The following is a 275,341-nucleotide window of genomic DNA, read 5'->3' on the forward strand; positions in this document are numbered from 1 at the left end:
TCGAGAGATGAGGGAACAAGGCCAGAGCTAAGGGAGGAATGTATGATATCCATTATTAAAGAGGATAGAGAAGGTAGACAGGCTTTTACTAGATGAGTAGGAAGGGGGTCTAGCTGACAGTTAGATGATTTGGATTTGCGAATAAAACCAGATATTTCAGCAACAGTTGAGAGTTTAAAACTAGATAGTGAAGAAGAGAGGGGAAAATTGAAGGGTGAATAAGATGAACTGTATGCGGTATTGTTTGACGAGATCAATTACTGATTAATATTTTAAATTTTGGCATTAAAAAAGGTCATGAAGGTGTTACATTGAGCAGCTGAATACAGGTGAGGTGCAAGAGTCTCCGGTGGCTGTAAAATATTCTTTACCATGGAAAACAGGGCTCTAGTGTTCCCTTCGCTTGATCTAATTAAATTTGCATAATACGATTTTGGTGTGGACAGAGCCTCCTTATAATGAAGTATGTGGTCGTCATACATGTCTTTATGAACAAGGCCAAGTTTTCTTGTAAAGGCGTTCCAGGCGACAGCCTTTAGCTTTAAGCTGGCATAGTGCAGGTGTAAACCAAGGGGCAGAATGGGTAAAGGAAATAGACTGGGTTTTTAAAGGAGCAATATCATTTAAAAGACTATAAAGTCCATCATTGTATTGAGACACCAGTTCGTCTGGGGTGGATGAGTAGTAGTAGTAGTAGTAGTATGTATGTATGTATGTATGTATGTATGTATGTATGTATGTATGTATGTATGTATGTATGTATGTATGTATGTGTGCATGCGTGCGTGCATGCATGCATGCATGCATGCATGCATGCATGCATACATACATACATACATACATACATACTGATGCATAAAGTAACATTTTATAATTGTGTGTGGGCTGTGGCGACCCCTGAAAAACAGGGGGAAAGCTGAAAGAAGAAAGTAATATTTTATTTTAATACAATAGTACAAAGTAACAATTTATATCAGTAGTAAATGACATGGAAAATGATACATCAAGAGTAAATTGAAATGAAAGGAGCAGTTTTTGTCAGCCAAGCTGGTGTAAAATTTCTGTTTATTCTGATGTGAAATTAATATAGACTGGTATAGAATATAGAATATAGAATACAGAATGGTAGTCAAATATGGTGCGAATGCAATACGGTTGTCAGGGAACAGCCAATCACCAACTTTGTTACTTGTTGCCAGTTTGCGTTTGACCTATCGAATTGCACCTCTCTGGGAGGTCAAGTATGGTGGCGGTAATGTTATGGAGTTTCCGCTGCTTCTCTGATTCATGCCATCAGGCTAGAGAGCTAGCAAGGGTAGCTAAGCTAACGTTACCGGAGGCCTCACAGTAACTGGCAGCAGATCAGCCGGATTTTTTTTAATCAAAGTATCGCTATAGAGAGGGCGACGAACACCCGTTTATGAATCTGCCTGAGAACAGTTAAAACCTTTAAAATATGGTGGTTCTCAAAATTCGAGACCAGGTAAGTGAGCGCAACATTCAAAGCTAAATTTCAGCTAATGGGGCTAGCTCGATTTCAACAACGCCAGGATGCGGTGCGAGTTTCCCATCTAGTACCTGAAAACGGAAGCGTTTCGTGAAGTCTTTCGTGTTTGATGCTACCCCGGGTGTCACCTACGAGGTGATGGCTAAAACACTGTTGGCCAGATCGTATTTAGTGTCTTTTTTATGCATGGGAATAAGAATCGACGAGAGTCATGTGTGTTTCTGCTTGGGGTTGCTTAGTAGTAACCAGCCAGCGTTGCTGGGTTCATTTCCAGCAATTAGGCTGAGCCTACACGATTGTTAGTTCACAGGACTGCTAAAACTGCTGTTGGGCATAGTATATAAAATTAGGTAGCATTATGAGTAAAAAAAAAAACACATAAGGAAGATTTGCTTTTTTTGCCATCTGTTGATCTCTACGAGTGCGATGATATTCGTAAAATGTTTCATAGGTAACTTTAAAAAAATAAAGACGATGACATTAATGATTTGTTACTCGTATTGGGAGAAATCGTGTAATACAGCTCACGCCATGTTAATGTGATCAAGTGAAATGCCACGCTTTTGCGATCGAGGCGTTGAGAACTTAGCTCGTATGTTAAAATCTAAAACGTGTTTATTCCAAAGATCCATCGTACTGTCCTTACTTTTTTAGATATACTTTGAGCACTGCCGTGATGTGGTGCGGTGGTTTACTCTCTTACGGAGTTGCTCTCTCAATGAGCTCACTCCTTCGAACGCCAAATAGACATCCGAACCGTCGACTCGCCGTGATGTTGTCATTTGATCATGGATACTGACCTTGTAAATAGCCATAATTGCCTTTTATTTATGGCCAGAGAATCTCCAGTTGTTGCTGTGTCGACGTTTTTTATTTTTACACAATGAATGGAATGTATGGAGTCTAAAGGGTCTGTAAAGGTCACTCTAGACACATCACACGTTTGGCAGCCACAGAATAATAGCCCTTAGAAAACGTGTATCCCGTACTAACCTACTTCACACCTCCTTGATTAAAGCAGGAATAGATGCGCGTTATCTCACGGGGTCTATTTATGTGTGCGAGTGCACATGTGCATGTCCTGTCCCTGGGTATTCTTGTGACAGAGGTGCATGCGTGTGTCTTTTGGTGCGTGTGCGTGCTGATGGTGCGCCCAGGCTCAAGTGAGCTGGCGGAGTTGCCGGAGAGCTGTCTCCATGGTGACGGTGTTAACTAGGCTGGGCTGTATGAAGAGATGTGCAGTGTGCTGCTTGATAGACGGGGGGGGGGGGGGGGGGGGGGGAGAGAATCATCTCCTGAAAGCCTCAAATAACAAATTGCGTCTTTGTCCGTTTCCCCGTCTTTGTCTTAGATGCTGTGATCTTTTTAATGAAACCGTCTGCGAAGCACCAATGCTTATTTGTTGCCCTAATTTGTTTTCAATGAGTCTCGATTCCCATTTTGCCCTGCAGATATTCATGGGCATATTAACTACAGAATAAGGGGACTGTTATAGTTTTCAAAAACAACTAGTGCACTAGTAACTCCCCCACAGGGCAGTAGGATTTCGCCCTCGCTTTGACTAAATGTCAGTTGAAAACACCCAAACAAATGAAAAAATGCGTCATGCGGATAAAAGTTGTATGAAAGGATATGACTTGTTTTTTTTACTGTATGTCAGATGACGATTCTGTTGGAACAACCTTGAGATCCTTTGAATAAAAATAAAAAATTGATGTTTGTCAGTTTGACAATAGATGTCTTTGTCGTTTGAGTGGAGTACACCTAATGTCAGTGTGGCCTTCCCTCTGAATTAGATTTGTGAAACTGCCTGTGCTTTTAACTTCTAGTCTTGTACATTACATCAAGGTACTTTTCTCGAGCATTAATCAGTGCGTTTTTTGTTGTTGTTTTTTTAAAGTAGACCTATAGCTATTTTCACTTTTCTCTACATTGTTTCAGGTCAGTGTTTGTTTGGAGGCAACGTGTTGGTCACTACATTGGAAGGGAAAAAGTGAAAAGAAATGGTATCCAGATCCAATGTGTAATCTGGCTATAAATCTGAGTCTTGTAAAACATAATAACGTGCCTTTTATTCTGCCTTCACTGACTTTAATGGGATGGCCTTGGTTTGGCTACATGTACTACCATCCAAGAGTTCTGGGAATGGCTCACTTGACCAGGGGGGAGTCAGGCCTTTGAAAACACCCAAACAGATGAAAAAATGTGTCGTATGGCTTAAAGTTATGATAGGCTATAACTTATTTTTTCTGTAAGTCGGATAATGCTTCTGTGGAAACAACCTTGCCTTGAGATCCCACCTTTACCTTTCTCTACATTGAACAATAAATCTTATAGTTATCAAATTTGTATTGCTAACCTCGGGAATTTTGAAATCAGAGGAGGCTGCTTTTTCCCAGAGGGAATGTGTTTTATACAGGTTCCTAAATAAGGTATTCTCACACTTCGCAGAATATCAAGTTTAACATTAGAGCATTAGAGGAAAGGTCAGAACTCATTTTAAATGAGTAATCCCTGGTCAAGTCAGGTCAAGTCAAGTCAGTTTTATTTGTATAGCCCAATATCACAAATTACAAATTTGCCTCAGTGGGCTTTACAGCAACACAACATCCTGTCCTTAGACCCTCTCATCGGATAAGGAACAACTCCCTAAAAAAATAAATAAAAAAAAACTTTTAACAGGGAGAAAAAATAGGTCCAGTAGCATCTTTTCATCCTGTAGAAACACATTATTGTGGTATGACAAAGACATTGTGTAGAAATATTCTGGAGACCTTGTGAATTGCACTATTGAGCTAATCATTTGGGTTGATTATTATTGACTAAAAAGCACAAGTCCTTCATGTCAAAATGTCATTAAGTGAGAAAGTACCACGTGACTGGCGGTGGATAATTCTGCGTTTGTTATTTAACAATGGAAGCATGCAGTGAACTGGACGTTAAGTGAAGCCAGTTAAATCAATGTATTGCTAGTTCTATTCAGAATGAATTCACAGTAAGCTACAGTTGTTTTGAAGCTAATTTGTCCTTGCTGTCTGTCATCACACCAGCTTTAAAATAACAACACATTTTACTTGTATAGTGTACAAGGTACACAAAAATGCTTGACATAAGATTAAAAAAAAAAGCATAAAAGCAATACACCAAAAACATGTAATACTCAACATTAATCACATTAGAAATTCTGAAAAGGTGAGTTTTGATTAGTGGTTTGAACGTGGACAGATCGGTGCAGTCTCTGATTTGTTTGGGGAGGGGGTCCAGAGGGAGGGGGCAGCTATGGAGAAAGCAGCTATGGAGAAAGCTCTGTCACCCCAGGTCCAGTGCTTGCTTGGTCCTGTGTGGTGTAGACAGGAGGTCCAGTGCTTGGTCCTGTGTGGTGTAGACAGGAGGTCCAGTGCTTGGTCCTGTGTGGTGTAGACAGGAGGTCCAGTGCTTGGTCCTGTGTGGTGGAGACGGGAGGTCCAGTGCTTGGTCCTGTGTGGTGGAGACGGGAGGTCCAGTGCTTGCTCCTGTATGGTGGAGACAGGAGGTCCAGTGCTTGGTCCTGTGTGGGGGAGACAGGAGGTCCAATGCTTGGTGCTGTGTTGTGGAGACGGGAGGTCCAGTGCTTGGTCCTGTATGGTGGAGACAGGAGTTCCAGTGCTTGCTCCTGTGTTGCGGAGACAGGATGTCCAATGCTTGGTGCTGTGTTGTGGAGACGGGAGGTCCAGTGCTTGGTCCTGTGTTGTGGAGACAGGAGTTCCAGTGCTTGGTCCTGTATGGTGGAGACAGGAGTTCCAGTGCTTGCTCCTGTGTTGTGGAGACAGGATGTCCAATGCTTGGTCCTGTGTTGTGGAGACAGGAGGTCCAGTGCTTGGTCCTGTATGGTGGAGACAGAAGGTTGGCATCGGAGAAGCAAAGGCTGCAGGAATGAGTATGGTAGTGGAGCAGGTCGGTGAGGTGGGGGGCAGGGGGGGGGGCTGGTTATTGAGGGCTTTGTGAGTTACAGTGTTTAAACATGGGGCAAGGCTGCAGCTCTGTATTCTGCACATTAACTAATTTGCAAGCTGGGTGGCTTGGCGTGTATAGTGAAGGATGAAGTTTGATGGAACACACTTGGTTCACATAACATATCGCTGACGATTAGCAGGATGAGCAATGAGGCTCATGGAGATTATTGCATGCAGAAAGATGGGCCACTCATGCAAATGCAAAACATTTCATTTGTTCAGGCCTTTTGAAGTGAGGCTGGATGTGGAAAACATCCTCTGCTGAAACCATTTGGGATGGATAGTGGACAAATAACAAAGCCTTCACAGACTTCGTTTGCATTAGTGCATCTCTTGCATAAAAATCTAATGGCATGCGATTTACACATGAATAAGGTAAAAGCCAGAGAAAAATTAAAATAAGCATTTAACTTGACATTGTGTGTGTGTGCGCGCGAGCATGTTTAAGGGTAACGTTGGCAGGATACAGACCTAGGTTAGGGTAAGGACAGGGAGGGGATTTACCCCACCATGTGTGAAGATACAGCAAAATATGAATCATCATAGCTTAAAGAAATACACCCAATGACCAAATCTTCATTTTGTACAGAAATTGGGTAAAGTCAGGGAAGAGTTAAACTGTGTTGTGTGGGGCTGCCAGGAATGTTCCATCTGGCTCTTTCGTGGATAACCATCGAGAGCCTCTGGAAGGGATCCCCTACCCACAGAGTTCTCCCCATCCATGCCAGCTTGCCTCCTCCTTGCAGGCAGTGGAAAAATTGCTTGATAAGAGGCCCGGCCCTTCTCTGCTGGTGATAGGCAGTCAGACAGGGGAGCGAGGTGTGGCACCGGCAACGAGACGGGGAGCTTATCCCTGGCACATCACACGTGACACCAAGGATGTCAACTTCACTGTCAGCGTTTCCAAATTCATTTTCAGCTTTTGGATTGCGAAACTATTCAGGGATTCGAGTGTATGACCTTAGCTGGACAGTAGATTTCTTATTCATAGAAGTGGATTGCAGATTAATGGGTTAATGTAGGAGTGTTGCTCTCCCTCTGTGCTTGATTTTCCAAATGGTGTCTGCAGTTGACAGGGTTTAACTTCCAGTCTTGTAAAATGAATCAAGGTTCTTTTCTCCAGCATTAATTAATGTTTTTAATTTTCAATAAAAGTAGACCTGTAGCTGTTTTCACCGTTCTCTGCATTGGTTTTAGGTCACTGTTTCATGGCAAGTGTCGGTGGCTACTTTGGGAGGGAAAGTATAAAGCAAGGTTATTTAATTTGTTGTCCGAATGTAGCGCTAAGTCTTGTAAAACATCAATGTGCACTTTAATTTGCCTATACTCGATTCGGTGGGAGGGCCTTGGGCTGGGCTAAATGTGCTGCTACCCTCCCAAGAGGTCTGGGAATGGCACGCCTAGACAAGGGGGAGTCAGACTCCAGGACTCCACGTTTTCTAGTTTGAATTTAGAAACACTTATTTAGTATCATCTTTACCGTCCCTCTGTTTTCTGTTTCAATCTCGATCTGCTTAACCAGCCAGTCTGTGGAAGGTCTTTGTAGGGGTTTTTCATTTCAACGTTGCCGACAAGAGCGTAACCAAATCCACATCTTGAAGATATGATGGGAAGAAAAGTTGAGATGAGTGACTGTCTCAGCGACGGGCACTAGTGTATGTGCTTCATGTGTCGCCTTCTTCACTGTGAGCTACACGACCTTTTCTCTCAGTGTTCTGCTTTGCACATGGTTGAGCTTCATTCATCCCCTGCTTGTGATACCTCAGGATGTGTGGAAGTATGGATACTTTCCCTTGGTCTGGCAACAGACTGTAAACGAAGAGCAGAAGGAGGTGATGGAAGCTGAACTGTCGACCGTAAAGCGATCCAGAGCGTCCGTGACTCCGTCCTGTTAAAATTAATAGAATCGCCATTTTGCCAAATGTGCAATGGGTGCCTGTGCGAACTTGCCAGAACATTCTTGATTCCTTCCCTCCCGCAAACCATAGATTTGTTTTACAGCCCTGCAGTCTGTGCCCTTGATGGGATTTTTTTTTTTTTTAATGAGAATCATCATGGCTGTTTTGTCAGCCTAAACATGATTGTGTATTCTCGGAACAAATGAATCGCGTGTGTATTGTGGTTCTGGAGGGGGAAGATCCTGGAATCTCTTCTGCGTCTGAGATTTCTGCATTCTCCAGGCGAGAGGGGAAACCACGTCAGGTTCTGTTCTTTTCTTTTTAAGATAGGGGGCCATTCTGTTTCAGTCTTGCATGTTTTATATGACCGAGGTGTTTAATCAGTAGTCGTAGGTCTTTCATAAGATAGCTATTCTTGAGCCAACTGAAAGAGTAATACATTTAAATGCAGTACATTTGTCATAAAATTCTGTTTTTTAACCAAATCTTGCTCCCTCTCTTTATTTTTTTACAGCCTGCTCTGCTGAAAGCCATTTTCAACGTGGACCCAGATGAAGTACGCTCCCTCATATTCAAGAAAGAGGATGTTAACACGCAGGTAACCCCATCACCATCATAATTATATCGCCAACTGTTCCTTCATGTTTATTCTGTTGTAATAGCTTAATAATAAGATCCTTTTTACTGTGAATCTAGCATGTGATTGTCATTGAAAGGCCTGATGCAGAAAATGTTTTCCTCTCTGTTTATATTTGAAGAACATTGCAAAAACATGTTGAGTTATTTTCTCAGAATTCCCATCACTGATCTGGTTCTGCTTTTTTATTGCATTCCTCTCCGTTACTGGGCTGGAGGAGGGGGGGGTGTTTGTTGTAAAATACAGTCAGTTTATACATGCTTGAAGTTTCATTTGAGCAGTTTTGAGTGACCAAATTTATATGCCTGACTTTTATTATGGAGTGGAGAAGTGAATGTTCAGCTTGAATGTGCTGCTTTTAGGAATGGTAAAGTGCCAGTGTTATAAAAAGGAGGTTCAGATCAACTTCTAACTCTGTTTGAAGTGCACATTTTGAACAGCTGTTGCAATTTTTTCTTTTGTTTGCTTCTCACAGGACAATGAGAAACGAACCCCGCTGCATGCTGCTGCCTATCTTGGAGATGCAGAAATTATAGAGCTGCTGATTCTGTCAGGTAAAGGTTTTGTTCAAAACAGAACTTCAGGTCAGGAGAAAATGCAACTCTATTTGAGAAATCTTTTGTAATTCTGAGTGCTGGGTACGACGTTAAACTGCAACCGTTTGGTCGTCGGCAACTAAACCGGCACCCCCACTTCAACCCTTGGGTTGTTGTGAGGAGGGTGTGTGGACACCCAGCAGAACTAAAAACAAAACCTGTCAAAAGGGTGGATGAGTTCCTCTGTGAACCAACAGCCATCCATACCCGGAGAGGAGATAGGGACCACCAGGTACTCCCCCCTACTTGAAACACAATGATGACTCAACCAAACAAGTCTCTTCCACCATAAACGGTGGAAGAGACTTGCTGGGGCATCAGCTGTGCTCCTCCGACCTCCATAGGTTGCGAAACTGATGATGATGATGATGATTTTAATTGTAGTGGTCCAGCATAGATGAAATCAGTATTTGTAAGAAGTGGTATCTCGCTCCTAACACGAAATGCCAGACATAGGTGTAGTTATTATATTGCCTCGTGTAATTCGTATATCCCAGATTATTGTCCATGAAATCGTTGCATCACATATTTAAGGGCGAGACATTCTCTTCCCTTTTTATTGATGACTGTGAGAATCCATGATGAATCAATTTTGATGTAGCTCGGCTATCCCACAGCATCAAATAATATTCCAAATTCATTGTTATTCACCTTGTTAAGAATCCTCTGAAATGATAAATGATTTATTATATTCTGGCCAAATGATGCATCTTGTTTGGTCAACTAATTACGCGAGCGCTCTTCATACTCCTTTTTAGCATGCATTATTAGACAATTATGTACACTATCAGGAATGTCTTATAGGTTGTCATGAAACTGTAGCAACCCAAATGGTCTGATGATTGTGTACTCTGTCCTTTAGGAGCCAGAGTAAATGCCAAAGATAACAAGTGGCTCACTCCTCTACACCGGGCTGTGGCTTCTTGCAGTGAGGTACATGAATGTGCATTGTCTCGTTCTCTCAATCTCACACACACACACACACACACACACACGTATACACACTGGCACAATCTTAAACAGTGGAGCATTTTAACAGTATACCCCCCCCCCCCAAATTTTTTACCAGGAGGCTGTCCAGGTGCTACTGAAGCACTCGGCTGATGTAAACGCCCGAGACAAGAACTGGCAGACGCCGCTGCACATTGCTGCAGCCAACAAGGCAGTCCGCTGTGCCGAGGCGCTGGTCCCCCTCCTCAGTAATGTCAATGTGTCGGACAGGGCAGGCCGCACGGCACTGCACCATGCAGCCTTCAGCGGTCATCTAGAGGTAAGCACCATGTAGTTTGAGGTCTTCAGATGTTTCATTCTGCGAAAGTGTTAATGAGGTCATCTCCCAACTGGAGGACTGGGGTTTGATTCTCATGTCACCATGCCTGTCAAAATGTCTTTGAGCAAGATGTTTAACTCTACCTTCTCCAGAAGCATGTCACTAGCTGGCTGGCAAAAAAAGAATTTTTTTTTTCCCCCCATGCAAGGCTCCGGACTAACTTTTCCACTGGTAGCACTGGTGCTACCAACTTTCTTGGTTGGTTGCACCAGCACATGATGTGGTTGCACCCTTTTTGTTTGTACAGCATAGTGACCCTGCCTGCTGATGGATAGTTATCTTAATTTGCATGGGGGCGGAGGTTGCTATCCTGTATGCCTGCGGCTGGCGGTTTCTCGACTTTTCTTCGATATGAAAAAAGTTCAGTAAAAGCACCGGCTGATCTCTGCACCGCTGGTGGTGGAACAGTGGGGGCATTGTGAGCTGCGCCACCATCTAGATGCTGTCCAATCTGACATTCGTGCATTCGTGCCACTCGCACGAATGTGACCACATGAAATTTTAACCCACACACTCCCAGAAAATGGGTGCATATGTGACCATTTTGGTCGCAGTGTGGAGCCCTGCCATGGTGGATTAGCAGAAGTATTCCTTTTTCTTCCTTCTCTTTTACTTCCTCCTGTTATTCTTTTTCTTCCTCCTGTCAGTGCTGATTGTTCCTCAACAGAAAAATACTACTGTAAATGCACAGATAAGACCCAGTATTGACATTTTTTCCTATATTTACTTGGAAAATAAAACTTTACTGGTTCAGGTCTTGTTTTTTCTGTATCATACTGGGTTTATAAGTCTGTCAGATACCTGCAGCACTACAGGTTTAACAGTGGTTGTTTGAAATGTGGCTGTGGCAGTGTGATGTGAATGCAACAGCCTGAAATCAATAGCACTCAGGTTGCTGCCAACCTTGACTTGCTCCCTGATGACTGTCTTTGTTTTTTCTCTTTCGTTTCTGTGTCTGCTTTTAGATGGTGAGGCTGCTACTTTCCAGAGGAGCAAACATCAATGCTTTCGACAAGAAGGATCGCCGTGCAATCCACTGGGCAGCTTACATGGGTAATAAATGCTTTTCCAAAGGTTGTTGGTTGTTCTCAACCTGGAATGAACAAATGTCTCTGGGACTAAATCCTACAGGACTCAGACAAGCCTGAGGAAGAAAGATATCTTAAAAGTGCCCTGCTAAGGGACATCTGGGTGGCGTTGCGGTCTATTTTGTTGCCTACCAACACAGGGTTCAAATCCTCGTGTTACCTCCAGCTTTGTCGGGCATCCCTACAGACACAATTGGCTGGTGTCTGTGGGTGGGAAGCCGGATGTGGGTATGTGACTTGGTCGCTGCACTAGCGCCTCGGCACTTGTTCGGGGGGGGGGGGTAGCATGATCCTCCCACATGCTACATCCCCCTGGTGAAACTCCTTACTGTCAGGTGAAAAGAAGCGGCTGGCGACTCCACATGTATCGGAGGAGGCATGTGGTAGTCTGCAGCCCTCCCTGGCTCAGCAGAGGGGTTGGAGCAGTGACCGGGACGGTTCGGGATGAGTGGGGTAGGGTAATTGGCCAAGTATAATTGGGGAGAGAAAAAAGGAGGAAATCCAAAAATAAAGTGCAATGCTGATTTTCAGAAGCTCCATCAAATGCTGCTGAAAAGAATGAGAGTCCACAATCCAGGAATTGTTCTTATTGTTTTTGGGAATATTCAGTGAGAACCCAGTGAACATCCTTTGATTCGATTTAGATAAGTTGATGGTGTACACAAGTGATACATGAAAAATATTGGTCACTCCACACTGAAGTGCATTAGCAATGAATAATGAATGTCAGAGTTATGGAATTTGAAGAGTCAAAACCGCTTATTACCAACAAAAAAAAGTATACCGAGTATTTCTATTACATTATCAGACCTTTTTTTAATATTCCACTGTGCTTAGCTGTAAAATCCAAACCTGAATTAACAAGTATTACTTATCTCATAAGAATACCGTGCACTGCGGATATAAAATGCTTCATCTGTGAAGAATCTAATTTAAGCACACGCACGTATGATGATCTTTTTCCTCTCTTGTCTTCAGGGCACATTGAAGTAGTAAAGCTCCTAGCGTCCCACGGTGCCGAGGTGGCATGCAAGGATAAGAAGTCCTACACGCCTCTGCATGCAGCAGCCTCCAGTGGAATGATCAGCGTTGTTAAATACCTCCTAGACCTGGGGGTGGATGTAAGTCCATCCCACATGCACTCTTCCTCAGACTGTACTGCAGAAATTGCTAGTTTAGGTACATCCTAGGGAGCAGCCTTGGTAGGGAGGAACGCTGGTTTGAACAGGGAGTCAAAGTGGCTATCTTTGTGAAGAGGGAAATGACTATCACTGTCACCATCTTACAGTGCTGTGATTGCAACCATTCCCAAATCCTCTGTAAATAGTACACATTGCCATTGGAAATCTAGTTAATGGTCACAACAATTTGCATAGAAACCGATCTGTTTTCAGTCATTATGCCGCTGTATTGTTTGTAATGGTGGGGATACCTGCAGTCAGTTTAGACTGAAGAGGTCACGAAGAGGTGAGTGATGAAGCTTTTCTCTCAATAAAGGTTGTATCCACATGAGCTGATCCAACTTTCTGTGACAGGAAAACCAATGTTTTCCTGCCGTTATAAGACTTGCACAGCGCCCAAGTAAATTGAACGGGAAATATGGGGGAAAAGGTTTTGATATGCAGCTCTACCTAATAAAAAATGTTTTATTATTAGGTAGAGCTGATAACAAAATGTTTTATTATTAGGTAGCGCTGCATAATAAAAACGTTTTGCCTGTAGATGTGCAGCCTCCTAGGTGGACCCTCAGAATAAAGTCTAATATAAACTTGCACTTTCCAAAAAGAAAAGGTTTGCTGTGCATCTTTATTTGCGTGTATATTTTCATAATATGATAAAGCTGGGTAAACCGTTTATGATCGCGCATGCATGACTCATCTACGGTTGACTGAGATAGGGCAGCGACAAGAATATGCAACACTTCCTGTTTTGACTGCAACCGAGAGTAAATTGTTCCTTTATGGTTTACACATTATTTGGCTTATCAAAATTCTTTTAATAACTTTTGATCATGTCACTGCCCCATCTAAGTCAACCGTAGCTCTAATGACAAAGCTGCGCTGGTCGAGCGAGAGTGAATGATGAGAAGGAGCCCCTGGCTACCGCCTGGTGGGGATAAGAGTAATGCAGGGTGATTTGTCCTTCAAAATTATACCTCCCTGCTTAGCTAACATAGACTCGCTTTTAATGAAGGATGTATCGGAGATCGACAAAACAGAAAAAAAAATAAATGGAGGTGGGCTTGGCTCTCCAAAACGGGGGAGAACGGCAAGCCTTTTAGTTTGTGGTGTTAAAAAAAATCAAATTGCTGGTGTGTGTTTCTGCATTGTATGACACAAAAAATACAGTATGGCAGTAATGGGGAAAAAGGTGCTAGCTCAACATCAGTCTGTAGCATAGTCCCAAAGTTGCCCTTTGCATTCTGCAGAACACGTCCTCACTGCCTGGTGCAGCAACCACCACAATGGAGGTTCAGCAATACATGGCTGACCGTGTGCAACTAGAAAGCGCACATATGTTCATTTATAGCAGAACATGACCTATCGCTGACTGTCTCCAAACCACCGGTAATCGGCCAATCGGTTGCAGAAGACGAGTGCGCACTGTCAGGACTCACCATGTCAAATGCACTCATGCCTACCTGTGCTCACACGGTATTGCTGCTCATCAGAAAGTCGAACTGACAAACTGAAAACGAAGGTTTTTTTTTTAAAATGCAGACGAGGCAACAAACGGCAACATGGACAGGGTCCTAAACATTCTTGTTCGCTACTTTGATGAGGACATGGGGAACGTTTTAACCTAGCACCTGGCCTCAAGAAAGGTCAATATTGCAGATGCCTCAAGTTCTACAGTCCTACAGCCTGAACTGGAATTGTGTTTTTGGTCTACTGTTGGACAACTGCAGTGATATGGGGGGGGGTCTGGAATAGAGACACCAGCCAGAAGAGAAAACCCATCACTCCTGGACTTCAGTGGAGATACAGTTCACACGGTCTCAGATGCAGTCAAGGCCCCTTTGAATCCTTTCAAGGGATTTGTGGAAGAATTTTGCTCAGATGACATTGATAAATTCCCCAAACAGAGGGATTTTTTTTTTTTTAGCGTTTCAGTCCTTACTGCATTTGGAAAACAAGAGCCTAATATGTCCCATCAGCAGCAGGTTCCTGCATATGCTGGATGTGTGCAACAGAGTGCGGGAGCTTATGGATCAGCAGATTGTGCATTTCTACAGCATCCTGTCTCCTCACGAGCAACACAAACAAAGGTACAATTGCATTAGCATTCTCTTTATATCATCTATTTTCTCTGTACTAGAAAGCCCAATTTGCAATATAGCCGAACCTATGTGAAATGTCTTTATAACCAGGTGTCGATGTGGGTGGATGTGTTTTAAGCTCAGGCACAACAGTTTAATAGGGACAAAATAAATCTTGTTCATCTATCAGAATGAACTTTATTAATATAGACCCACATATTTCTGTACTATCACCTTCATTTTTTATCATGACATTGGCAAATTAGCGCAACTCATGAAGTTCAAGTTCAACTTTATTATCATGTGTATTGGAATATAATTAAATTCTTGTGCTCTGGCTCTCTCTGCCTTAACACAAAGAACACACCGTCCCAAAAGTCAGAAATAAGTCAGAACAAATACAGTAATTTCCGATGTGTTGTCTTCCATTAATCTTATGTGTATAATGCTTTTTATGATGCAGATGGCTCCTGAGACAGATTCTCAACAAGCATCAAATGACACCTGGTGAGAAGGCCAGGATCATTCTTCTCCAACAGCAAATGGCAAAATCTGCAAGAACAGTGGTCAACAAAATCTGGAAGACAAGCATCAGTGTGCAGCTCTTCTCAGAGTTTGACAAGCTCACAGCCTTGATAGACCTGTACAGAGGTATGTTCAGTCACTTTTCTTTTTTGAATGGCCTAATCAAAGTCCTGTTCCTAGTTGATATTATGTAGTAGTTCACCCTCAAAAACTCACTAGTGTCTCTGAATGAGCGAAAGATGGATAATAATATAATCATAATTGGTGGTATTGTTTTTATCCCTCCTAAAGCCAATGCAGCAAGCTATTAAATATATAAAGGTGCAATTACTGATTTACATAGATGTTGATATTTGATCACTTTTTTCTAGAAATGATTGACATATTTTAAAGTACTGAATTGTTGATTTACTCAGGAACTTTTTGTAATACCACCCTTGGTCCAAACATCTCGAACTTTTCAGTCATCAAAACAAGAAAGGGGTAACAATACTTATTGTTATGCCACTGTATTCAGTGTTGTTTTTTATTTTGAAGACCTTCTCTGCAACTAGCTTTGTTAATGTTGTAATAAAGCATGTGAAAAGAAATTAGTGGGCTCCTATGATAAGGAATGAATGGTTAAATGTATTCTGCCACTTTTCTAATCAGTTTCTAATGTGATTTTTAAGTATGCTTCCAACATTCTAGGTGTTCCTGAAGAAATTGCAGCATGAGAAGCCCACCTGCTGCATGCTGAGATGGTGCTACTGGTCAGGGAACTCCTCTCCAAATTCATGAAGCCTGAAGCCATCTCTATGAGGGTGGATGAGTTGCGGGTGCTTGATGTCCAGAAGAGAGAGCTGCAGTACCCTGACAAAAGGTTGTCTGTGGGGAGATACAGCTTCTTTGGCTCAGACAAGGCTAGATTAGAGAAGAAGCCCTGGGTGTAGAAGGTCTACAGCTTTCTCAGAGAAGGCTACATCAAGGCAGCACCATTCCTCCTGAAAAACCTTTCCCTCAAGGATGACATCATCTCTTTGTCTGTGCTGGCACCGTCAATGATTCTCCAGGAATCAGTCCAAAGAGCATTCAACACCTTAGCACAAAGCCTTGCCAAATGCTGTGAAACCTGAGGAGCTGGGTCAACTGGATGACGAGGTGTGAGCCTACCAAAACGACTCAAATCTAGGAGCACAGGACAAATGCTTTGAAGAGAATACTACACAAATTGATATTGACTGGTAGAGTAAGAGCTTTGCTAGCAAGATGCTGGAAGGAGGGATGAGATTCCCCATCTTGAGGAAGTTGGTAAAGGCTCCTCTTATTGTTCACTGGCCCATTTAATAATAATAATAATTTAAAATTTTATTTATATAGCACTTTTCTTAACAATTTTACAAAGTGCTTTACAAAAGAAATAAACCCAGACCAGGCAAAAATGTGAATAAGACCAAATGACATGAGCAAAGAGGTAACAGCAATAAATGAATAAGACCAAATAAGTAGGAATAGAAATAAAGACAGTATTAAAAAAAGTTTTAAGATGAGATTTAAAAGAAGTTAGAGACTTAGTTTTTCTGAGTTAAATAGGAAGAGAGTTCCATAGTATTGGGGCTCTAACAGCAAAAGCCCAATCACCCTTTGTGACAAACCATGACCTGGTAATAATCAGCAGGCTCCATCTGTGGATCTTAATGGTCGAGAAGGCATATACCAAGTCAATAAATCAGAAATGTATTTCGGAGTAAGACCGTTTAAGGCCTTAAAAGTGAGCAATAACATTTTTTTAAATCAATTCGAAATCTAAAGGGGAGCCAGTGTAGGGAGGTAAGCACAGGAGTGATATGATCATGCCTCTTTTTTGTCCCAGTAATGAGTCTAGCAGCAGCGTTTTGTACCAACTACAAATGGTGGAGGGAGCCCTGGCTGATACCCGAGTAAAGTGCATTGCAATAATCAAGCTGAGAATAGATAAAAGCATATACAACTTTTTGCAGATCAGCAACTGGTAAAAATGACCTAATTTTAGAAATTACCTTGAGCTGGAGAAAACATGACTGAACAACATGTTTGATTTGATCATCAAAACAGAGGTTAGCATGGAATATTACCCCTAGATTCCTAGCAGCCTGCTTAAGACTATTTGACAGACCACCAAGATTAGTACCAAAAGGGCTGATGGAATTTGGGGGACCGAGCAGAATGACCTCAGACTTATTAAATTTAAGAAAATTTTGGGACATCCAGGATTTAATATCAGAGAGGCAAGTTGTGAGATTTGCTAGGCTGCTATAATCTGTGGGTTTAAGTGGCATGTATAACTGAGTGTCATTAGTATAAATATGGTAAAACACATCGTGATTTTGAATAACCTGGTCAAAGAGGAGGATGACATCATTGAAAATTATAGGGTCAGGCTGAACATTGAAACATGTGAAGGCTTGGCCATCAAGTCCCGCATGAAGTTAACAGGGAAAACAGCCTCCAAAATGGAAATTAGTCCTGCATTGACGGTTCTTGCCTGTCCTCTTTTGAACGATACCAAAAGCATCTGAAGAAGAAGAAGGAAATCATTGACAAACAAATGGAAAGGAAACTGAGGGAAGCTGTGAAGATCCTCTCGGAAGTTGGGATAAGCAAAGTAAAGAAAGGTTCCACATCTCTTGCTGCTGCTAGAGCCTCCTCCTCTATCATTCCTGGGGCCAGAGCCACTGCTGCTGTTAGAGGCTCCTCCTGCTCCACTTCCAGAACCACTGCTGCTGTTACAGCTCCTCTTCCTCCTCCTCCTCCTCCTCCTCCTCCACCACCATTACTCCTGGAGCCAGAGCCACTGCTGCTGCTACAGCCTCCTCCTCATCCACTCCAGCAGCCAGAGCCACATCTGCCTCCTGCTCCTCTTCCTCCGCCTCCTCCTCTTCCTCCCATCCTAGAGCCAGAGGCACAGAGAAAACCCTAAAACGGGTATCAAGGTGTAGCCAAGCACAGGCATATGGTTTCACTGCCAAAAGGCAGGAAAAGTAGAAAAAGCAGTCTAGAGCCTTTTTATTAATTACATTTTGAGGCTCTTTTTTTTATTGCACTTTGACGTGGAGTTTTGTAGGAAGGAGATCTCTGCAAACTGTGTAGTCTGTGGCTTCAGTAACAACAGAGCACATGGCTGAACCTCAGCACTGACAAAATGTCACCTTAGACCCTTATATACTCACATTCTTTCATGCTGGGTGTAAGATGCAAATAAAGATTTTGGACCGTTACTTACCAGTAGTAAAACAACAAAACGGAATACTGAACTTGTAAAAATGAAACACTAAGCTCACTATGTTGGTCTGATGTGAGCTGTGAGCCAGGGTATTTATAGTTAAGTGGTAGCAGAAGTTGAAGTCATCAGTAGGCAGCCTGTTTAGATGATTGGCCTCTTATGACTCAGGTCATGAAGCTGAAAAGACTGCAGTCTCAACTCTTTTTTTTTTTTTTTTTTTACTATTTCCAGCAGGAGCTTTGCAGGCTCTAATAGATTGTCTAACCTTGCTAAAATGTCTTTTCCTAGACATTGTCCTTAAGATTTAAGTACTTTTTTTCCTCCATGGCCAGTATGAGTGTTTAATCCTTCCTCTTTCCTGTTTGTTTTATCACATTCTAGCTGTATACAGTTGATAAATGATATAACGTCTGTCAAAGCCCAACTTTTGGAGCTGTTGAATACATATTGGAAGATGTTTATTATGTTTATTAGCTGCAGCATTAGACATGATGTTGACGGCTGTTTGCCGAGGACTCTAGCATGCTAACTAAGGTCTCCCTGAATGATGGGGTGAACAGAAACACCCCAGGCAGTCCCAGGTCCTTTCTGTGTGGGGTTTGCATGTTCTCCCGTGTCTGCGTGGGTTTCTTCCACGTGCTCCGGTTTCCTCCCACCATAGAAAACATGCCTGTTAGGCTTAATACTCCTGCCTGTGCCCCTGAGCAAGGCGATGGAAAGAAGAACTGGAGTTGGTCCCCAGGCGCTGCATCTGCCCACTGCTCCTATACAACAGGATGGGTTAAATGCAGAAAACACATTTCATTGTAACAAAATAACTGTACAGTGACAAAATAAAGTGACTTTCTTCATCTTTAGTTTCAGTTTGGTGTCATAATAATATAAATAAAAATGTTTGTACTGAAAAGTGATGTAGATGGTTGATTATTTGAAAGCGTAAAACAGACGAGTTTTGCAAATAATAGATTTAAAATTGTATTGGAATGACAAAAAAGAAAACTGGCAATAGAACGCTGTTTAAAAGCATCTTCTCTTAAACACGACTTGATGGCTGCATTAGAGAACAGCAGCAATGGTTATGTGTGGAGTGGTGTTGAAATCTCATAATTTTACAGATTGTGTTATTTGTTTAGCAGATATCAAGTAGTGTAACCTGTAACATGTTTTACAAATTGCAGATGGGGAGTATGACTTTGCTGCAGATTGGAAAAAAAATTCTGTCAAGATTTTTTTTCTTTTTTTTTCTTTTTTCTTTTATCCATGTGTATTTAAAACAATATCTTGTACTACTACTCTCGGCTGCTCCCGTTAGGGGTTGCCACAGTAGATCATCCATTTCCATTTCTTCCTGTCCTCTGCATCTTCCTCTGTCACACCAGCCACCTGCATGTCCTCCCTCACCCCATCCATAAACCTCCTCTTTTCCTCTTCCCTGGCAGCTCCATATTCAGCATCCTTCTCCCAAAATACCCAGCATCTCTCCTCCGCATATGTCCAAACCATCTCAATCTTGCCTTTCTTGCTGCTTTGTCTTCAAACCGTCCAACCTGAGCTGTTCGTCTTATATACTTTCCTTTGATATGTCAGTATACCTATCGGCATTGACAGACAGCCAGAGCCAGCACTAACAGGTGTCAGTAGTACTGTCAGTGCTGGTTCTTTGGCACCTATCCAACAGAGCCGTTATTAAAGTTATTAGCAGCAGCTATGTTTATCTTGCTATGCTAACATCACAGAGTACCAAGACCTGCCTGCCATGTTTTTAACCCTTACATGGCTTTTAACCTGTAGATACCAGCAAAATTACTAAAGTTGTCTAGACTTTAGATACTCTTTAAAAGTAACTCTGGCTTTGAACCTGTTTATAAGCTTAGTGTACGTTGAGTGGGTCTCACCACATGTAAAGTGGCAATTAAATTGGTTTTTCTGTTTTTCTCCCCCCCTTCCCATCCACTGTTTCTATAACGCTGCCTAGATCAATGAGCCAAATGCATACGGCAACACCCCGCTCCACGTGGCCTGCTACAACGGGCAGGACGTAGTGGTGAATGAGCTGATAGAGTGCGGGGCAAACGTCAACCAGGTGAATGAGAAGGGCTTCGCCCCCCTCCACTTCACAGCTGCCTCACGCCATGGGGCGCTCTGCCTGGAGCTCCTGGTGTGCACTGGGGCGGATGTCAACATCAAGGTAAGTAAAGGCACCAGTGTAGCCGCTTCTCAGTTTTCTCCTTTTTTTTTGCCCCCCCCCCCTTTTCTCCCCAATTGTACTTGGACGATTACCCTATTTTCCAAGCCATCCCGGTTGCTGTTCCACCCCCTCTACCGATGTGGGGAGGGCTGTAGACTACCACATGCCTACTCCGATACATGCGGAGTCGTCAACCGTTTCTTTTCACCTGACTGAAGTTTCGCCAGGGGGACGTAGCGTGTGAGATGATCCCCCATAGTTCCCCCTCCCCCCTGAACAGGCGCTCCAACCGACCAGAGGAGGCGCTAGTGCAGCAACCAGGACACATACCCACATCCGGCCTCCCACCCGCAGACATGGCCAGTTGTGTCTGTAGGGACGCCCGACCAAGCTGGAGGTAACACGGTGATTCGAACCGGCGATCCCCGTGTTGGAAGGCATCGGAATAGACTGCTACGTTACCCGGACGCTGCCCTCAGTTTTCTAACATGGCTTAAAACGGAGAACGATTGGGGTGCAACTGGACTACAACAGGCCAATGATTGGCCCTCTCACTCTAAACAAGGTTGCATGTAGTGACTGACCTTTTGCTGAACACCACTAACAAACCTTGTTAAGGAGTATTTGTGGCTAAGGATGATAAAGATACGGTGTATGCATCGCTGTAGATGTTTAAAAAATAGCACTTCTGTCAGAATTGGTACTAAAAGCCTACATTATCCCCCTCCCCTTCTTCCAAACGTATGCCATGTGTCATGTTGAAATCTGATTGGGTCTTTATGATGACTTCTCCAGGGCAGCAGTTAAATATAAGAAGCAGTAAACAGACAGGGTTATAGTTAGCAGCTATTGATAATTCCTCAGGTTTATAGCCTTAACATCCTGGTTCCCATGCGGTGCTGATTCTGGTATCGTTCCATCTGCGCCCTCCAGCAGTCATTTTACGCAAAGTGTAACAGTAAAATGGAGCTCCATTTTCCACTTTTTGTTACACTTTGTGTAAAATGGAGCTGTTCTCTTCTCAAGGGTAGACAGATGGAGACAAATCACTTTTGCGCTTCTTACTGTTGTTTTTCCTACTACCTTCCTCTCTATTTAAATGTATATTCATATAAAGCAGGGTGGTCAACCTGACTCCTGAGTTGTTGAGTTCGCAGGACCTATTCTGCATATAACACTCATATCCTGAAACCTGTAGTTCTATTTTATGTTGCAAAGTTATTTCCCATGAATGTTATCTACTTCAAGTACTGAGACGGCCCTTAAGTAGACAGCAGCAGAAATCACTGACATGGAACTACTACAACTTCATAATATTTACACCACTCGCTGCAAAAGGAAAGCCCAAAACGTCACTAAGGACACCAGCCACCCTGCTCATGTTCTGTTCTCGCTCCTTCCATCCAAAGAAACGATACTGGAGCATCAGATCACACACCACCCATCTCAGTAATAGTTTCTTTCCGCAGGCAGTCAGGTTGCTGAACAGATGACGCACCCGTATGCACTTGACATTGTTGTGTACTTTTTTGTGTTGTGTATATAATGTATGAGTTTTGTGTACATAGTCTATGTAGGTCTGTAGTTTTTTTGTTTGTTTTTTTTTTTGGGGATGATGTTTCCTTGTGTCCTTTGTCCTTGTGTCATTTGTGTTAAGGGAGAGGGAGCCAGAGCATAAGAATTTCATTGTATTCCAGTACACATAATAAAGTTGAACTTAGGTGCATGTCTGACAAATACAGTATTTGCACAAGCTGAGGTAATTAACAGCAGTAACCTGATAACCACAGTAGTAATCCCGCTGTTACTGTTAGTTCACCAAGATATTCTTTGCTCAAAGAGAACTGTCATTATGAATCAAATTGGGATTTCAGTGTTTTTGTGCCATTCCAGAGTAAAGATGGCAAGACTCCCCTCCACATGACTGCCATCCACGGACGCTTTTCAAGGTCACAAGTTGTCATTGAAAATGGTGAGCAAATTTAAAAATCTGGCCTCACTGACTTTATTTACCACGCTCAGTTCCTGTGCACAGCAGTCATCCAACATAAGTGGCTGTCAGTGAGTAGCTGATAAGATGCCCGCTCTGTGTTTCTGTAGGTGCTGAGATTGACTGTGAAGACAAGAATGGAAACACACCACTGCACATCGCGGCGCGGTATGGCCACGAGCTCCTTATCAACACCCTCATCACCAATGGGGCTGACACAGCCAAGTAAGTGAGAACATTCACCAAGGCTCGGCCTTTCTCTGGCATGCATCAGGATTGGTACATTCTGACAGTGTTTATATGTTTTCCCCATAGCAGAATTGTTTGAATGCTGTACAACCATACACTTATACCAAAAGTGTCATGATCAACAAAAGCAGCCAGCAGCCATTTATTTTCAGTGAGAGCTGTTGACAAGGAGTCACAGTCGCTGTGGTGGCAGCAAGCAGTGTGATGCCAGTGCCTAGAGCGGCAATTTGAAGCTGAGCTGAGGTTAACTTTATCCAAATTAGTGCTGATGTGTTGCAACCAGTTGCAGACAGGATTTCTGCAACACCAAGAGCAGGGCTGCATGATTATGGCTAAAATGATAATAAGATTATTTTGTTTACTGTCGCAATCTTGAGTATTTGTCATGACTATTCATCTATTTTTGGGAACAGAATTGTTTTATTGAGCATTTTAAATCAACAGAAAACTGTGTTCACGTTCATTTGTATAGCCCATTATCACAATGCTTCAGCGGGCTTTACAGCAATACAACATCCTGTCCTTAGACCCTCACATTGGATAAGGAACAACTCCCTAAGTAAAACCCTTGGTAACAGGAAGAAAAAATATGAAGAAACCTCAGGGAGAGCAACAGAGGAGGGATCTCTTTCCCAAGACAGACAGACATGCAATGGATGTTGTGTGTACACCATTTACAGAATAAAACATTGAAAGAGGATAACAGAATTATACTTGAGTTATAAGATATATGATGAAGATGATGCCAAGCAGTGTCCAGATGCCACCGGAACAGCCTAGGACCTGAGCCACATGACCACCATCACCATGTAGACCTGGCAAGAGGACAGACTGCATATGTACACAAGAGAGACTCATACCACACCATTCATATACACGGGAGAAGAGACAAGAATAAACATTAGTCACATTGGAGTGAGAGAAAGATGTAACATTGAAACAGATAAAATTATGTGGATTTACAAGATATAAAAAGAAAATGAAGTGAGGGGGATGCCAAACAGTGTCCAGATGGCGACCGCCATCACCATGGAGACCTGGGAGGAGGACAGACTACACGTGCACACGGGAGACTCGCACACAGGAGACTCGCATCACACCATTCACATCAACAGAAGGGAAAGGAGAAGACACCATTCAAGGAGAGAGAAAATACATCTGAGAGAAGCGAACAGTTTTCAATAGTCAGTAATCTATACTTAATAATCTTGTCGGCAGAACAATGCTTGGTAAATACATTGAGACAGAAACTGACCTGCCGTGCAGTACAGGTTATGAAGGACTCAATTTAAAAGTAACTAATTGTAGGTTAAGGCAAAAAGATGAGTTTTAAGTTTGGATTTAAAGGACTCAACAGAACGCTTGTCTGACGGCAACAGGCAGGTTATTCCACAAGAATGGGGCCCGATAGGAAAAGGCCCTGCCACCAGCTGACTTCTTTTTAACTTTGGGTACACACAGGAGCCCTGTATTTGTAAGCGGAGAGCTCGAGGTGGAATGTATGGTTTAAGGAGATCAGACAGGTATGATGGGGGTAGCCCATTTAGGATGTTACAGGTTAACAGAAGCACCTTGAAGTCTGATCTAACATGGATAAGAAGCCAATGAAGGGATGCAAGAATTGGTGTAATATGGTCAAATGTTCTGGTTTTAGTTAGGATTCTAGCTGCAGCATTTTGAACCATCTGAAGACTTTTAGTACTAGCACGTGGCAGACCTGAAAACAGAACATTACAGTAATCGAGTTTGAATGAAACAAATGCATGTAGTATCATCAGCATAGCAATGGAAATTTGTTCCATGATTGCATATAATTTGGCCAAGAGGTGAAGCATAAAGAGAGAAAAGTAGAGGGCCAAGAACCGAGCCCTGATATATGCCATATTTAACTTAAGAGAATTTAAATTTAATATTATAGCAAACACAATGTGTTCTTCCAGATAAGTAGGACTTAAGCCAACAGAGAACTAAGCCAGAGATACCAAAATTACAATTAATTCTGTCTAATAGTATGCAGTGATCAACAGTGTCAAAGGCTGCACTGAGGTCCAGTATTAGAAGCACAGAGGTGGAATCAGAGTCCATAGCTAGTAGAAGATTGTTCACCACTCTGGTCAGAGCAGTTTCATTGGCGTGACAGGCCCTGAAAGCCGATTGAAAAGGTTCATATAGATGGTTTTCTTCTATATGGGTCGAAAGTTGTTGATACACAACTCTCTTTCGTACTTTAGAAAAGAATGGAAGATTAGAGACTGGTCGATAGTTATTAAGAGACCCTAGATTGAGGTGCAGTTTCTTAAGTAGAGGTTTGACCACAGCAGTCTGGGAACAGTGCCAGTAGTAAGCGATAAATTAACAATTTCTAGCATTGTAGATCCCAGGAAAGGCCAGAGTTTTTTGAAAAAAATAAAAAATTCTGGTAAAGGATCAAGTATGAAAGTAGTTGGGTTTAGAAGCTGACATGAGCTTAGTCAAAGTATCAAGAGAGATAGTGTAAAAAGCTGTAACAACAGGGACTATCAGTGATTCATTGTATAAATATGAAATTTGGTAAGACAGGATCTGCAGCAGTAGCTGGAGTTGAACTAATTTTGTTCACGATCTCATCAACTTTATTGCAGAAAAAGTCTAGAAACTCATGGGCCTTTTCATGCAAGAAAAGGTTAAAAATGCGAAACATTTAAAAGATGAAAGCAGGCAAAAAGATTATGTTAAAAGGCCAAATGTGGATAAATAAAATGAAAAACGGTGAAATAATGATTAAAAAAACACATACAAACTGACTAACATCAGTTTGGCTCAGTGTATATTTTACTATGCCATACTATGGTTAGAATTATGTCAAGATGGCACAGGGATGAATTGATATGATTGTGTCTTGTTTCAGACGAGGAGTCCACGGAATGTTCCCCCTGCACCTGGCTGCTCTTAGCGGGTTCTCCGACTGCTGCCGGAAGCTCTTGTCCTCAGGTTTACACCTCTACTTTGCATATCATATTTCATAACATTATAAATTCAAATCATCAAGTCGAACAGATGAACTGAACTTTGTCCATCACAAGACATGACAGAAAATGATCTTTTGTTAGGGCTCATAAAAAACACTAAAAAAAAAAACAGATGAGAAATGAAAACATTGTGTAGCAAACAACAGATGTCCAGAAGGTGCAGAGTGTAAAGTCTGCTTCTTATTTCAGATGGTCATTGCAGTGGGAGTGGAGTATTTTTGATACACATTCTTTTTGGCTGGTTGGGACTTTGAAGCAGCATCTTGATGGGGGAAAGTGAAAATTGGGAAGGGGATGTTGGAAGGGGGGGTCGTCTTCCTTCTGACTGACTGGATATAGAGCTGGGATGTTTGAGTTTGGGTGGTTCGTTTTGTTGTGGTTTTTTGGTTGATGATCTGTGAGTTTTGTTCCTGTTGACTGATGTTTGGTCTCCTTTTGACTTAAATAAACTGCAGCAAATACTGAAGATCTTATATTTTGATATTATTGCCATTTGGGTCCATACATTATTATAATTTAAAGCAACAGTTTGCCTGTGTAATTTGACCAGGCTACATTTATGGACCAGGTATCAATGACATTCAAAATAATGGCATAAAACATAGGCAGGCCATAACCTCAATCTGTGGCTGATGACCCACAGTGTTGCGTTTAGTATAAATCCAAGGATGGTCATGTGACTTTATAATCCTGTACTGTGATGCAGGCTTTGATATCGACACTCCCGATGACTTTGGCAGGACCTGTTTACATGCTGCTGCTGCTGGAGGGTAAGTGAAGGACAGCTCAACACCTCTGTGACATTATATGTTGGCGTTTTATGGAAGTGTTAGGTAACTTTTTTTGTTTTTTTTACCTACAAGAGAAATGAAATGCCAGTTAATCCACACATTTTCCTTTAAAACCTTCTCCAAACTCCCAGAAACCTGGAATGTCTCAATCTTCTCCTGAACACAGGGGCAGACTTCAACCGAAAGGACAGCTTTGGCAGGTCTGTAGTATGGGACAGAGGGATTTAAATAGGGTTTTTTTCCACTCTGTCTTTTTTTATTTTTAAATCTTCGTGGTGAAAGGTGACGTGTTGTTTGTTTTATTCCAGGACCCCTCTTCATTACGCTGCTGCCAACTGTAATTACCAGTGCCTGTTCGCTCTGGTGGGCTCTGGGGCCAGTGTCAACGACCTGGATGAGAGGGGCTGCACTCCTCTGCACTATGCTGCTGCCTCTGACACAGATGGAAAGTTAGTAAAACTCCTTTGACCTCAGTTTCTGTCCCCCTCCCTCTCTGTCTGTGTGCGAGTGTGTACACTTTGTATTATGAGTGTCATGAGTCTCCACAAATATAGGAAAGTAGGGATGTTTGTGCTAAACGGGGACATTTTGCTGTTCCCCACAACTTTTAAGGGTCTATTTTAGGATTAAGACAGGATTGGGATTATGGCTAGGATTAGGTTAAGGTTAATCATGTAGCGCTAACAGACAAAGTTGGGTTTAGGAACAAGGGAATTAATGTAGTCGATGAAGGGCTCCCACAAATGTGTGTTGAACGTATGCATGACATACAAGTTAATGTAAATTTTTGTTATTGTAAATTGCCGTTCACTGACTCCCACCCACCCAACTTCCCCCCAGCGTGTTGTTCACAGTCAGTCGCTCCGTCTTTGATCAGAGGCGCTCTGTTGTTTGTACAGGTGCCTGGAATATTTATTGCGGAATGATGCGAATCCAGGGATCCGAGAAAATCAGGGCTACAACGCTGTGCACTATGCCTCCGCATATGGACATCGCCTCTGCCTGGAGCTGGTGAGAACCCAAAACCTCTGAGACATCAACACCTTGACTTTTTCCCCCAGACAGGTTTTAATTAGAAACAAAATATTGTGTTGACTGAAATGATTTCTGACATTTGGCTGTTTGTGCTATTCTTTTACAGATTGCAAGTGAAACGCCTCTAGACGTGGTCAGTACAATTTGTGTCTTTGCCCTCTTTTGTATATTTCACCGTGTTTCTGTAGATCACACTTCCATGTATATCTGCAGTTCTGAGCTTTGTGGCTGATCAAGTAAACAGTACCGCGAGAGGTTCTAACTTTTCCATCTGGTTCATGCAGCTAATGGAAACCTCAGGGACAGACATCCTGAATGATTCTGACGTCAGAGCCCCCATCAGCCCCCTGCACCTAGCTGTGAGTAATTGCTGCTTCTAGTTATCAGCCACCAAATAAAAACATGAGTGAATGTCAGTCTGACTGGGATGCACCAATACCCACGCTGGTGTAGTGTTGCACGGTATATCGATATAAAAAAGGTATCGCAATACCCTGCCTTTAAAAAATGGTACTGTGCCCCATTTTATTCGTACCGGTACTTTAAGAATGACAGTGTTTCAATAAGAGCCGTATTTCCCATGAGTTGTGTCGATGCGGGGCAGCATATTGGGAATGGCAAACTATTTTTTTATTCTCTCATATGCACGCTGCAGCTTTGATGGTGACAAAATGAGTGGCATGGCTGCAAGTACAAGTGCTCTTGCCGACCATCCATGGCTCGTTGACAAAGCAGATGCAGGGAGCGAAATATATAGCATTATTTCACTTACATAGCCAGCAGTCAGGGCAAGCCCACAAAGCCTGTCTGAAAGATGATTTAAACCCATGCAGACCGAGGGAGCCAACACGTCCAACTTGGCAAAGCGTCTCGCCGAGAGACAAGCCAGCCTGTTCAAGGAATTCAAAGACCGACAGGTTAGCAAACGTGACGGATAACATCATAACATGCCCTCAGATAGAAGTCAAACGAGGGTGATATATTTTATGACAAGCAAACTTTTCTCACCATCTGAGTTTGACAAGGCAATTAAGGCCAATGGCTTTAGCATTTTAACTAACTTGCCAGCGTGACATATGCAAACACAGTGTTCACACAAATATATTTCAATTTATTTGTATTGATTTTTTTTTGTAGTTTAAACATTGTAAAAATATTTAGTTTTTTTATTAATAAAAAAAACCCAAGAAATTTAAGTTCCATGTTCATCTAATATATTATTCCATTATTTTTCCTGATGTTTTAGGTTTTTGCCGTGTATCGTTTCAGTGTCAGTACCAAGATATTTAGGCAGGCGTCGCATCCAAGTCATGACTTTGGTATCGTGACAACACTACACTGGTATCGGATACTGGGCCAATACCAGGCTTAAATGGAGTATAGGTATTATAGACTAAACTTACCCAAGACTGAAACGGGGCGTCCGGGTAGTGTAGCAGTCTATTCCGTTGCCTACCAACGCGGGAATCGCAGGTTCGAATCCCTGTGTTGCCTCCGGCTTGGTCGGGGGTCCCTACAGACACAATTGGCCGTGTCTGTGGGTGGGGAGCCGGATGTGGGTATGTGGCCTGGTCTCTGCTCTAGCGCCTCCTATGGTCAGTCAGGGCGCCTGTTCGGGGGACTGGGGGGAATAGCATGATCCTCCCATGCGCTACGTCCCCCTAGCGAAACTCCTCTCTGTCAGGTGAAAAGAAGCGGCTGGCGACTCCACATGTATTGGAGGAGGCATGTGGTAGGTTGCAGCCCTCCCCGGATCGGCAAGGGGGGGGTGGAGCAGTGACCGGGACAGCTCAGAGAGCAGGGTGATTGGCCAGGTACAATTGGGGAGAAGGGGGGGGGGGGGAGTACTTGGTATCAGCTAATACTTAAAGATTGTTACTTGGTATCGGCAATGAAAAGTGATATTGGTGCTTCCCTAGTCTGTGATGTAGTGGATGCCCCACCTCCCAAAAGACTTTGCTTGCAGTTGCAAGCAGATGTCAGATTACATGCTGAGTGTTTCCTAAATTTCTGTTGGAATTCATTTGTCTTGCTAATTTTGATTTGGTTTACTTAAATCCAGACTGTCACTTGAATCAATCCCTGGTTGACACATTATGACATTCATTCGTATTTTTAGTAACTCTGGACTTCTTTTTGTGCAGGCATACCACGGCCACCACCATGCCATGGAGGTCCTGGTGCAGTCCCTGCTCGACCTGGACGTGAGAAACAGCCAGGGGCGCACACCGCTGGACCTGGCTGCCTTTAAGGGACACGTGGAATGTGTGGATGTTCTCATCAACCAGGGAGCCTCCATCCTGGTCAAAGACTTCACCTTGAAGCGGACCCCCATCCACGCTGCAGGTACATAGACATGGACCTCCTGTCTGACTCTTAATTAATACTTGCCAAACATTTTGTGGTCAACTTTGCTAAATTTAGTATTAGATTTAGTATCTTGATGCATGCTCAATAATCCGGGTAAGAAAATCACAGAACGTTGAATCAGTTCATGTGGACACAACGTTTACTGAAAGAAATGTTTCATCACTCGTCTCATGTCCTCCTCAGTCTCAGCTGAATGCAGGTATCCCCACCATTATAAACAGTACAGTGACATAACCGAAAAGAACGGGTGGGTTTCATATGCAAATTGTCACTCCCATACTGTTGAGTCTTTAAAGCCCCTGAAAACTTGGTTTCAAATATTGAAAATATCTATAAGATGTTAGAATTATGTCATATGTGTGACCTGTGATGGCGTTGTGGCCTGTCCAGGGTGTCTCCCTGCCTGCCGCCCAATGACTGCTGGGATAGGCTCCAGCATCCCGCAACCCTACTAAGGATAAGCAGTTTGGATAATGGATGGATCGATACCTGTAGTGAGTTAAGACTGAAAAGGTCTCTTATGCCCCTTGTCCACTACATGGTACCGGCTTGGCTTGACTCGCCCTTTTTTCGTTTTCCATTACTGGAAAGTACCGGCATTTTGGTAGCTGTTACCACTTTTCTGGTACCACCTTTGTCGAGGTTCAAAAAAAACCGGAGCGGGTACCAAAATCAATGCAGACCTCTGATTGGTCAGAGAAACGCGTCACTGCGTCATTTTGCTTCACTGCATCATCAATGCGCACATGGGATATCACCCGGCATTTTTAAATACCGAAGCGGAGTTGTCTTAAAAGTACATTTTCAAATTGAAAAAAATGGAGAGCCAAAAATCCACGCTGTGGTCTGTCGAGGAGGTACAGTAATGGAAAACGACACAGAGTCGAGTCGAGTTGAGCCGGTACCATGTAGTGGAAAGGGGGCATCAGATGAGTGATGAAAGATTTCTCTCAATACACGTTGTGTCCAGATGAACTGATTCAACTTTCTGTGACATTAGATTTAGTATTTTATTAGCATTAGGATACACAATCAGTCCACAAAATAAGAGCTAATATGTACATAGAAATCCAAATTTTTGTTACACACAGAATATCAAATTCTTATACTTAAACATTTTTTGATCTTTCCAAGTATCAGAGTGAGCAGTATATGAAGCAGTGAAGTCAAATTCATGGAATAACTTTTCAAAAAAAAAAAAGTGTTTTGATTCTGATTCACTCATTTTCAGCCACTAACGGACATTCAGAATGTTTACGTTTACTGATCGGAAATGCTGACCTCCAAAGTGCGGTGGACATTCAAGACGGCAATGGGCAGTAAGTCAGTTGGTTGTGAGAACAGTTTTTACTTACAGTCATGATTGATGCTCGTCTCAGACGTGTGGTTATCTGTCGCTTCTCAGAACCCCTCTGATGCTGTCGGTGCTGAGCGGACACACGGACTGTGTCTACTTTCTGCTCAACAAGGGAGCCAATGTAGAAGCCAAAGACAAGTGGGGCAGAACAGCACTCCATAGAGGAGTAAGGAGGCCATCTTGGAATTCTCAGATATTGTTTCGTTTCGTTTTTGTTCCACCTCAAAGAAACTCATTCTACATCAATTGCTATCTAGCAGCTGGAATAATCTTCCCATCCCTTGTTCATCTAGTACTTTTTTTTTTCTTGTTTATCTGTTGCCTTTGATTCTTATCCTTTTCATTGTATAGTACTTTGAACAAACTTTTTTATGTTCTACCTAAAGGGACCAGCTTGAAGTTCAATCATGGATAAAGGCATACAAATAAGTAAAAATGTTCTCTCTTAGGTTTAACTCCAAGACTTATATCAGGTAAAGGAGTCAGTGTACATATGATCTCAAACTACTGGGGGAAGAAGATTAATTGTTCAGGGCATGATCTGTCCTTTGTAATGACACTTCACCCCCTACTCTTAATCTGTCCGTAGGCGGTTACTGGTCATGAGGAATGTGTGGAGGCCTTGCTGCAGCACAGCGCCAACTTCCTGGTCCGAGACTGTAAGGGACGTACCCCGATTCACCTGGCAGTGGCGTGCGGACACATCGGCGTGCTGGGGGGCCTGCTGCATGCCGCCCAGTCAGTGGAAACGCTTTCTAACCTCACAGACAACCAAGGCTATACCCCTCTGCACTGGGCCTGCTACAACGGTACATACACATTCAGGGATGAGGAATGTCCAAAAACAGGGCGATACCATAACAAGTTGTAAGACACCAAATCATAAGAGTAAAGACAAATATGGCCGCAGTACTCTGAGGAAGCTATTTAGAAAAATATCGAAACCTGACTGGTTAATGCTCCCTGTCCTGTAGGTCACGATACCTGTGTGGAGGTCCTGCTGGAACAGGAGGTTTTCCACAAAACTGAGGGTAACTCCTTCAGCCCCCTTCACTGTGCTGTGTAAGGTTCCTAAATGCCTTTTTATTTTTTCAGCAACTAGTAATAACGTGTGGATAACACCACCTGGAGCAGATTTTTCCTCATTAAGCTAACAGTTATCACTCCTCTCTAGGATCCATGATAATGAAGGTGCTGCTGAAATGCTAATAGACACTTTGGGCTCAGCCATTGTCAACACAACCGATGCTAAAAACCGGTAAGCACACTGATTACCAAAAAAAGTCCTGCAGTATGCACAATATTAACTGTGTTTTGCAACATGATGTCCTTTAGTGGTTGTGGGCCACTAGTGTATTAAATGAAAAGATAAGTCGGACTGGAGGGTTTGTGCCAATTATCAGGGCATCAAACTGCTCAGCCCCCCTGGAAAAGTCTACTCTAGGGTGCTGGAAAGGAGGTTCCGACCGATTGTCGAACCTCAGATCCAGGAGGAACAATGCGAATTCCGTCCTGGCCGTGGAACAACAGACCAACTCTTTACCCTTGTGGAAGTGCTGAGGGAGGCATGGGAGTTTGACCAGCCAGCCTACATGTGTTTTGTGGACTTGGAGAAAGCTTACGACTGTGTACCCCGGGGCACACTGGGGGGGGTACTGCGGGAGTATGGAGTACCGGGAGAGTTGCTACAAGCCATCTGGTCCTTGTTTAACCAAAGTGAGAGCTGTGTCCGCATTCTCGGCACAAAGTCAAACACGTTTTTGGTGAGTGTCGGACTCCACCAAGGTTGTCCCTTGTCTCCGATTCTGTTTGTGATATTCATGGACAGGATCTCAAGGCACAGCCAAGGTGAGGAGTGTGTCAGTTTTGGGAACCTCAGAATTGCATCTGCTCTTCGCAGATGATGTGGTTTTGTTGGCTTCATCAGAACACAACCTCCATCACACACTGGGGCGGTTTGCAGCTGAGTGTAAAATGGCCAGGATGAGAGTCAGCATCTCCAAGTCTGAGGCCATGGTTCTCTACTGGAAATGGTGGATTGCTCCCTCCGGGTTGGGGATGAGTTGTTGCCTCAAGTGAAGGAGTTCAAGTATTTCAGGGTCTTGTTCATGATTGATGGTAGGATGGAGTGGGAGATTGACGGGCAGATTGGTGCAGCGTCAGCAGTAATGCGGATGTTGTACCAGACCGTTGTGGTGAAGAGGGAGCTGAGCCAGAAGGCAAAGCTCTCAATTTGCCAGTCAATCTTCGTTCCAACCCTCACCTATGGTCATGAGCTTTGGGTAGTGACTGAAAGGGTGAGATCGCGGATACAAGTGGCTGAAATGAGTTTCCTCTGTTGGGTGTCTGGGCTCAGCCTTAGAGATAGGGTGAGGAGCTCAGACATCCGGAGGGAGCTCAGAGTAGGTTGCTGCTCCTTCATGTTGAAAGGAGCCAGTTGAGGTGGTTCGGGCCTCTGATTAGGATGCCTCCGGGGCGCCTTCCTTTTGAGGTTTTCCGGGCATGTCCAATTGGGAGGAGACCCCGGGGTAGACCCAGAACTCATTAGAGGGACTACATGTCCAGTCTGGCCTGGTAATGCATTGGGATCCCCCAGGAGGAGCTAGAGGGTGTTGCTGGGGAGAGGGACGTCGGGAGTGCCCTACTTAGCTTGCTGCCAACCGTGACCCCACCCCGGAGAAGTGGCTGATGATGAGATGAGATAATATTCTGAATTTGGTTAAATTCTGAATCAGTGGAGTTCAGCTGAATGTACTACTAAGTCAGCACTCCTGTTTCAAGTGAGTGGATGGGTTACATTCATCTTATCCCAGCCTCGCAAAAGAGATCATGCACCATTTAAAAAGGAGAGTTTGTTTAATTATGGCATTTTCTCCAGGACCCCCCTGCATGCGGCAGCTTTCACCGACCACGTGGAGTGTCTGCAGCTGTTGCTGGGCCACAACGCTCAGGTCAACTGTGTGGACATCACAGGGAAGACCCCACTCATGATGGCTGCTGAGAATGGCCAGACCAATGCAGTTGGTATGCCTGCAAACTGAAAGTCAAACATGGGACATAACATAACTACTGATACCACACAGAATATAGTCTTGAACTTTTCTCTGTCTCTTCTCACTCTCTCTGTAACCACTCAGAGCTATTGGTGAGCAGCGCAAAAGCAGATCTTACCCTGCAGGACTCGGTCAAGAACACTGCACTTCATCTTGCCTGCAGTAAGGTGTGTATCACCACATGATATGAGGCTGTTTGTCTCTTCCCTCAGCTTCAAATACCTTTTCTGAGGTAGCTGATGCCATCTACAGTGTCTAAACATGTGTTTGGCAGTTTTGAAATTCTTCTAATCTAATCTGTTGGCTTTATTTTCAACAGGGACATGAAACCAGTGCCTTGTTGATATTGGAGAAGATTACGGACAGGAACCTCATCAACGCCACTAACGCAGCCTTACAGACGTATGTATAAGCCTTATCTGCTGCTTACTCTGTGCGGCGGAGTGGAGGAGTAAAGTCGGTGGTTCACTTTTAGAGATTTGGATTTTCCCTAGAGACAGCTAATTGAAGATGTATTTCCATTTATGTGCTTACTGTCTCTGCTAAAGTCCCCTTGAGCAAACAGTACAGGGGTCCCACACGGCAGGCAACCCTGCACTCTAACTTCTTTTAAAGGGGTGTTTTGGTGTGACTGTGTGTGTTCGTGGGTTTTTGGTACGTACCATTTAGAAGCTTCACAAAAAAGGACAAATTTCCGTTGATTTTGTCGTTGGTGATAAATTGTGTAAATCGGTTGTCAAAAGAGGATCTCCTCCTCAGTTTCAGTGTTATGGGTCTGTTGTTGGCCCTCATGTGTTTTGTTCGGTTTTGTTTTTCCCTGAAGGCCTCTGCATGTTGCTGCGAGAAATGGTCTGACTGTGGTGGTGCAAGAGCTGCTCGCAAAGGGGGCCAGTGTACTTGCAGTTGATGAAAACGGTGAGATGTTACTCTTTTTATTAATTTCCCATCGTGGTGTTCAGTCATGTGAACCCATGAAGTTGCCATGAGGACATGATGGGTATTTTTCTGTGCAGGAGACACAAAACAACAACATCTTACAGATAAGCAAATAGAAAAAACCTCTATATAATTGGTCTCTACTATACATTATCATTGTGCGTACGTCTTCATTAAAACACTCTTGGCTGTTCCAGGTTACACACCTGCCTTGGCCTGCGCACCCAACAAAGATGTGGCGGACTGCCTGGCCCTCATCCTGGCCACCATGATGCCTGTGTCCCCCTGCACCCCGGCGCCCACCATCCCTTTCAGTGCCATTAACCACTACACCGCCAGCCCCTCCAAGAGCGTCACCTTCGACAGCCTGCCGGCGCTGCGAGGTGAGCACAGCTCCTACTGCAGCTTCAACAACATTGGCCACCACGACGGCTTCTACAAGGATGAGGAGCTCAATGATTCAGACTCAGAGACCTACTGAGGGGGGTGTGGGGGGGACAGCCCTACGGGAGACAGAAGGAGAGATCGAAAGTGAGTGAGAGTGCGATAAATACAGTCGACACACGCACACACACATTGTGTCTTAAACCACCGCTGCCAGTTTGGGGAGGGCTGAGAAGAGCTGAGCCCACACAGGAGCCAACCACCCAGAGGAGAAAGAGAGAGAGAGAGAGGTGCAGCAGGCTGGCCCACGCTCATCCCGACCTCATCCAGCACCAGGTGTCCTTTCAGCAGATACTGAACTCTTCAGCTAGCTGCTGCTTAAACCAGCCCCGACAGGCTCTTCAGTGCTAGAGACTCCACGTGTTGGGTGGTTAGTTGTTTTGTTTTGTTTTGTTTTTTTAATGGCAATAACAAGTCAAAAAGAGAAGTAGTAGCAATTCACTGAGAGCATAACGGACAGGGACCAAAAAGATGTGAAAGCGTTTTAAGCCAGTTTTACATGTGTAAACGGGACTGAGAATTCAATCGGTTTAAAATAAAGCAAAAGCAGCTGAGTTTGATCGTTCTACGTTTCATCAGGATTTCGAGGAGGCTGTTTTCCACACACTACGATAGTCAGAAGGCACTTATATTTGAAGTTTATAATTCACAAAGGGGGGGGGTCATTTATTTTTAAGATCTAACTTTTTAATAAGCCCATATTCATGTCTTAAACTCTTTGCCCTCCCAAAAAAAAAAAACCCTACAAATCATCATATATGATGAATTGAAAAAAAAAGAAAAGAATCAGAATGTGCAAAAGGTTGTCTTTAAGTTAATCAGCTGTACTTTTGTGTATTGGATTTTTAATTGTGGTCTAGTCGTTCATGAATAAATTATTTGTTCCACTTTCGGATCCATTTATGTCATCATTTGGTGCCTTCATCTGTTACTGAGGGGAGATCGGTGTGACGGGGCAGCTGTAAAAGTAAAGGATGCACACTCTTGGTAAGTTCTGCATTTGTGAGAAGCACTGACAATATTGAGGCATATTAGACTCAGCTTGCTTTGTGAGGACAAACACTGTAAGCCTATGGTAAGGACAGCATTTGATTTTTCTTCTATCTTGGAAAAAAAATATATATTTTTGCTCTTGTATTAATCATTGTACATTGATAGGTTTTGCTTGCTTTAACCAACAACAACAAAAAAATGAAAGAAAAAGAAACCACTCAATCCTACGATTGCCTATTCAAAACCCTGTTTGTCTGTTTTAAAAGATCATTTTAACTGGAAAAATGGACAATACGTTTGCTAGCTTCATCAGAAAAGAGATTTTCTTTTTTTTGTTTGTTTCCTTGCTTTTCCTTTAAGAGGGGGTGAAACTAGCATGTACATATGAAAATTGTGACTGTGAATTCAATGCTCTTAAGAATTATGAATTCTTTCAGTACCGGAGATTGCTGTATATTTTATGAGTAATAAAATGAGTTATGTTATTTAATAAGCCATGTGTCTTTTTTATGGGATCTTCCGTTTAATTGCCTGATCAATTTAACATTGTTAAAGAGTTGACGTTGATAAATCGTTAATCGATTGCGAGGTTTTTCTGCCGTGTGGGTCTAATGTAAGTTGTGAGGTCGCCGAGCGGTCTTGAAACAACCCTGCCGGGCCTCTTCTGGCTTTCACGCCGCAAGTGTGTTGAGGGAGCTTCACACTGTAATTCTGAAATACAATGATGATACTTTTACCTTTTCTCTTGTCATTTCTATCCGTATAGCGGGTGATCGTGGAAGCAGCAGCGCGGTTCTTCCCTTTGGTAAATCTATTTATTTATTTTTCCACCGCTTATCTTCTGCTGAGAGAACAACCTCGGTGTGGTTAGAGAGCCTTTACAGGGGAGTTCCCAGTGATGAAGTGTAGCCTGCAGATCCACCATCTACTAAAGACCTCTTGTTTTGTCTGAAGTTGTGCTTTATGTATAAGTGTTGTAATATTGCAGTGGCTGCTACACAATCAGCGCTCTGCGAAAACCCTTTAAGATAAAAGGAAAAACTGATTCAAGCAACAGGCGTGACAACTAATGTGACTCCAGCAGCACAGCTCAGCGTTTCCCAACCCAGTCCTCAAGGACCCCCTATCCTGCAGATCTTCACTGTAGCCCTGCATAGGTAGCCCTGTCTGTTCTTAACCAATCATCTCACAGCACTTCATTATGCAAGGTGTGCAACAGCTGACAGAATTCATTGCTGATTGGTTGAATAAACTACAAACAGGTACCTATTCAGGGTTGCAAAGAAAGTCTGCAGGATAGGGGCTCCTTGAGGACTGGGTTGGGAAACACTGGCACTGGCAACTACTATTGTAGTTGTTGGTGGAGTGTGGTTAATATGGAGGCTTGGTTAATATACTTGTGATAGGGCCGGCTTGTGCTCATCGTTAACACGAGAGTAGTAGTGAGGCTGCAGAGATTTCTCTCTGCATGAAAATTTTTCACATTACTGCGCTGCAAAGGTTAGTCTGAAAAGAAAAGCACTTTCCCCGAGCAATCCTGTAACCTTTATCCGTCCTCGGTCCTTAAAGCTGCAGGCTGCAGATCCTCGTAGAGCTCCATTAGAAACGGAAGCGCTGCCAGTGATTTAGTGTCAGTGCCCTCCCCCACGGTTCAAACCCCAGTTTTAGCCGCTGATGTGTCATCCGTTGGCAGAGATCCTCTATATGCTTCTATGTTCTGTCATAGATGCTTATTTGCAACCGGCACCTTTGCCTCTTCAGACTTGTCTCATTCTGACAAATTCTTCACCATTTGGCAGCCATGCTGAGGTTTGACACTGTGTCCTTTATCCTGTGCTATATGGAAGGTGTCCTGTATTAACCCGCAGTAACCATAAGAATGATCAGTCAGAGTAGAGAAGATGGAGAATCATTTGTCAGCATTTAAAACTTGAGGATTGTATCTTTAAATGTGACGTGTGTGTGTGTGTGTGTGTAATGATACAGGATCGTTCCATTAACATGAAAGAAAAGGTCTTTTTTTTTTCAATTTCACCCCAATCCTGGTCACTGCCCCCCCCCATCTCTCCCCGTCTCCCTTCCTCTCTCTCTCTCCCTCTCCCTCCGCCGATCCGGGGGGCACCCCGACCCACCGACCGACCAGAGGAGGCACTAGGGCAGCGACCAGGACAAATGCCCACATCCAGCTTCTCACCCACACGGTCACTTGTGTCTGTAGAGACGCCCGACCAAGCCGGAGGTAACACGGGGATTCGAACCGACGATCCCCGTGTTGGTAGGCAACGGAATGGACCGCTACGCTACCCGGGCGCCCAGAGAAAAGGTATTTTTTAAGGTTTCCTTCCCCCGTCACTGCAAAACATACTTAAGCTACTGTACATGTGGGTCATGATCTTTGACCTGCTTTAAGGCTCCTTCGACCCACTGCACCGGTCTAGTCACCGAGACCAGACGAAACGCATCTCGTCTGGATGGTAGCTGTGACAAGAGAAGATGGGGGTTTCAAGGACCCACATGCGGTCGGAAAGTTTGTAGGTCGAAAACGTGGAGATGTACGATCGATCAGGGTAACTAGAGGTGAGAATGGTTCCCACTGACTGTGTCTCAACGCGTCAGAGAGACACAGAGCCCTTAAGACTGGTGTCTGTGAATGTTCTCATTCATCCAGGTCGTGGTTATCCAAAGGAGTTGAATCAAGTGCAACTGGACTTGCTATATATCCGTGAAGACGTTTCGCCTCCCACCCAAGAGGCCTCCTCAGTTCGTGCCTCTCTGACTAGACGAAGCTAGTGGCTGATGTATTTAAAGATTATTGCTGAGTGACTTGCTTCCCACCCTGATCAACTGCAAGGATGAAGGGAGCGGTAGGTGGCGTGCCACTGTCAGCAGAGGCTGAGTCAGGTGTGTGAGGCAAGAAGAATGGCGAGATTCCGAGAAGGAGGAATTCCCTGTGTTTGATTTATGAAGTGGAGTTGGTGGAAAGAGTGTACCATAAGTGTGTTAGAAGGTGAGGCCATATGGGAGAGGTCCTCTCAGGTGTTTTTGTTGTCAAGACATGGCCATGTTGCTGCAGTATGTAGGCGGGGGGCAGAAGATGTGGGAAGGCCCTGCAAAGTGGAGGAGTGTAAAGTTGAGACGGGGCAAGCAAAGTGCCTGCACTGCAAGGCAAGTCATGATACGCGGTCAGCACAGTGTCCAGAAAGCATTAAGGGAGAGAAGGGGAATGAGATGAGAGCAGAAATGGGATTGTCGTGTGCTGAAGCTGCTAAGGGAATGGAGAGAGATGACGAGAAGTGCAAAAAGAACCGGAGCAGTAAAGGAATAGAGCTGACCAGAATATCTGCATGGACAAGAACAGATTTTTTGGCATTTGTTGCCATGGTCATAAATTGCACTGCTGAAATAAAGGGGTAGTCAGAAAGAATCAAGATGGTGTTGGACGCTGCCAAGAGACACTTGAATGTTGTGGACATATCTGGATAAGATGTTACACTACTGCTACTACTACTACTACTATTACTGCTACTGCTACTACTACTACTACTACTACTACTACTACTATTACACTGTGGGAAAGAGTTGCATCAACTCAGACTGGTTCTGGCAAAGCCAGGTCCAGAAAGTAAAAATCCGAATCATGTATTTCTTCCACCCGTGTACCAAATCAGCTGGCTTCATCGCCCTATCAAGCTGAAGAGTGGGGTTGATTAGAATAAACTGGTTTAGCACATCGGTGGAGCAAATACGTGGTGAGGAGTTTTACTTTCTGGACCTGGATTGGCCACCTCTAGGTCTGGGTTATAGAATGAGCAATCGCTGTGTACGAACGCAGTACTGTGGAAGTTCCTCAGTAGGTGGCGGTAATACAACATTTCGGATGCCAACCGCCAATATAAACAAAGAAGAAGAAGCAGAAGAAGCCACGCCCACGCCGCGTCCAGTTTGCGCGCAGCTGCCCTTTGCTCACGTCTCCGGTCTGCAGAAACACATGTGACTGGTGACGGGGAGAAGGGGGCGGCGGCGGTGTGTGTTGAGAGATCAGCGGGGCGGGTTGAACCCAGGATCCGCGTCTGCCGCGGGACCTCTGCAGGAAGTCGGGAACGCTCCGAAGGCTTTCACAACACAAGGCGGGTTTTCAGGGCCGCCATGGAGGAGGTGACGGGCGCTCAGCTGATCGCCGAGGCGCTCAAAACGCAGGTGATGAACGCGGTTGATGTGAACCGTGTCAAAGGTCAAGTTGATTCCAACTTGACCTTTGACACGGTTTTAAACGCTTTGCTGCCAGTAGTGCTTCATCGTCAGATATGATCCCCATATTGGCGAAGTTTCCTTGTTGGCTCATGAAAGCCCGCTTGCAGAGTGTGGAGTACATGTTTGGAGTCGTCGGTGTTCCGGTTATCGAGGTGGCCATGGCCGCGCAGGCAGCTGGACTCAAGTACGTGGGGATGCGCAATGAACAAGCGGTAAAGTCTTCTTTCAGCTCGGGGTCGACACCCTCGTTTCCCCGGAGACGCTTCTGTTGTGTGTGATTTGCTTTGTATCACTCATGTGAACTGTGCTCCCGCAGGCCTGCTATGCCGCGTCCGCCGTTGGATACCTGACCGGAAGGTTGGTTTATAACCTGACTTTCACTTCCCGTCAACGCGCCCGTTTGTTTTCATATTTTCATAAATATTTACAGAGTGTACAAGTTTTCACAAGCAACACAAGTTAATGTTACCTGTTCAATTCTTGGTCTGATTTCAGCCATTGCATTGCGTTGTTATTATCCATCCATTAGGCGAACCGCTTATCCTGCTCTCAGCAGTCACTGGAGCCCATCCCAGCAGTCACTGGGCGGCAGGCGGGGAGACACCCTGGACAGGACGCCAGGCCATCACGGGGCCCACACACACACACACACACATCCATTCACACCTAGGGACAATTTAGCACGGCCGATTCACCTGACCTACCTGTCTTTGGACTGTGGGGCGGAAACCGGAGCCCCCGGAGGAAACCCACGCAGACACGGGGAGAACATGCAAACTCCACACAGAGGACGACCCCCAAGGATGACCCACCAGGGTTGGACTACCCCGGGGCTCGAACCCAGGACCTTCTTGCTGTGAGGCGACCACGCTAACCACTGCGCCACCGTGCCGCCCTACATTGCATTGTTGTTTAGCAAATGATAATTGAATAGTTTTAAAAATAATTGTTGACATATTAAGGCGGCACGGTGGCGCAGTGGTTAGCGTGGTCGCCTCACAGCAGGAGGGTCCTGGGTTCGAGCCCTGGGGTAGCCCAACCTTGGGGGTCGTCCCGGGTCGTCCTCTATGTGGAGTTCTCCCCGTGCGTGGGTTTCCTCCGGGGGCTCCGGTTTCCTCCCACAATCGGCCGTACTAAATTGTCTCTAGGTGTGTGTGTGTGTGTTGGTCATGTGATCGTCTGGCAGCTTGTCCAGGGTGTCTCCCAGCCTGCCGCCCAATGACTGCTGGGATAGGCTCCAGCGTCCCCGCGACCCTGAGAGCAGAATAAGCGATTTGGATAATGGATGGATGGATGGATGGATGTCAGTTTGTATCACTCACAGGCTCCCCTGTGTTTTCTCTATCTAGACCCGGTGCCTGTCTGGTCGTATCTGGACCTGGTCTCATCCATGCACTGGGTGGAATGGCCAACTCCAACATGAACTGCTGGTATGACCGCAGTGAACACCATACGGTGCATTTTTATTAACCTGTGCAGGTTTAATGTTGGCTTTGTTCAGAAAGGATGTCCTTTTGTCTAGGCCATTAGTTGTCATCGGGGGTTCCTCTGATCAAAACCAAGAAACAATGGGAGCCTTTCAAGAGTTTCCTCAGGTAATGTGTCACTGTGTGTGTGTGGCTTTTTCTCATACAGTCAACCCTCAGCCGTGAATTCCTAAAAAACAATTTTCCCTTGCCACTAGGTTGAAGCATGTCGTCTGTATAGTAAGTTTTCTGCAAGACCCAGTGGCCTGGATGCCATCCACTCAGTTATAGAAAAGGTAGGAACAACTCAATAATAGTCCACTTCCTCACAGTCTTGCATGTCATACTCCGCCTTGATAATGGACTCTGTCACTATTCAGACTGACTAAGTCTGACCCTGTTGTGAAACACAGATTGATGACTGCAGTGTTACCGTGTTGTTTGGTTTGGCACAGGCAGTTCGAACAAGCATGTGTGGTCGTCCAGGCGCCTGTTATGTGGACATCTCGGGTGACATGGTAAATGCCAAAGTGGACAGGAGCAAAGTCAGGTTCGTTGGGATTTTCAGTCTTAGAATTTGAGAATCTGATTATATGGCGGCACAGTGGCGCAGTGGTTAGCGCTGTCGCCTCACAGCAAGAAGATCCTGGGTTCGAACCTCACGGTTGTCCAACCTTGGTGGTCATCCCGGATCATCCTGTGTGTGGAGTTTACATGTTCTCCCCGTGTCTGCGGTGGGTTTTCTCCAGGTGCTCCAGTTTCCACTGCCATCAAAAAGACATGCATGTTAGGGTTAATACTCCTGTCTGTGCCCCTGAGCAAGGCATGGCAAGAACAACTGGAGTTGGTCCCCAGGTGCTGCACGGTGGCTACCCACTCAGTGCTCCTAGCTGCACAGCTAGGAGGGGTTAAATGCAGAGCATAATTTCCCCACAGAGATCAATAAAATATCTCAAATCCAAGGTAAAAGTAAAATATATATAAGTACACTGTAAAAATGTGTAGAACGCTAAAGCATCTGTCACTGGTCAATATGGCAAGAACTCTTGCAAACCAGTAACAATCAGAGCTCATCTGGCCTAAACAATGCCCCGCATCTTTAATATCCGTGTGCCCCTCTTATATTATTTTGTATTACTTGTCTATCGTACCATATTATCTTCCATTATGTTTTGCTAGCTGTTTGTTGTAGCATTATCCATATCATGTACTTTCTTGTGTTAAGGTGTCCCAGTTTCTCCACTGGGCTTATTAAAGTCTTTCATATCGTCTTACCTACAACAGCACATTTCTCTGTATTGTCAGTTGTGTGATTGCAGAGGCATTTGTGAAAAATAAATGATTTATTAAATCAGTGGTTTCTTTTTTCCCTGTCCTGGCAGAGTTGTGCACTGCTGCCCCCCGCCTCCAGTGAGTCTGGCTGATCCCACGGCCGTAACGGAGGCCCTCTCTGTCTTGAAAGGGGCTAAAAGGCCCTTAATCATTATTGGCAAAGGTAACTGTAAGGCAGCAGTATTTTTTTTCCCCTGTCTGAAACGTCACACAACATAAACTCGCTGTCTGATGACCTTTCTTTCACCGCACAAACACATGTGGCGTATTAGCGCGGTTCAACAGAGACGCTATGAAGATGTGAGTAATGTTGCTCTTGGCAGGAGCGGCCCACGGCCGAGCAGAAGCTGCTGTGAGGGAGCTGGTGGAGACCAGTGGCCTGCCTTTCCTACCCACGCCTATGGGCAAAGGGGTGCTACCTGACAACCACCCCAACTGTGTGGCGGCTTCTCGCTCAAGGTTAGCCTTCCTTTTACAATACACATTCTATTGATAACAATAAAAACATAATTAATGGGCGTTCAGGTGGCGTGGCAGTCTATTCAGTTGCATACCAACAAGGGGATCACTGGTTCGAATCCCCATGTTGCCTCTGGCTTGGCCGGGCATCCCTACAGACACAATTGGCTGTGAGTGGGGAGCCAGATGTGGGTATTTGTTCTGGTTGCTGCACTACTGCCTCCTCTGGTCGGCCGGGGCGCCTGTTCAGGGGGGAGAAGGAACTGGGGGGGGGGTAGCGTGATCCTCCCACACACTACGTCCTCCTGGTGAAACTCCTCACTGTCCGGTGAAAAGAAGCGGCTGGTGACTCCACATGTATGGGAGGAGGCATGTGGTAGTCTGCAGCCCTCCCTGGATCGGCAGAGGGGCGGAGCAGCGACCGGGAAGGCTTGGAGAGTGGGGTAATTGGCTGGATACAACTGGGGAGAAAAAGGAGGAGGGGTCCTAAAAAACAAAAACCCACATAATTAATTTATACTCCATCCATCCATTATACTCCAAATTTAAAAAAAGATATTCCAAATAAATGATAATTTATTTATATTCTGATTTTCTAACGTTACAAAGTGCAGTACTCATAACAACCACAGTGAGGTACAGTGCTGTACATCAAAGTAAAGCAAATTAGCACCATTAAAATTACATTAGAAACAGCAGAAACAGATTGAAACAGTGTAAAACAGAATGTGTTCTTTCAAGTTACATTTGATGATTCAATCTCAATCAAGTAACTATTATATATATGTTTTTTTTATGATGTGCTTCACATGAAGGCAAGGTGAAAGTCTGACATAAATAACAGACAAGCATTTACTTTTACATCAGTTAAAGTGTGTGTGTGTGTGTGTGTGTGTGTGGAAGGTGAATACAAACTCTGGTCAGAGTAAGGGCCAAGTGTGTGTATTATATGTGTGTGAATGTGTGTGTTGTCGTTGCTGGGCCAGGACACACACCCAGGTTAGGATCAGGGAGGGGGGCTTGTTGGTTTGTCACATTGTGCAGTATGTCAGAATCAGAATTGTGTTTATTGGCCATGTAGGTTTGCACTACATGGAATGTGACTCTGGTTTCGTGGCTCTCAGTGTACTTAACATTGAATAACAACACTACAACACAACAATCTTCAGATATGTACACACGGATTGACTTATACAGGTGAAATAAGAGGTGATAAAGTGCAGAGAATATATCAGAGATGCTGAAATAGATGTTAGCAGGTTACTCATATACATGTCTGAGGTAGATGTACATGACAGAGCATACCAGTATACGTGCAGTGTATAGTACAGCATATACATTTGAATGACAGCCCTCGGAAAGAAAGTGTTTTTGTAGCCTCCTGAGACCCAGGAAAAATAATGTTGTTTAATTTCTATTTTTTTGTACATAAATTAAGTGTTGGGGTGGTAAACACACATTGCAAAGAAAAACATGTTAAAACTTTTTTTTTTCAAATCTCTCAACATGTCCACTGTAGTGGACAACCCCCCCCCCCCCACATGTGACGTAATTTTAAAGGCACAGTTGTCCTCTTGAAGGGAAAGCAAGGCTGAATACAGTGACGTGTAGTATGAGAGATATGAGCTAAAACGCTACGTAGTGGAAAAAAATGAATCGCTGGGTCTCATCTGGTTGTTTTGGGGTACAGTGCTCTGTAGCGCCTACTAGAGGGGAGGTGTTGGAACAGGTTATGACCAGGGTATGATGGGTCTGCAGTGATGTTGCCTGCCCGTTTTCTGACTATGGAGGTGTGTAAGTCCTGAATGGAGGGCAGGTTGGCACCAGTGATGTTCTCTGCAGACCTACCTGTCCGCTGTAGTCTGTCCCTGTCCTGTTTGGCGGCTGATCCAGACCAGACCGTGACAGATGTGCAGAGGACAGACTGGGTCATTGCAGTGTAGAACTGAATCAGCAGTTCCTGAGGCAGGTTGTATGTTTGTTTGTTTTTTTTGGGTTTGTCCTCCTCCTTTACCCTGCTCTTCCTCACCACCCTTTGCTCCTTGTTCCCTGTTACCCAGAGCTCTGCTGCAGGCTGACGTTGTGGTTCTGCTCGGAGCAAGGTTGAACTGGATCCTGCACTTCGGTCTCCCACCGAGATTTGACCCTAACGTGAAAGTCATTCAGGTGTGCAAATGGTCAGCCTTAAGTTTTCTGCAAGTTATCCCCCCCCCATTTTTCTCCCCAATTGTATCCGGCTAATTACCCCACTCTTCCGAGCCGTCCCGGTTGCTGCTGCTCCACACCCTCTGCTGATCCAGGGAGGGCTGCAGACTACCACATGCCTCCTCCAATACATGTGCAGTCGCCAGCCGCTTCTTTTCACCTGACAGTGAGGAGTTTCACCAGGGGGACGTAGTGCATGGGAAGATCACGCTATTCCCCCCAACAGACGCCCCGACCAACCAGAGGAGGCGCTAGTGCAGCGACCAGAACACATACCCACATCCGGCTTCCTACCCGCAGACACGGTCAGTTGTGTCTGTAGGGACACCCGACCAAGCCGGGGATAACCCGGGGATTCGAACCGGCGATCCTTGTGTTGGTAGGCAACGGAATAAACTGCCACGCCACCCGGACGCCGTCATTTATCTTTTTAATACATTTGAAATCAACACTGTGTGCCTTTTGAGACCAGCTAAAATAGTTAAATGACACCTAAACAGCATGAGATTGAAAATTTAAGGATGATGTGTTTGACATCTACCCATCCATCCATTATCTGAACCGTTTATCCTGCTCTCAGGGTCGCGGGGATGCTGGAGCCTATCCCAGCAGTCACTGGGCGGCAGGCGGGGAGACACCCCGGACAGGCCGGCAGGCCATCACAGGGCATATATTCCAGTGTTGAGTTCTTCCATGGCTAGTGTTTGTTTGAAACAGTTGTCCTTGTGTAACAGCTGGGTTGCTATAGCAATATAACATCCTGCTCTGCATGTAGGTTGACCTGTGCGCTGAGGAGATGGGGAACAACGTGAGGCCCGCCGCTGCTCTCCTGGGCGACATAAACGCTGTCGTCGGTCAGGTATGTAGGCTGCAAAGCAGTCAGCAACCGACCCCTCGTGCAACCTGAGCATCTCATCTGTCTGTGTCATATCAAGACTCCTGATTTATGTTGACATGTATGTGCAATTGAACCACTGATTGTTTGTGCCTGAAATGTTGCAGACTTTGCTAGACAGCTTGCTAGGCTAGATACCCATCGAATTTAACCACACCGTCAACTTGGGATGTGTTTGCATTGGGGTTAATTCTTCCCCATCACTTCTTTCAGCTCTTGAGGTACATCCGAAGAGATGGCTGGAGCTATCCGTCAGACACAAAGTGGTGGAGCATTCTGAAGGAAAAGATTGCCGCCAACGCACAAATATCAAAGGTTGGTTTTGACGCCCCAGGGAAAATCCCACCATGTGTTCCACTATGTGATAAGAATAGCTGTACCGGGGCATCTGGGTAGTGTAGTAGTCTATTCCATTGCCTACCAACATGGGCCACGGGCATCGCCAGTTCGAATCCCCATGCTACCTCCGGCTTGGTCAGGCGTCCCTACAGACACAGTTGGCCGTGTCTGCGGGTGGGAAGCCGGATGTGGGTATGTGTCCTGGTCGCTGCACTAGCGCCTCCTCTGGTCGGTTCGGGTGCCTGTTCAGGGGGGGGGGGGGCTGGGGGGGAACAGCGTGATCATCAGAATCAGAATACTTTATTCATCCCCGAGGGGAAATTGGATCCTCCCACGCGCTACATCCCCCTGGTGAAACTCTTCACTGTCAGGTGAAAAGAAGCGGCTGACGACTCCACATGTATTGGAGGAGGCATGTGGTAGTCTGCAGCCCGCCCCGGATCAGCAGAGGGGGTGGAGCAGTGACCGGGACGGCTTGGAAGAGTAAGGCAATTGGCCAAGTACAACTGCGGAGAAAAGGGGGGAACCCCCCCCCCAAAAAAACCCCAGCTGCACCAGGATTGTATCAACGGTCTGCATAATATGCTGATGACTGATCCACAAGGAATTCTGAGGTTGGATATTCAGAGAAGTTTGGATTCCTCTGTGTGTTACAAACTGTATAATTTTGCATTATGTCGAAGACTCCTATTTCCTGTGAGCAACCCATCAAGTCAAACTCCTTAACCGATGGTGGTTCTGATTGTCATTCTGACCTCCATGCAACACTAACACAATTCCGTGGATTTTTATGTATTTTGCATCACTCCTTGTTTGGGATTTGAAATGTTTTCTGCTCTCGTTTCTTCCCAGGCGCTCGCTCTTCAGTCATCAGTGCCCATGAACTACTACATGGTATTCCACCATGTCTCCCAGCTGCTACCTCAGGACTGCATCATAGTCAGCGAGGGGGCTAACACTATGGACGTTGGACGCACTATGCTGCACAACTACCTCCCTCGACATAGGCAAGGCCCGCACGCTGAAGTGGTAGATAAGGAGGACAATTCACTCAGTATCATCCAAACTCAGCGGTGCTTTAAATGAGGAATGACCCTAGCTTCCTGCCTTGTAACACCTCAGAATTCAAGATTTATCATCAGGTTTTGTTGATTTGCTGAGTAAGAATATCTGGGGAAGAGTATCTCACAATCACGCACCGCATCCCCCCCCCCCCCCCGATAGCTGTGTATCAGGGGATATCATGGGCAAAGACATAAAGACTTAGGCATTGAGTTTCTTGTCAGTGTGTGCAAAATTAAGAAATTTGCAGAAAATCTGATCAGTATAACTTTGCTTTTTCTAAATGTCACGGATATTGACTTGTGTAGATTGAGGTGGTCAGGTGTTATTAGTGTAGCAGTTTGACTTTTACTTTTTAAACTCTTGATTAATATTGGTAAGAGTCGCCCCTCTTCTGTGTTTCTGTAGCTGATTTTAAATTGCATGCAGGTTGGACGCCGGCACATTTGGTACAATGGGAGTGGGCCTTGGGTTCGCCATCGCAGCAGCGGTTGTGGAGAAGGGCCGAGATAAATGCCAGAGGGTCGTTTGTGTTGAAGGGGATAGTGCCTTTGGCTTCTCCGGGATGGAAGTGGAGACCATGTGCAGGTCGGCATGTTTTCTCTCTCATTATCTTCTCTGATTATATGTTGCCTAGCAGGTACATCACATTATTCCCCACGTAAGAGTTTTCTCGCCCTCCTCTCTGAGTGCAGTTTGAGAAAGGTAAAAAAAAACAAAACGGGACGGCTCAGGAAGAGTGGGGTAATTGGCCGGATACAATTGGGGAGAAAAAGGGAGAAATTTCAACAACAACAAAAAAAAGCTGATTAAAATTAATATTATCAATAATCTAAATTTTCTCCTTTTTTTAAAATATCTAAACATAACCACTATCTAACCACTGGTACCGCCCCTGTGTACCCTCACTTCATGTGATCCATCGACAACGAGCACCAACAGCGGCTGTGATGCGAGGCAGCTAGTTGTCAGGAAAGTCATACTGCAGAATGAGTCAGGTGGTGCAGGCACAGTGCCCAGCATGCAAGCGTGAAAATAACCTACATTGTAGATTCTCTGCTACCGTTGGTGTTCACAGTTGTGCCGTGATATGTCTTCACTGTCTTGACTGCCTAGCACACCTTCTTCTCTCTTACAGGTATAACCTACCTGTGATTATCATTGTGGTCAATAACAACGGTATATACAGTGGCGTGGACACCGAGACTTGGAAAGAGATGGCAAAGACTGGAGATTTAACCTCTATGTGAGTCATGTGATATAATGTGGCTGTGGGAGCCCTTAAAATAACAGCGCAAAGAGCTGTCATGGGATTTCTTCAGAATGACTCTGTGGGGTAAAAGGTGTGTTGTCTTTGCGTGTCGCTCCACAGAGCGCCGCCGGTGACCCTGCTCCCTGAAGCACGCTACGATGAGGTCATGAGGGCGTTTGGTGGACAGGGCTTCCTGGTGAGGACGGTGGAGGAGTTGCGCCGCGCTCTGGAAACCAGCCTGAGTGACTGGGAGAGGCCCAGTCTCCTCAACGTACTGATTGACCCTGCCTCGGACAGGAAGCAACAGGTACCTGCCGCCCACCGGGGATAACTACTAGTACAGAGTCTGTTCATCCCCACAGTACGTTAATTAGGGTTGAGTCAAGTTTATTTGTGTAGCCCAAAATCAAATTAGTCCCACATTCGTTCCAAAAAATGTGGTTTTCCCACATGTCCTGGAAAACCTGGAAATTAATCGACTAGTTTTCCAGCCATGGAAAACACCTGGAAAATGGTTAAATAAATCAAAATGGCGGTACGGTAGCCCAGCCGTTAGCGCTGTCGCCTCACAGCAGGAAGGTCCTGGGTTCGAACCCCAGCATTGTCCAACCTTGGGGGTCATCCCGGGCCGCCCCGGGTCCTTTCTGTGTGGAGTTTGCATGTTCTCTCCGTGTCTGTGGTGGGTTTTCTCCGGGTGCTCTGGTTTCCCCCACCATCAAAAATACATGCATGTTAGGGTTAATACTCCTGTCTGTGCCCCTGTCCGAGGCATGGCAAGACGAGCTGGAGTTGGTCCCCGGGGTGCTGCACGGCAGCTGCCCACTGCTCCTTGCTACACAGCTAGGATGGGTTAAATGCTGAGAAAGAATTTCCCCACAGGGATTAATAAAAGTAGTATAAAAAAAAAGATGTCCTGGAACTATTATTGAGGTCATGGAAAATTGTAGTTGTGTTATAAAGGCATATATTCACCCACTGAGATTGCGTATTCAACCCAGAGATGTGACATCAGTGTTTCAGTCTTTATTTATTTATTTATTTATCTAAAACCTGTGCTGTCAGCAGGCTTGGCATACAACACGGGGATTTTGCATGCCAGTGTGTCCTAGACAGAGTCAATCTGCTACTGCAGTTCAGGTTCTCCGCTTGCAAAGGCAATCTTTATTAATGATCAAGAACCGCTTACAATAGCACCGTCCTTTAGATCAGTGTTTCCTAACCCAGTCCTCAAGGACCCCCTATCCTGCAGATTTTCATTGTAACCCTGCATAGGTAGCCCTGCTTGTACTTATTCAACCAATCATCTCATAGCATTTAATTATGCAAGGTGTGCAACACCTGACATAATTCATTGCCGATTGGTTGAATAACTACAAACAGGGACCTATTCAGGGTTGCAAAGAAAGTCTGCAGGATAGGGGGTCCTTGAGGACTGGGTTGGGTTACACTGCTTTAGATGATCTGTGGGACAACAAGACCGCAGGGTTTTCTTTTACATTTATAGCCCCCACCGGTCCCCCCCTCTTCTGCATGTTTGATCAGCTAAACCAATCAGCATCACTTCTCAAAGAGGGCAACAGTCACCACAAGTGGGGGGGAACAACATGAGAAATTCACATAGTCCATTTAGAGACTGTTGTTCAAACGTCACAACACTGCCCCCGCATCAAGACCCCACATTCAACGTCTTCTTTCCCAGCTCGGCGAGAAATGTAATGTTACAAATGGAGGGGTGTGTATCAGTTTATCCATATAGAGGTTGCACTGACACTTCCACTGATAGTTAATGTTGAATAATATACTACTAGTACTACTATTACTTTCGGCTGCTCCTGTTAGGGGTCGCCACAGCGGCTCATCCGTTTCCATCTCTTCCTGTCCACTGCATCTTCCTCTGTCACACCAGCCACCTGCATGTCCTCCCTCACCACATCCATAAACCTCCTCCTCTTTGGCCTTCCTCTTTTCCTCTTCCCTGGCAGCTCCAGATTCAGCATCCTTCTTCCCAAACACCAGTTCCAATATACCCAATATCAATATCCCAGTATACCCAGTGTCTCTCCTCCGCACATGTCCTGGTTGTTGCACTAGCGCCTCCTCTGGTCGGTTGGGGCAGCTGTTCGCAGGGGACGGGGAACAGGGGGAAATAGCATGATCCTCCCATGCGCTACGTTCCCCTGGTGAAACTCCTCACTGGTCACTCTGATGGCTGAGCAGAATAAACCGCTGTTCTTGCGATCCGCTCGCCATGTGGCTGGGAGGTTCGTATCCCAGACTCGCCGTAACCGGTCCTGGCCAGAGCGTCCACGGGGTAAGGCATTCATCAGGCCACCCTTACCCGAGGGATAGTGCGTGTAGATCGGTGTAGTGTTCAGGGACTCGTCGTTCTCCAGCAACCCCTCTGGGCTGCAGGCGCCCATGCAGCCAAGCACCCGAAAGCATTCTCCCTACGTCTCCTTCGCGGCCTGAAGGTAATGCAGTCCTTGCGAGGCTTCAGTGTGTAAACTAGCAAGAGCAGCGGACACGAGTTTGAAGGAAGCTGGTGTTATGACTATCTCCTTCCTGTGGAAACGTGAGCCAGGGGAGTTATTCGACAAGCGTTCCAGCCATATGCGATTGGGTTAATTGGGTGGGATAAGGGGAAAAACTAGAAATAAATTTATATATATAAAAAAAAGAAACTCCTCACTGTCAGGTGAAAAGAAGCAGCTGGTGATTCCACATGTATCAGAGGAGGCATGTGGTAGTCTGCAGCCCTCCCTGGCTTGGCAGAGCGGGTGAAACAGAGACCAGGACGTCTTGGAAGAGTGGGGTAATTGGCCAAGTACAATTGGAGAGAAAAAGGGAGAGAGAAAAAAAAGAGTCCAAGGGCCTCAATGCAGAGGCCTGAAAAAGCCCCCTGGTGGCCATGCCTCTATAGTGAGAGTGCACTTGGAGAAAGAAAGGAGGTGATCGGTGACAGAAAAGCCCACCATGATAACAGACAGTAGTGTCTATGTGATCCAGGCAGTAGATGTGTAGCGTGCACCTCTTGTAACGCTAACTAGCACTGCTAACGGCTAATCTGCGGCTCCAGGTGCCCCACAGAGCTGTCGTGCTCCACAGACAATCCCCTGCACCTCACACCAACCTGACCTTTCTATTTCAGGCGGCCCATAATTAGAGAGGATGCTTCTCTTGTTTATGTTGGACGTAGCCATGCAACCTTAGGTGGACATGTTTGAGGGTTGTGTTGGAGATTGTTTCCTTGGCGATGTGCTTTACGGTGTGAACTTTATCCCTTCACTGGATACAGAGGAGGACTTCTGCTCAGTGGAACTCTGCCACCACTGGTGCATCATGGGAGATTGACTTAGCGAATCTTTTGTGTTTATTTCCAGTGTTGTCAGTATCCGTCAGACTGAATGTTGAGTCTCGCGTGATGCTGAAGATAAATCATTCCTTACGCTGATGTACATTTGTACTTTTGAAAGCAGACACAGTATAGATCTAGAGTTTATCGTGGCCACAAAAATAGGTTCCTCATGTTCTCCTCCATTAACAAACCATAAGTGAAACGCTTACGGGTGACCCGGGGGCTTTCTATTACCTCACAGCAACATATTCCTTAGTTTGTTTTCTACTGCCCCTGTGTCCCGATGCTGTCTCAGCAGAAGCAAATAGACCTACATGTTAGCTTGAATCGGAGACTCAAAATTCCTAGGGGGCGTCTGGGTAGCGTGGCGATCTACCGTTGCCTGCCAACACAGGGATCGGCGGTTTGAATCCCCGTGTTACCTCCAGCTTGGTCGGGCATCCCTACTCACAAAATTGGCCGTGTCTGCGGGTGGGAAGCCGAATGTGGGTATGTGTCCTGGTCACTGCACTAGCGCCTCCTCTGGTTAGTCAGGGCGCCTGTTCGGGGGGGAGGGGGGATAGCGTGATCCTCCCATGCGCTACATCCCACTGGTGAAACTCCTCACGGTCAGGTGAAAAGGAACAGCTGGTGACTCCACATGTATCGGCATGTGGTAGTCTGCAGCCCTCCCCGGAGCGGCAGAGGGGGTGGAGCAGCGACCGGGACGGCTCGGAAGAGTGGGGTAATTGGCCGGATCCAATTGGGGAGAAAAAGGGAGAAAAAAATTCTTATTGTGTGTGTGTGTGTGTATTTATTTATGCCGTTGTCTGTCTGTCATTTCAGGAGTTCCCATGGCTCACCCGCTCCAACCTGTAGACTGCTGAGGGTTCGAAGAGGAACACCTGCAAACTGAGAGTGACGGAAGAGTCGTGGCTCCCCTCATCTAATCCAGCACCAGAGACTGTCGAACGCCTCTTGTTTCTTGTAATTGTAATTATAAATAATTGTAATTATAAATAACTCTAATTATAAAATGTTTTATTTGTGTTACCTGCACAGTAGTACTAAATGACATTTCCTACATGATTAATGCCACAATTGAAAGATTTGACATGTAACACTTGGCTATTTTTGCTGTATTTTCTATCAGGTTCACCATTCAGCGGCACATTTAATCGGAAGGGTCGTTAACTTGTCTTATGAACGCCAACACTCTTAACACACGTTCAGTACAGGATGTCCAAACAGTGTAGAGATATAATTTTATGATCAGTTTGCGGTTGAATAAACTCCACTTGTGAGTGCTCCAGTCCTATTAATATTACAAAGATTCGGGCGTCCGGGTGGTGTGGCGGTCTATTCCGTTGACTACCAACACGGGGATCGCCGGTTCGAATCCCCGTGTTACATCCGGCTTGGTCGGGTGTCCCTACAGACACAATTGGCTGTGTCTGCGGGTGGGAAGCCGGATGTGGGTCTGTGTCCTGGTCGCTGCACTAGCGCCTCTTCTGGTCAGTCGGGGGACTGGGGGGAATAGCGTGATCCTCCCACGCGCTACGTCCCCCTGGTGAAACTCCTCACTGTCAGGTGAAAAGAACTGGCTGGCGACTCCACATGTATGGGAGGAGGCATGTGGTAGTCTGCAGCCCTCCCCGGATCAGCAGAGGGGGTGGATGGAGCAGCGACCGGGACGGCTCGGAAGAATGGGGTAATTGGCCGGATACAATTGGGGGAAAAGGGGGGGGGTATGTATATATTATAAAGATTAGTTATTTACGGACCAGTCATCACTTTGTGAAAAAACAAAAACTAGATTGAAATTCTAATGGCGGTTGTGTTCCTTTATGCTAAAGCATCGTAGCATCTTGAAGAACTTCAACTGCACCCTTGGAATATGTGTAAAACGGCCATGTTACTGGATCATAAATTCATTTGTGGAATAATGAACTTTGTTACTCTATTTTTACAATAATACAAATGTATAATATATTCTGCCTGATGGTTTACTTATTTTACTTTAGGTTATGGCTTTTTTTTTTGATCAGATGGGTCTAAATGAGTTGCATGGATTCCACATTACTAAGAAGGACTGGCGGCCTGTCCAGGGTGTCTCCCCTCCTGCCGCCCAGTGGCTGCTGGGATAGGCTCCAGCACCCCCGCGACCCGCATTCGGATCAGCGGCTTGGCTCATGGATGGACGGATTCCAGATGAAAGCCTCGGCTGACGAGCCACGTGGGGGGGGGGGATGCTGCAAGCAGGCAGATGCTCAGTTTCACCTCTCGCATGCAAATTCGCCTCCGGATCCAGATCCACGACCCAACAAGTGAACGTCTAAAATACAGTCCCGAGCTCCAGGAGACACTTTCACTGAACGTCAAATGAAACGGAGGTTGTTCTTGCAGAGAGACGGTTCGTATTGACGAGTCAGTCCCCCGGTCACGTGGCGTCCGCAGGGGAAGAGGAGCCTGCAGGCTTCGTTCTGCGTCTCCAGGCGCTGACGGAGCTTCTGGGAGCGTCTGTCATCTCCATCCGCGGATCGGGGCGGGGGGGGGGGCGGGTTTAAAGGGTCTCGCCGCAGGAGACGGACAGTGAACCCAACAGCCTTCGGTGCTCCCGTGTGGTGGAGGACGAAGGACTGTTTAACCTCTGTGTGACGTAACTTTCCCTCGGCCACTCCAGCGGTATCACCGCCAGCCAGCCCGTGTTGAACCTTCACAGGTGTCCAGCATATTTCCACGTGTGGTAAAACTGCGCGATGTTTGGCTGCAGCGGTGGGCGGATTTGGACGGGCGCGCTCCCGTGCGCGCGCCCGTCCGAAACTTGTCCATTAAAACTCATCGTGTTTTTTTTTTCTTGCACCCTCGTTACGCTTGATGGCGAACGGGACAGGAGTGGAAACAAAGCCCCCCCCCCCCCAGCAGAAGCGTCCGGGCGCTAATATTGGCACCGAGAGCAGCTGGCAGGCGGACTCCAGTTATTTTAGCGCACACCGATGCAGAGGAAAGATTTAATGGGCATTGGCTGGCATGCCCCCCCCTCCTTCTAGAGGAGGCGTAGGGGGGGAGGGGAGGGGAAGGGGGGAGCCGAGGAAGAAGACGACAGACAAGACTCAGAGAGAGAGAGGGAGAGAGAGAGAGAGAGAGAGAGAGGTGTCCTGCTGTGGTTGGGAAACAGAAAGTGAGGCCACTGTACGTTGAGCAGCATGGTGTTCCTAACGCTTGGATTGTATATTCCTCTGTTGTTTTCTTATGTCCTGGCTCAGTCTTCCCTATTTGACAACATTCTTTCGTTGCCCGCAGGTAAGGCTGGAGTTGTTTTGCGCGTGCGTGCGTGCATGCGTGCATTGCGCGCGCGCGTGTGTTTACATTCAGCGTATCAAACATGTCGGGGTGCGTTCGGGGTGCGACAGTCAGTTGCAGTGCACGGCTAAATTTTGATCAATCACCCGTCTGTTGACCTTTCCAAATTTCACTTGTTTTTATGTTCCTGCGGCTCACATGTTGGACGAGGAGGCCTCTATAAATAGCGAGGCCATCTACAGTTCCTCGGCGAGGAGCATGTGGTCCCGTATAACTGTACCCGACCCTCGGAACTCTCCTGGACCGGTGACACGATTTTGATTAGTCTGCACCTGTTACTCGTTACCTTGGTCCCTCCATCTTCGTGTGGGGTTGTTTTTTGTGTGTGTGCAAATGTCTCTTCCGTTAACTGTGTGCAGGGGATGGCAAAACACGGGGGTCTGTATTTGCAAAGTCTCAGTGTTTCACCCACCCGTTCCATGGGAATAACCTCAGACTGGGTTGTAGCACCTGTTATGTCAAATCCTGTCTCCCTTGTAGAATACGAAGCCCTCGCCTTGTATTCGGTTAAAGCGAGCCTTGGTTATTACAGTTCTACATGACGTGAGGAAATGGAAAAATAGCGACGTGATGATTGTTTAATTGATTTGTTTACAGTTTTTTTTCCACAACCTAAGCAACACAAGCAGCTGTGGCTCCCCCGCATCTTCTTAAATGGACACGGAGAGCAAAAGTTAACGTTTATGGAGCAAAAAATCCGTTTATTCTTCTGTGCAAAGGCTCCATCGCTGGGGTTTAAGATGCGGGGACCATATTGTCGCGATGGACCTGCGACGATGTGCACTTCCACGCGTCAGCACACTTCACGCAGTCGGGGATACATATTCTGCAGGGGATACGACATTTAGCGCAATACCCCGCATGCACAATGAGGCAGGTCCCTTAGTTAAAGACGTTTGTGAGGAGCAAGTCAGCCCACAAGTTCGCATCCTCCCCGCCTGTCCGGGTCCTCCCCTGACTCTTACTCTGAAGTGAATAATAATTATCTCGTTATTCTTTCATCTGCTCTCGTGACGCACGTGTTCTTCCTGTGTGCTCGCCTTGCAGCTCTCCGATCCCCGGGGCAGCGGAGGTTCACCCCCTGCTGTCTGCTGAACCCCCCGCCGCCCCCGCTGTTTCCTCCGCCACCTTCACTTTGGCGCCGCCACGCACACGTGAGTCAAAAGTCATGTGACCCGTCCTTGCGCCGTATGTGGCGCTGACGTGTGTTTGGGTCACATGACCCGGCTGCTGCATGTGCCGGAAAGAACGAAATTGCAACGCTAATATTTTTTTTCTCCAGCGTCGCTTACGACTCGAGTCGTCATGCAGTCTGTACTGTGTCTTTGTAATGGAAGAAGTGTGAGGGGTCTAATCCAGTTTCGTTGTTTTTCTCTTTTTAAAAGAGCTCCCTAATTACAAAAAATACACATACAGGAATCCACATAACAGCCATGTACATACTACAACCTCCAAGAGGAAACAGAAACTCACAATGAACAAAACAGATTCCCCATTTAAAATATAACAATGTTCTATACAATGAAAAAATACATGAGTGTGGGGGGGGGCCTTAGGGGCCCTGTAATGGCCTGGCGGCCTGTCCAGGGTGTCCCCCCCCCCCACCTGCCGCCCAGTGGCTGCTGGGATAGGCTCCAGCATCCCCGCCACCCTGAGAGCAGGATAAGCGGTTGGGATAATGGATGGATGAATAGAAAATAGTAAAATTAAATAAAAAGAAAAAAGAGAGGAAAACAGTTGCATTAAATTTGAAAATAAATAAAAGAAGAAAGAAGCATTAAGTCACCGAATTGTCACGAGGATCCTTTAAAAATGCTGTCGTAGTAGGTTTAACAATTCAGTTTCTCTCAGTCGGTGTTTTGGTTCTGATGCAAATGACGTCACCGGATACTCGTTTACATACAGCCAATCAGATCAAATCATCGTCGAAATTCCACCCACCCTTACCGCCAACCCTTGCTTGTAACTGTCACTCAAACGTCAGCTCATGAATATTAACAAGGACTAGACCGCCCCCTCACAGTTTTTGAGACAATTTAGTACAATTATTTATGACATTATAAATTTTGAATGATAAATTATAAAATTTAGTTACAGTTAGCTACAGGAATAAAAAAACGATATAGGTAAATGGTCAAGGTTTTTAGACATGAAAAGTTAATTCTGATTACTGCTCTCAGTCCGACTTTAATTGTTGGGGTCCATATGTCTGCCGAGTGTTTTGTGATGATAAGAGGCGGGAAGTCAAGAGTGCTCTCTGATATCAGCTGTCGCCTCAAGTGGGCCGTTGCCCCGTGATAAGAAAGCCAACAAGTGTCGTCGTGTTGTCATTTCCTAAAGAACACGAGGCTTCCTCGCTACCATGTCTCTCAATGCTGCAACACGAAAGCAGTTTGGAGAAAAGCTAAAATGTTTCCTTAATTATTTGTTCACACAGAATGAAGACAACTCATCCAATCATGGCCACAGACAGGAGACAGATAATGAGGAGGAAGGTCACGGCTGTGTCCCAGGTCCCCCGGGGCCCGTTGGTCCCCCTGGACCTCAGGTAGGAAGCAAAACCTTAATGGCCCCGTGCTGACCTCTCAATCACAACCTTTACTGCTAATTTCCAGTGTAAATTAACGAGTGCTGGTTATTAGTACGGCTGGCAACACTTGGTTTGTGTGTTTACTACATGCAGATGTTTTGGACCGCGGCGTGGTCTGCAGGTGTCTGCACTCGAGTCCTCAACAACACATTTCCCTCCAGCTCCATCTTTATTTTTTACAACTGGAGATGCACCGAGTTCTTGCATGAGCGGGGGAATGGGGATTTCTCTGACCCCCTTTGCAACACAGTCGCCCATTAACGCTCTGGATTTAGCCTGCGACGCAAATAGCCTTTTTCCACCGGCTGCCAATGAATGCTGCACGCACCATTCTTAGAAACTGGCCATAGACTAGGTCTGCCCGGGGAGGCGCAACGGCTCGCGTAAATTCCAGTGGCGGGGCCATCCAACACAAATACATTGGTGTCCTTAATGGAATTGGCAATAACAAAAGATTTGTTTTGCAAAAAAAAAAAAAACCAAACGAAAAATACTTGGGAGGTGGGGTGATGTCGGTATTTGAAATCCCAACCAGTTTTCCTTGTTATTATGAAATAACGGCAAGTTTGTTTGCCCCTCTCGGCTGTCCTTCAAGAATCAAAATCAGATTTGTTGGCCGAGTGTGTGTTTCCACGCACAAAGAATTTGTCTGTGTTTCGGCGGACGTGGCTCAGCATTAGACGATACACAACAACAGCGAACGGCTTGAGGTGAAGGGAGGCTAGACAATGAATTATAAAGGTTGGCTGGGGATTAGGGACTACTGTCAGCAGACAGGCTAAATATTGCGCTACAACACACACACTTGTCTATGGGTATAAGAACAGATAAGTGGGGTACAGTGTTGACGTTAAAAAGCTGCAGCATGAAGTAGTAATGTAGTACAGATGGAGAAAACGACCGTGATTATGTAGAGTACTATAGTGCAGGCAGTAATATAAATACAGATATACGGCTGGTAAGCATAAACATATGAACGGGGGGGGGGGGTAAAGAAGGGTTAACAACACTGCAGCATTGTCAGAAGACCCAGCAGTGTATGTAGACTACACACGTTTGTGTCCTCCGTTGCAAAAAATACTGTGATTTATTTGACGTCAACGTCTGAATCTTTACTGGTTTTCATTCACGTAGAGCAGTGAAAATAGTTCCCGGCTAACGGTTTTAAAGTCTCATTTACATAAGCCTTGGTGTTTGTTTTGAGCTCTTTGTTTGCCCCGATGTGCACGGTTGAACCAGCGGCGTGCAGCGCAGCCATGCTTCAGCGTGCAAGAGGCCGACGGGCACACTTCTTCTTGAATCAATAGTGGCCACTCAGCCCTTAGCTGATTGAGGCTGCAGGGCTGGAATCGGTCTCGGGGAACAGCGATGAATTGCAAGTAGATTGTTACGGGAAATAAACCTAATTCCAACGGATAAGATTTTCCAAAGACGTGCATAATCATGTATGCCTTCATTATGTGTACCAATTCTGATGTAGTTAGTAGCCTATATTATATATTGCAGCTCTCATACAAAGAAATAGTTTTAAATATAGATTTTCATGAGTGCGGCTAATTGGGCTTCAGCAGAGGCTTGCAGGCGAGAAACACAAATCCCTGGTGTGTGCAAGCTTATATTGTGATAAAACTTCCTGATTCTGACTCTCATATGTCGTACGATGTATTGTCTTTTATTATCGTCAGGGTCCGCCTGGTTTACCCGGTACAGGAGCGTCCAAAGGAGAGAAGGTGAGGGTACTATAACCTATCAGCTGCCATTTTCTTATAAGCTTATGAGGACTTATTTAACCCGCTTGGACTCGTCTCCATTCACAAAACCATACTTTATCATTTGAGCGGTTACTGACCCTTAAAAAAGAAAGAAAAAAAAAGACTTTTTTTGCTGGAAATTCACTTGTCCTGTCTGTTTTCCGTCTCCCTTCCTCCACATCCTGCTGTCAGGGAGAAATTGGAAGACCTGGACAAAAGGTAAGAGTTTCCATTAATCACTCCATTTTCTCCGCTAAGTGGATTTGCTTCAAAAATGAGATACAGCGCTGCCGGGGCCTGGTTATGCACCATGATGAAGACCGCTAGTGGGGACAACCTTGACAGGGGACACATACGCTGTAAACCGACCCACATCGCAGCCGCTGAGATGGGCTGACGGCGGGCGAGGGCGATACCTCAGGTCCAACATCACGGACCTGAGGTATCGCCTCAGGCCCGTGGCTGCTTACAGTCGGTCATCCCGTTGACCCACTGAAAGACATCCAGCATCTCGGTTCCCCGTCAGACTGCCCCATTGATCTGATTAGAATCGCAGGACCCCGCCCCCCCACATTTCCACCACCGCCCTTCGCCCCAGCTTTACATTCGACTCTATCGGCGGTGCTTGGCGGGGACGGTTGGAGGAGGAGAAGTGACCCCTTAAATGACCAGTTGTTGTGGTGAAGCATTAAAAGTAGTCCCGTTGGGGGGGGCTTCAGTGCCGGCGGTCTGACCGGGCAGCCTCGCAGCGCTGCAGTGCAATTTAGCTTAGTGCTTCGGCCCCGGGGGTCGTAAATCATTTTATTTCCTACAAGCGCAGACCTCCTGTGCTATATACAGCCTATCATTTAATTAAAGAGAGCGAAGTGACAGGCCTCATTAAAGTCATTCTGCCCCCATGTGTGCAGCTGTACTCCTGTCTGATAAAGAGTGTAGCAGGCCGGCCGACGAGCCAACCCAGCAAACCTCGCATTTGGGTTTCATTTTTCTGTGTGAACGACGGACGCACGGAAACGAGAGTTGCCGTGTTGTTTTGGGGTTCTGACTGTGTTCTGGTTTAAGAACCATTAAATGGTCGGCGCAGGATCCGTCAGGTAATGCCGGGTCTGGAGGAGGTTAGCGGGTCAGTGACATTTCTGGTTGTGTCTCAGGGTCGGACGGGTCCTCCTGGTCTCCCCGGGAGGCAGGGAGCAGCTGGGTGGCCGGGGCCAAATGGACCCAAAGTGAGTAAGTCCCATTCCATAATGTGGATGATATATGATGTAATATCAGACAGTGTGACCAGTATCTTGTGACTGAATACAAAATACTACAATAACACCCGATATATGAAAAGCCAATGCTCCCGTTATTCCTCAAATTGTTTTTCAAAGGGCTGTCTTACTTATGGATGTATGAATGGAATGGCAAAAACTAAAACAACTTTGACCGATTTGTTCCAGGGAGAGAAAGGGGACACGGGGCTGATGGGTTTGCCTGGACCAAGAGGACCGATTGGGCCCAAGGTGGGGAGAGAAATCTCAAGATGAGAAAAATAAATTCAGTCGCAGGTTTTGGGAATTTAATTCACTACACTAGGCCCTTAGAAGTTTCAATCATCCCTGATTTTTCACTTCTGGTCTCTGATTCCAGGGTCTGGCTGGATATAAAGGGGAAAAGGTACGTGACCGGTCAGATAGTCAGTACACAGCAACAAGGACGGACAAGATTTGCTTGTCCATGTAAAGGAAGTGAACAGATTAAAACCGAATTCTCTTTTTTTTTTTTGTCTGCAGTCTTTTCCATGTGATGCATTGTTATCTCTTCCACCAGGGCTCCCATGGTGAACGTGGTGAAATTGGGGTGAAAGGGGAAAAGGTGGGCAAAGTTCATTGAAAGTCTCTGTCTAAAATCAATACCAGATGGTAAAATACTTTTTTATAATCCGTATCCAAGTCAAATGTGCACCAGTATTGTACATGTGGGGCAGAATGGGGCTTGGTGCTTCCTGCTGTTCTCTCAGAGAGGCGGTCCTGGGCCCCGTCCCGGCCTTCCTGCTGGAGCTCCTATGTCTGGAGTTTCCATATTCACACAGGACATACAAGACGGTGACAAATTAAAGGAAAACCCAGCATGATCTGTCAGGCCACCACGAGCCTCCGGAACAGCTTCAGTGCTCCTTGTCATAGATGCTACAAGTTTCCGAACTCTACTGGAGGGATGGACACCGTTCTTCCAAAAGATGTTCCCTCATTTGGTGTTTTGATGGTGGTGGTGGAGAGCACTGTGTAACACGTTGGTCCAAAATCTCCCATAGGTGTTCAACTGGGTTGAGATCTGGTGACTGTGAAGGCCATAGCATATGATTTACATCATGTTCATACTCGTCAAACCATGCAGTGACCTCCTCGTACCCTGTGGATGGGGGCATCGTCATCCTGGAAGAGACCACTTCCATCAGGATAGAAACGTCTCATCATAGGATAAAGATGATCACTCAGAATAACTTTGTATTGATCTGCAGTGACCCTTCCCTCTAAGGGGACAAGTGGACACAAACCATGCCAGGAAAATACCCCCCACACCATAACTCAGCCCCGGACCCTCTCACTGTAGGGGTCAAGCATTCAGGTTTCTCCTTTCATTTGTCACCCGTCCATGTATGTGAGATGAGTTTGGAGACTAAATAATTGCCCTAGGTATAGTTTTGAGTGGCTGGGTGCGTTTGGCTCTGTGCTCGACCAATGACCTGTCCAGGGTGACTCCCTGCTCTCTGTAGCCCCCCCCCCCCATGACCCTGAAATAGATTAAGCTAGTGAAGAGAATGTGAATGAATGAATGAAAAGCACCTTCAGCACACCTTCGGAAGTGGATAACATTTCAGCTGGTATTTCTCTTTTTCTTCATCTGCAGGGCACGATGGGATTCCCAGGAATGCTTGGACAGAAAGTGAGCAGAACATTCAAGCAGGACCTTCCATTTTATGGCTCAGAATTACAAGGTTGGAATTTGACTGATGAATGAAACGAGATGTAAATTAATGGTTTCTTGTACAGGGTGAAATGGGTCCGAAAGGAGAACCGGGAATCTCAGGAAATAGAGGACCCACCGGCCGACCCGGGAAGAGAGGGAAGCAGGTGAGGATCCTGTTTCATATGGATGTGACAACACACAGTAACATGCAGTTTAGTGTATACTTTCCAAGCAGTCATCTGTTTTTGTGTTCTCTGAAACATGAGAGGTATTGAAGGTGTGCTGCCTTAAATAATGTTATCCTACAGGTATTTGTGTATTACATCCTGTGTATTCTTTTGGTCACATGATCAGGGGGTGAAGGGGGACACGGGGCGCCTGGGCCCCATCGGCCCTGTAGGGCCACGAGGATCTCCAGGCCTCCCTGGTCCTCCTGGTTTACCAGCCACAGGTGAAAACCTTCTTTCTAACTTTTCATAATACATGCTGCCAAGTGAATACACAATTACTGTAAAAAAATACAAATAGTGTACATACTTTACGGTACAGACAGAAGGTGATGCTATCTATCCAGATTAAGATAAGAAGAAGGTAAAGTAATATGTTAAGTAATGCACAACGTAATGTCCATGTAGTAATAACCAGTTCAACAGGGACCAATGTGAAAGTTGAGTCCATATAAAGCAGACTGGTTCTTCTGTCAGAGGAGGGACCAAGTCATTGTTTTCCAAGTCCCAAATTTTGAGTTTCAAGTCCTAATCAAGTCATTATGTGCTCTTCATCAAATTCAATACCATTTACAAATGTTAACAACAGAGTAATAGTAAATATACTAAATTTGTGCAAATCATGAATGCTTTTTGAAACATGCATTTTTTTATGGATTGATTCCCAGCGGATCTGTAATTATGGAAATAAAGGGTTGATTGTCTGCACACTTTTTAAAAGCTTTTTGTCTTTGGGCATGGAGATCTCAACTCTTTCAAGTCAAAAGATTCAAGTCCAAGTAAAGTGACCAGTCATTGTTGTTAAAGTCAGTCGAGTTGAGTCTATTTTTAGTTTTGTCAAGTCAAGCGTCTACTACTGCTACTACTACTATTACTTTCGGCTGCTCCTGTTAGGGGTCGCTACAGCGGATCATCCGTTTCCATCTCTTCCTGTCTTCTGCATCTTCCTCTGTCACACCTGCCACCTGCATATCCTCCCTCACCACATCCATAAACCTCCTCTTTGGCCTTCCTGTTTTCCTCTTCCCTGGCAGCTCCATATTCAGCATCCTTCTCCCAATATACCCAGCATCTCTCCTCCACACATGTCCAAACCATCTCAATCTCGCCTCTTTTGCTTTGTCTCCAAACCGTCCAGCCTGAGCTGTCCCTCTAATACTCGTTCCTAATCCTGTCCTTCTTCATCACTCCCAATGAAAATCTTAGCATCTTCAACTCCGTCACCTCCGTGTCTCTGCCTCCTGTCTTTTCATCAGTGCCACTGTCTCCAAACCATATAACATAACTGGTCTCACCACCACCTTGTAAACCTTCCCTTTAACTCTTGCTGGTACCCTTCTGTCCCAAATCACTCCTGACACTCTTCTCCACCCACTCCACCCTGCCTGCACCCTCTTCTTCACCTCTCTTCTAGACTCCCCGTTACTTTGGACAGTCAACTCCCAAGTATTTAAACTCATATGCCTTCACCACCTCTACTCCTTGCATCCTCACCATTCCACTGTCCTCCCTCTCATTCACGCATAGGTATTCTGTCTTGCTCCTACTGACTTTCATTCCTCTTCTCTCCAGTGCATACCTCCACCTCTCCAGGCTCTCCTCAACCTGCACCCTACTCTCGCTACAGATCACAATGTCATCCGCAAACATCATAGTCCACGGAGACTCCTGCCTGATCTCATCCGTCAACCTGTCATCACCATTGCAAACAAGAAAGGGCTCAGAGCCGATCCTTGGTGTAATCCCACCTCCACCTTGAACCCATCTGTCACTCCAACCACACACCTCACCACTGTCACACTTCCCTAATACATATCCTGCACCACTCCTACATACTTCTCTGCAACTCCCAACTTCCTCATACAATACCACACCTCCTCTCTCAGCACCGTCATGTGCTTTCTCTAAATCCACAAAGACAGTGTAACTCCTTCTGGCCTTCTCTATACTTCTCCATCAACATTCTCAAAGCAAACATCACATCTGTGGTGCTCTTTCGTGGCATGAAACCATACTGCTGCTCGCTGATCATCACCTCTCCTCTTAACCAAGCTTCTATTACTCTTTCCCATATCTTCATGCTGTGGCTGATCAACTGCCTCTGTACTTGCTGCAGTTCTGCACATCACCCTTATTCTTTAAAATCGGTACCAGTATGCTTCTTCTCCACTCCTCAGGCATCCTCTCACTTTCCAAGATTGTGTTAAACCATCTAGTTAAAAACTCCACCGCCATCTCTCCTAAACATCTCTATGCCTCCACTTGTCAAGTGTAAAGTCATCAAATTTGTAACTTGAGTCTGACTCGAGTCCAAGTCATGTGACTCAAGTCCACACCTCTGACTTCCATGGCTCAGCATGTTTTCTGGACTCCTAGTTTGTGTTTGGGGGACAAAAAGTTTTTGTGCGAGATGAAGCAGCGCTCCATGTCATCAAAAAGTAAGAACACATTACAGCAGCGTAAGAGCTAACACCAGTAGTCTGATTTAGCACCAGAGCAACCAAATCTACCTGAGGTGAAAGAAGACCCTGTAGTCATGACATCAAGCACTCAAAACGGATTTGCAGATGGCAAGCCCCTTTACAGATTTACAAACACTGTGTCACCACATCATTAAAGTGGCAGCTGCGATCTCGTTCGGGTTTCTGTGCTGATTGCGTGTCTTTGTTGATAGACGAGTCTAGGATGAAACATATCACAATATATGGAGAGATGGAGGTATTTATATCAGCTGGTGATCCTGGCCTGCCCTCCAGTCCTCTGTGTACCCAGCAACCTCTAGCCACCTTAAGTCTCTCGTTAAGCCACAGTATTTGGTTCTTAAGACAGTAGCCGTAGCTTTTTGGTTGCCTTTTTGAAGCTTTTGCACATACTGATTTTGTGCCTCTTCACTGGTTTTAGGGCTTTATATGCATGCAGCAAAGGGTGAGCGTGGGCCTCCGGGCCCCCCTGGAAGATGTAGCTGTAATTCTGTCAATAGTTCCCCATTTGAAGAGCACGGCTCCAGAAGCAGCTATCCCAGAGTGCCAGTGGTGAGCAAATTCCCGTCTCTCTCTCAATTACAATAAGTAAAATTCACAGTGTTCTCATATATCCTGTCTCATCACAGTTCGTCATGCACGATGCCAACTTAACTAAGCTCTGTGGCCAGCACATTCAGTGCAACTGCTATCTGATAATTCATGCTGAGATCTAATAAGCTTTAAAGGATTTTCGAATGGAGAAGTGATGCTACAAAGAATTTGACTCCAACAAACCTCCATCACCTTGACTCAGATATTTGTGGTCAGCAATGAAGAGGAACTCCAGCATCTCCATGCAGACAACGCCCTGGCGTTCCGCAAAGACCAGAGATCTCTCTATTTCAAAGACAGCGATGGCTGGCTACCAATTCAGGTGAGCCCCCTGTGTGGAGCTACCAGATAGCTATGTTTTTTTCTTGTTAGTTGTTTCACAATTTGTCTGCTGTGCAGGGCTGAACAATAGGTGGTTTCAGAATCGACATCACGATACACACATGTGCAATAGTCACATTGCAAATGATGCAGAATAACGCAAATTGGGCCCATCAGTCATGTTAGGCTAAAAACTCTCATTGCTTGATAGAAAACAAAATCCAGCAAGGTTTGCTTTTTTTATGACTTATCTTGAAGGAAAATATCGACGCTCATCTGACAAATGATATAATTTAGTCCAATTTAATGACTTCTTGCACAAATGTCTTATTTTGCACTCTTAATTCTCCCGAATCATTGCTGAATTATTTGCAAGCAGAGCTTTGAAAGTCAAAAGCTGCAGATATCCGATGAAACCATCTAACTCCTTTTTATTCTTTAACATCATAAGACATATTGCGCAAAAACAAAAAAAAATAATTGCAACGTTGTTTTTTCCCCCCATATAGTTCAGCCCTCGTACTGTCTCGCACACACCAGTGATTTCTTGAGCCAAATTTATTTTGCAGTTTTCTACATTTTCGTTTTCCAGTTCTTAAACTCTGTAAAAGCCTCTTTCTTTTCAGCTGACGCCGTTCCAGTCCATGGAAAACGCGCCAGATGAGGACGGGTACTGCGGCGATGGCATCGTGCAGATCCCCAACGGAGAGGAGTGCGATGACGGCGACAGGGTGGTCACAGATGGCTGCGTCAGTAAGTCACACGATACGATATCCCATAGCCTATGCCTACTCTGATGCCATATGCATCCTTTACTTATGTACAAATAACGTGACCTCCCCTCCCCCCCCTTTACTGAAGAGTGTAAACACGCCTACTGTGGGGATGGCTATCGCTACGAGGGGGCCGAGGAGTGTGATGGAAAGGACTTCGGCTATCAGACTTGCCACTCGTATCTTCCAGGGTAAGAATAATACAGCATCGTTTTGAGCCTCAGGATTAAAAACTGTCACAGTGAGAATCAAAGTCTGTTGGAAATAGGATCAGTCTATTTGCTGGGTCAGCCTGAGCACGATTACCGGCTGTGTGAAAAGATGGTGCCGTGTTTCGCTGACATGTTCCCCTGTCTCAACGGGGTGGTGTTTCCTGTTGTTTGCAGGTCATACGGCTATCTCAGGTGTACCCCATACTGTGTTATTGACTCCACAAACTGCAAGTACTTCACATGAGGAGGAGCCGGCACAACGCAGTGGGATCCTCCTTTTTTTCTTGTGTCTCGACACCAAACTGGATTATTTTGAAGCAAAAAAAAAAAAAAGAAGAAAAAAAATTAAGGCTGCAGGTGAGAGACTCTGCAAGAAGAGGCAGCAGATATATACGTATTATATAAAAAAAAAAGTTTAAAAAAAAACACCCCCCCTCCCCCAACTATGACTCTTCTGTATTACTGAGATGCCACGTAGCTCCCGGGGAGTTTGAAGAGTTGATGAAACAAGATTCACCCTTCGTCCACCCATCCACATAGCAGGACGATTTCACACTGTCTTAACAAGCGGGACTGAAAATTGTCCACCTCACCATAACCTGACTGGACCAGAACCAGCTTCGGGTTTACACGGCTGTATGACAGCCAGCCAGAGACTTGAGCAGCACCAACGGGAGAGCTTGCAGAGAGATTTGACGGCAGGGCTAAGAAGCGCATCGATCTCGACGGAGTACTGTTAAAACAGAGACAGTGGGACATCCAGAACTGTCTCAGACCAGGACCCCTGGGTGATCTCCTGCAACGTGAAATGAGGATGCACTGCATTTGTATGTGCCTGGGGTTAATATGACCATGACAAACGCCATCGCTACCTTAGCATGTAACCTATTATTCCCATGACGAGCTCTGTAATGTCTACTGTCAATATCCTGTAGACATATCGAGTCATAAATGTAAAGATGTCAAGCAGGCATTTATCAAGATAAGAAAATCGAGACCATGTGACCAGTGATAGAGATAGAAATAGAGTACCTCGTCACTCCCATTTCACTGATTAAGCCTAAAACGATGGCCCGATAATGTGTCGGTGCGGCCGCTGTCGCATCAGGAGGGGCCGCGGCCCCGGGTCTCTCAGCTCCTGTGAAATGTCAGAGGCCGGCTTGCCATCGGTTGTTTGTGATAGCGCTCTACATGACAGGGGCCCTCAAGAGTCTGGACAAGATCAGATGGGGGGGGGGGAGGGGGGTGATTTCATACTGACATATCCAAGAACTACTCAGGAACCGACAGGTAACGTAGCTCTGTTCAGCACACTAAACAGGCGTCTCTCATTATCCTCTGGGAGGGAAACAACATGGCAACGACTGTACGCTGAGGTAGGGTCAGACGCGGGCTCTAGGAAAGCAATGACGTGGACTCGGTCCTGCAGATCCGAAAGGAGGTCCTTCCTTGCTCGTGCTCCACAGAGAAATGAACCACACTGTGTTATACGACGGCTTGAAAACTGTTACCCTCTTAACTTTCACACCACACAGGCAAGGCTGGGGTCGTCTGCAGCTGCTATGGGGGGGGGGGGGGATTAAATTCCAGTGTCAAGTCCTCGTTCTGTTAAACGGTCATTACTGTATCTCCTCTAATACCTCTTCACCCAGTCTTTCTGTCTTACAGTGTACAGCATTCAGAGAAACCTTCAACAGTGAACTTAAACCGTGTAGGTGTAGTCTTTACCGTGCCTTGAGCACTGGGTGGTGTAAATGAATATGCTGACGATATAAGCTGAAGTTTTCCATAAGCTACTCTGATAAAGTCACAGTGCCAAGGCAGACCTTTTCCTCGGTCACACTTAACGCAAGAGGTTACGAGGCGTTCCTCAAAAACGCTTCTTGTGTAACAGTGGATGAACAAAAACTGAACAAAAGTGATTGAAAGGTGAAGACTGTTATCGGTGTTGTATCTGCATGCTCGCGAGTTTCAGATGTTACGTCATTTTGGGACAAACCGTATCTGTAAATGTAAAACTCATTGCATTCATCGTTAGCGTAGTGGGTGTCTTAAGAACCGCCCGGCTTGCTCTCCTGAGCGTTTTGCCAAGTATTTTACATAAACAAGGTTCAATCGGTGTCTTTTGCATAACGGTCTTGTGTAGTAATAATTGTCACGCAGTGGGTCTACACAAAAGAAACCCACGCTTTTTTTGCATAACTCGTTGGAATGTCCCGTCTGTCTGTGACCTGTGCTGCTGTTCTGTATTTTGTACCGCGTGTGCACAAAACCAAATGTCGAGACACGACACGCATGTGACGGCATAAAGCTTCATGGAAATATGGTGCGCACTGTCGACGTCCATAAGGAAAAGTCCATTTTTGGTTCATTACTCAAATGTACTTTGTAGGATTATTTGTGGCAAGTATAAAAAAAAAAAAAAAGGAGTGAGAATAAAATGAGAAATTGTAAAAACCTATCCAAGGGTGCTGACGCTGTTTTCCATGTGCTCCTCGGGGCTGCGGGGGGGGGGGTTCTCAGCTGCAGGGGAACAGACGGGGACAAGGAGTGGGAGCTTGTGCAAAAAGTCCACTGACAGTGATAGAGACTCTATGGACATTCTCTCAAAGTGCACCTCTGCCCAGTCAGGAAGAAAAAAAAAGGGCACATCAAGCGGCGGAAAGATGCTGTCAGCAGCCCCCCCCCCCACACACATACACACAGATCGCTGCGATAATCTAAACAGCAGACAGACAACGCAGTTGACCTGTCACTATCCATATCCCCTGACACTCCAGATTCTTAACTTTGTCCCAGCATTTGCCAGTCTTTACTTGGAGATGAGGTGCAGCGATACTGGCTGGAGACATGGCAGCAAGCCAGGGGCACGGGGGGGTATTCTGAAGCCGGGCGCCGCTCTCTAACTTCATTACAATGCCATATATCTTTCCCAAATCACATCAGGATAATTCGCCGGCAGAGATGCCCCAGCAAAAGCCCACCTCGGCGCATTTATCCCATCATGTGCATTCCCCTGACCGGGCCAATCGGATTTGTTTTTTTTTTTTTAAACAGTTTTTTTTTTTATGGCATTTTCTGCCTTTGACAGTGACAGCAGACAGAGAGACAGGAAAGGCAGGGGACAGAGAGGGATGACCTGCAGCAAAGGGCCTGGGCTGGATTTGAACTCAGGCCGTTGCGGTATTGGGACTCAGCCTCGACGTATGGTACGCTCTATCGGGTGAGCCACCGGGGCGCCAACTCTGGGGCAACAACGGAGGTTTCTTTTCTGCTCCGTAACGTCGTTTTGTAGCATTCCCCTTCCCAAGATACCAGTCTGCAGGGGTTTTTGTATTTAAAGATGATTATTTTTGCCATTTTCCGCCTTTATTTGACAGCGATAGTCGAGAGGAGATGACGTGCAGCGAAGGGCCCAGGCCGGATTCGAACCCAGGCCGGTGTGGTAAGGACTCAGCCTTATGCGGTACCACTCTACCAGGTGAGCCAGCGAGGCGCCCCCCCCAGTCTGCAGTTTCTAGACTTGATAGCGAAGACCACTACGCCTGCGGGGGGGGCAGGGCATGCTTTGACCTCTCACCAGAGAGCTGCAGCTGAAGACGTGGTGGTCTTAAACCGAACAGCTGGCTTTTCCAGTGAAAGTGGTTATTTTCAGACAGGTTGGGTGGTGTAGTGCGGTGGTTGCAGTGGTGTGTGTGTGTGTGTGTGTGTAAGTAAAAGAGGCCTTGGGGTTAGGCAGGAAGCAGGCAGGGACTCAGCTGTCTGACCGGGCCCTGTGAAAATCCCTGACCCATGGGCAGCAATGACAGACACGCAGGGGACTGTGGGACAGACAGTGGACACATTGGTCTGTACATGCAAGACATTCTACACAAAAATAAAAAGTCTTATTCGGGCTCAATTCCACGACTGTTCTGACAAACTACCACATGTGCAGATTTAGGCTGTACTGCGCTCACGTCAGTCACGGGAAGGGTTGTTTCCTTGACATGTGAATGATAGTGAGGCATGGTGGCAAGAGAAGAGAGAAAACTGGGACAAGTTCTTACTCCTGTCATAACGGACACCCGATATCTGATAAAGTTACTAAAAAGATCAAACACACCTAAGGATATTTTCAATAGGTTTATTAAGTAAAAATCAAATATCGTCTTATTTACATTTATAGAAAAAAAATCAACTTGTATTAAGACACAATACAGGATTAACATTAGGAATAATACATAACAGGAAATTAGTCTATTGCATATCTGACGTAAACGCCCCTGCCCATGACTTGTTATGACCTTCTGTAAACTCAAAGGATGGGGAGAGTACTTTTTAAAGTGTTATGTCATGTCTCCGGTTAAAAGCAATGTGAACAACCCTCCTGCTTTGTTCCAATGGCTGTCAGTCAGTTTATGGCAAAACCACATGTATAGTCTCATTAAACACTGGCCCGGGACTGGATTCTTAATTGAACCCTCGGTTTTGTTGATGAAGCTTTTCAAATGGACGAAAGGACGTCCTAACAGACTGACTGCAGGCTAGCAATGCCCCTCAGGTGTTATGTCAGGCAGGGCACAAACAACACGATCAAGGTTGTCTGGGTAGAGTAGCTCTAATCTGTTGCCCACCAACACGGGGATCACCGGTTCGAATCCCCGTGTTGCCTCCGGCTCGGTCGGCCGTCCCTACAGACACAATTGGCCGTGTCTGCGGGTGGGAAGCCGGATGTGGGTATGTGTCCTGGTTGCTGCACTAGCACCTCCTCTGATCGGTCAGGGTGCCTATTCGGGGAGAGGGGGAACTGGGGGGGAATAGCATGATTCTCCCACGTGCTACGTCCCCCTAGTGAAACTCCTTACTGTCAGGTGAAAAGAAGCGGCTGGCGACTCCACATGTATCGGAAGAGGCGTGTGGTAGTCTGCAGCCCTCCCCAGATTGGCAGAGGGGGTGGAGCAGCGACCGGGACGGCTCGGAAGAGTGGGGTAATTGGCCAAGTACAATTGGGGGAAAAACTGGGAAAATAAATAAATAAATAAATAACACGGTCAAGGACATCCGGGTAGCATGGCGGTCTATTTCATTGCCTACCAACACGGGGATCACCAGTTTGAGTCCCCGCGTTCCCTCCGGCTTGGTCGGGCGTCCGTACAGACACAATTGGCCGTGTCTGCGGTTGGGAAGCCGGATGTGGGTGTGTGTCCTGGTCGCTGCACTAGCGTCTCCTCTGGTCAGCTGGGGCGCCTTGTTAAGGGGGGACAGGGAACTGTGGGGAATAGCGTGATCCTCCCACGTGCTACGCCCCCTGGTGAAACTCCTCACTGTCAGGTGAAAAGAAGTGGCTGGCGACTCCACATGTATCGGAGGAGGAATGTGGTAATCTGCAGCCTTCCCCCTGATCGGCAGAGGGGGTGGAGCAGCGACCGGGACAGCTCGGTAGAGTGGGGTAATTGGCCAAGTACACTTGGAGAGAAAAAGGGGAAGGGGGGGATTACACGATCAAACTTGCTGACATTCAAAACTGCAAGTCCAGGCAATGAAGGAGTGTCCACCATCCCATGGTTATTAATACTGTCTGAGCAACACTATTTGTTATCAAGAGCAGAGATGAGAGGAAAGATCAGTGTTATGGCCTTAATAATCTGACTGTTACAATACTACGGTAAATCAAGGCCTAATTCGCTATTCGGTTTCCATTGCCACCCATGAGATCCTACACAGTAGCTCATGCAACCAGTAACCATGCTCTATGAATGCAGAGGCCCATACAGCCCACATAAAACTCAAAATGGTTCAAATGATTTTAATCATGAAACATTTAACTTAATAAATAGACTGGGGAGATATATAGAGAAGAATACAAAGTATGCATAGATTTGTGCAGAGGATCTTGAAATAAATAATACGGCCGTTATCGAGTTCGAGCAGCTGACAGTACTCGGACAACTAGATTATGCTCTCCTGTATTGTGATGGGCAGCGCAAGCTTAAGCCGTCCTCTTTTGGTCCTGTGGAGTCTCTGTCTAGAGCAATAGCTTATGAGTTATCAGTACTGTGAAGACAGGAAAACAATGCCCGACTACCGCATTCAGATTCAAACTTTAGGGATATCTATCCATCTAGATAGATAGATATGTCAGTACTGACCACAAATCTCGATGGACAACTTCAACAGTCAGTGCAAGATACGTCAAAAAGATTTGCCCATTTTGAGATTCGGTCACATATTGAAGGCATATTTTGGGCAAACTAACAATAATCCAAATGGCCCTTTGTGTCAGTTTTAAGGATGTCTATATAAAATCCTTTTATAAGAGGGTAACAGGATAGCCTTGATCAAAAATATATTTCGTTAAGTTCGCTAGAGTCCAATACCCTATATTTATGTACCAAAAGAGTGCATGTAGTACATAAGAAGCACACATCAATACCATGACAAAATGTGCACCAAGACAAACGGCAACATAAATCAGTATGGTTGGAGTCTGCATACAACGGGCACAATCCTACACAACCCTCTATCAATGAGTGCCTTTCAACAAAGGCATAACTTGCTGACCCACAACCACTGTATTAGTAATGCCTTTCTCCCCCCTGAGGGCTACTAAACCCAGACTTTTAAACCTTTCAAACTGTATGCTTTACTGCCTGTAGAGTTTGAGAAGTTAACTGAAACATTTTAGACTATTTTGTACCCATGATACTTTGTGGCACGCGTTCACCCTAGGCCTAGCCTCTAGTCTAGCCCCTGCTTCACAGCACCTGGTTGCCACCTGGCCTCTGGGGTCAGGCTTCTTCCTTGCGGCAAGATCCTTTAGTCGTATTCCGGTCAGTCTCACACCACCTCGTCGGACTCCAGGTTGTACTCCTCATACAGGGCGTCTAGAATAGCCAACTGCTTCCCCATGGCGGGCAGGTACATGCCGAGGTCCCTGTGCATGCCGCTGATGAAGTCCTTCTTCAGCTCGTCACCTTCTCTGGACACCAAGGCAGCCGTGAAGCTTTCGTACGATGGGGCAGCTCTCAGGGCCAACTAGGGACGTGGAGAAAGAGTCACTAATGCCAGGCTCATAAGATAATTTTAAAGATAAAGCCGTAATTTTAAGATATATACACCGATCAGTCAAAACATTAAAACCACGGACAGATAAGTGAATAGCCTTGATTATCTCATTACAACAGCACCTGTCAAGGGCTGGGATATATTAGGCAGCAAGTGAACAGTCAGTTCTTGAAGTTGATGTGTTGGAAGCAGGAAAAATGGGCAAGCTTAAGGATCTGAGCGACTTTGACAAAGGCCAAATTGTGATGGCTAGACGACTGGGTCAGAGCATCTCCAAAATGGCAGGTCTTGTGGGGTGTTCCCGGTATGCAGTGGTCAGTACCTCCCAAAGGCAGTCCAAGGAAGGACAACTGGTGAATCGGCGACAGGGTCATGGGCGCCAAGGCTCATTGATCCGCATGGGGAGTGAAGGCTAGCCCATCTGGTCCCATTCCACAGAAGAGCTAATGTAGCTCAATTACTGAAAAAGTTAATGCTGGCTATGACAGACAGGTGTCAGAACACACAGTGCATCACAGCTTGTTGTGTATAGGGCTGTATAGCCGCAGACTGCTCAGAGTGCCCATGATGACCCCTGTCCATCGCTGAAAGTGCCTACAATGGACACGTGAGCATCAGAACTGGACCATGGAGCAGTGGAAGAAAGTGGCCTGGTCCCGATGAGTCCCGTTTTCTTTTACATCATGTGGACAGCCAGGTGCATGTGTCGTTTACCTGGGGCACCAGGATGCACTATGGGAAGAAGGCAAGCCAGCAGAGGCAGTTTGATGCTCTGGGCAATGTTCTGCTGGTAAACCTCGAGTCCTGGCATTGATGTGGATGTTACTTTGATACATAACATCTACCTAAACATTGCTGCAGACCAAGTGCACCCCTTCATGGCAACGGTATTCCCTGATGGCAGTGGCCTCTTTCAGCAGGATACTGCAACCTGCTGCACTGCAAAAATTGTTCAAGAATGGTTTGAGGAACATGACAAAGAGTGCAAGGTGTTGCCCTGACCTCCAAATTTCTCAGATCTCAATCTGATCGAGGATTTGTGCTGTAAAAACAAGTCCAATCCATGGAGCCCCCACCTCGCAACTTGCAGGACTTAAAGGATCTGCTGCTAACATCTTGGTATCGGATGAGGTCATGTGGAGTCCATGCCTCAATGGGTCAGAGCTGTTTTGGTGGCACAAGGGGGACCTACACAGTATTAGGCAGGTGGTTTTAATGTTTTGGCTGATTACTGTGTATATTACCCCCCCCCCCAAAAAAAGTGCTGCTGAGGAATACCTACTGCAAATACCCCTCGCACAACCCATCCGTGGTACTGCCGAAGGGTTTTTCCGTAGGCAGTGTCTGAGTGAGAGAGAAGGAAGATCCTGAGGATATGTCAAGACTAACGATTCCCTGAATAATTATGTAACCTCTGTGTGTATTATGGAGGGCCACAAATAATGGGCTCAAAAATGTGTATCACTTTGTTACATCTATCAAGCCTCACTAATTAGACAATTTATGCCGAATGGGTCCTCTTAATCACCGTGAAAATGACAAACATACTCCATTAAAAACTGCAAGTGAACGTGTGGACCTGCTAATGATTACATTAGAAGTAAAAATTCAAAGTACTGCCGCGATTAAAAAACATCTGGCTTACGAGGCCAGTGGAGCCTCACAAAAATTAAATATTGACTGATTAATCTGAGCGAGTGTCGATCAAGAGAACTTTTAAACGGACATCATGTACGTGCGGGGAAAGCATTGGGAGCCAACTCACTAAGTGCGCCCTGGATGTCTTGTTCCCCTGTATTGACCTCCGACAGGAACTCCCTAAGGAACTTGAGGCCTCGTCTGAGCCACAGCAGAGCCTCCGTGGCCGAGTTACGGACCTGCGCTACATCAGTTTCCACCTCATGCAACACAATGGACTGTAGTGTGGGGAAGCTCTCGGGTTCTGACACCAACTTCTGGTGAATTTTCTGTTTAAAAAAGGGACAGGGTCATGTAGTAACACATCCGGGATGATGGGGCTTGTAGAGGACGACAGAAGTATGACAGGCAAGTGGTAAGTTATTGATTCCAACCTACAGTCATTTCTGTAACATGTTTGTTAACCAAATTGTGAACTATACAAATGGATATTTCAATATGTTTGAAATTTGTTGAAAACCGATTAAAAGTCTGTTCCATGAGATCTGGATATTGCATTAAAAAAATGTAAAAAAAAAAAAAACTTAACAAGGAACTTAATCTACCACTTGTTTAAGTTTAGATATCCATTAACAGGGATCTCATATGAAATTAAAAAAAAGCTCCCCAGTTAGCATCAAGCAAATTGAAATTGTAAAAAAAAAAAAATCGTTAGTGCCCTTTTATTCCAATTCATTTAAAGGAAACGGACACACTTACCTTGATGTTTCCTACAAAATCCAGTTTAACTGGTGCAAACACTGTAGAGCCCAGCTTGTCTGAGGAAGAGAGAGTCCTTGGTCAATTTCTCTATACCCTATTCAGCACAGCTGCTTGTCTCTCATGTCCTTTACCCCGAACCCTCAGTGGTGCTGGTACTGCTTTTTCAGTTTCAATACAACAGCCAATGATCCAACAGTGTAGATGAGCTCAATACATGAGTTAAGGGATAATGAACGGGATGAAAAATCCCTTGTTGGCAAGTAATTGAAAGAATTTCATCTCCTAACTAAAAGATGTTTGGGTCAAATGCCTTGAACAAACCACACAACCAACGTACGTGCCAGTGTTGTAGTCGAGTCACTAAACCTCGAGTCTGAGTCCTGGACTCGAGTACTACAACACTGGTACATGCCCACCACAGTCTTGGTCAAATCAAACAAATTGCCCTCCAAATACCAATATTTGCAAATATGCAAAAAGCAAGAGGTGTGTGTGTGTGTGTAAGTCTTTCAGGTGCTTTTAGTGTCATAGTTATACTGAAGACCGAGCACCTGTGCGGGTAATGTGGCAGCAAATATGTGACCACTTAAGTTTCACTACCAATTTTATTCTTACAAAAAGTCATAATTACAATAAGTCTGTGGTATACTAACATCTGTTGCTATATAATAAGTACACAATATCGACTGTTCCAGCTTAAACATGTGGCTAGTGCATACTTCAGCACACAGTAACAGATATTATACCACAGACATGCTGTAATTATGACTTTGTGTAAGAGTAAAATCAATACAGAAACTTTATATGTCAAATGTCGTCATCCACAGTCTGCAGCGCTCTCAGACTTGAACCACAGCCTCGCCACAACTCAATAACAACTACCCCCTACAGTCACATCACAATGCTCATTTATTCAACATGATTGATTGATAAGCAGCAAAGAATAAACAGAGTGAGCGAAAAAGGATGTAGGCGCACACAAAAATTGTGAGGGTGTCAAAAGAACTTTAGGGTTAATGAGGCAAGACAGACAGCGGCCTCCAAATGAATGATAGAGCATGCACGGATGGATGGCAGGAGAGGAAGGATCAGTTCTTGGATTAGCTTTGACTGACTTCACTGAACGCTATAATGGTTGAAATGGCTGAGGATGATTGCAAAGGAAGGAAAAACAAACAGTGCCAGAGGGAGAGATGTAAAGACATTGAAAGTAACTGGCCTACCTAATACAGGCACTATTGCATAGCATGAGTCCAAAAAGTCTTGTGTTGGGATACCATTGTCGTCATCCAGCCTTATATCACTAAATCTAAAAAGTGAAACAGATCCAAAAAAGGAGGGTATATATTTAAGACAAGTCTCCCATTTAAACTTTTATTTGTTTAATGAAACAAAGCAAAAACAAAACAAAAAAAGGTACACACATCAAAACCAAGCCAGAGAAATGATTCACACAGTCATGCGATTCTGTTGTCAGCAGCAGACATCATCAGCTACCTGGTTCTGGTTCTGGACAGTCAGTTTTGCCATGTCAACCCTCAATTTCTGTTCATTTATATCAGCAGACTCAAAAATGTACATAGGTTCTTTATCTTGTAATTAAATACTGGTTCGGTAAAACAGTGACTACTTCAAGCATTGACACTATAGTTTAAATAATTCACATTTTAGTAATTTGCTTGGTAATACTTTTCACTGCCTATAAAAAGGATGTGCTTGAAAGAAAGACTGAAAGGGTATCAAAAACATTTTTACAAACCCAATCATCAGATGGAGGCATCTCTGTACATGTCATGTGATCAAGAGAGAACACACCAATATAAAAACACTCATTATGACATCATCACTCTTTCAAAGCAGTTGAAACCTGTTATTCATTCATCCTGTGCAAAACGGCTACTATGAGTGCAAAAACAAACAAGAAGAGCAGATGGGTTTGATTAATCTTATGACATGCAATTGTTGTGAACAGGCTACAAATGGTCACATACAGTTCAAATGGTTTCTTTCCTTAGTCTAAAAAAATTCAAATTAAATAACTGGGTGGGGAAAAAAAAGGAAAGGATTAGCAGAGAAACATGGAGTGCCTCGGGGTGAAAGGATATTACATGTAACACTAATTAATTTGGTCTGTCTATCAGGAAGTGTCACAATTGGTCCCTTTTATAAAGTAATTGATGTGTCTTAGAGCCTTCGACTGTTCTGAAGAATGTTTGCCTACCTGTGACTCATTGTGCTGAAGAATGTTTCCACCTGCTCTGTCTCTTCTGGCTGTGTGGAATCCTGGAAGGTACAGTCTTTAAACTCGGACTCGTCCTGGTCAGTAATAGCTTCCTGTTGGTCCTGAGGCTGGAGGTGGCTCACTTCCTGTTTGTTGTGTTCTTGACTTTGGTCTGCTTTGTGCTTCTGCCCTTCTTCTCTCACTCCTTCATTATCACCATCCTCTCTGGGTTGGTCAACATTTTCAGACTCAGAGGGATTCTGGGTAGCCTTCTCCGCTTCCTCTGCAGACAATATGCTGTCATCGCCAGCAGTATTGTTGTCTGTGGTGAGGCACACCCATACACACACAAATAGACAGAGTAGGAAATACACAAGCACATAAAAAACATTTAGTCAAGCGCTTTATCTTTATACTACAGAAGACAACACTTGCCAATCGCCAATGACAAGTCAAGTCTTTTTAAACAGCTTGGGTGAGGCATTTTGCAAAGTTGCATTTTGCAGACTCACGACACAATATATAAATTATGGCAATGGATACTTTGAAAAAAGTAACGTGGTGGGACGCACACCAGTATTGTTGAGGTGTCGGCCTCAACAGATGAAAAGCCTCAAAAAGCAAAAGAAAGTTGCAGCACAATCTTAATTTAAATGCAATTTATTCAGCCTATGTTTCAACATGGGGGGGAAAAAGTGTCCTTCAGGGCATACAATGCCACTGAAATTACACAAGCCTATATTAATCTGTTTGATGTCCTGATTATCTTCATCCCAATAGTATATTACCTGCACACAAAAGCATTAAAGCTTAGTCCTCCTTGCAGAGGTAAATACCTTAGTGAAATAATCCCAGGCAAGAGCTCCTTTCAAAGTTATTATAGCTATTTTTAGGGCTCTCACAGTAACTCCGATTGTATCTCAGTTTTTTTTAACTATGTTAAAACATTTGGGTTACTTAGTGTTTCAGTCTTCAGCAATCCAAGCAACTGAAAGATACTGCTTTTACTGCTGGCTTAATTGGGCCATTATAGCCAATTAGCACTGTTGTGTTCATGATCAGTCTGACCATTAACTTAATTTTCCATAAAAAATGCTAAATGCTTTATCATATTTGGGTTGATATATACTTGTTAAAGTATGTTAAGAGCATTGATAGGGAAGTATTGTTTGATTTAAAATAGGCCATAGTGCAGCAACCTGTGTATACTTCCCAGCCCCAGCATTAGCTTGGATAGGGGCTCTTGTTAATTGAGTGAATGCCAAGGGAAATGCAATAACGTAGCCCGGCATAAATCCTTGTCCACCCTCTTCAAGGGAATAATCTATCCCCATCAGACCAGATTTAGAATACACAATAGCCATGACCCATTTGTGCTGGATGCACCTCAATTGTTGTGGCTTTTCCTTTATGGAACACCACAATGGCTCCAAGTTTGGATAAAACTGTGGAAGTATAATGAAGAGTTGTTTTGTCTAGAGATGACTGACCTGTTTGGGACAGTTTTGTTCTCTGCATGGGTGTGTCTGGTCTGTCTAGTTCTTCTGGTCCAGAATCTAGGTTATGGTCATTGTGTGCTATTGATTCTGCTGAGAATTCACCCGATGCTCTCCACCTAGAATGAATATATTAAGTTCCCGTGTTAATTCTGAAGGGGCAGATAAACAGCGTCAATGCAGCTTAATGACTTACGTTGGCTATGTTGAATTGAATGAATTTCACATATGTAGACAGAAAAGGTCTGAATAGAAATCAAGGTTAATTTAGTAGAGCAAAACAAGGAGAATTGCAAGAAACAAAGCAAACAACCTACTTTTCTACAGAGTTCTGATTTGACTGATTGACAGGTTTGATCTGCTAGAGAAAAAAAAACATGAGCATAGCATTAGCATTGGATTTATGGAACGATCAAATACTTAACTCCCCTATCTATTTAGAGCGCCATGAGAGAACCATACCTTTTGTGGTTTAATAGCTGCTACTGGGGGAGAGCCAGGCGGACTCTGCATTACCATATCTGCACTGAAAGTGTGATTAGCTATCTGCATACACTCCTCCAGAGTCTTCAGGAAAGTGGTGCATGTAGACCTCACCATATTTCCAGTGTCCATACCTGCCTGAAAAACGCCCACAGGAATGAACATTCTTGAACAGTGGCACATGAGGAAAACATTGTCCTGAATATGCGTCTTCATGTTTGTGTCAAGCGCAGGAGTACAGGTCAGTAGCAATGTAGTTTAGCAGAGTACAATAACCTCTGCTGATATAAACACCTTGGTGTAAACTGTATCTTAAAATGCATTTGCAATTCAGAGCAGCTGTTGCCAGTTGATGAGGAACTGGTCTGTTCACACACGGAGGCAGATTTTGTTTTGATGCATCTGAAAGTTTCAATGAGGTGCCCTGAATTGCAGATTCACACAAAATAAACCTTCTCTTATTTCAACAGCTCATCTAAACCTTAACTTACCTCTGGCGAGTCGCTGAGCTCATCACTGTCCTTGATCTTGTTTACTTGTTGGAGGAGAAGGTCACAATACAACCTGAGTTCAGACATCTTAGTTTTCAGTGCCTCTGTGTTCTCCTGAAGCTCTGTGGTAGCAAAGAACAGGGGAAGCAAAAGACTGACAAGTGTTCAAAACAGCCCAGACGACTTGCTGTAAACAGATTAAAATTGTATGGGTAAAGGGATGTGTAAAAGTGCAAACCGTGTTAGGGCAGGGAAAAATAAAATAGTCTAGTTACCTTTCTCTCTCTTAGTTCTATTATCTGTAAGGCAAGCCTTGGCTGTTCCCAGGGCCACCAGCCATTTCTGCCTCTCTGCTGCATTGATGGCTCGAAGGTAAAAGTACTGTTCTCCTGGTATTATCAGGTCAACTCGTGTGAAGTCAGAGGAATGAACTAAAAAATAGCCATGGACAACAAGTGACATAGAGTAACAGTTTACATATCATCTCAGGCCTTCTAATCCCTGCGAATAGAATAAAAACAACCCACAATAATTAGAAAAAAACTGCCAACCTTGGATTTCACACACAGAAATTTTAATGCTTCCTTTGCATCCTTTCCAGGCATCTTCTTGGGAGTCATAATAAGACAGAGTTCCTCCATCAAGAACAAACCAACGTGGCTGCCAACCTAAAAGAGACATCGTCCTGTCAGAAATGACATCATTCCCAGACTCGGTGCACTGGTTAAAGTTTTATTCACATCTAAGATTTCATTATATCCTCTGTATTACTTTAGCGGTAGCCGACTATCATAATAACAGTCCATGATCACTGGTGTTGTCTGTTTTAATAAAATCTGGATTAACGCTAACGGTTGGTTACAACAGTTGCAGTGACGCTAGCTACGAAGTATAAATGCGATTAGTGACAGGTGGTGGCAGCTAGTTACCTTAGCTAATGCTAGCTATGAAGGCTGAGTCGGTAGCTGCTGAGGCAAAAGAAGAAGCTGAGAACTCTAGGAGTAACCTCAAACCGAAATGTTATTCGGAGCCAAGCCCCCGTTCAGTAAACACATTTGAGCCGGCTACTAGCTCGCTACACGGTCTTGGTGTTACGTTATCAACTCAGGTCAATGCGCCCGAACGGTGCGCTGCTAGCTAACTCCAAACTGCCACACGGAATCGAACACATCCCACATGCTTGGGGCTACTTACCACTAATGTAATTTGTCCACTTATACAGTATTCCTTCCATTGTTTAGTTGTGTTCTTTCTAGGGTCATTACTTGTTTTTCATGGCGAGACGCGACGCACAGCGGGCGGCTGTGACTCCATTTGGAGCAACGTCGGCCAGCTCGCGATCCAACTACGACTAAAAAAAAGTGACTAAAGGATTCGTGAATCGGACGGTCCTCCCGTCCACGTCAGAAGGATTTCGGGGCTGTCTGCACGTCACTGGCGTTGTCTGACGCCTTGGCACACCAATGAACAGTGGCCCTTTAGAAAGTGGGCGGGGCTTTGTAAAGCGTTTACGCCAATCGCCGACGGAGGCTGTCCAATGGCGGAAGAGCGGTTACGTTTGTTGCAAGTCGTTGAAGTTGGTTGCCACGTAGTTTTGGCATTTTTGCAAGTAGTGTAAAACCTCGCCGGGCTCCTGTGTCTGGCCATGGTGAGCCGTCATCTGCTGTCTTTGTAGAAAGTTAGCCGTCTTAAGGAACATGGTGCTTCTTTGTCTATGTTCGATATTTTTCTCTCTCGTTGTCTCTGTAAGTGGAGGCAAACTGCCCGAGCCAGAGGTGAAAACCGAGGTTTTGCATAGGCCCCTTATTTGTAATAGAAAGTCCAAATATGGAGACATGCTTCTGGTTCATTTCGAGGGATTTCTGCAGAGCAATGGCACCATGTTTCACTCCAGGTAACTGAAAGTAGACGAGCTAACGTGCCTTGCATGCTGCTACATTTGTTAACTTTTATCCTCAAAAGGATTTTTTTTAAACATGATCATTGCTTGTTTTAGCTGTTAATACTAGCTGCTTTTCTGGGTTACATCATATTTTAGATTGACCTTGTCTTAATCGTAAACTATTTTCCAATCATATTGTGTAGTTTGAATGCTTATACCAGCCTCCCCCTTGCTGGTCCACCCCATTGTCCACTCCAGTCCCAATACATAATGTAACACCACGAAAGTCGACGTGTTACCCATAGGCCTCTTCTCCTCATGAGACGAGTTACATGACAGTGAATGGACCTTTACTTTGCGTCTTCTGTTCATTATCTATGCCTGTTTAATCCAGGGGACAGGAATTTATTACACCAGGCATTGGGCAGAAGGTAGCGAGGTACCCTGGACGGGTCCCTAAGCCATTACAGAACCCACACACACCATATACACCTGTGGGCAATTTAAAGACTCCAATTCACTTAATGTGCATGTGTTTGGACTGTGGGAGGAAACCCATGCAAACATGGCATGAACGTGCAAACTCCACAAGGATGAGCTTGAACCCAGGGCCCTCTTGCTGAGAGGTGATGGTGCTAACCACTAGGCCCAGCTGCCCTACTTTGTTTTTCTGCTGCTAAATCTCTTAGTTAAAAGTTGTAAGTGTTCACCAGACGTTTTTTTTCCTTGAAGAACTCTGTGATGGATCTCTGTGACTTTTGGCAGCCGCCAACATGGGGATAAAAACCCAGTATGGTTTACTCTTGGTACCCGGGAGGTGCTCATTGGTTGGGACAAAGGCCTTCAGGACATGTGCGTGGGAGAACGGAGGAAACTGACCATTCCCCCGGCTTTGGCATACGGGAGGGAGGGAAAAGGTAACATTTGAGAATTATCAATTGGTTTTCATCCCTTAACTAATGAATTTTCATTGATAATTGTTTAGTTCCTTGATATAAATGCCATTATAGGAGCTCAATGAGGAGGCGTTACATTCCTTATTGCATTAAATTCAGCTCCCCTGCTGTATTCTTTGATGGCTTGCTCATGCCTCTCAAATGACTGTTTTGTTTGTTGACAGGCAAAATACCACCGAGCAGCACTCTGATTTTTGACATTGAGCTCATTGAGATCCAAAGCGGTCCCAGGTCTCACGATTCCTTCAGGAAGATGGATCTTAATGATGACTGGAAGCTCTCCAAAGTAGAGGTGTGAAACTGTGCGATATGCGAAGCATTTCAAACTGCTGTTTGCACAGTTTGTTTCTAGCACTAGCTGAATACTCAGTCAAATTGATAATGGTGATAGTAATTGGAGTAGTCTTAATTATAATACCATTGTAATTTTAATTCCTAGTTGCAGGGACAGTGATTATAATAGCAGTGGTGGTATTTTGAACACACAACACTAATGACAATATCGCCTTATTATTCTGTCTGCACCATAGGTGAAAGAGTACCTGAGGAAAGAGTTTGAGAAACACGGATATCATGCCAACGACTCGCACCATGAAGTGATGGTAGAAGACATCTTCATAAAGGAAGATGAAGACAACGACGGCTTCATTTCTGCCAGGGAGTTCACTTTGAAACATGATGAACTGTGAAGGCCAGGGCTCGCCCCGGCGTTTCAAAGTGCCAGGAGTGTTTACATAGCTATTCAGTCATGTCTACTCTATGTGGAAGATAGCTAATAAAATCTTTCCCTGTTGAGGTCTTGGTGCTCCTCAGAATGCAGCACAATTAAATAAATATTTAAATTCAGGGGGGGTTTTTTGTTCATTATCTAATCACTTTAAGTCTTTCAAAGACTATTTATCACACTGCGAGCAATTCAATCTACTGCAAATCAGATCCACAACAATATCCATCTGTTGTATTCCTTTTGTTGACTGATTTCTACTACAGTTTATGGAAATTCTAAAAACAATCTACAGTATTAAGTCATTTTTCTACATTCTACATGCACTGATTATTTTACGTAATGTCTTTTTACAGTGTATCCTCAAGTGAAATAAAACACTTTTAAATTAACATTTGGAGTTTTAGTTGATGCTTTTACAGACGAGTGTAATTCTAGACGTACCACTAGAGGGCGCACCAATCCCTGTCTTGTAGCCTAGTCTTTAGTTTTGCAATTAACTCATCCTTTTATTATGTGGATGTCATTTTATTGGCAAGACGACATCATCTAAATGAGCTTACATGCAGTTTGGGAAAAGTAATGAGGATGTATGAACGCATGAGTTCGAGCAATGTTCTTTAAGGTTTTACTCATCGATGACTGATATAATGTATCAAAGTCTGCCCCTTATCGAATTCAACTGAATTTCTTTCCACCTCATGTTATATGCTACATTCATTCACACTTACAGAAAGAAACCCTCCATCCTCATGTCCTCCCGGTAGCACGATATGTGGAGAAGAATTTTTTCAATGACTGGTGTCTCAAATTATAGTGATCTTAAGGTTTGGCAAGACGGTGAAGAGCGAGCAAGAAACGGGAAAGCCAAGAAACCTGTCAGCCGGTTATAGTCAACGATATTATTTTCTCCTCCGCTGACAGGCAAATGTACTTTTGTGGCTTGAAAAGGATAATTTTATGGTAGGTTTATTGCAGTATTTAATCTTTTACTTGCATTCTGAGTCCACAAAGATGACCTCCTACCAGTTTGCAGCGGAGACATCACAGAAAGGCCTTGTTTTCTGCGTTCGAGTCTGGGGAAATAATTGTGCGTGTTCACAGATCTTAAACAGGCTGAATAGTGATCATGTGACAGCATACAGAGCTAAACTCAGACGCAGTTTGTGGGTGGAGTGTTGGCATTATGTAATGGGTAATTATGTGTAATTATGCTGTGTTGCTGGCCTTCAGACACATCACCAGGGAAGGAAGGTTTTTGGGTTGTTTTTTTATACATCCAAAAGCACAGTGTACATCCTTAAATTTTCTTGCCAGACAAAATAAAAGACTGTCAGTCTGTCCTCTTATTGAACTGTGCCATGCAGTGGTGGTTTATATTGTATTTTTATATTGTATTTTGATTACCCTCAGTATATTAGCTGCTGGGTGGCACGGTGGTGCAGCAGTTAGCACGGTCGCCTCACAGCAAGAAGGTCCTGGGTTCGAGCCCCGGGGTAGTCCAACCTTGGTGGGTCATCCCAGGTCATCCTCTGTGTGGAGTTTGCATGTTCTCCCCGTGTCTGCGGTGGGTTTCCTCCGGGGGCTCCGGTTTCCTCCCACAGTCCAAAGGCATGTAGGTCAGATGAATCGGCCGTACTAAATTGTCCCTAGGTATGAATGTGTGTGTGTGTGTGTGGGCCCTGTGATGGACTGGCGGCCTGTCCAGGGTGTCTCCCCACCTGCTGCCCAGTGACTGCTGGGATAGGCTCCGGCATCCCCGCCACCCTGAGAGCAGGATAAGCGGTTCAGATAGTGGATGGATGGATATTAGCTGCTACAGAATGCTGACATGTTTCATTTCAACTTAAATCACTTGAACTTGTGTGTATGTGGCAAACTAAATATGAAAATAAATGCTCTGTGTCCCAAAATACAGTGTGTGCATGTGCTCATGCAAAAGCACATCTGATTCATATTTTATCCATTTGACATCAGAATAGAATTCAAATTTGCATCAGTGCAGTGCTCTCTCATAAGCTAAAAAAACCTATTTCTACTGATCTTTCTGGTTGCCACTTGAGGCTCCCATTGACTTGCACTAAATTCAATTTTTGCCGCCATGATTATGCTTAAAAAATGGTATTTTCCGAGTCAAAATGTTAAAAATAAATCAGGGTTACAGCGACGGGTATAAAATGGCCACGAGGCATCAACTACTCATCTTTAAACCGGCAACACAGAACAGCCTTAGTTCATCAGCAGATGGCTGCAGGGTACTGCCTGCTATGAAGCGGTGCGTGTCAAGGCAACCTTTCCCTCTGAAAGGTCATTGTTATCTGGGATAGCTGCCCTTACCCTCCTCTCCTCCTCGAGAGGACTAGCTCGAAGAATTTTAGGATTTCTTCCGCATGTTTTCTGATCGAATCTCGTTTCAGGATTTAGCTCTTCACAGGTTTCCACGGTTGCATCAGTTTGCCTTGACACCAGGATGTCCCAGAATGCAGCAGGGGTAGAAATCAGAGGCATTTCTGCATTGTTTCCTTTGTCTGCTGAGCTTTGGACAGTTTTTTTGTTTTGTGTTTTTTTCGCCACAAGGCCGAGGGATGCCACCAAAGGGACTTGGCCGCCATTTGGGTGCTTCTGATTAAACTAACTGTGAAGTCAGTGTAAGACAGGTACAGTGATAAATGAATGCAATTAAAAAAAAAAAAGAAAAAAAAAGACTGCAGAGCTACACCACCCTTCCTCAGAAGAATCAAAGGCTTGAAGTGTAACGAGTGTTGTAAACAGCATGACCAAATGGCACCGAATCACTGCCAACCCTGTAATTATAGAAGAAGTATTCTGGGTTTAGACTCAAATAGGTCACAGGACAAGGCACCAACATAGATCCGTGCTGTTTGTTGTTGTTTTTTTTTAAACATATTTATTGGATTTTGCATTTTACAAATCACGGAATCAAAATATGAAATAAATCCAGTATTATCCCCATCCCTCCCCTGCTCCCTAACATGTCTCCAACCCCACCCCACCCCCACCCCCACAACATCCTCCGAAATGACATCAAGTACAAATAAATATACGACAGATATACAACGACCTCATTTACATAAACACAGTCAAGGGGGGAAAAAAACCCACTCATTTTTTCTTTTTAAACTAATTCTTAATTAGACTGCTACAGTTCTGCTCCAACCAAGAAACCATTAGGTTATGAACTATCCCAGTCTGTTGTTTGGGTGAGGTTATCATAGGAGGTAAGAAAAGGCCTCCAGACTCTTTCAAATTTATTTGCATTCCCCTTCAATGCAAATTTTGATATTTTTTTTTAGGCTTCAGGTAAAACATGATCTCTTTAAGCCATCTGGTAAGGGATGGTGGCACCGCTCTCCTCCAGTTGAGGAGGATGAGACGTCGAGCTAACAGAGTAGTATAGGCAACCATTTCTGTCGACCATGCTGCATCTCTGGCCTCAGTCCAAACAGGGCAATAATGGACTGAGGTACACTTGCCATATTATACATGTCACTAAGGAGTTCAAAGACCTTTTCCCAAAAAGTCTGAAGGCTTGAGCATGACCATGGTAGTCTTACATCGCTGACAGGTGGGATGAATGTTTGGGGATATCCTTGCCAGTTTCCCCTTAGTGAGATGGAGACGGTGAACTATCTTGAATTGTATTAGACCATGTGTAGCACAAGGAGACTAGGTTGAGAACTGAGGTCCACCGGTCCTCTGCAAAAGACAAGCCTAGGTCTCGTTCCCATATTGTCCTTAGGTTGTTTAGATAGTGGGTTAATAGTGTTAGTTACACCACATATCCAGGAGGTGGCACCTTTGAGACTAGTATCAAATCCTAAATAGAGCGTGTAAGAGGGTGCTTGGAGGTTGCTCCGGGAAAGGGTGTAGCCTTTTTGTACAAGGTGCCTAACCTGAAGGCACCGAAAAAAATGGGAGCGTGGCACGGCATACTTTTCCGACAACGGTTCAAATTTATATGTAGATCTTTAACAACTCTAATGCCATTCCCCTGCCAGGCCTGACACAGAGGGGGGGAAAAGATGACTCGCAAAAATAGCAGCCCAAGGGTGAAGCGTTTTGCATCCCAAAATGTTTGCGAAACTGTACCCAGATCTTTAACGTATGGGTGACTACAGGATTTTCAAGAGCCAGTAGTAGGTGGTAAAAGGGGCCCGAGATCAAGGACGGGAGTTTCAACTTAAAAGATTCAAATTTCACCCAAAACTGGAGCTTCTGCACCATCCCTGACCCACATTACAAGGTTTTTGATATTGCTAGCCCAATAATGGTGAAGCAAGTGAGGCATGGCCATACCCCCAAACTTTTCCAGCCTTTGTAGAAATGACTGACGGATACGTGGGGTTTTGCCGTCCGTAGCGACAGTCGCCTAGCGTTGACGGTGCTTTAGGTGTCGTGGGGTGGAGGTGTGTCGGAGGTGTCTGGCTGGGAGAGCGGGCCTCGGATCGGCTGAGGGAGCTGAGTCTGCTGCACCCTGCGGGCGCAGGGACCACGGCCCTGCCTGGAGCTGCGCCCGAGGAGGAAACACCGAGCGCGGTCAGACAGGACGTGGAAGCGGGGCAGGCTAAGCTAACTGCTAGCCCATGCAGACAGGCAGTTCCGACAGTCATCCTGGCGTTCGCTCTCTCGGACAGTGATTTTTTTTTTTTTAATATGTTTGATATATTTGTTTTGTAGGGTTTTTTTGTAGTTTGGATGTGTGTTTTTGTCTTTGTGTTGCACTGCTGGGGGAAACGATATTTCGTTTCATTCATGTATGCCAGTGCATGGAATGGAAACGACAAATAAAAGTTCCCCGATTCCTGATCTGGAAAACAGCCGATAAACTGCCATTAACGCCACAGGACAGAAGAGGCAGGAGATGGGGTTGCCAACCGTTCCTTAAAATAAGGAATCGTTCCTTATTATATATATATATTATAAATAATATGTGTATGTGTGTATAGTGTAAGGCACATTATATTTGTTATGCCCGCGCTGCTCCGTCCATCCAACCCCCGTCCCTGTCCCCTGTTCCTTATTTCCATTTCAAGGAGGTGGCAACCCTAGCAGGAGACAACATATGATGTGACGTGATTCAAAGGAGACACCAAACCGTGACTTGCACCCTGCTGGGCCTTTATTTTGCCCGCCTATGAACAATTTCACTGTGATTTGTTAAATTTCAATGGGACGTTTAGGATGGGTGGGGCAAGTTCAGACAGGAAGCCCTGCTGACAGTTGACCTCGTCAGTCTAAACACTATCATCCACCCCCGCTGAAGGACAGCCTATCTAACAAGAGGAACTACCCATTGGTGCTGCATCATTTCAGTGGTTGCCCATCAACCCCCGCCTGCCACCTGTTAGGACGTGCCTTCACGTTCTCTCTGTCTGTCTGTATTCAGGACTGGGCTCGGTGCTTTTGGTGAAGGCACTCTTGCATTGGGTCAGCGGTCTTGGGTGGGGGGCAGTTGTGCACATTCCAGTGAAATCATAAATAAGAGGGGAAATTCATAGGGACAGTGCTTAGCTGGTGAAGATATTCATCGCATGGAGAGATGCAGCTTTCTGGTCAACAATCATGCACTTGTGTCCCCCCCCCCCACACACACACATCACACCTCCCTTCAGGCCTTGCTCTACAAATCAAATGACAAAGAGAAAAGAAAGCCCAAAATGTTGAGGTGGAGCTAAAAAATGAGGAAAAAGTCAAGTCTCCAATTAGCGCCTTTTCCTGTGTGAAATCTCAGCCCACACTTTGACCCAGCTATCATGTGCTTCTTGCAAATACAAAACACCATAGTTCTTCCACATTTCAATAGACAACAGTTTGGGGAAGAATCACAAACTGAAATTCATCATTCACCATCTCTAGGACTTTTCCTCGAGTTATACGAATAATTCAAAAAACAGTGAAATGTGTCATGTCACTCATGTCACGGTTTCTGACCAACTGGTCCTTTTTTCTTTTTTTTTTGGTAAGACATGCACATGCTAACCAAGCAGGTGAGCATGATGGAGAGTTGGGCGTTTAGACCCAGACATGTGCAATACTGTCTGCTGGCTTCGTGCATCGAGGACTCATGTCTGGTGTTTGAAACGCCAGACCTCATGCTCTTTAACAACCTGAATCGGAGAAACCGCAAATCTCATTCTCTCAGTGACACTCCCCGTCTCACAACAGGTATGAGGGCAAAACAAACGTTTGTGTTAATGATCTTACATTCAATTACATCTATTATGAAAATACATGCTTAGCAAAATCCAATACTCTGCTGGAGTTTGAATGAAGAAATAATTCTATATGGTCACCGCTTTCAAGGCTCTGAGGAGCGTTGGGCTGATTCATATCGACCTCAAACCAGACAACACTGTGCTGGTTAACCAAAAGGGTCAGTCTTCCTGGTGTTAAACGCATTGACTTCAGTATGGCTGTTTGGACGTCAGAGGTTTAAGCTCAGTGGTGCTCTTCAGCCTGCTGGTTACAGGTGGTGTGTGTGTGTGTACATACACACAGGGTGTTGTGATGCGTCTAGTGCAGCAGTGTGTAGTTGGAGGGAAGGTGCATGTGTTCTTCCAACCCGCTTGTGTCCTTCTTGCCCTTAGCTTGCTGCCGCTGGCTAGCCTTTGTGGCGAATAGGGAAGCATCCTAGCGTGTAAGCCTTCCCTTGCCAGTACATAGCCTCTCCTTCACCAAGACTCCTGCCAGGCCTCCCCGTGGCCACACATGGTAACTGGGGTCTTGCGGGCCCAGGCTAACTTGGCAGGGGATCTCGGAGCAGCAGTGGGCCCCAGAGATATGGTGTGCAGGCCCACCCTGGTGGACATGCCCTAGCACCTATCAACCACTGCCCCGCTGCCTTGTGGGTGAGTCTGGAAGACATAAGGCTAAGGGAGCTTACCCCAACAGAAAAGCAAGCTGTGGCGGTACGCTTCGAGGCGGTTTCCGAAAAACTGGATTTCCGGCAGCCCCCTGCAGTTGTGTGGAGGTGCCGGTCGTCTAGGGGTCCCCCTTGCCATCGGAACCATCTCCTCTACAATCAAGTCATGTGGCGTTGGGAGAAGCGCACCCCCCATGCCACTTTAAAAACCATCTCTGCGCAGGTATCTTCTGCTATCTGAGTCCTCAAAGGACCCACAAATAGAAGAAGATGGTCATCATCGGGCACGATGGACAACCAGCAAGCAAGGTTACAGGTGAATGACACCTGGAGCATCCGTCCAGCAGGGTGCCTGAGGTTATGCAGTTCTGCTGTCAGTGAGAAGCTGAAGTTGTGCTGCTCTTTCATACTTGTGAGGATAAATGTTAAAATTGACCATTCTCAGCTGCTGAAGAAGTTTCCATCCATCCATCCATCCATTATCCAAACCGCTTATCCTGCTCTCAGGGTCGCGGGGAAGCTGGAGCCTATCCCAGCAGTCATTGTGGGAGGAAACTGGAGCACCCGGAGGAAACCCACGCAGACACGGGGAGAACATGCAAACCCCACACAGAGGACGACCCAGGACGACCCACAAGGTTGGACTACCCCGGGGCTCGAACCCAGGACCTTCTTGCTGTGAGGCAATGCGCTAACCACTGCACCACCATATTACAGTCTAATTTCATTTTATATCACATAGTTTTTGTGCTTATTAATGGTTTTGCATCCTATAACCCAGCCACTGAGAATGCACAAACCAGTGCATTCTTAGTACCGGTCCCAAGCCCGGATAAATGGGGAGGGTTGCGTCAGGAAGGGCATCCAGCGTAAAACCTTTGTCAAATCACATATGCGGATCATAAATCAGATTTACATACCGGATCGGTCGAGGCCCGGGTTACCAACGACCGCCACCGGTACTGTTGGCCAGCAGGGTGCTGGTGGAAACTCTGCTACTGTTGGGAGAAGGAGAAGGAGAGGGGGAAGGCATGTCAGGAGAAAGCGGGAGAGGAGGAAGGGTAGGAGTGTGAAGGTGAGAGTCGGAACTTTGAATAGTCGCACTATAACTGGTAAAGGGGGAGAGCTGGCTGATATGATGAAGAGACGGAAGGTAGGTGTACTGTGCATGCAAGAGACCAGGTGGAAGGGGAGTAAGTCCAGGAGCATCGGAGGTGGGTTCAAACTCTTCTGCCATGGTGTGGATGGGGGATCATGGGAGGAGAAATGGGGTAGGGGTAATTCTGAAGGAAGAGTATGTCAAGAGTGTGTTGGAGGTGAAGAGGGTGTCGGACAGAGTGATGAGAATGAAGCTGGAAATCAAACGTGTGACGATGAATGTTATCAGCACATATGCCCCGCAAGTTGGGTGTGAGATGGAAGAGAAAGAAGAATTCTGGAGTGAGTTGGAGGAAGTGGTGGAGAGTGTACCCAGGGAAGAGAGAGTGGTGATTGGAGCGACAGGCACTGGGTGGTAGTGAAGAGTTGCTGGATGGCTGGGCAACTACTGCAGAAGTGGTGGGGAGACAGCTAGGAAGGTACCTGATGTGTCACTTGGACAAAGGAAGGAAGACGAGGAGACTTGTTGGTGGAATGAGGAAGTACAGCAAAGTATACAGAGGAAGAGGTTGGCAAAGAAGTGGGATAGTCAGAGAGATGAAGAAAGCAGACAGGTGGTATTGTAGGAGGAAGTTGGGAATGGCAGAGAAGTATGTAGGAGTGGTGCAGGATATGTATGAGGGCAGTGTGACAGTGGTGAGATGTGTGGTAGGAGTGACGGATGGGTTTAAGGTGGAGGTGGGATTACATCAAGGATCGGCTCTGAGCTCTTTCTTGTTTGCAATGGTGATGGACAGGTTGACGGACGAGATCAGACAGGAGTCTCCGTGAACTATGATGTTTGCGGATGACATTGTGATCTGTAGCGAGAGTAGGGTGCGGGCTGAGGAGAGCCTGGAGAGGTGGAGAAGAGGAATGAAAGTCAGTAGGAGCAAGACGGAATACATATGTGTGAACGAGAGGGAGGACGGCAGAATGGTGATGATGCAAGGAGTAGAGGTGATGGAGGCGTATGAGTTTAAATACTTGGGGCCAACTGTTCAAAGTAACGGAGTGCGGAAGAGAGGTGAAGAAGAGAGTGCAGGCAGGGTGGAGTGGGTGGAGAAGCGTGTTGAGTGATTTGCAACAGAAGGGTACTAGCAAGAGTTAAAGGGAAGATTTACAAGATGGTTGTGAGACAAGCTATGTTATATGGATCGGAGACAGTGGCACTGATGAAAAGACAGGAGGCAGAGACACGGAGGTGGCAGAGTTGGAAGAAGCTAAGATTTTCATTGGGAGTGATGACGAAGGACAGGATTAGGAACGAGTATACTAGAGTTAGGGGGACAGTTCAGGTTGGACGGTTTGGAGACAAAGCAAGAGAGGCCAGATTGAGATGGTTTGGACATGTGTGGAGAAGAGATGCTGGGTATATTGGGAGAAGGATGCTGAATATGGAGCTGCCAGGGAAGAGGAGAAGAGGAAAGCCAAAGAGGAGGTTTATGAATGTGGTGAGGGAGGACATGCAGGTGGCTGGTGTGACAGAGGAAGATGCAGAGGACAGGAAGAGATGGAAACAGATGATCCGCTGTGGCGAAGAAGATAAGAAGAACAAGTAGCAGTAGTAGCAGTCTTGGTTGTGTGTGTTTTGCTTTTGATGCATGACCAACTTAACGGGAACAATCACGGTTTTCAACATTTCCTCTATAGACATATTGTAGGGATAACACTCCATTCGCAGCCATAATACTGAGCCAGCTTCGGTGTGTCTGAAATGCCGTATGACAGTGATGTTACTGGTAGACAATATGTGGATTTGAAAACTTATGGGCTGCATTGTATAAGAAAATAAGAGTAACAATGCTACATGCCACTGCATGTTGTAGCACTGATATTCCCATTTTCTTATACATCGCAGCCTATCGGCAACCCAAGAAGCAAGTTTTCACATTCACATATTTTTCACCAGTGATGTCACTGGTGAAAAATGTTTTCCACAATTTGGGCAGCATTTCAGAGACGCACAGAAGACTGCTCCGTATTATGGCTGCTAATGGAGTGCTATCCCTACAATATATACATAGAGATGATGTTTACAATCATGATTGGCGGCCTGTCCAGTGTGTCTCCCCACCTGCCGCCCAATGACTGCTGAGACAGACCCCAGCATCCCGCGGCCCGAATTCGGATAAGCGGTGTGGATAATGGATGGGTGGATGGATTATGGATTGGTTGATTTATTAAATGATTAATTCACCAGCTGATTTGACTGATTGATTGATTGATTGACATATTGTTTTGCATCCAGTGTGAGGGACTTATTTGACACAATGGCTGGCTGCCCGTTGGCAGACTTGCCTTTGGAGGCTGACAGTCGTGCAATTGATAAGCCAGAAAGGCGAGTGACTCCCCCCCCCCCCCCCCGTTTATCTCATTCTAAAGAACTGCCTGAAATTGCAGAAAAATTAAAATGTTAACCATGAATAAACAATACCATGTAGCGGCGACTACTAGGCGATATCCCGTGGTGATAACATTACTCTGAATACCTGCAGATCAACTGAAGCCTCACGAAGCGAGTAGCAAACCTCGCCTGCCTGCACTAGATGACAATAAAACATCCCCGACTGGCCTAAACAAGCAGGTCAATTCATTCCCAATGGTAAAAAAAAGATCACACCGCCATTCAAATGCAGTAAAATGCACATTTTTCCATTTGGGCTTCCCTGCCTTAACTACGCGGCGGAGATCAGGGCAAAGCTTTTGCAGAAATACTTCACGAGGCTGCAGTACGTCAAACGGAAGTCTGCACAAGATTTTACATCCTTTAATAAATCGTTTGATAAATTACAATCTTGATTGCAACCATCACAAAAATACATTTTGATAAAACAGATTTGTAGAAAGGACTGACTTAATTACATCGAATCAGATGTGAAAGAACACACTTGGTAGAGCGATAACTGACGCCTGTTTCGGAGCGGCGAGGTCAACGGTTACCTAACAGCTCCAACAGCTCCATGTTGGTGTAAAAAAGAAGAAAAAAAAGGTCCTGATCTTTTTTTTTTCCAGTTAAAAACATCAGAGGACAGCATGTAAACTGAAGAACTTTTTTGTTTTTGTTTTTTTGGCAAAACACAACTACTAGGCATTATGTACAGTTAACTTATGTACGCAAGTATCACATTTATGCATTCTGATCGACTGATTTAACAAACGGCACACTCCCAACAATATATCTCATGGTGAAACAAAGCAATGATGCGGAATAGAAGACAAAAATAAAACATCTTTACAAAATAATTCCTTAGGCTCTTTGCGAAAAGTGCTTCATGAGCTATCAATTGTCTCATCTCTCATTTTGTAGCGTACCATTAAAAATGGTCATTAAATGATCATTAAATGATCCCATTTGATCTAAAATGCAAGGATTCAGCACTTTTTGATTTGCATTTTTAACCTGCGTTCCCACGAACTACACTGTATGCACATAAAAAGCACCTGACTAGTCAGTATGGAGATGGGAACTGTGCTGGCGGCTGTCACGGATCGCACCGTACATCAGAACGAAGAGGGCATACACAGCTATTGTCATGGCCAAATCTACACGGGGTTATGGAAAAATGAAAACGAACGCTATAGGGTGATAGCACTGTAGGAAGTTAGTAATACTGCAGCCTTTCCTACTATAAAAAAGTGATGTTCTTGGGCTGAGTATGAAAACTCTAAACTCACAGTAATCAGACATCAGGTCAACAATGAGCCAGCATCAACGAAGACAGTCATGCGAGAAAAAGACAAATTTCTAGTTCCGGTCTGATCACAACAAACGTTTTTGACACTTCACTGGACTCAGGGTGGCTTAAATTTCCTTAGACAGAATAAATAATTGTCCTTTGTTTCTTACGCGAGGGGCCTCCAAAGCATCGGTCCTTAGAATAAGACGTCTTCATGCTCTATCAAAAGCTGCACCACTAGTTTCTGCTGCCTCATGTCGTTCAAGGTCGCCAAGGCGTTCTGTTCCGGGGGCTGCATTAAAGTCGGCCCGAAGACAATCCCCAGGTTTTCAGCATTCATTAAATTGTCCTTTTCAAACATTGTCACCCTGCAAAACAGAGGGAAATAATCAGAGCGCAGTGTTAGCCAAAGTACATTTCTCAAATATCTTCATTCAATCAAGATGGCGCTCTTCTCAGTGGATTATGTGACCGTTCAGTACGCTGGGTACTTGTTCATTCTTTCATTCATTCCTTTATTCATATACCCACTTAAAGTGGGGGTAAGCGATCCTCAGTGGAAGTTAGCAAGCGCTGGCTATATTTTGAAGACATACTGCAAAAGAATCCACCCCTTCACTTCTGCTTAAAAACCTCGTGAACATGCAAACTGACTGACAGCAGGTAGGGAACAATGGAGACGCCAACTTGCAAAGCACTCTCCTGCCTGGGCGACAAGGAGCGGGTACAGAGAAATGTTCTGTCTCTGTTTACAGCACCTAGGGCGGCAACAGAGACTGGGTTTATTTCCCAGTGCATCTACTTACTTGATAGCTGTCAGGATATAGAAAGAGTTTGGCCAAAAATGATAAAAAGTGTCTTATCTCTCATCTCATCATCAGCCGCTTCTCCGGGGTTGTGTCGCGGTGGCAGCAAGCTAAGTAGGGCACTCCAGACGTCCCTCTCCCCAGCAACGCCCTCCAGCTCCTCCTGGGGGATCCCAAGGCATTCCCAGGCCAAAATGGACATGTAGTCCCTCCAGCGAGTTCTGGGTCTACCCCGGGGTCCCCTCCCAGTTGGACATGCCCGGAAAACCTTCAAAGGAAGGCACCCAGGAGGCCGCCTAATCAGATGCCGGAACCACCTCAACAGACTCCTTTTGATGCGAAGGAGCGGCGGCTCTACGCTGAGCTCCCTTTGGATGTCCAAGCTCCTCACCCTATCTCTAAGGCTTAGCCTAGACACCCAATGGAGGAAACTCATTTCAGCCGCTTGTATCTGCTCCGTGATCTCACCCTTTCGGTCACTACCCAAAGCTCATGACCATAGGTGAGGGTTGGAACGAAGATTGACTGGCAAATTGAGAGCTTCGCCTTCCAGCTCAGCTCCCTCTTCACGATAACGGTCCGGTACAACGTCCGCATTACTGCTGATACTGCACCAATCTGCCCGTCAATCTCCTGCTCCATCCTACCCTCACTCGTGAACAAGACCCCGACATACTTGAACTCCTTCACTTGAGGCAACAACTCATCCCCAACCCGGAGGGAGCAATCCACCATTTTCCGGTAGAGAACCATGGCCTCAGACATGGAGGTGCTGACTCTCATCCCAGCCATTACACACTCAGCTGCAAACCGCCCCAGTGCACGCTGGAGGTCATGTTCTGATGAAGCCAACAAAACCACATCATCTGCGAAGAGCAGAGATGCAATTCTGAGGTTCCCAAAATGGACACATTCCTCATCTTGGCTGCGCCTTGAGATCCTGTCCATGAATATCACAAACAGAATCGGAGACAAGGGACAACCTTGGCGGAGTCTGACACCCACCAAAAACATGTTTGACTTTATGCCGAGAATACGGACACAGCTCTCACAGCTCTCAGATGGCTTGTAGCAACTGCCCCGGTACACCATACTCCCATGCTACCCCCCACAGATTGCCAAGGGTAAAGAGTTGGTCTGTTGTTTCACAGCCAGGATGGAATCCGTATTGTTCCTCCTGGATCCGAGGTTCGACAATCGGTCGGAATCTCCTTTCCAACACCCTAGAGTACACTTTCCCAGGGAGGCTGAGCAGTGTGATGCCCCAATTATCAGTGTTCTGAATTATAACTGCTGATAGTCACTTTAATCCAGTTCAAGGGTGTAGGAGGTTTAAAACTAGACCAGAATGCATTGGACTAAGAGAACAGTGATGCAACATGGATGCCAGGTCATGAATCTGCTACAGGACCCATACACACGCCATCACTCACTGTTTCTCATTCATACCAATGGACAAAGGAGAAATAATCCTTGTGAACAAGCGGAGAACATTCAAACTCCAAACAAAAGTGCTGAGATTTAACCTAAGGACGCTGGTGTTCTGCGACACAGCACGTTCCCCCACAGTGGATACTAATGCAATAAATGACTAAAGGAAAATAAAGGAAATGGTTTAATTTGTTTGTATTGTTGTATTGCTGATTCGTGACTGTAAACTGACCTCTTGAGATGTGCCATCAGGTAGCGTAGGGTCTCATAGTGAGCTGGAGGGAGCTGCAGCAAGCTTTCATGAATGGCCTCCAGCCTGGAGTCAGCATTCTGAAGTTCTACCAGAAGATGCAATGTTATCAGTACATGATACAACATCAACAAGGTAATGGGACTGGATCGTGCAGTTGAGTCGATGAGCCCTTACTTGCTGCCTGAATAAATTTGGAGTACAAGTCAAATGAAATAATTGGAATGGGCAAGTCTCTCAAGTAGAGCTTCAAAGCACCGGCGATGATGTTGATGTCTGCATAGGCCTCTGCACTGATGTCAGCCTTTTCACCATCTGTGGGTCAGAAAGAGAAAAAATGACTGCCATGATATTGTATATCATGACCGAATTATAATTGAAAACTGCCAAAATGTCTGGGTTTCATTCTATGCTTGAACTTAAAATACTTTTTTTTTTTGGGATATTCCCCCCATTTTCTCTCCAATTATACCTGGCCAAATTACCCCACTCCTCCGCTGCTCCACCCCCTCTGCCGATCCGGGGAGGGCTGCAGACTACCACATGCCTCCTCCGATACATGTGGAGTCGCCAGCCAATTCTTTTCGCCTGACAGTGAGGAGTTTCGCCAGGGGGATGTAGTGCGTGGGAGGATTACACTATTTCCCCCTCCCCCCTGAACAGGCACTCTGACCGACCAGAGGAGGCGCTAGTGCAACGACCAGGACACATACCCACATCCAGCTTCCCACCCACAGACACAGCCAATTGTGTCTGTAGGGACGCCCGACCAAGCCGGAGGTAACACGGGGATTCGAACCGCTGATCCCCGTGTTGGTGGACAATGGAATAGACCGCCACGCCACCTGAACGCCCGAAATCACAATACTTACATTCTTGGTTGATGCTCTACTGCCACTGAATTGTATTTACTTATTTAACACTATGAATTTTTCTGTTCTTCCTTGTCCTGTGCACCTGAATGAGACCGGTACTCTGAGGAACACAAACTATCCTCAAAACAAACCTCGGTCAAAGGCAAGCCTGACGTCCTCGATGTGTTCTGAGAAGCCAGACACTCGGTAGAGTCCCTCAGACTTCAGACCTGCAAGCCAGAAATGGGGAAACTTGTCTATGTTGTCATCTTGTTTTTTATGTTTTTTCACATATGCAAGAAAGGGAAATGTGTCTGGGAATCAATGAACAATAACATGCCCTATTTTTCTCCTACAAACAGCGGCTCCAGTCAGGACATGATAAAGACTGCTGAATTCAGAGCAGAGTAACAGTGCATGAACGGTATTAGTGCAAATCTTTGCAAAAGCAGACTTCTGCTTGATTATTTGAGACGAGCATTTACTTATAAATACATATGTTATCCTTTCAATGACTCTGAAATGTAAAAAAAAAAGAAAAAGAGACAAACTGTGAGTAAAGTCGTATACCTCTCAGCTCGATCTCTCTGATGCACATGTCCACCACCATGGGTCGTATTGTGTTGTGAGCCTTGACCAGCGTGGTGAGGTCACAGCTAAACACTTTCTTTATCCTGCGCAGGTCCGGCTGGCAGTCACTGGGAACCAGTTTGGAGCATTGCTTGTGCACATTCAATCCACAATCTTAGATCAGAGAGAGAGAGAGACAGACAGACAGACAGACAGAGAGAGACAGACAGACAGACAAACAGAGAGTGAGAGAGAGAAAGAGAGAGAGTGAGAGACAGACAGAGTGAGAGACAGACAGACAGACAGACAGACAGACAGACAGACAGACAGAGAGAGACAGAGAGAGTGAGAGAGACAGACATACAGACAGAGAGAGACAGAGAGAGTGAGAGACAGACAGAGTGAGAGCCAGACAGAGAGAGACAGAGAGAAAGAGAGTGAGAGAGACAGACAGACAGAGAGAGACAGACAAGAGAGTGAGAGAGAGACATACAGACAGAGTGAGAGACAGACAGAGTGAGAGAGACAGACAGAGAGAGTGATAAACTGCACTGTCAGACAGAAGCAAAGCAGCAGCTTAACTTTGTTGTTTCATTGCACTGCACCAAAGGTGGGGAGCAGTGTGTGTGTGTGTGTGTGTGTGTGTGTGTGTGTGTGTGTGTGTGAGTGTGTGTGTGCATGCGTGCATAATGGAGTGATTGTTGTTTGTTTGCATCATTCTGGTGTGCACCATGAGATAAATACTGCAAACACCTCTGGTAGAAGGTGGCCTATTAAACAGTGTGAATGAATCATTCATCGCGTCAAGCCGTTTCCATGGGAACGCAGAAGTTGGTATCAGAGATTCACTTTCAACCAGTTAAGATGTCACCCGTACACATCCAATGGTGGACATAGTGAAAAGTGAACTTGTGGTAAAGATTGAAAGCTCGCCGTATCAAGAACACCACAAACAGTTTTTTTTAAACTCCCAATTAAAATTCCCAAATGCCAATCAGACTGGGGAATTTCAGCTGATCGGCATTTGAAATCTTTTGACTTTTCAGACGATCGCTTGACATTTTCTCAAGATCGGGACGGAAACGCGGCTGCGGATGTTCTGCTTTTATCGCCTGAGCCACATCGCTGTCGGTGTGTGTGTGTGTGGGGGGCTCAGGTGGGCTGGGGGTCCCTAATTCCCGGTCAGCGCTGGCAGACAGCAAGGCAGGAGATAAGGGGAAGTAGAGAGGATGATGTTATGAGAGAGAGAGAGAGAGAGAGAGAGAGAGAGAGAGAGAGATAGAGGACAAAGAGTTCCCCCTCCTGTTTCCCACAGCACATGGGGTGTCTGATGATGCCGGTGCTGTCCTCGGGCTCGCCAGCGTGTCTAAAGCCTGAACAACGCACACTCTGTCTGAGCAGAATGCACCCAAGCCAACCCATAAGCATTTCTCTGTCACAACTTTATCTACGCCACGAAAGACTCTTGTGACCTACGAAGACTCGAAACCTCCGCCGAAGCAAAGCCTCATGTCAGCCAAGCTGCTCTGCTGTGGTGCTTGTGCTGCACCAAAACACACCGAGCCGAGCAGCTCATCTGAGGAAGTTACCCGGCCCTCCACCCATCCCAACCAGCAGAGAAGTCTCCGTTTGTCTCGCCACGAACACACGGCGTTATAAATCCTTCCCCCCGATCAGTTCATATCTTAAGGAGAGCTACGAAACAGCAAACATGTAAGAAGTACTACTTGATAAGTAAGTATGAATACACAGGAGGTGCAGCAGGGGCGTCCTACATGATGGCAGTTTCAGCTCTTCTCACATCGTTGCCCGACTCGGCCTTTTTCTCAGGGGCATACTTTGGCGAGTTCACAAGACGCCATTCTCAAGAGAGGACTGCAGAAGCAGACGGATGCTGAATAGTCCCCAAAGAAGTGAAAATAAATAAACAAATAAATAAATAATTCAGCCACCTCATACGGAACAGCTCCTTTTCACACGGCTCGTGCAGCCGGGGTATCCGTGACAGTCATGCAGCACATTTCCTGCGTCACTTATAAATAATGCCACAGCTTGGGCAGGCGGCGTTTTTGCAGCGATAGAAGTTTTCTTTGTCGCCAGAGAGGGCGCTTTACCTGAGCAGCGGACGCCCTGGGCAATCAGGCCCCACATGAAATTGGCGCAGTATTCACACCAGTGCGGTCCCCGGAAGGTGTGTACCTACAGGGACAGGAAACATGATTAGATACCCGGTAGACACAGACAGACAAAATGCACCGGAGTTCCCCCCCCCCCCCCGGCTTGCAGCTGAGAGCGTTGAAAGTCGGGGGGCCGTGGTCCAGTCAAAACAGTGGGATCCCCCCTCAGCGGTGTCAGATAGAAATTAATGCCCCGTGATTCCAGGCTACAGAAGTGGCAGGGTCGCCTGGCCAAATGAGGGCATTTGTGTACACGAGGCAGATTAAGAGATTTGCAGTAATGGGTCTGGCATCTGTTCTGGGGCTGGTGGACACATGCAACACATCCTCAAAAGTGAGCGCACAAATCAAAATAACAGACGCACACACACTGCGCGCCTTAAACACACGCGTGTGTGTGCAACCACACACGTGCACGCACGCACCCACATATGTGCACACATGAACCCACACACATGCACGCACGCACACTCACACACATACACAGAGCCACGTACGTGCACACACCCACACGTGCACGCACACACTCACACATGTACACGCACCCACATACATTCACGCAACCACAAGTGCACGCACACACACATACATGCACGCACACACTCACACATGTACGCACACGCCCACATACATGCACGCACCCACACACGTGCACGCACACACTCACACAGCCACATACATGCACGCACCCACACACGTGCATGCACACACTCACACATGTACACACACACCCATGCACCCACATACTGCACGCACACACTCACAAACGTGCACACACCCACACACATGCATGCACACACTCACACATGTACACACACACCCATGCACCCACATACTGCACGCAAACACTCACAAACGTGCACACACCCACATACATGCACGCACCCACACACGTGCACACACACAAACGCTGTTAATGAAAACGGACACTTTAATGAGGTTAGAGTAGGGGTGTAAAGGAGGGACACAACAGGTGGCGAGTGGGATTTTTTTTGTTCCTTTCAATTAGAGGAGCAGACAAGAGGCTGGGGACCACCGTAACCTGTAGGTCAACTGAAACAGGAGACACAACGCCGAAGAATGTTCAGGCTGCCCCGCGGCAGCGTGTCCTCACCATTCATTTCTCTTTTGCATATAGGCACAGCACTGTAAAACCCATCTACCCCGCCATGTGCAGTTACCTGGAGAAGACGGTGTTCTGCAAAAAATACCTTAACACTACACAACTGTTTTTGCAACAGCAACGGATGAACTGCGGTCTAACAGCTTGAAAATCGACAACAATCGATGTGCGGCGCTGTTAATGGGTCGAGGTATAGTGTATCTATTAGACACACTCAATGCATATGGATGACAGCTGCGTGTGTTCTCACGACAGCATCACACACACACACACACACACACACACACACACACACAGACCCACACAGTAAACAGACCCAGAGACAGGAACACCCCACACTGGGGGTATTGTGTTTACGTTTCAGACAAACCTGTAAGAGCTAATAGAAATGTTTTTCCTTCAAATGATTTATTCCCTTGGGGACTAAGAGGGCGAAAAACTTCAAGGGGAGGTTCGAACACAGAACCTACAGAGGCAAGAGCGCCTCCGAAGCCGTCGAACCCCTCTCCGACCGCCCCCCGCCGCTCCCCCTCACAGTCAAACAAACAGCCGCTCGCTCACCTTGAAGTTGTGGACCTTCTCGTAGGAGCAGTGCTTCTCCAGGTTGTCCTTCAAAGCGGTGCGCCGGCCCAGAGGGGAGGAGATCTGCGGACAGGAGGCCAAAATTTTAATGGGCTTCCAAAGGAGCGCCCCCTTACTCCCCAGCTTGACTCCCAGAGCCAGCGCCAGCAGCTCCTGCCGCTTCCTGTCCTGCCTTTTGACCCTGTGGCTCATCAGCTCTGCCCCCGACCCCACTCGGCTCTCAGCGGCCTCCGCGGCTGGCTGGCCCACTTCCCACAGGCGCTCCATCTGGTTGTCTGGAGGTGGTGGGGTGCGGTGGGGAGAAAGGAGCGGAGGGGAGGACACGAGAGAGCTGTACAGCAGACACTGGTGCTGCCGTCAGCAGCCCGGCGTGGAGACAGCAGCTACGCTCCGCACTCCCCTCCGACCCAGAGGAGCGACTGATGGCCGTTGTGACGGCAGCCGCTCCACATCTGATCTGAGGGTGGCAGGGGGAGTGAGAGAGAGAGAGAGAGAGAGAGCAACAGGAGCAGAGGGTGGGTGGGGGGGTGGGAGCAGCAGGGATGAGTGGTGGGGCGGCCTGAGGGCAGGAGTGTGCCTCACACAATGGCCCTCATTCACTTGCCCAGAGAGAGAGAGAGAGAGAGAGAGAGAGAGAGAGAGAGAGAGAGAGAGAGAGAGAGAGAGAGAGAGAGAGGGAGAGAGAGGGAGGGGGCAGGGTCTCTGGTGGGGAGGGGCCAGCGGGCTGCAGGTCGGGGGAGGTGGGGAGCTGCCCGGGTCGCTTCACACGGTTCAGCAGCTCTGCAAAGCAGATCAATGCCCCAGTCACCTTCTCACAGGAGAGCACAGAGCACACTCCCATTAACGAAGTGCCCCCGGACTCACTCCAACTGCACTCAGCTGAAAACACAGAACTACCAGTGCCCCTGCACAGACCACTCTGCTTCTACCTCTATAGAGAGGCAGGCGTCGTTTGGCCTCAGTGTGTGTGTGTGTTGTGTTTAGTAAACTAGAGCGTAGCAGGCGGAGAGTGGTTTGTGCATTGGTTTGGAGGCAGGGCGGATGAGGAGTGGCCCTGGCCAAACACAGACACCTGAGTACACAACCTCAGAATCAGGATCAGAGTTTATTGGCCGTGTAAGTTTGCACACACATGGAATTGGACTCTGGTTTCATGGCTCTCACAGTGTACTTAACATAGAAAAACAACAAAACAACACAACAATCTTCAGATGTATACACATCGATTGATTGATTGATTGATTGATTGATTGATTGATTGATTGATTGATTGATTGATTGGGTGATTGACTGATAGATACAGATGGCTTGGTTAGCCTCTTGACCTCTTCGTTTCTTGTATATGTGTGTTTATGCAGGTATAAGAGATGCCGGGGGACACCACAAGCCTGTGGATAGTGTGCATGTGGATAGTGTGTATTTCTCTTACTACCACATACAAACTGTCAGCAGTGTATGTGGTTGACAGTGTGATGGAAAGCAAGAGAAACTGTTGCTTTGAGCTCATGCAAAAAGGATTGTTGACTACTGTTGACTACCGCTTTCAAATGGGACCTGTACTGGTCGAGTGTCAAAATTTTGGAGAAACTGCTTAGTTAATAAATGGCGTGCAGTGTCCAAACTGGTTGACTTCCAGCTATGTCAACCTGCAGCCCGAATTCCCCAGGTCGCCCCTCTGCAGCCCCGAGACACCGTCCACCCTCCGACCACCAGCACCATCAGACCAGCTACTGGGATTTCAGAGGGATTATGGCCATAATCCTTTGCTCAGGATGTAATCCTGCATCAGTCAAATCCAAGTAAAATCCAATGGAGAGCTTCATTTGCAGGCATGAAGCCATACACTTTGTGTCGACTTTGTGTTCCTATTTACTTTACTTGTAAACATGTGGTCCTCAGCGCCACAAAGACGTGTGCTGTTCACGAGGAGTGACGTGAAGTGACAGCAGTTCACTTGATGAACTGATACGATGAACATAGACATAGCATAACAAATATTAGTCTAAATTTTACTCTTAAAAAGCCTGAATTGGGTTTCTTTCATGGCCTTTCAAAAATACACCGGGGACGCAAACACTGAAAACGCAAGATGGAGCTGATATTTAATAACATCTTAATATATCTTAACTTATTAAATCTCAATTAATTTGATAAGAGATATTCATATATCTCTTGCGGTGTGGGAAGATGGCGGCGTGAATTCACATTTGCGGTGGCCACGCCCAGTACCATCCATGCAGTGTCTTTGTCCACATCTGCTCTAAGTTTGTCTTCGTTTGATGGCTGGGAGAGCTGGCACTGGATCGGCTGGGAGAGCTTGGTCTGCTGCGTCCTGTGGGCCCAGGGACCACGGCCCTGCCTGAAGCTGTGCCTGTCTGACATGACGTGGAAGTGGGGCAGGCTAAGCTAACTGCTAGCCCATGCAGCCCGGCGGTTCCGATAACACCGAGGGCGGTCTGGCGGCGGCCTCGCCTAGCCTTGACTGTGATTTTAGTGTCGTCGTGCGGGGAGGTGCGTCGAAGGTGTCTGGCTGGGAGAGCTAGCCTTGGATCGGCTGAGGGAACTTAGTCTGTTGCATCCTGTGGGCCAAAGGACCACGGCCCTGACTGGAGCTGCGCCTGAAGACGAAACACCGAGGGCGGTCTCACAGGACGCGGAAGCGGGGCAAATAAAGTGTTTCCGATTCTGATTTGTGAAACGATGCGTGAAACTTTTGCCTGAAATGAGGGGGAAAAGGTCAGCAAGGGAGCAAGCGCAGGATTTACGATGGGGAGCTAGAATGACAGCGGCGTTGTAAAATCTGTTGTGCAGGTCAGGATGGCAAAAGATCCAAAGGGCAAGGTAAAAATACAATGAGAGGATGCCTTTGGTCTTTTGTGCGCCTACAACCATTCTGGCAATCCAGGGACTGGTGAGAACCACGGATTACCAGGGACGGCCAAGTGAGTGGCAGGACAGGTGAGGATATCTGTAATTACCTCAGACGTCCTTTAAAAAGAGGACACACCCATAGATGGATCCTGCTAAACCAGACCAGGCGAGGAAAAGATAGACCATCTCCACGAGGGGATAGTTTAAGGTAGGGGGGTAGGGGTCGGGGGTGGGGGGGCAGAATGTGTGATAGACAGAAAGAGAGAGGAGGGGCATCTCTTTTTGTCCTCGGGGCAGATGGCTTCTTGTCTCCTAAAGAAGAGCTTGGAAGAAAAGGGGGGGGGACAAAAGGTAGTCAGACAACAAGCCCTGCTTTCTTTTCAAACGGCCTGGCTCTTTTGTTCCCACACAGCGCTGCGAGGGTGCAGCTGAGCAGACACACACACATACACACAACAGCACAAGTCTTTCTGTGGGCGCTGACACATTAAGAAGAGCAGGACAGAACTACACAAACCCGAGACAAAAACACCCCGAACGTCTCGAGCAAAACAGGAAAAATGGACTCCTCTGTGACGTGCACGGCGGTCAGAGAACGCGGCCCCATTATTCAACACAGACAGAGACAGCCCCTTTTATGAAACGTGTTTTCAATGGCAACACTGACAACACTGACAGTGATCAATTTGTAAATGTCTGCCGCGACGCCACGCGAACAGCATTTTTTGGGGTTTTACAACTGAGAGACATGGAGGACCGGAGCTCTCTAAAGCCTGTCTTTACATGTTTATGGCAGGGAGCTCGAGGGAGAAGTCAGGCGGTCGTCCCAACAAACATGACGATCCCTTTATTCTGAAAAAAAATTTTCCCCCTAGGTTTTGCAGCCAAGGCCGGCCGACATGCGGCAATCACGAAACATTCATCACATTCCTGACGTACGCTGTCGAGTCCCGTCGCTATCAAACCGGTGTGGTGAGCGAAACACGAAGGTGAAAAATCCATCACACACACATTGTGAGGAGAAGGACGGGCTGCGTGGGTGAGTCACTAGATCAGCCAGGTACCTGTCTCCTCTCACTTCTGAGAGGGTTCCCAGACCTAATGGACACTAGTAGCCCCTGACAGCATCACCCCAACAGGAAGTAACTGTACCCTTAACAAGTCTTTATGTGCAACATTCTGTGATGTGAACACTGCGATATGTCTTACATAAAAATACTTTATTGATGTAATACATTCATATATAACTCAGCCACTGGGGATGGACAAGCCAGTGCTTTCTCAGTACCGGTCCCAAGCCCGCATAAATGGGGAGGGTTGCACCGGGAAGGGCATCTGGCATAAAACCTTTGCCAAATCAAATATGCAGATCATAAATCAGATTTCCATAACGGGTTGGTCGAGGCCCGGGTTACTAACAACTCCCACTGGTACTTCTGGCCAGCAGGGTGCCGGTGGAACCTATGCTGCTGTTGGGTGAAGGAGGAGAGGGGGGAAGGCATGTCTAGAGTCATGGGAGAGGGGAAGGGTAGGACCGTGGCGGTGAGAGTCGGAACTTTGAATGTTGGCACTATGAATAGTAAAGGGAGAGAGCTTGTCCGGGTAGCATAGCGGTCTATTCCATTGCCTACCAACACGGTGCTCGCTGGTTCGAATCCCCGTGTTGCCTTCGGCTTGGTTGGGCGTCCCTACAGACACAATTGGCCGTGTCCGCGGGTGGGAAGCCGGATGTGGGTATGTGTCCTGGTTGCTGCACTAGCACCTCCTCTGGTTGATCGGGGAACCTGTTTGGGGGGGGGGAACTGGGGGGGAATAGCGTGATTCTCCCATGCACTACGGCCCCCTGGTGAAACTCCTCACTGTCAGGCGAAAAGAAGCGGCTGGTGACTCCACATGTATCGGAGAAGGCATGTGGTAGTCTGCAGCCCTCCCCGGACCAGCAGAGGGGGTGGAGCAGTGACCGGTACAGCTTGGAAAATAGAGTAATTGGCCACGTACAATTGGGGAGAAAAAGGGGAAGAATAAAAAAAAGGGGGGGGTGAGAGAGCTGGCTGATATGAGGGAGAGAAGGAACGTAGATATACCACCTGTGGAAGAGACCAGGTGGGAGGGGATTAAGGCCAGGAGCATCGAAGGTGGGTTCAAACTCTTCTACCATGGTGCGGATAGAAGGAGAAAGGGGGTAGGGGTAATTCCGAAGGAAGAGTATGTCAAGAGTGTGTTGGAGGTGAAGAGAGTGTCAGACAGAGCGATGACTCTGAAACTAGAAATCGAAGGTGTGATGATGAATGTTGTCAGTGCATATGCCTTGCACGTTGGGTGTGAGATAGAAGAGAAAGACGAATTCTGGAGCGAGTTGGATGAAGTCGTGGGGAGTGTACCCAAGGAGGAGAGAGTGGTGATTGGAGTGGACTACTCCAATCAAGTGAAGGAAACAGAGGCAACAAGGAGGTAATGGGCAGGTATGGTGTCAAAGAGAGGAATGTGGAAAGACAGATGGTGGTGGATTTTGTGAAAAGGAAGGAAATGGCTGTAGTGAATACATATTTCAAGAAGAGAGAGGAACACAGGGTGAGGTATAGAGTGGAGGAAAGTGGACTATATCTTATGCAGGAGGTGTGATCTGAAAGGGATTGGAGACTGCAAGGTGGTGACAGGGGAGAACGAAGCAACGCAGCATCGGATGGTGGTTTGTAGATCAAGAAGAGGAAGAGAGTGAAGGCAGAGAGAGCCAAGGATCAGATAGTGGAAGTTGAAGAAGACCATGGTGTGGAGTTCAGGGGGGAGTTAAGACAAGCACTGGGTGGTAGTGAAGAGTTGCCAGATGGCTGGGCAACCACTGCAGAAATGGTGAGGGTGACTAGGGAGGTACTTGGTGTGTCATCTGGACAGAGGAAGGAAGACAATGAGACCTGGTTGTGGAATGAGGAGGTACAGGAAAGTATATGGAGGAAGAAGTTGGCAAAGAAGAGTTGGGATAGTCAGAGAGATGAAGAAAGTAGACGGGAGTACAATGAGATGTGGCGTAAAGCAAAGAGAGAGGTGACGAAGGCAAAGTAAAAGGTGTATAGCGAGTTGTATGAGAGGTTGAACACTAAGGAAGGAGAAAAGGACTTGTAAGCAAAGAAGAAAAGGATCGAGCTGGGAAGGATGGCAGCAGGTTAGGGTGATGAAGGCTAGAGATGGAAATGTGCTGACAAACGAGGAGAGTGTGTTGAGAGGGTGGAAGGAGTACTTTGAGGGGCTGATGGATCAGGAAAAAGAGAGAGAGAGAAGGTTGGATGATGTGGGGATAGTGAATCAGGAAGTGTGGTGAATTAGCAAGGAGGAAGTGAGGGCAGCTATGAAGAGGATGAAGAGTGGAAAGGCGGCTGGTCCAGATGACATACCTGTGGAGGCATGGAGATGTTTAGGAGAGATGGCAGTGGAGTTTTTAACCAGATTGTTTACACAATCTTGGAAAGTGAGAGGATGCCTGAGGAGTGGAGAAGAAGCGTACTGGTACCGATTTTCAAGAATAAGGGTGATGTGCAGAACTGTAGTAACTACAGAGGTATAAAGTTGAACAGCCACAGCATGAAGATATGGGAAAGAGTAATAGAAGCTAGGTTAAGAGGAGAGGTGACGATTAGCGAGCAGCAGTATGGTTTCATGCCACAAAAGAGCACCACAGATGTGATGTTTGCTTTGAGAATTTTGGAGAAGTATAGAGAAGGTCAGAAGGAGTTACATTGTGTCTTTGTGGAGTTAGAGAAAGCATATGACAGGGTGCCGAGAGAGGAGGTGTGGTATTGTATGAGGTAGTTGGGAGTGGCAGAGAAGTATGTAGGAGTGGTGCATATGTATAAAGGCAGTGTGACAGTGGTGAGGTGTGCGGTTGGAATGACAGATGTGTTCAAGGTGGAGGTGGGATTACATCAAGGATCGGCTCTGAGCCCTTTCTTGTTTGCAATGGTGATGGACAGGTTGACAGATGAGATCAGATGTTTGCGGATGACATTGTGATCTGTAGCAAGAGTAGGGTGCAGGTTGAGGAGAGCCTGGAAAGGTGGAGGTATGCACTGGAGAGAAGAGAAATGAAAGTCAGTAGGAGCAAGGTGGAATACATATGCGTGAATGAGAGGAGGGACAGCAGAATGGTGATGATGCAAGGAGTAGAGGTGGTGAAGGTGGATGAGTGGGGCCAACTGTTCAAAGTAACAGGGAGTGCGGAAGAGAGGTGAAGAAGAGAGTGCAGGCAGGGTGGAGTGGGTGGAGAAGAGCGTCAGGAGTGATTTGCGACAGAAGGGTACCAGCAAGAGTTAAAGGGAAGGTTTACAAGGTGGTGGTGAGACCAGCTATGTTATATGGTTTGGAGACAGTGGCACTGACGAAAAGACAGGAGGTGGAGCTGAAGGTGGCAGAGTTGAAGATGCTAAGATTTTCATTGGGAAGAAGGACAGGATTAGGAACAAGTATATTAGAGGGACAGCTCAGGTTGGATGGGTAGGAGACAAAGCAAGAGGGGCGAGATTGAGATGGTTTGGACATGTGTGGAGGAGAGATGCTGGGTATACTGGGAGAAGGATGCTGAATATGGAGCTGCCAGGCAAGGGGAAAAGAGGAAGGCCAAAGAGGAGGTTTATGGATGTGATGAGGGAGAACATGCAGGTGGCTGGTGTGACAGAGGAAGATGCAGAGGACAGGAAGAAATGGAAACGTATGACCTTCTTTGGTGACCCCTAACGGGAGCAGCCAAAAGACAAAGAAGAAGGTGTGTGTAAATGAAGAGAGAGAGAGAGAGGGACATAGACAGATAGACAAATAGATTTTCCCACTTGAGCAACCTACCACCTCAAATTCCTGGCATACGAAAACTTACTTGGCAAGTCAAACAGATTCTGAGAGTAAATACACGAGGGTGAGAACAGAACGAGTGTGCTGCAGCTCAGATGCTGGAGGGCGTGACTGCATGACTCTGTGATTGTGTGACTGTGTGTTGTGTGCTTGTGTGTGTGTTTGCGTGATTGTGTGTTGTGCGATTGTGTACTCAGTAAACATGAAGCTGTGACAGTTCACACAGCTTCAGGCTGCCCCATCAGGTCTCCACTCCTTCTGGAGACCATGTAAAATGGCACAGAAGGACTGCACGGTACTTTCTTTCTTTTTTCTGAAAATAATCAGCAGGTGTTTTTCAAACATCACACGGAGCTGTCGGTGGTTCATGTCCTTGTGTGTAACGGTTGGCAGCTGGATTGTAAAGGGAGTTTTCCACAGACCGATAGACAGAACTTGGAGCTGACATTTAAACTTGAAGTCATGCTCTAGATTCTTACTTGCCCACGGCAGCTTACGGTAGTTTAAAGCCGATGAAGCCCTGACAGCTTTGCTCCAACCAAACACTGAAAACACATGACTGTTGTTATTTTAATATCCGTCATATACATCAAGATGAAAGGTACAACAATGTACAAATTGTACCCCCCCAATTACCCCCTCTGCCCATCCGGGGAGGGCTGCAGACTACCACATGCCTCCTCTGATACATGTGGAGTCGCCAGCCGCTTCTTTTCACCTGACAGTGAGGAGTTTTGCCAGGGGGATGTAGCGTGTGGGAGGATCACGATATTTTCCCCAGCCCTCCCCCCCAAACAGACGCTCCAACCGACCAGAGGAGGCGCAAGTGCAGCGACCAGGACACATACCCACACCTGGCTTCCCACCCGCAGACACGGTCAATTGTGTCTGTAGGGACACCCGACCAAGCCGGAGGTAACACAGGGACTCGAACCGCCGAGCTCCATGTTGGTAGGCAAGGAAACAGACCACTAGGCCGCCCGGATGCCCGAACCAGACTTATTTGGAATCGGTCTTTCGGTCGTGATGTCACAATGCCTCTGATCATCGGAAGATGGCGCCCGGCGTCGCGTTGCCCTTGGAAACGGCCCGAATCCGAAAGACCGATTCAGAGTCCATAAACTACCGACCAACAGTCAAACTAGACCCACAAAGCCTCCGTCAGCAGCTCATGTCTCAACAAGAGTGGCGGAACAAGAACGCAGGGACGGATGAGATCCTTACGACAGACAGGCTGATGTGCTGAAGACACCGTGTCCCCAAAGCAACGTGTATTTTCCGCAGGCTGAGAGACACATGAAGGGTAAAGCTCAGGAGAGATGCCTCCTCTGTGGAGGGACCTGCTTAATAAAGAGAGCCTTGTGGATCTAAACTTCCTGTACCAGGCTGGAGTGAGCGAGAGAGACAGAGAAGCAACTGTAGTTTAGCTCGCCACCTAGCGGAAGGGATGGTTATTACACTTCTGCGCCTGAAGAGCAAACGGGGAAACGAGACAGCTCACATTCCCTGGACGTTAATCATTCACACACAGGCCATTCAACAATAACTGGTGAGAACAAATGGCAACAATGTGCAATTTGTCTCCGCCGAGATCCACGTCCGATACGCACGGCAGGAGGAGCAAAGTCCCAGTCCCCTCAGTCATCATTACCTTTCAGGGGAGGCAACGAAGCATGGCAGAAGCCAACACACCCAGAGGGGGGCAGGAATAAAGCTCCTCTCTCGCTCCCGTCGAGCACCCTCTCCTGAAGCCCGTCTGCAGGGTTGCCTCCCACAATTTATGAACGCTCAGCATTAAAGCGTGGGTCAAAATCACGCTGATAGTCGTTAAAGGGCAAATGGAAGCGTAATGCATTTTAGATTCCTGGCCCAAGTAGACGTCTTCAATAAAAAATAAAAAAAGGGGGGGGGGATTACAGTCACTTTTATGAAATGATTAGTAGTGTTTTGAAAATGATTATTAGAAAATTGAAACGAATTGTGGAGATTAGTTTGCAGAATAGATCCATTTAACATCATGAGTGATGAAAAACAGGTGATGCCCCCCACGAACACACACACACACACACACACACACACACACACACACACACACACACACACACACACACACACACACACACACACACACACACACAAACACACACACACAAACAAACAAACAAACAAACAAAATGGCAAAATGGAAACATTATGCTTTTGAATGACAGGCTATCAAGGGTGGGAATATTAATGTGGGCCTCTCCAAAGGGAGGTTAGAGACCAGGGTGAAATACATAGCGGCCTGGAGGTGACACAGAGATTTACAGCTTTGCTCAAGGACACTTCAGGAGGCGAATATGCTCGTGGCCTCCGGCTGAGCAGGGGTCCCTCTGTTAACTACTTCATCCTCCTTTACTCCTCACACCTGATTCTGTTTGGCATGCATGGGGAGACAACCGGGGAGAGGTTGCTCGTATGTCCTATCAGAAACCCAGATGTGGCTGATGTGCCTTTGGGCAGGGCACTTCAGTGGCAACTAGCCTAGGCGGTGCCACTGTATGGCCGATGGTGTGCTGTGCCCCACCTGGGCGATGTGGCCAGCAAAATGACTAATTTACATGGTCCCAAACGGATCAATAAAGCACAACTTCAAAACTTAAACCCTCACCCTGTCATCTCTCTGGAAGGTGACCCTGCGGGGCTCTGCGTGCTCCCGGCTGAGCCTGTGCACCATCTTGTCCTTCAGCAGCGAGGTGTAGCCCAGGTGCTCGTAGATGGGGTTGGTGGTCATCTTGGCGATGTACTCGGCAGCTTTGGTCTCGATGTAGAGGGTGATGAGCCCATCGGTCACCAGGTCGTGGACCGACTCAAACCTCTTTTCACCGACAAAGTGCTTCCCATCATAAAACAACCTGTAGTTCAGCGTCTGGTGGCCGAACCTACGCCAGGAGACCGGGAAGCGGATTTGGTGGGAATATGGAGGGAGGAAAGAGATAGACAGAGAGAAGGAGTCAGTTTCATGAGTTAAATGAGACGCAGCATAACTGCGGCCCTGAAGAGCTTCATTTCCATCAAGCTATGTTATGTGCTTTTTGAGGTTAAGAAAAGGATGAGCCAATTTGAAATGGTAAGTTTAAATAAAAAAAAAAATCCTAAATATTGTGGAAATGCCTGAGGTGGGAATGCTTGCATGACATTATGTGATAAACAGTGACTGAGGCTGAATTTTAGAAATGTGCCATTAAAATTCTTGAACACCCTTCTTTTTTCCCTTGAATATCTTTAATGTTGCAGTTGTGTCACAATCCTGCACACAATAGATAGCTAGCTAGACAGACAGACAGACAGACAGACAGACAGACGGATAGACGGATAGACAGACAGACAGACGGATAGACGGATAGACGGATAGAAATTATTTTGGTACAGCATGGTAGTTCAGTTCCAGTGCAACAAGAGAAAAACAAACAGCACCATAAACCATTACAACAACACACACAAAAAGGAAACACATGAATGTGGGAATATGTACAGTGAATATTTATGATATGTACAGTTCAGTTATCCAGCACATCAAGTAGCCCAACAGGCAGCGAGTACAGTGACTGATGTGCCAGTGCAAACCAGTCCAGTGTGAGTCCAGTCCAGTCAAGTGTGAGTCCGGTCCAGTCTGAGTCAAATCCAGTCCAGTCCAGTGTGAGTCCAACCCGTGTCTAGTATGAGTCCAGTCCAGTCCAGTGTGAATCCAGTCCAGTCCAGTCCAGTCCAGGTCATGCAGCTCAGTATACGGGGTCTTGCAGCAGGGCATGTTAAGTGTTCTGACTGCTGAAGGGAAGAAGCTGTTTTTGAATCGAGTGGTTTTGGTGAATATGGACCTGTAGCGCCTTCCAGAGGGGAGACGCTGGAAGAGGCGGTGGGCTGGGGGGGAGGGGGGAGGGTCACTGGTTATTCCAGCTGCCCGTCTGAAGATGTGTTTCATACGCTTTATATGTGCTTTTATGCACCACACATCTGGAACAAACGCCTGGAAAACTGCTGCAGGTCTGCCGCAACTCTCAGCTCTTTCAACTCAAGGCTGGAGACTTTCCTCTTTGCCACTGCCTTTTATTATAATAAAACTTGAAGCTTTTGATTTTCATCTGACACCACACTAACTTTTACTCTTTTTTTAAATGTCTTTATCGATTTGTGTTGCTTTTCTTAATGCCTTATGTTTTATGTAAAGCACTTTGACTTGCCTTGATGCTGAGATGTGCTACACAAATAAATCTGCCTTGCCTTCTAAATACAGTGAGTTATTCATGCAAGAGGCTGTAGTAGCAACCCGACGTGGATTGTTTGTTCGCTCAAAGCCACAGTCCTGAAGTTGGACGCTTTCCTTCAGCTTCCTGAGCTACTGTTTACTCTCCCTTGGTAATGGACAAAGACTTGAATTTGTGTTTTGTGAAGATGTGCATACGGGAAAGCTAAATACATAAATAAATGCAGCACGGAACAAGAGGGAATGTTCTTTATTCACATGCTGATTAGTTATTTGCTTTAGATATGAACAGGGTTCATCCCTACGATCAATTACCGTGTGATGTGCAGAACGGATTCATGCTGGGTGAGGACATTTACAGACACAAGTACTGCAATCCTTGTTTATTCTTATGCGTGTAGCGACTTCTTTGTTTTAATGGTTCTTTATGGTGTCTTGTAAGCCCACAGAAGCCAGTCGACACTAAAATAAATATCAATCAATCAATCAATCAATCAATCAATCAATCAATCAATCAATCAATCAATCAATCAATCAATCAATCAACCAATCAATTACACCAGCACCACCCCCCTTGCAGAGCTAATACATATGGCTGAACCCGGGTTTCAGCTTTTGATATCTCAGTATATCTGTTGTTAAAGGTCTTCGATGAACCTGATCTGCCAAATCTGCTTGCCAACTATGACGTCACTTCTCTCTCACAGATGCTGCCGCCTACATGGGGATCACCAGTTCGAATCCCCGTGTTACCTCCGGCTCGGTCGGCCGTCCCTACAGACACAATTGGCCATGTCTGCAGGTGGGAAGCCGGATGTGGGTATGTGTCCTGGTCGCTGCACTAGCGCCTCCTCTGGTCGGACAGGGCGCCTGTTGGGGGGGGGGGGCTGGGGGGAATAGCGTGAGTCTCCCATGTGCAACGTCCCCCCCTGGTGAAACTCCTCACTGTCAGGTGAAAAGAAGCGGCTGGCGACTCCACGTGTATCGGAGGAGGCATGTGGTAGTCTGCAGCCCTCCCCGGATCGGCAGAGCGGGTGGAGCAGTCAAGTCAGGTCAATTTTATTTGTATGTATAGCCCATTATCACAAATACGCCTCAGTAGGCTGTACAGTAACACAACATCCTGTCCTTAGACCCTTGCATCGGATAAAGAACAACCCCCTAAAAAAAAACCTTTAACAGGGAGGACAAATAGCAGTGACCGGGACGGCTTGGAAGAGTGGGGTAATGGCCAAGTACAACTGGAGAGAACGGGGGGGGGGGTGTGTGCTGCCAACTCATTCTTTTGCATTTGGCCTTGATATTGATGATGTAGAGGGCAACGCACTGCATCATTTTCCCCACGAACTTCCAGCTTCACACTACTGTGGCAAGTACACCGGCGGTAGAAAGTATCAAAAAAAGACTTTTAGCTTTAAAACTAGCTAGCATGAAGCATCCCTGATTTGCATATTCATTTTCTGGACTTTTCAAAAGTTCCCCTATTGTTTAACATCAGGATGCAGACACAGCGAGTGAGTAAATAAGGGAGTGTCCATTGGAGACAGTGAACAGTCAGGCTGGCTAAAGCTGCAATCTGTCAACATTTCTCCATTAACCAACCATTATTCTCTCCATGTGTATGATGTAGTCAGGCTCCATCATCCTACCAGTCATCCTCACCATGGTTGGAGACACCCCCCAGTTTCCATTTATCGCCACTGAACTGTTTTGACCGGGTAGGAGGAACACTGGTGCAGCGGCAAACACGCACATGCTGGAAACAAATCCAGCAGGAACAAAGACTGAGACGTGATGCTGGTGTGTCCATGACAACCAATATGGCTGTACAACAGTGTTCCCATATAGTGTGATGTAGTTTATAACACATTAGACTGTCTGTGTTGGCTTTGGTCCCAGGATCAATTTTTTACAAGGGTGGGAATGGTTTACTGCTGAGCCGACAGCACACCGGCCACAATGGCTGCTACACCTGGTTTGTAGTCCTGCTACACTTGGTTTGTAGTCCCAGAACATCAGAGCAGTGTTGTAGTACTCGAGTCCAGGACTCGGACCTGAGTCTGACTCGAGTCCTGATTTTCAGGACTCGTGACTCGACTTGGACTTGAGCACTGATGACTTGGACTCGAGCATTGACTGCATTCGGACTTGGAAGTTGGAGATGAGGACTAGGACTTCTTATTTGATAAAGACTGTTTTTTTTGTTTTTGTTAGTTTTTTGTAATGGGCCCTAATAATTTGGCATAAGATATTGATAGCTATATTAATACCATAACATTGATCACCACATTCTAGAATGTGGTGATCAGTAGCTTTTTTACGGTGCCAGAGTGGAGCACTGGAGCCCATCTTGGAACTCGACTCAGACTCAACCTAGATGGCTCGGACTCAGACTCAGGTAATGGGGACTTGACTCGGACTCAACTCGGACTCTTCTTTGGGGACTCGAACACTGGGGACTCGAGACTCGACCTCGAGGTTTAGTGATTCGACTCCAACATTGCATCAGAGTCAACAGGTTTGTTTCTCTCTATCTCCTCCATCCGCCATGCCGAGAGGCTGTTTGACCGGAATATGGGACAAACCTTCACGGGAATGTGTGCTGGGTACTTGCCGGATGGGGTTTTGTACCTTAATGCCAAGGTGTGTGTCCCCGGCTGTCTTTGGCTCTCTCTGATGAGGTAAGCCCCTTCCACTGCCCCCAGCAGCTCGTCTGCATATTCTCGAGAGATGATGCCGTGGAATCTGTTTAGAAACAAAAAATGGTCGGTGGGGCTTCTGTGGCATCTGAATCATTCATTTCATTCATTAGCAGATGAACTTGCCCCTCTTTCAGAGACAACAAACTACAAAACCCAAACGCGCACACACGCACAAACACACACATACCTCATAAAGCCCTAACTACATCTAATTCCAGACAATAATAAGAAATGATCTCCACTCTGTCCATGGCGTTATTAGAAAAAGGGAATAAAAATGATGGTGGTAATTAAGTTAGACTCACTCTCTGCCGTAGTATTTGGGTCTGGTCTCCATCTGTAAGCCAAGAGAAGATAAATTGGCCTGAGTGATTTATGGAGGCTCCCCTAAATGGCTTTGCCGATGGTTCTAACAGCTTGTATGAGAGATAAAGGAGTCCACACCGCAGGATGGATTATCTCCCGCCCAGGCCCACAGCACGGCGCGGAGGCAGATTAAAAGGCAGCGTCAAGAGAAAAAACAACCGGTCATCAGCGGCCAGCCACGAAGAACTCATATTTAGTGTGTTAGCGGGTCAGGCTGGCACGCCGTGTCTCTGGTCAGAAAAACACAAATGGGCTCTTTTCATGTTCTGGGTGTGAACAAAATAAAGGAAATGCCGGCGGAAAGACTTTTGGGATGACGGGCCTGTAATGACATGATGCGCTTCCTCGGCGGATGGGATTTATTTAGTCGTCTCCTCTAGACAGAAAGGTCGATGCAGGCTTGGTCGGGCGCCCCTACAGACACAACTGGCCGTGTCTGCGGGTTGGAAGCCAGATGTGGGTATGTGTCCTGGTCGCTGCAATAGCGCCTCCTCTGGTCGGTCGGGGCACCTGTTCTGGGGGGGAGGAGGAACCGAGGGGAATAGCGTGATCCTCCCACGCGCTACGTCCCCCTGGCGAAACTCCTCACTGTCAGGTGAAAAGAAGAGGCTGGTGACTCCACATGTATCGGAGGAGACATGTGGTAGTCTGCAGCCCTCCCCGGATCGGCAGAGGAGGTGGGGCAGAGACCGGGACGGCTTGGAAGAGTGGGGTAATTGGCCAGGTACAATTGGGGAGGGCGGCACAGTGGTGCAGTGGTTAGCACGGCCGCCTCACAGAAAGAAGGTCTTGGGTTCGAGCCCCGGGGAAGGCCAACCTTGGTGGGTTGTCCTCTGTGTGGAGTTTGCATGTTCTCCCTGTGTCTGCGTGGGTTTCCTCCAGGGGCTCCGGTTTCCACCCACAGTCTTTGGACTGTGGGAGGAAACCGGAAATAGGTCAGGTGAATCGGCCATACTAAATTGTGTGTGTGTGTGTGCCCTGTGATGGCCTGGCGGCCTGTCCAGGGTGTCTCCTCGCCTGCCGCCCAGTGACTGCTGGGATAGGCTCCAGCATCCCCGCAACCCTGAGAGCAGGATAAGCGGTTCAGATAACGGATGGATGGACGACTCAAAAACAAAAAAAAAAGGTCGACGCACCGCCAACAACACAATAACAAGTCATCGTGTGGGCTCCATCTGTACAACGGCAGCAGATGACACACAGTCACCTCCCATCGTAGAAGGTCTTGAACACGCGGGTTTAGATCAGAAGTGGTTGTTTAGCATGACTTTGTGCTCTTCAATCTTTGGTGTGACCGACTCAGCTTTGTGGCCACGGGCCATGTCATCCTGGAAAATGTTCCTTTTCCAGGAAAAGAAATGACTCATGGGATGATTATCACTTAATTAAAACAAAGGACTGCCTCCAGCTCATCAGCAGAGACACCAGCAGAATCCTTTTCTGTTATGAAGCATAATGTTCATCCCTTGATGTTTTTCAGTCCCCCCCCCCCTTTTCTCCTCAATTCAATATACTCCACTCTTCTTCCGAGCCGTCCCGGTCGCTGCTCCATCCCCTCTGCCCATCCGGGGAGGGCTGCAGACTACCACGTGTCTCCTCCCATACACGTGGAGTCGCCAGCCGCTTCTTTTCACCTGACAGTGAGGGGCTTCACCGGGGGGGATGTAAGCACGTGGGAGGATCACGCTATTGCTCCCAGTTCCCCCTCCCCCCCGAACAGGCGCCCTGACCGACCAGAGGAGGCGCCAGTGCAGCGACCAGGACACATACCCACATCTGGCTTCCCACCCGCAGACATGGACAATTGTGTCTGTAGGGACGCCCGACCAAGCCGGAGGTAACACGGGGATTCGAACCGGCGATCCCCGTGTTGGTAGGCAACGGAATAGACCGCCACGCTACCCGGACGTCCCTTGTTTGTCAGCTTTATTTAGATCAAGATTAACTGTAGGTTTGTTTTTTACGTTTTAATTAACAGGACATGGGTTTACAGACAGGATGGAGTGTCCCACAGTCTCAGACTGGATTTCAGACTGGCTCAACCAGTACACTTAAATCATCCCATGGGGGGCAATCAGTTGGTAAACACTGACGTGTACTTCCAACACACACATGAAACCCAGCGCACACACACCACCACCGGTGGGGTTGTGAGGGACGGGGGGGGGGGGGAGTCGATATCACATTTGTCCTTTCATTTCGATCACATATCACATCCGTCTGTGATTGTGCTCACACACGTGCTTACCTCCTGAGGACATGTGATCCTCTTGGGCCTCGGGGCTTCTTGCTGAAGCTGGTACACTGTCAGACAAAAACACACATTAACACGTTCCTCTGACGTATGCATCCATATCACTGCAAACCGCAGACGTGTCGAAACAGTTTCGATCCACTAACCAAAAGCACCAAAATCAATAGGGAGCAAACCAGTTGATGCATGAAGTCCTCCGTGGTGCACACCCCGTATCAAAAACACTAGAAGGACCAAGGCGGTCATTTTGACCGTTGTGGATTTTCAAAGTTTAATAATTATGTGTGTGTGTGTGGGGGGGGGATTCAGAGCTGCCGCTCCCTGAATGCTCCGAAAATTGCATATATTTGCATTAAAATTAGTTTTGCATAGTCTTCAATGTGAAGCGCTTTGGGTGTCTAGAATAGTGATACATGAATGAAATTATCATTAATTATTATTATTATTATCAATTGCACAAAAAAGTTATATAAGATCTACCTAAAACGACCATTAGCGGCCAATTTGCGCGTCATCGTGCGCGTCATATCACTATTTATGACGTGTGTTGGTCGCGTCATTTCCTTCGTGAAGTTCGTTGCTGTGTCCTAGAAACACACTAGCGTCCTCAAATGCAGAGTAATGGTCTAAACTTGATTATTTCTGGGTACAGACGCCGTTACAGACGCACCATGACTACCACCGAGGCGTTGCAGTATTTACAGGCGTTGGACAGCGGCCATTTTGAATTGTTTGAAAAATAGTATTAAAGTTGTTAAAATGTTAATTTTGGTGTCAGTAGTTTCTTAACAGACATACTAACATATGTAATGTATTAATATCTCAACTGGGTATTTATCTTGACAGAATATAGAGTTTAAAAACCGTGATCGGTCATATTGACCACCCATGGTCGTTCTAGTAGTTTTTAAGTTCCGGCCGTTGTTTGGGATTGTTTCAATATTTATTTTCAGTTTTTTTAATATATATATTTCACGTTTTATAGACCTTTGTTACATTAAGAATATGCGTTTTCCATTTCTTTCAGGTAATATTTTCACTTTTTCAATTTTGCTATTCAAGTTCGACCATGCCTCTCTGAAGTTTGTTTTAAAATAGTATTAAAGTTGTTAAAATGTTAATGTTGGTGTCAGTTGTTTCCTAACAGACATACTAACATATGCAATGCATTAATATCTCAACTGGGTATTTATCTTGACAGAATATAGAGTTTAAAAACCGGCGGTCATTTTGACCGCCCATGGTCGTTTCAGGTAGGCGTGAAATCCCGGTCGTTCTAATCCGCTTTCTGACCACCACACTTACTAAATTCAAGGGTGACATGATGCAACAGGAGCAAAGATGTGCACAGCTCATCTCCCAGTGGCCTATATGACACCGGGTACACATGTTTAGTCATTTCTATAAATAGAGATATTTCACAATGGCAGGCTTTGTCCGAGATGCTCACAGTTTCTTAATCCCCATGACTGGAAAACACACACACACACACACACACACACACACACACACACACACACACACACACACACACACACACACACACACACACACACACACACACACACACACACACACACACACACACACACACACACACACACACACACACACACACCCAGGAACCAGGCCTCTGTGGACCTGGCATGCTTGAAGTGTGGGGAAAAGCTCAAAGGAAATCAGTGAAGCTGGTGAGAATGAAATCGGGGAACGTGTGGCATGCAGAAAAAATCGGACTGCCAACGCCTCAGACATGCCAAAACCCGGTGAAATTGGGTTATTAAACAGAAAAGAGAAGCCAGCATGCGAAGCTGCCTTTACCCCATTTCATTCTGGCACTGCTTAGCTCCTGAACAGGATCTTTGGCAGGTTTTATCAGCACCGATCCGGTTTTCTGTATGCACAGTGCATATTTGACCAGTTTAAGATGGAAACGTTTCCCAGTACAATGCTATCAAGTGGCATCGAGCCACAGCAGAGTCGTTTCGTTTTCCACATCTCTGCTGTCCTGCAGGCATCCAGCGAGCGGTACCAACCTTTGTTACCAACAGAGACAGTCTCTATTCATTTATAAACTATCCTCTTTATACTTACAAGACAGATGGTAGTACACAGACTCTACCGATGATGCTGAGGACTAAGGCGGCAGCTTAGCGTTATTTTCAATGACTGCAAAGCTCTGCAGCCTGTTCCTTATCCAGCCCAGCTACAGCACACAAACTGCTGTTTGAGGTTGGTCAAAGTCAAAACCACAGCAGCTTCTCCAGGCAGCGTGGTGTGTGCGTGTGTGGATGCGTGTGTGTGTGTGTGTGTGTGTGTGTGTGTGTGGGGGGGGTTCTGGATTGTGAATCTTGGTATTTTGACAGGGTGAACCGGCAGTAGATGGACATCTTCCACCGCCACGTTTGAGACCTGGAATGCTCTCAGTAAGTCTGACAGGTGGATCTGAAGGGGGAAATTTCACCGCTGAACCACTTTGGTGTAACTCATTTATAAAGAAAACTGTTTTTTCCTGTTCAGAGAGCCTGCCCCACCGTTACTACATGTACCAGAGAAGCATTGACGAGGACACAACTGTCTGGACTCGCCGTTAAAGCCGTAATGCTTTTAATACGCCCGCCCACCCTCTCTCTCTCTGCCCCCCCCCCGTCTGTCCGCCCCCGCCCTCTCTCTCGCCTGCAGACTTCATTTTTTTTGCTTCCCATGTATTTGATGTGATATGACGCATTATCCTTAGGCGGTACTAACAGAAATATTCATTCTATGTACATGGGGTAAGTGTGGTCAAGCCATCATGTGATTGTATGGCGCTCTAGCCTGGGGTAGCAGGCCAGATAAACCCCCCGCCAAACTACACCGGGGTGTTACGGCCCCAGTGCCGTGTGTTGTGTATGTGTGCAATCACCCTCCTGTATACAAACCTAGGGTTTGTTTTATGGGAGGGGGTTAAGGCCCCCGTGCCGTGTGTTGTGTGATTTTCTCTCTCCAGGTAATGCCCCGCCTCCTATGGAGCCCAGGTGATTCCATTTCCTCAGCTTGGTATAAAACTTGGGGAGAGACGCTCAGCTGAGCCAGCGGGCAGTTGTTGGCAACCAGAACGAGAGCACTTGTGTTAATGGTCAATACTCCTTTACAAGGGGGGTGAAAGTTGTGTTAATGAACATCTGGACAGTGCTCTGGGTCACATCTATTATGTGATCCACCTTAAACAACCGCAAGTCCTCTTCATCTAGAGCAATGTCTCCCAGAATCAGAATACTTTATTCATCCCCGAGATGCAATTGAGTTCTATTACAGACACTCACGCTCTAATAACAAAACTAACAAGATATGAAAAGAGAAATAAAGATAAAATAGAAATAATAAAATATATCAACAAGCATGGTGCACATAACACTATACTGCACTACCTCAGCACAAACAAAACCCGACAGGGCCAGTCCAATGACCATTAACGCAGAGTGTCTGAGAGAGGAGTTGTAAATTTTGATGGCCACAGGCAGGAATGACCTCCTGTGAAGCTCTGTGGTGCTTTTTGGCAGAATGAGTCCATTACTAAAAGTACTCCTGTGCCCGACCAGCATGTCATGGGAGACATTGTCCATGATGGCACGTAATTTCAACCACGTCCTCCTCTCAGAAACCGCCGCCAGAGAATCCAGTTCCACCCCCACAACGTCACCGGCCTTGTGGATCAGTTTATTGAGCCTGTTTGCATCCGCTACCCTCAGCCTGCTGCCCTAACACACAGCAGCAAACAAGAGAGAACGGGCCACCACAGACTCATACCACATCCTGAGCATTGTCTGGCAGATGTTGAAGGTCTTAAGCCTCCTCAAAAAGTAGAGACGGCTCTGTCCCTTCATGTAGAGGGTAGTGTTCTTAGCCCAGTCCATACACCCCCAGGTACTTGTATTCCAGTGTCCACACTGACCCCCTGGATGGAGACAGGGGTCACTGGTGTCATTTCCCTCCTTAGATCAACAACAAGCTCCTTTGTCTTAGTCACGTTGAGCTGCAGATTGTTCTGCTCACACCATGTAACAAAGTTTCCCACCACAGCCCTGTACTCAGCCTCCTCGCCATTACCGATGCATCCAACTATAGCAGAGTCATCAGGGAACTTCTGAAGATGGCAGGACTCTGTGTGGTAGTTGAAGTCCGTGGTGTAGCGGGTGAAAAGGAAGGGAGACAGGACTGTCCCCTGTGGAGCCCCAGTGTTGCTGACCACTGTCTGACAGTGTTGCAAGCGCACATACTGTGGTTTACCAGTAAGGTAGTCAACAATTCAGGACACAAGGGGGGCATCTACCTGCATTGCTGTCAGCCTCTCACCCAGTAGAGCTGGCCAGATTGTGTTGAAGGCACTAGAGAAGTCAAAGAACGTGACCCTCACAGGGCTCGCTGGCTTATCTAGGTGGGCGTAGGCACGATTAAGTAGGTAAATGATGGCATCCTTAATTCTCAGTCGGGGCTGGTAGGCGAACTGGAGGGAGTCCAAGTGTGGCTTGACTGTGGGCCAAAGCTGCTCCAGGATGAGTCTTTCCAGAGTCTTCATGATGTGTGAAGTCAATGTTACCGGTTGTAGTCCTTGGAGTCCCTGGGATGCGGTGTTTTAGGCACAGGAATGAGGCAGGACGTCTTCCACAGCATGGGGACCCTTTGAAGTCTAAGGCTTATGTTGAGGACACGGTGAAGCACTCCACATAACTGAGGAGCACAGGCTTTGAGCACCCTGGGTCTAACACCATCTGGGCCTGCCGCCTTGCTAGCGTGAAGTCTCTTCAACTGTCTTCTGACATGGTCAACCGTGAAGCACACTGTAGGTGTTACAGGTGGTGGTGGTGATAGTGGGGGGGGGGGGTCGTCAGGATGGAGAGGGCCATTAGTCCAGGAACCCAGGGAGGGGGGGGGGTGTAAGGATGTAAGAAAGGCAGCTTATGTGTTGAATAAGGGTCAAATATGTCTTCTGAGTTGCAAACTTCATACGGTGAAAGTTAGTGGCCACCTGACAGTGGACCGAGGCCTAAAATGGCCTCGGTCCACAGCCAGCCCCACATCATCACCGGGTACGTCTCAGCGATCATCACCACCTCAAGGTAACAGTTTCTTCCAGTAGCACCCGTGTCCAGAATGTGGGGTAACAGCGATCACACACAGCTAGCTGGCTGCCCTCAAGTTTTCTCAGGATGTTCTCATTCAGGATCTCCAACAGCTCAGGGGGAGGCGCGTTGTCTGAGAACAGATTCATGGCCCTGGAAATTATTTCTGAGTGGGAGCGGCCCCCCTGCTAGTCCTCAGGCACCTCTCCCTTATGGAAAATCTTGGTGGGAAACCCACGGATCCCGTAGCGGCTGGCTAGGCCTTGGTGTACAGTAGCATCCACAGCTCCCATATGATCTTTGTCCTTTGTCTGCTCCTTGACAGCTGAGGCTGCAGCTACCTACTCTGGCTCTAGGTTCTTGCAGTGTCCACACCAGGGAGCAAAAAAACTCCACCATCCAGACATCATCGCTATTCAGCACCATCCTGTCAATGTAACACAGTGTATTCGGACCCAATTGCAGAGAAGAGGGAGTTGGTAAAGTACGAAGTCTCTTTACTGGACTTCAGCAAAACACAATAACTAAAGAATACTGCCAAACAGAGCAGGCAATAACTCAAACTTGAATAAACATAAAATACTAAACTAAGCAAACACTCTCACAAAGAGGAGGCAGATGAGGGTTCAGGATCCAAGCGCTTCCGCAGACAAACGTGAAGCCTCTCCAAGACTCGACAGAGTGTCTGCAAAACAACCCGTTAAATAGTCCAGCACAGGTGCACATAATCACAGGCCAACCAATATCCAGGTGCAACTTATACTGGCTGATCGCAGGCCGATAGGGAAATGTCACCTATTGGCTGCTGGTCCTCTGGCCAGTGATCGCGTCAGTCAAAGTTGTCCTCGGTGAGTCCCACCACATCCTTCTTGCTGCCGTTGCCACTCTGTCTGATGTAGTCAGAGCCTCCAGAACTGCCACCGCTAATCCCCTCCTTCACCTGGGAGGGGAGGGCGCCCAGGGCTCCATCCACGATAGCCTGGCTGCTGTGCCCCTTGGTAATTACGGTACAGCCGCGACAAGCACACAACCGGAACTTGCCACTGCAGTAGCACAATGTGAAAAGAAGAGAGAAAACCAAACACAGAGCTGATATGAAAACAGAGGCGAGTAAACTGGCAGCTATGCTTACGTCACTGCAGCCGTGAGCTGGTTCAGGAACCCCGCGAGGACGTCTCCTCTCAGTGGTCCGAATAATGCAACTCCAGCTCCCGTGAGCGGCCAGTCCTGTTCGTATGGATGGTGTTCAAGTCTCTTGTTTTTAGTGGAGAGAGAGGTGTGTAGAAAACACTGATGCTTCCCTGAGTGTGTGCCATACAGTTCTTTACTTCTTTTTTGTCTTGTGCCCGCCGGCGGTGACTAATTATCAATCAGCCCTTCCCGCCAAATGAATGGACAGGACGTGACGTTACATCGAGGAAACCTGCTGCACTGGGATTTGTAGTTTCTCCCCCCCCCCTTTTTTTTTTAATCTCCCAGGCGTCACATAGCATACAACACATAATAATAAACATAGCTGTGGCATCTCATGTTTACAATCAGCTCTGCACAACAAACAGAACGGAAGGGGAAAGGAAAACCTCAAAACATATCCGTAACATAGTCCTCTGGCTTGTTCTTATTTGATCCAAAGATCAAAGAGGGTCCTGGGGCCATAACATCGGATATAGTCTGGCCTAGCCCAAAATATACCCTGGCCCCGGGGTTACAGAGGGCGCTATTTCAAAACTCCAACAGTTGTATGTGCAACCCAATGTTCTGAAGTCATTTTAGTAGTACACCTCCGCTTGATCATGCACCTCAGTACTCGTGGAATTGCACCACTAGGTGACGCTACATTGAATACTTTAATTTTATATTTTAATAACTATAGATAGGAATGGCCATCTGACAGTTTGCCCCAGTAACTGTCATACGTGTAATTAAATAATTACAATGACAAAATATGTTTTTTGTGGGAATAACAAATCGAAGGAAGAAAATAAAGAAGGAAGGAAGGAAGGACAAGGGGAAGTGTGAAGTTTTGGGTGCCTACATGTGTATTATTCAATTTTATTCTCTTTTTCTTCCAAACAAAAATCCGTCATGGATGATAACCTGTACAAACAGATTTTGAACTTCTACACCAGCTCTGTCCGAACGTATCCTCAGCATATCCATGACCTGGATCCTGCCAAGCATGTGAATGCAAAGTCTCAGTTTCGTCAAACAGCAAAGCCATTTCGTGCTGACGGTGGAACTCTCTTCCATGGAGATAATGAGGTTCTTGTCAAAACCCGTGTGCCCAACATTCTAAAGGCCTGTCATGACAATCCAGCTACAGGAGGGCACTTTGGCAGAGAGAAAACCTTCAGTAAAATATCTCAGCGATATTACCGGAGAGGCATGAAGAATGATGTACAAGAATACGTGAAGGCATGTCCGAAGTGTTTCGCCAGAAATCCCAAAGTCAGCAAAGAAGCTTCGTCACTCAACCCCATAACTGTACCTGGCAAGATCTGGAGTCTGGTTGGGATTGGCATTATCGGCCCTCTTCAAGAAACTACAAGTGGTAACAAGTATATCATCGCCATACCTGAGCATTTCTCCAAGCGGTCTGAAGCCGCAGCTATCCCGGCCAAGAGCGCAGTTAGTGGCAGAGTTCCTTTACCCTGTTGTATGTCGACTAGGCTGCATGGACACCCTTATCAGTGACCAGGGTTGTGAATTCGTAAACAAAGTTATTGATTTGCTTATGGACTGTTTCCAGACACGTCACCGTATAGTCTCTGCATACCACCACAGTCAAACGGCCAAAGGGAACGTGACAACAGGACACTCAAGGCTGCATTGGGTATGCTCGTCAGCGACCAAGCCGATGATTGGCATCAGTACATTCCAGGCATTTTGTTTGCTTATCATAAAATTATCCATGCCTCAACAAAGTGCACACCCTTCGAAGTGATGTACGGCTGGAATGCCAAGCTGCCCATCAACCTGAAGTCCGCCGACGAGGGTGATGAAGCACCACTTCCAGACTCAGCCAGCCCTGATGTTCTGCAGATGCTTCACACCCATCGTAAAGGCCTCTGTTCCACAGTCTCCAGTAAGCATTAGCACCGCGGTTATGTCAAGCGGTCTAGATTGGTTCAGAGTCCTGACAGCTTGTAGTTATTCGAGTTCAAAGTTCTTCATGCTCAGAAGATGGTTTCTTCCTCAGCGTACAACTAACAGCCACAGACTTTCAAGTTGCAAGAAGTTTCACAGCAGAGTATTTGCAGGGTACAGACAAGAAAGTGCATGTACCCGGTCCAAACATGGCAAGAGCATAAAAGAGAGAACAAAGGGGCTCTGGCACCCTCTATTGATTAGTATGATTCACTAATGTAGCCATTTTATTGTATTTTATTTTATTATTTATTTTATTTTATAGTCTCCATTTTATTCGAGATTCATCACAGTTCCAGATGGTTGGCACTAGCCGTTGTATTTGTTTCATCGGCATGTGAAATAAAATCAAAACTGAATACTGTATCCTTCATTATTTCGTGTATCTGAGTGTGTGTGTGTGTGGGGGTATAATCTGGTTTAGAAGTGTATGAAATAGCCTAGCCTAAATATTACCCCGGGGTATAAACTGGACTAGCCCAGAATATACCCGGGGTGTAAAACAGGCTAGCCCACTTTAACCCCGGGTCTGAGTGTGGGGGGTATAATCTGGCCTAGGGGGGCATGAAACTGCCTAGCCTAAATACCCGGGGTATAAAACAGGCAAGCCCACTTTAACCCCCGGGTATAGTCTGGCCAGGGGGTAAATCTTGGGCTGTTACACCGGTGTCGTTTGTGAGTGCAGTCTTCATTTAAGAAATTGAAAGGGAGTCTGTTTGAAAAATAATAATAATAAAAAAATCAAAACCATTCATTCTGCCAAAACTTTTACAATGGCTGTAAAATTCCCAAAAATCTAAATATTTCATTTACAGAGAACACCTAAATTTTGACTTTTTCGGTTGTGTCAGTGCCGCAGCGAGCAATGCAACAAGTCCAATTTATGGGACGTGAAACTTAGTTTGTAAATGAAGCAGACTCTGATTCTAAGTCTGAATCCGGATTTCATGTCGGTTAAGTCAGAGCCGCTGCAACCATGCAAACAGGCAGATACGCCACATTTCCATTCATTTATCTGTTTGGTGAAAATTGCTTGCTCTGTGCTGACATTTCTGGCAGCTGCAGAGCTCCTATTTTGAGGAGCCAACCCGTTTCCTCTCCTGTGACATAAGCGAGCATAATGAGGTGTTTTGAAGACCCCATTTTAGGCTGAGCTCCTTTGCAGGTGGAAATCTTATTTCCTGGCTTATGCAAACCTGTTTCCTTCAGAAATCTGGATCCAGCTGCGTTGTGCTGTGTGTGCCTGTGTGTGTGTGTGTGTGTGTGTGTGTGTGTGTGTGTGTGTGTGTGTGTGTGTGTGTGTGTGTGTGTGTGTGTGTGTGTGTGTGTGTGTGCACAGATTTGTGTACATCTGTACTAGTGTGTACCTGCTCATTAATGTGTATGAGTATGTTTGTGCATCCTTGTGTATGCAGCTTGCTACTGCATCTCCGGTTGTATCCCAGACTCGGGCCTGCCATGTCCCCAGTCAGTCCTTCCACATGTAGAAAAAACGCTTCTATGACAATATTAGATCACATAAACGCTCTGTTACAGTTTCATACACCCCAGAGGCTAAGGTCAGGCTCCATATTCCCAAACACTGCAGACAATTTCAAAGATACTTACAGTAAGATTTCCATATGGGCGGCTGGTAATCCTCAGGGTCTGAAAAAGCACAAAAAACAACAAGGAGAGACTCTGTTACAAACTCTGTGCGGTGTTAATAGACTGTGACCTGTTTTCCCTCATTAAAAAAAAAAACAACTCGATTTTTATTCTCCCTCCCCTCCCCCGTGCGGATCGACTGTGAGCCCTTCACAGTGGTTGTGTCGGCTCTGTTTATCTCTGTGTTATAATTAAGCCCACAACCTTCACACGGCGCCGCCACAGCCTCCTGAGACGCAGCAGTGAATATACTTTCATCCCGGTGCTCCTGCTTCAGGGAAAATCCATACCGAGGTCTGCCACTGCTCTTGCCCACTGCACACACCAGATCGACAAAACGTCATGTCTTTATTCCAGGTGTTAATATTAACTACGTTATGTATGGGCAAAGATACTTCATAATCCAACATGTTATAGAATACAAATACTTCTACCACGTCACAGAGAATACTGGTCTCTGATTGGCTGGAGGGTGTGCGTTTAAAACAATACACATACAGGTCGGCTCAAGTTTTAATCTCTGTTCTAAATTCACAATGCTAGTGTTGTGTATAGTTACAACATTTAAGCAGCAAAGTGCACTTTTATTGGAGGTGAGCTTGACTGACATTTTGTTGTTGGCATGGTGATGTAAACGCATTTGATTGGTTCATGGAAAGCGTGTAAGTACCAAAGGGTGCGTGTAACCTGTGGCTCAGTTAATGGCCGACAGTCAGGACGAGTTTTGCCACGGTTAACAAAGTACTTGCTGTTAAATATCCTCGAATAAATAAATGAGAAGAACTTTATTTTGCAGGTTTCTTATCCTTTTGGGTGAGAATAGACAACAGCCGTAACCATAGTAACAGTGAGTCAGTAGCAAGCGCGCTGAACATTCAAACTTAGCTTAGCAGCTAACTTTTGACACATAGCCTTTTTAGTCTTTGCCTCCACATCATGCGTTACAATCCTTTAACGCACACCTTGTCGTGGATTATCCCTTACATCTTTGTCCAACATATCAAAATAAACTACAAATTACATTCAAAATCTTCCAGACTTATCAAATACAAATGACAAAATACTCCAAAGTGATTAAAATACGTATTTTAACCGAGATAGCGCCATCTCTGGATATGGCGCTCTTCGTCACCAATATGAAAATACAATTCATAGCTGAAAAACCTCACCTGCTGTCATGAGCACCTTTAGCCACAGCCTGGACACTTTACATATATGCGCTATGACGTCATAGAATTGTTATTTTCTAAATATGGTTTTATTTTCTTTACAAAACAAGAAAATATGGAGAGGCGGGGAATACCGGGCGGGGAGAGAAAGGGAAAAAACATGCAGGCAATGACCTGAGCCAAATTTCCACCATTTGAAAGACTGGCTTTAGGCTTGGGTCGACAGGCAACCCAGATGCCCCTGAACTTCTTGATCTTGGTCTAACATGATCAAAGCAAACGTGATGAGATGTGAGGCTGAGGAACGTGTCCCTGATGGAATACAGCACTCACACACGGTACATCTCCAGCCAGAGAGTTATTTGACAGATGTGATGATGAATAGCACTGATGCGAGAGACACATGGGCTTCATTTGAAACATTCATGCCCATTCATCACCAGATCAATAGCCTTTACCCTCACCCTGCTGTTTCAGCGGCCATAGAGGGACTGCGTTCAGTCTGCATGTAAAACTGCACTCAAACTGATGGAAAGCCCACCTTCTAAAAGGGATTCAGAAAGCGGTTTCGGTCGATCTGGGTTTGATGGAGGTCTTAAACGTGATATTTCTGAATGTGACTCAAATATGGCAGGTGCAGCAAGGTTGCTTAGTGGTAAGCTCTGCCGCCCTTCGAACCAGTGGCGGCTGGTGCTAAACATATTTTTGAGGGGGGGGGCGCAATTTACTTTGGCGCAGCACACCTGACAGCTGCTTTAATGTCCACACAGTCACAGAGTTATTAAGAAGGACAGTGTAGCTTATAGATTTTATCAGGGTTCGTAGACGGTGAATGATTGACAGTCGAGATGGGGCATCGTGGTGGGTGTGAACATGATTGACAGCCACGAGAATTGTCCATTCGCATTAGATCAAAAGACATTAAAACAATACCAATTCGCTGCCAATAAAAGTGGGCGTGTCTAGGGCGCACAGAACTGCGCCCCATGGAGAATCTGAAGAAACCAATTAGACAGCAGCCTCAGGTTATCTGCTCGCCAAAAGTTTGAGGGCTTATATAAGGTATCGTTTGGCCGGTGCCCCTCACCCAGGAAGTATATGTATTCTGACAGCAATCAACCAAATACCATTTGGAACCAATATTTAATGGCTGCTAACAGGCGCTCACAGACTGAAAAACACCTTTCTTTCAAAATTATTTGCATTATACAACTAAATTATATTTAACATGTTTAAATAGATTTTCATCCTTTGATATTTGAAGGGGGCGGTGCCCCAGCGCCCTGTACTGGCCAGCCGCCACTGCTTCGAACCCAAACCCTCTGCGCGAGACCTCCGTGTTCTCTCTGCGTCAACCCCGTAGCCACGGATGTACCCGGATGTGCCTGTGCTATCTAAATCTCAAGCTGGCACACCCAGCACATCATAAAACATGTTAGCTGCAAATCACAACAGATCTCAACATTATATCGCATTATTTCTTACACTATTGAGATGAACTGGAAAAAACTTGATGCGACCAATAAAAATAAACCATATTCACCATATGGTGTTGATAGGTCAGAATTCTGGAGTGGCAGTGAATTTCCCAGGGGCGTTTCCATGATTTGAGGACATTCGGGGCTTAGCCCGGACTTCTGTAGGAGGGCCCCCCCCGGATTTTTTTTCTTTCTTCCCTAAACAAGCTCTATTTTGATGCTTTTTTAAAGCACTCTGGCACCTTATTTACATTCAAAGTATACGTCTTAATCATCGAAAAATTTAAATGTGTACCTCAAAAACTGTTGTTTACTCTCCAGATTAATTATGAATTGTGATGTTAAAAATATTAGTTGTTAGTAATTAGTATGAATGAGTCGTTACCGTTTTAGTCAATTTTACAGAAATTTGATTTATTTGGGCCGACTGTCGCGTCGCCTCGCCACATCGCCTGCACGTGGGCCAAAACGTAGCACTTGCACACACCGCGAAGACTACAGCCAACTAGCACGTACGTTCTGCGCCTGCGTGAGAGGAAATAACTCTCCATACCAGCAGGTGGCGGTAATCTGTATTCGTCATTCAAGATTTGAAACCGGAAGACCCAGGACTGCGGCTATACAAACCGTGAACAAAGCAGCGTTTGCTTACCATTTTCACTCAGTTCTCGCTCACTGCAGTGTCGTAATATAGCGACTTCTAATCGAGAACGCGTCCGATAAAAAGCTGCAAATGGCACTGGCGTTGTGAGTCTTTTGGTTGTGGGAGGAGAAGAAAGGAAGAGGCCAGGCGAAAAATAATGGGAAATCGCTCTAAATGGGTGAAATCGCGGACGCTACACAGCGACAGGCTCAATGGGGGCTGTTTTTCTGTAACGTCGTACAGAGTCATGCTGATCAGCTGGTCTTCGGTTTCTTCATTCCAGATTGCCACGTCTTTGTGGAAAATAGTAGCTTCTTGAACTGTTCAGGCGAGACGGCGACGAAAAACGAGAAGAGCCCTCTGCGCGCGCGCCCTCTCGACTTCGCCGTTGGCTTGCTTTCGTAACTTCCGCTTCTCGTCTCCTGCGCTGATTCGCTAAGCTGAACAGCCAATCAGAGTGAGCTCTCTCTCACCGACGGGCTCCGACTAGTGCCGGCAGGGGTCCGACTAGTTCCAACGGTGCGGGACCAGGGCCACGGACGCTCGCCGGCGGCCCGACACTGGCCGACGGGCCTGGTGTGTTCCATCTTTGTCATCTTGCTTTGTGTGTGTGTGTTACTTGGGAAGCCACGCTTACACGGGAATACTGTAGTTACCGTGTTTGTCTGCGTGTGTAAATTGGCCATTAGAGGGGTTCTTCGTCTAGTTTCTTGACAGAGAAGGGGACGTTTTTAAGGGCAAACATCCGCGCTGTGATGGAGCCTCTGAGGAGGACGTCAGTGTTCGCGTACGATTGATTAGCCTTCGGGCTCCATTTGCTGACGTGCGGCCAAGCTGCCCGGCAAAACGTATTGTCCTCGGAAAACACTGGAAGTTTGTCACCGGGCTCGCCAACAGATCCGAGTGAAATATTCGACTGCCGCCCGTTTTAAAGCATGAGGTTTCATTTGGTTGGCTGCCAAACGTGCTCTCTCTTCAATCTAATTTGTCTTTTAATCACTAATGCCGTCTCAGCCTGCAATACAACCGTCCACGAATGGGGAGCTCTATGAGGAGAGAGGCCTGCAGCTGATGCAAACACTTGTACAAAGTCTCACATGCACACGCACGCACACACACACACACACACACACACATACTCTGAACCTCAAACAGAATTTGAAAGTGGCACCGGGTTTGTGGCTGCTTCTGTTAAGCAGGGCAAGAATTTAAAATTCTGGAACAGCCGGAAGAGTTTTCTCTCTCCCCGAGGAGACATCTTATTAATCACGTCGCCCTCCATTGCTCACCAGTCAGAAGCATTCAATGAAATAATTACTGCCGTGCGTTTGCTCTGGTGGCAAAGAGAATACGAGATGAATGACGATCAGGCTCGCCTCAGACGCGATGCCCAGCCCCCCCCCCCGTCGTCCCTGCAGAGGGGCTCTGCTCATGAGCCTCTGTCCAAAAAGAAATAAACATGAACGCAGGATGCGAGGCTGACAACATGTAGCTGCACAACACCATGGCCACGGCATCGCCGCAGCTCCCCTCCAGCGTGAGAGGACAGGGGTCAGCGAGAGCCGCGATACGGTTGCTTCCGCACCTTTGAACACCTACAACGTATGACAAACAACATATGGTGTGAAGGAGGGCCCATGCCGTCCTGCCCATATGGAGCGTGTGACCCACACAAAAACATGGCCACACACACACACACACACACGTGTACAAACACACACACACACACACACACAATTTCAGCGAAAGAATTCCATTCTAAAATGAAATATCCACCAACTGGAAAAAACAAAACAACACTTTGGTTCCAAAACAACGAGTGTTTTCCGTGGTACAAGGTTTCTGTGATTATACATGACTTCAGCTGATGAGCAGCACCTCTATATCACAATGTAGTCCTAACAACTGAGAATAAGAACTTCCGAATCCATAAACACACACACACACACACACAAAACCTCTAACATCCACACACACACATACAATCTCTAACATCCACACACACATACACACAACCTCTAACACGCACATATATGCACATACAACCTCTAACATCCACACACACGCACACATGGATGCACACACAACCTCTAACACACACACACACGCACACATACACACACACACAAGCTCTAACATCCACACACACACACACACACACACACACACACACACACACACGCAGATGAGAGAGCACGACATCAGAGGGCGCTCCTGAAGGGAGGCCATCTGTACACTATGTGGCACCAAAACAAGCATGTTTACACCACGTGGTCCACTGTGAACCAGATAGCATTTGACAGGTAGGAGACCACCTCTGTAACGGCCTCTCTGCATGTTTGTGTGTCGCGGAGACCCCTCGGGCGGCGGCTGTGTGGGGCGCTTAACAAGACATGAAGGTCAGGTAAGAGGAGGAAACACGCCGCGAGGCTCCTCGAATTCCGGCCTCGCGCTGTGGCCGCACACAGACATCCTGTTCTGGTCGTAAGGAAACACTGGACAACCAGAACTGGTCAGTTAGGGCGACAAACAGATCAGAAAAAAACCTGCCGCCTGCTTCAGCGTGGCTGCAGGTGGGAGAGCCAGCAGCCCAGCTGGGAATTCGGTTCACGATGGAAAAGAGCGAGCGCAGAGGAATTAGCAGCCAACGCTCGTGGGGGGGCGTCCGAGGAACGAGATCTTTCAACAGAAACACGCGCAGGCCTCCTGACGAAGTGGGGAGCGGAGTGTTCTGCAGCACCCGGCTGTAATCCTGGCTCCCCCGTCCAAATCTGTCGTCCCGGGAGGGAGGGGGGGGGGCCTAGGGGCAGGAGGCCTCCTTTTCATCCTCCATAACCTCAATTTCTTTTCAAAGCTCGATTTCCTCGGTGCCGTCTGGCGACTGGTGCGCGGGCACACGCGCTCCCGCGCCTGCCAGTTGCCAAGAGCGAGTGGGAGTCTCCCTGATCCGAGAGGCACGGCCGCAGACGACCTCTTCAAGGGGAAAGGCGGAGGTTGCGACATACCTCCGCTTATTTCCTCATCGCGAGCCGTGCACGCTCACGACGAGGAAGTACGAGTTTCCCTTCCCTCACCTGTGTGCAGGAGCTACGCCACGAGCTGCACACAGAGTGGCGTGTCAGTCCACTTTGCAGACTCGGGGGTGTGTCGTGTTTTGGGGGCATTGCCGCTGGGACAAATCACAACTTCCCATAAAAAGAGTGCCCTCCAGCGACACCGTCCCCCGTATTTTCCACAGTGAGCTTGGACCAACTTTGCCCGCAAACTCCAGATAAGCGCCCAGGCCGGAGCCGACGCTGCTACTTCAGACATCGTCTCCTCTTCGCAAACTGCAGAAATAGCTCTACCGAGCGCAATTTGTTTGCCGGAGGGGCGCTCAATCAGAGCGCAGGCCTTTTCTCTCCTTTTTCTCTTTTGTTGCGAGTCATATGCCTCATAGACAAGATTATTCAAATGTCGTTGCACGGCTGCCAAAAAAGCTCTGCAGGAAAATAATGATACCCTTGTGACAACCACTCCATCCCTGGCAGCGGTGCAGCTTGTAGCCTCTGATAATTATATTGAGGGCCCAACGGTAATGACAACCCTCTGCGCCGCAGTAAGAAAAGACTTTCCTCTTAAAGCAGCAGTGGTCAAACACTAAATCCGCTGCTTTTGGGTAACACACATGAGATAATGCTCGGCGAGGCGTGCGGTTTCCACGGGGGCTGTATCAGCGTGGAACCACTGTCTGTTGTCCCTCTGCCGGGCAGCGCCTCTGGGAAATGTGACTCGGGCCCGGCGGTGCGGTGGAGCACGCAGAGAAAACACGACGTAAACACTCCCTATATATACAATGTGCTACACCCGCGCCATGTTACGATGTGCTACGCCCACCCACGCCATGTTACATTGTGCTACACCCGCCCACGCCATGTTACAATGTATTACACCCACCCCATGTTACAATGTATTACACCCACCCCATGTTACAATGTATTACACCCACCCCATGTTACAATGTATTACACCCACCCCATGTTACAATGTATTACACCCACCCCATGTTACAATGTATTACACCCACCCATGTTACAATGTATTACACCCACGCCATGTTACAATGTATTACACCCGTACCATGTTACAATGTATTACACTCACACCATGTTAGAATGTATTACACCCACGCCATGTTACAATGTATTACACCCACGCCATGTTACAATGTATTACACCCACCCCATGTTACAATGTATTACACCCACCCCATGTTACAATGTATTACACCCACCCCATGTTACAATGTATTACACCCACACCATGTTACAATGTATTACACCCACGCCATGTTACAATGTATTACACCCACACCATGTTACAATGTATTACACTCACACCATGTTACAATGTATTACACTCACACCATGTTACAATGTATTACACCCACGCCATGTTACAATGTATTACACCCGTACCATGTTACAATGTATTACACCCACGCCATGTTACAATGTACTACACCCACACCATGTTACAATGTATTACACCCACACCATGTTACAATGTATTACACCCGTACCATGTTACAATGTATAACACCCACGCCATGTTACAATGTACTACACCCACACCATGTTACAATGTATTACACCCACACCATGTTACAATGTATTACACCCACACCATGTTACAATGTATTACACCCACGCCATGTTACAATGTATTACACCCGTGCCATGTTACAATGTGCTACACCCGCGCCATGTTACGATGTGCTACGCCCACCCACGCCCTGTTACATTGTGCTACACCCGCCCACACAATGTTACAATGTATTACACCCACACCCTGTTACAATGTACTACACCCACCCCATGTTACAATGTATTACACCCACGCCATGTTACAATGTACTACACCCACACCATGTTACAATGTATTACACCCACGCCATGTTACAATGTACTACACCCATGCCATGTTACGATGTGATACACCCACGCCATGTTACAATGTACTACACCCGCCCACACCATGTTACAATGTACCACACCCACACCATGTTACATTGTACTACACCCGTGCCATGTTATGATGTGTTACACCCATGCCATGTTACAATGTGCTACACCCACGCCATGTTATGATGTACTACACCAACGCCATGTTACGATGTGCTACACCCACGCCATGTTACAATGTGCTACACCCACGCCATGTTATGATGTGCTACACCCACGCCATGTTACAACGTACTACACCCATGCCATGTTATGATGTACTACACTCACACCATGTAACAATGTACTACACCCACACCATGTTACAATGTACTATACCACACCATATGACGGCCCCACGCAGAAAGCTGTGAATGCAGTACGCTTGGTTTGAAAGGCCTACATTGTCGTTTAGATAAAAAAAAGACCACAATCCTTTCACAAGACGTAACCATTGATGGCAAAACACTGCTGGATGGAGACATCAAGCTGAGACCTTAGAGCTTAAATGTCCCCACAAATACATGAGAGAAAAAATCTACCATCTACCATACACATCACCTCCTTAACCCTCATGTCATGCACACTCTCACACACTCTCTCTCCCCTTCTCTCTCTCTCACACACACACACACACTTATCCTTCTATCTTTGTGAGGACCCTCACTGACTTATTCATTTCCTAGACCTTAACCCTAACCTTAACCATCAGATTTACATTTCTAACCTTAACCCTAAACCCAAGTGTGAAATAGACCATTAAAGAAGTGAGGACTACAAAAATGTCCTCACTCTGACGGTTAAACACTCAAATTGGTCCTCACAAAGAAGTACAAGAACAGACACACACACACACACACACAGATAGCAACACAGACGCCTCTCTACGCCCTCCGGTCTGAAGCAGCAGTGTGATAGCAGGTTTGCACTTTAACCTTGGCAAACACGAGCAACGCTCTTTATCAACCGAGAAAGACAAACTGAGAAGTGTCTGGAACTGCTGTTTCATTCTGGGTTCATTTGAGCAGCTGTAATCCCATTTTGAGTTCACATTCAGTGGGGGGAACTGCACCCTGAAAATTCAACCATTTTATAGTTGGTGGTGCTGTTTTTTTTCTTCACAATATCCATTATATCCGTGGAAAATGAAATCTATTGTTTCCAAGGGGGGCTCAGACTTGGTGTATACACTGTAACAGTATGCACTGTATAATGTCACTGGACCGTGAAATAACAGGCTAAGTATTTTCAAACTGTCACAATGCATCCCCGTTTGGGGCTGCGTGATGGAAAATAGTAAAACCCGAATCGGATTCCTTCAGCTAATCAAATGGAAAGTCAACCGGGGAATTACGGAGATAATTGGCAATATAATGGCAATGTCCAAAAACCAAACCTCACGCAGGCTGCCTTTCACAACCTTGCTGTCCGTCTGTCCATCGACTCATGCAAAGGCGTTCAAATCCCCCCCCCACACCCCCCCACCCCATTATTCCCATCGCCTGGAGACCGGACCATCATTTCGGGTTTCGCTACGTGTGAGGATGAGTGTGAGGATGAAGAGTAAACGAAAATTCGGATGACTCGCGAGTCGTCCGAGTGCCGGTGGCACGCAACGTGTTTATGGCGAGCAGCACAAGATGGACAATGTAACGAAAAGTTTGATACGTCAGCCACATTCGCGTGCTGTATGACACAACACGTGAACGATGTACAGATCAACTCACCGACCAAACTATCGTAATGGCGATTTATGATGATCTTATGATCGCTGTTATTAGAGGGCGGCGGTACGGACACATGACCTGATTCAATAGTTCCCAATGTAGGTCAGCTGAACTCTCACCAGAGGAGACTGATGAACCGGAGAGGCTGGAGCTGCTGGATGCTGCCATCCCAAATCCGTCTCTGCGTCTCGCTCACTCCCGTGTGGTCAAGGTGCGCTCGCGGCACGTCCCCGGCCGTGCCTCCATGTCATCGCCGCCCCCCCCCCCCACCCGCTCCCCTCGTCTCACCTCTCGGCTCTAAACACCGGCGACTATTGCATGTCTCGCTTCGGCGTCAAACCCCACGATCCCCCCCTTCTTCTCCCCGTGCCTCTCTAACCCGAAAACGCGTCCGCTTAATCCTCCGACCCTCCTCCCGCGTGCCTCCCCCGCGCTGCGGCGCGAAGGTACTTTTCAACCGCGAGCGGGATAAAAATAGTCAGACAGCCCGCACGAGCGCCGCTGTCAACTTCGGACCGTGCCCCGGCACGGCGGCGTGATCCCGTCCCGATTCTCGATTCATTCCGAGGCGACGGAGCCTACAGGCTGCCGCTCCGCGTTATCAGAGAAACACCATCAGACGGACTTCGGCCGCGCTGTAGTTTCCATGTGCCACTTACAGGATCGCAATAAACGCCACACTGCAGCGGAGACGCGCCTTCTTAAAGCGAAAGCGCCCGTGCGGACTTGGCAGGCCGCCTCGGTTCGAATCACCGCGCAGCTATCGCGCGTTAGTTCTCCAATTATGCAGAATTTAAAAAAAACACCCCGCCTTTAAAAAACAAAACAAAAACGGAGATTAAAAGAAACGGTTTGAAATATAGAAAAGCTTCGCCTCGATTGGATAACCCCCTCCCAATTAGGACGCCGATGCCTACTATAATGACTAATGTCGAGGAATGCTGCCAATTGATGAATGCGATTCACGCCCAAAGGGGAGCGCAACATGTGCGAGCACAGCCTTCCGCGGCGCGGCGGCGGGGGAAAGTGGTCCAAAGACTTTTTAAGCCAGTGGTTCTCAACCTTTTTGGGGGGTCCTGGACCCCCCTGCGTGTTTTTGATCTACCCTGAGGACCCCTCCACCTGATCTTGGGGGAGGGGGGTTGCAATTTGATAGAAACAGTAGAAACTGCATTTTAAATTGTGTTATAGCATTTATTCACTCTTTGGGGCAAAAATAAGAGCTTTCAGTTGTAACTTAGATATAGTTAACAAAACAGAATTCTTATGCAGCAACTTTCAGATATGTATTCAGTAACTTTCAGATATATGTAACAACAGAATTTTTATGCAGCAACTTTTAACAATCCAAACGGGAGCGAGATCTCTTATTAAAATACAATAAATTACACTTGTGAAACAGATGTAATTAGAGAAAAAGTCCTGTTACCCTTTATAGTTTAGGTAGATAAAGGTCTCAGTCACATTTGAGTAAAATAATCCTATTCCTATAAATGTCATAGGATCTTTTTTTAAAGATATTTTATTTTCACGGACCCCTCGCAATTACACCACGGACCACTAGGGGTCCGCGGACCCCCGGTTGAGAAACACTGTTTTAAGCAGCAACATGTTCCGGCGGCGTGGGCGCGTTATCGAATCATTCGACTCCATTTTTAATCGAATTAGAAGTCACGACGTTACAGTGCTAAACGGAGGCGTGCGAATCGATGACTGTCACATTTGTAGGGAAACGCTGCCCGTTTTTGTTCGCGCTGCGTCGTGAGAAACGGGGTTTTTCAGAAAGTTGGCCGGCTTACGCTGGAAGTTGTGCAAATTTCGGTTGCGGCAACGTTTCGTGACCAGGAAACGGAAACGCATCGAAAGCGGCGCGAGCAGAATATCCCGAGACACCGTCCTCACGTGACCCCCCCCCCCCGGTTGATCACATGACTGAACGCTGGTCATACGTCTTAAAACACCGTTTCTCGCCTTCTCGTCTTTTCCCGTCAGACGCGCTCAGGTTTTGAGGTAAAACGTGGTTTGTCGGGCGGTCGTGTTCCTCATTTCCCCCTCTGTTGTGTGCGTGTGTGCGGGTTTGGACCCGGGGACAGGGGTGGTTGGGAGTCGGTGTGTGTTCGTGTGGTTTGGGCTTGCCGTCTTGACCCTTATTTTAAGGTTTAATCTCTCGGCAGAATGGGGAGGAAAGCTCTCGGTGTTCTTCTGCTTTGGGCTTTGCTGGAGGCGACACAGTCGAGCGGCTGCTCGCGTTTCTTCTGCCGTAAACACCACCGCGTCAGCGGGCTGGGGGGAGCTGACCCCGGCGCCCCGCTCTTCCTCACGCCCTACCTGGAGAGAGGCGCCGTCGATGAAGGTGCGGCTCACTTCTCCCCGTTTTACACGGACCCGGTGTTCTGACGATTTGTGCGGCTTTGTCGCAAAAACGCTGCCGTAACGCGGCTCGACGCCCGACCCTCAGCTCGCCACCGTGCGCAGCGCCCGCGGGGGTAGCGCATCTCGGCGGAACACCGGCTCACGTGCGGCACTGCGGTGGTCTGTGCCGGCTTTGCGTTTTCTGCCGATCACGTGGACTCTGACGTCTGCCGTTGTGCTTTTCAGCCAGAAGACTGAGTCTCGTGGGGCCTCTACCTGGGGCCAATGTGAAGAGCTATGCCGGGTACCTCACTGTCAACACGAAATACAACAGCAACCTCTACTTCTGGTTTTTCCCCGCCCAGGTAGGCCTGCCTGACCCAGCTTCTCTCTCCAGGGGTGTTTGCGCCACCTGTGTCAGCTGCCCGGGAGCAATGCTCGGTCATGAGGGAGGAATTTGGCTTGAACCTTGATCTGTTTTCAGACCCTATCAGACACTTTCTGTTGGGATTGTGCAAATACTAAGAATGCTTTAACCTTGCCTCTGATAAGTCTGTTCATCAGTTACCTATCTTAAACTGTGATTTCATACTAGGTTCCAGGTGTTGAGTAGAGGGATGGATATGAACTCTTGTTTGGGTGAGGAAGGAGTGTCTCAGTGTGAGTTGGTGGTTGATGGAGGGGTTGGTGAAGGGGGGGGCTGTGAATAATAATGCAAAGTAGAGCAGGAAAAAGGATTTATGATGAGAATCCACAAATGGCAAACTAAAGGCCAAGTAAAAGCAAGGCTGAATAGGAATAATCAAGCTAACCTGCCTGTTGTCACTGAAAGCAAGTTTGAAATTCCATCAAGAACATTGTATATTTTTGGCCCTGTGATGACCTGGCGGCCTGTCCGGGGTGTCTCCCCGCCTGATGACTGCTGGGACAGGCTCCGGCATCCTCGCAACCCTGAGAGCAGGATAAGCGGTTTGGATAATGGATGGACATTTTGTATTTGCTCAATGAGCCACGTAAATGTTAGGTTACATTTTTTTTCTTTTCATTTTTTGGGATGTACTTGCATTGCCTTCAGAAAGCATCGACCTCTTAACTGTCACATTTGGTTCCTGTTGCACCTCCAAATTTTGGCATTTATTTTATTTCAACACTAGAGTTCACAAATGTATGAAGCAAATATTTATATTCGGCATTTGTTTTAAACTGGAAATGAAAATTTTCATTTTTGGGAGCGTATTCAGATTCAGTCCTTCAGTATCTTGTAAATGAGCCTTTTAACAGCAGTTACAGCCGTGAGTCTCCTCAGATCTGTCTACATGAACTTTACACAGTGATTTTGCAATTTTTGCCCATTCATCTATGTAAATTTGTTCCAGCTCCACCAAATTGGAGAGCATCAGCGGACAGCAGATTTTTGGTGGGGCTTAAGTGTAGGATTTGGCTTGGCCATGCCAGTTTGAGCCATTCCTTAGTAGTTATTTCCATGTGTTTGGGGTTATTGTTCTGTTTGGGACCTGAAGCTTTGCCCTAAAAACAGATCTCTGGCTGACTGGAATGGATTTGCTTTAATACAATCCCATAGTATGATGCTGCCGTCACCATGCTTGGTGGTAGGGATAGCGGTACAAGGTGTTAGGCGGTGTTTGTTTAGCTCTCTGCCTTCAGGCCAAAGAGCTCAACATTAGTCTTATCAGACCACAAAATCTCTTACCAGAGAGAGATGTGATTTTTGTCATATTGCTTCCAGCAAATTCCATGCATGACTTCATGTTGGGATGGCGCAGTGGTTGGCGCCATTGCCTCACAGCAAGAAGGTCCTGGGTTCGAGCCCCGGGGTAGTCCAACCTTGGTGGGTCATCCCAGGTCGTCCTCTGTGTGGAGTTTGCATGTTCTCCCCGTGTCTGTGTGGGTTTCCTCCGGGTGCTCCAGTTTCCTCCCACAGTCCAAAGACATGTAGGTCAGGTGAATCAGCCATACTACATTGTCCCTAGGTATGAATGTGTGTGGGCCCTGTGATGGCCTGGCGGCCTGCCCAGGGTGTCTCCCCACCTGCCGCCCAATGACTGCTGGAATAGGCTCCAGCATCCCCGCGACCCTGAGAGCAGGATAAGTGGTTCAGATAATGGATGGATGGATGGACTTCATGTTGGCCTTTCTCAGAATTTGCTTCCTTCCAGCCACTCCACCAAATCTGAACTGCTGAAGAGAGATGGAGTGAGGTGGATGGTCTTGGACAGTTTGTCCCCTCTCAGCTAATGAGCCGTGCAGCTCTGTAGCTGATATCTCAGTCACTTCTCTGACAAATGCCCCTTTTTTATTCTGCTGGCTCAGTTTGGTGAGTCGGCTTGGTTTTAGCATCATCTTGGTTGTGCCATATATTTTCCATTTGACATGGATTTTTTTTCTTTTTACTCCTAGGAAAGTTCAAACCATCGACAGTCTTTTTATAACCTTGTCCAGCTTTTTGCCTCTTAACAACTTCATCTCAGGTTCCACCTGCAGCTCCTTGGTCTTCATGACAGCAGGACTGATCTGATCTGTGAGACCTCACCAAGCTGGTGGTGTTTATTGTTCAGCCATTTTATTGATCACATGTGGAGTCTTGTTGATATATTTAGTATAATTACTCAATAGAAAACACCTGTTCCAAATGAAGATGATAGACATGGGGTGAATACTTACCAATCAAGTCCTTTTTTATTTTTTTTATTTTAACTGATTTTTTTGTATTTTTTTTTTTTTTTTTTACAATTCTGAAGACATCTCAGAAATGTCTTTTGCACTGACATGATAAAGACTGAACGACAGTAGCTTAGTGTTTGGCACTGTTGCCTCACAGCAAGAGACTACTGGTTCAGTTCCAGCCCATCTGTGTAGTTCCCATGTTGCCTGTTTGTGTGTGGGTTTACTCCCACGGTCCAAGACCTGCGTGTTAGGTAAGTTGGAGTCCCCCAAATTGCCCATACTGGTGACCTGTCCAGGGTGTCTCTCCCTGCCTTCTGTGCAATGCATGCTGGGATAGAGTGCAACCCTGAATTGGATTTTATACAGGTTTAGGCGATGCATGCATGATAGACTGATATAGGAGTAAACAGAAATTCTGTTTCCTGTATATTTTTATTTAACTTTGCAGCAGAGCAAAACAAGACATGATCAGTGGGGGACTGAATACTTTCTGAAGCCACTCTAAAAGGCCATAGTATCAAAGCCACCACAGGGTGGCGCTCAAATCCTGCCTTTATTTTTATTATTTTTTTGTCTCTTCTCCACCTGTAGGAGAGGCCGGAGACGGCTCCTGTCCTGCTGTGGCTGCAGGGAGGGCCCGGTGGAACCTCCATGTTCGGCCTCTTTGTGGAACACGGACCCTACGTGGTACACAAGAACCTGACGGGTAGTGTTGACTTTACCTTTCAGTGGGCCACACAGATGTTTAAATGCAGTAAAATGAGGTTCATGCCTTCGTTTAAGAATTCACTCAAGGTAACTGGTAGCAAGCATGAATTTTGTTCACAAGTGAATTGCTCTCCTCTCCTAATGACGCCTCCTTTATGTCTCCGCAGTCGGTTTCAGAGATTATCCCTGGACGTCCAGATATTCGGTGTTGTACATCGACAATCCGGTAGGCGTCATCCACTGTCCCTCGAATGGAAGGGGCCGAATTGTTCACATGAAACTCTTCTGTAATTTGAGACCACAATCTTGGACTTTATTCCATGATCTTCTGCAATTACATGTTTGATTTATGTTTGGATATACTATGCCCTGACAAAGAGCCACCACTGGATTTTAGTGTCAAGTTTTGAACGTCGGGTATCTTGTTTCCAGGTTGGAACAGGGTTCAGTTTCACCGACGATGACGGAGGCTTTGCTCAGAATCAGGATGATGTAGGCAGAGACTTGTACAGGTAACACAGACGGTCATCTTAATCTAACTTGTCCTGGCACGCAATAGTGTTACATGAACTGCTTATTTACCTTTTCCCTCTCTCTTTCTTTTCCATCAGTGCATTAACACAGTTTTTCCAGATCTTTCCGGAGTATCAGTCCAACGAGTTCTATGCAACCGGAGAGGCAAGCTTTGGTTTTGTTTTCTAAGCTCTGAAATGGATATTGTGCGATTACCTTAAATGGCCTCTAAATTTTCAATAATAAAGTCACTTGGCCGATTTTTTTGTTCATTAGAGAAAAATCGGTTATGTTTTATTTCTTATTTCGGGATATGAAAAACATATTAAGGGAGACATGAAACACTTTCTGTGGTGTTGTGTGAGAGCTGATCCTAATACTTTAAGAGCTGGTACTGCTGTGAGAAGATGGAGGGTCATGGCAGTTGATTGAGCAGCTGTATTATTAAAAGCTCTGGATATTCACACGGTCTCTTTGTGCGCTTGCAGTCTTATGCGGGGAAATATGTTCCAGCCATCGGTTATTACATCCACAAGAACAACCCCACTGCCAAAGTGAAAATCAACTTTAAGGGGATGGCCATCGGGGACGGACTCTGTGATCCAGAGATGGTGGGTCTGTTTTTCAAGTACAGCGTTCTGGTGTCTTCTCTATGAAGCCTACTTTAGAAAGATATAGATATATATTTGGAGCCATTTTATTTTAAAATTGTGTGGGACCTGTGACGGCCTGGCAGCCTGTCCAGGGTGTCTCCCCGCCTGCCACCCAGTGACTGCTGGGATAGGCTCCAGCGTCCCCGCGACCCTGAGAGCAGGATAAGCGGTTTGGATAATGGATGGATGGAGGGATGTAATGAAAAAGATTGCGTTGATTACTGTGATTGAAGGCACTTTGCTTATGCTATCAAATTGTGCGTTGCTGAAAAACAGGGTTTTCAGCGTTGCTATGCAACTATATGCACTGTAAATGTACAGTGGATGTCTGATGAAAACCAGGAAGTACACTTGTCCCTCTGCAGTCGATTGTTTCAGTTTCTGTCTCAGATGCTGGGTGGCTACGCGGAGTTCCTTTACCAGACAGGGATGATAGACGAGCTGCAGAGACAGTACGTTGTGGAGCAAACGGACATGGGGGTCAAGCTCATCCAGCAGCAGAAGTGGGTGGAGGCTTTCAAGGTACACAGGAACACCCCGGGCAATTTTGTTTTGGTGTAAGAGGACGCATAAAAAAAAAAAAGTCCTGCTCATTTTGATTTTAAAATCGAGTTGCATTGAATTTTTCTCAAAGTACTTTCAGATGTTTCTTATTAATGTCTCCATCCAGACTCGCTGGAATGGCTGTTGGAGATGTTGTTTTAAATCCACTTTCTTTGGAATTCAAGAAATTAACCAGATGTTGTATGTAATCAGAGATTTAAGTTAAAGCAGCTTTCAATGAATGTGATCAAAGATGGCCGGCTCTGCAGTCTCTTGTCCAGATCTTTTGTGTTGCATTTCAGGTTTTTGACAGTTTGCTGAATGGGGATGTGGATCCCAACCCTTCGTTTTTCCAAAATGCCACTGGCTGCTCCAACTACTTCAACTACATGTCATGTCAGGTACGTAGAAACACTGGAAGCCAACTTAACTGGGCCCGAGCCTTCCCCAAGTCTTCTTAGCTTCTCTTGAGGTTCACCGTCGATCCAAACCTTAACCGTAACCAGGTTTATCTGAATTTTAAGGAATATTTAAAAAATGTTTGGAAATGTAGTTGGTAAGACTTTTGAAGAAGATGCTGCATCTATTTTTTTTTTGGTCATATCTATATGTACTGTTCTTCAGGAGCCTGAGGACCAAGAGTATTTTTCCCAGTTTGTGACTCTGCCTGAGGTGCGGCGCTCCATCCACGTGGGAAACCTGACGTTCCACGACGGCTTGGAGGTGGAGAAGCACCTCCTGCAGGATGTCATGAAGAGCATCAAACCATGGTTGGGGGTCTTGATGGATAACTACAGGGTGAGGTCCAGTTGATCTCTCACACCTCTGATAAAGTACACAGGCCTACTGGAGTGCCTGTTAGCAAGTCCGATTCCTTGTCTCTAACAAACAGTAAAATTCAACTTGTCCACTCATACCAACCCTGTCCCTCCTTATCCTCATTCCGTGCCCAGGTGTTAATCTACAACGGTCAGCTGGATGTGATTGTCGCAGCACCTCTGACGGAGAGGTTCCTGCCTACTGTCAACTGGACCGGGACGGCAGACTACCTAAGTGCCCCTCGCTTCCACTGGAAGGTCCAGCCAACCGACACCGAGGTGGCCGGTTATGTAAGACAAGTGGGAGAGTTCTACCAGGTGAGCGGCCGTCTGTCACGGCTTTAATGTTCACGTTATGGTCACGTGATTCACAAACTGCATTTTGAAGGTTATGATATCCATAACCACTTTTAACTACTTTTTCAATACATGTTTTAAAGCGACATTGTGTAATTTTCTGTTAATTTGGCGAACGAGACGCGATTGTTTCTTCGTGAACAGGAAATGACGCTTGCTACGAGGTGTGACTAAAAATAAATGTGGGATTTTAGATGGGGTTTTTTTCTTTAGCAATGGAACGTGCATATTTTGCTACAACCCCTCTTACCAACAAGCCACTGCTGAAGAAAACAAAAAACATACAAAATCCTGCCGTATTTTTACCACGCCTCGTAGCGAGCGTCACTAATCAAGGAAGTTTGCCTTTGGGGCTTTCTGCCAGAAAGCTTCGAGTCTAACAGAAGCGTTAAGGCTAGGGTTAGGTGGTTGAGGGTAGGTTAAGGTAAGCGTTGGGTTAGGGTTAGGATAAGAGTACATAAGGTTAGGTTAAAGCTAGAATACGGGACATCCAAGCCCTTGCCCAAACGAGTTCACACAATGGTGATTAAGCCTACCAGGTAAATCTCTGTATTTGGCAGTATACCAGAGTTTTAAATCTGGTGTCTGGGGCGACATTCCCACGCTGCCCCAACACACAACAGCAAACAGGAGAGAACTGGCCACCACAGACTCATACCACATCCTGAGCATTGTCTGGCAGATTTTGTAGGACCTCAGCCTCCTCAAAAAGTAGAGACAGCTCCATCCCTTCTTGTAGAGGACGTCAGTGTTCTTAGCCCAGTCCAGTTTATTGTCTATATACACCCCCAGGTACTTGTAGTATTCCACAGTGTCCACACTGACCCCCTGGATGGAAATGGGTCACTGGTGTCATGTCCCACCTCAGATCAACAACAAGCTTCTTTGTCTTAGTCACGTTGAACTGCAGATGGTTCCGCTCACACCATGTGACAAAGTTTCCCACCACAGCCCTGTACTCAGTCTCCCCGCCCTTACTTATGCATCCAACAATAGCAGAGTCATCAGAGAACTTCTGAAGATGGCAGGACGCTGTGTGGTAGTTGAAGTCTATGGTGTAGAGGGTGAAAAGGAAGGGAAACAGGACTGTCCCCTGTGGAGCCCCAGTGTTTTTGACCACTCTTTCTGACTCAGTGTTGCAAGCTCACTTACTGTTGTCTACCAGTATGGTAGTCAACAATCCAGGACACAAGGGGGGCATCTACCTGCATTGCTGTCAGCTTCTTACCCAGTAGAGCTGGCTGAATGGTGTTGAAGGCACTAGAGAAGTCTAAGAACATGACCTTCACAGGGCTCGCTGGCTTATCTAGGTGGGCGTAGGCACGATTAAGCAGGTAAATGATGGCATCCTCAACTCCCAGTCGGAGCTGGTAGGCGAACTGGAGGGGGTCTAAGTGTGGCTTGACCGTGGGCCAAAGCTGCTCCAGGATGAGTCTTTCCAGAGTCTTCATGATGTGTGAAGTCAATGCTACCGGTCTGTAGTCTTTGGAGTCCCTGGGATGCGTTGTTTTAGGCACAGGAATGAGGCAGGACGTCTTCCACAACACGGGGACCCTTTGAAGTCTTAGGCTCATGTTGAAGACACGGTGAAGCACTCCACATAACTGGGGGGCACAGGCTTTGAGCACCCTGGGTCTAACACCATCCGGGCCTGCCGCCTTGCTCGCATGAAGTCTCTTCAACTGTCTTCTGACATGGTCAACTGTGAAGCACACTATAGGTGTTACAGGTGTGTGTGTGTGTGTGTGTGGGGGGGGGTTGTCAGGTTGGAGAGGGCCATTAGTCTGGGAACCCAGGGAGGGGGAGAGAGTAGGGCCCCCACCGGAGGCTGGGGGGATGTAAGGAGGGGGGGGCAGTGAAGTTGATGGTTGATGAAGGCAGGCAACAGATGAGACCGGGGGGGCGGGGGGGTCATTGTGTCAAATCTATTAAAAAACAAACTAAGTTCATTGGCCCTGTCTAAGCTGCACTCCACTCCTCTGCTGCCAGTTGGCCTGAAACCAGTAATGGTCTTCATACCACTCCAGACCTCTCTCATGTTGTTTTACTGGGAGTTTCTGCTCCCTCCTGTAATTATCTTTAGCCTCCCTGATTCTCACTTTAAGGTCCTGTTGGATTTGAAACCTATAAAAACTGATATCAGATTTTAGGCATTTAGTATGCTCAATATGGGTCTGAGCATAACGCCTCTACATTGAAAAGATGAGCTCTGCTAATTTCTCCACGTCATAGATTTGAAGTGGCCAATCAGGATATCTTGGAGGTAGGAGGCTATGAATTCTGGGGTGCATGCTGGGTGGTTTCTGTCAGTCAAAGGGACCATTGGCTGACTGAGTGAACAACCAATTGAAATGCAACTGGGGGAACTGAGCAGTTAGGCCACAATGATGCACAAGTTCTTTCAGAAGACAATAACACTGGGCATTTAGCAGATGCCTTTTTCAAGAGCGATAAGTGGAGTGAAGTAAGTAAATTTCTGAGATCTCCAACTTAACAAGCAACCAAATGAATGAGTGCAAAAGACACATAACAGTACCATTACAGCAGAGTATGATACAGTATAAAATAGTAGAAGAGAACGAGAAGCACCCCCTTCCCCCCAGTGCCAGCAACAACCTAAGAAGATAAAAAGAGTATACTCCTTTTTGTACCCCATAACACTGCAGTCCTTCCATTTCCGTTTTAGTTTTTCAGCACAACTAATTTCTCCATCAGTTCAGCTGTTTATTGCCTCCTGTGAGGGTGGTAAATCATGCCTGCAAAGGAGAAGAGATGCTCAACTGGTGTCTGATGGCAAAGTGGTGTTGAATCTTACCAAGAGTAGCTTGATCAGTGGCTATGAATCCAGCGAGGAAAGGTCCTTTCTGGGGTCCTCCAGAAAGTGAAGGGTCTCCAACTCTGCTTTGCTGTGGCTGGGCAACATCTCTCTGCCCAACTTGCTCTCAGTTCCTGTTGATGGGATTGGAAACGGTAAAGGCAAACAGGGAAACAAGGTTGTTACGAATTTACATTAAATTCAAGGATTTTTAATATCACAAAAATATTTAAAAACATGACATGATGCTACTCATTTATTTTTAAATTGATCAATATTCATTTTTGATGATTAATTCATGAAATTGCAGTTTAACCTTAACCTTAAGACGCTGAAGTGAGAGTAGTTTACCTGTACCTTGGTCAGACAAGATGAAGAAATCGTCTTCATTCTCTTCAGTGGTGTTTGATGAGGCAGTCTCACTTTCTGACACAAGGCCAAGCTCTTCAGCTGAGTGCAGAAACAGGTGATGTATCCTCTTCTCTGCAGCTAGTTTGGGAGGCAACCGCCTCACCTCATCTTGAAAAACGTGTGGGTTGCTGTAGCCAGGATGGCTTCGTTGACATCAGTCTTCAGCTGTAAGAAGCTACTGAACCTTTTCTCAAAGCCGGCTATGGTGGCTTGCAAGATATGTGAGCAGTACTGCAGGTTTGAAGCTTGCAGGTCATGTAGTTTAGCCTGAACAGCAAAGAAGGGTAGATATGAGCTCACCATAGGAGCATGAGGTCTGACCTTGAAGGCGGTCAAGTGCAATGGGCTTGAGGACTCTTGTGTTATTCCTCAAGGAAATCAAGCTCTACCTCTTTGAAAGGTGGGAGTTGCAAGGCAGGCATGATCTCAGGAGGCTTCTCCTGAAGAAATGTCAGCTGACTCAAACAGTCATAAAGAGAATTCCACCTACAAACACAGGGTGTCATCAGTTGCTGGTTGATCAAGTCATTGAGTATTTCTGCATATTTTGGTCTGCCAGAAGCATTCTGTAGGGCTGAACACTTTGCCATGGATGAATGATTCAGCCTGGAGAGAGAGAAATTGTCTTTAATTGCCCTTTTGGCATCAGTGGTTGAAACCAAACTGTGTGTGAGTGGAACACCTGACGTGAGGTGGTAGAATAATAGCACACTGACATATGTTCTCGGAATCAGATTCTGATTCCGCTTCTCCCTCTGGATCTATTATTAATCAAATCAAATCAATTTTATTTGTATAGCCCAATATCAGAAATTACAAATTTGCCTCAGTGGGCTTGACAGCAACACAACATCCTGTCCTTAGACCCTCTCATCGGATAAGGAACAACTCCCTACAAATGAAAGATCCTGTTCCTCTCAAATGATGGATATTGAACTCTCAATGCTTTTGAGAAGTTTGATGCATTGTCAGTTACAGCAGCCAAAGTAGTGTCAGTTGTGAGGCCGTATTCTGAATGGATTTCCTCCAGTAGTTCTGCAATGCACTTGTAGGTATGTGCACTGGGAAAATGTCTGCAAGCAAGAGCAGCCAGTTCACGTTCTGGCATGTCTGTTTGTATCCAGTGTACAGAGACTCCCTTATAACTTGTTTTTTATAGTTGACCAGATATCTACAGTGGTGCAGACATGCTGTATGCACTCAAGTCTCTCCTTCAAATTTGCTGTTTTAGTATTAAAGTCTCCATCGATTCTTCTCCCAAGTGTCCTCCTGGACATAACTTTAGCACCTTGGCAAAGTCCCTGTACCAAGTCTATAAATTCTTGATGCTCAACAGTGGCCAACGGGTACACGCCTTTAGAGACAAAGGATGTGACGAGAGAGTCAATTTTATTTAGCGTCACTGGACCACGTTCAAAGAGAGTAGTTTGTATGAGGTCCTGTGTTTTGTTTTGTTTTTTTGCTTTTCCCACTGGCAAATTCTTTTATTTTGTCAGGATGCCTTCGTTTCAAGTGGGTTTTAAAATGTGATGTCGCTGCAAGAGAGCCACATGTTATGACCTTTTTGTTAGCGCACAGCGGACACTCAGCCTCTATCTTTCCATTTGGGATCTGTTTCACTATTTGGAAGTATTCCCCATCCAGCATTGCACGTTTGAACATTGGTGTGGCTTCTTCTTCTGCAGATGTGGCAGATGATGGGCCAGCCTGGCCGGGCTCTGATGGTTCATTGCCACTCATCCCCTGAGATGACTGACTTCTACCTAAAGAAAAATGTATAAAGATAACATTAAATTTATTAGGCCTACCAGTTGCAACTTAAAACCAACAGCATTAAAAAAACACTTAACAGCTCACGTGATAAGACAATAAAATGCAGTCATTTATGTGTTGCTTAAGCATTATCCAGGAATGGAGACATTTCACTTTGAATTGTATTAACTCCCTAAAATCCATACTGTAAAAACGTTTTGTAAAAAAGATGAACAAAATTAAGCTTTAGAGTAATGATCAGACTGAAAGATTTTTAATCGATACATGACTTGCTTTCTTAAAAACTTATTTTTTTTAAACTGAATATTATCCCTTGGCCTAGCAAACACTGTAAAATGTTATCCTTATCCTCAAGAGGACTGTGCAAGTTATTTCCCTGATAACTATTAAGAATACACCTAAATGCAGCTATGCTAGAAATTAATTTTGTCCCGAGTTACAGAAGTTATCAATCTGGTTAATGAAGCTTCCCATGTCATGACTAACCACGCGATGCCATTGTTTCGGGCTGCCTGAGCGTGTCTGAAGTTAGCTGGTATGCTAACGTTACTAGCTAGTAAGTATATTTGCCAGTTCTAGAACACGTGGTTGCTAATTGCTGTTTTCCAGAAGGCTTGCCTTAGCATGGAATATCTGATCATATTTTGATTACATACCTTTATCTTCGGGGAAATTTGCACCAAACACCAAAGCAGCTTCTTTCCTCAAGCTACTGGTCACAAGGAACACAAATGAAATATGGTAGTTCACCACGAGTGCGTTGCTGGACCCGACAGGACATGTCACGTGGTTCACCTGCATTTAACCAAAGACTGTGATTAGGCTGGCGGCACGATGGCACAGTGATTAGCGCAGTCCGCCTCACAGCAAGAAGGTCCTGGGTTCAAGCCCCAGGGTAGTCCAGCCTTGGTGGGTCATCCCGGGTCGTCCTCTGTGTGGAGTTTGCATGTTCTCCCCGTGTCTGCGTGGGTTTCCTCCAGGTGCTCCGGTTTCCTCCCACAGTCCAAAGACCTGTGAGTCGGGTGAATCAGCCGTACTAAATTGTCCCTAGGTATGAGTGTGTGTGTGTGTGTGTGTGTGTGTGGGTCCTGTGTGATGGCCTGGCGGCCTGTCCAGGCTGTCTCCCCGCCTGCCGCCTAGGGATAAAAACGTCTTATTTGAGAATAAAATGACATATTAAATAATGTATTTTAAGTATTTCAAATGCACAAATACAAGCTCTTAAAGTATTTTTTTACAAGTTACATCTTATTTTTTTCTGTCTAACAAAATACAAATGACAGAATACTCAAAAGTAATCAAATGCATATCTTAAATACATTTAATTGAAATACTGCCCATCTCTGCTTGCTGGTATAGACCTTTTTTCACAAACTTGGCCGACGTCCTTCTGCTGCTTTGTCCCGGCAGGGTGAAGATCTGTCGTCCCCACTGACCACTATGGGAAAAAAAATCCTTCGATTCTGTCAGCGAGCATTTATTTTGTGGTTCACCAGGTCGTATAACACGATACAGGTGTTGTCATGGACACGTCTTTGTTTCTGTTGTCAAGACGACTGCGAGGCTTGAAAAACTGTGATGTGGTCAAGGGTCACAAAACACTTCACACCCCTGAAAGTAGCTTGGTTAGCCAGATAGCATTGTGTAACTCTTATTTATAAGTTGTGGGCAGTGGGGCGAACTCCTCTTCACCCTGCTGTGATGAAGAGGAGGTATGTTGGCCATGTTTGTGGAAAAGGGTTTAACGCAACAAAACTGCCTGTGCTGGTTTCACAGGACCATTTGAGGCGATAGAATAAGTGGGGTGTTGAAGCGCCGGAGGCCTGTTTGTTGCGTACACACTCCAGAGCTTAATAAATTAAAAACATTACACATTGTTGCTCTAATCCTTCTGTTGTCTTACGGGGCAAAGAGGCCCGTGACGGTGTTTAACAGCAGAGAAAGGACCCTAAATGATCTTTTTTCACCCCGAAATGTGATGACTTTTCCTAGAGTGACCCCAACATTAGAAAAAGCGAAACATTGTTTTTGTTCATATTTCCATGAAAGCTGTACACCACTAGGGTACTACGATTGTCTTAGGGTCGTTTTTGACCCTGAGACAAGTTTGGGTCACGTGTGACCCCATTAAAAACTAGTGGTGTCCACTGATTAAACGCAGTCTTTCTGCACGGCGAAGAGGGAAAACCCAGATAGTCACACAGTTTGTGATGAAGGACAGGTTGTGTCTTCATGCAAAATGGGTTTGGGGTTTAAAATTGAAATACGTTGCTTTAATTTAGAGGTTAAATGAAGGCGGGTCATAAAGGACCCTGAAGACCAGGGCAGTATACACAATGTGAGGACAACACAAGGGCTAAAGAGAGGTGTTTTCATGGACTGCATGTGGGGCAGGAGGGAGGAGTGGGACGGAAGCTTTTTCTCTTGACTCCTCATCCTGTAGACCAAGTCCTCTTGGCAGAAGGGGTATAAAAGAAGAGGCTATACTGGGCTTCAGTTTGTGTAGATGCGGGGGCGTTTGGGTGGCGTGGCGGTCTATTCCGTTGCCTACCAACACGGGGATCACCGGTTTGAATCCCCGTGTTGGCTTGGTCGGGCGTCCCTACATAGGCCGTGTCTGCAGGTGGAAAGCCGGTGGTGGCTGCACTAGCGCCTCCTCTGGTCGGTCGGGGGTGAGGGGGGAATAGCATGATCCTCCCACGCGCTACGCCCCCCTGGGGAAACGCCTCACTGTCGGGTGAAAAGAAGCGGCTGGCAATGCCACATGTATTGGAGGAGGCATGTGGTAGTCTGCAGCCCGCCTCGGATCGGCAGAGGGGGTGGAGCAGCGACCGGGACGGCTCGGAAGAGTGGGGTAATTGGCCAAGTACAATTGGGGAGAAAAAGTGTGTGTGTGTGTGTGTGTGATGCTCCCTCAAATTAAGACACGGAATCCTTTGATGCTAGTAGTACTTTTAATAACACGGACAGTTACGGCTATGCTAGTACTGCGTGTGTCTCATAATCTGTTCCCTTGTTGTGCAGGTGATCATTCGAGGGGGAGGACACATTCTGCCTTATGACCAGCCGGCGAGGTCCTTTGACATGATTGACAGATTTCTATCTGCACAAGGATGGAGCTGAGGCTCCGGCTGCACTTCAGACTGACGAACTGCTCCCGTCTCGTTGGGCAGATTGCTTCCAGCTCATCCCCGGCTGTTGGTGATTGTCCCAATACTCCCATTTCGTTTCCGATAACTTGCATTTTGATTGTCAACATATCGCTTCCCATTTAGGGCTGAGAACAAATCGCAGAATAACCGCTTCAGTTCACTAAAGGAGGTATGAGTTTCTTTGCATTGTACAGATAAATACTTGAAGTTGGCTCGTGACAAGGGCGGCGCTCCACGTTGAATAAAATCTGTATATTTTTGATGGAATTTTGAGTTGTTTCCCGTCGTGTCCACCAGAGGGCGGTGTTGTCCAACTAAAAGGGGGCAATCCCTCCGTCTCTTGATGGGTCATCAGACACGGACTCAAAACAAGAATTGGAGGACACCAAGGTGTAAACCTCTGCTCAATAATCACATCGGCTTATATTTAAACAAAAAAAATACACGCGAATATCAATCTCACCACATTAGCTTGTTTGCTTAACCGCATCCTTTCTAGTCCAGAATCCGATGTGTACATTTCCAGTGACAGTTAGGGGAGGGGGAGGGGGGGGTTCTGGCATGTTGACAGAATGACATGTTTGTGCGTCGAGCTAAACTACCAGGTTATTTCATTAGCCACCTATCAAAGCTGTCTAGACGTCTCAATATTTAATGAGTGTCCTCGGCCTTTTTTAAACGTCTTACTTTTTAATGAGCGACCGCGCTTCAAGGGCGAGCATCGGAACACAATATGGACCGTCCGATCGGACCACCGGGTTCGCTCGCTGCGGCCGGGCTTCCCCGCAGGTGCGAGATGGGTCCGTTTTGCACTGACGGACGTTCACAGCCATGTCGAGCGGAGCGTGTAGCGTTACAGAACAAGTGCTTTATTTTCATACCATAATGCAGCTGCAGTGATATTTCACATCTGTACAAATGCAAAAGAGAGAGAGACGGTATGGAGACGATGCAGAAACACAAAAAAAAAAAAATGTACAAAGTTATGCAGGCATGAACGGTTTCATCAATTCATTACACAATTAAGCGCTGAAATGAGCCTCGACGCGGAACCAAAAAGGGCAGAAGTGCTATGCAAACATTATTTACACACATACACACACGCATGTACCACACATTCACTCCCTTCAAAAAGAAAGGTGGTTTGCATTACATGTACAAGATTACACAAATTAATAACATTCTATACAATATTTATACTTTTATATTTCAAATGATACAATTGTAATGTAAATGTGTAGGAATCGCTGTACGTCTCTCACACAAAACCCACACTTAACACACACACACACACCTCCCCCCGCCTGCACACAGTACACAAATATCTGTTTTTACTTACACACAAACTGGGTCCGCTTCTAAAAAAAAAAAGAGAAAAAGAAAGAAACAAAACCGCTCACATCCACCTCTAAAATAGCAACACCCTCTTAATGATTCCAGTTGAAGGTGCTCTGAGGTCATGCAGGAGGTTAACTAGTGTGGAGCGGCGCAACAATCTACACAACACACAATAAGGCGAGCTCGAGTTTTGATCGTTTTAACAGGGTTTTGCTACACAAAAAAAAGCCCTTTTGAAGAGAACCGACGAGTGGTTCTCTCAGCAATGCGCGCACAACACTACACACACCCAGACGGAGAGGGACACAAACATGACAAAACAGTCCGAATGCCTCGAACGACAAAAGAGCTTCTCCAGTTTTACACACGTAAGCTACCGGTACCGACTCACAAAACCAGAGCTTTTGGATTTCGTCTGGATAAAAAAAGGGGCACGGCGCCCCTGACAGGTCCGTTTTTTTTCCTCCCCCCCCCCCCCCCTTTTCTCCCCAATTGCATCCGGCCCAATTATCCCACTCTCCTGAGCCGTCCCGGTCGCTGCTCCACCCCCCTCTGCCGATCCGGGCAGGGCTTCAGTCTACCACATGCCTCCTGTACATGTGGAGTCGCCAGCCGCTTCTTTTCACCTGACAGTGAGGCGTTTCACCGGGGGGGGGGGGGCGTAGCGTGTGGGCGGATCACGCTATTCTCCCCAGTCCCCCCCCCCCTCCCGAACAGGTACCCCGACTGACCAGAGGAGGCGCTAGTGCAGCGACCATGGACCCATACCCACATCCGGCTTCCCCACCCGCAGACACGGCCAATTGTGTCTGTGGGGACGCCCGACCAAGCCGGAGGTAACACGGGGATTCGAACTGGTGATCCCCGTGCTGGTAGACAACGGAACAGACCGCTACGCTACCCAGACGCCCCAGGTCCGGGGTTTTAAGTTGCAGGGGTGCCTTGCTGAAAGGCCCAACTGTGGGGCATTCGCTCCTCGATGGCCTTCTTCCCATGTAGGTGCACGTGCAGCGCACATCAGGCACGGTCTCTCCACAAAGCCAAGGACACACAAGTGTCTCGCTGGTGTGTGAACGAGAGGGGGGGGGGGGGTCACTGAGAACTATTCAACCTTAATATGGCTATTCTACGCCCTGCCGCAGCAGAGGACAAAGTGCATAGACAGCAGCTCTCCTATACTGCAGAACACAGTGCATTGTGGGTCATGCTACGGAATCCACTTTCCTGGCCATAGGAAGGGCGAGTTCTGCTCAGAACAAGAAAACGCTACTGAGCTTCACTGCTGGAAACACTGGAAGGGGGGACAGAGTGAAAAAAGAAGATGGAGAGAGAGAAAGAGAGAGGGATCCTTATGAAGAGGTCGGAGGTCAAATGGCAGACGAGTCTTTCTCTCCCTGGTCAGCTGGTTTTGCCTTCAAACGCGGCAGACAATCCCTGATGAAGCTAACGGGTCAAAAACTGTTGATTCTTCATTCACTGATTCTGCAAAAAAGCAACCAGTTGGGCTTATTGGGGTTTTTTTCCCCCCAGTTGTACCAATTACCCCACTTTTCCGAGCCTTCCCGGTCGCTGCTCCACCCCCTCTGCCTATCCGGGGCAGGGCTGCAGACCACCACATGCCTCGTCCGATACACGCGGAGTCGCCAGCCACTTCTTTTCACCTGACAGTGAGGAGTGTCACCAGGGGGATGTAGCACGTGGGGAGATCACGCTATTCCTCCCAGTTCCCCCTCCCCCCCCTGAACAGGCGCCCTGACTGACCACAGGAGGCGCTAGTGCAGCGACCAGGACACATACCCACAATCCGGCTTCCCACCCGCAGACACGGCCAATTGTGTCTGTAGGGACGCCCGACCAAGCCGGAGGTAACACGGGGATTCGAACCGGCGATCCCCGTGTCGGTAGGCAACGGGATAGACCAACACGCTACCCGGACGCGGGGTTTGATTGTTTAAGGGAAGCCAATGAAAACCGAGGACATTAAACAACAACTGGCATCCTCTGTCCTGAAATGAACCAACCGATGATTTGTATGAAAAAATTGAGGCACATTGTGACATTTTGGAAAGCATAGGCATCGAACTACACCTCCTTTAGAAACAGCCGTAGGCATCGAACTACACCTCCTTTAGAAACAGCCGCAGGCATCGAACTACACCTCCTTTAGAAACAGCCGCAGGCATCGAACTACACCTCCTTTAGAAACAGCAAAAAGCACTACGTCACTTGCAGGACTTTAACACGACCTCATCTGATCGCGATAAAACAGCCAGTCAAGAAAGCCACGCTCCTAACCGGCCGTCGCAAACCTCCTGTTCTCCTCCCTCTCCACCCTGCTGAACCACCTCCTAGCTCCTTATGCACACACACACATACACACCTGCACATACCTTACACACATACTGGAATATTATATTCATTTGGAATCTACACACCGAATCCAAAAAAACTGGATCCTCTGATGCAATAACGCACAAACGTCGAGGCCTCGTGTCCGTTGGTCCCGGTGAGCGGAGCAATTTTCCGATTTGTCGACTCCTGAGCTGCCTCGCTGGTCTCACAGTGCAGGGTTAGAAAAGCTGGAACAGCAAAAGTGTGTCTTTGGGAGCAGATCGGCTCAGCCGCGGCCGATCCGGATGCGGACGCAGGTGGTTGAAAACGGGGGGGGGGGGGGGGATGTATTGCTCTCAGTTTCGATCACGGGGCGTTTCTCGGGATCAGGATGTGTATTTCGTAACGCTGTATGAGCGCCACCGACAGGGACACGGCTATAACAGTCATATACTACATCCAGACAAACACAAGATAAAGGGTCATCACACCAGCTTGCATATTCTTGCTTAAATTAACAAAAGTGTAACGTAGCGATGGTTTGACTTGGTTTTCAAAGACGTCCCGAAGGCGAGTGGCGTCCCGTACACTCGGTCAGGGTCTGAACACACAGTCTGAGCATGTGGAGCACGACAAACCCGACTGGACGCACACATTCCACACACACACACACACAGTATGATGCCTGCGTGTGGCACATTCAGTCTTCTGTACATCACGGCACACGCAGACGTGGGTGGGCGTGGTCACACCGATGACGCTTCGAGGCTTTTGCATTCCGTTCTTGGGTTGCCACGAAGACGGCGGCCCAGTTTGTACCAAAGTTATTACACGACGACAATGACGATAACGGCAACGACAACAACAACAAAGTCACTTGTTGGTGTGGCATGATTTTAGCAAAACTCCCTTTCGGCTAAGTACAAATAAAAAAGCAGATAAAAAAATAGACCAATAGAGAGACAACTAAATAGACAAACCCAGAGAAGGTTTATGAGTTAATAGGGCTGGTCTATAAAAATACATAGTTACTGTATAAGGGGCAGCCTCGTGGCTGCAGAGGGTTTTCTTTCCTGACGGGAGGAGGAAGTGCTGCACTGACTGACGGGCCTCGGAGAGCCGGGGAGGGGCTCTGGGGGGGGGGGGGGTTTAGTCTCTCTTCCGTTTCTAGTGGATGGGGTTAATGTCCGATGTGCGATGGTTGGGCTGTGCATGCCCGCCGCTGCCCCCTACAGCTGTGGTGGAGGTGGTGATGGTGTTGTGCTGGATGACCTGCTGCTGGGAGCACGCTGGAGTCGGACTGCCCGCTGGACTGCTCTCCGGACCTGAAGAGACAGTAGAAACGTCACTGAGGGATGGACAGTGTGTGTGTGTGTACACCATGTTTTTCTATCCTAATGGGGACATTTGGTCCCCATTAGGATAGAAAAACCAGAAACCACCTACCTTGTGGGGCCATTTTATGGGGCCCCACAAGTAAAAGGGTCTATTTTAGGGTTAGGACTTGGTTTTAGGGTTAAGGTTAGAATTAGGGTAAGGTTAGGGTAAGGGTTAGGGTTAGGCATGTAGTTTGCGTGGTTAAGGTTAGGGTTAAGGGCAAGGAAATGAATGTAGTCAATGAGGGGTCCCCACAAGTATAGATTTGCGAGTATGTGTGTGTGTGTGTGTGTGTGTGTTTCTCTGTGAGTCTGCAGCTTCTCCACAGCCCCAAGTAGAACTATTATCAAAACAGACCAAAAATAGTTTTTTTATTCCTACCAGTGACCTCTAATCTCCTAAAGTAAAACTAACACAGCAGATTATATGCTCGTTAATCCTCACCTGGACTCCCATAACAGCTTATTAACGACAGACAGAAAAACTGGAAAAGTGAATCATCCACCTCCGCAAACACGTCTGACAGAGTCAGGACTTATTGAGAGTGACATCTGTAAACAGGCTGGACTCATCGATGAAAGTCTCTCCCCGTCCAGCCCAGTCTGCCAGTCAGCCTTCGCCTTCATAAAAGAGCCATTCAGCCATGGAAGGGAGGTGAGCCCGATTTTTCCTGCGCCGAAGCTGCACAGGGAGGTGCCCTCCTCCCCTAATTATTTGGAAATGTCACTCGTATCCATATCAGAGGGCGGGGCTCTGATGTCATGTGCCGCCGCGGCAAGCCGCATCGTAATCAGCAGGATCCTCTGGGCATCGGTGGGATGTTTGGACCCGATGTCTCTCTTCATGCATGGCCCCTGTGCCACGATTCCGTCCCCCCAGACGGAAAAACACAGCTCATAGGGGATTCTGACGACCCACTCCTGGTGTGGGTCCACCCCCGCATCCATAAAACAGTGAGGGTTCGACGGACCCTGCCCAGTCTGTACCGCAGCCATATATCAGGGGAGTATACAGTCTTGCAGAGTTCTTGTGTGAGAGCCAGATACCAGCACATGGGATTTGAGGGTCTCCATCAAACTGTGCCATTCAGCTAACCAAGGAATGAGCAAGCCAGCATTTCCACTCTGGTGGATTTGTAGGATGAGGTGCAATGGAGGTGTGTTGGCATCCAAGTCCGGCTGTGGGCTCATGTGTGTGTGTGTGTGTGTGTGTGTGTGTGTGTGTTGTTGGCATCCAATTCCAACTGTGGGTTCATGTGTGTGTATGTGAGAGCTACTCACTGAGGTAACCTTGGGACTCTTTCTGCATAGTGGTGATGGGACAGTCTTTGTGGGTGAGGAGAAGCTGCTTGAGTTGGGTCACCTCATTCTTCAGCATGGTCACTTCGTTCTGAAACACCAGAAAACAAAACCTGGTTTCCATCATGTCCAGCGAACCGCTGACCTCTTCATGTGAACGATCTCAATAAGCACAGCTGAGCCAATCAAATCACCCGTGTTATTCAAATCAAAGCCAGGATACTAAACTCACCCCGCAAAAAACTATCCAAGAAGTGAAATCAGATCTTAACTGGAAATATAATTCAGTTATAGCAGAATAAAACAGACTCTCAAAGACCTTTTTTAGAAAAAAAAAAAAACCACAGCAGTAATCACAACGATTCTACGGTACTACTACAACAAGCTCATAATTTTGAAAATATTTCATGTTCATATCTTCTCACTTATCTAACTGAAATGTGGTCCGAGCTGGAAACAGACGCCGGGTTTTTATTTCCTACCTGAAGCTGCATGTTGGTCTGTGTGAGCTCCTCCGCCTTCTTCTCCAGCGACATCACCCACACTTTCCTCTTCTGCCTGCACCGGGTCGCGGCCGCCCTGTTGCGCTCCAGAAACTTCCGCCGTCGCTCGTCCGGGTCCTCGTCCACCACCCTCCTGCGGCGCCCCCCGCTGGGTGGCGGAGACTGGAGCGTTTGCGTAGGTTGCATTTGCTGGGCTGCGGGTGACATCTGTAATAACGACAAATATAACGCATTTTATTCAACAAGCACTTCTCAAGAAGCTCGGGGGGGCGGGGGGAATAGAGCATAAAATTACAATAAAGCGTGCAAGAGAAATCAAATAAAAACACATTTACTGAAAGGAAGATTAACCAAGTGGCATATGGCCGGAACTCCTGTCGAACAACTCCCCTGGCTCATGTTTCCACAGGAAGGAGATAGTCGTAACACCAGCTTCCTTCAAACCTGTGTCGGCTGCGCTCGCTATTTTACACGCTGAAGCCTCCTCGCATGGATTGCATCACCTTCAGGCCGCGAAGGAGACGTAGGGAGAATGCTTTTGGTTGCTTGGCTGCAGGCGCCCGGATGGGCCAGAGGGGTCGCTGGAGAACGACGAGTCCCCGAACACTACACCCATCTACACCCACTATTCCTCGGGTAAGGGTGGCCTAATGAATGCCTTACCCCGTGGACGCTCTGGCCGTGACCGGTTACGGCGAGTCTGGGATACGAACCTCCCAGCCACATGACGAGCGGATCGCAAGAACGGCGGTTTATTCCGCTCGGCCACCAGCGCGGCCGAAACCAGACCATTTTAAACCTGGGATTAGATGAGGCATTATTACACATTAAAGAAGTGAGTCTTTAATCTGTGAGTCTATATATATGTATATGTGTATATATATATATATATATATATATATATATATATATATATGTATGTATATATATACGTATATATGTAAGGCGGCACGGTGGGGCAGTGGTTAGCGCAGTCGCCTCACACCAAGGTCCTGGGTTCGAGCCCCAGGGTAGCCCAACCTTGGGGGTCGTCCTGTGTGTGGAGTTTGCATGTTCTCCCCGTGTCTGTGTGGCTTTCCTCCAGGTGCTCTGGTTTCCTCCCACAGTCCAAAGACATGTAGGTCAGGTGAATAGGCCGTACTAAATTGTCCCTAGGTGTGTGTGTGTGTGTGTTGGCCCTGTGATGGCCTGGCAACCTTTCCAGGGTGTCTCCCTGCCTGCCGCCCAATGACTGCTGGGATAGGCTCCAGCATCCTCGCGACCCCGAGAGTAGGCTAAGCGGTTCGGATAATGGATGGATATACGTATATGTAAATAAAGCGACGTGGAGGTCATTGTTAGAATCTCATACAGGTTTGTGATGGTGCTGCCCGTCTGACTGACAGCCCTGAGAGACCTGCGACTCCTGCAGGACGGAGGAGCAGCTAAACCACCTGTTTACCGAGACCACTTCACCCCTTAACAAGCACCCATGCATTTCCTCCTGCAGCCGCTCCAAGTCTGGCAGCGTCCCTAAAAACAACATCTGGCGGTGCCGTGTGACCCGCTGGGCGAGGCTGCCGGGGGCGTATAAGGGAGCGACTGAGCGAGTGACTGGGCCGATTCACCGGCCGGCCCACCTTGTTAAAGAGGTGTCAGGAGGCAGTTTTCCATCGCCCACTTCCACTCCAGACTCACGCCGCTCGACGCCAGTCAAAAGGCCCGTTTCTAAAGCTGCGCAACCCAGCTGACACGGGCGCGACATATACTTGGCAAGGTCAAGTGTTTTTGGGGCTTTCAGATCGTTACCGTTTTTTCTTTTTTTACGAGTGCCACGGAAAATACAAGCCCCTTTCATGGCCACCGTGTGTGCAGTCGCTGTCGTCCGAATGTGCCAGTGGTGCGTTTGGAAGATCAGCTGGGTCCCTCGCTGGATGACGGCGTCTTGTATCAGGTCCTTCAACCTCGTGTAGCAGTAAATGAAAGGGCAGATGAACTCTGACCTTCAGTCAGCGATCATCATTAGTCAGTATTTTCAGGAAAGCATTGATTTATAATACACTGCTCAAAAAAATAAAGGGAACACCTAAAAACACAATATAGACCTCGATGAATGAAATATTTCAGCTGAAAATCTTTATTTATTAGACAGAGGAATGTGTTTAGAGCAAAATAACCTAAGAATGATCAATGGAAATCAAAATCATTAGCCCATTAAGGTCTGGATTCAGAATCATACTCAAAATCAAAGTGGAAAATGAGAACATAGGCTGATCCAACTTCTGTGGAAATTCTTCAAGACGATTCAAAATGAGGCTCAGTAGTGTGTGGTGCCTGTATGCACTCCCTACAACGTCTGGGCCTGCTCCTGATGAGACGACGGATGGTCTCCTGAGGGATCTCCTCCCAGACCTGGATCAGGGCATCGGTCAACTCCTGGACAGTCTGTGGTGCGACATGGCGTTGGCGGATGGTACGAGACATGATGTCCCAGAGCTGCTCGATTGGATTCAGGTCTGGGGAACGTGCAGGCCAGTCCATAGCATCAATGCCCTCGACATACAGGAACTGCTGACACACTCTGGCCACATGAGGACGAGCATTGTCATGCATGAGCAGGAACCCAGGGCCCACTGCACCAGCATATGGTCTGACAATGGGTCTGAGGATCTCATCCCGGTACCTAATGGCAGTCATGGTACCTCTGGCTAGCACGTAGAGGTCTGTGCGGCCCTCCAAGGATATGCCTCCCCAGACCATCACTGACCCACCGCCAAACCGGTCATGCTGGAGGATGTTGCAGGCAGCAGAACGTTCTCCACAGCGTCTCCAGACTCTCTCACGTCTGTCACATGTGTTCAGTGTGAACCTGCTCTCATCTGTGAAGAGCACAGGGCGCCAATGGCGAATCTGCCAACCAAGATGTTCTCTGGCAAAGGTCAATCGGGCTGCACGGTGTTGGGCTGTGAGCACAGGCCCCAATTGTGGACGTCGGGCCCTCATACCATCCTCATGCATTCTGTTTCTCACTGTTTGAGCAGAAACCTGCACATTAGTGGCCTGTTGAAGGTCGTTTTGTAGGGCTCCGGCAGTGCTCCTCCTGTTCCTCCTTGCACAAAGGACCAGATAGCGGTCCTGCTGCGGGGTTGTTGTCCTCCTGCGGCCCCCTCCACGTCTCCTGGTGTACTGGCCTGTCTCCTGGTACCTCCTCCATGCTCTGGACACTGTGCTGGGAGACACATCAAATCTTCTTGCCACAGCACGCATTGATGTGCCATCCTGGATGAGCTGCACTACCTGAGCAACTTCTGTAGGTTGCAGATACCGCCTCATGCCACCTCTAGTGGTGAGGGCACTAGCAAAATGAAAAACTAACCAAAGATCGGCCAGAAAAGATGAGGACAGGCAAATGGTCTGTGGCCACCACCTGCAAATCCATTCCTGTTATAGGGGTTGTCTTGCAAATTGTCTAATTCCCACCTGGTGGAAATTAGACAATTTACCAACAGGTGAAATTGATTCACAAATCAGTGTTGCTTCCTAACTGGACAGGTTGATATCTCAAAAGTGTGATTGACTTGGAGCTACATTGCATTGCTTATGTGTTCCCTTTATTTTTTTGAGCAGTATATATAGTCCTACTGAAACACGGTGTTTCCTATGACATCATCTCGATGCAGCTCAGTTTGATGGACACCATCTATGAATTTATACAGCGGAGAGTCAAGTCGGTCCCACAACAGTAGATGAACTCTATTCTGGAAGTAAAAAAAGTGGGTAAACCGCATTCAGGGGCATTCGCCCTCCATTACAGCTCCACTGGCAGCCCTTTTTATGGTTTTAATAATTTCGACATGTTGATGTTTCTTCCATTTTTCACTTTGAATCTGTTGAAAAACTAAATGGGTAAAATTTGGGGTCCATTCTTTCAATTTTTGCAGAAAATGAATTTCCCATTCATCCCCGACTGAAGCAGCTTTTACAGTTTAGAGGGGCAATAATATTAATATTGAGTTTTATTAGTGTCTATTATTCACACGGTTTATTATTATTATTAGCTGACCGGTGTTTTTCCTTATTGTTACTATTATTTATTTATTTATTTTGTTTATGGTTGTGTTATATTTGTTTGCGTTCTTAGTTTCCGTAAGTTATTATGGTGTTTAGCAATAAGTCAGTTGTCACTTTTTTTTATAATGTCTCTTTATAGAGGGAATATATAATTTTTACTCTTCATAAATGATTTGATGACACAATTTTTTTTTTGTTGCAAAACCCAATAAAAAAATATTAAAAAAAGAAAAAAAGAAAAACTAAATCGGTGCTAATGTGCTGGGCGACTAGCCATCCAGGCTGTCTGTCCATCCTGACCGGCGTCCACAAACATTCAGCTGTCTGAGAGGCACCTGGACCACGCTGTGACCGCATCACGGCGGCTTGGCAAGGCTAGAGGGCGTGGGAGGGGGGGGGTTACAGTTTCCAAAAGTCTGCCCTGAGAATCTTTCCTAACGGCCGCTTTAACGGCCTCTCCGTGACCCTTCCCTCCATGGCGGGCTTCTGACGCTGACCTGTGGCTGACAAACCTCAGAGAAATAACTGACCTTTGAGGCGGTTGCCAGGAAACCGCTTGGCAGTGAGACCACGGCGAGGGGAAATATGTGTTTGACCGGCGACTTACAGTGAGTTTGAAACGCCGTTTCATCCTGCTTACACGGCAGACCACCGACAGACGTCCTGAAAACAGTTTGCTCGGACGGTCCCTAGAACCGCTGCCTTGTTTTCAGCCGTGGGACTTGGACCCAGAGCTTCTGGCTACACAAGTGGTTTTGGGTTTTTTTGAGTTTATGTGCCGCTCCTGCACGTGTGGTTGTGGTGAGAAGCATGCGGCTCTGCAAAAACCTGCTTATCCTATAGGCTGGCAGTGCAGACCAGACCAATGCATTGTTTTTAAATTAACATGATAATCCTTCAGTACAACAACACCACCCATGAAACAGGATTATGGAAACGGGCCGTTTTAGTTTACTTGCGCTCCACTTTCACAACGCCTTTTTCCCTGCGAGCGGTGCTGCGCAGCACCGACGTCACTCTTTATGTAACTGGCGTGTACCTCCTCCGTGTGTTGTGTTGTGTGTTATCCTCAAGGCTCAGCGTTTTCGGTTTTTACCGATTTTCCACCAAAAAATACCCAGATTTTTTAAAAGGAGCAGATCGATTTAAACTGATTTTCACCCGGATTTGATGTTTCCACGGATCCAAAAGTTGTTCCTGTTCGTGTGAGGTTATGTAACAGTGTCCTTCTTGTGGCGAAATTTGGCATGCTGGATGGCTTTGAAAAATAAAAACCGAAAACGCTGAGCCTTGGTTATCCTGAACTTTGTATGTGAGGGAGGGTGGCACAGTGGTGCAGTGGTTAGCGCGGTCGCCTCACAGCAAGAAGGTCCTGGGTTCGAACCCTGGGGTAGTCCGACCTCGGGGGTCGTCCTCTGTGTGGAGTTTGCGTGTTCTCCCCGTGTCTGCGTGGGTTTCCTCCGGGGGCTAAGGTTTCCTCCCACGGTCCAAAGACATGTAGGTCAGGTGAATCGGCTGTACTACATTGTCCCTAGGTGTGAACGTGTCGGCCCGGTGATTGCCCGGCGGTCTGTCCAGGGTGTCTTCCCGCCTGCCGCCCAGTGACTGCTGGGATAGGCTCCAGCATCCCGTGACCCTGAGAGCAGGATAAGCGGTTCGGATAATGGATGGATGGATAATGACCCCCATTAGTAAGAAAATAGGCAAAATAAATGATATAAGCCCGCCCCCCCGCTCTCTCTCTTACTCTCTCCCTCGTATTCTGTCACTTGGGATCGTCCGTGTTGGTTCATTCGAGGTAGGATTTCACAGAAACGCCATCGACGAAGACGTAAGTAAGACGTTCTCCATTGTCTACTTCCAATTACAAACTTAAGACATTTAAATTTACTCATATGACAGATGCTCTTATCCAAAGTGAAGGAAACAAGTGTAGGACACTGCCATGGTAAAGTGAGACACAGTGTTTGTATCACAGCCAAGAGTATGTATGAGTCTACATGCCACAGATTAGGAGGCAATAATACAACAGGAAAGATCAAGTGGGGCAAGTGAGAGCAAATGGGGCTTTAGCGTAGACATCAGAAAATGGTGTATAATATAATATGCCAGCCAGGTCACCGGTAAATATACCTGCAACCCAGTGTTATAGTACTCAAGTCTAGGACTCGGACTCGAATCTGACTCAAGTCCTTATTTTCAGGACTCGTGACTCGACATGGACTTGAGCACTAATGACTCGGACTCGAGCATTGACTGCATTCGGATTCAGAAAACTGGAGACGAGGACTCGGACTTGTTAATTGATAAAGACCGTTTTTTTGGTTTTGTTAGTTTTTCTTGTTTGGCTGTTGTGTCACAAAGTAAATAAACTCCCTCTGAAATGGTGACAGCTGTGTCATTTTTGTTTCATGTAGACCTTTTTTATTTGTATGTCAGCTTTTTTACAGTGGCAGAGTGGAGCACTGGAGCTCATCTTGGAACTTGACTCAGACTCAACCTTGATGACTCAGACTCGGACTCAGGTAATGGAGACTTGACTCGGACTCAACTCTGACTCTTCTTTGGGGACTCGGACTTGAACACTGGGGACTCGAGACTTGAGGTTTAGTGACTCGACTACAACACTGCTGCAAGCAGAGACCGTTTACGGGTTAAGTTAGGCCTTAGTGGATCTTTGCATCTACGACACTATTATTTTCTTCTTCTTCTTTTAGCTTGTTCCCCATTTCCCGGGGGTCGCCACAGCGGATTTTGATAGTTTCCGTCAGTACCCTGTGAGGGAAGAGCACCGGCGGCGGTCGTTAACCCGGGCCCTGACCAATCCGGTACGGTCTTGTCAAGCTGCATAATGATTTGGCAAAATTTTACGCCGGATACGACACAAGTTACTGTTTAAAACGTGATCTCATCCACAAAGTAGACGGTCCAGTCACAGCTTTGCAGAATGGTAGCTGTGTCGGGACGCAGCAGAATTGTACCATCAACAACAATGGTGGCAAAAACATCATGAATTTTAGACCCATCGGTCATCTCTACAATAGCCGACACAGGCATTAAGTGCTCTTTCTGTGTCATGTGACCAGTTCCATCTGCGCTATATCTTTCTCCACATAACTAACTTTACTATAGACCGCTGCTGCTGTGAATCATGACCAGGTCGCCCTCCCGGATGAGTTTTTGAAGCCGAGGTTGGACCAGATACTTTTCACTGTAAAAAATAGACAAGCTTATCAAGGTTTTTTATCTTTTTGTGAGTCTCATAATGCTGATTTCAGGATATCGCCTGTGAAATTTTCTTACCCCGCAGACATATCTTAAATCTTTATTTTTCTGTGTAGTTAAATTCCTCATAACACACTTTATAATAATGCAACAAGGTCACTTTTGTGAAAAAAAATTCTGCCAGTGAGGTAAGAAAATTTTATCAGCAACATCTTGAAATAAGCATAGTGAGACTCACACCAGGGTAAAATACCTTGATAGGTTTGTCTTTTTTACAGTGTTGGATGAGCCCACCTTTCTGAAATCCCTCTTAATAGGATTGGTGCTCAGATCCACTCTCTGAAAAAAAATCAATGTGATTGACTGGAGAACTTAATCTGGCCCGCAATGCTAACCGCCGCTCTCCTGGGAGCGCACTTTTGCCTACCTGTGAGCCAGAGTGAAGAGGCTGGTGGGGCGAGGTCTGATGCGGGTGCCCAGGATGGAGGTGAGGATTGTGGGAGTTGTGGTGTGGGTTGTGTCCCTGCGGGTGGTGGTGCCCGCTCTGGCCGTGGGCCTGGCTGTGGTGGTGGTGGGTGTGGTGCTGGTAGGCGTGGGGCGGGGCTTGCAGGTGCTGGTGCGGGTGCGAGTGCGAGTGCATGTGGTGGTGGGCCCCTTGCTCCTGCCGCGATGACATCATCTCCATCATGTGACCCATGGAATTCATGTTGCCGTTGGCGATGGCGCTTGGGTGGTGCGAAAGTGCTGCCTTCAGCCTCTGCGGAGACAAACGGTCGCTGTTAAACATTATTCTCAGCACAGATATCATTTGGGTCTGCAAGAATACAGTAATTACCGACAGAGAAAAGGCCCCCCCCCTTTTCTCCCCATTGTATCCGGCCAATTACCCCACTCTTCTGAGCCGTCCCGGTCACTGCTCCACCTCCTCTGCTGATTCGGGGAGGGCTGCAGACTACCACATGCCTCCTCCGATACATGTGGAGGAGTTTCGCCAGGGGGACGTAGCGTGTGGGAGGATCACATTATTCCCCCCAGTCCCCCCCCCCCCTGAACAGACCGACCAGACGAAGTGCTGGTGCAGCAGCCAGGACACATGCCCACATCCGGCTTCCCACCCGCAGACACAACCAATTTTGTCTGTAGGGACGCCTGACCAAGCTAGAGGTAACACGGGGATTCCAACCGGCAAACCACATGTTGCAAAACATCTTTTTGATGCTTGGTGACCACAGCACAGTAGTGTTTAAGAAAGTTTTGAATATTAATGAAGGATAGTGGCCTCAAACTGTTAGAAATGAAGCCGCCATCGCAAATTTCCCCAGATGGATTTTTGAACAAACCCGTTGTTGTGTAACAACTGTCCGAGTGTTTTCGCAAAACGCCTGTGTGAGAATGGATGTTCAGGACGACCATGCACCGCGTCGGCCATAACCTGGTTTACTGTGGAACACCGCCGCCGGTTCACCATGAATGGAAAGTTTTTTTCATCCCGTCCATCAGTTTGATGATGAGCAGCAGCTACAGTGAGGACAGTGTGTTGACTGTCAGATGAGGAATGACTCCATAAATCTGTGTGAGGAGAACAGATCAGAGCCACTTAGGCCGTCCTCTGTCTCTCCTTCACTCCTGTCACTCTCCTTCTTTATGTTCTTTCAATGTCTCCCAGACCCCCCCCCCCCCACCTCTCCGCTTCCCATGTTCTTTATACTCCTTAATTGCCTCCGCCTCCCCCCACAGACACAGACAATGAATGAAAGTGTGTTTCCCCAAGCAGGTCTCTCTGGATGTCTCTTTGGCAAGGTGTGAGCCTCACGTCGCTCCCCCACCACACACACACACACACACACACACACACACACACACACACACACACACACACCTCCCTGCTGTTGACTCAGTAGGAGGTTTGTTGCTTTAACCGTGTGGTCTACTTAAGGACTGAATGAACTGATGTCTCACAACTGGCAAGGGAGAGAGAGAGAGAGAGAGAGAGAGAGAGAGAGAGAGAGAGAGAGAGAGAGAGAGAGAGAGAGAGAGAGAGAGCAAGAGAACGGGAGAGAGGAGGTGGAGAGAGAGAGAGAGAGGGAGAGAGAAGGAGGGGCAGAGAGAGGGAAAAAGCGAGACAGAGAGAAAGAGAGAGAGAGAGAGGGAGAAAGAGAGAGAAGGAGGGAGAGAGAGCGAGAGAGAGAGAGAAGGAGGGGAAAAAGAGAGCGAGAGAGAGAGCGAGGGAGAGAGAGGCCTCTTTCAAGGTGAGCCTGTGCTCCTTGTGTTTACCTCACGTCCTAACAGAGCTCAAAGATCTGTTTTTCTGGGCATCACTTTAATACAACCACTAAACTAAAAAATGATAATAATAATAATAATAATAATTTAAAAAAATCAGAATCCAAACACACAAATGCCAAAATACGCCTCGAGTCCTCGTTAGACATAATAAAAAGCCGCCTCCGCTTCCTTTCATTTGACCGTCCCTGGTTTCTCTCTGACGGCGTTTCAGGAACAGCGCTGAATAGAGTTGGGTGTGCACAGATTCGTGCACAGTCAGGCCCGGCTACAACAGCAGAACCCCATCACCCCATGTGGAGAAACACCTTCCGAGCTCAAATCCAGAACCGGGACTCTGAGCAAACAATTTAGCAACCAAATCAAAACACGTCAACGCGGTACATTCAAGACCGTCGTCGCGGATTCTTCCGACTCCTCCGATCGCCTTTCCCAGAGACGACCCGGCCGCCGGCCGTTCTCGGCTCCCTTCCCCCTTCCCCTCCAGCTGCTGTCAGTCAGGGCCGGGCTTCATATCTTTAACAACCTTCACATTCACGATTCCCGCTGGGAATGGCCGCCAGCTGGCCCGGATCACGGCGCCGGGCCGTGACCAGGGCAGCGCACCGGCTCTGCAGCGCCTCAGCCTGACGGCCGGCGGAAAACCGTCCGCGGAGAAAAGGATGACACACGCTCCGATGACTCATTACAGATAAGGGAAAGTTGCAAAACTGTTAAGTAGAAAAAAAATTCATTGACCCCACACACGGTCAATGTAGACAAGGTGGTTTAATGACACAGGACCGTTCAAAACAACCGATGGTCATGTACATGTTGTACATCAGATTCTTTTTTCCATCTATAGATTTCTGGGGCCATTTTCTGCTTTTCATTTGGACAGAAGAGTTAAGAGTGACAGGAAGGAGGGTGTGGGGGGGGGGTTGCAACTTGGGATTTTGCTTTCATGGTGTCTTGGTATATCAGTAGTTTGTGGGTGAACCACCAGGACGCCTAGTGATGAACAATATGAACACCGCCTAAGTGGTGAACAATGTGAACAGAGTAAAGACAGTAAATGAGTGGTAAATAATGAAATACCAACAAGGAAGACAGGCAGGCCAGAAGAGAAAAAAAAATCAACGGACTGGGAGAAAAAGTGAGTTAAAGAGACCAAGAGTGAAACAGCTTGGGCGTCCAGGTAGCATGGCGGTCTATTCCGGCGCCTACCAACACGTGGGCTCGCCGGTTCAAATCCCCGTGTTACCTCTGGCTTGGTCGGGCGCCCCTACAGACACAATTGGCCGTGTCTGCGGATGAGAAGCCGGATGTGGGTGTCTGTCCTGGTTGCTGCGCTAGCGCCTCCTCTGGTCGGTCGGGGTGTCTGTTCGGGGGGGGGACTGGGGGGAATAGCGTGATCCTCCCACGCATTATGTCCCCCCTGGCGAAACTCCTCGCTGTCAGGTGAAACGAAGCAGCTGGCGACTCCACATGTATCGGAGGGGGCATGTGGTAGTCTGCGGCCCTCTCTGGATCGGCACAGGGGGTGGAGCAGCGACCGGGACGGCTTGGAAAATAGGGTAATTTGCCAAGTACAATTGGGGAGAAAAAGGGAGAACACCCCCCCCCCCCAAAAAAGAGTGAAATGGCTCCTCTGTCCTCAGTAAGGACTGTCTATCACACGGCCTGTGTGTGTGTGTGTGTGTGTGTGTGTGTGTGTGTGTGTGTGTGTGTGTGTGTGTGTGTGTGTGTGTGTGTGTGGTGCACACACACACACACACACATCCAATTAGCAAAGTGAAACCAGCTCCCTGCAGAGCCTGTTTTCTGACTGAGGGCAGTTTCTGCCTCCCATACAAATGAATGCCTGACATGCAGTTGTGACAGACAGAAGAAATACTTTTAAGCATGTGCACAACTCCATTTCAGCTTACTGACAACACGGAGAGATGTACTTTCCCGGATCAATCGCTTCTGCAAACCACGTCCCTCTGCTTCGTCCGGTCTTTCTACCGACCACAGCCTCGGCAGAACGCGGCTGCAGCCCTTCCTCTCTGTGACCAACGAGACGGGGGCGTTAAAATACCACACAGGCTCGCACATGGGCCCGGGCTGCCTCGGGCTTACAGCTGTCCACAGCATCACATTGAGTTGTATTGCTATCAACAGGCAGAAAGGTCCACCTTTGAGACTCATTCACGGGCTTCGTGCCCTCCTGTCCGTCTATCTGTTACGGGTACACGCGTCTGTCTGTCTACGTAGGCGCTGATTAGTTTTGTATTTCCATCTGGAAATGACGTTAAGAAAGTATGCACTGGAAAACAAGCCGTAAAAACCATATCACTTTCATGTCTGTAACAAACAACTCACATTTCGGTGACCTGCACCCACAACAGACAATGGACCTTATCCTAAAGCGGGCCGGTTCTGAGGTTTGGGTTATAGTCACCGATGCTGGCGAGGACCTCGGACATCTTCCATATGTTCCTGAGGATGACGTCTGACGTTGACAGCTCACGCAGACACCTTCCCATTTAGCCTAAAGCTCGTCAGTCCACACCGGGCCGTAAGTCCCGCCCCCATTTCCCTTGATAGCGGGGAACCAATCACGAGCCACACTCACCGGCCTATCTCCCTCCCGCCACTCAGCCACTGCAGGCAGTCACCTGCGTGTTCTCACAGAGCGCGGCGGACGCCAGAGGAATGTTGTGCCTGCATGTTTACCTCGCCGTGCGCCACACGGTGCTTCTGTAGCACCGCTAATGTGCTCTGAGTGTGGGTTAAGACACTCGTCTCGGGCCGGGGCTGCCTGGCTCCCTGCCAGTCAGGCATCAGGAGAGTAGGACAGAGAGGGTAAAAGGAGAAGGAGGTGGGGTGGAGAAGGCAGGGTGTGGAGGGGAGCGAGGGAGGGGTGGCTAGATGGTGCTTAGTCTCGCTGTCTCTGCCCCACACACACACACACACACACACACACACACACACACACACACACACACACTAGACCCACACTGCAAATGCTCATTTATCAGTGTCTCTCAGAGGCGTCCAGCTGGCAGAGCAGCGCTATCTGTTTATCAATTGAATTATCCTGCATCCGAGGAGGCCCCGAGAGTGTCACAGAGGAAGGTCAGAGAGCCTGGAGCCTGCACCAGGGGCCTCAACACCGTGGGTCATAAACAGGTCAGAGTTGTGCGTGGAAAAACACGAGACGTAAAAGAGCACGGTGACTTCATCATGCAAAAAAACACAAGTTGCTCCCGCTTCCCAAAGCGAGATTTAATGCAACACAGGTTAATGTTAAGATTGTTGAACTGATGAAGTAATCAAGTATTAAGAGTATATCTGAAGCCAAAACATGACAGAACTGAGCAAAGAAAAACAAGAGAAGATTAAGAGAGAGGAGCAACAGAGGGGGCAGAGGGGAGACGTCTCCTTAAATAAATGCCAGGTTTACAATACCAGCAAGTGCAATACAACAAAGTATACACAGAGAATTGAGCTACATCCTTAAAGACAGCATTTCATGGGAACGGGGAGAGGGGACAGTGGAAAAACTCTTACCGTTATAATATAATAAGCTTATTCCTGATGCTAACGGTCACTGGGCAGTCGTCCGATATAGCTCCATCCAGAGTTATGACACAGCTAAGCTCATCGCAGCTTGGCCAAAAATATTTAACTCGGCATATCAGCGACCGCATTGACGCAACTAGGGGACGCTAAGCGAGGCGATGATGAGCAGCCTGCCATTCCCAAACACCTTCATCAGGACCTGTAATGCCTCTTTAACACATGGTTGCATTTCACCCAGACTGCTCTAAGCATGAGGACTTAATCACCACCTACTTTAGCCTCTAATAACACACACACACACACACACACACACACACACACACAAGCGTGCATTTCACCGGCGGCATGATGGATCCCAGTCAAAATAGTCATTATGTCATTGCAGGTGTCAGTCTGTGGACCAAGCCGGTCATTGTGGGGGGGGGGGGAGAGATACAGACCTGCCGCTCCCTGAATGCTCCTAAAATTGCATATATTTTCATTAAAATGAGTTTTAGATCAATTGAACAAAAAAAAAAAAGTTATGATAAGATCTACCTAAAACGACCACGAGCCATCAAAATGACCGCACATAATATGTGTGTCATCGTGCGAGTTATGTCACTATTTATGACGCGTGTCGGTCGCATCATTTCCTTCGCGAAGTTCATTGCTGTGTCCTAGAAACACACTAGCGTTCTCCGGTGCAGAGTAATAGTCTAAACTTGATGTTTCATTTATTTCCAACTTGTCTGGTTACACACGCTGTTTCAGACGCGCCATGACTACCACCGAGGCGTTGCAGTATTTACAGCCGTTGGACAGCGGCCATTTTAAATTGTTTGGAAAAAAATAGTATTAAAAGTTATTAAAATGTTAATTTTGGTGTCAGTCCTTTCATAACAGACATGCTAACATATGCAATGCGTTAATATCTCAACTGGGTATTTATCTTGACAGAATATAGAGTTTAAAAACCGATGCTAAGCCCCTTAGCATCGCCCTGCATAGAGGACGGTTTCGCTGGCGGTTTGCGCATAGGCGATCAGTGCTGATGGGTAATGTAGTCAATCTGGATCAATAAACTCCTCACTGTGCATTATAAGGGCAGAGAAATTGGCGGTCTTTCGGCGCCTGAGTCTTTCCCACGGCGCCTACACATACCAGAATGCATTGCGTGTAAGAGTCTGTATCGTCGGAGTTGTGGCACGTCATTTCCGCCATTGGAAACGTAGCTTAGCTGAAATAATGAGGGTGTGTTTTTTGAACAGCATGGACAGAAAGAAAAAAAAAAGAGTTCATTGCCTCCACAGATGTAGAAACACTCGAGGACAACTGCAGATGTTTTTCGTGTGCTATCCCTGCCACGGATAGGCAGAGATGAGGTTGAAAATCGGCGAATTTTTGCCTTTAAGATTAAGAAACCGTTGTAGAGGCAAGGTAAGACCTGGCAACCTCCTGGTTGCGAGTCGTCTATAAACTAGCGTCTTAATCACCTGCACGTCATATTAGGCTATGTTTAACTCATTTTGTAAAGTGTATCGAAACCGGCAAACGAGCCTATTGATTTTACCTTGTTAAACCACCATAAGCACCTGCTTCTTGCCCAGAGGCAAGCTTTCTCCTCACAGACCTTTGCTCCCCCTGACCCGTCGACTCCATCCCTCCTTTTCGCTTCTTTCAAGTCTCTCGTTTATGTGGTTTCAGGGGCTATACCAGGTGATCAGCCATTAATGATATTTATTAATGGTCACTTCCTCTCTGACACTGTGAGGGTGTAGGGGACGCGGGTGGGGGCGGGGGAGGTGGCCGTGTTGGGGGGGTTGAGTGATGTTCCTGTTAGTGCTCTGGGCACATCCTGTGGACACACTCAGGTTTCTCCTGGCCAGATGACTTCATATCTATTAACCCTGAGGAGGAGAAAGGGAGAGCGGAGAGCAGGTACAAAGGGAGGAGGCCACACCCGCCCGAGGATGGGTAAATCAAACCCGATGAGGTCGGGGTGAGCACTTTTATTCCCCTTAAAAGTGGAGCAGAGGGCCATCAGGGGACCTGTGGCCCTCTGGCGCCTTATGGCAGTTTAGAGAAGATTTAACCAAAGAGTCGCTGCAGCCCAAGTGTAAAAAAAAGAAAAAGAAAAAAAAAGCCGCCTTGTTTTTAATGGAGAAGATGGAGCAATATTAAAGGTACATTCAGCGACTTTTCCCTCTATTGACCACAATCCGTAACCAGAGGGATTTGCGACAACAACGAGGGTGAGCAACGGTGGTCTGCAAATGGCACAACTAACACAATTAACATCTCACAATTTCACAAGCTGTCTGACACAGAGATCTCACCGAAATGTCAAGTGGAGACAAACAATGTACAGTATCTATAACTTACAGCTAGGTATCCACTGACAATGCCGCACGCCTGTCCTACAGTAGCATGGACACCTCACCATTTATTTATCGCCTTTAAGGTTATAAGATTTGGAAGAATTGGTTTCGATCATCGATTCTTTCGAATCCTCCCAACAGATGTTTATTTTTTGCGATGAAAAATTCAGAATTGTATTGTGTGGCCTAAGTGTGTTTCTGCGCTTTGCTGACTCTGGCCCAGCTTCCCCTGCTCCCTGATCATGTACAGTACCCCTCACGCACCATATTTCTCATGGTGTCGTAAATCAAGGCTGTAACTTTCCTGGCAATATCTTTTTGTGGGCCCAGGCCCCCCAACTCCCACTCTAAACCCAGCATGGGTTCACCATCTGCAGCCGTGAAGCAGGGCTTTGCCAAACACTAAGAAGATCTAATTCCATCCTCCCCATCTCCAACGCCGCCATATAACCGCTGCCCACCAATGCCTGCTCCCAATACCCACTCTCTGCTCCCTTAAACCTCCACGCCCCCATTAGCTCAAATTTATTAGATTTCCCTCCAGCCCAGAGAGGCAGTAACATACCCCCTCCTCCTCCTTCTCCCCCCTCCACCCACCCAATCTCCCCAGTATTTCTCCACTCCCCACCCCCACCCCCCCTTCCCCTCCCCAGAGCGCTTGCCAAGAGCTGGGGACTGTTAAACTGATTTCCTCGGGGAGCAGCGAGGCAGACAGTCTGATGGGAGTGCTCGGTGAGAATGTCGCCCTCTCTCTCCCTCTCTCTTCTCTCATGGGGTCCCGGGGCTGGGCCACACCGATCTGAGCCGGGCCCAAACAGAGCCTCCCTGTGGCTCCAGACACCCAGGCAAGAGAGAGAGAGACAGAGAGAGACACACACACACACACACACGGGCTGTTCTGCCAGTGCCAGACACCCTGGTGGTGCACAGAGGAGCCATGATGGTGTGGGCACAACAAGACACACACACACACACACACCAAGGAAGGCGCTCCAAAGCATGCGCTCATGCTCTTGGCAGCCCTCCTCTCCTCCCTGTCAAGTTAATGGATGGGCCTCTGACTCCGCTCTGTATATCCCCACTGTTTCCCCTCTTGTAAAGTGCTGCTCGAGAGCGGCCTACGCTGTTATCGCTACACCCACCGCCACAATCGAGAGCACAGAACGGGGCTTCACACGGCCTCTTGTTGAGGCACTCAGAACAGAGAGAGAGAGAGAGAGCAAGGGAGGGAGAGAGACATGGTAAACACTAACATATGTCTTGACTCGTGCCATTGAAGAAGAAAAAAGAACGAAAAAAGAAAAAGTGCAGGACCCGAAGCTTCTCCTACTGGCAAATTTATGCAGGATCACGCGCTTATTCCAGTCAAGTAAAGCAATGTGTTGCAACGTGATGCAAATGCTCATTTATATCCAACTTTGTTCTACAGATGCTTAAAACAACAGACCCCTATAATAATGGTGTAATGGCCGCAACAGAAATCCCACCGCCTGGCTTCTTTGTTTTTTCTCAAAGTAAATTGTAACCAGTGTGCTTATAATAACAACAAAAAAAAGGCCTCCGTCCTTGTTTGGTCTCTGTAATTGTCTTGTAATTGTGTTTTCGCTCCGAATTGGTCCGGTCATAACGCCTCACACGTCATGTGTTATATCTGTCCGTGCCACGCGTATTAACGCTGGGAGCAACCCCGTAAAGAGCCGGGAAGGAGCGGCTGACACCCACATGAAGAGATTTCATTTTCGACCCAGTGTGTGCAGAGTGAGGGGCGCAGCCTGCTGGTTGTGTGTGTGTGTGTTCAGGGGGGGCCTGAAGCCAAAGAATCAATCAGCGGCAGTGTCACACGTTAAATTTAGAAAAATTATCAAATACACATAATAAAATACAAAATCTGTCATCCGGCAGACTCGTTTCGATCGCCTTTACTTTTTGTTCCTCGTGTCCTTCCAGCACATCATGCTCACATCACGCGGGTTTACTTGCAGTTTCATTTCTCATTTTATTCTACAGTAGTTCTTTTAAAATCACTTCTCATATACATATCCTCATTAGCTGTGTGTATAGAAGACCGGGAACCTGCCTCGATTCAGTCAAGGAAGAATGAGCCGGTGTGTTCGACAAACTGAACAAGAAAAAAGTGCAAACTGTATAAAAATTGCATGTGGTGATTTTAATATTGATTTGTTAAACCCAAATGGACACAAAAGCAAGACAGACTTAACTGATACGAGGTACTACAACATCCTATTTCCTGTGATAATAAACCATGTAGAATAACAACAGACACTGGCACACAGATTGACAAAATATTCATAAATAAAGTTGAACGCACAATAGGAGGTGGACTACTAACAAATGACGTGAGCGACCGCCTTCCTGTTTTGCTGACTTTTCAGATTTTTTTTCAAGATAAAAGATGAAAATAAGTCGTAACTCTTGCAAACTGATTGGCCGCTGGACACCTGAAGCCTTCGCTGTCCTCCTGGTGGCGCTAAAGAAAATAAAGTGGAACAATCTCGATGCTAACAAAGCCTTTGCGGCTTTTTATCCAGCTTAAAAAGAGGACTGGAAAAGAAGACAACCTAAATGACTTTGTAAAAGATGATAGAATTATAAATATAACAAAAAATATTGATAACTGAGATTGTGGAGCCGAGATATAAGGATGGTGTAGATGAAGATGTATTTCATAAAACCTCCTCCATCTTTATCAGGGGTGTTGATGAAAAGGAAATATTGTCAAAAAATGTAAGAATAAAAAGTCTGCTGATGGGACTGAAATTGATATGTTGTTAGTAAATAATATTATCTATAGAATGTATAGTGAAACCATTGACACATATCTGCGATCAAGCCTTCCTAACAGGTATATTTCCCAGCAAAATGAAAAGAGCAAAAGTCATTCCTATTTATAAATTGGCAATAGACATCTAATTCTCCCTCTGCTTTCCCAGTTCTCAAAAACTTAAGAAAAACTATCTGTGCGAAGGCTCGATAATTTCATAGAAAAACACAATTTACTGAGTGACCATCAGTATGGCTTCAGAACAAATAGTTCCACTTCAATGGCAATGATGGAACTGGTAGACGAGATGAGGAATATATTGTGGGGGGTTTATAGACTTTAAAAAAGCATTTGATACTATTGATCATGGTTTATTGATGAGGAAACTGGAGCGATATGGTATTAGAGGGATAGCATACTCATGGCTAAGAAGTTTCCTTGATGACAGATATCAATATGTACAAATAAATAACACCGAATCTGATTTGTTGAAGGTTACTTGTGGGGTTCCACAAGGTTCAGTGCTAGGCCCTATACTGTTTATATTGTATATAAATTATATTTGTAAAGTGTCTAAATTGTTAAAATGTGTTTTATTTGCTGCCGACACTAATTTATATTGCTCCGGGAAAAGTTTGGAATACAGTGGACAGGGAATTGAATGTCTTAAAGAAATGGCTTGATATTAACAAGTTATCAGGGAATTTAAGTAAAACAAAGCTTATAATTTTTGGTAATTGGCAAATCAATAATCAAGTAAAAATTATGATCAATTATGTTGAAATAGAAAGACTATGAAAATAACTTCCTGGGTGTGATAATTCATCATAATTTATGTTGGAAACCACACATAAATAATGTTAAAACAAAAATGTCTAAAACCAATACAATATAAAAAAAAAAACAACTAAAGATATCTTGAATCAGAACTCACTATATATACTCTGTTGTTCTCTTATAGTTCAGAATCAGAATCAGAAATACTGTATTCACCCCTGATGGGAAATTGGTTATTTGGGAAATTGGTGCCATACATTACCTACTGTGTGGAGGTCTGTGGAAACAAAACCAACACCAATCCAATTGTCATGCTACAGAAGAGAGCTATAAGAATTGTAAATCGATCGGATTATTGTGAACCAACCAACGCACTATTTATTAACTTACATGCTTTTTAAGTTTTGTGATCTAGTTGAACTGCACAGATAATGTACAAAACACAAATAATGTATTTCCTCGCTGTATTCAGAGGTTGTCTGAAACTAGAGACAGCATGTATGAATTGAGGGAATAGGTCTGTTTAAGAAAACAAGATTAAGGACAAATACAAAAAATAGATGTATATCTGTCAAAGGGGTTAACTTGTTGAATGGTCGTGAATTAAGAATGTGTAGTTCACTTTGCAGAGTTAAAAAAATGCATAAAAATAAGATAGTAAACGAATATAAAGGTGAGGTATGACCATTATTTTGTATAGCATAAACCTCGTAGTGAAGGGTTGCCTATTAGAATATGTTATGTAAAAAGGGTCGGTATAATAAGATAAAGCTTCCACCTACACCTTTTTGGTCAATGTTTTTTTGTTTTCCTTTTAATTTGATGTCTTATTGTTATTTATTTAATTCTATGTACATTTATTTTGGAAAATAGCTGTTGAGAAAAATGTTTTTTGTTAATAAAGGACCAAAACAAATTACTTCACCTAGTAATATGATCTTATTATTATATTCTTATTTTATTTCTGCTCTTGTGTTTATTCCTCATTGCTATCTGTTCATAATTTTGATGTTATCACCCTCACTCTGAACACTATGAGCAGCATTTGTGTTTTTCTTATTACATTTTACCCCACATTTTGTTGTCTTTGTGCTGTCTGCTGCTGCTGCACAATGCAATTTTCCTACAGGGCTAAACAGACCTTATCTTATCTCCCCCTCCATTCACATGAGTGGATAGTGCAGAGGCCAGTGGTGCTTCGAGGGAGGTTGGGCGGGGGGGGGGGGCAAATGGTAGCCAGTCCGGCCCGTGTGGCAACGGCGGCTGGTTAAGCCAAGCCAGGGACCTGCCGGACCCCGTTCTTTTCACGGGCTCTGAACCATGACCAAACACACACACACACACACACACACACACACACACACACACACACACACCTCTCCCAGCAGCACAGCTAAAACAACATGCAGTCATCCAAAGACAAACAGACGTGACACTGCCCCAGTGCCTGCCGCCCTGGTCCCACCCGTCACCCCACCCTCAGACGGACACACACGTCCAAACACACTCGTAAATGCGGCACACACACACACACACACACACACACACACACACACGGCTGCCAGGAAAACTCCTCTATTAACTTCACATTGTGAACTTAAAAGGCCCGTTTTAAAAGTTTGCTTCACTCGATTTTAAAACGTAGAACCTACTCCAACCGTGTCATTTAGCGCTTTAGTTAAAGTCAGTTTCAGCCAAACATTTGTCACAATCTGGGAGGAGTCGCTCGCCGACTGCTGACATCTTTAAAACACATAAAACCGAGCCGAGTGTCCAAGACGGCGGCTCTCCAGATGGAAAACAGCCACAGCAGGGTGCAGCAGGGTGCAGGGTGTTGGGTGTGCTCTGGCCTGTGGGCCGGATGAGGTGGAGGTGAGCCACGAGCATGTCCGATCCTATGTGTCTATACGGTATTTAACACAGAAGCCAATGTCCATTTTTCAGTCGGGGTCAAAATCGGCGCCCCCGGCACCGGTGCTGCACTGAGCAGAGCCAGGGAGAAGGGCCATTACTCTGTGTTTCAGCTCCAGTGAGGGTAAATTGGCAGATACACGCCGATTCGATATTGGGAGCTTCTCAATTCTGCACTCTGCTTCTCTGAAACTGTACACTCCCACTAAGTATGGCGAAACTTCTCTGGGAAAGAAAGCCACTTCTTCATTTTGTCGTTTTCCAGCTGGACAGTTACAATGAATGTGTTCTCTGCATTGAACCCACCCTGCTGCATAGGAGCAGGGTGGGCAGCTGCAGCACCCGGGCCAGCTGTACTTGGCCAATTACCCTACTCTTCTGAGCCGTCCCGGTTGCTGCTCCACCCCCCCCTCTGCCGATCTGGGGAGGGCTGCAGGCTACCACATGCCTCCTCCCGATACACGTGGAGTCGCCAGCCGCCTCTTTTCACCTGACTGAGGAGTTTCGCCAGGGGGACGTAGCGCGTGGTAGGATCACGCCATTCCCTGCAGTTCCCCCGAACAGGACTGACCAGAGGAGGCGCTAGTGCAGCGACCAGGACACACACCCACATCCAGCTTCCCACCCGCAGACAGGGCCAATTGTGTCTGTAAGGACGCCCGACCAAGCTGGAGGTAACACGGTGATTCGAACCGGCGACCCCCGTGTTGGAAGGCAACGTAATAGACCGCTACGCTACCCGGACGCCCCCCTCCCCCTTTTTTAAGACAATGACAATAAGGCTCCCCCTTCTGTTGGACCCTGTGCCTTTGCCTTGTATTATTGTATCTCGGCATCTGACCATGTTGCTGTGGTCCCCGTGTCTCCCCGGCGTGGATGATACAAGAGGCCGCCCACCACACGTGCGCCAGAACACATTCCTGTGTTTACTACATTAATCACACAAACATACCGGACCTCTGTCAAACACTATTTGCAAATGCTCCTCAAGGTTTGTTTAAGCCCACTTAGGGCACCAGATGTGTGGGGTTTGACTCAAAGCGCATTACTGCGAGTGCCAGAAAGACTATTGGAATTGTTCACAGACACAATCAAATGCACAAACCACTGTGCAATCACTCACACACACACACACACACACACACACACAAACACACACACACGTGCATTCTTCAACCTTAACCCTCCAGCGCTCAGCGAAGCGCGGTCGCAGCCTGCAGATTCAGCTGTGCTCTTAGCTCACCGTCCCTCTCCGATGACATCATCCCCTGACAATGCCACCATTCATGCAGATGTTGCTCACAAAACCTGGAGCTAGACTCTCTTTTGTGCGCTGCTCTCCTCCCCGCAACCCAGGGGTTTAGCCAGAGGTGCACCTCTACGACAGGCGGGGGTGGGGGGTGGTGGGGTGAACGGGACATGTGATGGAGTTGTACTGCTCACATTAATGGCTTAACTACTTGCATATGACTTCATAAATGACAGAATCCATCACTACGTAGCAGAGATGAGAGTTGGCGCTGCGCTTGTTGTTACGCAACTTCTCATTTGCTTGACTTTTGTATCCACAGCGTGTCTCTTAGCACTTTCATCTTCACCCGTTCAAAACGCTAAGGGTAAAAAAAAACCAAAAACACCACCAAAAAAAAACCAAAACGTAATTCTTGGCAACCCGCCTTTTAATGACGGTTACCCGTTGCCGCTCTCGAACCCCCGCAGCGACGTCACGACGGTTTGGTTTTTACAGGCGAAATGTAAAGAGCTGCGTTTCTTCTTTTCTTCCCTTTTTTTCTCTTCTTCTTCTCTCTCTCTCACTCTTGGAACACTTTGATTTTTCTGTCCCCCCGTGTATTATGAAATGTTTCTTTAAGAGGCGCTCTGTTTTTTTCCCCTCCTCAAGTAAAAAGGAGTACATTTAGAGCACGCCAAGAATTATGTCATCCGCCCGTCCAGTGCCAGCCCCACGGCCCGAAGAGCTGCCGCGGCCTAGGAACATATAGTATTGTTTACCTCATAAAAAACTCAGCACCTAGTCTGACGCTTAGTGACAAATTTATTGTCCTTAGTAACAATGTAAACAATAGATAATTAGGGAGATAATAAATAACACATTTTCATACACCGGCTCCAAAACAGACCTCTTTAAATCCCTCTGTCTTTGGTTAGCCGAGGGAAGAAAAAAAAAAAACAGAGGATAAGGGAAGCATGAACCTTGTATGAAAAAAAAGAAGAAGAGAAAGTCGACAATGCCAAAGCACAGTGCTTTGAAACGGGAGTCACTCGCTTGCGATGACTCACATCCCATAACTGGCATGTAGGACCAGCTCGATAAGGGCTTGTTTGGGCTTCCTCTCTAACAGAATTAGATAGCGAACGCCTTTCATCATGCAGACAAAGATATCAAACTATCTGAGCAACATGTGTTTTAGGAAAAAATATGCTGTGTGTGTGTGTGTGTGTGTGTGTGTGTGTGTGTGTGTGTGTGTAGTTGTGCGCGTGCACACCACAGCTGCATGCAACGCTTGTGCCGATGTGAGTATCTGTGGTGTTTGTTGAGTGTGTGCATGCTTTTTGCATGCAAGTGTGTGTCTGCATATCAGCCCGTGTGCATGTGCGGTTGTTGCTGTGGGCCTGGGTGTCCACGTTCGTGTCGATCTGATGGCACGAGTTTGCATGTGAGCGTTTGCAGTTGCAATAAAGTTTGCACCTCCCCTGCACACATGCATTTGTGTGCAGGGGAGGTGTAGCTGTGTGTGTGTGTGTGTGTGCGTGTTCCTGAACTTCTATCTTTGGGAGGACCAAGCTGAGTTTTTACCCATCAGAGTGAGGACATTTTTGCTGGTTCTCACTTCTTTAAAGGTCTATTTGGGTAAGGAGTTAAGGAGTTAAGGGTCTGTTTAGGTAAGGGGTTAGGGTTAGGGTAAGGTTAAAGTCAGGTTTAGGCATGTAGTCTGAAGGTTAAGGTGTTAAGGTGTAAGGAATGACTGTAGTCAAGGTAGAAGTACAAGAATGTGTGTGTGTGTGTGTGTGTGTGTGTGTGTGTGTGTGTGTGTGTGTGTGTGTGTGTGTGTGTGTGTGTGTGTGTGTGTGTGTGTGTGTGTGTGTGATAGAGAATGTGTGCGTGCATTTATGTGTGTCTCGATGAATACGTGACACGGTGCTTAGGCGCGTGATGCAGAGCCAGAGCGGGCGTTGTATGTGACCACTTGTCAGGGGCCGTGGCGGACAGCCGGCCCAGGGCGGTGATGTAACGCTCTGGCCTGCGAGCTGTGGAACTTGGCCTCCTCTGCACCACGTTTCCTCCGTGCTGCAAGGGTCAACTGTCCCGCTATCCCCAACGCGCGCACACACAACACAACACGCACAAAACACACTTCATTCCCTGGATACGGCAGAAAAGACCCCCCCCCCTCCCCCCGCCCGGCACCTCGACACCGCCGGGCAGCCAGACCCCTCACAAATAAAACACACTTGACGAAAGCTAACAGAGCGCCTCAAAACCGGCACTACAAACTGACGGCAAAGCTAAAACAGTACACACAAGCCAGCTTTTTCACCACAACATGAGGCTTTGACTAACCACTTACACAATGGCACTTAAGGAGAAATGGAGGGAAAAGAAAACATAGATGGGCGGCGTTTGTGGGGGGGGGGGGGTATGGTCCTTTGGCCCAGAGAGCACAAACACAGAGGCCTGTGCAAGATGCTGCGATATGGGTCCCAGAGGGGCCGCAGCAGCCCCCTCAGCTCATTAAGTATTTACACCAGAGACAGGCCTCTCTGCTGCTCAGGCCCACCGCAAAATCAATTAGCCTTCATTAGCCCGGGCTCTGGGACCGCCGCACGCTCCCTCTGGCAGGGGAGGGTTAGCCAAACTGCAGAGGGCCTCTGGTTACCACAGTGTGCACGCACACAGACACACACAGTCGGGCAGAAACACGGATAACACACAGCGGCACGCATCCAGGCTTGCACATATGCACCAAAGAAGGTCTGAGAAGAAGTCCTCTAATGTGAACCCAATCCTGCTTTCTCGTATTTTCCTCGCCGCCGCTTCGGTATCTCGGGATATCAGTATCTTCTGTCAGCTTTCTACTCTCCTCTCGCTCTGCCTGTCTATTCCCCTTTACGTCTATCGAAGTCCCACTCCCGTCTTTCTCTCCCCCCCCCCTCCTCTCGTAATGTAAACGTTGGGGGGGGGGGGGTGCAGGCCCGTGCCCTGCGGGTGTGGGGTTACAGTGCGGAGAGTTCCCATTGGCGGAAAGTCAACACAGCCGGGGTAATGCGATTAGGGCCGGATCGGGGGCGTCGCAGGGGACACATGGGCCTGATCACGGCCCAGGTCATTCGATAGTGCGGCCGTATTTATCGACCCCGGCCCGGGCGCGGATATTACAGACATTAGAGACCCCCGTTTGCCGTCCTTATGAAAACCCCGCGCTGGAGATCGCGCCCGATAACGCAATTAGCCTCTCGCTTTCCCTCCGCAATCGCAAAATTCCATCAGTGCGTTCAGACATCGGGGAGCGAAATCTGAATTGATCCCCCGTTTGGTTGCCACGCACTGTCTGCCGATGGTCAACTAACCAGAAAGTTGTCGGGTAAGCGGTGGGGGTCTGCAGCCGTTTTCTCTCTTTTTTCCCCCCCGACTGTGTAGTTTATGTCAGGACTAACAGTGCATTTACAATTCAATTACACAGATAGGAAGGGGGGAAAAAACAGCACAAAAAAAACAAAAACAAAAAACGAGATGTGTCTGGATGACAGCCAGCGGGGGAGATAAGCCCGATACACTAATATTGTGTTACCCCCATCGTGTTACCATAGGAACAGCTGAGGAGACTCGAAAGACTGCAAAAGATGATCAATCTTGGGAGAGTAAGAGGAGGACGGGAGAATTAAGTGCCCCGAGAATGCTCCCGCTCTCCCCTATCAGAGCCATAACTCTCCTAATGACCGCTATCTCTTCTTCCTGCCTCCGACGTCTTTGTCTCCAGCAATCACAGCACCATTAAAAACACAAAGAACGGCCAGCGCTTCTTTTCTTTTTTCTTTTTTCTTCCCCCTTCCCTTTTATCGTCGCTTGTCTTTTTGATATCCAAGTCTCGACACTTGTTCTTATTTCTGTGCACGGATATTTCCATCTTTTTTCTTCCCTTTTGTGTTACTCGTCCGTTTCCACAACAAATTGCGTGCTGCTAAGCTATTAATCATGCAGTATTGCTTATAGTCCCTCATCTCTGTCCGGGACTGTACTGCTGGCACATGCAGCAGCGGGTGTCTAAAGTGAGGAATTAAGAATCAGGAGAAGGGAGACTTCACTGATTCTCCCAGGCCGGGGGGGGGGGGGGTAGTGTGCAACCAGCTGGTGCAGCCCATTGATGTAGGTAGGGTAAAAGTACCTTTCGTGGGATATTTTTTGGCAGGGCATTGAACCCGGGCCTTAAAGATAGAAGACGCCAGGTAAGCATAGCGGTCTATTCCGTTGCCTACCAACACGGGGATCGCCGGTTCGAATCCCCGTGTTGCCTCCGGCTTGGGTGGGCGTCCCTACAGACACAATTGGCCGTGTCTGCGGGTGGGAGGCCGGATGTGGGTATGTGCCCTCGTTGCCTCAATAGCCCCTCCTCCGGTTGGTCGGGGCGCCTGTTCGGTGGGGGGGGGGCCGGGGGGAATAGCGTGAACCTCCCACGCGCTACGTCCCCCTGGTGAAACTCCTCACCGTCAGCTAAAAAGAAGTGGCTGGTGACTCCACATGTATCGGAGGAGGCATGTAGTAGTCTGCAGCCCTCCCCGGATCGGCAGAGGGGGTGGAGCAGCGACCGGGACGGCTCAGAAGAGTGGGGTAATTGGCTGGATACAATTCGGGAGAAAAAGGGGTGGAGGGTGGTGAAGATAGAAGACGATCTCTGCAACCCTCTTCTCCACTTTCACCCCTCCTTCATAGCCCTTCTAGCTTACACACACCCGATTCTGTACTCTTAGTCTCCCACCAATCCAGTCTCCCTTCTGCCTCTCCTCTCTCCCAGCCCTGTCACATTCCCTCTGCTCTAACTGCCTGCCTTGAGAGGGATGAGGTCATTTGATTTTCCCCCCGCTGTGTTAAACTAGTGCTAACAAGTTGCAGGACCTACAGAGCATGTTCTGTACATTAAGATATACATCAGGCAGTCGGTGGGCAGTCCAGCCGCAACCACATAAAGAGTCCTTTATTCCAGCCACAGTCTCCGGCACTGCGCTGGCAGGTTCAGGCACAGCTCTGAACCCACACCAAATGATGAAATCCACACAGAGCTAAGCGCACAGCTTTGCTGGCACAGCCCAGTGGAAAAGAGAGTTGCAACACATTGAGCATATGTGAGTGTGTGTGGGTGTGTGTTTTTATGAGTGCAAGTGTGTACGTGCATCTGTGTGGAGCGTCCTGTATATACATGTATGTACATGTGTGCGTGTGTGTATCTGCTCTGTGTATGGACCTGTGTGTTAGTGTTTGTGTATGTGTGTTAGTTAGTGTGTGTTAGTGTATGTGTGTAGTACAAATGTGAATGTAATCCTATTTCTGACTTTATGTGTGTATATGTGAGTGTATGTGTGTATTCAGAAGTTCATATTTATTAGGGTTTACATAGATGTGTGTGTGTGTGTGTGTGTGTGTGTGTGTGTGTGAAATGTATGTATTACACTGTGTGCGTATGTCAACGACAACAAAGAGACAAAGCGGAACTCACAAGTTTGGCTTCTGAGTGCATGGAGGGAACGTGATTGGATGAGCAGGAGTTGTTGTGGGCGGGGCCTTGCATACCCATCATATTGGAGCCCATGGACATCTGTCTCTCCATCTGAGGACCACAATAACAATGGCTGCTGAGACAACATACAGTCACACCTGCAAGTCAAGAGGTTCTGCAATGCATTCTTCACCAAACTGTAACACGGTGGTCTTAACCAAACTGTAACACGGTGGTCTTAACCAAACTGTAACATGGTGGTTCTCAATGGAGTATCTCACACCGCTAGATTTCTATTCTGCCATGTAGTTCATTACATTCACCAATTGTGTAAGGTGTGTATATATATATATATATATATATATATATATATATATATATATATATATATATATATATATATATATATCTCCATCCGTTATCCGAACCGCTTATGCTGGAGCCTATCCCAGCAGTCATTGGGCGGCAGGGGGGAAAACACCCTGGACAGGCCGTCAGACCATCACAGGGCCAACATACACACCCACACCCACACACCTAGGGACAATTTAGTACGGCCGATTCACCTGATCTACATGTCTTTGGACTGTGGGAGGAAACCGGAGACCCCGGAGGAAACCCACGCAGACACGGGGAGAACATGCAAACTCCACACAGAGGAGAGCCGGGACGACCCCCAAGGTTGGACTACCCCAGGGCTCAAACGACCTTCTTGCTGTGAGGCGACTGTGCTAACCATATATATATTTATATTTATATTTAAATACCAGTTATCTAATTAGAAGCAGTGTTTGAATCATCAGTACATTTGACATATTTAAAGTATGTAGTGTATACTGCATACTGTTGGGGCATACTATTCAGTACACAGAATGCAGTGTGCTCTATGTACATTACCTTTAATGACCCCGCATCCAAGCAGAGGTAACCCTTCGTAACACCAGAAGAATATTGTCACTTTCAAATTAGAAAAACGTTGTTCATCTGTTTTATTTCAGCCATAGCTCTTTAATGATGCTAAAAAAAACTATTTTTCATGAAACTGTTAAGGTTGGATTTGAATTTGCCAACTCCAGCCACTGCTCCTCCTGCTTTGTTGTCCGCCGTATTGCTTTGGAACATTTTCCCCTGGCAAGTCATTTTCATGGGAACAACAAGGGCACTAAGAATCATAGCCATGCATATATTTTGTCCATGTAGTATGTATGCACATACCTTTCTTGTGCTGAATTTGCATACAAACAACGTGCATACCTTTCTTGTGCTGAATTTGCATACAAACAACGTGCATACTAAAATTTATATACTACAATTAACACTCTGCTTTGTACTATATACTAACAGAATATACTGCACACTGACAGTAATAAATACTGTTTAGTACGTTCTACACCATCAAAATCCATTCAGTATACAGCATCATTCTATTATACTATTAATTAACCTGTGACAAAAGGTGGGTATGACTTGTGCAAATTATGTCTCCATGGTAACCACGCAAAGACGCCATTTTCTTCTGTAGTATTGTCCAGTCGATTCATATTAGATTTTTTTTTTAAGAGAATATAGTGGCCTCGATTTTTCCAATACTACAAACATTTTATCTTGTGAACTAAAAACTGAGGCGGCACGGTGGCGCAGTGGTTAATGCGGTCGCCTCACAGCAAGACGGTCCTGGGTTCGAACCCCGGTGTAGTCCAGCCTTTGGGGTCGTCCCGCCTTGGGGATCGTCCCGGGTTGTCCTCTGTGTGGAGTTTGCATGTTCTCCCCGTGTCTGCGTGGGTTTCCTCCCACAGTCCAAAGACATGAAGGCAGGTGAATCGGCTATACTAAATTGTCCCTAGGTGTGAATGTGTGGGCCCTGTGATGGCCTGGCGGCCTGTCCAGGCTGTCTCCCGGACTCCCGCCCAATGACTGCTGGGACAGGCTCCAGCATCCCGTGACCCCTATTGGGATAAGCGGCTTGGATAATGGATGATACTATAAAGCATGTACTACGGCTGTAGTACGGGTATTCGGAGACACAACCAGTGAGTTTTTGGACCTGGCACGACAGGTGAACATAATCGTCTACCTGGCAAAATAGAAAACCAGCGGTGTTGTGGGGCCCTGAGGACTGGGTTGAGAACTAGTACTCTAGCATTCAGGATGAGCCTGTTATCACCGCTACTAGAAGAAGAAAGAAAGAAAGCCACTTTATTCGACACTGTATTCTTACAATGAATGTATTCTCTGCATTTAACCCATCCTGTTGCATAGAGCAGTGGGCAGCTGCAGCGCCTGGGGACCAACTCCAGTTCCTCTTTCCACTGCCTTGCTCAGGGGCACAGACAGGAGTATTAACCCTAACATACACATCTTTATGTATATACTATCTAGCCTTCAATATTGTGTCTATGTCTTTTGTGTCTTTAGGTTGAACAGCCTGTCAAGAAAAAAATCCTTGTTGCAAGGATGAGAGCCGACATCGTGCATATAGATGGCTCGGGGTGATGAGACGAGTGAGCATGAGAGGCTGATTTCACACGACAAGCTGCCCTGTGCTCAGCTCCGTGTGATGACAGCTAGCGTTGACCCCAAACAGGAAGCCAGCAACCCAGGGACTTAACACAGGAAGCTGGTGCAAATAGACTGGTGTGTGTGTGTGGGGGGTGAGTGTCCATGACACTAACCCATCAAAATCCCCCTCGGTGTAGGATGTGTGATTAAGTGAGAGAGATGCTAGGAGGTGCAAGATGATTTTGAGGGTGCCCATAAGCGGGTCGGGATCTTTATTTGTAAGCTGCTAAGCACTCGTCCTCACCCCCACCCCCCAACAACCACCGCCCCGCCCTTTCCCAACTTCCTGGATGACCCTGGACATCAAGGCCATGCATCCACTAGCAGAAGCCTGAACGCTGCAGAAATCAGCTGGGCGAGCTAACAGGGGTGAAAGGTCACCTGTGCTAGGTGGCAGTTTAAGGGGGTATTAGGGAAGCAGTGTAGCACAGAGAACTTTGTGTCGGTTCTGTGAGCAGGCGCAAGCATTTACGCGTGTGACTGTCGATACGTTCTTCTGTGCGTTTCTGTTTGACGCCGGCGCGGGTGAGCGGGGTGGTGCGAGCTACGAGCCGTTGAGCTTCAGGCTACAAGTGCGTTTGCCCTCGTTGGCAGCAAAAAGAGCCCCCACCCCCACCCCCTCCCATCCTGACCCCCGCTAGGCCCCCTGTCTGCAGAGACCCAGGCACTAGAAACCTGCACACCTCTTTAATTGCACTAAGTGTGTTTTGTGTAAAAATATCACCCGAACCTGCACCCCTTTCCTGAACCGTCAATCTTCCCTCCTCAAGTCGCTTAGGTCCTAATTTAATAAACATGGAAGGTTTTTTTTCCCTGCACCATAAACACGGGCTGTCTTGTGTTACAATGAGAACATATGTTGTATCATTAGAATTCTGATATGCTGGGCCCGCTCACGGTTGTTATCGTTCCCCGCGTCCCGCTATGGTCGCTCTAAATCTTTTTCGGCTTAATTACAATAAAGTGTAAGCTCGACACCCAGGCTGAGAATCCCATATAACCAGAAGAAACAGCAGCAGCCATGATGAATGCCCCTCTAGTGTGTGACCAGCAAGAAGCAGGGGTGCAGTGGAGGCTAAAACCCCGTTGACTCAGATCAACTTCATTTTTAATTTTCAACCAATAAAAAAGGTCTACCCACATTTTAAGTCGTTCCAATTATGATTTCACTTGCACACGATACGGTCTTACAGGGAAAACAATATGGCTAAATTAATACTTAGATTCTGATTTGACCACGGTGGTCATTTTGACCAGTTTGGATTTTCAAGGTTTAATAACTTTGTGAAAGAGAAAAAAGATACAGACCTGCCACGCCCTGAATGCTCCTAAAATCGCATATATTTTCATTAAAATGAGTTTTAGATCAATTGCACAAAAAAAAGTTACAAGATCTACCTAAAATGACCATGAGAGGTCAAAATGGCGGCTGGTAAATTGTGTGTCATTGTGGGCGTCATGTCACTATTTATGACATGTGTTGGTCGCATAATTTCCTTTGTGAAGTTCATTGCTCTGTCCCAGAAACACACACGTGTCCTCCAGTGCAGAGTAATAGTCTAAATTTGATTTTTGATTATTTCCAACATGTCTGGTTACAGACGCCGTTTCAGACACACCGGCAGTATTTACAGCCATTGGACAGCGGCCATTTTAGATTGTTTGAAAAATAGTATTAAAAGTTGTTAAAATGTTAATTTTGGTGTCAGTTTCATACACACGTACTAACATACACTACCGTTCAAAAGTTTGGGATCACCCAAACAATTTTGTGTTTTCCATGAAAAGTCACACTTATTCACCACCATATGTTGTGAAATGAATAGAAAATAGAGTCAAGACATTGAAAAGGTTAGAAATAATGATTTGTATTTGAAATAAGATTTTTTTTACATCAAACTTTGCTTTCGTCAAAGAATCCTCCATTTGCAGCAATTACAGCATTGCAGACCTTTGGCATTCTAGCTGTTAATTTGTTGAGGTAATCTGGAGAAATTGCACCCCACGCTTCCAGAAGCAGCTCCCACAAGTTGGATTGGTTGGATGGGCACTTCTTTGAGCAGATTGAGTTTCTGGAGCATCACATTTGTGGGGTCAATTAAACGCTCAAAATGGCCAGAAAAAGAGAACTTTCATCTGAAACTCGACAGTCTATTCTTGTTCTTAGAAATGAAGGCTATTCCATGCGAGAAATTGCTAAGAAATTGAAGATTTCCTACACCGGTGTGTACTACTCCCTTCAGAGGACAGCACAAACAGGCTCTAACCAGAGTAGAAAAAGAAGTGGGAGGCCGCGTTGCACAACTGAGCAAGAAGATAAGTACATTAGAGTCTCTAGTTTGAGAAACAGACGCCTCACAGGTCCCCAACTGGCATCTTCATTAAATAGTACCTGTTAGAGCCTGTTTGTGCTGTCCTCTGAAGGGAGTAGTACACACCGGTGTAGGAAATCTTCAATTTCTTAGCAATTTCTCGCATGGAATAGCCTTCATTTCTAAGAACAAGAATAGACTGTCGAGTTTCAGATGAAAGTTCTCTTTTTCTGGCCATTTTGAGCGTTTAATTGACCCCACAAATGTGATGCTCCAGAAACTCAATCTGCTCAAAGAAGTGCCCATCCAACCAATCCAACTTGTGGGAGCTGCTTCTGGAAGCGTGGGGTGCAATTTCTCCAGATTACCTCAACAAATTAACAGCTAGAATGCCAAAGGTCTGCAATGCTGTAATTGCTGCAAATGGAGGATTCTTTAACGAAAGCAAAGTTTGATGTAAAAAAAATCTTATTTCAAATAAAAATCATTATTTCTAACCTTGTCAATGTCTTGACTCTATTTTCTATTCATTTCACAACATATGGTGGTGAATAAGTGTGACTTTTCATGGAAAACACGAAATTGTTTGGGTGATCCCAAACTTTTGAACGGTAGTGTATGTAATGTATTAATATTTCAATTGGGTATTTATCTTGACAGAATATAGAGATTAAAAACCGTGGAGGTCATTTTGACCGCCCACGGTCATTCTAGTAGTTTTTAAGTTCGGGTCGTTGTTTGGGACTGATTCAATATTTATTTTCAGGGTTTTTTTTTTAATATATATACATCTTTCACGTTTTATAGGCCTGGTTACATTTGTTAGATTAGCAATATGTTTTCCGTTTTGTTTTTTAGGTAATATTTTCACTTTTTCAATTTTGCTACTCAAGTTCGACTGCTGGAATAGGCTCCAGCATCCCCGCGACCCTGCGAGCAGGATAAGTGGTTTGGATAATGGATGGACGGAAGTTCCACCATGTCTCTCTGAAGTTTAAATTGTTTAAAAATAGTATTATAGCTGTTAAAATGTTAATTTTGGTGTCAGTCGTTTCCTAACAGACATACTAACATATGCAATGCATATCTCAATTGGGTATTTATCTTGACAGAATATAGAGTTTAAAAACCGTGGCGGTGGGTGTCATGGTAGCGTGGTGGTCTATTCCGTTGCCTACCAACACAGGGATCGCCGGTTCGAATCCCTGTGTTACCTCCGGCTTGGACGGGCATCTGCACAGACACAATGGGCCGTGTCTGCGGGTGGGAAGCTGGATGTGGGTATGTGTCCTGGTCGCTGCACTAGCGCCTCCTCTGTTCGGTCAGGGCACCTATTCGTGGGGAGAGGGGGAACTGGAGGGAATAGCGTGATCCTCCCCACACGCTACATCCCCCTGGCGAAACTCCTCACTGTCAGGTAAAAAGAAGCGGCTGGCGACTCCACATGTATCGGATGATATATGTGGTAGTCTGCAGCCCTCCCCGGATCGGCAGAGGGGGGTGGAGCAGCAACCAGGATGGCTCGGACAAGTGGGGTAATTGGCCGGGTACTCCTGGGGAGAAAAAGGGGGGGAAATCCCCCCCCCCGAAAAAAACAAAACAAAACAACAACAAAGACGTGGCGGTCATTTTGACAGCCCACGGTCATTTCAGGTGGGAGTGAAATCCCGGTGGTTGTAGCATTAATCTGTGGCTGTGCATCACTGACCAGTCATAGTTCACCCAGTTTCATGGCTGTAGGCAAAGTGTGCGATGGAGCAGTGTGTCTCACATTCAACAGGAGTTTGTGTGCGTGAGTCCATGTGGGTTTATGCGTCGCACGTGTGAGCGTCTGGGCGTGCGGGCGTGCATGTGCGCACGTGCGAGGGAATGTACTCTGTGCTCCTTTGTGTACTCACAGGCATTAGCACAGCGGAGGAGCCGGGCATGGTCGGGTCTGGCAGGGTGCCAGGCATGGAGGCTGGTAGAGGCTGTCTCTGTCTGTTCCTTAGGTGCAGCAGTGAGGATAGAGAGCCAGGGACAGGCCTGAGAACACAACACACACACACACACACACACACACACACACACACACACACACACACACACACACACACACACACACACACAAAGCAATTGAAACATATATTCTGTTTTGTTGAAAGCTTAAGAGCTGACAGAAGAGTGTGTGTGTGTGGATGGGGGGGGGCTTTAAAAGTCTAGCTGATGTTGTACAATGAATGGGTAACTTATTGTTGACAAGACAACCACAACAATGATGAGAATTGATCGCAGTTGATAAAAAGCGCCACAGTGATGGAGGCCATGTTAGAAAAGGAACATCTCCGTCAGTGAGTGCAAAAGTGTGATCAACACCGGCGGATCCATGAACCTTGTTTCAGGTCTGCAGGAGAACCTGGTGCTGACATCATTTGTCTAAGTGCTCACGTACAGCAAACCTTATAACCGCATGCACATGTTCAAAAAGGCCAAAGTTCTCTTTTGATTCCCTATGTAAAACTACTACTACTAGAATAATAATAATAATAATAATTCCATTCCATTATCCAAGCCGCTTATCTTACTTAGGGTCGTGGGATGATGGAGCCTATCCCAGCACACTACTGGGATAATAATAATAATTAGTATTATAATTATAGTTCATAATTATTTTATCAATTTTATTTAATAAGAGCTTTTCAAGGAAATCAAAGACTTTACAGACAAAATAGGGTATAAAATTATTTTTTTTAAAAAGGAAGAAAAAACTATGACTATACAATGGCTATACTATGGCTACACTATGACTGCACTATGGCTGTACTATGACGAGCCTACATGAATCCACATGTGGACTGAGAAAGCCAACACTTGATGACTTGAATACATCTCATCTCATCTCATCTCATCATCAGCCGCTTCTCCGGGGTCGGGTCGCAGTGGCAGCAAGCTAAGTAGGGCGCTTCAGACGTCCCGCTCCCCAGCAACGCCCTCCAGCTCCTCCTGGGGGGTCCCAAGGCGTTCCCAGGCCAGAGTGGACATGTAGTCCCTCCAGTGACTTCTGGGTCTACCCCGGGGTCTCCTTCCAGTTGGACGTGCCCGGAAAACCTCCAGAGGAAGGCGCCCAGGAGGCATCCTAATCAGATGCCCGAACCACCTCAACTGGCTCCTTTCGGCGCGAAGGAGCAGCGGCTCTACTCTGAGCTCCCTGCGGATGTCCGAGCGCCTCACCCATCTCTAAGGCTGAGCCCAGACACCCTATGGAGGAAACTCATTTCAGCTGCTTCTATCTGTGATCTCCCCCTTTCAGTCACTACCCAAAGCTCATGACCATAGGCGAGGGTTGGAACGAAGATTGACTGGTAAATTGAGAGTTTCGCCTTCCGGCTCAGCTCCCTCTTCACCGCAATGGTCCAGTACAACGTCTGCATTACTGCTGATGCTGCACCAATCCGCCTGTCAATCTCCCGCTCCACCCTACCCTCACTCGTGAACAAGACCCCGAGATACTTGAACTCCTTCACTTGAGGCAACAACTCATCCCTAACCCGGAGGGAGCAATCCACCATTTTCTGGTAGAGAACCATGGCCTCGGACTTGGAAGTGAATACGCTTAAGTCAAATCCGTTAGCTTTGTAATCGGCCTAAAAATGGCTTATGTTCAGGATTTTGTTATTCATAGGCCTAATACAGACTAGTAATGATTACTACAGTGGCAAAATACTGATGGGGACATAACAGGAGGCCCAGAAACTTGGTGGGGCTAAGCACCCTTTTAAATTCATGCCAGTGCCAAGGAACCGCACGTGTATTTGAAGCCCGGGGGGTCCTTAAAACTACAGACAGCCGTTCTGTCTTAGTCACCAGTTCAGGGCTGCAGCCATCCAAAAACATAGACCACGCCATCTGCACAGGGTGACATCATTTATCCAACCGCCACAAAATTTCTGCCTGTGGAAGAACACCGACTCCCATCTGCACAGTGTTGCTACACCCCACTTTGGTACAGTAACTGCTAAATCCACACTGCCCAAACAAACAACACTAGAATTTACTTTATTATGATTCTCTAATAACCATAATCCTCTGGATCAATTCAACAAATTACCAGCAAGCTTAAATCCATTTCCATGAAATTTTGCACACTCAGATATGGTTTTTTGAGCGTGTTAACATGGTTTAACTGTTAAGTCCATATCATTTGAGGAACACAAAAATTGAATATGTGATTCTCCAATAATCATTATCATCAGGATCAATTCAGCAAATCACGGATCCTTTTAAGTCCAACTCCATGGACATTTGCTGATTAGTGCCCAGTGGAAGTGTCTGGGTTAGCCACATTAAACGGGCCTATGTAATAATTGACCACATCATAGCTGGGATTATGGGTAATAGTGCATGGAGTGACAGCTAGATGGGGGTGTGACAGACCAAATGGTTCCCCCCACCTGAAAAAATACCTGTATTTTCCCAGTCCTAAATATGTGCTTTTACGCTCCAGACACTTAGATTGCTGTGCACACAGGCAAACTCGCAGGACTATTACCATCCTGACTATGTGTCATTTCTGTACAACGTTCCAATTTATCACAATCATGCTCATTCAACACCACATGTGACATCTGACTGGGGCGGCGCAGCACCCAACACCAGGCATGCCAAGGTTTCCACACTGAGAAAGACCATTAAAGTACAATGTGGTTATGCAATGGAGCTGCACACCAGACACCACGCAGTATGCGCTGGAAAATAGGAGGGAGTCAAAACATCAGAACAAGTGGCTGTGAGGTTGCTGGTTCAAATCCCTGATGGAGCTCTGAAAATCTGGACTTTGGAAGTTATTTATAAATGTTTATATTTCCCAAGAACAATCATTGAGCAAGGTTTTTTAAAAAGACCAAGTATTCTCTGTGAACCTTCTGCAGATCTAAACAAGGGCTTATTTAAGTCTACAATAGCAAGTGGCCCATTAATCTAAATTTCTGTTTTGGAACGCTAAAATGCCCTGCAGACTTGTCCACCAAAAAGAACTCTGCAATATTTTTCATATGCCTGTCCTCATTTAAGGTGACAACGTACTTATATCAATGCAAAAACATGCTGCCACTTTTCATAGCTAACAGAGCGAAGGAGATTTTGGGACAGGGGTGACAGGGTTGCTGGTTGTGGTGGGCAGCCTGCGATCGGGCCCTCCAGAGAAGAAAGAGCCCTTTTGAAGCCCGTGCAGGTTTCCCTGCACTGCCCATCTGTCAGCACCGCTCACCTGCAGCATGGAAGCTAGCGGAAAGCACGCCGTGCCTGTCACCACACTTGTGCATACACACACACACACACACACACACACACACACACACACACACACACACACACACACACACACACACACACACTAAAACTTGCAAGAAGAAGAAACACCCACATTTAACTGGCAGCACTACTTCTGGAATTTAACTCTGTGTGTTGACAGTGAAACATAAATGAAGAAATGTTATACTACATGTGGGTGAGAGGCTGTGGTTAAAGTGTGACTGACAATGAGTTTCTTTTTCTTCTTGCGACTGTAAACTTTTCATGCTACCTCTTACATGCATGCATAGACTTTGTTGACACTAACACTTGTCGACACACCCCAGTTAAAATGGCAGGTTTTTGTAATGTAAAGAAAAAAAATGAAACCAAGAAATGATATTAGAACTTTTCGGAACCTTTAATGTGAAATTGCAACCTATAAAAATAAAAGGGAAAAACAAACTGAAAGCTTGCATAAGTGTGCACACTCCTAAACTAATACTTTGTTTAAGTACCTTTTGATTTTATTACAGCACTCAGTGTTTCTGGGTAAGTCTGTCAGCTTGGCACATCTTGACTTGTAAATATTTTCCCACTCTTCCTTGCAAAAATGTTCGAAGGCCATCAAATTGCAAGGGCATCTGTGCACAGCCCTCTCCAGCTCACCCCACAGATCGTCTATTGACTGATCCAAAGACCGCCCCCCTTACTTATTGTTGTTGAGTCAGACATTCTTGACAAAAAGAAACATGGCCATGCAGCTGACGGGGTTCTGTTTAGCTGGGTGCCGCAGTGTATATTAGATAGCTTTGGGGCGTCAGGCAATATAGCTTCACGAAGCTGACAGCGAGGACTACAGTATGTGAGTAAAGGCTATACAATGTTGAATTTACGATCAAGGCAAAACGACGCCAATCGAGGCCGACTCATTCCGGACTCAATGAAAAAGGAAGAAGCCACACATTCTGTGTGTACAGACGGAGGATGACAAGACAACATCCCAGATAGCATCCGGATGTAGGCCACTTCAGGCAGTGATGCGGCACTGATGGTCTTCTTCTGGCCCTGACAAAATGGATGTGAGCCTGAAGTGGCCCACATGTATAATAGCAAATATGGCCCAAATAGGCCACATCAAATTTGGGCCTTTTTTGGCAAAGATGCGGTGCTTTCGGCAACATGTAATTTGGATGTGACCCTGAAGTGGCCCGTGTGGTAAATGGTGATCATGGCCCAAATATCACAAAACAAACATGGGCCACCTTTGGCAGACATGTGGCATATGCGGCACTGCTGTGGCTTGGTTCTGGCCCAGATCTGGCAAACAGGAGTGGACCGCCCAAGTGCCATCATTCCACGCGGTATGTGGGCCGGATGAAAGTGTCGGGTTTGGGACGGGTCCGGGCCACAGCAATTTTGCTATCTGGGATTGCTGCTGCACTAGATAATAACTTTTACTAAAGTGACTTTTCCCATTGGGATGCTAGACATCGTGTATATCCAAATAAATAACACCAAAAGTTACTTCGGGGCAGCACATAGCCTTGACCTTTTCTGGCTAACGATAATTCATGTCATCTTAAAATTATGCCAGCAACCAACCTATCTGTCCTTTTCCAAATCTGTAACATTACCACAGAAATAAGGAGGAAGCGTACCACATAAGGCTGAGTCCTTACCACAGCGGCCTGGGTTTGAATCTGGCCCGGGCTTTTTGCTGCATGTCACTCCCTGCCTTTCCTGTCTCTCCCTACTATCGCTATCAGATAAAGGCAGAAAATGCCAAAAAATAATCTTAAAAAAAAAAAGAAAAAGAAAAAAAAGAACTTGGCTGATGTTGGTGATCTGACATTAGGCTAACTCCTCTATGTAGGTATACATTAGCTAGCTAGCATTTTGCTGACATTAGCTAACTTAAGATGTGATTATATACAATGTAATGTGTCCATGAAGATTTTGACATCAATGTAATGTGACTTTACATGGTAATGTTATCCTCTGAACAGATGTAGGTGTCCTTGGTGATGGTGTTGGTTTGATGGTGAGGTCTACCGCACGGCCTAATCCACTCTTTACATCGGACAAAACTTGTTTTCGGTTTTGGCAATGGAATAAATGCAATGCCTTCCACATGGTCAGGGTATCAAGTGTCGCTTTTACAGGTCCCCCAGACACATCTTTTAACCCTCTTCAAAATGTGGGTTTCTTTTCAACATAGGATGGTCCTAGCACATAGCACATCTACAAGGAAAGGGAAGAGAAAGGGAAAGGGGAAAGTTGACTGAGATTTTGTCAGGTACCAAGCATGCTCAACTGTTATTGGAGCACAGAGTGAAAAGAGGCGGGACTTAGGAAGGGTCAATTGGATTCAAGTCTGGGCTCTGGATGGACCATTTCAGAATGCTGACCTTTTGGTGAAGTCTTTGTTGGTTTGGATGTATGCTTTGGGTTGTTGTCGCGCTGAAAGGTGAAATTTCTCTTCAGCTTTCTAGCAGACGCCTGAAGGTTTTGCACCAAAATTGACTGGTATTTGGAGCTATTCATGATTCCCTCCATCTTGAATATTGCCCCAGTTCCAGCTGAAGAACATAAGCCCCAAAGCATGAAGCTGCCCTCACCATGCTTCACCGTGGGTGATGTGATGATGTGCTGTGTTTTTTTTCTCCTCCCAAATTGTATCCTGCCAATTACCCCACTCTTCCGAACTGTCCCGGTCGCTGCTCCACCCCCTCTGTCCCCACTGAACAGGCGCCCCAACCGACCAGAGCAGGCGTTAGTGCAGCGACCAGGACATGGCTTCGGGACGCCCAACCAAGCCGGAGGTAACACGGGGATTCGAACTGGGATCCCCATGTTGGTAGGCAATGGAACAGACCACCACGCTACCCGGACGCCCGTGCTGTGTTGTTTTTGTGCCAAATATACCTTTTTGGAATTATGGCCCAAAAATTCAACCTGGGTCTCATCAGACCGTAACATGTGCTTTCTTTATGTGATAAAGCTTCTCTCTTGCCACCCTACCCCATAACCCAGACATATGAAGAATACGGGAGATTGTTTTCACATGTAGGGAGCAACCGGTACTTGCCAGAAATTCCTGCAGCCCCCTTTAATGTTGCTGTAGGCCTCTTGGCAGCCTCCCTGACCAGTTTTCAACTTGTCTTCTCATCAATTTCGGAGGGATGTGCTGTTCTCGGTAATGTCACTGTTGCACCATATTTTCTCCACTTGTTGATGATCGACTTCACTATGTCCTACAGTATGTCTAACGCCTTGGAAATTCTTTCGTACCCCTCTCCCGATTGACGCCTTTCAACAATGACACCCGTTCAAGCTCTTTGTGCACCATGGCTTTCGCAGTTGGATGCAAGCAAGAAGATGTCAGGAGAATCCTGCAGGAACAGCTGAACTTTATTTGGGGTTAATCACAGTCAATATAATTGATGGCAGGTGCACACTAACTACATGGTATTGAATCTGATAGGATAATTCTGAACACAGTCACATTCCCAATTATAGAAGTATGCAACCAGGATATTGTACGTTCTGTATCCCCCCCCCCCCCTGAAATATTTCTGGTTGTTTTTCACTTTAATTCTAAAGGTTGCAATTTCACATGAAGGGTGGAAAAAGTTCTGATATGATTTATCTTGGTTTAACTTGTTTTCGCATCACAGAAACCTGCCATTTTAACAGGGGTGTGTAGGCTTTTTATGGCCAGTGTACAACTAGCTTTGCATTATGATGAAGTGTCATGGTGAATTCAGACTTTGTGATTTGATGGTACTGTGTATGCACGTGTTTCAGGGAGTCCAGTATGCATGAATAGTGTACTGGTTTGTGTCAGTTCCAGGAAAAAGAACGTGGCCGCTCTCCCTTGGACCATCTACATACAGGAGACCACTCTCCGATTGATTTTTACGTGATAAATGTTTCATTAATGATTCCTGTGCATTACACGATCAACATCATTTACGCCACTGACATCCGACACCCTCTGAAAAATGCCAATACCATTCCGGCATCGGCTTAAGATGTGGGACTCACAATTTCCATATACATAATTAATACAAACAAACATTCTGGTGGGATTTTTAGAAAACGTTCCACACGGCTTGAGCCTGCGTACTTCTGCACCCTGTTTATGTTTATGTCTGTTTGCCTCTTTATACAGTGTGAACCAGACTGGACTGAATTCATGTCTAGAGTGTTTGTGTTTTTGTGTACGGGTGTGTACATGAGTGTGTGTGTGTAAATGAACACGTGTGTAGGCATGTGTTTTTGTAGGTGTCTGAGCGTCTGGATATGACAAACGTATATGTGTTTTTGTGAGGTTGTGTGAATCGGTGTGTTTCATTGTGTGTGTGTGTGTGTGTGTGTGTGTGTGTGTATGAGCAAAAATTAGTACATGTATGGATTTTTGGGAGAATTTCAATGTTCCTCTGTTCCCTTGCAAGTCATTGAGTGCATATGTTCATGTATGTCTGCACTCATGTGTATGCATGTGTGGTTGTGTGTGTGTGTGTGTGTGTGTGTGTGTGTGTGTGTGTGTGTGTGTGTGTGTGTGTGTGTGTGTGTGTGTGTGTGTGTGAATAATGACAGGCTGTGGCTCCACTGAGGGGATTGATAATAGCCTGGGCTGTGGGCCCCAGGGGAGAGCAGGTAGACACTCTGCAGTCCTGACCCTACACTCTCACATTACCCAGCGCCTCCCTCTCTCTCAGCCCAGCTCCCCCTTCAATCCCCCCCTCATCTGCTCCCTCTCTCTCTTTCTCGCTCCCTCTCTCTCCACCATGACGTCACTGCTAGTCCTTCTCTTCTCCCCCATCTCTCTCTCTCCCCCATCTCCCTCTCTCAGGCTTTTTATCTTTGCTCCATATTCTGTTTCTCAGAGTTGTTCCCCTTCACACCAACAAAATTAAAAGTTGTTGATTTTTTTTTCTTGGTATGAATCTGACAAGAAGCCATTGTGATGTGAAGGCTTTATAACTCTGTTTTTAGACCCCTCACAGCGTACACAACCCAGCCGACTCAAGCCCCTCTGGACCGACTCGCTGTTAAGCTACAAATCCCGTTGTCTGCACACACACACACACACACACACACACACACACACTAAGCTTTACTGTCCTGATACCCACAGTCCTAACTCCAGCTCAAGCACTGGGGACCAGAACACTAGGAGCTTGGCTGCCGTCCAAGAGAAGGGAGAGCGAGAGAGAAAGAGAGGGAGAGAGAGAGAGAGGGAGAGAGAGAGAGGTGCAGTCAGTCCACTGACTCATATCCTTCCCTTCTGACTCCGCTCCAGCAATGATGTAATGCTCTTGGCTTCTCGCCCTCCCCCCACCCTCACTCTCGCTCTCTGCCTGCCTGCCCCCATATTTCGTCCCTCCCTCCCTCCCTCCATCCCTCGCTCTCTCTACCTCTTTTTTCCTTCCCCCTCCTTCACTCCCTCCCTCTTCCAACATCGGTCCACTTGCCTCGCCTCTCCTCGCCGCTCCTCGCCCGGGTGAAGTCACCGCTCGGCCCCGGGTTTTAGACACAGCAGCTCAGAAAATTTTCTGAATGTAACCAAAACAGCCCGGGGCCGAGTTCCAGACGCTTGGGAGACGGTGGTGCAGTCGTCATGGGAACGGAGGTAAACAGCGGGAGAAACAAGGGCCTCAAACAGCTTGCAGCTGCCTGGCTCTCTGAGTAAACACAGCGCAGGACTTGCCCCTGATTTACTGCCTTTAATCACTGCTGGGAGGAGAGTGCCATGGGGTTTTGGACCGGGGAAATAATACGAATCTGATCAAATAAATCAGCCCTAATGGGTTACGACACAGGCTGACTTTTATTAGTGGGAGAGGAGAGGAGGGGATGCTAAGAGGGGATGCTTCGGCATGAGAGACATGTGCAGCAGATCCCGCAGAGGGTGTCCGTCTCACATCGGCGGCGGCGGGGACGGCGGGGGGGGGGGGGGGGGGCATCTGAGTTGACTTTGAATGGGTCTGGAAAACAAGTCCGGGGCATTATGGGTAGTGACAGTCTGATACTAATTAGCGGAGTGGCTTTAGCTGTTTGCTGTTTATTCGCCCGCTCCCTCAGTGAATGATGGAACGATCATATAGGTTTGATTGATTGACCGCAGACGGCGTCGGCTGGTGGCGTCGAAGTGCAGCTGGGTGGCTTGCGAACGTGAAAACACCAAGGGTACGCTACACACCGCAGTCGATCAGGGACAAGTTATCAGCGGTGACTGGCAATGTCGCCTGGTTAAAAGCTAATCTGGCATCTGTCTGCGGCACCTGACTTGCACTATAATATTTGGCACTCGGCGTCGTCTTTCATTTCCTACATTCACCGGTCCAGATTCAAAGTTTTACTCCTGTGTTTCTTAAACACAGTTCTACAGCCTTCTGCCATCTGAGCCCTCATTTCCCACCACGGCCTTCAGTCATCATCTCCCTCTCCCACACCCTTCTCATCCCCCTATACTTCCCTTTATTGGAATCCTAGTTAGAATCAAAATCGGAGCCTGAACCAGAACTGGAATCCGAACCGGAATCACAGAAGGAATCCGAATCCGTTTTTTGAGCCAAATAACTGTATGAGGAGTTTGACTTGAGTGGGCTGTTTGCATGACACAGAAAAGATGGAGCACGGCTCTCGGTTACAAAGATCCATTTTTTTCCTCCTGTCGCCACTATTTTCCTGACCCCACTCGTTTACTCCTCCACCCGTCCACTTGTGATCCCGCATTTCCTCGCATTCGTCCTCATCTAGAACCAAATTCTCTTCCACTTCTCCACATCCCCACCTTGTCTCAGATCCCTCTACCATCCCCCCGCCCCCGCCTCACTTTCCATGCCTGACCCGCTCTCGATCTCCCTCCGCCCCTCCTGACACCTCATTTCCTCTCCTACGTGCACCTCCGTAACCCCGCTCTTCCTCCTTTTCCAGCTCACTCTGAACCTCCCCCTTACCTGCAGCCTGCACTTGGCTGTCCTGTGAGTGGCCGCGGCGGAGCTGTGAGGCGCGCATGTCCCTATGTGCGAGCTGCTTGTGCAGGAGCCTGCATGTGTGGTGGCCCTGGGGCAGAGATGACACAGCCCTGCTGGAATGAGCGAGGAACAGAGCCTGGGCGTTGCTCTCCAAACGCACTATTAAACCCGCTGTAGTACACAATGAGCTCATCTTAATTCAGGTCAGATGTACTACATCCTGCGTTTTCGCTCTCCCTCTCTCTCTCTCTCTCCGTTTCTTTTCCTTGCCTCTCTATCGCTCTAATTCATCCAACTGCATACCTGTCTTCTTCTCTTCTCTTTCTCTGCATCTTGCTACCCTAGCGCTCTGCCTGCCTGCAGATGGTGGACTGCCATGGTCCACACAGAGGTCAGAGGTCACTGCAGCCAGTGGACGGAGGGAGGGTTCTGCGGCTGCCCCGCATCGACTGCTCTCAGAGCGGACGCCACTTTCTAAATGCCATCTAAACATAATAATAAAGGAAGTTGGGTTTAAATAGTGGCGGGTTGAATGTGACCCACAGGAACAACAACACGCGGTAAGGTGTCTCATCTGAAACCGGTACAACAGCGTGGATTGAGAGTGTACGCAGCAGGTGGGTTAAAACTTCTATTCATCAATTAAAGGTGATTTAATTTATGCAAACGATGATATTTTCAGTGGACTGCCGGCGAAGACAAACATCCGACATCGGGATGAGTTTGACAGACGTACGGATCAAATCAAAATGTAAGACTGTGATGTTGAGTTTCAGGATATCGGCCTCAGGCCTTCAAGTAAGAAAAAAATGAAATCTTAAATGTCCAGCAGTTTCGTTCAGAGCGATCACCAGCCAGGAACCACACGGCGCTGTGATGATGACTTATGTGAAAGAACAAAAAATGATACGGCTCGTACGATACTTAGATGGAGCCCTTTGTCAGATTCAGAATTAATAACGTTGGAAGCCAAATCCAAGCGATCATTTTAATGAGTCATATTGCACATCTTTCATCGTCCCACCAAGAAAACCCCATAAGAAACGCAGTGAAAAACATCAGCCTCCCACACAGCAAACTTCAACTTCAACTCATTAACAGAAAGATCAGCTGAGATGCTGTTGATATGAAGTACATACAGAGAACCCGGGGCCTGCAAGACACTGTGTGGTTTTAACACAGACAGAAGCCCAACTTCTCTCTCAGCGTGCACCCCTTATTAATGGTGAGACAGGAACCACAAGACAACAACAGCTCTCAGAGGTGTGAAAAACATTCCGCATTTGAGGCGCTGTTAAAACAAAAGCTGCAACTTCGATGTCATTCGAAGGTCACGCGAACACCGACGACCCTGGTTAAGTGTGGTTATCCTAACTGGGCGTTTGTCAAAGCCAGGAAGACGCCCGAACAGTGCACCAGCTGATCCAAGAGAGGAGAAGGACAACAGCTGCCTAAGCGTAAACCAGCGCTGATTCCGTATGTGGCGGGAGTGTCGGAAAAGCTGAGGCGCGTATTTTCCAAACACCTCGTCTCAGTTGCTTTCAAACCCCAAAACACGCTGCGCCATGTGCACATCCTTGATAGGGAGAAACGCTGGTTTGAATGGGGAGTCAAAGAGGCCAGCTATGTAAAGAGGGAATGACCGTCCCTGAACCGGGTGGGGGGGGGGGGGGGCGAAGAGTACATCTGTCACCATCTTACAATGCTGTGATTGCAACTATTCCCCAATCCTCTGTGAATAGTACACATGGCCATCAAAACTCTAGTTAATGGTCACATTTCATATTTGCATATGAAACTGGTCATTGGTTTCGGTCGTTAGGCAGCTGTATTGTTTATAAGGGTGGGGACACCTGCAGTCAGTTTAGACTGAAGATGCCCCTTAGTTGAGTGATGAAAGGTATCTGTCAGTAAACATTGTATCCAGATGAAGTGATTCCACCTTCTTTTGATGTTACTGAGGAAAACACTGGGTGCTGCTGCCTAGAACACAGAACATTCTAGTCACAGATTCTGGACACAGCAAAGTCAGACGGCGAAAGGAGTCCAGTGGACCCACTCAGAAATAGGAAGAACACTGTTCCCTTCCATTACCCACATTCACTGCATAAACGGCACGTCAAAACTGAGATGAAATTAAACATGTTCAAGTAAAGACCATCCCCTAAACAAGCAAAACAATCTGCTGGTGTTATGATATTTTCTGACTCCCCTGATGAATCTGACTCCCCTTGGCGTGAATGGGTTATGGTTAGGGTTTGGGTTAGGGTTGGGGAGGTTAGGGGTTAGGAGGGGTTGGGGTTAGGCTAACCTAACCTCACATTAAGGGGGGTCAGATTCAGTGGGGGAGTCAGGAAAAAAACAACAATACAGTTAAGATATTCCAACTTGGTCAGGTTTCTTTAAACAAGATAAATACCATAAAATCATGATAAATAATCTTACATGGTTCTTGGTGAGTAAATTACTCTTGAATTTAAATTTTTCTGTGTGATTGTAAGACTGTTGGACTTGTTCAGATAAACCTTTTTTACAGTATTTGTGTTTCTTCCTTTATACACGTGCGCACACACACACACACACACACACACACGTTCTCTTGTCCTGCAAGTCGATCAATATTTGCGGTAAAAATGAGTTAATAATAGGCAGTATTACAAGAATGGCTTTTTGTTATAGCGATAGCATGGCAGAAAAGGCTACCGCTACATGGGTTAGCGCTGGTGTAGACGTCATTCTCAAAAATCCTAACAAAACAAGGGATTATGGCCTTCGACTGAAATCCCATCACAGACAAGTGGTACTCTACATTAGCCCAATCCTCACCAGTCACACAAGTTTCGACTGACTTCAGTGTCCCTCTCCAGAGGAAGGAGAGGCAGCGTTCGTATTAACAACCGAGAGAAGTAGCCAAACATCGCAGACATCGATGACAACAGACATCGATGACTCGGCCTCCCGCGGCATCCGTTATCGGCCTTCACCAAACCCAGCTGTTTTCAGGTTCGCCATGCCGGGTGATGGAAACGACTGGATTGAATTCCTCTACTCAAAACAGGCCAGACGAATATCTTTTCCAGTGCCCTTTCTTGCCCCCCCACCCCCACCCCAAAAACCCATCACACACCCTCGCATCTCCTTCTCGCGAGTCAAAAGGTTGAGGTCTCCGCAAAATGTTGTATCTCACATGGTTGACTAGCTATGTCTAACACACTTAGCTCTGACACAACTCAGGACCAGATGTTTATAATTCAAAGGCTCAGAGCATTCAAATCTGTTGGACACCCCCTTCCCCTTTGTATGATAATGATAGCCGTGACATTAAGATCTGCTGGCTTTCTCCTCCGCCTGATTTTAACACTGGTTTGTGTCAACTTAACTCCCCAGGGTGGGGGCGGGGGTTGTTTGGGGACTTTATAAGTGCAGAAAGAGACAGAGAAAGAGAGAGAGAGACAGAGCAAGAGCGAGAGAGAGAGGGAGGAGGAGAGGGGGTCGGTTCCTCAGGTTTCACAGCTGTGAGCCCGGCTCAACTCTAAAGTAAGTGGACTTGAGGAAAGCCAATCTTAATTGATTCCAAGCCTCAGAGCTCTCCAGTAAACATGGTTGAGCAATGAAACTGACTTGTTATCCTAATTCATTGGATGCTCTTCGCTTCAGCAGAGCGGGGACCCAGGAAAACAGATGGCACCTGGATTAAACCGATTTCGCAGGGGTTTGATGATTTCTTCTCCTCTTGCAAGAACTGTCCTTCACAGAGAGGAGACAGAGAAAGAGCGGCGCTCATAAGTTAATCCCCCCCTTGCTATTGATAACTCTGAACGATCCCTCAGGTTACTACATTTAACGTAGCCGTTCGCTTCGACACAATCATTCACAATTGAGAAAGTTGTAGTTTAAAGCAAAAATAGGACATTGATCACTAATGTGACTGACTTCTTTTTCAAATGTCACAAATAAAACCATATGACCGACAGCTGCGGATGAGGTGGCATGAGGAGGTCAACAAGGAATTATCACGGGCATTGTAGGGAACCAGTGGTCCGTTCTCCGGCCGGCTGCCTGTTTTTTTTTGTTTTTTTTTGTCAACCTGCGCAGAGTCCGGGCTAGCTGCCTGTGAAGTGGTCATGTCGCTCAGGGAATAGGAAGTTCCTGTGGAGAAACCGCCATGCACAGAGCCTTTAGCTAGCCCTAATGGCTTCCTGCGGAAGCCCCGTTCCTAAGCCGAGGGGTTTCCTTCAGCCCGCTTTCCCGCTGATGCGAACATTTCCAGATCACTTTACCTCTCGTGTGAATTGGCTCATCCACACAGGGTTTCCTATTCACATGATAAGATTCCATCATCCTCAACGTAAAGAACTGACAGCCCTCCCCCCATTAACACTTCTCCCACCACCTGCAGGTTATCCTGTGGAGCACATTGTCCATTATCTCTTCCTCTGACCTGAGTGTTTCCATGCCTCTGTTTCTTCATTACCACAGTCTATAATTGTACATTTATTACCTGTTTAAATAGTGATTTAAAAAAAAACTTCTTCAAATAACACCTTAAAGCTGCTCTAGGCAACTTTCTTTTAACACAAATTTCTTCATAGTTGGTGAAACTCCCATCATAAACTGACAGGTATCCATCAAGTAAATATGCTGTGAAAATATGCAGTCTCTCTAGCTGCTCCTGAGTCTGCATTCTGATTTGCTATAAATCCATTTGTCCCGAATCAAAACAACCAGTCACTGCTAAGGAGCGTCCCTAACTCAATGCCAATCACATCCTGTGCAAACGCAGGGCAGAGGGGACTTTGCAAATTGCAGTTGTTATAAATAATTCACCTCCAAGTAAAACAACGCTTCACAACAATGTTTGTGTAACTACGAGATTCACTGAGAAAACTATTATTTACATGTATTGATAATCAACGACAATATGAATTTTGCCAGCTACAACTGTTGGGACAGCGCTGTCCATGGACTACAATACCCATAACTCCCTGCTCAACCTCACAGGTGATCTCCACCCACCGTCTTGCCTTACAAGTTAATAATATTGGTTACGGTGACACAATTTCGCCCTTAACAGCAGCGGATTTGAAATTTGTGCTCTCTAGCTTTGGACCGTGCACCCACAAGCACTCAGAGAGACCCTTTCTGCAGAAGGACAGAACAAAAGACCACGTGTCTTCAAGTTACCGCTGCCCACGGTTTTATTGGAAGACAACCTAGTCCTGTTCATCCACTCAGCTGTTATAACCGGTTAAGTTTCCCTGCAAGACACGCAGTTTTCACTGAAAGAGAAAGCGACCGGATCCCTTTAATTTCTTAAAGTCGACTTAATTGCAACTTAGACTCCTCCAAGATCTTCAGCTGATGGACAGAGCATTGAGGATTTTCAGTTTGGAGCTGGCAGGAGGAAAGAGACTTTGTTTTCCGCGAACCTGCGCCTCAACGCCGGACAACAAAGGACGCACCTCTGATCGCCGCAGAAGAGCGATCTAGAATACGGCTGGTATCTGGGCATAGTTAGTGTTAATGGTACAGCAGCCAGATCTAGCCTTAGTGTTTCAGTGCCAAAGTTAGGTCTAGCATTGGTCTACTGATCTCACGTGAGAAAAGTCATGTTAGTTGAACAATCCTTGATCCAGATCATAATAATAATAATAATATAATAAGAAATCATTATCGATACTCACTGTGATTCACCAAGAAAGTGTTACGTAGGCTGAGCGATAGTTTTTAATTTTTTTCCTTTTTAATTTCTCTTTTGTTTGAATCTTCCCTTGTAACTTGAGAAAATTACTATCGTCTGGATTCGTTTGCTATTCAGTTCCGTACACCGATCCACAGTTTGCTAGACTGACTGTCTACTTTTCTTTTGTTCACTTTCTACTTTCATTTTGTTTTGTTTTGTTTGCTACCTTGGTAGACAGATTGTAGTGCGAGCTCTCTCTCTCTCTCTCTCTCTCTCTCTCTCTTTCTCACACTCTCTCACACACACACACACACACACACACACACACACACACACACTAACTCTTGCTTCAGTCTTATCACACTCCTTTGCTGCACGCCATCTTGCCTGTGTGGCCACGTGCAGCCTTTCTCTCACAATAATAATAATAATAATAACTTTATTTATATAGCACTTTTCTAGAACTATGTTACAAAGTGCTTTACAAAAAAATTAAACCAGACAAGGCAAAAATAAGAGTAAGACCTCAAACACCTCCTACTTTTGGCATGCTCACGTGCGCAAACACACACACACACAAACACACACACACGTCCTCGCTGCGTGCAATCATGGAGGGTAAAATGGGCCGGGGAACGAACACACGGTACATTCACCACGCAACAGCCACGGCTGAAGTACGTGTACACGTGTACTTTGGCGAGCTGTAGCAAACGCCACATAAACGCCACACCTTCCAGTTTGACAGCTAGCTAGGCGTGCGTATAGGTACGCGTTGTAAGTGGAGCGTATGTTAGTGTAGCGACCACAGATGACTAGACTTGCTAGCAGCCCTTGGCTAACGGGTCGGACCCTTTAGTTGACTGGTTAGCACAGTGACCCGGGTTCGCTTCCCGGCTGCCCCTGAATTCGCTACATTACATTTGATGCACTGCAGCAAACGTCTACAAGACTAAGCTAGGTGTGTGTGGGTGTGCTTCGTGCCCACGTTACATTAATTTCTCTGTAGCATATTAGCTCAGCGGTTCGTCAGCTGCCTTGGTATCAAGATACTCCTGATTCCAACCACAACTGCCCCTTTCCCAGGACATCATTTTAAGAAAGCGGCGTAAGATAATTTACAAGGATAAACAATATACTTCTGATATAAAAAACCTGGGCCCTACAAATGAAGACATCAGACAGGACAAGTAACACATGCGGAGCAGCTACAAGTAAAGAATCCACAACGTTTCTGGAGTGAGATACATAATCTGGGCCCAAAACGCTTTAATCAGAATCCGAATCAGAATACTCTATTTATCCCCGGGGAGGGGAAATTTGAGTAAAAAAGATTCCCACGCAGGTTTGGTGTGAAGGAGAAAAACCATCGGACTTGTTTAAGGTATTAAATGAATAGGAAGGAACTTTTTCTGATGAATTTTATGAATGCTGCATGAGGAGGGAACAAGTAAAGCACCACCCTCATACAGGTGATGTTTTAAACACAGACCTAGGTCGAGAAGAAGTCCACGGATCAGTTTAGGGTTAAAAAGCTTTTGGTATGGATGAGTTACCTAATGAGGTGTGGACATCTCCCGAAACGTTTCATTCACTGCAGTTTGCTGAAAACGTGTTTTGATCATAGTATTGGCCCTCGACTGGGTTTTGATCAATTATTATTGCTATTCCAAACTCCCCAAAAGATGAGCCGAAGACGCCATTAGATTATCTGGGCATCGGTCTACTGAGCACTGTATATAAACTGTATTCCCCCCATTTTGAATAACAGATTAGTACAGTTACAATTAATACAGCTCCTCTTCTAGCAGACCGCTTAGAGCAGAGCGGTCCGCTAGAAGAGGAGCAAGGTGCTTCTGGAAAGGGAGGGGACTGTATAGATCATGTTCATACAGTATCTACAGTGCTTAGAAACAGGTTGAAATACAATAAGCCCACATTTTCTCGTTTTATGGATTTTCAAAAGGCGTTTGATTTTTGTCTATCGGGATCTTGAGCCCCGGGGTAGTCTAACCTTGGGGGTCGTCCCGGGTCGTCCTCTGTGTGGAGTTTGCATGTTCTCCCCGTGTCTGCATGGGTTTCCTCCGGGTGCTTCGGTTTCCTCCAACAGTCCAAAGACATGTAGATCAGGTAAATCGGCCGTACTAAATTGTCCCTAGGTATGAATGTGTGTGTGTGTGTGTGTGTGTGTGTGTGGGCCCTGTGTGATGGCCTGGCGGCCTGTCCAGGGTGTCTCCCCACGACTGCTGGGATAGGCTCCAGCATCCCCCCAACCCTGAGAGCAGGATAAGCAGTTCCGATAATGGATGGATCTCCTGAAATATAAGCTTTACCCAATAGGGGGCACCGCTTTAGATTACAGCCCGCAACATACAGCGTAATTACTCCATAGTTACGGTGTAATATCTTTTGTACTAACGGTGTACTAATACAGTACGTACCAATACACATACATAGGTACTGGGATCAAGATGTGAAGTTATGGAATAAGGGGGTTCAGGATCTTACAAAGAAGTAGTTACTTTTTAACTACTGGGTACCTAATCCATTCACACAGGCTACAGTGTGACGCTAAAGCTGCTACAGAAAAACAAACATGCTCATAATCGGGCAACTGGACTCTTGTTGGGACTTCATGAATCTGTTTTGTCGGGTGATGACGATGTGGGGTGGGACTCCTGTAAGTGAGCTGGAAGCCCACCATGGGGAGCCTGTGCAGGCTGCAGGTTTATCAACCAACAGGGTCGCTGCTCCCATCTTTCACCGGGATTTGCCCGTGGGAGGCGATCGGGCATCTGAAATATCTGATTTACTACAGGACTGTGGACTTGAGGAAAATGATCTGAATCTGTGAAACGACCCCTCCGGCGCAACACCCGTGTCACGTGTGTGACGCCTGTGTCATGTGTGTAACACCCGCGTCTCCATTCAGAGTCTATGTACATCGTTGGCATACGTTCAGAGGTTTGGTCAGATCTTAGAGGCCTTAAGAAGGCGCTAGTGAGGCGTCTGACGTTGGTTCACTGGCACATATTACACCCAATATGCAATAACACACACACACACACACACACACACCCATACAGTTGCACAGCATCTCTACCTCATCACCCTTTGTGCCTTGATCATCACATTGCTGCTCAATATTGATTGTAGTTGATTAATAGTCGATTTTAATTGATAGTTTTGATAAACTGTTTTCATTGAAATAAGCTGTTGTACTCACTGATGCCACCGTCTGCCAATCAAAGTACTCCAGCTGATTCAATACTGATTACTCCATCAATTTTAGCAGTTTGATTATAAAATATTAAACAACAACATCAATACTGAATAATTCTGAGACTGATTCTGTGAGACTGATTTGATTATTCCACCAATTTTAGTGCTTAGATTATGAAATATTATACACCAAACTTAATGGTTAATGAATTAACGATGCTGATTAACCCTGGTGCATCCACACGACGAAGAGCTCCACCCCTGCACATGAAGCTGGTTTGGAGGGAGGGGGAACGAGAGGGGGGGTCCCCCACTACCATGTGACTTCAGAAGGCTCTTTATTGTACGATGGCACGGTAAAACTAATAACCATTTATATTTATAGAATATAGCACTTATAAAAAAAAAATCAAAAAAGTGCTGAACATTCAAGGGGAACAAATTGAGTAGATAAAAAAAGACATAAAATGAATATAAAGCAGCAAATGTCCATCTATGGCGAAAGAGAGAGGAGATAAATACAGACGAGGCAACGAGGGTGTAATAAAACAAAAGCCAAGAATTTTAGAGGGGCCTTTCGTTTAAAGCACATATGAAGACGTTATTTATAAGGTCATACGGACCGAACCAGCTGCAGCGTCTCAGGCGAGTCGTTCGAAGGACTTGGAGCCCCGACATAAACACTATCAGATCTGAGACTGACCCCCCCGATCACTGTGCCCCCATCCCCCGCCCCATAAAAAAAAAAGAAAATCAATATCCTCACGGGCATCCGGGTGGTGTAGCGGTCTATTCCGTTGCCTACCAACACGGGGATCACCGGTTCAAATCCCTGTGTTACCTCCGGCTTGGTCGGGCGTCCCTACAGACACAATTGGCCATGTCTGCGGGTGGGAAGCCGGATGTGGGGTATGTGTCCTGGTCGCTGCACTAGCGCCTCCTCTGGTCGGTCGGGGCGCCTGTTCAGGGGTGGAGGGGGAACTGGGGGGGAATATCATGATCCTCCCACGCGCTACATCCCCCTGGTGAAACTCCTCACTGTCAGGTGAAAAGAAGCGGCTGGTGACTCCACATGTATGGGAGGAGACATGTGGTAGTCTGCAGCCCTCCCTGGATCGGCAGAGGAGGTGGAGCAGCGACCAGGATGGCTTGGAAGAGTGGGGTAATTGGTCAGGTACAATTGGGGGGAGAAAAAAGCCAAAAAAAATACAAGAAAATCAATATACTCAACCAAATCAAAAATACAATACTGAAAGTATTGTCTATAGTCAAATATCTGTTAAGAACCAAACTGAGATGATGTGAGTTACCAGCTGTTGAGTAAAGTACAGCAAGCACATGATGATGTGGGATTTAGTCTTTGTAACGTGTACAGTGAATATCCTTCACCTTCAAACTGTATTACATTTTCCAATAAATTTGTATGAAAAAAAAAACATTGGACCAGTTGGGTGTGGAATTGTGGTGTGGAAGAGGCTTTCCTATTTCATACTCATCTCTGGGTTTATTTCTGTCAGGGAGAAATCCGGAAAAATAAAAGCTATAAGCACTTTTCTGTCTGTCCTTTCAGATAAACACTTACAGTCTTTTTCATAAGATGTCCTCATGTCATGTCTACCCTCCATGTCCATGCCTCCATGTCCATCTCCTGTGAGGAGTGTCCGAGTCTAATGACAGGTAAACTCAGGTGAAGCAGACCTGACTACATCTCTCTCTCTCTCTTTCTCTCTCTCTCTCGTAAGCTTAAACATTTTTAGATTTTGTTTTCTTAGCTTACCAGTTTATGTTGACATGATGGGAATGGAGGATTTTTTATAATGTGATGTAAATATACGTTATTTTAAAAGTCAAAAAAGTCTCTCACTGTCTCTCTCTCTTCTCTCCCTCCCTCTCTCTCTCTCGCTCTCTCATCTCTCACTGTCTCGCTCTCTCTATCTCTCACTGTCTCTCTCTCTCTCATCTAACTGTCTCTCTCTCATCTCTTACTGTCTCGCTCTCTCTCTTCTCTCCCTCCCTTGTTCTCTCGCCTTCTCTCTCATCTCTCACTGTCTCGCTCCTTCTCTTCTCTCCCTCCCTCGCTCGCTTGCCCTCTCTCTCTCCTCTCTCGGTCTCTCTCTCTCTCTCTCTTTCTCTCTCATCTCTCACTGTCTCACTCTCTCTCTTCTCTGCCTCCCTCCCTCATTCGCTCTCTCTCTCTCCTCTCATCTCTCACTGTCTCTCTTTCTCTCATCTCTCACTGTCTCGCTCTCTCTTCTCTCCCTCCCTCCCTCACTCTCTCCCTTCTCATCTCTCACTGTCTCTTTCTCGCTCTCATCTCTCACTGTCTCTCTCTCTCTCTCTCCTCTCATCTCTCACTGTCTCTCTTTCTCTCATCTCTCACTGTCTCGCTCTCTCTTCTCTCCCTCCCTCCCTCACTCTCTCCCTTCTCATCTCTCACTGTCTCTCTCTCGCTCTCATCTCTCACTGTCTCTCTCGCTCTCTCACTGTCTCTCTCTCTTTCTCAGGCAGTGATTGCTGCTCCTCCAAAAGGGATGAAATTCCATCCCCATCCACGACAAAGAGCCTGTCGGGGTGTCAGTCAGGCTTAGATATGGAAGCATCCCATCCAATATTCACTAGCTCCTCGAGCTGTAAGTCTACACAGGACGACCTCAACACAGCACCAAGCTGTCCCGCAGCCCGCACGGGTGGCCGCGAGCCGGCCCGGTTTAAAGTAACGCAACCCTTTTCATAACTTGGAAGCCAGCGTGCATTCCTGACAAGTCCAGCTGGTTTGGGAGAAAACTACATCGCAGGCTTAAAACCACTCGGGGGGGGGGGGGGGCACGCAGGCCTCACACAGGCTTGTTTCTAGAGAGTTCTCTGAGAGATGAAATGGATTAAACTCGCTGTTTTAATTGGGGATAACACTGATACAAGGAATTTGAGGTGGAAACGTGTCTTGTCACGTAACTCCGGAGGGAATATATACAGCTATGCATTATAAATCACAAAGTGACGTGGGTATGTGGGTGTGTTTGTGTCTCAGTGTAAGGATGCCGGTGTATGTCTATTTGTCTGTGTGTTGTCATGTGCCAGTGCTGGAGAACATATGTGAGCTGATGTGCCGTGTTTGAACAGCTACGTTAGCGAGCTAAAGCTACATTCCCGATACATCCAGACAAACTGTAGGCACAGGTCAGCATGCAGCGAGGAAGGTATCGCCTCCAAAAAAGCCGGTAACCCCACAGGCGTTGACGGGGATTTCGCAAAATCAACACACGACACACCCGTGTGAGCTATACTACATATGGCTCCAGCAGCACGGTCAACGATAAGCATTACATACATACAGATAGAAACCAGAGGAGTGCAATCAGTGCAGATCTCCACCAGGTGTACGTATCTTCCCTTCTCCGTACACGCACACACAGGCAGAAAAAACAGACAGGAAAGTGTTTTTCCTGCCATTATCAGACTACTGCACAGCGCCCAAGTTGATTGGATGGGAAATATGGGAAAAAAGTTGTTAATATGCAGCACTGAAGCTAAAAAAAAAATCTACCTAATAACGTTTTGCCTGTCAGTCTGTGGATGTGCAGCTTCCTAGGAGGACCCTCGCACGAAAGTGACCAAATCTGACATGATATGACAGCGATCAGGCTATCATCATTTCAAAGCCCTTATTAAAGGACGTCAAATGTGTTTAACCATCGCAGTTTTCATGATGTAAAATGAATCAAGGTGAATGGCTGCTCTGCTGACTGACTTCATTCATATAAAATAATGGTAAAAAAAAACATAGCTCGGCCATGGGAAAATCCCCCCCCTCCCATTTTCTCCCCCAATTGTACTTGGTCATATACGCCACTCTTCCGAGCCATCCCAGTCACTGCTCCACCACCCCCTCTGCTGATCCGGGGAGGGTTGCAGACTACCACATGCCTCCTCCGATACATGTGGAGTCACCAGCCGCTTCTTTTCACCTGACAGTGAGGAGTTTCACCAGGGGGATGTACCACGTGGGAGGGTCAGGCTATTCCCCCCCCCCCGAACAGGCGCCCTGACCAACCAGAGGAGACGCTAGTGCAGCGACCACAACACATACCCACATCCAGCTTCCCAGACACAGCCAATCGTGTCTGTAGGGATGCCCAACCAAGCTGGAGGTAACACAGGGATTCGAACTGGCGATCCCCGTGTTGGTAATTGACCGCCATACCACCCGGAGGCCTGGGGAATGTTTTATTGTAGCTACTGAGAACATTTCCAGCGGTGACTGTGACTAATCCAACTCTCAAAATTGAATTTTTACAGACTATGGCACTTCCGTGTGGCAGCAAGGTGAATAGGGGGAATCATTTTTGTGTTCCTCCAGTTCTCCTGTGCTGAGATCAGCAGTGAATGATTTGCTGGCTTGCAAAATACGATCAACTTCTTGTTTACTTTCAAGACTCGTACCCGAATACATAATGTTTTGGTTTTGTCACTGACGCTGCCCGATCCGTCTCAACCGTAGATGTGAGTCACGCATGCGTACGGTTGACTCAGATTGGGCAGCAACGGAGAGCAACGTTGGTTGAGCGGTGACAGCGAGAACAAACGCTTTTCTCATCTCATCTCATCTCATCAGCCGCTTCTCCGGGGTCGGGTCGTGGTGGCAGCAAGCTAAGTAGGGCACTCCAGATGTCCCTCTCCCCAGCAATGCCCTCCAGCTCCTCCTGGGGGCTCCCAAGACACTCCCAGGCCAGATTGGACATGTAGTCCCTCCAACGAGTTCTGGGTCTACCCCGGGGTCTCCTCCCAGTTTCCCTCCAAACGTTTTTAATCCCCGCAACCACGAGAGGTTCTTCATCATACAGTCATAACTGTGCACCAAAGATTTAAGGCTGATACGTCCAGTAGTGTGCGAGATTAGCCGCGGACAGATACACACACACACACGCGTGCATGACCTAAGACACAATCCCCTCCAGGTTACTTACTGCCTGGCAGAGTTAATGATGAGAAAACGCTACGAACAATTCAAAAACCTGATGAGGCGCCGCAGCAAACGCCTTGTCGTTACATCTACACTACGGCAATGTGGGGGGGGGGCGACCAGAGAGAGGAGCTCTGCGGTTGTAAGCATCATTCCCATACAAGAGAAAAGAGGACTATTTTAGAACATGAAATGCAAAACCGCTGTAAAAGGCATCAACGATGACCTCATTGTATCCCCCGGGACCCTCCTGACACGCTGCACCACGGGATAATACCCAAATGAAGGGCAAAACATGAATCGCAGACCCACGACACGGAGCTCCAGATGTAACGGGACACGGACATTACCTCAGAGACTACAAGGGGATCACAATCAGCAGGGAGACAATGGGAGCGGGCCGGGCCCCGGGGCTGTCGCAGCGCTGGGACCGCCATCGAGGTGAAGGGAACAAACAGCACCGAGAGGCCACTGGTGACGGAAAACTGTCAGATTCCTGTCAGTTCTCGTCGGTGTCGGAAAAACAATTAATATCTTGAAATGGGGCACGAACCTTAAAGCACAAATAAAAAGAAGAACAAGAAGCCAAAACCTTCTCTCTCTTCTGCTTTTCAAATAAAACAATTGTCATTTCTCACTGGTATGTCTCTACCCTAGTACAAGATGTCAAGCTGAGATAAAACCAACATTAAATTTAACCCCCATTCACTCGCTTCTATTTTATTCACCCACTCCTCCAGTTATTTGATAAAACCACAACGTCTAGTCATTTACTGTGAAAACTGGCTGGTTGTCGGTGTGATAATCATCGGCACCAACCCTGTGGGGGCTAATGAACTTCACCCCCTTGGATATTAGTGCCCCCATCCTCGCCTTCCAGAAATAAAATCAATAAAAAAAAAACCCCAGATAATTGATATGCCTGAGCCATGTCAAAAACGGTAGATTATTAATCACACATACGATGCGTGATTTTAACTCTGCAGCCCTACCAAATATGTGGCTTTAACCAAAGCTGTCGACCACTTACATCTCCCGGTTTTTGCCTAAAAATATGATGAACGTCAGACTGGCGGCTTTCAATTGTGTTACTTGTGTGCACTGAGTATCCGTAACATTCAACACTATTACACTTACTGACTTATTTAAAAAACAAACAAACAATGGAACAAGTTGGTGTGGAGTTTCTGTGCACAGAATGTCCATCTAAGCTTTGAGCTTTTTCATCGCGGAGAAAATAGACATACAAACTTTGTGTGCTTTTATCCCAGTCCCCACAAACATTTTTGTCCAAAGTCGACATCTATGGTGTGATTGCCAGCTGACCGTTAATCTTGAGGTTGCATGGTCCACTCACCCTATCTGTCTGTTGGTGGAGGGAGCCTGAGTGATGACGGAGCTGGACTGAGGAGACGGCAGGGCCTGCTGGATCACAATGCTGGTGTCGTGGTTGGCCATCCGAGAATGGGGCTGCTGGTGCTGGCCTTGACCTGCCTGGCCATGCAGCGAGATATTCTGGAGGGGGGAGGGACAGAGAGACCGAGGAGAGAAAAGAGGGTTCAGTATGTATGTATGTATGTAGAGTGGATATGAAAACTCTACACGCCCCTGTTAAAATGGCAGGTTTTTGTGATGTTAAGTAAATGAAACCAAGATAAATCATGTGAGAACTTTTTCCACCATTAATGTGAAATTGCAACCTATGAAAATAAAGTGAAAAACAAACTGAAGCCTTTTAGGGGAAAAAAAACCTTCCGCTTCCGGTGTGGGAAGGTGGCAGCGCAAACTTACGCTTGCAGTGTGGCCTCACCCAGTAACGTCCATGCAGTGTCTTTGTCCACGTCTTTGTTTGATGGCTGGGCGAGCTGGCACTGGATCGGCTAAAAGAGCCTGGTCTGCTGCATCCTGTGGGCCCAGGGACCCCGGAGCTGTGCCCGAAGAGGAAACACCGGGGCGGTCTGACAGGACGCGGTAGCGGGGCAGGCTAAGCTAACTGCTGGCGCATGCAGACTGGCACTTCCGATAACAGTGAGAGTGGTCTGGCGGCGGCCTTGCCTAGCCTTGACTGTGTTTTTGGAGCTGTCGTGTGGAGTACGGGAGGTGTGTCGAAGGTGTCTGGCTGAGAGAGCTGGTGTTGGATCAGCTGGGGGAGCCTGGTCTGCTGAGTCCGCTAGGCCCAGGGACCATGGCCCTGCCTGGCGCTGTACCGAGGAGGAAACGCCAAGGGCGGACTGACAGGACATGGAAGCAGGGTAGGCTACACTAACTGCTAGCCCATGCAGACCGGCAGTTCCACCAGTCATCCTGGCGTTCGTTCTCTCAGGCGGTGATTTTTTTTTTCATTTCATGTACACAAGTACATGAAATGAAAAATAAATACAAATAAAGTGTTCCTGATTCCTGAAAAAAAAAAGCTTACAGTAACCTGGTTGCATAAGTGTGCACACCCTTAAACTAATACTTTGCTGAAGTAAGTACCTTTTGATTTTATTACAGCACTCAGTCTTCTTAGATAAGAGTCTATCAGCTTGGCACATCTTGACTTGTAAATATTTTCCCACTCTTCCTTGCAAAAACGTTGTAGATCCATCAGATTGCAAGGCCATCTCCTGTGCGCAGCCCTCTTCAGCTCAGCCCACAGATTTTCAATTCAGTCCAGGTCTGGGCTCTGGGTGGATTGTTGATCTTCTTTGGGTGAAGCCATTCTTTGTTGATTTGGATGTATGCTTTTCGTCGTTGTTGTGCTGAACGGTGAAATTCCTCTTCACCTTCAGCTTTCTAGCAGACACCTGAAGGTTTGGCACCAAAATCGGCTGGTATTTGCAGCTATTCGTGATTCCCTCCACCTTGACTAAAGCCCCAGTTCCAGCTGAAGAAAAGAAGCCCCAAAGCATGATGCTACCACCATCATGCTTCACCATGGGTGTGGTGTTCTTTTGGTGATGTGCTGTGTTGTTTTTGCACCAAATATACCTTTTGGAATTATTGGCCAAAAAGTTCCACCTTGGTCTCATCAGACCACAACAAATTTATCCACATGGTTTTGGGACACAGGATGTATCTTTTTGCAAAATTTAGCCGGGCTTGGATGTTTGGCTTCTGTCTTGCCACCCTACCCCATAGCCCTGACATATGAAGAATACAGCAGAAGACTGTTGTCACATGTAGGGAGTAACCAGGACTTGGCAGAAATTCCTGCAGCTGCTTAAATGTTGCTGTCCTTGTCTTCTCATCAATTTAGGAGGGACATCCTGTCTTTGATAATGTCACTGTTGTGCCATATTTTCTCCACTTGTTGATGATTGTCTTCACCATGTCCCATGGTATATCTAATGCCTTAGAAATTCTTTTGTACCCCTCTCCTGATCGATGCCTTTAAACAATGAGATCCAGTGCATGCTTTGTAAGCTCTTTGTGGACCATGGCTTTTGCAGCTGGATGCAACCAAGAGGATGTCAGGGAAATCCTACAGGAACAGCTTAACTTTATTTGGGGTTAATCACAGTCAATACAATTGATGACAGGAGTACACTGAATGTGAGTTTGAATGTGATTGGTTAATTCTGAACACAGCCACATCCCCAATTATGTGTTCACACTTATGCAACCAGGATATATTAAGTTTTGTTTTTTTTCCCTAAAAGGTTTCAGTTTTTTTTTCACGTAAATTTTCATACGTTGCAAATTCACATTAAGAGTGGAAAAAAGTTCTGACATGATTTATCTTGGTTTAATTTTTTTGCATCACAAAAAACTGCCATTTTAACAGACTTTTTATACCCACTGTATGTATGTATGTACGGACATACAGTATGTATATTTACGTGTGTATTTGTGTAAGTATATATGTATATATGTGTGTATGCATGACTGTATGTACGTTTGCAAATGTGTGTGTATGTATGTATGTATGTATGTGTGTATATGTGTGTATGCATGTATGAAATAAGAGTTCAAAATAAAGTGGTGAGTAAAAAAACGTCACCACACCTTATTAACACGTCTCGGCTCACATGCAAGAAACGTAAAGCTGAGGTGATTTGCATAAGTCAGTTGTAAATCAGCTATAACTAGTAGAGTGCACTCAGTGGAGTGCAGAGGCGTATCCCCCCTCACTTTTGCTCGGACTTAGTGACAAACCACCGCTTTTTTCGCCTACCTGGGAGAAGGCAAAACACGGAGGCCTGGTATCTCCCCTTCTCTGGTGGTTGGACCTAGACCCGCGACACACCAGGACGTCGGGCCGCCGGTGAGCGTCTGTGGCCCTAGCTTTCGCGGTGTGTCCCGCGCCCGTTGGCACTAGTCAGACCCCCGTCGGCAGATTTTAAGCGGCGTCGGAGCCCGTCGGCGAGAGAGAGCTCACTTTGATTGGCTGTTCAGCTTAGCGAATCAGTGCATGAGAAGTGAAGCGGAAGTTACGAGAGCAAGCCATTTCAAGAAGCTAATATTGTCACAACGACGTGGCAAAATGGAATGAAGAAACTGAAGACCAGCTGATCAGCATGACTCGGGAGAGGCCAGCTCTGTACGACGTCACAGAAAAACGTTATGCCGACCGAGTGGTGAAAAACAGAACTCTGGCGTGAGCTCGAACATAAACTTGTTATATCAGGTAAGAGTTTCTTTTTAGCCAGTAATTGTTCGTGTTATTGTTCGCCGTTTCACCCTCACCCATTCAGAGCGATTTCTCCTTATTTTTCGCCTCTGCCTCTTCCTTTCTTCTTCCACAACCCAAAAAAAAACCAAGGGCTGACAACCCCCAGTGCCATTTGCAAGTTTTTATCAGACGTATTTTCGATTAGAAGTAGTTATATTACGATACCGTCCGTAGTGAGCGAGAGCTGGGTGAAAATGGTAAGCAAACGCTGCTTTGTTTGCGGTTTGTGTAATCGCGGTCCTGGGTTTTCCGGTTTCAAAATCTGAATGACGAATACAGACTACCGCCACCTGCTGGTGTGGAGAGTTATTTCCTCTCACGCAGGCGCAGAACGGACGTGCTAGCTGGCCGTTGGCTGTAGCCTTTGCGGCGTGTTCGAGCGCTACTCTTTGGCCCAGGCGCAGGCGACGCGGGGCGACGCAGCAGTCGGCCTCGGCCGCCGCTACTTCTCCGATGTCGGTTTGGTGACGTGTCTGGGCGTTAGCGCTCAACTGCGATATAAAACAGGGTTTGCAAAGGATTTGAATCACCGCAACGACGGGAGGTCCTTGATCACACAGTCATAACTGTGCACGATAATGATTAGGCTGACAGGCCCAGAGAAGGTTTGATGTGCGACCATTTCGGTCCGACCCTAACCCTGTCTTTAGTTTTATAATAATATTGTAACGTGCATGGAGAAGTAGACACGCTGGGCGGTGGGTCTGACCCTTTGGTCGAGCGGTTAGCGATGCCTCTTGCGGTGCGGGCGATACGGGTTCGCTTCCCGGCCGCGGAAGTTCCTGTGGTTGCGTTGTCCCCCGAATTCGCTACAATATAACAGTGCTGGGTAAAATGGCGACAGGCATGGCTACTGGGATGGCACCCGTGACCCCGTCCGTAGGGTTAGTGGTTGTATCAGGAAGGCCACCCAACGTAACGTTTGGCCAAATCATGCGGATTGACAAGACCGCCACCGGTGCTGTGCCCTCGCAGGGTGCCGATGGAAAGTGGAAACTATCAAATCCTCCGCTGTGGCGACCCCCCCCCCCGGGAGACGGGGAACAAGCCGGAAGAAGAAAACGAAATTCACGACTCGCGTGTACGGTTGACTCAGATGGGCGGCGACAAGAATATGAAACACTTTGTTTTGACTGCAACCCAGAGGAAGTTGTTCCTTTATAACTTTAGCAGTGTAAACTACTAATAAGACACGTTAGCCCCAAGCTAACTGGTCTGACCCTTTAGCCGAGCGGTTAGTGATGTCGCCTTGTGGTGCAGTACACCCCCTATCGAATCCCGCACCGGGCAAGAAAATACCCGGTTACACTAGCAGTTTTTGGATTAACAAAATTCTTTTAATAAACTTTGATCATGTTGCTGCCCGATCCGAGCCAACCGTAGGTAAAGAGCAGCGTTGGGTCGAGCGAGCTAGAAAGTGAACGAAGAGAGGGAGCGGCGATAGCCAGAACAAACGTATTTCAAAGGTTTTTAATCACCATAGTCACGCGAGGTTCTTCCATCATATCGTCATAATTGTGCACAAAAAATTGGGCTGATAGGTCCAGTAGTTTGCAAGATTAGCCGCGGACACACACACACACACACATTTGCGCGACCAAATGCAATGACCAGGTCAAGATTACACCAGTCATTTGTAAATCTGTCACTTTGTTTGTGTGCAAAGTTGTAACTAAGTTCTCACTATTAACTAGTCAGCTGTAAAGTGGCGATTTACATACTTGGGTTAAACAACTCAAACGTAAGGAATGTGGTAGCCAGTAAAGCCTTAGTAATGTATTGTAACGTTCATGGATAAGAAGACACGCTGGCTGGCGGGTCTGAGCCTTTAGTCGAGCGGTTAGCGATGTCTCCTGCGGTGCGGGCGATACAGGTTCGCTTCCCGGCCGCGGCACTTCCTGTGGTTGCGTTGTCCCCCGAATTCGCTACAGTATAAGTCTGTTACTAGGCAAATATCACAGCAGTCAGCCAATCAGAAATCATTCACACGTGTAAACGTAGAACTGCACACCTGCCTCACCAGACGATGTCAAAGATGTGACAGCCACATCATCTATGAGTCAAGGGGATGCAGCCTATCATGTAAAATGTGCTGACGGTGAATATTTTCCCAATTTTCGAATAATAGCTCCAGATAGTCTAAACTGGCTATTTGGTCCATTGGTGTTATTGCTGTTGTTTTGATAAGTAGCGAACCCAAATAGCTACACCTCCTTGTTGGTATGTGTGAGAATTTAATAACAGCTAAGTTCCTAGTGATAACTAGTAGGAGTGGTGCAACCTGTTTTTATTTAGTGTGGAGTACTTTCTGTTTCGGGTAATACCTACACGACCACGAGACTTAAAGGACTTACACATAACTGGTGCAACTGGCTACAAGATTTAAAAAAAACAACCATACATCTTATATTTGGGGAAAACAAAACTAAGTGAAACAGCTACATTTTTTCAGTAAGGGAGGGGGTTGTATGTGGACATGGCAGCCTATTTTTTTTTCCATCAGTGGGACGGCTGTTGCTTCCTTAAAAACCTTCTGAGGAAACGCTCCTTATCTCTCTTCCCTGTGTTTTGCACTCACGGGGAGTCTTGCTTTGACTCGTCTCCTGCTGACTGAGCAGCACCACCCAACATAAACCAGACAAGCCGACGTGGGGGTGGGGGGGGTAGATAGGCTCCAGAAGTGAACCATCCAGACGACAGCTGAACTGCAGCGCCAATATAGGCCTACATCTTTTCCAGACATTAGAAAAGCCTGTGTTGTGGTGATTTCGACTGGTCCCCGTGTTGCAGGTAGTGCTGCCATGGGGGTTGGGGGGGGTAGAGTCACACTAACCTATCAGAACTTCAGACTACTCCACTTTAACTGCTGAGGTCAGACAGTCATGTCTGGTAAGAGCATCGTCTTGGTCTTACCATCACAATTACTACCGGGGAGGAAATATGACCTCCTGAAGAGGTGATGGGTGGGGTGGGGGGGCTGTTTGAAGTACAGGTGGAGAACCTGATCTCCTCCCCTTCACCTGTGGTGGGTGAGAACGCCCCACCTAACAACCCCGTCAGTTACTGTCAGCGAGACAAATGGGGATGGGGAGCGTCTGGGACACACGGCATCTGACTACGCTTTCTGTCAGGAGGAGACGAGAGCATTTGGCAAGATAATAGTTTGTGTATACATATCTTTTGTTTTCTGTTATTTGGCAAATGAACGAGCGGTGTGTGGTTAGGTGATATGTGCCTTAAGTGTTTTTGTGTACATGTGTGTGTGTGTGTAGACACTTGTTTTTCTATCCTTATGGGGACTCAATGTCCTCATTAAGATAGTAAAAGTCCAGACCACCTACCATCTGCCTTATTTCAAGGAAAAGGGTTAATTCTGGTCACGTGATGTTCGGGCCTAGCGTTACGCTTAGGCTTAAGTCTAGCATTAAAGTTAGGCGTTAGAAAAGGGTGCAGGGTTAGGCCACAGATTTACTCGGTATTTTTAACCAGGCGTTCGCGCCGTAGACAACCGGCTGTGTTGTGAACGGAACTTGCCTACGTACTTTGCGTGTTACCGGAGGATTCCACTAGAGGGCACACCAGAGAACTAAGGCTATAAATAGACAAAACACGCCAGAGGCACCGCGCCGTCCCTACTCTTGAACATGTTTCACCGTGCAGGGACGCTCTGTTGTCTTCAAAACTTTCCGACGTGCCTACTGTCCCCACACTGCCCCTAGCGTTCATCTGCGTATTGCATCTTGTGGACACGTAGCGTTTATTTCCGAGGACGTGCACAACCAACGCTCCAAACGGACGCAGGATGCGCGAGGCAGCCATCACGCGCACAGGAACACGTAGTTAAAACTCAAGTATATCTCCGGCCTGAAGGTTACGGGGTTAAGGTTAGGTTTAAATTCTGGTTGTTTTTGGATCATTTTAGGTTTAGGGTTAGGGTTAGGGCTAATTTTAGGTTGATTAGATAAATATATTTTTTTACTTTCACATACATTTCCGGTCCCCACAAGGATAGAAAAACAAACGCGCGCGCGTGTGTATGTGTGTGTGTGTGTGTGTTGGTAGTGTTTGCAGGCGGTGTTTAGTGAAGTGGCTGATAAGTGTGTGAGATAGCAAAGATCTGGCCTCGCTCCAGCTGTGGGTTGAGGTTGGGTGTCGTCCCGGTTTCTCTCCTGTACCTGTTTGTTGTCCTCCTCCTCCTGGGCTTTGCGGAACTCCTGCTCGATGGAGCAGTCCAGGTCGCTGAACAGTCCCACTTCTTCGCAGTTCTTTAAGAAGCGTGTCGGGGTGGGCGTCTGGTCTGGAAATCAAAGGAGATGCAACAAGTCCGGCTTAAAAACATGAACTGCCCTTTGGCGTGTCTTGGACGTACCATGCACACACTGTGAATCTGTTGGAGATAACACAAGCGATACAGTGAGATGCGACGCACAAAAAACAAACGGCGCACGATGAACGTTGTCAATAATTGCAGAGTTTTTGAAAACACATTTCTCCGATGCCGTTAGACAGATATGGTAACCTTGACAGAGCCGTTTCGGTTAACAAAGTCCAGATCCCGTGGAGTGAGCGGGGGTCTCATTTATTCAGCTCAGTCAAACCGTGGTATTCAACTTGACTTGGGACGGGGTGAGGGGGTGAGGGGAATGGGGGGCATAGGCAAAGATCAGGTTTCAGACAGTTGAAGGTGATTTGGGGATCAAGCCCTGTCGGTCTCAGCAGCTAAAAGCGTACTTCACGGCCTGTTTATCCATTCTGGCTAGACTAGACTGGGGATTGACTCGAACCTCCATCATGAACTGTGTACCCAGTTTTGGCAAAAATACAGTTTTCCTCATCAGGAGTGTTGGAGCTGAGCTCCAGCACCATTTAAAACAACTGACTTTGAATAGAGGTCAACAGTGATGTCTTAATGCTGAGATTTAGTTGTAAAATGACATCGCAAAAATCACGAGCTGTATATGTTTTGGTAACAAACAGAAGTTGTGTTTCAGTCAGTGGGTGCCTCAAACCACAATGACTTGATACCACTCGGAACCACAAGTCACCCGGTGTTCGAGGAAATTTTAACTTGTTATTCATACAGATGTCTTGGAAGGTGGCATCAGCAAAGCCGCTTTACAAATAGTTCGAAAAGATGAGCGATGACCAAAGATGGCGGTGAAGGGGAGTGCGTCCATGTTCCCTCAGCCCGGTTTCACTGAACTTACCTAAACTTAACCTAACCTACCTTAACCTGACTCGACCTCAACCTCCACCTAACCCTGACCTTAATCCAACACTTAGCTTAACCTTAACCTTAGCTGACAGATAACCTCCAGGGCTGAGGGAACACAGGGATGACCCCTGGTGAAGATGCTGGAGATGCTATGCGAGCCTGAGCTCCTCGGGCTAGCATAGCATCTCCAGCATCTTCCCAAGTCTAGAAGCCAATTGGTTGCAAAGACAAGTCACTCAGAGATTCGAGTGACTTGTCTTTAACCTTAACCGATAGCCAACTTGTTTGATAGATAACCCCCAGGGCTGAGGGAACACAGGGATGACCCCTGGTGAAGATGCTGGAGTGCTAGCCTGAGCTCCTCAGGCTAGCATCTCCAGCATCTTCCCAAGTCTAGAAGCCAGTTGGTTGCAAAGACAAGTCACTTGGAGATTCGAGACTAGATTTGGAAATGTAATTCCATATTGGTACAACCCCGCCCAACAAGCAGAAGGTTGCATGTTCAAGTCACGTCAGGATCACCGGTGTGAAAGTTGGGAGAAAACATAGATGAGCAACTTCTCTCTTTAACTACCACAAATGCGTGTGTCATTTATTTCCTTATATTCACCATCCCGCCCAACCACACAGCGCTGCGTAACCATGGCTACACACTGAGCCCTTAAAGTAAGCACGTCCGCTTCATACAAACAATAAGCTACGGTGAATTGTGTATGTAAGTCTACTAAAGGCAGCTGGTCTGTGGATTTCAGGCTCCACACTGGATTCTGGACTTTAAATGGAGACCTAATTAATGAAATCTACACATCAGTTCTACAACCCACACGAAGCCAACGAGATGGTGAGAGCTGTAACTCAGGTAATGAGGCGATAAGGACACATGGTCCGCAAAACCTGATCCTGCTGTCCACTCTGTAAATAATACAGAAGACAGAATCTCAGCAGCGCCGCTAGCCTTCGGCCACAGGGATGTCGAACAACGGAGAGACCCGGCGTAATGGCTTGGCCCCGAGGGTGACGCTGCTGTGGCCGATCTATCAACACACCGTTCCTCTCAACCGTCCGTCAACGACGTGTCATGTAGCTTCAACACATCACCTGAGCTGCTGCTGGTCTCCTCCCGTCATAACGACAGAAGACTAAACACCCACCACCTCCTCCCCCTAGGTTCCACTTTTGGAGAGTGACTTCTTACACACCAAAATCAATAACCAGAATTAACTTATCATGACTAAGATCCGTGAAGACAACATAGTAAATCATTCAGCAAGTTTTTTTTTAATCTATGAATGACTAATGTGTTTATTTATGCTTTTTTTATCATAACTGTTCTCAGTTGTCACAAGAACTGGGGGAGTGGTCTGGACCTCATGAATATTCATGAATGGAGCTTTGAGTGACAAGTACAAGCAAGGGCTGGCAGTGAAGGTGGGTGGAATTTCATATTTTGATGATTTGATCTCACTGACTGAATGTAAATTGAGTTAGTCTGATGACGTCATGAGTAGCAGAAGACAACAGATCGGCGGACAGAAGCCAAACAAGGACAACCTCTTTTAAAAAGAAGGAAATAGAAAAGACGTATGCTACCTTTTTGGGGGGGGGGGGGTTCTCCCTTTTTCTCCCCAATTGTATCATGCCAATTACCCCACTCTTCCGAGCCGTCCCGGTTGCTGCTCCACCCCCTCGGCCGATCCGGAGAGGGCTGCAGACTACCACGTGCCTCCTCCCATACATGTGGAGGCGCCAGCCGCTTCTTCTCACCTGACAGCGAGGAGTTTTACCAGGGGGACGGCGGGCATGGGAGGATCACGCTATTCCCCCCCAGTCCCCAAACAGGCATCCTGACCGACCAGAGGATGCGCCAGTGCAGCGACCAGGACACATACCCACATCCGGCTTCCCACCCGCAGACACGGCCTGTCTGTAGGGTGTCTGTAGGGATGCCCGACCAAGCCGGAGGTAACACAGGGATTCGAACCGGCGATCCCCGTGTTGGTAGGCATTTGAATAGACCAGCACGTACAGCTATGTTTGGGAAGCACATCTGCATCAACACGCCAGTCTCCCCCGGCGTGGCGTATGTCGGTGGCCTGCTGAGGCGTGCACATCTGGAAGAGACCAGAAGGCCGTCTGGCTGTGACGTGAAGAGCTACGAGTGTGAGAAGGCTCGGCAAATGAGCTTAACGTGTGAGGTCACACCAGTCGTATGACTTGCATCGCTGTCAGCAGCTAGTAGGGACAAGCTGTGAAATGTTCTGATCACAGACGGGTCGGTCTGAGCATGATTCACCGCCGTGCACACCTGTAAACAACCTACACGCCCCCCTCCCCCCCCTCCCCCACAGCGGGGTGAGTCTGTATTGACGTAGCTGTAACTCACCTGAGAGCATGTTGTCGTTCTTTATGGAAGGGAACTTCAGGGTCATTTCGTGCTTGTGTCGGTGTATCATCAGATGGTCCTCAGTGGGGAATCGCTGTTACACAAATGAATGAAAAATAAATAAAACATAAACACCGTAGAAAGAATCAAACTCTGCAACTAATCCGTGATGAGCCTACTGATAATAATAACAATAATAATAGTAATAATAATATCATCAGTAACACAAACACATGGGAAGGCAAAGGCACAGTCGCCTCAGATGGTTTTTGTGAAGCGAGTCGGATCACACACTGTCACACCTTCACCACACAAGCAGCTTTATTTACAGTTGTCGTGCTCTACACACAGTGTTTCACTCAGCTCAGCTATTCAGCTGTTCCACTACTCTGTTCCCTCTGTGAGGCTCTAATCAACTCCTCAGGCCTCCTCGGTGTACTCCTCTTCATGTTACAACCACACACACATGCACGCACACACAAATGCATGCTCACACACAAACGCATGCATATGCACGCATGCAAACACAAACATGCATGCACGCGCGGGCACACATGCACACATAAGCATGTACATGCATGCACGCATGCACGCACAAACATGCACACACGAACACAAACAATTCATGCACACAAAAACACATGCATGCAGTCACGCACACACAAGCACACAAACACATGCACACACATGCACACAAGCATAGATACAAACATGCACACAAATGCAGGCATGCATGCATGCACACACACAAACACATGCATGCACACACGCGCGCGCACAGACACATGCATGCATGCATGCACGCACACACAAATGAATGCATGCACACGCATACACACACAAACACATGAACACGCACACACACACACACACACACACACACACACAGTCTGGTCTTTCTTGACACACTCACCTGAGAACAGCCAGGGGCGCTGCACACAAACGGCCTTTCCTGCTCTGAGTTCATCACTCAAGTCGACTCCTCATAAAACTACAAACAAAGCCAGGATGGAGAGCGAGGAAGGAGAGGAAGTGAATGACTTGAGTTTACCCGCCAGCACACGAACAAAAATCACAAGACAAATACACTATTCTTGTTGTGTCACTGTAGACGGAACGTTGCCCTGGCGCTTGGCGATAGCTACGTGGTTATTTTCAGAAGCAGCCGTGCGGTGTCCCTGCCCCTGCAGCGCCGCGGGGTCCGGCGAGACGACATCGAGGTTACAGTTTCAGGTACAACAGGCTGGGAAACACGAGACGCGGTAGCTGGTGTGCGTCATTTGATGTGTCGCACACGGCACCTTGATCATACGCTTGAATCACGACCTAAAGTCGGTGCGGATGATCCGATGTCTTGTCTGAGGCGAGCTCGGGGGGACTCGTCCTGCAGAGACGGAAACTGCAGCTAAATAAGCTGTTGCCACAGTTTAAGGAACAGTCGCTCGGGGTGAATGCGGCCTCCACATTTGCTGTTCATATTGGCTGATCATGCAGCCTAATGCAAGGGAAAAGTGCTGTCAGCCACACCGAGAGATCGTATCCTCCATCCCAGCCAGCAGTACTCTCATCCTGTGGCGACGTGGAGACTATGCAGTAAGACATGGTAGACTTCAGACGGGCACTTCAGTCTAGCATCTTCTAGAACTCCTCTAGACTTTTCTGGCATAATTGTCATTGCATTTCATTGCCGGGCTCATGAATATGCAAGCGGTTAAACGGAGAGCAGCGGGAGGACGTCGCGGTAATGGCGACGAGTGATGGGGCACGACGAGACGGGGTGAGGGCAAGACGGCGATCAATCAGGAAGCCCGGGTTTCTGTTTGCTCTTCGTAAACCACTTCAGAACCACATGAAAACAGCTTTGCAAATTGCAAATAAGTGGACTGTGGTTTTTTTTTTTTTTTTCCTTTTCTGCAACTCCTGCCAAATGTGTCTCTGGTGAATAGCTGCTCGGTGTACCAGAGATATGGCCACTGGGACCCGTCCAGCGCCTCAGATGCACCAGCGTCCCAGCACCGAGTCACACTGTGGCTTCATTATTTCTACATGAGTTCCTTCTTTTTCCCCGGGGGGGGGGGCATTTTTCCCCCTTTTTCTCCCCAGTTGTATCCGGCCAATTACCCCACTCATCCTAGCCGTCCCGTTCGCTGCGCCACCCCCCTCTGCCGATCCGGGGAGGGCTGCAGACTACCCAAGCGTCTCCTTCGATACATGTGGAGTCGCCAGCCGCTTCTTTTCACCTGACAGTGAGGAGTCTCGCTGGGGGGACGTAGCACGTGGGAGGATCACGCTATTTCCCCCCAGTCCCTCCCCCCCTCAACTGACCAGAGGAGCGACCAGGACACATACCCACATCCGGCTTCCCACCCGCAGATACGGCCAAATTGTGTCTGTAGGGACGCCCGACCAAGCCGGAGGTAACACGGGGATTTGAACCAGTGATCCCCGTGTTGCTAAGCAACGGAATAGACCGCCATGCCGCCTGGACGCCCTGTGAGTTCCTTCTTAATTGAGAGTTGGCGAGAGGACAACGTTCACCCTGACAGCTGAATGTGCACTTGTGCCTTGTCGCAGAAGACGTGCAGCGAAACTAGGAATAAAAGGGAAAGATGGGGAGCCTCGTTAAGCAAATAAAAGGTCCACTAATGAAGTGGCTGTTTTCCTGCACCACAGAGGCTCAGCAGCCACCGGGTGAAAAGAGGCCCACTGTGATTTGTTTGCATTCAGAGTGGAGAAGTAAGTTGGCTTTATCCCGTCCGTAAACATCAACCTGGTCCTCGATCTTCGCCGCAGAGGACGGTGGCTGAAGAAAACGGTCATTAAGCAAGCTGTCAGAAATGGAAGCCAGGATCTTTACACGCCACTTACAAACTGCAGTGTGCAAATGAGAGAAGCACTGGTCCACTTCTGATGCTGCACACTAGACACCAAAACTCGTGTCTTTGTAAGCAAAACAGCACAGGTATGTACAATATTTAGCAAACCCCCGTGGGCAAACCATGGCATGGGTCAGCTTCCTCTGTCTCGCTGTGTTTGGCCTCAGACCAGTCCTGCCCCGAGTCACCACGAGGCCTCAGATGAGTCCTGAGACCTCAGATGAGCCCTGTCCCGAGTCACTACGAGGCCTCAGATGAGCCCCGAGGCCTCAGACGAGTCCTGCCCCGAGTCACTACGAAGCCTCAGACGAGTCCTACCCCGAGTCACAACGAGGCCTCAGGTGAGCCCCGAGGCCTCAGACGAGTCCTGCTCCGAGTCACTACGAGGCCTCAGATGAGTCCCGAGCCCTCAGACGAGCCCTGCTTTGAGTCACTACGAGGCCTCAGATGAGTCCTGAGGCCTCAGACGAGTCCTGCCCCGAGTCACTACGAGGCCTCAGACGAGTCCCGAGGCATCAGACGAGTCCTGCCCTGAGTCACTACGAGGCCTCAGATGAGTCCCGAGGCCTCAGACGAGCCCTGCTCCGAGTCACTACGAGGCCTCAGATGAGTCCCGAGGCCTCAGACGAGTCCTGCCCCGAGTCACTACGAGGCCTCAGATGAGTCCCCGAGGCCTCAGATGAGTCCCGAGGCCTCAGACGAATCCTACCCCGAGTCACTACGAGGCCTCAGATGAGTCCCGAGGCCTCAGACGAGTCCTACCCCGAGTCACTACGAGGCCTCAGACGAGTCCCGAGGCCTCAGACGAGTCCTGCCCCGAGTCACTACGAGGCCTCAGACGAGTCCTGCCCCGAGTCACTACGAGGCCTCAGGTGAGCCCCGATGCCTCAGACAAGTCCTGCTCCGAGTCACTACGAGGCCTCAGATGGGTCCTGAGGCCTCAAACGTGGGGAGACTAACCTGCACTTTCCCACTGTGCCTTTCTGATGGAGGCGTATCAGTGATCGGTACACCAGGGTGCAGACTACCCACCACACACACCGGCACACTTCTGTCTCCTGGCTGGTACCTCGAGGCTGGTCAAACCTCGCGTAGATAACCAACACCGCAAAACATCCAGTCGCCTACGCCAAGAGACGTTTAAGTATGGATGACAGAACAAAAAACAAAAGCCACAAATAACAAGGATGTGCCGAGTTATGGATGCCTGCACTGCTCACCTATTGGCTGAAGAAGCATTTGAAAAACTACTTGAATGCTGCCTGGATGAGCTGTCGTTTGTATAAAAGCACCACCGTTCTCTATTGGGATATTTCCAACTCGCAGCTGTGAGTAAGGCGAGGGGGCCGAGTCAAACCCGTCGCACTCTGCTCGAGTCGGACCGGTGGCGTTGCGCTACGTCTGCCAATGCAATCACTTTCGAAGGGTTTCAAAGGGGATTATTACACGAACACTTTGAGCTACACGGACGATCAGCACGAGAAATATACAGTCCGTCTCGATGCTGAGCCGAGCTCCTATTTGTGGTGATGATGGTACCATATGGTCCGTCTGCGGACACAGAATTTCAATTAAGAGAAGGTTAAACGGACTGGAAATTCAGGCTTCGACACACACACGACGGTCTCGGCCATGAATACCTTCACACACTTCATGCACGAGTGTCTTTTACACGGTGTTTGCTACAGACTCTTTCCCCCGGCACAGTCAAAACATTCAAATATTGTGCTACGCTATGCAGCGCTGTTTTTCCTAACAAGCTAGGCTTCATGACCGAGTGTGCAGAAAAGGGTCTGGACAGGGTCTCTCTGTCAGAGGGGCAACGGCAGCTCGGTCGCCCTCTCTCTCTCTCTCTCCCCCTCTCTCTCGCCCTCTCGCCCACTCTCTCTCTCTCCCTCTCTCTCTCACTCTCTCCCCCTCTCTCTCTCCCTCTCGCTCTCTCTTGCCCTCTCGCTCTCACTCACTCTCTCACCCGCTCTCACTCACTCTCTCACCCGCTCTCTCTCTCTCTCCCTCTCTCGCCCTCTCTCACTCTCTCTCGCCCTCTCTCTCTCCCTCTCCCTCTCTCCCTCTCTCTCTCGCCCTCTCTCTCTCCCTCTTGGCCCCTCTCCCTCTCTCCCTTTCCTCTCTCCCTCTCTTTCTCTCCCTCTCTTTCTCTCCCTTTCCTCTCTCCCTCTCGCTCTCTCTCTCCCCCCTCTCATTGCATCCCCCCTCTCTCTCCCACTCTCTCTCTCTCTCTCTCTCTCTCTCTCTCTCTCCCTCTCGTCTCGCTCTCCTCTCTCTCCCTCTCCCACCTCTCTCTCTCTCTCTCTCCCTCTCTCTCTCTCCCGCTCTCTCTCTCGCTCTCTCTCTCTCCCTCTCGTCTCTCTCTCTCTCCCATCTCTCTCTCTCTCTCTCCCGCTCTCGCTCTCCTCTCCTCTCTCTCCCTCTCCCACCCCTCTCTCTCTCTCTCTCTCCCGCTCTCTCTCTCGCTCTCTCTCTCTCCCTCTCGTCTCTCTCTCTCTCCCATCTCTCTCTCTCTCTCTCTCTCTCCCGCTCTCGCTCTCCTCTCCTCTCTCTCCCTCTCCCACCCCTCTCTCTCTCTCTCTCTCTCTCTCCCGCTCTCTCTCTCGCTCTCTCTCTCTCCCTCTCGTCTCTCTCTCTCTCCCATCTCTCTCTCTCTCTCTCTCTCCCGCTCTCGCTCTCCTCTCCTCTCTCTCCCTCTCCCACCCCTCTCTCTCCCTCTCCCACCCCTCTCTCTCTCTCCCGCTCTCTCTCTCGCTCTCTCTCTCTCCCTCTCGTCTCTCTCTCTCTCCCATCTCTCTCTCTCTCTCCCGCTCTCGCTCTCCTCTCCTCTCTCTCCCTCTCCCACCCCTCTCTCTCTCTCTCTCTCCCGCTCTCTCTCCCTCTCCTCTCTCCCTCCCCCTCTCTTTCCCTCTCCCACCTCCCTCTCTCTCTCTGTCTCTCTCGCCGGCTCACTCCATCTCTTCTAACGAGGCCCCTGCTTTTCACCTGGTCTGTTTTGACACAACACGACCTCGGCGCCTCCAAGTGAAAAATACCGGCTCCGAAAACTCTGACCCAGACTACCGTGAATGGCATACGACATCGATAAAGTTCTGTAAATTGACAGAAAATGATAAAAAATCACCGCCGATTCGGTTACGAGTCCAGCAGCAGCCGTCTGTTATCTGCGGCGAGGGGCGCTGGACTAACTTACATATGCAGTTCCTGTTTGTTTACCAAATCTCTGTGAACATTTTTGGCCACAGTTAATGGTTATGGGGAGTCTCGTAAGTCGTTCGGTCTGGCCAGTTCCACAACACAGAACCGCGGTTCTTGCCGTGGAACCAGTTGACAGATCTGGCGGTTGGTGTCTAAGTGCATCAGGAGAAGAAGACGAAGGAAAAAAAGGGAACTCAGAGGCGCGTTTTAACCTTCCCGTTTCTAAAATAGCCCTACATCACTTCATCAAATTTAGCAGGAAATTCAAACCATATGACATATAAAACATTAAAACAAGAGTCTGTCTATGCTCTGTGAAATATCCAATAGCTTTCACACTTTAAATTATCAGTACTCAACGCCCCTTCCTTGGAAACGGCACTTGGCTCTCATTTGATATAGATGTTTTAGTTTAGCGGAGGAAATTTGGTTACACTTTACATTAACTATATCCCGATGTGAAAGAGGTGGGGGGGGGGGGGTGAGGATTAGGGGCCGGAGGTTCGATTTCAAGAGGAACAGGGGAGGAATTCTCCAGGTAGGCCGCATATTTGAAGTTAAACAACACGGCGAGGGGAGAAGGGGAGGTCGGGGGTGCAGAGGCATAAGGGGTTATAACAAGCCCAGACGTGCGTATGAACTCAAACCCACCGAGCTCCCCGGCCCGGGCCCTCCGCCGGGCAGGTTCGAGGCGGGGATCACGGCTCGCCCCCGAGGCGGCTAAACGTGGCTTTTCTTAGACAATGTGAGCCGTGGAGCCCCCTTCCTCTCCCACTTTGTGTGTGTGTGTGTGTGTGTGTGTGTGACAGAACGTCGCTGAGGGGTAACGACCGCGGCATCCCACCACAACATCTGCATGGAGGACAGAGTCTGAGATGCTCCCCACACAGGAACCATTATGCTACACACACCACCGACAATGGGCCCAGTATCAGCCACGGCCGACAAAAATAAAAGAAGCTCACACTGATTTAGCAAGTGGGTCTTAACGATGGACGGGATCAGAGGGACGAGCGTAAGAACGGAGCCCCCACGGCTGCAAGCCTGCACAGTCAGAATAGTGAAACGGATGGATTATAACACGATGGCTTAGCTGGCTGGAGTTCAGCAGCCGTCTTAACGGCGGGGTTTACATTTCAGCCAGATTGTTCCGTGCGGCCCGTGCACCGTTTGTTGTGCAGTTTTATTTTGTGTCCTGTCATTTGACGACTCGCTACAGTGGCACGATCAGATATCGGAGCATTAAACAGGCGCATGAGGCCAGACCAGGTTCAGCACGCTGCAGAATATTTTAAGGGTAGACCTTTGACCTGCGTCGAAGCTACTTGACGGCTCTCTCAATCACTTTTCACCCTGCACTGTGTCTTTCTGACTGACCGGGGTCTTTCTGACTGACCGGGGTCCTTCTGACTGACCGGGGTCTTTCTGACTGACCGGGGTCTTTCTGACTCACCGGGGTCCTTCTGACTGACTGGGTCCTTCTGACTGACCGGGGTCCTTCTGACTGACCGGGGTCCTTCTGACTGACTGGGGTCTTTCTGACTCACCGGGGTCCTTCTGACTGACTGGGTCCTTCTGACTGACCGGGGTCCTTCTGACTGACCGGGGTCCTTCTGACAGACCTGGTCTTTCTGACTGACCGGGGTCTTTCTGACTGACAGGGTCCTTCTGACTGACCGGGTCCTTCTGACGGACCGGGGTCCTTCTGACTGACCGGGTCTTTCTGACTGACCGGGGTCCTTCTGACTGACCGGGTCTTTCTGACTGACCGGGGTCCTTCTGACTGACCGGGTCTTTCTGACTGACCAGGTCCTTCTGTCAGTGGGTCTGTTCTGCAGCCACGTTACAATACGTTAGGTCCTCTCCACGGCTGATGTGCATTTACCTTCAGATCAAGAGAAAACCAAGGTGGCCTAATTTCTGGTGACATTTGTACGACAGAGCTGCAGCCCCCTTCTTGTTTTAACTTTTGTAAAGTATTTAAAGGAAGATCGTTTCGCCTTCCAGATGAAAAACAAAACAAAAACACATTTTTTGGCAAAAAATAAATATCTGTTTACACAGAAATCCAAAATGACTTACAATGACGCATAATCACTCATTTTAATTTAATTTTCCTTTTTTTTTGTTGCAAGGGTTAGTAATCTCCTGGTGTCAGCTCTTATTTATTTATCATTATGGGCTGTTGCAGTTTATCAAGTCACCTCTCCAGGATGGGCATTGAACTCGTGTGCTACAAAACGAGCTCGCTGAATAAAAACGACCAAAGACCTGGACGTGTGCGTGTCTCTGCAGAGTCACCTGGAAAGCAGCGCGGCCCGGCCGAGGAGGGGGGGGGGTTGGGGGTCGAACGCACGGTCGGTAGGTATCACGCCGTCCCGCAGCCGCAGTGACGAGAGGAGCGTGGAGGAGTGCGAGCATCTCGTCGCTCCGCGGAGCCACAAGTGTGCCTGCTCAGTCAGCACAAACCCCGCGTGGAACCAGCCTGCAGGATGACGTCACGCCGCTTCCAAGTCCCCCTCTCTCTTCCAGACGGCGAGGCGAGTTCAAAAAAAAAAAAACCTCTCGGCAAAGTGAAAGAAAACTCGTTTTATTTACCGTCGTGTTTTTGGGGTCCCCCCCCACCACCACCACCACCCTCCCCCAGATGCTCGTTCGCACAGCGTTACGCCGTCAGCCGGGGACGAACGCTGGCTGTGCCCGTCCGAAGATGGGACAGGGGGATGGCAAAGGATGCAGACATGGAGCTCCCCCCCTCCTCCTCCTCCCTCACCCCCCCTCAAGGCTGCCAAACGTTAACGGTAGACGGGATCAAATGAAAAGGTCTTGTTTCTGTCAGGTTAGCTGCAGGGAGGACTGGCTGGCAGATGGATTCCTGCAGCGCTGCCGCCGAAAGCAGCACTTGACCCTCGGCGCACAACTCCGACAGCAGTCCACGGATACCGTCCACGCACGCACGCACGCGCACGCACGCACGCACACGCACAGAGGGGTGAGATAACCGAGCCTCTTCGCCGTGATGAACGGCAGCGACGTCTCCGTGTCGTCGGGCAGCATGCACGGAAAACACCCGACAGCAAGTAAAGCAGCCGGAGCGCAGAGCCGGAGCGAGCGCAGGACAAGCTGTTGCACGAAAAGAAAGGAGGAGGAGGAGGAGGAGGTGGTGGGAGAGAGAGAGAGAGAGAGAGAGAGAGGGAGAGAGAGAGAGGGAGAGAAAAGTGGCGAGAAACGGCTTCAAAACTAACGCAGCAGACCTCCGAATGCACATGCACGGCCCCGCGCTCGCACGGCGGCGGAATCACTCGGACTTACCAAATAAGTGTAGAAAAACTGAAGTAGCCTCTCGGAAGAAACCACGTTGGACTGAGAAAAGATTACAATACGATCTATTTAGAGAAGCATAACGTCACCCCCCGGGTGACGTCACGTGGGATTCCTGAACTTCTAAATCATTGCGGTCCGTTCGGAAGGCGGCGCAACGAGGCGGAGTTTTGCGAAGGGCGCACACTGGCCGGACTCGGCGGTGGGTGTGGCGCTGAGCCGGAGCCCCGGCGGTGGCCAATTAGCCGGCCGCGCGAGAAGCCCGTTGACTCGCGTCCCCCCCCCCCTCTCTCTCTCTCTCGCGCGCGCCGTTAAAGTGGAACCGATTAATGAGTGTCAGCGCTGCTTAATGAGAACATGCAGAACACATCACACTTATCAGACCACTTCTTTTGTGTGTGTACAGGTCCACCCCTGGTATTGGTTGAATATATTGATCACGCCAATTTCCACATATTATTAGACCCCCCCCCCTCCTCCTGTCTTCTTTTTGTATTATTATTTTTACCTTTATTAGACAGTGGAGAGGCAGACAGGAAATGAGGGCGGGGGGGGGGCATGACATGCAACAAAGGTTGCCGGCTGGATTCGAACTGGCGATGTTGTGACCATGTGACGTGCGTCCCTCTGTCACTGTCTCTGTGTACAATAATATGATCGCTGCTTTAATTGCCTTGGTGGGTCGGCACGCTAAATAAATGAGCTCCTCTGAGTAAATAAGTAATCGGGTGGCATCATATTAACCTCTAAATGTTGGGTTTGGGGGGGAGGGGGGGGCTGTTACGCAGACAAATCGCTGAACAATATTGGTCTGAGTGACGGTAATGGATGCAGAGGATGTGGAAGGACAGACAGCGTATCATCCTGTTCCCATCAGCCAAATGGCTCTGCAGTCACACAGGGCCGCTTCAGTGCCCTCAGCCGGGCTTCTGCTGGGCCGGGGAGGCCCACACACTACTACATGACCAAGGGTACTGCAAAGACTGTGTGTGTGTGTGTGTGTGTGTGTGTGTGTGTGTGTGTGTGTGTGTGTTTAAGCAGCACTGTCAGGGCACCCGGAAAGCCTCACTGAGGTGACTGAACACAGTTTTCCTGCAATGCCAAGTTGGTATCTGTTCCCACTTGCAGCTAATTTAAAGTGTAATGCGTCGTGCTTAATGTACGAAAAGTACTATAGAAATAAAGCTACACAGATAGATAGATAGATAGATAGATAGATAGATAGATAGATTAGATAGATAGACAGATAGACAGATTAGATAGATAGATAGACAGACAGATATACAGATTAGATAGATAGACAGATAGACAGATTAGATAGATAGATAGACAGACAGATAGACAGATTAGATAGATAGATAGACAGACAGATATACAGATTAGATAGATAGACAGATAGATAGATAGATAGATAGATAGATAGATAGATAGATAGATAGATAGATAGACCGATAGATAGATAGATAGATAGATAGATAGATAGATAGATAGATAGATAGATAGATAGATAGATAGATAGATAGACAGACAGATAGATAAAGCATAATGCATTGTGTTTAATGTACGAAAAGTGCTATAGAAATAAAACTATACAGATAGATAGATAGATAGAGATTGGTTGACTGACTGACTTGATTGATTGATTGGTAGGTTGGTTGATAATTGATTGATTATCGATCGGTTGGTTGATTATTGATTGATTGATTGATTAGTAGGTAGGTTGGTCGATTAATTAATCGATTGACCCCCCCTAACCGAGTCCTTGCTCGTCCGTCTCAGCAGCCCACAGTGACCGCAGCTCCCCCCGCGGAGCCTCTTGGGAGATTTGTGTCCGGCCGGTCGGACGCTGGGACAGTTCACAGCCCTCCAGACTGCAGCTGGGTGTGACGCGTCGGTGCCGGTGCCGGTGCCGGGGCGGTGCCGGGGCGGCCCACGGTGCGCCGCCGCCCCAGCGCAGCTATCTGGGGCTCGGGGGGATTAATGAGTGGTCCCGGGGAGAGGGGCTGTTTACCGGCGGCCAGGCGCACTAAGAGCCCTGTGAGGGGAACAATACGGCAGCCCGAGACGCCTCCTCCATAACTCAGCCCCGCGTCTTTTAACCAGAGCTTTAATCAACGTTTATGACATCCTTTTGTCTCTTTATTGCCAATATATTTCCCAACCAGTCCAAACATTATGTCCCCGGTGGAGCGCACTATTAAGGGCGGAAAGAGCCAATACAGTACGGGTCAGTGACCCTCACTAAAGTAGATTTGATCTATATTATACTAAACCCCTTACTACCGTCCCCCCTGTCCGCGAGGCTTTTAAGAGTCCGATCACCTTGAACAAATGGGCGGCCTATTAGACGACGCTTGTCCGCAGCAGGTGCAGGAGAGGAAGAGAGACGTTTAACCCCCCCCCCCGCAGAAATCCGCTGAGTTCCGTTAATGAGCAAAACGCACGCGCCAGAGCCAAAGTCAGGAGGATGCAGAAGCGTTTGGTCCTGCAGACAGACCGACGGAGTCCCACCTCCTCCAGCCTCAGCGGAGACGGGAGCCTGCAGGGGGGGGGGGGACGGCAGGGGGGGGGGCGGAAATGTCGAGTTGTTATCGTGGGCTTACGATAATACTGCCCCTTCATAAGGAAGTAGGACATCAAGTCGGACCGAGTGTATACTCAACTTGATGGTCCCCCCCTCCCCCCTCCCCCCAAATCCCGAATAGCGGAGAGCAGCGTGATGAGGGGAGACGTGCATTTGTTATAACGCGCTAGTGAACGTGCTTAAGAAAGCGTATTAAGCCGTCGCTGCTGAGAAATCACATTTACATACATCACAGAATCCCAGTCGACTGGTCGAGGTGGTTTATTTTTACTTTCCGCCGTCCACCGGATCAGATGTCGGGTGTGTGTGTGCGGGGGGGTGGGGGTGGGGGTGGGGGGGCATTGGCTCGGCGTTTGTCTCGCTTATTTATTGTCGGACTTCGGTCTGCCAAAGCACTCCGCTAACAAACCACGGTACCCTTTTGTAAATAGAGGAAGAGGGAGAATGTGAAGTTGGAGCTATACACGTCCTGCAGGACTCCTTGGGGGGGGGGGGGGGGGGGTCCGGGGGGGGTCCCTGGACCTGCACATTCTCATTTGCTGCTGGAGCCTTTCAAGCCTCTCCGCTGATGGTAATGAACGGGAAGTTTCCTCCGCAGAGGTTTGAGGAAACTTGCGCCTGCAGGTTTGCATCGCTGCTCTAAGTGATGACTGGTGGGGGTCCTGTGAAATCTGATGCTGCTGGGGGGGGGGTCGAAATCACGCATGCATAGCTTACCTCAACTACTTTTAATGTTTTGTGACGAAGTGAAGAGCATGGTGATGGTTTGCTGCTCTTGCCTTTCAAGAGCGGCTGTCGAGAAAAGCTGCAGGACAGATTTCACCTGAGGGCCCTGGACTCTACCGTAACCCCCACACGGTAATATCTCACACTGCTGGGGGGGGGTGGGGGGTGGATTTAACAGCGCCGGTGCCTGATCTTAAACTGAGCCGAGCCCAGTCAGGACCCATTACATCACTGCCGGGCACAGAACCAGCGCTGCTCCCATGCCAGCAGACATGGAAGGGGAAGAGGGACTCTTCTGGTGAACAGTCAGAATGGCATGGGGGGGGGGGGGGGGGGAGATCTCACTTTGGATCTAAAGAATGAGATTTCACAGTAAACACGTGGGCTAAATGAAGCGTCTTGATGATAACCGGGGTGTATATTTGCATAGACCACCTCTTTTAGGTCTGCCAACAGCAGACTCCAAGTCACAGTTAAACCCGTCTGAGTTCTGCGGAAGACAAAAAAAAATAACAATCACTGTACTGTGTCAGCCTGTCAGAATTACGACACAAATGCCTTGTTTACGTTTGGCTGTTATGACGCCAATCTATAAAGTCTAATAAAAGCGATGGACTCTAAAAGCGTATTGGCCGACCTGTCACGAAACACTGTTTGATTACAGCGACAATGTGTCCTTTACTTTTAAACCTCCCAACAATTCGAAGTGAACGAGTTGCTCAGAACATCGGGCACTGCTCGGTTCTGATCCAGAAGAGGGCTGATACTCAAAAGCGGCCTGTGTCGTAACCTGTTTTAAACCTTTCCAGTACACCGCGGCTGCTTGTGTTTGGGCGTCGCGCGTCATCAAGTCCAGCAGTAAAGGAACCTGGAGGCGCTGCGGAAGCAGCCCTGAGTGACGCGCGAAGAAGAACGCGGAGCATTTATTGACCGACACTGCCACCCTGCGGCCACACGGGAGAGGTGTAGGAACCTTTTCCGCCGCTTCCGATTTAACGTGTCCCTAATGAGGGCTCTGCTTCGACTGATTACTAAAAAACCCATTTTTCGTGTGTTTGTGTGTAAATAAATCCACGACACCTTGCAAACCGAAACAGCTGGTCACGTTTAATGCCGCAGCCCGATAGCATCTCCCTTTACCCTCTCTGTCGGCGTCTCACACCGGAGCGCAACGCCGATCCCTTCGCTTCATATTGACCAAAAAGTATCACTTCCATCTGAATAACAGTCGCCGTTGCTATAACTACCACAGAGCGATGGCTTCTCAAAGTTGGCAGTATCCAACAGGTAGCGGTGACGGGTGTCGGCGGACGCGCTGGGCCCCTCCCTCATCCTCCGCCGCCCTTGCCAACATCACCGCAGGAGCCGCGGCGCTCTTCGCCCTGCGCGCCAGCTGTTTCGCACCGCTGCTCGCCCTGCTGTCTCTTTAGCTCGACGCCACGGCCGCCCTCGTTTTCGATGCAGCAGCGACCATGACAGGCATCGCCGCCGCTTCCTTCTTTTCCAACGCTTGCACGTTCGGGGGCTGCGGACTCCACTTCGAATCGCTGAGCGAACTTATCGTGCACATCGAGGACAACCACATCGGTAAGCGCCGTCGAGCCGACCCGAAAAATAGGGCGCCGCGTTCGGCGGCGATGGCCGAGGTTTGCAAGCTAGCAAGCGGGCTAAGCGGGCTAGCTTAGCAAGCCCCTTCCTGCGTCCTGACAGCCCTGTTGCTAGGTGGGGTAGCCGGTCACGTTCGCGGCATCTTTATGGATACGAAGCGTTGTAACCAGCCGCCCCCCCCCCCCCGGTGCTGACGCGCCGTTTAGCCGCGGCAGTAAGCGGGCTGGCGGAGCAAAGTTAACGCACGCCGAGCGGAGGAGCGGCCGGCCGGCCGGCCGCGGGGGGAAGGGGGGGAGACATGGAGCGCCAGGCCGGCGCGCACAGCCGCCTCCGAGGCGTCGTGAGTTGACCGGCAGGCGAGGCAAACACGCCGGCTCTCGGTTGCCATGTGGCTTGCGAGTCGTTGAGGGAGTAGCCCTCTTCTCTTCCCCATCAGGCGGACAAGGAATTGCGGTCTTTGTAACGGACTCGCCCGTTTCTAATCGACTCCACGAAGCGTGCAGTCGTCAGGGATTTGGCTGCGTTTGCTCCCCACTCTAAATGAACTGACGTCTCTTCCATCCATCACTAATTATTGTGAACTATTAATGTTTCCTTTGGTGATGTGTATACCGGATGCCATTCTAATTCATGGCATTCAAGTGGCCAAACACAAACTAATAATTGGTGGTGTATCCCCACCTCAGGCGGTGGTGTGGTGTTTTGCACCAGGGTGGTGCTGCATGCGTAGTATGTCCACTTACTGGAAGGAGAGCGAACGTAAGTAGTCTTAGTGGGATGTTTGAAATGTGGGATTCAGGATAGGGGGGGGGGGCTTCACGTAAATCACCCCTCACACAGCTGGGTTCAAATCTTAGCCCATATTTGCTTGAAGGATTTATTGGGGGAAGATGATATAGCCATAACCATGTTGAATGTCCTGTTGACATTGATTGACAGCCTACAGACTACAACTTGTCATAACATGTCATCATTCGGCCAAAGTCGGGCCTTAAAAGTGGCCTTTGCCCGGTGACGACATGATATTGACAATCCCATAATAAACACTTGAGTTCACTCAACCACGCAATACTTTTTGGGGGAACTTTTGTGTTTTGCAGGAGTGTGAGGATAAATGACATGATGCTGATCAATAGGTGGTGGTTACCATGGTGATGTGTGAACCTGTGCAGGGATGACTGAGCATGTGAGTGTAGTGTGGCTCAACTTATCATACCACGTCATATTGTATGTTGCCGTTGTGTTGTATTAATCCGAGGTTGGGCCGGCTCTCTCCTAATCTGTATAATACCAAAAAACGAGACCCCTTGGAAGATATAAATACCGACATTTTAGGGTTTGCCTCTTTGCTTTGCTGGGAAAAGAGATGCTCTGTCCCGTACAAGAATTGCCTCCAGCCTAACGTGTAGGGGTGTATATCATCGCCGCAGTTATGATTCATAGCGTACTGTAACGGTGCGGGCCCAGAGGGCAGTTTGGTTCGCTTGGTCCTTAAAGTGTGCACCAAAGTGGAAATATTAAAACAAACATGCAGAAGACCAATGGAACGGGGGGAGGAAGACGGCATGCCGAGGGTAGTAATCTGAAATCTGGGTATAACCCCCAAAGCAGTGGTTTATACCAGTTTTTGTGTGCATGCAAGGACCTGCAGCTCGAGGAGCAGCGGATATGAATTCCTGACTCTCCTGAGAGTTTGTCCTCAAGAGGTTATTGGCCACAGCTCCCCCCCCCCCCCCCCGCTTCACTTCAATTCTGCACTTAGGCGATATGCTTGTTGTTTTTAAACTCCCCAATCTAATTTTGGGAAGGAAAGGTGTTAAGTTAAAAATAATAAAAACACAAGTACACGGCCTCCCCCCTTTTTTTCACCCCCCCCCCCTCTGGTACTGTTCTGTTTCTTCCACATTGGCCAGAGGAATGGAATGCTGTGAATCAGAGAACGCTGTGGGGCAATTCTGTTGGGAGAGGTATGCCTTTATGTTTCCAAGCCATTATTTACTCGCTAACGAAGTGTTGATGGACCCATCCTGTAAAAAAAAATGTTGCACTGTCATTTTTATTTTCAGGTCATATTTCTGGTAAGATTTATTCCTGTGGCTCGTCGGCGATGCAGACAAATCTTGATTAAACCCGTCCAGAATCCAGTGGCGGTTTCTTCGTAGAGACAGATCCTGGGAATGTGAACTGAGCTCATATGTTCTCCACTAATACAGCATGTGTCCAGGAGCTGCAGGATGTTTTCTTTCTGGAAGTAGCATGGATCTGTTTATTATATCGTCCTGGAAGTCGCCGTAAACACTTGTTATTTGCATTGGAGTTGTGCAGCCAACAGAGGGAGATGCCTGTCGCATTCAGTTTAGATGACAGTTCGGGCTACGGGCCACTGGCACAGCATGGAGATTTAGCTTAATTCCTGCACTTAATATCACATTTTCTGCTTTTTTTTCCATTTAAATTTTTTTGTATCCACATTAATGGATAAATATGGATTGGGATTTAGTAAAGGATGGGTCATTTGATTTCTAGTGGCACTTCTATGTCACCGGACTTGTTCGCTATCGTTCTTGCCAACACCTGAATGCCTTCACCCTACTCTCACCATCTTGTATCAGGATACTTGATAAATTACCTCGAAATCGCACAAGAGGATTTGAAACTCGTTCACATCTGCATGCGTGATCCAGGTTATGACGTGATTCTGTGAAGAGAACTGCTTCCTGTCTCATCTCCAGAAGCATCGAGGGGTTCGCTTCTTTTAACCAGCTCGGTCCCCTGGAAACGGTTTCAGACTTTTGGGTCCAAGCGTTTCCACACAAGTTCGGTGTATGTCAGGCCGTTGCTGTCGGAGCTGACATGGCCTTGTCTCTCTGTGTTGTCCTTGTTTGTTGCCTGACTTGTTTTAATATCCCCCCCCCCCCCCCGCCCGCGGCTGGTGTGCCGTGCATGTGTCCGAGGTGTTAGCCCAGGGAAAAAAAGGCTCCAAATGACTTATTGGGGAATAATGAGGCAATTAGTTGGCCTTGAGTGGAAAAAATTCTGCAGCCCACCCCCACCCCCGCCCCCACCCCTTGGTCCACTGGCCTATGCCTGCATGGAGAAGTGCGAAATCTGGCGCGTCCTGCCAAGTGCCTGTGAAGCATAATTACAGAGAGGGTGCTTGATTTGGCCTCTCTTCCTCCTCATCTGGTGGCCTGCTGCTTAAAACACATTCCCCCTTTATAATTAGGCGCCTGGAAAACAAGCTCACATTCTTGTCCCCGTTTCCCGTGCAAGCCTGCGGGTTGACTCCCTCGGCGATAGGTGGCGCTGTTCGGCTGTCGATAGAGGACCGTTACCTTATATGGCCACAGCAAAACATGCAGTAAAACACCTAGCCTGGGGTTTGTTCAGAAGACAGTTGGTAGTTTACTGAAAGGGATATTTTGGTGGTGTGGGAGGTACTTCAGATGCTCCAGTATCTCCTCATCCTTCTGTTGTGGTGCTGCTCGCCCCCTGAACCAAAAAAAAGCCCAACGAGTCCAGCGGTGACTCGTAACGGGTCTTTGAAATTCAAACAGATAGATCAGAAAAGCTCCGAAATCCAAATTGTCAGTTGCGCGTGCCACAGTTTGGTTTAAGACCCGTACAAACAAAGCCCGTTATCGGTACAAATGGTGATGAGCTGTTCCTGAGGTTTGAAACGGGACTTGAGGTTGGATCCTGGCTCGATGATGACAGAGGAGAGTCGGAACGGTTTGGCCGCGCTCGAGCTTCCCGACTTGCTCTTTTCTCTGGCCCATCCTAATGGCACCGGTTCAGAGACGGGATCGGGAGTGCACGGCTGGTCCGTCCAGACCCGCCTTCGACATTTCGGCCAGGTTTACGGTGGCAGATTATGGCGAACGCTCAGAAGCAGCTCTGTGTAAATTACTGGGGAGGGCAAAATGTTTGACGTTGAAGCCGGGCCGTGTTGCAATGCATGCACGGCTGCCTCCTAAATGGCCCCGTATTCTGGCGCGGTATGAAAACACACGGCGTGCCGCCATTCGCCGGAGTGTTTACCCTGTCGCCGGGCTCCCGGGCCCGTCTAAGGCCACGGGCGAATAGAAGCCATGCTATTTAGGCCTGGGTGTAGCTGCACAGCCCAGGGCCTGGTCTAACGACGGCCTGAAGAGTCCCATTGGCCCGCGCTAACAATGGGCCTGTTTGTTGCTTCTCCTCACTGGGGGCTCATTTAGAGAAATTTCGGAATCCACCCTTCCCACCCCCCAGAATCTGAACGGAAGTAATAAATTTGGGAAGCAGTAAGCAGTGCTCCCATCTCTGCACCTGGTGGACCTAATTATGTTTCCACACCCCCCCCCCCCCCCCGACACCAGTACCGCTGTTCCTCTGCTCAGATAGCGAGGCCAAGAGCTGCTGGATCCTACCAAAGCTCCCTCGCGGGGGGTAATGTGCAGGCCGTGTTTGTGTCACATGACCCGAGTGCCTGGTTTGGTGTACTGAACTAGCCGATATATCGGATATGTTTTATGAACTGGATTTTATGTTCCGTTGATGCTGGTGTGTTTGTTAGCGTGTCCGTGTCTGCCCGGGTACCCAATTCAATTTCCCGGACCGCACTAAAGATAGTCTTTCAGTCTCACTGGGCTATTTCGGTAACCGGCACTGGCAGCTCACACATGCCCGCTTGAACGAGTTTCATTTCCTCTATGAGAGGTCATAGCTTAATGAATTACCTGTGCCACCACTCCTGGAAATGCTCCCCGCTGCTTAGAGGCGCCATAAACATGTCACCATGATGCTCGCCACTCTGCACTACCCCACGGCGCACTTGGCCCCAGAGGGTCCGGACTGAGGCCCCGAGACTGGTGGAAATGAGGGAGAGAGGTGTGACTGAGTCTGGGGCAAGCCATGTTCAGAGGTGGGGGTGGTGCAGGGTGTGGGGAGGGAGGGGGGGGTTGTGGGGTGGGTAGGGGTAATGAAGGGGTGCTAGGCGTCACTTCCCCTGTTGCCTTAGGAAGGCTAGTTGTGTGATCTTCCCTTGGTTTCCTGTTGTGGGCTGGTCACAGGGGCCCTAATGAGGACGTGGTTCTTGTATGATGTGTTGTGCTCTTGTGTGGCTCTGCCAGTGAGTCACCGTTGCAGTAGATTTATTTAAATATAATATATGTATGTCGATCGATTTAAAAATAAGTAATCGATCGCACAATTTGCTGTGATTAATCACGATTAATTGCTTTTTTTCCCTTAAGACTGAAGCTTGGATTTTTTTTATTTTTTTTGGCATTTTCCACCTTTATTTGGTAGCGATAGTGGAGACAGGAAAGGCGGGGGAGAGAGAGGGGATGAGATGCAGCAAAGGGTGCAGGCCGAACTCGGGGCCGCCACGCTAAGGACTCGGCCTTATGCGGTACCACGCTACCAGGTGAGCCACCGGGGCGCCCCCGTAATGATGGATATTTAAATGTAAAACCACCGAATTCATGTAGAATCAGCACTAAGGAGGTATATATAAATTCAAATACTATTGGGTTTTGTTTGTTTTTGTTGTTTTCTTCTTCTCCCTTTTTCTCCCAAGTTAGTGGCCAATCGATCCCTATTTTAGCTCCAACACCCACCCTCGTACCGCATGCGTTCGCCAACCGCGTCTCTCCGGCCGGCAGTCTCGAAGGAGACGCCTCGCCGCTTTCGTGACAAGGCGAATCCAGGCCGAACCACTGCTTTTTCCCCACACCCCCAGAGACGCATTCACGTGACCAACACGAGCCGACCCCGCCCCCCTCCCGGAGACGGCGTTGCCAATTATCGCTGCTTCGTCGAGTCCGGCCATAGTCGGATCTGACGAGACCGGGGTGCGAACCCCCGGTCCCCGGTGGGCAACTGCACCGACACAAAGCCGACGCTTAGACCGCTACACCACCGCGGACCCTCAAATACTATTGTTTAATAGCAGCTTTACTTTGAACACAGATTCTCTCCTGAGAACTACAGACTTCCAATAAAAGCCATCAAGGCCATCAAAACTGACGGTCAGTTTGAAAGGCATATTTCTCCTCATGTCATGTCATGTCATGTCATGTCATCTCATCTCATCTCATCTCATCTCATCTCATCATCAGCCACTTCTCCAGGGTCGGGTCATAGTGCTATTTCTTATTTATTTCTTAAATACACACTTACAATATATTATATACACAATAACAAAACCCGGGCCTGTGTGTTAACGTGCCGGTCGAATTTAAGGTTTTGTGAAGCCGCCACGTTGATCACGTGTTCATCACAGAACCCCGTTCTGCGCCCCAGTAGCCCAGCGTGGCAGGACATCCCCATGAGGGGATGAGGGCCGGGAAACGAGCAAAGCCTCCCGCTGCGAGCAAGAGGAGACGAAGGTTACCGGCTGTACCAGCCCGGCCGGGAGCAGGGAAGGGAAAGGCGGCTCTCAAGTCCGCGTTACGCGTTATGGGTCCGAGGCCCAGATACAGACGAGTTTTACGAGTTGATACGAGACCGCGTTGGCACCGTGCACGACCCGGTCCCCCGGCGTGCCTGTGGAACGGCCTCGCACAGCCCGCCGCAGGAAGTAAACAAAACGTAATTGCGTTAATTTTTTTTAAGGTCATAAATATTTCAAAAATAACTGCAAAAATGAATGCGTTAATTTCTACGCCATACGCGCACACAGCACAACTATGCTGATGCGGTCGTCTTCTCGTGCCGCCGTCACTCATTAATTCACCTTCACTAATTGTTCGCTGTGTAAACAAACCTCGGCGCTTATGAGGAGTGATGTTGATGCGTCTGCAGCCCGGGGGCGGGGGGGGGGGCAAACAAATACAGTTATGTCTACCAGAAGGCTCCCGTGAGTCGACCACCGAGGTGGACCACCTGTGTGGATTGATTAGAGGGGTTTCCATCTTCCCTCAAAGCGCTGGTAGTCCCGGCCCTTAATCTTAAAGCCAGGGGCAGGGGCGGGGGGGGGGCTTTTCTGTCCTGGTGGCCTCCCCCCCCCAAAAAAAGGAAGAATAGCGCGGTCTGTGGGGGATTGGCCCCCCGCTGGCCCCCCCCTTCCCCCCCCCCCCGGGTCCCCAGCAGAGGTGTGTGTGATTTACAGTGTGTGGGAAGGGATTGATCCGCGGCTATTGGGAGCGGTTGGTGAGCTTCCCGCCCCTCCACTCCCGGTTGCTCATTAGGGCTCTTAAGCGAGGATTTTTTTTTTCTTTTTCTTCTTCCTTCTCGTGTGCTCACGCACACACATACCAACACACATGGCTCACAACATTCTCCTCGCCGCCTCCGGCTTTTGGCAGGGGAATAATGCCGTTATTAATGTGTCTTACTTACTTTATGTTTCCATGACTAGGAGCGGGCTTCGGAGAGCGGAGGGAGAGGTGTGCAGTCCTTCTTCTGTCTGTGGCTTAATCCGCCATTAATGAAACACTTGCCTAGGATTGAAAGAAGCCTCCTGGGTCTTTGAGGCTGAGGTTTGGGCTGCTCTTAAGGTCTACCTGCCAGCAGCTGAAAAACCTGCCATTACGTGGTGCCTTAATCTTTGCGAGTGGCTGACGCTCGTGATTTTTTTTCTTCTTCTTCTTCTTCTTCTTCCCCTCCTCCTTTTTAACCCCTCTCTTCCACTTAGGCCGGCGTCCTTTCGTTCCTCGGGGTTTCTGCTCGACTTTTACGGCGCTTGCCTCGGAACTGGGAACGTGACTCGGGGTTCGGCTGAACTGGTTAACGTTACCTTTAGCACACTTTATGGCGGGATTAGGCTGGTAGCCTGTACCGCTAAAACCCTGGATGCAATCTGTCTTATGTGTTTCCTTTATGCACGGCAAGAGTGGTGCATCTGTGAACCATTACCCCAGTAAGAATTAATTAAGTGTGTGCGCGTTGTGTGTTTGTGTGTGTGTCTGTGTGTGTATGTCTACCATCAATTTATGCCACATAAATGTTTTTGTTGTTTTGGTTTTTTTTTGTGTTTCCGGTAGAAATACTGTTTTCTTCCATCTACAACCTGCCTACTTTTTTGTTTTTATTCTATATGGCGGGGGAGGGGGGGGCTCAGGGCCTAGCAAAAAGAAGTCCCCCCCCCCCCCCAGCTGCTCGGAAACACCTTTTAAGAGGTTACCCGGTCACATGGCGTTCGCGCCCAGGGCCGCTTCTGCGGAGCGACGGGTTTAGTGTCCGCCGAGGGCCTTCAGACCGCATCAGCTGCCTGGATTTGACAGTTATTGATTGAAACCACAACAGAGAATCCAGACTCTTAAATGAGCACAAATGAGCTGAAAAACAGCCCTTTTTTTTGGGGGGGGGGGGGGGTGCTTCCCGCAGGAAGGCCATAAACCTTCACCCCATGAGTCGCTTTCTCTTATCTGTACCTTCACTTTTAGTCATTTGGACGTTCTTTGTTGTTTTTCCTTCTTTTATGTGATTTCTTAATTATTATTATCATTTAATGGAGCCCTTTGTGGTTATGGCTGGAATATACTGATACTGTTGTTCTATTATTCCAACTATTCACCCGGTCCTTATTTGAACAGTGTGAAAAAGAAAATGTGAAAACAAAAGAAGAAGAAAAAGAAAGAAGTGTGGCAAGAACTCGCACATACGTCGATAAATCGTAACAAACTATATCAGATGACCAAAGAATACACATTATTGAGCGGAAAGGTGTAGGCTTATTACGCCGACCCTTTTTAACTCGTACCAAAAGAAAACGATGCAAAACCTCGGCCCCAAAATACAAAGTCAAACGTTTCATTCGTCATGTCAGTCATCCCGTCACCCCGTTATCCTCATACCGCCGGTATATATTTATCATTTGTGAGCTTTTTTTTTTTTAAATTCACAAAGTGTGCTACACATTTTTAATTCTGTCATGGTTATTCCGTAATAAGTCAACCCCATTAATAGTTGTACAGTTGTTATAATTATTATGTGGAGAAATTACTCCGGCATCTCAAAACCTTCCTTCCTCCAACATGAAACCCAACATTATTCAGCCAATTAACCAATCTGTGCCTCATTAGCATGCTATTTCTTAAGCATCAAGTAGGCTTGGGTGTACATTATTTAATTTTTGATCAATAAATATGATCAATATTTCAGTTATCATTCAATTTTATCAATAAATATCTAAAATTATATATATATATATATCAATAAAAAAATAGTAGATCAATAAATATGCAGATTGATTATATGGCCACCCACATTCCCCGGTCACTGTGCTGTGGATAGGCTCAAAAATTCAGCTGATGGGAAGTGTTGGACACGTCCCACATGCTTTGCCGGAAGGCGCCGGACCGAGCAGGACACCAGGACGGAGGGAATGGTGTCCACGTAACTTGTGCGAACGCTCCCAAAAGTACAGACTGGTTAAATTGACGTTTTGGCCTCAGATGGCCTCTGTTGGGATACACACATCCAGACAAGCAGGTGTGTCGGTGCTCCTGGATGTATACCCCTAAATAACCCCCCCCCCCCGGTACACGACATGACAAACCAAAACCATTATTAGACACCGGATTCACAGATGTTAGGCTTTCTCAGAAGTCATAAATACATGTAGGATATTAGAAATACACACACACACACACACACACACACACACACACACACTCTATGTACACATCCCAACGGCCGTTGGACGTTGTCGGATGTTGGGAATGGGAAGAACATCAGGTGAAACACCATCATAAAGCCCATCTCGACACAGGGGGGGAAGAAAGGGGTGAAAAACGGGGGGGGGGGCAGGATGAACAGAGGATGACAAATCCAGAGTAGACAACAGCTCCCCTCGTTTCAAACTCTTGCTTGGTGTCATGTGGCGGCGCTGTTCAGAGCGTCGGGACGGCCCGAGCCGACATGTGGGGGGTCCAGCGTCCCCGTGCTGCAGACTTCTGCAACGTGCCACACGGGGCTCGAGATTCAGCAGCATCCCACAGACATTTGGTCCGACTGCTGTGTATGAATGAACCTGTAAATGAGAACCAGCGATAGCTTTGACCACATGGGGGTAGCAGTCTTTCACAGCTCGGTCAGGGGCGGGTAGGCCCCTGGCCGGCAGGGGGGGAAGACACGGCGTTGTTTTACGAGGCACCTTAAAACATCGGCGCTCCCCGCATGGATGGCTGTCAGCAGTGATGTTTGAAGTCGGGCCTGGTCCAGCTCGGGGGTATGGATGGCTGATTATCGTTGCGCTGCGGCGTAAGCTGGATGTCTGGAAGTCAGCATGGGAAAGCACAGTGTGTGTTGAGTGTGGTCTCGTATGAGTAATATGCAGCCCCAAGCAAGGGCATTAAAAAGGGAAGGGGGGGGGGGGTGAGAGAGCTCCTCTTCAGATGGGAAATATACATACTCTATACTATACCGGCTGCCGTTTGCTTTCTAGGATACGCAAAAACGTGGATCCCACCACGGCAAAATCCTCGGATGTCCAAACCGGCAGATGGATGGAGCCGGCGAACAGTAAAACTTGAAGGAGAACTCAGGAACAGTCTCGCTCGATTAATACAAAAGACTCTGTTGTGTTTAGATCGTTGCCTTGTTTGTTTGTTTCTCCATTAAAAGAAGAGTTCTTTTGTCGAGTTGTCCCGGTGTCGGGGAGTGTGGAAATCAGATGGCTTTGTGGTGGATCACCGGCAGCTATTTGCTCGACAAAACTGCAAGTCTAGACAGCGGCGCGTGACGCCGCGTTGGGGCTAATTGGGAATTGCTCAATATCCGGCAGCGCCGCTCCGCTTCCCGCACTGTCTGCTGTTTTATGTCACGCTTACATTTCTTATTCCCTCATTTATTCTGCGGGAGGTTCGGACGGGACGGGCGTGCTCCTTCTCAGCACCACTCCGTCACACGAGTCGAGCTCGGCAGCCGCCGGCCTCCACCGCCGGCCTCCACCGCCGGCCTCCACCGCCGGCTTCCACCGCCGGCCTCCACCGCCGGCCTCCACCGCCGGCTTCCACCGCCGGCTTCCACTGCCGGCCTCAGACCGCTCTCACACTGACGCAGTTAAAGAAACAACAAAACAAAATGGCAGCTTTTGAATAAAGGGAGGGGCGCTCACATCTCTAACCTTTACCTCTAACCTAACCCGTGTCGAACTCTTCTCCCTTCCAGACACGGACCCCCGTCTTCTGGAGAAGCAGGAGCAGCAGCAGCCGACCTACGTCGCCCTCAGCTATATTAACAGGTGATCATGTTCACTGACGGTTACGATGCTAGATTTTGGCACTCCGTGCTCCTCGCACCAAAATAAAAATCCAACGCATTTATGTCTCGGTTATAAAGGAATCCATTAAAAAAAAAAGATGTGAAATAATGAAGCCATTAAAGTTGTGAGCGCTTGGCCCCGTAAAGGTTCCTATGCAGCTTTCTGCCTCGTCGGTCCATATCCAGAACTGTGGCCTTCCCGGGGTTTTGCCACCACGCGGTTCCATAAGCAGATTTAAGCTTCGTCTGGCGGCCCGCTCGGATTAATTGCCCCGGCATTTGGTAGTTGGTTTTTATATTACCCTGGGCTCATCCCAGTCCTCTTTGATAGCTCTTGAATTGTGATTTTTAAAAGGGCCTTATGCAACAAGCCAGTGTACAAGAGGGCCCGCCGCTGTATCCCCGCTTTTATAAACACATCTTGATGTGGTTTCTGCTAAATCTGTTAATTCCACTCTTGCTTTAACAATGTCTGTGTGAACATTTTGTTTTTATGACATACATTTACCATTTGACTTTACCATCCATCATAAACTTTCGGTCTTAAGATTTTTCTTTCATGGGAACGAATGGATGCAGCGATATAGATTTCAAACATGTGTTTTACTGTACAGTAGCGAACCTTTGAGCTCTTCATGAAAGCCCGGCGGCCCTCGTGCCGTCTGACGGGGCGCGGGGCGAGACGGCCTCTCGTTTCCCCGAAAAGGTCGCCGTCGGAAGTCGGTTTGTTAGCCCGTGTGTGTCTCTGCCCTCGGAACGCCAGGTTCATGACGGATGCTGCGCGGCGGGAGCACGAGGCCCAGAAGAAGAAGGGGCAGCCCAAGTTGTCCCTGTCGCTGACCAGCAGTCTGTCTCGCAGCAGCGTCTCCACCCCGCCTCGCCACGCCAGCGGCAACCTCACTCCTCCGGTCACCCCACCCATCACCCCCTCCTCCTCCTTCCGCAGCAGCACGCCTACAGGTAACCATGACGGCAGCCTCATCGCCCTCATAACACGCCCCCTGTTCAGACGGCCGGCGCTCCCGAGATCTCCCTCGTTTTGTATGGGGCGGCGGTTAGCGCCCCCCCCCCCCCCCCCCGTGCTACCAGTGTTTGATGGCTGCAGGTTTTACAGCAATGGTTACACACTTAGCATTTGTTTTACATTAACATTTAAAATCATACAGACAAAAACTTCAGACAGCTTCAGTATTGAAACGCTTGAAAGTTGTGAAACGACAGGAGCAGATTTGCGTTATTGTCTATACACGCTGCGTAGCCGTCTCTCAGGCATTTATTTAGCTTGTTTCTGTTAATATTTTCCCATGTTCCTAGTTGGCGTTATTTGCTTTCTTCTCTGTTAAGTCTTGTCTCTTTGGCTGCTGTGGCTTGGGAGCCAAACCCTCGCTTACAAAACATCTTATTAGTTCGATGCTAATACAATAGCGACTAACTAACCTTAAGACCTTTAAGAGGGGGCCAAAATTCTTTCCCACAATTAGCGTGCTCGAGTCCGTCCGCAAACTTGGGTACAGTAACAAAGGAAGTAGCGTATATGGGAACTCGAGCCCAAAATACACACTGAGACTACAACTACTGTGGGCTGATATTCCAAAAGCTCAGAAACCGAGATGCCTTTTCCAGAGATTAGTCATGCAGACGTATATAAATCACTGCTTCTTGGAGACCAGGGTGTGTGAGATCAAGCGTCTGGTACTGAAGTGCCAACTGACTGACTGTCTGTCTGCCTGCTCTCACCCCCCCCCCCCACACACACACAGGTAGCGAGTGTGATGAAGAGGAGGTAGACTATGAGGAGTCGGACAGCGATGAGTCGTGGACAACAGAGAGCGCCATCAGCTCCGAGTCCATCCTCAGCTCCATGTGCATGAACGGGGGGGACGAGAAGCCCTTCGCCTGCCCCGTCCCGGGCTGCAAGAAGAGATACAAGGTAGGTCCAACTAGGGCCGCACGTTTGATCGTATATGAACCGCGATTTCCATAATGGCCTCCACAATTAATCAGTGGTGCCCAGGTGCGATTATTCCCGCTGGGTTTCCCTTTCTCCGGTTTGAAGAAAGCATTATTTGGATTTGAAGATTTGTACATTGGAATGTTTAAATACACAGATAATCATGATCGCAAAATAATCATGATTATCATTTTTACCACAATTTTGCACCCCACGGTCCACCTCAGCATTCCCTCTCGCTGTGTCACCTCAAGTGCTGATCAGTTATTCAAAATTAGTGGTGAAACTACAAAATTAAAATGTCTTCAGATATCTCAGTTAGGTTCGTAACCATAAGAACAACTTTCATCTGCAAGTTTACAAATGGCAGCACAAACTTGTGTCTTTGTGTTGAGAATACGACTCAGACAAAGTACTAGGTGTGTGTAAACTCGGTGGTCAATGACCGTGAACTTGAATATGCGGTACACAGGTTAACTGTTTTTTGGTTTGGGGGGGTTATTGTACAGTATTCCTCCAAATGATGCGTAGAGCTTATATACAGGTTTTCTTCCAAAGTGGTCAGGGTGCAAGGCGATGCTCCTGGAGCAGTTTTGGGGCCCAGTGTCCTGTTCAAAAGCTCTTCAGCGGTGACAGCGAGGCCTGAGACGAGGCCTGAGGATGTAGACACCATCTTTAGGCAGCGATGTGGGACAAACGTTCTAGCAAGGCAACTTGTTACCTGTTGTCCACATATGTAATAAAAATGAGTACATATATTTGGAGTTTAAGTTAACTTGGGTTTTTATGAAATCGACACACTTGATCAGAGCGCTGTGGTCCATGCAAAGTTTGCTGTGGTACTAAAAGGAAAACTGCATTTTTTTAACCTAAATCCTACATCCCCATTGTTAGCAGTCAAACTGAGCAATGGCTAGCAGACTCTTTTTCCTTTTTGGTTCAGTATTGAGCAAGCTGGCGTCCAGCCCACCGCTTCACATCAAGCTGTAGTCTAATCTTTCAGGGTGGTTGCATTCACCAAATAACGTCCTAGGTTTGATGGATGCCTTTTCCAGACTGCAGGTTTCAGCTCTTTCCAGAGATGTTCAATGGGATTCAGATCAGGGCTGTTCAGAACAGTCCTGTGATTTGTTCTTATCCATTCATGGGTGCGTTTTGCTATGTGTTTTGGGTCATTATCCTGTTGGAGGACCCATGAGCAGAGCTTTCTGACACTGGGCAGTACGTTTCGTTCCAGAATGCCTTGATAGTCTTGAGATTGCATTGTGCCCTGCACAGATTCAAGGCACCCTGTGCCAGGAGCAGCAAAGCAACCCCAAAACACAACCGAGCCTCCTCCATGTCTCACTGTAGGTATGGTGCTGTCTTCTTTGAAAGCTTAATTTCTTTGTCTGTGAACGAAGAGCTGATGTACATTGCCACAAAGCTCCAGTTTTGACTCATCTGTCCAAAGGACATTCTCCCAGAAGGATTGTGGCTTTTCAATGGGCATTTTAGAAAATTCTAGTCTGGCTTTTTTGTTTTTCTTTCAAAAGTGGAGTCGTCCTGGGTGTTCTTCCATGGAGCACTTTTGCTCAAAAAGCGATGGATGGTGTGATCAGAAACTCGCGTACCTTCACCTTGGAGTTCAGCTGGTATCTGTTTGGTAGTTATCCTTGGTTCTTTTTCTACCATCCATACTATCGTTCTGTTCAATCCGGGGTCAATTTTCCTCTTGCGGCTGCCCCCAGGGAGGTTGGCTAGTTCTATGGACCTTAAACTTCTTAATAACCTTTCCAACTGTTGTTACAGGAACATCGAGCTGCTTGGAGATGGTCTTATAGCCTTTACCTTTACCACGATTCTCCCTTAATAGTTTTCTTTCTTCTGCACCCCCCCCCCCTTTTCTCCTCAATTGTATCCAGCCAATTACCCCACTCTTCCGAGTTGTCCCGGTCTCTGCTCCACCCCCTCTGCCAATCCGGGGAGGGCTGCAGACTACCACATGCCTCCTCCGATACATGTAGAGTCCCCAGCCGCTTCTTTTCACCTGACAGTGAGGAGTTTCACCAGGGGGAGGATCACACTACCCAGGTCCCCATCCCCCCCCGAACAGGCGCCCTGACCGACCAGAGGCGCTAGTGCAGCGATCAGGACACATACCCACATCTGGCTTCCCACCCGCAGACACGGCCAATTGTGTCTGTTGGGATGCCTGACCAAGCCGGAGGTAACACGGGGATTCGAACCGGCGATCCTCATGTTGATAGGCAACGGAACGGACCGCCATGCCACCCGGACGCCCTTATTTTCTTTCTGATCTCCTCAGACAACTCTCCTTTGCTTTCTCTGGTCCATGTTCATACCAAACAGCACAGTGATGACTTTTCTCCATTTAAATAGGCTGAATGACTGATTACAAGGTTGGAGACATATGTGATATTAATTACAGAAACTAATTAGTTTGAAATATCACTATAATCCAGTTATTATCTTTTCAAAGGGGTACCGACAAATGTGCCCACGCCATTTTAGAATATCTATGTAGAACAAGAAGTAATTCATCTCTTTCACAGCTTCTTGGCTTCATTCTATGACATACCAAAGGCATGCAAGTGACAAAATAGCTTTTAATTTCATCACTTTCAAGGAGGAAAGAAGCAGTATTTCAATGAGTTGTAAGGCTACCAACAAATATGAGCACGTCCGTATGTTTCTAGAACAAGGTGTCAATCAAGCAATATTTTGGTGCAACCTCCTGATTTTGTAATTGTCTCATAAAATGTGTTTTTTTCTGTCATTACTTGGTTTTTGTCAACACGGTCAGACACAATGACAAGCCAGTTATTCATATTTAGTCTTATATAGCTTGGATTCTGATATCGTACAAAATCCTGCTTCCTCTTCTTTTGTGTAGTGCATGCCAGTGTGCAGATTGAGCTGTGGGAGGTTCTGAGCAAAATGGCATGACGGTACCTCAATTCCACGTCTCAGACAAGTCCACATGCACAATTACAGTGCTTTCCTTGCAGTTCTGTATCATGCTCCGATATTCCCCCGACTGGTTCTGAACCAAATCTATGTGGTGTTGTTTCACTCTAGTTGGTCTTCGTACAGTTTGATGAGCTTTGCCGGTGTGCCGGTGTGCTTCACAAGTCCTGTGTTGTGGTGAATTCCATCTGCTGTTTGGTCCAGAACTTGTTCTCATTGCTGCCACTCAGCATCGGTCAGCTCTTGCTGTGGGCTGGGAAGTGTGCGCTTGTGGAGACACTGGGTGCAGGAGTGCAGAGGACATGCCTCGCTTGTCTGAGAGCAACACACAGGTCCCAAACTCTTCTCCAGTTTGCTAGACTTGACGATACCATATGCTCATAGGACCTCAAATATCAGCTTTGCATTTTCATGGTATTGGCACTGGCATGCGTTTCGATCTGATGGTTTTGGTGCTGTGCCATCGAATGGGCGTAAAACACAGAAGGATGAATAACTGAGTTTTAAAGTTGGTTCCTTTTTGGATGAACTCCCTGTGGAGGTTGGAACATTGTGTCCGTCAGGATCATTCTCTGATGCTTTATTTTCTTGGCTCCCCCCTTTTCTCCCCAATTGTATCCGGCCAATTACCCGACTCTTCCGAGCCACCCCGGTCGCTGCTCCACCCCCTCTGCCGATCCTGGAGGGCTGCAGACCTACCACATGTCTCCCCCGACACATGTGGAGTTGCCAGCTGCTTCTGTTCACCTGACAGAGAGGAGTTTCACCAGGGGGACGTAGCGCGTGGGAGGATCATGCTGTTCCCCCTCCTCTGAACAGGCGCCCCGACTGCCCAGAGGAGGTGCTAGTGCAGCGACCAGGACAAATACCCACATCCAGCTTCCCACCCGCAGACACAGCCAATTGTGTCTGGGGAAGCCCGACCAAGTCGGCGGTAACACGGAGAGTCGAACCAGCGATCCTCATGTTGGTGGGCAACAGAATAGACGGCCAAGCCACACGGCGCCCATGACGCTTTATTTTCTTCCATGTTATCGTGACCTGTTTGTCAGTTGTCATTCGTGCAGCATTATGGTAGAAGTCCTGAACTATGTGGGCTACGGTTTAGAACCCTGCCTGACAGAGTCAGGTTCTTTGATTTTTGGGCAGACTTGCGGGGCGACTGGAAATTATTTTTGTTTTGATTAGCTTTCTTGAATGGGAGAATTGTGGAAGAGAAGGGTTTTCTTGATGGAGGGGTTTTTGAATTTTCTTCACTGTAGCATCCGCTCTGTTTTTTTTCTTTCTTTTTTTTTTCTTGTTGATTCTTGGGTTATGAGTTTGGTCACGTGTGTGGGTGCAGTGGCACCTGCAGAAAATATTTATGGGGGGGCAGATGGCACATTAAAAAGGCTATACAGCATAGAGGAATCTCAGGGTACACAAGTCAATACAAAGGTAAAGACACTATATTATAGTGTATAATAAATTATACTGTTTAATTCCTTAGCGGATTTCATGTGAATATCGGATTATGATATTCACATGAGATCAGCCAAGGAATCATTAACTAGCCTATCAAATTCAAATTTGAATGCATCATCACCAATAAATCAAGGGTGCGGTTTGCTTAAACCTACATATTAATTATTAGCTGATGACAAAGGTTTCATTTACACTACCGTTCAAAAGTTTGGGATCACCCAAACAATTTTGTGTTTTCCATGAAAAGTCACACTTATTCACCACCATATGTTGTGAAATGAATAGAAAATAGAGTCAAGACATTGACAAGGTTAGAAATAATGATTTGTATTTGAAATAAGATTTTTTTTACATCAAACTTTGCTTTCGTCAAAGAATCCTCCATTTGCAGCAATTACAGCATTGCAGACCTTTGGCATTCTAGCTGTTAATTTGTTGAGGTAATCTGGAGAAATTGCACCCCACGCTTCCAGAAGCAGCTCCCACAAGTTGGATTGGTTGGATGGGCACTTCTTTGAGCAGATTGAGTTTCTGGAGCATCACATTTGTGGGGTCAATTAAACGCTCAAAATGGCCAGAAAAAGAGAACTTTCATCTGAAACTCGACAGTCTATTCTTGTTCTTAGAAATGAAGGCTATTCCATGCGAGAAATTGCTAAGAAATTGAAGATTTCCTACACCGGTGTGTACTACTCCCTTCAGAGGACAGCACAAACAGGCTCTAACCAGAGTAGAAAAAGAAGTGGGAGGCCGCGTTGCACAACTGAGCAAGAAGATAAGTACATTAGAGTCTCTAGTTTGAGAAACAGACGCCTCACAGGTCCCCAACTGGCATCTTCATTAAATAGTACCTGTTAGAGCCTGTTTGTGCTGTCCTCTGAAGGGAGTAGTACACACCGGTGTAGGAAATCTTCAATTTCTTAGCAATTTCTCGCATGGAATAGCCTTCATTTCTAAGAACAAGAATAGACTGTCGAGTTTCAGATGAAAGTTCTCTTTTTCTGGCCATTTTGAGCGTTTAATTGACCCCACAAATGTGATGCTCCAGAAACTCAATCTGCTCAAAGAAGTGCCCATCCAACCAATCCAACTTGTGGGAGCTGCTTCTGGAAGCGTGGGGTGCAATTTCTCCAGATTACCTCAACAAATTAACAGCTAGAATGCCAAAGGTCTGCAATGCTGTAATTGCTGCAAATGGAGGATTCTTTGACGAAAGCAAAGTTTGATGTAAAAAAAATCTTATTTCAAATACAAATCATTATTTCTAACCTTGTCAATGTCTTGACTCTATTTTCTATTCATTTCACAACATATGGTGGTGAATAAGTGTGACTTTTCATGGAAAACACGAAATTGTTTGGGTGATCCCAAACTTTTGAACGGTAGTGTATGTCCAGCATATAATGATTTATATTATTTACAAGTATCTTCCACTCTTTGAATCATAGCCTCGCAGGATTCTAGGTAGCTAAACAACTGTACAAGTGGCTATAATTCTAGGTGTTTTGTGTATTCTATGGAATAAAATTATGAATTATGGATGCAAAAATGTCTGACCTAAAGTTCTGATGCAGTTACAATACACCACATCAGATTTCATACTCAAATTTGTATTACTTTTATCATTCCAATGATTTGTATAATTTAATAATGACCAATATGGCTTTTCATTTCCATGGGTTTATCTCAAAATAAATAGACATTAGAATGACCGGGGCTTCTCTAAGTTGGGGGCGGGGGGCAGTAATTTTAGTATGGTCGCCACGGCCCCCCTGGCATGTGTGTGTGCAGCTAATCTCGCAATCTACTGGACCTATCAGCCTAGGATTTTCTGTGCACAGTCATGACTGTATGATGGAGAACCTCTCGTGGTGGCGGAACTTGCGGTGATTAAAAACATTTGTTCTCGCTATAGCCACTCCCTCTCTTCATTTACCCTAGCTCGCTCGACTAACGCTGGTCTGTGTCGCTGCCTGATCTAAGTCAACGGTGCGCGTGTGTGTACATGCGTGACTCACATCTATGGTTGACTCGGATTGTGCAGTGACATGATCAAAAATTATTAAAAGACTTTTGATAATCCAAAAAATGTGAAAGATATAAAGGAACAACTTCCTCTAGGTTGCAGTCAAAACAGGGAGTGTTGCATATTCTTGTCAGTGCCCGATCTGAGTCAACCGTACATGCGAGTTGTGCATGCGTGACCGTAAACGGTTTAACCAGCTTTATTATATATGAAAATAAAGACAGGGTTAGAATAAAATGGTCGCATAGCAAACCCTTACTTTTTGGAAAGTGCAAGTTCATATTTGGTCGCATTTGTGCGAGGGTCCACCTAGAAGGCTGCACATCCACAGACTGACAGGCAAAATGTTTTTATCAGGTATGTTTTTTAACTTCAGCGCTGCATATTAAATACTTTTTTTTCATATTTCCCATTCAATTAACTTGGGTGCTGCACAAACGTTTTATAATGGCAGGAAAAACACTGGTTTTTCTGTCTCCTGTCAGAGACAACTGGTTTTGTGGGTACTTGGCTATCATATAATCATCCATCCATCCATTATCCAAACTGCTTATCCTGCTTTCAGGGTCGCGGGATGCTGGAGCCTATCCCAGCAGTCATTGGGTAGCAAGCGAGGAGACACCCTGGACAGGCCGCCAGGCCATCACAGGGCCGATCATAATTTATAAAATTAAGAACAAACATATGAAAAAAAATTTACATTTGTGCAAAAGATCCTCAGATGATCAACCCTGGTTATTTCAAACAAGAAAATGTTATTCATTTTCAACAGAATTAGCTCTTTTCTTAGTGGGACATGTTTTCGCTGAAGTCTCAAAAATCTCAAGAATGGGCTCGGAGTGTCTGGAGAGGAGTCTAAAAAGCCTCAGCCATGATATCAGTTATTGAATTGTATAGAAATCAATCCATTTATAACGTGGAGCAAAAGTCTCACTCTGTATTCCCACTCGAAGTGAGTTTTTGCAGAAAGACGACAGTGGAAATGAGTCGGAGAGAAGTGCAAAATAGAATGTAAAAAAAGGTCAAACACTATGATACTAACCGACTCTACTGGGATCGTCTTCCTCTCGGAAGTTGTTCTCAGACATTTTGTGGATGTTAACACGCGAGCGCCGTCACCCCAGAGGATTACATTGCAGCTCGGTGTGCGGCAGTCGCCCGAGGCTAGCCTGCTCAAAACTGAATCAGTTGAAAATATTCTGCTTCTCATTGCTCGTTTGCACTCTTAACAATAGGTTATAAAACGCAGGAGTTTTCCTTTTAACAGTGGTGTGAATCCATCCTACCATGCCCAGACCTTGATGGCCCATGACCATGATGAACATGAAGAACAGCTCAGAGCTCTGATGCTTTAACGCTTTTGCCCCTGTAACTCAATTTAGACAGATGTAAAATCACAATATCCTGCTGCTGAGAATGGAAAATAGGGTGTTGGTTGAACATTACAGCATGTCAACATAAATGCATACATCCAGTCCTTTTCAATGTTTTAGGGTTTTTACTGCATTTTCCATTCACATCTGGGGCGTGTGGTCGGGATAAATTATGTGCAGGTTGAGAAAATTGCGTTGCTGACGTGAGTGATGGGGTTCTGGGCGATGATGACATAGTCTCAAGCAGTAGGCAGGATGGGGAACATGCAAAGAGAGAGAGAAGCGGATTTGTTGTAACCATTTGAACTTCCCCTCCCGAAGAGGTGGCAAGCAGGAAGAGTGAAGCCCTCTTTTGCCAAAAGCAGAAATATTGACTTCTTCTTTGGTGTTCTGAGTCGTAATAAGTGTAGCAGTGTTGTCTTGCAAAACAATGGTGGGAAAAAGACAACTTTTCAACACTTCTTTGCATTTCCTTCGCAGAATGTGAACGGGATCAAGTACCACGCTAAAAATGGCCACCGAACCCAGATACGAGTGCGCAAACCCTTCAAGTGCCGATGCGGGAAGAGCTACAAAACATCTCAGGGCCTCCGCCACCACACCATCAACTTCCACCCGCCCGTCTCTGCCGACATCATCCGCAAGATGCAGCAGTAGGCCGGGATGCCGGAGCGACTGGCGAACCTATCCAGCCACCTCCCGCACCACCCGAACACCAACAGCACCAGCAATGGCTGTTTCTTATTGCAACCCCCCCCCCACCTTCCCAACCAGTCTATCTATCCCCTTCTCTCTCTTTCAGCCTCTCTGTCATTCCACCTTCCACATCCAAGAACGTTACTTTTGCTTGCATGTTTCAAATGTATTCTTTTTCATATTATTATTATTATTATTATTTTGGAATGTTGCATCTTTTTGTACTTCAGTTTTGTACTTTTGCACATTTAAGCTATCGTTCATCTTTTTGAAAAAATTTTTGACGACATGTGGTGCTTATTGTCGAGTATCTCAAGACACGGCAACAGCAGTCCAGAATGTAGGATAACCTGCTTTGAATGCAATTTGAGGAAATATTGAAGTTGGGAGAATACAGGAAAGGAATTAATTTTTTTTTTTATTATTCCTTGAAAGGAAGTTTCACAACCATGCCTTTGCTGCTCTGAGCCAGTGTCTCTTCTGAGCCCAGACAGAACAGGAGCAAAGGAGAAAAAAAAACATTGAATGTAATATTGCATCAACTATCCTATAGGCTATCCTACATTCTCTATAAAATACAAAGTTTAAAATCAGGCGTTAAGACTATTTTAGCGTTCGTTATGCATGCTCGATAATTTCCAGGTAAGAAAATCAAAGAAAGTTGAATCAGTTCGTCCCTCAACTAAGTGCCCTCTTCAGTCTAAACCGACTGCAGGTATCCCCGCCCTTATAACGATACAGGTGCGTGACAACCGAAACCAAAGGTCGGTTTCATTTTTTTAAATGGGCGTGGCCATTAAAGAGGAAACGACCATCCCTGAACTGACCGGGGGGGGGGGGGGGGGCTAAGAGTGCATCTGTGGCCAACTAAGGGGCCTCTTCAGTCTAAACCGACAGCAGGTATCCCCACCCTTATAACTAAACAGCTGCATAACGACCGAAACCAACGATCGGTTTCATATTCAAATATGGGTGTGACCATTAATAAGGAAACGACCATCCCTGAACCAGGTGGGGGCCTAAGAATGCATCTGCTGCGATCTTACGATGCTGTGAATAGTACACGAGGCCCTTAGATACGTGGAACTAGAGCTCACGCCCATATTTGCATATGAAACTGGTCGTTGGTTTCGGTCATTATGTACTGTATTGTTTATAGGGTGGGGACACCTGCAGTCAGTTTAGACTGAAGAGGTCAGTTAGCTGCAACATATCTGTCAAGAAACGTATCCAGATGAGCTGATCAACCTTGTTTGATGTTTTACCCTTTGTTTCATATCAACAGAGCTGAAGAGCCTGCTCAGCGGTATTCTCGATCATTTTTCCTCCATCGGACTGCAAACCAACACGTTTGCACCAAAAGTTCTCAGGAGCTGTTCGTAAGCATTTCAGCGCCACAATCATACCCAAGTGTTCTGATGGTTATCAAGTAGTCAGCCGTTACGCTGTTCCTCGGAGCCATGGCAACGTTGTGCCATTGGTCCCGACGTTAAAGAACCTTTTTATTTTTTTTCTTGCTATTCTATAGTGAGGGATTTAAGCACTTTTTGTAACCAGTTTGCCAACCAATTAGGAGGCTCTCGTTGCCAATATGTCCTTGTCTTTGGTGTGTATGTGCAGTAGCTACCAAAAACAAGGCATGAAGCTCAGAGCAGCTCAGATGTTCCTGGTGAGGTGCGAACACACAAACCTCCGGTGTTTCCTCCTCGTAGCGAGATTTACGTATCTGGTTGCCTTTAACTGTAGACGACAGCATTCCAATTCACTACAGCTCTTCGTACGGCTTCACCCTTTTGACAATGAAGGCGTATTTTCTTTGGAGTATAAAGGTGTTCTAGAAAGATTTTTTTTATTTTATTTTCTAAAACCAAAAATTGACCGCTCGGTCCAGAACGCGTCCCGTTTCTTGCTGAATCATCACTTTACATTTTCAGGAAACGGAAGCCCTTCATTAAACCATGCATTTCCACTCATCCTGTCCCCATGTCGGTGCTGGCCGTGGGGCAGAAGGCTCCTGCTTTGTGCCATAATGCGTTTTTTTATTCCAGGTGAGGGCCCCTGGGACGCTGCCAGCGGGGCCGAACCAGAGCCGGAGAGGGGCGGTTCA

The 275,341-nt window shown here is 47.0% G+C and overlaps 9 protein-coding genes and 1 pseudogene across 13 annotated transcripts; 6 read left to right on the top strand and 4 right to left on the bottom strand.

Annotated features, from left to right (window-relative positions):
• The first annotated feature begins 1,314 nt into the window (after positions 1 to 1,314).
• On the top strand, positions 1,315 to 36,940 carry ankrd28b (ankyrin repeat domain 28b). 2 transcript variants are annotated; one of them, XM_056287113.1, is made up of 28 exons: positions 1,315 to 1,483; positions 7,912 to 7,995; positions 8,510 to 8,588; positions 9,493 to 9,563; positions 9,700 to 9,900; positions 10,926 to 11,013; positions 12,027 to 12,169; positions 20,049 to 20,261; positions 22,155 to 22,233; positions 22,362 to 22,476; positions 25,388 to 25,470; positions 26,215 to 26,278; positions 26,431 to 26,499; positions 26,608 to 26,748; positions 27,199 to 27,310; positions 27,441 to 27,467; positions 27,619 to 27,693; positions 29,479 to 29,680; positions 30,936 to 31,023; positions 31,110 to 31,227; positions 31,651 to 31,870; positions 32,036 to 32,123; positions 32,236 to 32,319; positions 33,940 to 34,085; positions 34,199 to 34,281; positions 34,434 to 34,516; positions 34,938 to 35,029; positions 35,248 to 36,940. In XM_056287113.1, the coding sequence occupies exons 1-28, from the start codon at positions 1,457 to 1,459 to the stop codon at positions 35,529 to 35,531; spliced, it is 3,159 nt and encodes a 1,052-aa protein (XP_056143088.1). In that variant the 5' UTR covers positions 1,315 to 1,456; the 3' UTR covers positions 35,532 to 36,940. The 2 variants fall into 2 exon arrangements, with proteins under 2 accessions (XP_056143088.1, XP_056143089.1); XM_056287114.1 differs by lacking the exon at positions 1,315 to 1,483 and adding an exon at positions 7,646 to 7,701.
• A 3,519-nt stretch (positions 36,941 to 40,459) lies between these two features.
• Positions 40,460 to 55,032, top strand: hacl1 (2-hydroxyacyl-CoA lyase 1). The gene is made up of 17 exons (XM_056286218.1): positions 40,460 to 40,684; positions 40,846 to 40,950; positions 41,055 to 41,095; positions 42,088 to 42,168; positions 42,261 to 42,333; positions 42,423 to 42,500; positions 42,660 to 42,754; positions 43,587 to 43,699; positions 43,860 to 43,995; positions 46,056 to 46,161; positions 46,976 to 47,059; positions 47,309 to 47,410; positions 48,287 to 48,441; positions 48,926 to 49,084; positions 49,635 to 49,742; positions 49,869 to 50,055; positions 53,929 to 55,032. Exons 1-17 carry the CDS (start codon positions 40,634 to 40,636, stop codon positions 53,959 to 53,961), a joined length of 1,707 nt encoding a protein of 568 aa, XP_056142193.1. The 5' UTR covers positions 40,460 to 40,633; the 3' UTR covers positions 53,962 to 55,032.
• Positions 55,033 to 56,230: 1,198 nt separating this feature from the next.
• On the top strand, positions 56,231 to 68,626 carry colq (collagen-like tail subunit (single strand of homotrimer) of asymmetric acetylcholinesterase). Its single transcript, XM_056286815.1, has 17 exons — positions 56,231 to 56,385; positions 57,493 to 57,599; positions 58,883 to 58,993; positions 60,721 to 60,765; positions 60,979 to 61,005; positions 61,938 to 62,009; positions 62,229 to 62,291; positions 62,419 to 62,445; positions 62,599 to 62,643; positions 63,679 to 63,714; positions 63,822 to 63,902; positions 64,093 to 64,189; positions 66,867 to 66,997; positions 67,242 to 67,361; positions 67,972 to 68,113; positions 68,222 to 68,324; positions 68,520 to 68,626. Exons 1-17 carry the CDS (start codon positions 56,289 to 56,291, stop codon positions 68,587 to 68,589), a joined length of 1,374 nt encoding a protein of 457 aa, XP_056142790.1. The 5' UTR covers positions 56,231 to 56,288; the 3' UTR covers positions 68,590 to 68,626.
• Positions 68,627 to 72,457: 3,831 nt separating this feature from the next.
• Positions 72,458 to 83,821, bottom strand: plekha8 (pleckstrin homology domain containing, family A (phosphoinositide binding specific) member 8). Of its 3 annotated transcripts, none has more exons than XM_056285773.1 (13): positions 83,678 to 83,821; positions 83,035 to 83,151; positions 82,759 to 82,914; positions 82,484 to 82,605; positions 81,972 to 82,130; positions 81,827 to 81,867; positions 81,504 to 81,628; positions 80,014 to 80,335; positions 79,016 to 79,101; positions 77,790 to 77,848; positions 77,158 to 77,359; positions 76,675 to 76,736; positions 72,458 to 75,362 (listed from the first exon to the last, which is right to left on the bottom strand). In XM_056285773.1, the coding sequence occupies exons 1-13, from the start codon at positions 83,715 to 83,717 to the stop codon at positions 75,165 to 75,167; spliced, it is 1,689 nt and encodes a 562-aa protein (XP_056141748.1). In that variant the 5' UTR covers positions 83,718 to 83,821; the 3' UTR covers positions 72,458 to 75,164. The 3 variants fall into 3 exon arrangements, with proteins under 3 accessions (XP_056141748.1, XP_056141747.1, XP_056141750.1); XM_056285772.1 differs by having other exon boundaries at positions 81,827 to 81,870; XM_056285775.1 differs by having other exon boundaries at positions 81,827 to 81,870; positions 83,035 to 83,168; positions 83,678 to 83,814.
• A 210-nt stretch (positions 83,822 to 84,031) lies between these two features.
• Positions 84,032 to 86,407, top strand: fkbp14 (FKBP prolyl isomerase 14). Its single transcript, XM_056286801.1, has 4 exons — positions 84,032 to 84,377; positions 85,131 to 85,282; positions 85,486 to 85,613; positions 85,852 to 86,407. Exons 1-4 carry the CDS (start codon positions 84,181 to 84,183, stop codon positions 86,008 to 86,010), a joined length of 636 nt encoding a protein of 211 aa, XP_056142776.1. The 5' UTR covers positions 84,032 to 84,180; the 3' UTR covers positions 86,011 to 86,407.
• A 10,418-nt stretch (positions 86,408 to 96,825) lies between these two features.
• chn2 (chimerin 2) lies at positions 96,826 to 142,941 on the bottom strand. The gene is made up of 13 exons (XM_056285823.1): positions 142,825 to 142,941; positions 132,668 to 132,706; positions 122,805 to 122,860; positions 120,496 to 120,527; positions 120,120 to 120,233; positions 115,896 to 116,166; positions 105,518 to 105,601; positions 103,771 to 103,855; positions 101,657 to 101,830; positions 101,239 to 101,316; positions 100,410 to 100,547; positions 100,215 to 100,320; positions 96,826 to 98,113 (listed from the first exon to the last, which is right to left on the bottom strand). Exons 1-13 carry the CDS (start codon positions 142,871 to 142,873, stop codon positions 97,942 to 97,944), a joined length of 1,398 nt encoding a protein of 465 aa, XP_056141798.1. The 5' UTR covers positions 142,874 to 142,941; the 3' UTR covers positions 96,826 to 97,941.
• LOC130117800 (protein disulfide-isomerase A6-like) lies at positions 127,808 to 129,568 on the bottom strand (annotated as a pseudogene).
• A 1,653-nt stretch (positions 142,942 to 144,594) lies between the features above and the next one.
• cpvl (carboxypeptidase vitellogenic like) lies at positions 144,595 to 159,746 on the top strand. Of its 2 annotated transcripts, XM_056286256.1 has the most exons (13): positions 144,595 to 144,715; positions 144,880 to 145,058; positions 145,304 to 145,422; positions 148,334 to 148,448; positions 148,618 to 148,676; positions 148,883 to 148,962; positions 149,062 to 149,128; positions 149,452 to 149,574; positions 150,007 to 150,138; positions 150,462 to 150,560; positions 150,784 to 150,957; positions 151,113 to 151,295; positions 159,358 to 159,746. In XM_056286256.1, exons 2-13 carry the CDS (start codon positions 144,881 to 144,883, stop codon positions 159,454 to 159,456), a joined length of 1,428 nt encoding a protein of 475 aa, XP_056142231.1. In that variant the 5' UTR covers positions 144,595 to 144,715; position 144,880; the 3' UTR covers positions 159,457 to 159,746. The 2 variants fall into 2 exon arrangements, with proteins under 2 accessions (XP_056142231.1, XP_056142232.1); XM_056286257.1 differs by lacking the exon at positions 144,595 to 144,715 and having other exon boundaries at positions 144,723 to 145,058.
• A 4,575-nt stretch (positions 159,747 to 164,321) lies between these two features.
• Positions 164,322 to 238,230, bottom strand: creb5b (cAMP responsive element binding protein 5b). Its single transcript, XM_056286827.1, has 10 exons — positions 238,159 to 238,230; positions 237,246 to 237,339; positions 233,823 to 233,944; positions 226,348 to 226,505; positions 200,767 to 200,893; positions 193,998 to 194,108; positions 174,035 to 174,364; positions 166,312 to 166,539; positions 165,812 to 165,920; positions 164,322 to 164,479 (listed from the first exon to the last, which is right to left on the bottom strand). The coding sequence occupies exons 1-10, from the start codon at positions 238,210 to 238,212 to the stop codon at positions 164,322 to 164,324; spliced, it is 1,491 nt and encodes a 496-aa protein (XP_056142802.1). The 5' UTR covers positions 238,213 to 238,230.
• Positions 238,231 to 251,067: 12,837 nt separating this feature from the next.
• jazf1b (JAZF zinc finger 1b) lies at positions 251,068 to 273,204 on the top strand. The gene is made up of 5 exons (XM_056286745.1): positions 251,068 to 251,543; positions 262,662 to 262,734; positions 263,518 to 263,714; positions 264,515 to 264,684; positions 273,019 to 273,204. Exons 1-5 carry the CDS (start codon positions 251,429 to 251,431, stop codon positions 273,193 to 273,195), a joined length of 732 nt encoding a protein of 243 aa, XP_056142720.1. The 5' UTR covers positions 251,068 to 251,428; the 3' UTR covers positions 273,196 to 273,204.
• Positions 273,205 to 275,341: the final 2,137 nt, after the last annotated feature.

The sequence above is a fragment of the Lampris incognitus genome, chromosome 9 (assembly GCF_029633865.1).
Source record: "Lampris incognitus isolate fLamInc1 chromosome 9, fLamInc1.hap2, whole genome shotgun sequence".
Lineage (NCBI taxonomy): Eukaryota > Metazoa > Chordata > Actinopteri > Lampriformes > Lampridae > Lampris > Lampris incognitus.

What these genes read in the sequence shown, in the direction of transcription:
- ankrd28b (XM_056287113.1), top strand. Translation starts at nt 1,457, where the DNA reads ATGGTGGTTCTCAAAATTCGAGACCAG. An exon ending in ATTCAAGACGGCAATGGGCA is followed by an intron (nt 31,024 to 31,109) that starts GTAAGTCAGTTG and finishes GTCGCTTCTCAG; the next exon opens with AACCCCTCTGATGCTGTCGG. An exon ending in TTCATCTTGCCTGCAGTAAG is followed by an intron (nt 34,282 to 34,433) that starts GTGTGTATCACC and finishes TATTTTCAACAG; the next exon opens with GGACATGAAACCAGTGCCTT.
- hacl1 (XM_056286218.1), top strand. Translation starts at nt 40,634, where the DNA reads ATGGAGGAGGTGACGGGCGCTCAGCTGATCGCCGAGGCGCTCAAAACG. An exon ending in GGATGCGCAATGAACAAGCG is followed by an intron (nt 40,951 to 41,054) that starts GTAAAGTCTTCT and finishes GTGCTCCCGCAG; the next exon opens with GCCTGCTATGCCGCGTCCGC. An exon ending in GTGGACAGGAGCAAAGTCAG is followed by an intron (nt 42,755 to 43,586) that starts GTTCGTTGGGAT and finishes CTGTCCTGGCAG; the next exon opens with AGTTGTGCACTGCTGCCCCC.
- colq (XM_056286815.1), top strand. Translation starts at nt 56,289, where the DNA reads ATGGTGTTCCTAACGCTTGGATTGTATATTCCTCTGTTGTTTTCTTAT. An exon ending in CATTCTTTCGTTGCCCGCAG is followed by an intron (nt 56,386 to 57,492) that starts GTAAGGCTGGAG and finishes CTCGCCTTGCAG; the next exon opens with CTCTCCGATCCCCGGGGCAG. An exon ending in GAGCGTCCAAAGGAGAGAAG is followed by an intron (nt 60,766 to 60,978) that starts GTGAGGGTACTA and finishes TCCTGCTGTCAG; the next exon opens with GGAGAAATTGGAAGACCTGG.
- plekha8 (XM_056285772.1), bottom strand. Translation starts at nt 83,717, where the DNA reads ATGGAAGGAATACTGTATAAGTGGACAAATTACATTAGTG. An exon ending in CAGCTATTAAACCACAAAAG is followed by an intron (nt 81,871 to 81,971) that starts GTATGGTTCTCT and finishes TTTTTTCTCTAG; the next exon opens with CAGATCAAACCTGTCAATCA. An exon ending in ATTTTGTAGGAAACATCAAG is followed by an intron (nt 77,360 to 77,789) that starts GTAAGTGTGTCC and finishes TTTTTTAAACAG; the next exon opens with AAAATTCACCAGAAGTTGGT.
- fkbp14 (XM_056286801.1), top strand. Translation starts at nt 84,181, where the DNA reads ATGGTGCTTCTTTGTCTATGTTCGATATTTTTCTCTCTCGTTGTCTCT. An exon ending in GGCACCATGTTTCACTCCAG is followed by an intron (nt 84,378 to 85,130) that starts GTAACTGAAAGT and finishes GACTTTTGGCAG; the next exon opens with CCGCCAACATGGGGATAAAA. An exon ending in ATACGGGAGGGAGGGAAAAG is followed by an intron (nt 85,283 to 85,485) that starts GTAACATTTGAG and finishes GTTTGTTGACAG; the next exon opens with GCAAAATACCACCGAGCAGC.
- chn2 (XM_056285823.1), bottom strand. Translation starts at nt 142,873, where the DNA reads ATGGCAGCATCCAGCAGCTCCAGCCTCTCCGGTTCATCAGTCTCCTCT. An exon ending in CCAGGGCGTCCGCTGCTCAG is followed by an intron (nt 101,831 to 103,770) that starts GTAAAGCGCCCT and finishes CTCTGATCTAAG; the next exon opens with ATTGTGGATTGAATGTGCAC. An exon ending in CAGAGAGATCGAGCTGAGAG is followed by an intron (nt 101,317 to 101,656) that starts GTATACGACTTT and finishes TCTGGCTTGCAG; the next exon opens with GTCTGAAGTCTGAGGGACTC.
- cpvl (XM_056286256.1), top strand. Translation starts at nt 144,881, where the DNA reads ATGGGGAGGAAAGCTCTCGGTGTTCTTCTGCTTTGGGCTTTGCTGGAG. An exon ending in TCAACTACATGTCATGTCAG is followed by an intron (nt 150,561 to 150,783) that starts GTACGTAGAAAC and finishes ACTGTTCTTCAG; the next exon opens with GAGCCTGAGGACCAAGAGTA. An exon ending in TCTTGATGGATAACTACAGG is followed by an intron (nt 150,958 to 151,112) that starts GTGAGGTCCAGT and finishes TTCCGTGCCCAG; the next exon opens with GTGTTAATCTACAACGGTCA.
- creb5b (XM_056286827.1), bottom strand. Translation starts at nt 238,212, where the DNA reads ATGAACTCAGAGCAGGAAAGGCCGTTTGTGTGCAGCGCCCCTGGCTGT. An exon ending in AGGAGGAGGACAACAAACAG is followed by an intron (nt 226,506 to 233,822) that starts GTACAGGAGAGA and finishes TCCCCCCTCCAG; the next exon opens with AATATCTCGCTGCATGGCCA. An exon ending in TGCACTCAGAAGCCAAACTT is followed by an intron (nt 174,365 to 193,997) that starts GTGAGTTCCGCT and finishes TTGTCTCCGCAG; the next exon opens with AGGCTGAAGGCAGCACTTTC.
- jazf1b (XM_056286745.1), top strand. Translation starts at nt 251,429, where the DNA reads ATGACAGGCATCGCCGCCGCTTCCTTCTTTTCCAACGCTTGCACGTTC. An exon ending in GCCCTCAGCTATATTAACAG is followed by an intron (nt 262,735 to 263,517) that starts GTGATCATGTTC and finishes TCGGAACGCCAG; the next exon opens with GTTCATGACGGATGCTGCGC. An exon ending in GCTGCAAGAAGAGATACAAG is followed by an intron (nt 264,685 to 273,018) that starts GTAGGTCCAACT and finishes TTTCCTTCGCAG; the next exon opens with AATGTGAACGGGATCAAGTA.